The sequence below is a fragment of the Sphaeramia orbicularis genome, chromosome 3 (genome assembly GCF_902148855.1).
Source record: "Sphaeramia orbicularis chromosome 3, fSphaOr1.1, whole genome shotgun sequence".
NCBI classification, from domain to species: domain Eukaryota; kingdom Metazoa; phylum Chordata; class Actinopteri; order Kurtiformes; family Apogonidae; genus Sphaeramia; species Sphaeramia orbicularis.
This window is the reverse complement of record NC_043959.1, coordinates 39,530,742-39,781,361: the sequence shown is the minus strand read 5'-3', so window position 1 is coordinate 39,781,361 and position 250,620 is coordinate 39,530,742. Positions and strand designations below refer to the sequence as shown.

The 250,620-nt window shown below is 38.7% G+C and overlaps 5 protein-coding genes across 7 annotated transcripts; all 5 read right to left on the bottom strand.

Moving 5' to 3' along the window:
- Nucleotides 1-6,455: 6,455 nt before the first annotated feature.
- gnb5b (guanine nucleotide binding protein (G protein), beta 5b) lies at nucleotides 6,456-23,111 on the bottom strand. Of its 2 annotated transcripts, none has more exons than XM_030162989.1 (13): nucleotides 22,977-23,110; nucleotides 21,965-22,116; nucleotides 18,126-18,237; nucleotides 16,389-16,525; nucleotides 16,243-16,284; nucleotides 14,413-14,489; nucleotides 13,337-13,469; nucleotides 10,438-10,581; nucleotides 10,180-10,271; nucleotides 8,718-8,766; nucleotides 8,283-8,379; nucleotides 7,807-7,973; nucleotides 6,456-6,983 (listed from the first exon to the last, which is right to left on the bottom strand). In XM_030162989.1, exons 2-13 carry the CDS (start codon nucleotides 22,088-22,090, stop codon nucleotides 6,972-6,974), a joined length of 1,188 nt encoding a protein of 395 aa, XP_030018849.1. In that variant the 5' UTR covers nucleotides 22,091-22,116; nucleotides 22,977-23,110; the 3' UTR covers nucleotides 6,456-6,971. The 2 variants fall into 2 exon arrangements, with proteins under 2 accessions (XP_030018849.1, XP_030018848.1); XM_030162988.1 differs by lacking the exon at nucleotides 6,456-6,983 and adding an exon at nucleotides 7,479-7,568 and having other exon boundaries at nucleotides 7,763-7,973; nucleotides 22,977-23,111.
- A 5,150-nt stretch (nucleotides 23,112-28,261) lies between these two features.
- myo5aa (myosin VAa) lies at nucleotides 28,262-90,043 on the bottom strand. The gene is given in 43 exon segments (XM_030163460.1): nucleotides 28,262-30,395; nucleotides 31,913-31,993; nucleotides 32,108-32,282; nucleotides 33,120-33,402; nucleotides 34,563-34,713; nucleotides 34,876-34,965; nucleotides 35,889-36,043; nucleotides 36,179-36,328; nucleotides 36,663-36,756; nucleotides 37,320-37,385; nucleotides 38,411-38,609; nucleotides 44,251-44,351; nucleotides 45,832-45,840; nucleotides 46,230-46,457; nucleotides 46,602-46,658; nucleotides 47,460-47,594; nucleotides 47,795-47,908; nucleotides 48,116-48,261; nucleotides 48,370-48,463; nucleotides 49,668-49,916; nucleotides 49,997-50,236; nucleotides 50,401-50,557; nucleotides 50,721-50,932; nucleotides 51,066-51,174; nucleotides 51,518-51,604; nucleotides 51,727-51,824; nucleotides 52,366-52,521; nucleotides 53,448-53,450; nucleotides 56,780-56,863; nucleotides 58,618-58,743; nucleotides 59,864-60,004; nucleotides 60,123-60,204; nucleotides 60,381-60,646; nucleotides 60,760-60,866; nucleotides 61,147-61,254; nucleotides 62,408-62,476; nucleotides 62,479-62,488; nucleotides 65,011-65,154; nucleotides 68,164-68,320; nucleotides 69,350-69,494; nucleotides 69,873-70,044; nucleotides 72,299-72,409; nucleotides 89,803-90,043. Coding segments are annotated over 43 exon segments (5,541 nt in total). The 5' UTR covers nucleotides 89,830-90,043; the 3' UTR covers nucleotides 28,262-30,242.
- A 7,144-nt stretch (nucleotides 90,044-97,187) lies between these two features.
- On the bottom strand, nucleotides 97,188-101,232 carry arpp19a (cAMP-regulated phosphoprotein 19a). Its single transcript, XM_030130807.1, has 3 exons — nucleotides 101,006-101,232; nucleotides 99,138-99,254; nucleotides 97,188-98,786 (listed from the first exon to the last, which is right to left on the bottom strand). The coding sequence occupies exons 1-3, from the start codon at nucleotides 101,015-101,017 to the stop codon at nucleotides 98,616-98,618; spliced, it is 300 nt and encodes a 99-aa protein (XP_029986667.1). The 5' UTR covers nucleotides 101,018-101,232; the 3' UTR covers nucleotides 97,188-98,615.
- A 1,390-nt stretch (nucleotides 101,233-102,622) lies between these two features.
- Nucleotides 102,623-139,016, bottom strand: atosa (atos homolog A). Its single transcript, XM_030130804.1, has 12 exons — nucleotides 137,719-139,016; nucleotides 113,280-113,464; nucleotides 112,558-112,754; nucleotides 111,061-111,186; nucleotides 108,932-110,792; nucleotides 107,764-107,889; nucleotides 107,080-107,168; nucleotides 105,890-105,986; nucleotides 105,592-105,750; nucleotides 105,057-105,125; nucleotides 104,534-104,733; nucleotides 102,623-103,914 (listed from the first exon to the last, which is right to left on the bottom strand). Exons 1-12 carry the CDS (start codon nucleotides 137,747-137,749, stop codon nucleotides 103,761-103,763), a joined length of 3,294 nt encoding a protein of 1,097 aa, XP_029986664.1. The 5' UTR covers nucleotides 137,750-139,016; the 3' UTR covers nucleotides 102,623-103,760.
- A 5,669-nt stretch (nucleotides 139,017-144,685) lies between these two features.
- On the bottom strand, nucleotides 144,686-154,423 carry onecut1 (one cut homeobox 1). 2 transcript variants are annotated; one of them, XM_030130805.1, is made up of 2 exons: nucleotides 153,049-154,423; nucleotides 144,686-148,989 (listed from the first exon to the last, which is right to left on the bottom strand). In XM_030130805.1, exons 1-2 carry the CDS (start codon nucleotides 154,121-154,123, stop codon nucleotides 148,700-148,702), a joined length of 1,365 nt encoding a protein of 454 aa, XP_029986665.1. In that variant the 5' UTR covers nucleotides 154,124-154,423; the 3' UTR covers nucleotides 144,686-148,699. The 2 variants fall into 2 exon arrangements, with proteins under 2 accessions (XP_029986665.1, XP_029986666.1); XM_030130806.1 differs by having other exon boundaries at nucleotides 153,064-154,423.
- Between the last annotated feature and the right edge of the window lie 96,197 nt (nucleotides 154,424-250,620).

The following is a 250,620-nucleotide window of genomic DNA, read 5'->3' as shown; positions in this document are numbered from 1 at the left end:
AAACTGAACAACTATGCACAACCTGAAATTTCTTTAGAAAAAAATAAGTGCAATTTTATTTATGCCTCAGCTTATCATTTAATATGAAGTAAATATAAAAACGAGCATCTACAACCAGTTTGATCTGTTGAATCAGTTTATCTGCAGATGATGGAACTACGGAGCCTCTGAATGTCCAAATGGATCATATCTGATAACTATGAAAAGTTCAGAATGTGCGATTTACCCTAATTTTCATAAGAAACAAAAAATTTTTTAACAGTATTATGTCTCAGCTTGTCATTGATACATGTGCATTAAATCTTGTTTCTTAAATTGTCTCTTAATACATTGTTCATATTTGCTCAGGTTAATCACATTTTTTTGGTAAAAGGATAGTTTGTAAAATGTACAAATTTTTATATAATCTTACTTTTTTTTTTTTTTACACTAAAACAATATTACATTATTTATACATTTTTATGACAGTATTTTACTGTCCAACCTACTTGGGATCACATTGGGCTGTATGTGACCCCTGAACTAAATTGAGTTTGACACACTAGATTGTTAATATCTTCAGTGTAATTTTTGCATTCATCCCATGGACCGGATCGGACCCTTTGGTGGGTCAGTTTTGGCCCATGAGCCATATGTTTGACACCCCCACTCTAGTGCTGGAGCCACTATGTCTATTATCAATGTCACATCACTAAAGCTGGAACTGTAGTACCTTTAAAGACCAGAAGTATTCCTGTGGTGAATTCAGAATGAGTTTTTCTTTACATATATAATACTGTTATCCTCTGCATTTTGTAACTTTTATTGGAAATCCACTATTTTCCAGTTATTTTATCCAATGTAGCACCTCTGACTTAATTCTTCTTTTTAGCGACCAAAATTACTTCAGTGCTTTTATTTTGGGAGCATTGTGCCACCACTGATTTTGTGTAGAAATTCTGTATAATATAACATCATGTCCTTCAACATGACCTTTTGGCATTGTGTTCCTGGGGACAATGTTTTTAATATTATTTCATAATCACAGTATCTTATTTATAAGTTATTACTGGTCTACAAAGTATGCTTAATGTTCCATACAAATGGCAAAAGCAGTGACTGGTTACTGTTTTGTAGATAAATGATGAAGTGTTATTACATACATACATTCACTGTTGAAGGGGGGGTGGGTAACATGACAGATTCATGTGAGGGATTTAGGACTGTTTAAAACTGACAAAGTCTTTTTCCTGTTTTTTTATTGTCTCCACAAAATTTTTGTCCTGTTTTTTTTCCCTGCTAAATTTTTTTCCTGTTTTTTTCCCATCAAAGTTTTTCCATTTTTTTTTCCACTAATTTTTTTTTCCTGTTTTATTCCCCCACTATTTTTTACCCTGTTTTTTCCACACTAAATTCTTTTCCTGTTTTTTCCCACAAAATTTTTTTCCTGTTTTTTTTCCCCATTAAATTTTTTCCAGGATTTTTTTCCCCACTAAATTTTTTCCTGTCTTTTTCCCACTAATTTTTTTCATGTTTTTTTTCCCACTAAATTTTTTCCTGTTTTTTTTTTTTTTCCACTAAATTCTTTTCCCACTACCCCCCCCCCCCACACACACACACACACACACAAATTCTTTTCCTGTTTTTCTTTCTCATTAAGTCTTTTTTATGGTTTTTATTTTTCCCACTGCATCTTTTTATGGTTTTTATTTTTCCCATTGCCAATTTCCACATATATTTCCTTGCACTTACAGTGCTTGGGGAGCTTGGGGGGGGGGGGGGGGGGCACTGGTCCCCTAGTTTGGATTTGTGTGCTGTGTATATTTTTTGTTTTTAGTTAAAGCACTTATTTTTGTGTGTGTGGGGGGGTGAACTTGACAAATTCATGGGGCCCAGCATTCCCAGGGGGGCTAGTGGATATAGGTTAGAAGTTGCGAAAATTTCGTGTAAGCTTTGGAGTAAAAGAGAGACATAGAAGCCAGGAGTTTGACTTTCGGTTTCACACCAGGTATGGCACTTATGGAACCCCCTCCCACACACACGCGCACACACGCACACACACACACGCACGCACGCGCACACACACACACACACACACACTTTCATTTTAGGGCTCACAACATTAACCTTTCATGGGGTCCACAATGGCTAGCAGCACCCCAGCATACATTAATGTACATTTATAGAATTGCACTCGAGGGAATCTGACAAACTTGTACTTTAATATGCAGACAGTGTTTCCAAATAGTAAAACCCATTCTCTTAGTGAATTCATAGATTCACACATTGTGTTACAATACATTATCTTCAAAATGCAGCCCACTTGCACTTCTGATGTAATTCTTCTGTTAGTGACAACAGTCGCTTCACTACTTTTATTTGGGAGCATTTTGCACGTTGACCAGAGTTGTTAGTTATTGAGACAGCTGGGTTTTGTTACCATTAACTGAAATTCAGTTTATTTCTTCATTATATCTGTAAAGCAAACATTTCATGTCCATTGTGTTGTTGTTGGATTAGTGGATCATGCTTTTGCTTTTGGTTGCTTATAACTGTTTAGGGTTTGAAGGGTTAAAGATTTGTATTCCTGCGGGGACTTCCAAAGGAATTTTTCTCTACAATTAACCTTTCTTAAGGGATTTATCACCATTTCTCATATATTATTGTCCTCTGCATGTTTCATCTTTCAGTAAAAACTTCTTAAATTTGATCATGATCATGTAGATGTTCGTGAAAGCTCAGAGTAAATTTATTATATCAAAACAGAGAACGGAAGAAAAGATGACTTTTTCAGCAAAATATATAATTGACTGACCGTAAAAGCAAGTGCCTGCAACCATTATTATTTGTCAAATTATATCATCTTATGCAGCAGCAGAAGTTTATAGTTGGACAGAAATTTCAGCCATACATCCACACTAAAACACATATAAACCACAAATAAAAGTACTATAATATACATATAAAACACAGTATTAAAAACATATATCACCAATAATTTGAAAGTTGTTAAAGCAGAATCCAGTTCGGTCAAATCAGAAAAACATCAACATTTTACTGGTGAACCAATGTTGCAGAGGATGACGGTGTTTCTACGTTCACTGAAGACCCTCTGAACATCCAAAAAGACTTATCTGATGCACCTGAAAAGCTGAGAAACTGCATTTTACCTGAATTATTTACATGTATTTATAGGATAAATGGTTGAGAGGTTATTAAACATTGTAGATCAGTAGATGCTTTTAGTTGCCATCAGATGATGTAATTTTTTCATTGTACATTTTCTTTCACTGGTTTGTTAAAATCTCTATCTCATCTGTAAACATCTCTATAAGTTACTATTAGTATTTTTTATTTTTAATTCATATTCTTCATAGTTTATTATTGTATTTCCTGTTGTGCAAATTCACTTTACTATAAATACTGCTGTGACACTTAAATTTTCCCACTGTGGAATCAGTATCTGTTTCAGTTTTTTAGGGTTAAAATCCAACAAAACTGGATTTACGTAATTCTACACGATGCTGCTTTTTTTCCCCACTTCACTTTTCTCTTGCTTTCTAACTGTTAAAAATAGAAAAGTCTGATGACAAAGATGGGACACATGTAGAATGAACATGTGAAAGCTGAAATGGCAAGTAATCCAGAGAGGTGCATTAAAATCTTACTAAAGTCTTATTAGAAATAGTTTAAATATATGGTTTTGTTTTACTGTCAAATGTCATTAATCAAGAATTAGTGCAGTTGAATAATAATCTATATAATATCCTCTCCTTAGCACCAAACAGTCATTTTCAGAACATAAAGTGAAATCAGTGTCAATATCATAATAACAAATGCAATGCCAGAATAAATGTTAAAGAATATAGTATTTCTGGGAGTTTATGACAGATTACATCATTCATATCAGTATCATTTTCATGATCTTCTGCTCAGTATCTGTGTCTGGTTTTTGGTGAGATTTGTCTTTTTTCTATATTCGTCAATAAATAGTAGAAGATGCAGATTCACTTCCAGTCTCCTCTCGATTAGTGATTCCACTACACGCTGAAGGAGAAGTGAAAATACCAGAGAAAACTGAGAGTGACGCCTGTCGTATGAGGCTACATTAAAGTAACTCAGGCCTATTGGTTAAGATATGTGTATATGAAATTCCCAGAAATTTCGATTGTATAGTTTCAACATTCAAAACTGCATATTTGTCAGACAGATATACATGAGTCTGAAACAAACTGAATTTACTGATGAGTAAATGGGTTTATTAGTACAATTGGTTGAGTTTGTCTTATTTGTTTTTATTCATATGTGACTGACAAACATGAGTCACGTTACATTTATTATCTAGAATCCAAATGAATGGATTCTTTTTTTCTTTTTCATACCCAGTATGTGTTATTTTTGGGTTTGTCTTTTCTCGTCTTCAGAGCGGAGATCCTTCTCTCTTAACCACGTTGGTATTTCCCTCGGGGTGATTCCCAGAAAAACCCTTCATCAACATAGACCTACTATCTGACCGGCTTGTATAAAATTATAGTACAAAGACGCTTTTATAGATGAAATATAGCTTACGAGTTCTTAAGTATGCATATTTTACACTATTATCACAGAGGAAGGAAGGGCTTCTAACTGTCCCAGTACTGACAGGTGGATATTATTTTACACACAGTGCTGCAGTAAATGGGACATAAACAGTTCTGGGGAAAATTATGTCAGATGATGTGGACAATGACAGCTGATCTTTGACCACTGTTAAAAAAATATAGACGTGTAAAATAAGTTGGGTTTTTTTTCTTTTATCAGTGTTGCTCTGAGGACAAACACATGTCCAACTGAATAAACAGGAATGTAAGAACTGTATTTTTGGTCACTATAAAAATATACAGAGCCCCCTGCTGACAGCCATTATAACTACAGAGGCATCACTGTTGTCTCTAGTTATTAGATGTTACGTATGTTTTTTCAGATATATAACTGAGATTGTAATCAAAACAAAAAGACCAACACATTGCATCAGAGTCTAGATCTCAGACACTTCAGTCTCCATAATAAAAAGGCTTCGATATGAGAATCATCAGAGCTTCGACTAGTTTCAGTTCTTTGAAAAATGCAAATATCAGGCATTGTGAGTGAATGTAGGTCAAACCAGCACCAGGAGGCTGCAAATAAAGACAGACTGACAATAGAAGAATCAGACAGATTCAGTGGGTTTGAGCAATCTCTGTGTGTCTTATATATTTTTATCTGTTTTGTCAAGCAATTAGGTGCAAGTTGTGGTTACAGTTTGGTAAATCTTCACACATTTAGAACATCTTGCCATCAGTTATAATGAATTTAAGAGGTTTAAGTACTAGCGAACAATGTAATATCTAAGAACTGTTCTCCATTATTTGCTTTTTTGTTGTTCAGCTGCTTGTAGTACATGTGTATTACAATTTAGTGTTTCCTTAATGTCAGTTTTTATGCCTCTTCATCATACTTTTAGGGTTGTTTCTTCAACCAAATCATGGACAAGGTCTGGAAAATAGCCGTGGCTACAATGTCAATTATTCCATTACAATGGTATAATTCAGTGGGTGGTATTTGTTAGGTATCAAGTGATTGTCTTTGAAACTGATATATTGGTGGCAGCAAAAAGGGAAAATATGAGGATCTGAGCATCTGCAGGTCTTGTTGGGTGGTCTAAACTGACATTAAGGAAACTATAAATAGTAAAAAGTTTCTCAGATCCTGATGTCTGAAAGTTGCACTTCTTCTAACACAACATATCGAAATAACATAATCGACATTACAACTTCGCTTGTTGACTCCCATGTTATGGCTGATTGTTGTATATTATATTAATTGCATTATTTTCTAACAGTGATTATTGTGTATATATTTACCCATAAAGACCCAATGCTACTTTTGTGTCAGTTCCCAAATGAATTTCTCTCTATATTTCTTCTTTATTAAATGATTTATAACCATTTACTGCAATATTATCCTGTCTGGTTTTTTTTTCCATGAAAATCAAGTTTTTTCCTATATTTAATTTGTTGATCATGTAGATGTTCATAAAAGTTCAGAGTAAATTCAAAGGTTATTAAAATATCAATAACTGAACGTAAAACCAAGAGTGTCCATCCACTGTCATTGATCCAACTCCATAGGTTTTACTGGTGAATCAGTGTTGTAGAGGATGACGGTGTTTCCACAGAGCTTCTGAACATCCAAATGGGTCATATCTGATGACCATGAAAAGATGACAAGTTGTATTTTACACCAATTATTAACATGTATTGATAGGATTAGTGGATCAACAGGTATTAAACAGTTTACATCGGTAGATGATTTTGGCCGATGGTGGATGTTTGAGTCGTTATGGGTTAAATTAAAATACCTGTATTAATGGTTTCCATTAGGGTTGTCATATCTAAATAAACTTATTGCAGAAAAAGCACATAATATCTATATAAAGACAAAAACATGAAACAAAATACTTCAAATATTATTTATTCTTTAGCTCAAGCTTTTTGTTTTTACTAAACTGTTTAACTGTTTACTTTGAAACAAGAAAACGTAGTTAGATTAAAAGTTAACCTTAATAACTACATCTGCATGTAAAGTACCTGAAAAAGAAGTGAGAGGGAACTGATACAAAATGTACAAGACAATCATTTACATTGGCTTTAGCTTTACATGGCAATTCAGAAAAATATGTCTGCCTCCTACAGGGCATTTAAAATAAAATAATAATTAAATCATGTATTAGGTGTCATGCTAAAAATCGATTACAAATACAAACCTGAAATGTCTGTAAAATTCATATGCATCCTACAGTTACCATATACTGATATAATCTCATTGGAGAGATAGGTTTTTGTGCTTCTGCGTATTTGTCTGAAAGCTTTGCATGAACACACTCCTTCAGTTGTGTTGGTTTCTGGGAGGGGTTTGCAGCTTCAGTAATCACATAGCCTAATGCTGGTGCCGTCTGCTGTCTGGTAGAAACTCTAGGCCCAGATCTGCATGAAAGAACAGAGAAGAATCATAAACACAACTTGTATCTGTGACTGGTGTTATGTTTGACATTGGAATTATGACTGACACTTGATGAATAGCAAAAACTCCTCTTAAAAAAATCCTCTTATCATGAAAATGTCAATACCGATTATTATGCAGTAAATAGAGTATTCAGCTCTGGAAAAAAAACTTTAATGTGATACAAACTCCTTGAAAACCTCTGAAATGTGATCAAACTGACTAGAAATCAGGGTTACTCCACCAAATACCGACAGCAGAATTGTCTTTAATATTGTTTGTTTCAAAACAAAGTCAAGTTTGGGTTTTTTTGTATTTCTGAACCCCTGAAAACTGCATTTTCTATTTTCTGACCAGTTATTTTCTGCAGATAAATGCTCAATATGAAAAATGTATTAGGAATATAGGACACATGTCAGAATGTTTATTTTACCCAAACACTATAAATACAACAACTAATGGAGTTCACATCATTTACAGTAAATTTTAGAAGTCCACTGGATAAAGATGTATCTCCAGCGGCAACATTTTGATTCTGGACGCATTAGTTAAAATAAATACAAAAAAAAAAAAAGTTCATGAGAAGGAATATTTGTAGGACCAAAAAAAAGTTTGTTAGAGGTGGTCTTTGGAAAAAGGGATTCATAAAGTAGATACCAAACTGGAAGAAAAACTTTTACCATGGCATGGTAATAAAGGCATTTTAATGTTTAAATAGAGTGCCTTGGAGTTTTTCTTCCAGTTTGGTATCTACAAAACAGAACAAAAACTGAGGATCATGCCAATGTCTGCAAATCCCCTGCTCACCCGCAAAGTGTAGTCCCAGGAGGCTGAGCACATCGCCGTGCCGTCAGGGGACACTCTCACTCTGCTGATGCGATTCTCATGACCATACAGCGTGGTGATTCTGTTTCCTTTCAAAACGTCCCACACATTAATGGTGTAGTCATTGTAGCCGGCGAACAGCAAGCGGCCTGACAGCGAGTGGGGGCGGGGGACAGACATCATACGAAACAGGAAGTGGGGTTTTTCGGGGGGAAAAAAGCAGAAGTACAGACAGACAATAAGCTGACTGATTCTATAAATGTTTGATTTCATATTGAAGTACCTTAGGTGGGTGTAAGGTTACGTGAGGAAGAGTTGGTCCAAACTTTTATTTGCATAGAAAAACATATATTAATGATCTTGTTGCATCCAAAAGGTCACAGAACCCACAAAAAGTCCTGTACTTTGTGTTACAGTGAGAAACATTTTATAGAACACATTTTTGATTTGTTTATTACCACTGAGGGAGAAGTCCACGGTAGAAGCACCGAATACAATGCTGTCCTTCTGGTAGACGGCCACCTCACGGTCAGCTCGCAGATCATAGAAACGGCACTGAGGATGACCCACAAATAGGAAATCACAAAAGTGACAACTGCACCAATACTCTGCAAACACTTTATGACAGACACCATCACTGATATAAGTCTGGGCTCTGACTAAAATCCATATAGAATGATATAAAGGAATGAACCTGATTGACATGTAGTTATACAAATGTGTTGCAACTGAAAAAATAAGTCAGTAGCAGGAAAAAGGCTCAGAGTGAATCAATACTTCACCTTTTCGACACAACTGAGATAGTCAACTCAATAACTTCAGAGGACATTTATCGACATGACCAACAGACACATCATCACAAACAGATAAGCAGGTCGTATAATGTGACTCACTGTGGCATCGTCCGATGCTGAAGCAAATGCATCTCCACTGGGGTAATACCTGAACATATAGAAGGCTGGAGTTAGATACCGGGAAGCTAGAAACTACAACAAATAAGTTTATGATTTCTAGTAAGGGAAAATTTCTGGAACTTGAATTAAATAATAAGACAAGTGGAAAAAACATTAATCAATATTTGCGTAAAACTAGTATTCAAAGGGGTCATATTTTGCTAAGCCCAGTTTTATTTGTCTTTGGTACATTTATTTATGCATTTGGACCCTAATAGTTCTAAAAGTTTGAATTTGAACCCTCCAGGTGCTGCAAAGCTATCTTTATATTCATTTTGGCAAAAATCGAGTGGATTTCTACAACCCGTTTCAATTCCTGCTTAATTTGTTACATTTTATAACTAGTTAAATCATGACATTTGCACATACAGGGGTTGGACAAAATAATGGAAACACCTTCTATGATGCCACAATGTTGGGTGTTTCCATTATTTTGTCCAACCCCTGTATAAGGTCAAGACTTCTGACGAACATTTCTTCGAGTACAGCATAATTGTTTGTCAGCAGCAGCAGTTGGAGTCCATACTGAAAATATGTCCAAACTTCAAGCCGATCACCTAAGATGTTCAGATACTGGTTGTATTAACAAACACAAGTGACTGAATGGGACAGAACAGCACAGTCAACAACCTGGTGGGGGCAGGGTGTGAAGTGGCTCCTTTGCCTTTAAAGGGCCAGTGCTCAAAACGACCTTTACGGTGTCATTACTCAAAAATAAGGTTGAAGATGGACCTGTGGAGTTTAATTAATGAAGAATTCAGACCCAAACATAGCATTTACAGTTTACATTGACCACAGGGAAATGTTTTAAAATGCATAATTCCATTTAAAAAAAGCAAAATATCACTCCTTTAAATGCTATTCAGAACCAAAGACTTTCATGAAGACCATTATTAGTACCACTTCTCCTCTTACTTGTTTTTAAACAGTCCATCTTGTCACATCAAGTATAATGACACGCACACTAATATTCCACCATTTACACATTAGCTGGGGATATTCTGAATTAGACCTTTCTTCAAATTGAGTATTTTCCAGTCATGACATGGAATATGTTGATATTATTCTGGTTTTATGAGGAGAGTTTGGACACATATACAGTGTAAGTGGAATACAAGGCATCTGTTTATGATTAGTGTGGATAGAGACAAAGATCCTCTCTGGTACAAATACGTACACAAATGAGAAGTCCACATTCATACTAAGATGGAGAAAAATGTTGAATTTACACATTATGAAAAATGAAATCAACAGTTTGTGAGCAAATATTGAAAAGATGACCTTCACTGTCAACAGCCTATTAGGAATAATTGTGCAGGTAAATGTAGTGACTGTTTGTGTTTTTTGGGGGAAGGAAATCCAGGAAAAATTGTTATGATTTTCATCAAAAAGCTGGACTCACTTCACACAGTTAATGTCAGAGATGTGGCTCTCAAATGACTGAATGTTCTGTCCAGAGCGCATGTCCCACACGTTGGCCTTCTTATCACAGCCCTGGAATCAACATACACACATTGGAGAGAAGGAATATTGACACACTTTTATCAAAATGTTTTCCCTGAATAAGGTCTGAGTTTACTGAAACTATGAATGAAAACAGATTCCACTGACTATGCGAATGTCAAACCCAGATTACAGAAAACACTGTCCTCTCTCTCACCCCAGAGACAAAAGTGTTTCCAGTCTCAGACGGGGCGAGGTCCAGAGACAACACATCAGCTGTGTGACCATGGAAACTCTGAAGCAGCTGCCCGCTCTCCACGTCCCACAATGCACATGTGCCGTCACCACTGGAGGTCAGGAGCTAAGAGACCCACAAATACATACACACACAGAAACAAGAAAACAGCAACATGTTACGCGTAATGTAGATACACAAACATGCGTTCTAACAGCTCAGCCCAGAGAGGCCGTTCAAGTTACAGACACAGAGATATGATGCAAACCCACACGCAAAAATGTCAAAATGTCAGCAATCTCCTCTGATTAGAGCAGATTATGGGCACTTAAAGGCACACGCAGGCATCAGAAATCCCTGCTGGCTGATAGATTAGAGAGCTCCTGCTGGATGACCTCAGGCACAAATCCACACCACATCCTGCCTGCACTGAGAGGGAGCTCCAGTTTCAACATGAATGCAATTATCTGTAAGCCACAATTACTGACACACAGTCGCAGATGGGAACCTTACTGATGTAACAGAGCATCAGTCCTTCTCCAGTGGCTCTGCTTACCACCACCTGCATGTATTTGATGCTTGCAGGGGGTCCATTAAATCACCCGCTGAGCCCACATTTCATGAGGAAGCTTTACACAAGTCAAAACACAGTGCAGCAGATTAAAACACTACAAAGACTCAGAAAGCAACTCTTACAATCTTATATCCTACAATGAACAACATTTTTTGGATGATATACTATATATAAAGTGATTGTGGGTAGGACTGGATAAGCAGTGGCTTCTTCCTACTCCCTTTCAGGCAAAACAGTTGTTCTTTTTTTCTATTATTTGATTTTTTTATGTGTGTATTGTTTATTTATTTATTTTTTTCTTCCATATGTTTGGTATTATGTCTGTGTCTGAAATAAACTAAACTCAAACTAAAAAAAAAAAATGTGCAAAATTATTAACATTGTTTTAACACTTTGTTCCCTTCTTATGTATTCATGTTCTTAATTCTTACTCATTTCTCTTTACTTATGTTAAATGTATTTATTTTACTTGGACTTTAAGCTAAATTACTGTCACAGAATATCTGAATGTCAATTTTACACCTAGAAAATGTGGACTTTTTTTAATCCTTCAGCTGTGAGTATTGAGGACACTTTATGATCCCTTAGCATTGTCTTAAATGTCGTGCTTCAAGGTCCACTGAGTGGCTAGTGTGTGTGAGTAGTGTTCTTGTGTTTTTGTGTGTATATGACAGAAAGGGTGTGTCAAAGAAAAAGACAGAAAGAAAGTATGCGTGTGTGTGCATGTGTTAAATGCTCTGCCCTCAGGTCAACATGCTTCACTCTCGCCTAGATAAAAGCCACTCAGTGTCTATTAATACACCCAGAATAGTGGACCACCCCCCCTTGTCTCTTTTCTGTCCGTCCTCAGCCTGGCATCTGTCTCCCTTCCCCTCTTCGTCCTCACTGTTGTGTACCTCTGCCACACTGATGTCTGGAGTGGAGTAAATTATTAAAGCCAACAAACAAGGATGAAGATAGCCTATGTTTCCTCTTTCCTGTCGGGTTGTCACAGCTACAGATACTTTACAAAAACCTAATATGGTCTTTGTTTGAATGTTAATGTAGAGAAAAGTAATCTGTGCGTTTTCCTTAACTACAGTCACAACGAGACTTAAACTGTCGGGGACCGACAGCAAAGGTATATCCCCGTAATCCCCCAATCCTCTGCAATATATAAATCTATCCACAATAATTGTTAGACAGTCGATATGAACTCAATTTGAGCTACATCGACCTGATAGTAGCAGAATAATGGTCAGAGAACCAATTTTCCCCACAAAACTCCACCTGGTGAATGAAAATTACACCATATGAACTCTGGATGGGAGCCAGAAAATGGTCATTTGTAAGATGATCAATATGAACCAAATCTTATCTCAGTCAGCCTATTATTGCTTGATTTATGTCCAAAAAACAGATTTTCAACTAAAGCACCCCCGTTTGGATGACTTATAATACTCGTAGAGAGGCTGATATCCATAGACTTCTTCTACTAGGGCTCCCCTGTGTTGGTTATCAAGGGATAAGAAATCCAACCAAATCTGTCCTAGTTATCACATTCGCATGAAGGATATCCAGTGACGTCAGATCCAGCGGTGGTGTTTGGGGTAAAACCATTATATGGCCGAAACTCGATTTCGGGGATATAAATATTGTCTGCAGTATTTACAATATCACATGCAGCTATAATTTTTATAACACACTCCGATCAGCTGCTTTAATTATTACAATATAATTCTATAAACAGTATAATTTTTTGTGTCCTAGTGTTTATTATGTTTATACTGTCAACTAAAACATAAACAGATTTGATCATTTTATCATTTTTCTGAATGTTCCACTTGTAGATTTCTGAAACGTTCAAGTGATTATTCTGACCATAAAGAAAAGATTAAACCCACAAATACATCCTTCGTCTTCACCCAGGACCACAGCAGCCTTTACACTCAAGAGACATAATAATTTGTCGTTAATTGCAATAATTATTGATATTAACTGAAGATTCTTATCATAATAACATTGGTGAATGAGGCAATACTTATAACATATCTGTAATATTATCAAAGTTGAATTTAATATTATTAGGACTAGGGGGGACTTACTGATCTAAGGGTTTTAGTTCAGACTAGATGTTGTGGTAAAAAAACCTTAAAACCAAGCTTCATCTCGTGGTTTCTCTACAAATGATGTCCAACTTTTACACACACATGCACTATCTTCAAAATGTCTCCAGAGTCCCCATTTACACATTTCAAGTGGAGTAAAGTGATTTGTGCGAGTAGTAGTAATTATCAGCTCATCACAGGGTGTTAAAGCGCTGCTCACCTGCATGTCAGAGTTGGTGAAGGTGCATGCTGAGAGGTAGTTGGTGTGCATGGCAACCACCTTCTTCTTCGCATTCAGGTTCTCATTTTTGTCCAGTGACAGTGGGAACACCGAGCATTTGTTATCTAGTCCACTTTTAGAAGAGAAACATTACAGGTCCAATCTTAACACAACAGTACATACAATAATATACAGATACTACAGTATAGGATACTCATCAGCCTCTATTTACAAATCACTGTATATTTTATATGCACTTAATGTACGATAATCACAGGCATGAAAATAAGGTTTAAAGGAGACTTTCCAACTTGCTAAGAGATGAGAAATTTTTGTCATGGTTGTGCTGTCAGATTTTGTATATTAGGATAAAAACAGAACAGAGTTTTCCAATGGGGTGGCCTTGATAGTTGGTACAGCAGCATGAAGTGTGTACGAGGGCTGTTCAATAAGTTCATGGCCTCACCCAGAAATACTGGTTGTTATAATACAGGATGTTACATTCTTTCGTGATGGGATAGTGATGGTTGAACATCGATGGACCAAGTGCATTGCTGTAAATGGAGATTATGTTGAAAAATAAAATATAAATTATCAGTCTGTGTTGTTCTGTTCTGGGTGAGGCCATGAACTTATTGAGCAGCCCTCATACATGTATATGAAGTTTGTCAAAGCTTCAATGTGTAATATATAGTGACATCTAGTGTTAAAATATCAGATTGTAATCAACTGAATCTCCCTGTGAAAACCCTCATTAAAGCCAGTCTTAACTTTGTCTTTTTTTGTTTTAGTTAAAGTTGTATTAACTCCATAATACCCATGATAAAACAGATAAAAAGAACTGAGGGAGGGTCTGTTCTGACTGATAGTAGATATAGTAAAGTATATATAGTAGAAACATGGTAGTGCAACATGGTGTACTCCACTCCCTCTGTAGATATAAACAGCTCATTCTCATTTTCTTCTGATTATGCATTAAAACATAATTCTAAATATTATACTCCATGTTTGCAAGACCCTCTGAAATGACCTGAAATCTGAAACACTGAACCTTTAATCCAAGATGTTGTACTCACCCACAAGCAATAGCACAGCCTGAGGGTGCATAAGCGCAAGCCAAAACCCATGTACATGGCAAAGATACTCCATGTTCCTGAAACACAGATGTACAAATACATACACTTTAGCAATAATTCATAATGGACGAGATTCATAATACAACCTTTTTTTTCCCAGGACAAACCACCTATGAATATAGACAGAGCTGCCATCAGGCTAACTGTGGTGAGCACTTTGAGTCTGGTTTTGTCAGCTCCATCAAGGCGGATGATGGATGAATCCTTGCTGTCACTTAAGTGCTTTCCCTCTCACACACACAGTGATTATTACAGAGGACAGATGGAACCATAATCTGTAAACCCGTGATCCCATGCGGTTGTTTCATGCCCTCACTTTCAGAGGAGTGTAGCAGCGGAGGACAACCCACCGCACCACTCAACACTAATACAAGTGTTGTAAAGACAGCGGGCATCTGAGGATCCAAATAAAAGCCTTATATAACAGAGTGAGCATGAAGTGGGTCAGGTTACACTGGGTAGCAGAGTCTAAGATACACGTCCAAATGCATTAAGACTTCATTGAACTAACACCCACAGTTCACACAAAAACAGCAACTACGGTATGAGCAGAAGCTGTTTTAAATACAACAGTTTAATCACTTTACTATTTTACTCCAGTTTCATTGATTCTAGATGTACTTTTCTTCATGAGAATTACTATACAATTTAATATTGGAAATGCAAATTTCTATGTGGAAACAGCCTCAACAACACATCTATTTCCACACTTCTCTAGTCTTATGTTTGTTCCTAAAAGTCATCATTCATTCAACATTTCACTTTCTTCTGAAAGTTCTCAAATTTAAGTTAAAGGGGTCATATTTTGCTAAACCCACTTTTATTAGTCTTTGGTACATTTATTTGTGTATTTGGACCCTAATAGTTCAAAAAGTTTGAATTTGAACCCTCCAGATGCTGCAAAGCTATCTTTATATTCATTTTGGCAAAAATCGAGTGGATTTCTACAACCCGTTTAAATTCCTGCTTAATTTGTTACTTCTATAACTAGTTATGTCAAGACATTTGTACATATAAGGTCAAGACTCCCAACGAACATTTCTCAGAACATGTTATAACTGTTTGTCAGCAGCAGCAGTTGTAGTCCATACTGAAAATATGTCCAAACTTTGAACCGACTTAAAATGTTCAGTTGTTGGTTGAACGGGACAGAGCAGCACAGCCAACAACCTGGAGGGGGTGGGGTGTGAAGTGGCTCATTTGCATTTAAAGGGCCGGCACTCAAAACAACCTTTCTGGTGTCATTAGTCAGAAACAGGGTTGAAGATGGACCCGTGGAGTTGAATTAATGAAGAATTCAGACCAAAGTATAGCATTTACAGTTTATGTAGACCACAGGGAAATATTTTAAATTGCATTTTTAAAAAAAGTAAAACCTCACTCCTTTAAGGAGTCACATGTAAATGGCCAAGTTTGGGGTTCAAATATGATTTGGCTGTTTGTTGTCATGTCATTGGCTGCAAAATTATAATTTTTCATGTGACATTATTACTGTAAGTAGATACATCTATTTTTATAGAGAGAGAGTTTATAGGTATGCAGAGTTTTTCTTATTTTACTTTTTCTTACATTTTGTATTTATCCAAACAAGAGAGACAACCACTGCTGGCAAAGTATTCCTTGTACGTGTTTACATACTTGAAGAATAAAGATGATTCTGATTCTAAATGAATATTAAAATATCTAAACCACAGATTTATCCACTGCTGAAAGGAAATCCCTCATTCCATTGGAAAAATTTGTTCAAAACCACCACTGACTTTTACTTACCTTATTAAGAGTGAATCCGTCCCAAACAATCACTTTTCCATCCTAGATATTAAACAAACAAGAAATGACACAATCATCACATAATAATGTTTATCAAATACAGTAAAAAAAAACGTGTGTGTTTCTGTGCACGTGCAGATGTTTACCTGTGAGGAGCTGACCAGTCGGCGTTTGTCTTTACACCAGTCCATACACAGCACCTTGTTTCCATGACCCTTGAGCACACGTCTGGGCTTTATGGAGAGAGTACCCACCACCTCTACCTTTTCAGCCACCTGGTGCACTAAGGTACACACACATACAGATCTGAAATCAGGTTCAGAAGTTATCTACTGCAATGCAATGTACTAGAGGAGTGGTACACAGTGGACATATTTATCTGAATATTAAACATATATGAGATTAGCTGCTCAACATTAGTATTAATACTGATTTAATGACTGATGTGTTTTATGGAAGGTTGTTTTATGGTTGAATTTACGCTCATCCAACGACAATGTGATTATAATCGGAAAGACTTCAACTGAGGCTTTCAGCATTTTATGAACATTTAATTCCAGTATTTGGTATATTTAAAGAGTAGCAGTAATACACTGTAAAAAAAAAAAAAAAAGTCCTACACTACAAACCTTAAAAAAAAAAAAGTACCACAATAAAAAGTGTAAAGCTGAAGTGGTTTAAAAGATTTATGCTGAATAAAGCAGGAAAAATATTGCCAGTTACCTGTACAAGTAACTAACGTTAGATTAAAAATATATCAAAAAAGAAAACTTTGTGTAGAAATAAGCTGTAACGCAACCGTAATGATCAGCAAATCAAAAAAAGTAAAGCATAAAAAAATATGTAAAAATGGTCTGAGGGTTCCTAAGGGTTAAGTCTGGTCCACTGTACACGAGGACCTTCTGAACACTATACTGCAAATATTGTCTTTTTTACTGCTACAATTATTATTAAAGATAATTTAAGAGCTTAGAGGATTACTGTAATCTAATGTGGTAATTTGTTTGAGTAGTTTTAGCTGACTATTATTTTGTGTTGTTAATGTTTCTTTTGATTCCAAGCTGAAAAAATATTGACATATCCTCCTGATATTAAGTAGGTTTTTGTCTTTTTTTTTCTCTTTTTTTACACTAAATAATTGCCTTGATTGGAAACTGTATGATGCCACAGTTTTTCAGATACATATATATATTTTTATTATTTAATTAAATGTCCTTTGCAGAGAACAGTTTTTTGTTTTGTTTTTTTAAATAAAGCTGTGAAACTCAAAATGCATTGCTGGGTCTCAGGAGGATATGATCATTTTATAGCAGTTTTTTGAAGGTCTCTAGAGGACAGTAAATTAGAAAGATGCACAAGAATCAAACCCAGCACCTTAGTAAAAGTACCTTTACTTTAAGTCCTGTATCAGTATCTCAGTAGAAGTACTTTTACTTCCTAATTAAATACTTTTAGGCTGATTTCTAAACATAAAGTAGCTAGGTTGAAGTTAGCTAATAGCTAGTCTCGAATATATTTTATAACTTATTTGGCAAACACATGACAGTCTGTCTACAGTTCACACCGACTGAAACACTTAAGATTATTTTACTAACAAAAAAAAAATCTAAAGTTATACCTTTACCTTTTGATATATGTACATTTTAGCACATTTCTATTATTATTTTTTTTTACAACTATTCCTACTGCTCAAACTACACTTAGCATTAGCATTAGCATTGACATTCACCTAAACATTAAGCTCATTTTAAAGGATGACATTCTCTGTAAACTAATGTGAGTCAGCTCTAACCCCACTGTTCTGTCATGTCTGAAGTCAAACCCACTGCGGACACACAGGACACTGTTCACTGGGTCCACAGGACACTAGTTGTGTCACTTACACTCCACATCGTTGAGCTTCCCCCTCTCCTCCTCCAGCCTCCGCTTCAGGGCTTCACTCTCCAGCTTCAGCGACGCCACGGACTCCCCCGACAGGAGCCCCTGACAGGCCATCTGCACACGGACACAGCACAGCCACAGGTGAGGGGGGGGCGTGGGCTCTGGGAGTCACGGCATACACCGGGAATATGAGGGGAGGAAACGGGACGGTGACAGTCCTGGACACGGCGGAGATGGAAGTGAGGAGGAGGAGGAGGAGGATGCTCTGACACAGCGCCTCCTCCTCCCCCTCCTCCTCCTCCTCCTCCTCCTCCCCCTTCTGTCTCACTACACTCTTCAACCTCCTGTCTGTCACTGTCAAATAATATTCCACTTTTTCATCTTACATCCACCTTATGCCTGCTCCTCTGAGCCTACATTTGTATTATTTTCAGTTAAAGTATTTTCTTTCACCTCCTCAGATCCAGGAAAGGAAAAGTTTCATGTCACTCTTACAGATGACAAAAATTAAAAATGCATTGCTGGGTCTCAAAAAGTTAAAGCCCTTCATTGTAACCTGCCCACTCCACCTGTAGTCAGTTTTTTTATTTATTTATTTATTTGACTGAGCATAAATTGACCTATCCTACTGAGACCCAGGAAGGGAAAAGTTTTGGCTTTTTTACATTAACCCTTTCATGCATGAATTATGAGAACCTTAATCATGACCCCCCCCCCCCCCCCCCCCCCCGTTTTTATTCCTCTTTAGGCATAAAAAATTAAAAAAAAAAAAAAAAGTAAGTGACAGCTTTTTATGAACCTATTTTTCATGGAATTGCAAAAATGTCCACTCAAATGGATACGATGCGTTTAATTTTTGAAGCCAAGAAACATGTATTTACTGATCTACTGTGAAAACTATGAAATAAAAACACTTTTAATGCTGCTAATCTGATGTTTTCTCATATTTAAACACACTCTAATACTAGTTATTATTCACTTCATGGAGATAATATACAAAATAACCCTATTTTGTTGAAGAAAAAATGATAATTACAGTCTAATAACAATTGATTAGACTGACTCAAACATGTTACTGCAGATCAGGTTCATTCAGAACAGCAAAGTTACATGATGCATAAGTGTCCACTGTGTTGGCTGATATGGAACTAAAACAACAAAACTCATGAATATATAAGAGAACAGCTGTAGAATAGCTGTCCACTGTAGTGACCAGTATGCATGAAAGGGTTAAATAATTGCCTTGATCAGATACAGCAGGATGTAACAGTTTTCTGTTTTTTTTTTTTTTTTAATTTATTTTATTTTACCTTTATTTAACCAGGAAAACCTCACTGAGATTAAAAATCTCTTTTTCAAGAGTGTCCTGGCCAAGACGGGCAGCGGTACATTAAATAGTTACAGACACAGACTTCCAAACATAAAACGAATACATAAAAAGCACATAGACAAGTCAAACCTTCCAAAGTCAACTCTGCAAAAAGTGCTCATGAAATGTAGACAAAGTGCGTCAGGTAAAACATCTGTAGCCAGTTGTCTCCCTCTCTAAGTCATACAACGTCCTCTTAAAAGTGTCCAACGAAACCAGGTCCTTAAGTTTCAGGTCTTTTTGTAGTTCATTCCAGGTGAATGGGGCCACATACCTGAGGGCCCTTTTCCCCTGTTCAGTTCTAACTTTAGGAACAGACAACAAGAAAAGATCCTGAGAACGCAGATTATAAGCGTCTGTGGTTCTCTGACTGATGTAGGTCAGAAGGTAGGATGGGAGCAGACCTAGGATAGACTTATAAATTAAAATACGCCAGTGACTCAGCCTGCGAGCCGACAAAGAAGACCATCCTACACGATCATAAAGCAGACAATGATGGGTAAGAGATTTAAAATGGTGATGAACCTCAAAGCTCCATGATACACAGTGTCCAGTGACTGTAAACTATGGGTGGAGGCATGCATGTACAAGACATCACCATAGTCCAACACAGACAGAATTTTTTTTTTTTTTTTTTAAGGAATGTCCTTTGCAGTTTTGTTTAAGTAAATATATGAAACTCTTGTCCACTGAAGAGGACAAAAATGCATTGCTGGGTCTCAGGAGGATATTTCTCTTATGAGAATATATATATGATTAGTGAGGGTGATAAGTGAGGTTAATTACTTACAAAAGATCTAAGGGGCTTGACTTTTCATATATGATACTGATAGGAAGCTTAAGGATAGACTGTTGTGTGGAGAAGGGATGGGATTAAATAAGTTATACTTCCTCCCACTCCTTTTCAAATGTGCAAATAAAGTCATGTATATGTATAAGTTTTGTTTTTTTGTTTTTTTTCCGTGACTTCTTACTACCTGTTTTATTTCTAAGGAATAAGTAAGATTACTTTGTCTTGTTGCATATTTGAAATAAACTAAACTAAAATAAATAAATGAATAAATAAAAAATCAAGGTTTAGCTCTCTGAAAACCAGAAACACCTATTTTTTTTAAAATATCATCATGCATGTTTGCTTGTTTTAATATATTACATGTAAATGTGTATTCAGTTGTTTAAGGCAAATAGTTTTGGTACGGAAAGAATGTTTTTAATCTTTTAGCCTCGACTAATTAATAAGAATCAATTGTAACCTAAAATGATTTAAGAAACTAAATAGTTATAGTACTGATCATGAAACAAATGTACTGAATATACTGAACTGTTCTGACACTCCTGTTTTAATCAAAACTGCAGAATTCATTCAACTCAATGTCTGCGCAAAATAAGAGCAAAGGCACGAACAATTTAGAAATCCAATGAGGAAACATGAAAAAAAAAAAAACATTCATGAGACCCAATCAGATTAAACAGGTGGATGCACTGACTCCTCCCACCCCTACCAGTCCACACCTGGTCCACTCCTATTAGCCTATCATCACATCATGCACACACAATCCAAACATAAAGCCCCCCCCCCCCCCCCCAGGGTCCCACAGTGTCTGGATTCAAGACTAACCAAGAATTTATTTGGTGTGAGGAGAGAATGAACGATGAAACACATCCCCTCCCAAAGACACATAATTAGGTCGCAGGGGATTTTATTTGGGTCGACTAATGAATTAGATTTTCAGGAATTAAAAAAAAAACTCTTCTGATGGTGGATTCCTGTTATTTTATATCGTATGAATAGTTCATTTTTTTTTGAAAACCGATATTTGATCAGTAGTAAAAAGGTTATAAGATATTTGATCAGGCATCTGTGTGGGCAGCACTTGAAGTTCAATAAATGTAAAAAAAGAAAGTAATATGTATACGTGTATTAATAATTTCATTTATATTGCTGCATAAAAATCTTAATTATCTGAGTGTTTCAATTGTATTTTACAGTTAACGTGCTTTTTTTTTTTTTTTTAAATTAAAAATCAGCCTTAAACATCGGCCTCAAAAATCAGTTGCAGATATTGGCTATCAACTGACCAAATTTTTTAAAAATCGGTATTGTCCTTAGAAAATCCCACATTGGTCGACCTCTACTTATGAATGATTTTTGTTTTACAGATTTGAGGGAAAAAACAGAGCAAAGTATTTAACATGTTCTCACTGGAACATGAAATAATGAAAACCCACTACCAATCCTAGATAATAAGTAAGTGTCATGGTTTATATGGTAATTAGACAGTTTGTCATTATTGAAAAGTGGGCGCTTAGAAAAATAGTTTGGAAAAATACACATGAAAAACACTGTCTGTGAAACTCTAATGGATTTTAGGCCTAAACTAATGTCTTGATAGTCACAGTCGAGCCTCTTCTGTCAAATTCATCCCATAAAAGTGTGAAGTATGTAATGATGGATGGGAAAACTGTGCGTACCACTTCCATACAGAAGGAGCAGTAGTTGATGGGCTCATTCTTGATGTAGATGTTCATCAGTGGGCTGGCCTTTCCACAGTTGTCACAAGGCCCAAAAGTGGCCGCCACGAACGTCTGATCACACATGGCTGCAGGAGATCCAAAACACGCCTCTGACAACACACAAGATACTCAGAATCACACACAGATCCACTCCGCTTTGAGGTACACAGACTATTTTTGTCTCGATCAAGACTTTTTTTTTTTTTTTTTGATTCCTGTGCAGGCTTTGACCACTTGACTTGGCCTGTTTGTGTGTTGGTGTCCAGAAGATAAGTAGCTGGTAATCTAGTCCTGATCCTTCTCTGAGCTGCAGTGCAGAAGTGTACAGTAGAGCAGTAGCTATTCTGGGAACTGACACGTCCAGTACAGACCATATGGATGACACAATGAACAAAAAACACTGTTCTGTGTCAAATAATCATATATTTGGATGAATTACCACTTCAAATTCCGTCCATACTGTACATAATAATAGTAATAATGTAAAGACCTTTGGCTGCCATGAAAAGCACTACAGAAATCCAATTCATTATTATGATTATTATTATTATAGGGTATCTTTAAATGAAGCAGAAGTCATATAAACATATCATCAAACAGGACATACAACAATTTTCAATCATCCCATCGTTACATGTATTTAAACTGTGTGCAGCATTTATGTCAAATACAGAAAAAAAAACAATATGTAATTATAGAATTTAATTTGCCAGAATGCAAAAAAGCTAGACTGTCATCTTGTTAATTTCTTGCTTCCATTAGAAGTTTTTCTGCTGCCAAACATTTCATAAATTACATCTAGAATTCTAAAAGTTTACAAAAAAAATGTTTGTACACAGTCTAGTTACATTTTAATAATTTGATTTTACTGACATGTAAACCCAGAATAATTCATAGTAGCCCACAGGATTCTAATATTTTATTAAATTAAAAGACTGAATAATTAATTTAAAAAAAAAAAAAGTCATACCTCAGAAGAACAGCAGCGTCCCTCTGTTCAGAAGGTCCTTGTCCGTGGAGGCGTATGTGGAGTTTTCCAGTGAAGAGGATTGTCCGTGTCAGAGAGGGAACAGTAAGCTTCTTAGCAGACAGTGTTTAAGCGTCGTCCCTGCTCTTCTTTTACCTTCACTCTCCATACGTTACTGCAGCATTACCTGGACGTCCAACGTAATCCTGGACATAATCAAATTAAACTTCCTCTCGTGCACCTTTGGTTCTTTTGTGTAGAGAGAAAAAGCTGCAGTTTATTGGTCACATGTTTGCATTGGCTTGTGTAGTGATATATAAATGATGTAATCCTATCACATGTACATATATGCATTACAGATTATACAAGCGCAGACATGTCTGTTTCATCACTAGTCACTAAGTCAGAGACATTTACTCAATAACCATTGCCTGTGGTGCATAGGTACCAAAACCGGCCCGCCAAAGGGTCCAGTCCGGCCTGTGGGATGAATTTTTGAAATGCAAAAATTACACTGAACAATCAAGGACGTTAACATCTTTTTAGTTCAAACTCCACATACAGACCAGTACAATCTAAAGTGGATCAGATCATTAAATACTATTATAATAACCTATAAATAATGACAACTCCTAATTTTTTTCTGGTTTTAGTGTAAAAAGTAAAATTCTTTTTTTTTTTTTTTAAATTTTATTTTATTGGTGATAGTTAACAAGACAATGTGGACAGAAAAACAACAACACATTAACAAAAGGAAACTCAAACAAATAAACAAACAAAAAACAACAACAATGACAGAGTATTGACAAACAACGTCATATTACAATGAAAAAGATCAGAAATGTAAATAGCAATATGATAATAATAATGATAACATGATGATAATGATAACAATAAAAATATTACTTTCTAATCCAAAAAAAAGAAAAGGAAAAAAAAAAAAAGCAAGGGGGGGGGGGGGGCTTGGTTGAAGAGAGAAAGAGGGGAGAGAAAGAGGGAGAAAGAAGTGTAGGTGGGAATGAAGGGGAGCAGGGATCCTGGTTTGTCTGTATGTGGAGGTAGAGAGAAAGAATGAAATTAATGTGGATGATGTAAATTAAAAAATGTTTGTTATGGGTTGGATGTGGTCTGATATGAAAAAAGTAAAATTCTGTAAAAATGTTGACATTTACAAACTATCCTTTCATGCAAAATGTGAATAGTCTGAACAAATATGAACAACTTGAAATGTCTTAAGAGAACTGAGTGCAATTTGACCAATATCACTGGTCTACAGTTTTTTAGAAATGATTTGCTTCAGAGATGAAATGTGCTAAATGTTACGTATTTTAATAAGATTACTTGGAAAATAAATGACAAAAGTGCTGGTTTGCTGATGTTTTCAAGGCATATGATTAAGTGTTATTACACATATATATTGGTTTATGTACATTTATATAACAGTTTTATAAATCTTCCACTAAATAGAACCTGTAGAGTGAATGTATTCTAATGTGCAGACAGTGTTTTGAAGTAGATCTTGCAGCTCTGAGACAAATATTCCTTTTGAGTCAAACACATTCTCTTGTTAATTCTTGAATTTCACATTTTGACCCAAGGTGTATCTTGGAAAATTCAGCCAACCAGCATTTTTTACTTGATTTTTCTTTATCAGTGACTCTCATGTGGTAAAATTTCCTTACTTTTATTCTGGAAGCATTTTCCTTGTAGACCAGTGTATTCTGACTGTTATTACATGTTTTGTGTATTTGTACATCCACTGTGGTCTGTAAGTTGTAACGTACATATGATGTAATGATAAACTGAGGCATAATATTATTAAAATGGCACTTATTTTTCTTATGAAATTTCAGGTTGTTCACATTATTCACATTTTTAAGAAAACTTCATAGATGGGTGCTTCTGTGAAACTGGTCCCTAAAAATAGAACAGAGGGGCTAAAAATCCAGACCAGATGTAGACTAATGTTATGAAGCAAGTTTGGAAACACTTTGGTCTGTTTTAAAAATAAATATTCACTGAGATAAAAGAGAAACTATTTTTCAAATAAAACACATTTTTAAAATTTTGTATACAAAAATCTGCCTGTAACACGATAAAAAAGGCACGAAAATTATGTGCTACCGTTTTTTAGAATATCTTTTTACTCTCTAACAGGTACATTTTGGGAATCGAAGTAAATATGCGAGGGAGAGCGTTTCATAAAAATGACCGCTGTTGCAAAATTACTCATGATTTATTTGTGTTTAAATGGGCAGGTTCCGCATGTAATGCGAGTGGACACAATGGGTTACATACAAAACCTGGAATGAGACTGCAGATTCATGAAAAACCTGCATGTCTGGATTAGAAAAACCACTAGGATCGTCAAATTTAACAGTGTCTTTATTTATAGTGGTATATAAGACCATTTACAGCCATGTTTTCCAGATCAAATGCACTGACACCTTGGTAGCTTTTCCTGTCCCAATTTGGCCCCAGTATTTTATTAAAAATTCATTAATTTTGGGATGGCTCAGAGCAAGAGTATATTTTTTTTGCATTCATTTGGGGTCATCATTATGTACATCCTGGTGGGAAATATGTCTAAATTTCTCTTTCATTATTGGGTCTACCAAAATGAACACCAGTTTCACAGAAGCACCCAGATGTAAACACTTTAATGTAATTTTACTTTTTTCACTGTAATGTAACTGGTCCGGCCCACTTGAGATCATATTGGGCTTTAATGTGGCCCCTGACCTAAAATGAGTTTGACACCCCTGCTATAGTGAGTAAAAACACTAAAGAGTCAGACAGTGCTGAATTCTTTTATTTTACTTTTACAGAGTTGACAATTTATTCCAAGTTTCTTAATTTTTCTTAACAGTGAACACATTCACTAAGCACAGCTATCAGAAACTACAAACAGTCCAGTTTGTCAAATGTACACATGGGTCAGAGAGGAAACATGTGGTACTGGTTTCAGTGTGTTCGCACCAGTACGACAGCAGATGGAGGAGGGGTCGGTGACGATGAGATATCTTCAGCTTCAACAGTTTTAAAATGGCACAATCGATGCTAGTGCTGATAAGAACAGGTAATTTTAGAACGTCGACGTCGTATCGTACAACCGACTCTCTCCTTCATGTAAAAACGCAGAGTGAGGAATGACACCGTCTCCTGTTTGAGGTGGAATAAGAAGCTGCAGCTCTGCTCAACGATACAAACCAGTGAATGAGTGTTTTTTTATTTTTTTTATTTTACTGTATTTATTTCTCCTCTGAAACTACACCAGCTTTCCCACTATCTTCTCTGACCGAGTCTAAGAAAAGCTGGTGCTGCAAACGTGAATTCGCAAGTGTGTCTTCTAACCTGTGGCGCACATTTATTAATAGTGTTGATAAAATTGCGAGAAAAATCACTGATTAAGAAAAGGGAAGCATCCCACTCACACTGGGAATGTGGTAGAGGAAGCTCAGTGGGCCACAGTTCAGTAAAAACAAACTGGAAATCAGTGGAAAAAAAGCTGCGTACGAGTGTGAGATAGTATTTTTTTTTACAGTCAGTGTTAAACTATATTCATCTGACGTCCTCTGAAATGTTTAAAAAGTGCATTCTGTCTGATGAACGGTGTAACCCGCCTCCGACACAGACTGTGGGACAAGAAGACACTGTAGCAAAATAAAAATGATCACAATTAATTTATAGCGATTTTTACAGTGGAAGAAAATACTGCACTGACAGAACAGAACAAAACAAAACAAAACAATGCCACAATGTTCATAATGTGAGTCATTCAGAGAGCAAATTATTCAGATAAGGCTTAGTCCACAAAGTGCAGCTAAAAATCATGATACACATTCATAGAACGGATTCCTTCGGTCACTTCCTGTCCTTTATACCTGCTGATATGTACTCTTTGCACAAGCCATTCTCTGAACTACCTAAACAATACAACAAAAGGCAGATCGATAACATGTGGTCCCAATAAGAGCATATATGGAGATGAAATTACAACACAAACAACTTCACACACTAGCGTCTCTTTACTTAACATCATTCATCTGTAGCTTATCCCTGTCACACTGAGTCTACTTCATAGCATTTCATGATACTTATCCTCCTCACAGAGTATTGCATGCTTCCATAATGGTTCGATACTTAATGCTCATAAAAGCGTTAACATGGTCAGTGTTTTAAGCACCTTTAAACAAAAAAAAAAAACAACAGCAATGATTCTCTCAAAGTGAAATATCATTATAAAGGTAAAGGCAAAAGAAGGTTCACGAGAGGGTGAGAGGCAGACTATTTGGTGGACGGGTAATAATACTAATGGCACGAAGGGAAGGACAGTGGTGGGAAAAAAAAACGGTTTTGGACACCCCATGCATTTGTTATTGTGATACTACAGGGTGGGGAAGCAAAATTTACAATATTTTGAGGCAGGGATTGAAAGACAGTGTATGACCAATTAGTTTATTGAAAGTCATGAGAATTTATTTGCCACAAGAAAATGTACATAATAGAAAATGTTTTTATTCTATGTGTCCTCCTTCTTTCTCAATAACTGCCTTCACACGCTTCCTGAAACTTGTGCAAGTGTTCCTCAGATATTGGGGTTTCAACTTCTCCCATTCTTCTTTAATAGTATCTTCCAGACTTTCTCGTAATAGTTTTGCTCATAGTCATTCTCTTCTTTCCATTATAAACAGTCTTTATGGACACTCCAACTATTTTTGAAATCTCCTTTGGTGTGACGAGTGCATTCAGCAAATCACACACTCTTTGACGTTTGCTTTCCTGATTACTCATATGGGCAAAAGTTTCTGAAAAGGTATGGATAATAGTGTTAGGTATGATTATGACATCAATATATGTTTGGTTTCAAATCAACTGACGTAGTGCCTGCTGAGAAAAAAACAACTAAATGTTCATTGTAAATTTTGCTTCCCCACCCTGTACATTAAGAATCACTGTTACTGATCCTTTCTCCGAACACGCACACTCCCCTCTGCACATGCTCGGTCAAAACTGGATGTTTCAGCAATGTAATGAAACACATCCAGGGAATGACATGTTGAAACTGTCAGGGATTTAGTTGTGTTTATCTTGTTAATCCAAAAAAAAAATCATGTGCATTTGTTTGTCTGTCTGATGCAGCCACACCTTTGGAAACACAGAAAATATGAGATTGTGTAAAATTTTAACAGTGTCCGTACATTTTTTTTTTCCACCTCTGTAAACCAAAAGTGCAAAACAGGAGGCAGCGAGGATGGTGTTAATGCAGACAAAGGACTCTTCTGAACAACATGGGCAGATTCCCTGACTCTTGTCCAACAACTCTTAACTGCAGTTTCTGTGTAGTAAAAAAAAAAAAAAAAAAGCAGCGACATGCAGGTTCGTTTTGGGGTAAAGCCAAGCCCATGCAGGTCGGTCTGCTGTGGTACATGCTGTACAGTCACTGTACGGTGTTGTGTTCTAGTTTAGGACGCTCTAAATATTTAGGACAGGCTTGAATATCCTCTTGAGAGGTTTAGTGATCGTTAACAGTGTGTTGCAAGTAGAAAGAGCATCAAAAAAGGGCAAAAGTTCAACATAATCTGTTGTTTTTGGTAATAAGAGCCCATGTTGTGCTTTCTTGGCTGCTGAACAGGAAGGCATATGGTGGACAGGTAGGAAACACGGGAGAAACTGCAGTTAACGTGAAAATAAAGCAGATGAAGAAAGAGTAAAGCTGGATAGATTTGAGGCAACCCCTTCCAAACCAACCTCAGTGAAAGCATTTCCGTCCGTTCTGCTCTGCGATACATGGCTTTACCGATACTCAAGAAAATACTGAAATGTAGAATCACACCATGATACTAAGTAAAACATTTTCAGACACATTGTCAAAGCTGTGACCAGAGGAGGCGAGTAGAGAGAGAGCCAAAAACCCCCCCGCTGATGTTCAGTGCGAAGTTATGAATGAAGAAGTTTGAGGAGCTCTTCTCTGGTCGCAGCGGTAAACAGTAAAGACCGTAGAACGTTACGTCTTCTAAATCGCCCCTCAGTTAAATCTGCTGCTTCAGCTCGTCTGCAGGAAACGCAGGACAAATGTGACACACCGATACGTCTACGACTGCAAATATGTCAACCGACGTAATCATCTGCTTTTCTGACAAGACGGCGCCTTTACTCGTTAAGACTAAACTACATAATTTACCTGATATCCACATAAATAGTCTAGAGTGGAACTAAAACTAAAAGGGTCTTTACAAAGCGCATTATCACGGGAACGACGGCCCCCATCTTTCACATCAGACCCATTTTCTGCAAAGAGAATGACTCTACTCTTTAAAAAGGAAGGAAGGGTGGGGATGGAGGTAAATGCAATAAATAAAATACATGATATATATTATTCATATTTATATATATTTATATATGTATAAATAATATAGTACAGAGGATGAGTTTTGTCTTGGCTGCTGTTACCTTGACGACGCAATGGAGAGAGTTTGGAGCTTCATCACTGCCGTTGACAAAGCAGTGACCCAACGTAACAAGCTCAGACTACGCTTTGCAAAGCTGCACCTCGCTGGGAGGTGTCAACACGTTTTTTTTCCATGTATCAGCTGATACATTCCCTCTGGAGAACGAGATGAAACGAGAAGAACAATCTTACTTTTTAAACACAGAGAAGGGATCGGAGTGGGGGGTGGGTGGGTCGGGTATCAGGGTCAACACTAGGATGGACCCGGTGGTGGATGGAGGGCAGATACTAGAGGCTTTGATCTGATCCTGATTTCTAAGAAGTAGGCGTTTATACAAGCGGTGGACGGATGGATCACGGCGCTTTGAGACCCGATGGAAATCAGCGGCGGCAGCAACTGTGTGTGTTTTAATAATTCAGAGGATGTACACACTGTAGAGATGCATTTTGGAAGGTCACTAGGTTTGTGTCATTTTGCATGTCACATGTGCAAGTTCAAGTTGAGATAAGAGACATGTTAAGAGGAGTGTAGATTGGATTTAGAGGTGGTTTCCCATTCATTCCAATTTGCTGCTCACTGTGTGTGTTTGTGCCAAAAGCAAAAACAACAACAACAACAAAACAAAGTACTGGGACTGAGAGGCTTTTCACGTTTTTGGATCTAAAGGCTCGAATTGTTGGCATATAAAGAACAATGTGTTGAGTATTTTCATTATATTACAGCTGTTTCTTCTGTGATGGTCAGGTGTTTTGGGTCAAGTCTTTTAATTGGAGCCGGTGGGAGTCATGTGACCTGGGGTGTCTAGCGTCGGCTCGGTTTAGACTCGGGTGAGGAAGGCCAGGTTGAGGGAGCCGGGGATCTGGATGGTTTCCAAAGCCAGCGAGGAAGGATTGAACGGGAAGGTGACGGGATAGATCATCTTTGTGTCCATCAATAACTGCGGGGTCTCGCAGCGGTCTCGTAAGCGAGTCTGCGAGTGAGAGAGGAGAGAAAACGACATGAAAACGGTACAGTCGGTATCAGTGGAGTCTCATTTACAGGATCATAGTGAACATAAGACAAGTGAAGAACTGACGACTGCTTTATTTCATGGGCTAAAGTCAATGTCTGTAAATATATGCTGTAGAATGGAGAGAATAATACTGTCAATATTTAATAGAACCAAAAAAAGTAATGCAGAAGTAGGTTAAATATGTCACAGTTTAGATGGTACATCTACTACCGCTCTATGTAAAATGTACTTATATCATTTTAATACAGTTGAATGATTTTTTTCTCTTTTAATGACACACCTATTTGCACTGGCTTTTAATACAAGTGTGTGACTTTTATTTGTTTTATCTTCTGGTTGTACTTTTAGATACTATTTATCTTATTATTGTGTATGTGTTTTAGCAGTTTTAGTACATCTTATCTTCTATATCTATATATTTTGAATACTTTTACTATATCTTGTATTTTTACCTATATCTTTGTACAGCACTTTGTGTTGTTGTAATTGTGTTATATAAATAAACTTGACCTTGAAGAAATGTCAATTTATTCCATAATATTATACGTCATACTGTTGCCACATTTTATTTATTTCCATTTCCTTCTCAATTACATCTGTCATTGTTCACAAGATTTACAAATAGTAAAAGTTTAATTATAAATAAATGTAATGCAAGAACACCAAAACAAAAATACTTTTAAATCAAGTGTCATTACACTTTATTTACTTATTGAATATTATTTCTAAAAGGAAACAAAATTAGGTAGAAATGAGTGATTTTTGAATAAAGAAATCAATGTCATTTCTTCTCCGCATTATATACCAACGTGATATCATGAACTGTGTAAATATATACGCCACTTTTAATTGGTGTATCTGTACGCATTATAAGCTGCTATACGTACGCATTTTCATCCTTTCGCGTGTTATTCAATGCCATTTGATCGCGTGTCAATTTACACCAAGATCTCCAGTTTACATATCCGTAACCACTAAACCCCTAATCGTGTGGTATTTGATGCAGCGTGAACATACACATGGACACACGCCAAATAACATGAGAACTAGCGTGACATACAACATACAATGCAATTTCATGAGATCAGTCTGTATATGCAGTAGTCAGATTATTCCTGCTAAAACTGGTTCAAATTTTTTAACTGTTTGTTGTTTAAAATTGTTTAATTTCACTTAATAATAAATAAAAATATAGTAACGGAAGTTTTAACTAATATTAAGTAAAGGTTGCATTCATTTAGTGATTCAGTATTAATTCAACCCATTTGTATGTGGACGGTTACATGAAAATAATAGTGTGGAGTTGCGAAAGCTCAAAAATAATTCAGTATAAAGTATTTTCATTTACATTTCTACACAGCTGCGGTTTTGTAGTTCACCTCATACTGCTATCGTCACAGAGGGGGACTGGGAACGATTTTAATAGACGTTCTTTGATGGCTACTTTAAAAAATACATAGAGAAATGTTCTTTACCTGTATGGTTCGAATGAATGCGACTGAAACTCTCTCCTCGAACTCATTGACTGGAGTGTAGAGGTTCAACACCTTCACAATCTGAAACCAATTCAGAAACACACACACATCAGCACACCGAGAGAGTGTTCACCCATCCCTGAGGTTTAGAGACGCTGAGGCTGAGTGTGTCGTCAGGACGACAGGTGAGTTTACCTGAGCGGTGGTCAGGGCCTGACACATGGAGCAGATGGCCTCGGCGTCTTCGTCGGTCTTCTTCTTCACCTGCAGCAGCTGAGCGGCCTGGATCAGAGGCTCCAGAGTCTCCTTGGCCCCGCAGACCATCAGGCCCTTGTCTCGAAGCCACTCCTCCAGCTGGCTCACATTGTACCTGCACACACAAACAGCAATGTCAACACAAAAAACTAATCTGTAACACAACACTGCCTCTGATCAGGTTGTGTTTTTAGTGACCGGAGAGAATTTTCAGTTCAGAAAAGTAAAGTAAACGAGCACAACAACGCAAATAAATGCATCTCAGACCATTTTATCACACACAGGTACCAGATCCTCACATTTACTGATTTAAAGCCTTTTCTGGGATTATTTCTACTTAAATTCAATAGTGACTTTTAGAGAAAATGTCCTTTTTCCATGCACAGACATTCAGGAAAATCAAAAGGTAAGTAGTTTAGATGTGATCCTATGTAGTTTTATGTAACTATATGACAATTACAGTGACTTAGATTGATCTACATTTTATCAGCAAACGCAAAAAGACTGTATTAAATCAGTAGTAGGATGAAAGCTTTGTAACATCAGAAAACTGGACTTTTCTGTAGAAAAGCTTCATGTGCTTTAATAAAAAAGAAATTAAAAACTGGATGAATGAAATTAGATTAAATGTTTGTGTCCATTAGGCATAAACTGACATTCGGGATTATTTAATGACTGCTTTTATGCGGTTTTAGGGTTATTTCATGTTCTTATTTTGCAGGATTATGCTGTGTATGTTTGGTTTTATGTATTTATTAAGCATTACTGTTTAACTTTAGTATGGTACAGTAACTTGTGTTACATTTTCTTCTTGATCTGCAATGATAATGTAGCTATTCTAATCCTAAAGCCTAACATTAACATAATTTCAGATGTTTTAAGGCCTGCAGATGCCATGTTACTTTATTTCTGTGTTTGGCTGTGTTAAATGCCTCTGGGTCCTGGTCCGTACCTGATCTGCATGCCTTTGCTCCAGGAGCACATGTCCTTGCGCAGCAGCAGGTTGTTGAGGGTGACGGCTCCGATGATGTAGAACTGCTGCTTCACCACCTGTTTGATGAGCTCAGGGTCGGTGCCGTGTTGACACATGGTGGAGTGGAAGGCGCTGAGCTGCCGCAGGATGGAGTCCAGTGTGTAGGTTCCCTCGTCCGCGATGCTGGACGTCCGCTTACGAAGACCTGTGGGCTTCACCCCTGACACGCCCTGGATGGTCTCGTGTTCCAGCATTCCAGAGACTGCACAGCGAGATTATTGTGGTTAATGAAAACCAATGAAATAATGAACTGAGGCAGAAAAAAGGAGGCTTTAGAAAATAATTATAACTAAGACAAAACTATAGAGACAGTTTCAGTTGAGTCTCATTTCATACACAGTGTAAACACTTTGGGTGGATGTGAAATCTATTGTCATCAGTAAAACTATATAATAAGCATTTGAGACTGCTTGGAATGTCACACACTAAACACTACAACTGAGTATTACCATCCTCTTCTGTTAAAAACTAACACTGAATTAGAAAACCAAAGGTCAAAACAGAATGAAAACAAGTGGTGCCAGGCATAACAAACCCCACTCCTCACAATTATTGTAGATTATTTTGGCATCAATCCAGCTGATGTCATCATGTCTATGCCTGTGCTGATGTCAGCATATCAATTGCCTCTATATATGTGCCAAGTTTGAAGTAAATTGAAACAAAATTGATGTTTTTACAGATATTTGAAATTTCGCCCATTATAAGTAAATGGGAGAAGAAAAAAGATTTTAAAAATTCATAAAGATTTTGAACTTTGACCTAATTTTCCCAAAATGTAATCAGATCTATTCTGGGTCACTGGCAATCTATAAACCCAGTTTGGCATGAATTCAACCAATAGTTTTGCTGCTAGAGTGTTAACAAACAAAGAAACAAACCAAAACAAAAACAATACCCCTTGCCTCCCCTCAGGGGGCAGGGTAATAAAAACTAATGAATAGTGCAATTATTATTATTATTATTATTATTATAACTCTCCCAGTGATAAAAAGCATCCACTGATCAAAATGTTAAATAGCTTTTGAAAGACAGATCCTATCAATACATTTTAATAATTCAGGTAAAATGCAGTTTCTCATCAGATTAGTCATTTGGATGTTCAGAGACTCTGTAGTGAATGTGAAAACCCCTTCTAAAATCCTGCTTCACCAATAACACCCATATAGGCAGTGACCATAGACACTAGTTTCTATACATTTTGCTAAATAGTTTTCAAGTTTTTAAGACAACTGAATACTTTAACACTATTTAAATGTTATACACCTAAGCTAATGAACTTTTAAGTCCATGTATGAAACTGTCATCAGTGTCATTTACTCTCAGTGGTATAGAAGCATTAGTCTGTATGAGCACACACACCTATCATGGGCTGCAGGATGTTCTCCATGCACTTAATGAGCTGCTGGTAGATCTGGATGGCCAAATCACTGATCACCTGTCGGTACTCGGCAAGGTCGAAGTTTGACAGACAGTGGTCATTCTGCCTCGGGGTGTTGTGCTTCATGAAGGCCTGAGACACACAAACACAAATGAAAACATCAGTGTGGGGAAGGTAGGACACTGGTAACATGTGACTCGGTAGTGTATATATGTGTATATGACTACAGTGGTATAACTGTTGGTGTTCATATGTTTTTGATCATTTTTTTATGTCTGAGGTTGCAGGTCTCACCTCATCTCCGCTGTATTGTTTCAGACAGTGTAAGAAGCGACAGGTGTTGGCCAACCAGAAGGAGACAGTCTCAAAATCATCCCCTCGTTTCTGATAGAAAGAAGAAAATGTGTGGTTGGTAAAAGGAGTCAGAATGACTGAATGTCTTTAATGTTTTTTGAGAATGCCATCCTGAAGGAGCATGAAAAGAAAATAACATAAATATGAAAGTTCCATAAAACCTTTAAGAATAAATAAAAACCTGAGCAAAAGCAGCTATGAAAAGGGCAGTCACTCACACACACACACACACACACACACACACACACACACACACACACACACACTGCAGGTACTGAATGATCCTTATCAGCGTGCACAGTGAGTTCTGAAGATGTTCAATTATGGCTTTAGCATATAAACTGTTCTTGAGTCTGTTTGTCTGGGTTTTCAGTGTCCTGAAGAGTGAATACTGTTTGTTTTCTGCATATTTTGCTTGAAGTTCCAATTTATGTCTATTCATAAATTAATAGTAAAAGAAAACAACAGTTTGTCTTTCAGAAGTGTGTTTGAGCTGCTATTCTTAAACTGGTTTTCAACTATTGTATGTATTCTGTATGTGTATGTATGTATTTTATACATATTCTTTTTTTCCTTTTCCTAAAAATTTTTTAATTTTTTAAATTTAATGTATAATCTTATTTGTATATAAGTTTTATATTCTGTTTGTTCTTTTGTATTGTACTGATGTGCCTCTTGCAAAAAAAAAACATGTAAAGTTAAGAACAAGCGTTAATTATTTTCTAACAACAAATGTGACTTGATCTGAGTCAATGCAGCATGTGCCCATTTTTTAAAAAAGCTCAAGCGCCAAATTATCATTTAGTCATAATGTAATAATAATAATGTAATAAGTGATCACCTTCACAACAACAAACAAACAAAACAGTAACAACAGTGTAATAAAACCAAAACACACAACCTTTGCTTCCTCTGAGCCTCATGTGCTCAAATGAACACAGATGAATACACACCTTGAGGATCTTCTTGATGCTGTTGATGGTTGAAGTGAGCAGAGTGCGGACCTTCTGGTCATCGTTGACATAGTCTGCGTGTCTCAGACACATGAAGAGGATATAGGCCGGCAGACCTGGGATCAGATTCACTGCTACACCACGAGGTTTCAGCTCTGTGGACAAAGCAGCATTAGGTCCAGAGGTGAACGGAGATGATTACACACTTAGGTGTCATTTTGAACATATTTTTCATGATTCATTTTAGAAACAGCGTAAGAGTATCTGCATGTGATAGTTTAAGCTCTTACCAAGAATCAGATTCTTCACCAGTTTCAGCTCATCCTCCTTCTTGTATTCCAACATTCCTTGGAAGTCTTTCTCCCTGCGGGGGATGTTGACTGGATGGATGGGCTCGTCCACCATCTGTCCTGGAGATGTCTGTCCCTCGGTCTGACCCGCTGGAAAACACAGAAGAACCCGTTAAAGCAGCACAAACACACACACAAAGAGAGACTGAAGGGTTACAGTATATGTCACATTAACCACAACGTCCATGGATTAGAAACAAAAACATCTTCATATAATTTCAACTTGGATAAATGAGATCCAGTCATGCCATCACTGTGTGGAAGGTGTGAACACACTTCCTTAGAGCTACTTACTTGTGATTGGATAACGATAACCACCTGACAGAAACAGGTCTCTCTCTTCTTATCATCTGTCTCTCCTCTCTATCCACTAAACCTCTACAGTTATGTTTCATAGACCCATTTCTTAAGCCTTGGCCCGTACCTCCCATCTCTCCAATCCTCTTGGAGTAAACCTTCAGCTGCTTCTTGAGCTTGCGGATGGTTCGGTCCTGCTTCTCCAGCTGCTCCATCAGATCCTGAAACAGAACAGGGGATTGGAGTGATGGAGGACAGGATGGACAAAAGGAGAGAGACAAAAGAGAGACAATAGTGAGGACAAATGAAGAGCCTCTGTCGGAGGTAAGGCTGCTTTACACTGTCGCCATCCAGTGGTCAAAAAGAACACTCTCTAAAATCATTGGATGACTTTATAGAGGAATCAAAACATTAAAAAAAGAAGTTTATGAAAGTATGAAAATCTAGAATTTCCTTATGAGTCAAAATAGTGATAGTAAACATATAATTTCAAAACAATGAAGTATTCCTCTCACAAACATACAAACAAACAAACAAACAAACACAAGCTGTGGAGCTGATTGTGTCTCAGAGGAAGAGAAGGTGCAGGATTCTCTGTCTGTTATGGAAAAGAAGAAGGTGCAGAGCTGCTCCGTGTGAGTTAAAAGGCAACGCTGTAGAGAGTTAGAGCGACTCGCAGCGCTATTTCACGCAACGTCAGTTAGTCCTGACACGCATGCAAATACACACACGCACATGCAGGTGCGTGCGCGCACACACACACGCACACGCAGTCGCTACATACAACCATCCGCCGCAATATGATGACTCGAGCTTCCCGGGACGCTGTGGGGTCGTCAGCCATGAGTTCCTGTCAGGTGACACCATCCACACAGATGAGAGTGTGAAGCACAGGACTATCAGACTGATGCAACAAATGGAGTCAAGATGCTGAATGTGGAAACGAACCATGAAGTGAAAGAACACACTTTTATTTATGTGTATAGTAATGGAATTTCAGTGATGTGAAGGATGTGTTTGTATTGAATAGTCTGGATTTTTTTTTTCCAGAGATTGATTTATGGCGAATATTTATGACTCTTCCTTGGCAGAGGGGCTAAGAACAAAACCAATCAATGTGTGAACTACATAATATTTTTATGGATTCTGTAAACTATCATGATGTATTCGCACAGCTAGAGACATTCTCTATCTTCTTGCTTTAGTCAGATGTCAATAGTTATATCTAGGCCTTTTCAAGACTATTATGAACGCAATTTAAGACTTGTTTCTACAGCCTGTTACTTGACTTGATGATTCTGATGTGAATACAGAACAGCACGTGTTTGCTTGTGACTTTTTATGCTGAACTTACATTTTTCTAACTTCATATGTGACTAATACTGTTATATACAATGTTTCAAAGTTCCTAATTTCTGTGTTTCAGATGTCTAAGACCAATCAAAGTCATTTTAAGGCATATTAAGAGACTTTACAGCCTAAAACTGAGATTACTGGAGTTAAGACTTCTTAGGGACCTGCAGAACCAATGTATTGAGAGATGATCAGGGTCCTGTCGACAGTCTTGAGCTGATGCAATGATTATTACAGTCTTTATATGTGCATTCACAAACAAAAACATGTGGACAGACTGTGAAAATATCTGTTACAATTTTTGCCCCTTTTCTATCCACTAGGGAGCATTAGCAGTGTCAGATTTAGTTATTTTAAATCACATTATTTTCATCTTAATTGCTTTAAATACAATGAGTCTAATAAAAGGAGGACATACAGTACTGTTTGTGACTGGATGTCAAAGTAACTAAATGTCCTCATTTGACAGAGAGAATGCTTAAACCCTTCTTCAGACGCCTGTGTGTGTGTGCGCTGTCGTACCAGGTTCTCGTTGGTGAGACGTGTGATCTCGTGTTGCAGACTGGCTTCGATTCGAGCCTCTGGAGGCAGCTGGAGGTTCTGAGCCAAAAGCTGCTGCTGACGGTTGTTCTCCTCCTTGACATTCTGCAGCTCGCCGCGCAAAGACTCCACCTCATTATCGTAACTTCTGCGCTGAGTCTGCAGCTGGTGCTCCAGTAATCTGGAGAGGTGAGGAAGACGAGGGTGGAGGAAGAAGATGATGGTTGAAGAGAAATGTGAGACAGAATAGAAAGGAGTGGACATGATGAGAAAAGGGAAAAAGAAGAAAGAAAATCAGCATAGTGTATTTGAGAGAGGGGAAATTGTGACAGACTCCCAGTACAGATCCTTAGAGGCAGATGCCACCCACAGCGTGGTGACGAAGGACAGCGACATGCTGTGCAGACACTATGAGCAGCCCACAGCCACTGTGGAACATGTTCATTAAGACTGCTGAGACACTGATCTCTGCTCTCCAATGGATTCGTGGTAAACTTCTGTAAAAGCTTTGTTCCTGGTGAAGCTTGAGTCAGAAACCAACTAGATGCTTTTACCAAGCCAATCCAGAGGTCAGAGGTCAGGCTCAGTGAGTGAGTGAATGGGGTAACACTAACAGAATGAACATTGGTCACCATTAGGAGAATGACCCTGCAAACAGCAGAATCTCTTAAATGCAGCTCTAGGCTGATACATTCAGTCTGTTATAGAAGACTTTGGCAAATCACTGAGCAACATGCACAGACACTTTCATATTTAGAAAACTGCTGTAGCAGCTAGTGATTTGCTTCATCTTTGTTATTAAGTAAAACAAGGTTAGTGTTAAAAAGACTCCTGAAAACTACAGCTACAAGCCACTGTGTTAAAAACATCCCAGGTGCCAGAGTAAAATGCTACCATTATACATTTCTGCAAACTATAAATATATGGCAAATATATATGTTTTGAACCAAAACATTACACAATATTACACCATAGCAGCCTTAATATACATGCGTGCCTCCATGTTTTAGTGTAATTTTCAGCTGTATCTCTTAGAAAATTATTTTCATCCTTACTATTTAAAGATTCAGGTTTAGGTTCTGACATCACCTGTTTAATAAATGTTACCAGGGCTTGGTTTATTCAAAATAGTATGCAAAGCTATGATACAACAAATTCTGTGCATTAAATGTATGTGTGGTTTTTAGAAATACTTTGTTTCTTGCATGTGAGTCTAATGTGAAATCTAAACAGAATCAGGTGTACATTAGTTGGCCTGAATGTGGAATAATGTTTCCTGGCCAAATACTGTTAGTATGCCAGGACTGCATCACCACTGATCCTGTATGCAGGGCTGGCTCTGTCCTAATGTTTATACATGTCAGTGGTAAAACAACCTCCTATGTCAGTAAAACTAAATTAACTGAGGTGACGCCTATGGAAACTCATTAGAAACCACATCTGAAGTCCTGCATGTCTTCAAACTGGCAGAAATAAATACACTATTAGATGTGAGAGAAACACCAAGAAGGTTTAGAGTGTGAAAGAGCCAAGATGTGAATGCAGACAAACCAGAAGACACATTCCTTCCTGTGAAAAGTCAAAAAAAAATCATGCTCTAAATCACACTTTTACACAGTTACACCTGATGGTTTCCTTTAAGCCCTGATTAACCAGCCACAGCTCTCCGTCCTCATTCAGCTTATGGAAGTCTGGAGCAGCCGATCTGACCAACACACAACACACAGAGGAACATAAAAACACAATGGAAAAAAAAAAAGAATATGGGATGGACGGGAACAGGAAGTGTGTGTGACATCAGACTCAGTGTCTTCTGAAAATACACCTTTCTGAAGATCATGAATGTGTGCATGTAAAAACCTGTGGACTGTATTTCAACACTCTGATCTGAAGCTTGAAATGGAAGAGGAAAAACTAAACACTTCCATTTGTATTAAATTCAGTTGTGAGGACTCTAATGTCACTGTAAAGGAAAGATGACAAATGGAGTAACATGGGAGAAACAAGGTAAAGAGCAGTGATGCACAGCACGGAGCAAAGTGTCTCATAAAATATTAGTATTATCTGCAACACACCATTGTGTTTATTTCATGAGCAGCATTTTTCTAGCCTGGTCAGCCATCTGGTTTTCTCAATGTATTCAATACTGAGAAAACAGTGTGGAATTGGGCCAGTCGCTGTGAAATATGCACAATCTATTCTATACTGAACCAATCACACGTTTGGGAGGCGGGTGTTTCGCAAAGAGACATACGCACCGACTTCTTTTTGTCGAGAGTCAAAGTCAGTTCCAAGTCCGCAAAACTCTTTACAACTGTTGATTTGATTCAAAAATAAGGACTGAATTAGAGATTACACCCTGTATTCTTACATTTCTCTGACAAAAGTGTCACGTCCATCTTATCTGTGATTGGTTTACTCGGTGGCTGTTAGTCCTGCCTTCAAATTTGGATTCAAGCCCCACAATTCCAGACGGCTTTCTCATTGAGAAAGACGGATGGCTGGCCAGGCTACATTTTGATGACACCAGGGGTGGAATTTAAATAAGTACTTAGTTACTCAAGTTAAAGTACTTGTGAGGTTACTTGAGTATTTTAATTATGTGCAACTTTATACCTCTACACCACTACATCTCAGATACAAATATTGTACATTTTACAATTATTCCTGAATCAGTGGAGCAGGCCTGTTTTTCTGAGCTAATGAAAAAGTAGATAAATCCAAATGCATATAATATAATACTGTATAACCCTGACAGGGACCATTTTACTGCAAAAAGACATGTGTTATTTCATCCATTTAGTACATTTTGCTTTTAATATTTTAAAAAGATACTTCCACTTAAGAATGCTATGTGTAGTATAAAGAATAAAAAAAGATCAGTAGACTTGTAGTTACTTGTAGTGAGTCTGATTCTTCCACCACCAAGGTTATTATCGTTAAACGAAAACTAACGAAATAACGAAAACTAGAATTGAAAAAACATTTCCGTTAATTGAAATAAATAAAAACTATAATTAAAAGAAAAAATGATTACTAACTGAAGCTGTATTGTGTGGTTACAAAACTAACTAAAACGTATAAAAATTATGGATAAAATTGCCTTTGTTTTTGTCTTTATCAATGTCAGATTGATATGAAATCAATTTATTCCGCTCGAGCAATTTTAGCTGGCGGCACTTCACGGTCCGTCACTTCTCGTCACTTGTTTAGAGTCGGCTTCTAATCCCCACTCTACCTGGCAACATGGAGACTAAAGTTGGGAGAAAGCAGCAGAATCCTGTATGGGATTTATTTGAATACAATGGTGAGCAAGATAAAAAATATGAAAAAACTAAAACTAATATTAAAACTAAGCATTAAAAAATAAAAATGAAAACTAATGAAAACTAGCAAACCTGCTCTAAAAACTAATTAAAACTAACTGAATTAGAGAAAAAAAGTCAAACTAAATAAAACTAAACTATAATGAAAAATCCAAAACTATTATAACCTTGTCCACCACTGGATGATGGAGAAAGAAAACTATGTCCAAGTGTATTTAATGAACAGAAGTCAGAAGAATTTTGAATAATGTCTTCAGGAAAATGCTTCTGTGTACAGCTATAAAAGTGCTGTGCATCTCTGCTTTAACATAAGAAAACGTGGCTGTTTTCATGCAGGACTCATGCTGAAGTCATTCCATAAAGCTGAGACAGAGGCGTCTGACAGCAACATTAAACCTACTGCGACTGCTGCACAGTCCACGAGACAGAAGGAATCCACGTGTTAATAAAGCTTCGTCTACTGAGTAGAAGATCTAAATGTCATGCTTTCATGCTGTGCACTTTGTGAAACTCACACCATGAATATTCCATTCTTTAGTATATTTAAGAAGTCACTACAAACATCTGCAACTTTAGTGAAACATGTTATGACTCTGTTCTTCATGCACACCTAAAATCTATTAACCAGACTCTGAAGTCAGATACCTTTAAATGTAAGTGTATGTCCTGCTGCTCTACTCAGCGGGTACGTTATCTGGTACATCAGGGATGTCAAACATGTGGCCTGTGCGCCAAAACCAGCACTCCAAAGGGTCAAAGCTGGCCCACCGGATGAATATGTGAAGTGCAAAAATTACACTGAAGATATTAACAATCAATGAAGTTAAACTCGTTTTAGTTGAGGTTCCACATACAGACCAATATGCTCTGAAGTACAACAGCAAAATAACCCTTTAACAATAAAAATGTGAACAAGCTGAAAATGAAGTGCAATTTTACCAATATTCTGCCTGTTACTAAATGTTTTGCATATTTGTAGATCCACTGTGATCTGTAAGTTGTGTTAATAAGCTGAGACATCATATTGTAGAAATTATTGTTAGTTCCCAATTCCAAACCTCAAAATTTAACAATATTATGCCCGTTACCAAATATTTGTGTGTAACATTGTGTGTAATGCACATATAAAAATGATAAGTTATATTGATAAATAATATTGTTAAAATTGCACTTATTTTTCTGAAGAAATTTCAGTTTTTCAGGTTATTCACATCTTTTTTGTGAAAGGATAGTTTGTAAATGTAAATATTTTCATAATTTAATGGTTTTTATTGGACTAAAACACAGAGAAAAACTTGGAGTTGTCATTATTTATAGGTTATTATGATAGTTTTTGACTGGTTTGGTCCACTTAAGATCAAATTGGGCTGAATGTGGCCCATGAACTAAAATGCGTTTGACACCCCTGTTGTACATCATGCTGTTAGAGCAGAAAATGCAATGCGCGTCTGACCAAGCCTACGATATGTTATCATCTGTTTGAGTTCAGTAACATCAGCCAAACTCAGCCAACTCTTCATCCGTGTTGGCGACAGCGTGGCCATGCATGCTCCGACTCATGATGCATAGGCCACGACTCCTCGTTTACCTGAGTCTACTCAGGAGATCATTGACATCCAGTGGTTTATGCATGAACCTAGGAGATCTGCACAGGACAGAGATGTGTTCACAGACACACAAAAACTGATGATCAGGGATGCACCAGCTGAACACCTACTGGGAATGTGGGGAAAATGGGATGCACTAGTTTAAACATTTTGTGTCACTAATGAATAAAATTGTGTTGTAATGTTATAGTTATGTTTTAACACAACATGTAGCACATTAAGTGATATTATTACGTGTTTACACATCTCATGTTAACTTCTCTAGTGTTAATATTGCTAATACTGTAAATTCTGTACTTCCTGCATTTTCTGCTACTGCACTTCTGGCTACCTGCTTTTCATTTCATTTTGTTGACATGCACTTGTACATGTGTAATCACAATAAGTTGAATCTGAAAATATGCTTTGTCTCATATGTCATGCATTAATTATGTTAGATTTAAATTTAACAATTTCTTTTCTAAGAGTGTGTGAAATTTGGCATGAATATTTAAAATAACAACGTGGCAGATGGTCAACAGCTGATGCTGATATAAATTGAATTTTGTTTCATTCTCCCATTATTTCCAGGGTAATTCCATAACTGAAATGTTTTAAAGTATTTTTAAGCATATACACAATGTATTGTGCAAGTGTATACAACAACCTTTGACAATACTCCACAGATTAACACTGGTCACTGGCAGTTGTGAATGTCATTATATTTGTCGTGTGGCGATGGCATCAATAAGGCTGATACCAGATGATGTTCGGTGGATATACACTGGTGCATCCCTGTTTAGACTAAATGTAAAGCTCAAATGCGACAGAACAAAATAAAATGTGTATAAATGAAGGCGAATTTAACATTGATGGGAGTAAAAGAGCAGTGATGGTTGTAACTAAGTACCTGTTGGTGTCTTTGAGGCCAATGTAAGCCTGCTTGATTTCATCAGCATCCTTCAGTTTGTTCACATCCTCCACAAACACAGAGGGTTCGGTCATGGTCTCCTGTAGGGGATGAGAGAACAACGGAGCATTAGAAGTCGTGACCACGATAAGCATCATAGTGTTTGCAGCTGAGGTGTTTCATACATGAGGACAACACTGTTCTCCTTAATGTGACTTAACACTGCTGTGTGTATTCAGCATGTGTCTACTTGGCGTCCTGCCTGTGCCACTGTAGCTGCTGGGTACAACTGTCCTTTTACTGACAATCATCAGCCAACTGGAGCCTCAGGCAGACACGGTGACAGCCTGTCAAACCACGTCTGTGTACAGGGAACACCACCTCAGAACGGCAGCCACATTTTATAGCTTTCAAGAGACAAAAAGGGCTGTTGTCGGGCGCTAAGAGCTGAGCATCAGCTGATAAGTAACTGAGGTTAAATGTCATCTCAGAGAACAGTGTTTGAGCAGTGGTTCATATGACCTCTGCATGACTGTCTGGCTCAGTTCCCTACTGTAACTGACACTTGGCATACAGTGATACAGTACTTTAGAGTAAATATTGATTATTTTATTTTGGGATTATGCTCACAATGTGCCCAACCCTCACAGACTTAACAGGCACCAAAAGCAAGACTTACAACATTACAGGTTATTTAACATCTTAAATATTCTGTTTTCTCCCTCAAGGTTAAAAAATAAAATCTTAGTTGATAAATTGTCATGTGATTTATTTCTTAATTCTGTCAACAGTAACACAAGAGCCACAGCTACACAACAGTGTTAAGGAAGTCAGTGTCATCCAGAAAATTGTGCTATAACTGAACATCAAAAATACTTCACATGCTTTGTTCTAAGTGTAAAATATATACTTTGCATGTGTATTTCTGAAACAAAATGCAATTGTATTTAAATTCAGTTCTGAGCAGTTTCCATTTCCTCACTATGCACATGTTGCATACAATTTTATAAGTAAGTCTTACAACAAGTCTTTACTTTGTGGCAACATTCATCCCTGAAGACTGAATGAATTACCACTGTGATCATATGGACAGATACAATGTGGCTGTTGCAGAATGACCACCGAGCAGAAATGTTAATGGTGTTAAATGAACCATCCATAAAACACTCAGGCAGACACTAGGACGAGACAGATGAGATAAACAGGCAGCTGCCTGCAGAGGGCACAGTCTGTATGTAAAGCCTCTTAGAGTAAGAATGCTGATCTTGCGTTAGTTGAATTTTATGCTCCTGTTCTGTTTTACTTCAAATGGAAATTCCACAACCCGGACACAAGTTACACTGTATATCATTCATTTACAGTTCAAAGCATCACAGGAGTTTTTCTGTGAAAACTGTAACATGCTTTACTTTGGTTCAGTAATTGAGTTAGTGAGTTCTCACAGTGCTCAAAGAAAAGAGCTGCTTCACCCCAGATGGTGATAAGAGTACAGAGAGCATGATGTTTACTTAAGGAGGTTTTACATCTGTGACACCTACAGTCTGTTAGATATTCATGCATGAGGCACTTTGTCAACTGTACCTTCTCATCCTGTGGGAAAAGCATGGATGGAGGAGAGAAGGTGGAGACAGAAGAGTTAGACACAGAGGATACGGTGGAAACATCAACTTCAAACACTGGACACAAGTGTCTCTGAATTTAGTTTAAGCCCAAACTTTCATGAATTTTAGCTGTTAAAGTGATAAATGAAATCCCAGATACGAATCACAGGCTAAATTTGTCTTTTTTTGAGATTTCACACTAACAAAACAAACAAGAAACAAAGCAGGATGGAAAACAAACATATGTAATGAGGTGGATGTTGTGGGATACATCCACCTATATCTGGTGTTTTGTTAGAGGACGTCACATCTCAGCAGAGGGATTGATTTTTCCTTCTCTGAACACTGTTAAAACAGAGGACGTGAAAGGTTTTTTACCTTGTGCTGCATGGCCTCCTTCTGGCTGACCAGTTGGGAGCGCAGGATCAGCACCTCCTCCTTACGAACCTCCAGCTCCTCACATGATGCTGTGAGCTGGTCCAGGAGCACCTTGTAGGCCGGAGACCCTGGGGCCCCGGCACCAGTAGCTGCATCTCCCAGCAGGCTTTGCCTCATCTCTGCCAGGTCGTGTTTGAGCTTTTTGTTCTCTGACTCCAGCTCCTGACGCTGAGAAGAGAGATAATCATAATAATGAGTAAAAAATGTGACCTTTTGAATCTGTGGCACCAGTCGATAACCTTTGTTGTCGACTGTTGTTACTGTTGAGAGCTTGTGTTACTGTGGCTGAACTTCCATTAACTCTCGTCTTACCTTCAGGGACTCGTACTCCAGCTCCGCACCACGAGCCTTTTTATGCTCTGCATCATCCTGAAAAAAGTTTAAAAACATGGACATAAATGTGCCTGTTAGCCTACAGTTATCAATACACAATGCAGTAATCTGACACACAGCTTATTGAGACAAAAAAACCCTGAAAATTTAATATAAATATACATATTCAGGGTTCCCACTCTTTCAATGAAATTATTTTCCTGGACTTTTCCAACTGCTAGAGACAAGTTATCATGTCATACACAAATCCATTCCCGTGTTCCCCTCATTCTTTGGAGGTGATCTTTTCTACAGTTGTAACTTGCATTTACCCAGATTGTTTTTCTGATTATTACACAGACATTTGATGTGCAGTCTATGGCTATAATTTATCTATGAAAAATAATTATGACAAATGTATCATGGAAAAATGAAAACACACATACAGATTACAGCGTAGCACTTCATTAGCGTGACAAACTGGAGTTACAATGTTCAAATGGGCAACTCCCAACTCTGCTTTCTGTTCTCTCTTACTTTTTCTCCTGCACTTCCTCTAAAAATATTTGTATATTTTCAATAAACCATTGAAAAGCAATTTCCTTTGTTTCATCTCAGTTTAGGCACACAAGGTCACAAGGCAGGGGGAGGATAAATCATTTTCAAAGATAACTAAACTGTTTCCAGGACATTTGACCTTTTTTCTCATTTTCCATATGTTTTCCATGACTGGAAAATTGGTCAGTCATTTTCTAGGTTTTCCAGGATGCGTGGGATCCCTGATATTGTAGCTTGTATGGAGATAAAAAAAATTTCCTTGTTACAAATGAACAGTTTGAGTGTATGCAGCGTCAGTACCCTGGCTCTAGCCCTTTGGAACTGTTCCTCTTTGTTTTCGAGTTCGTTGCGCAGCGACTGCTTTTCTTGCTCTAGTTCTGTGAGACGCTTCTGCAGCTTCAAAGTGAGTGAAGTGTCGATTCCTCGTGTCACATCCTGCAAAACATGCAAACATGAGGACAGAGCATTTGAAGATTAGTTCATTAACATTTCTGTTAAATGTAGGAGGTTATATTACATTTTATCAGTTCAAACTTCTAAAACTTCTTGAAATTAACATTGTGTTTCACTTATATTTCACTTGTGTTACTGGATTTTTCTCTTCATATTGACATATTTGGTGCCAACTTGCTTACTTCTGCGGCGCGAGAGCCGTCCTCCAGCTCGGCGTACTCTGAGTTGTAGGTGTATTCGGACTCGTTGCTGCTGTGAGTAGAATCTGTTCTCCTGTGACCAGGCTTGGAGACGTTCTACAGACAGGTGAGATACAGTTGTTCTTTTTTTAATTCATACAACATTAAACTTAACTTTTCAGAGCTGTAAACCATGGGTGCAGAAGTTAAATATTACCATTTGTTTTCTATTGCTCATTAAAAATTCAAGTGCAAAAGTAAAATATTCTCGACTGTGCAGATTAAGGAGGTAAAACTCTGAGCATGTAGTGTTTATTTCCTCACCGAAGAAGCCATCTCCTCCTTCAGGTCGTCGTATTTCTCCTCGAGGCGAAGGTGTTCTGTCAGGAGATTCTGGTAACGAGAGCGTTCCTCGTTCAGATCCGTCTCCAGCTGCTGAGTCTCCTGCGCTATTGCACGGGCCATTTTCTCTGGAAGAACAAAACATCAAGATGAGCCAAAGGAACAAAGAACAAATAAAAATAAACATGTAAATATGTCTGTATGATTAGATGTATAAACGTTATTAATTTCCTTACCGGTCATCTGCTGACTCTGTTCCTGAATCAACCTGTTCAAGTCGTTCTTCTCCGTCTTCAGCAAACCATTCTGATCCTTCAGTTCTGCTACCATCTAAACAAACAGTAATACTTGCAATTACTAAACTGGTATTAAATCACATTATGAGGAAGCTGGATAGCATTTCCTTTCACTATGAGGGGAAACAACACATAAATGCATCTTCACAGTATAACAAATCAGACTAACAGAGAAATTAATTCTGATGACACTGTTTTTAATAATCACTCAGCCACAAGACTGAAGATGATGAAAACAATATCAATGAATTTATCAGGATGAATCAAGTGGGACAGTCAAGAAAGATAGAGAAAGGTGTTCATCTCCATGTGGTTTCTTCAGTTTACTATGCATTTTATTTAATCCATACTAGATAGTAGTCATTAGTAAACTGCGTAAGAGACTACTGTGTAGAGTGAGATGGTATATAAACTCTGAACTCTGCTGGACCTGCTTCCTATTACTTGTGTATAGTCACTATAATAAACAGTTATGTGAAATAAATCCCTGCTTGACTGTGGCTCCTCAATTCTCCATGACACTTTATACGTCGACATCCTCTTTGCATAGGTTCATCACCATCCAGCATAATGTAAAACTGTTATCTGTCACGTATTCAGTGTAAAACACACCACGCTACATAACTTAACCACATACAGCACATATTCTAGTTTGGGTTATTAGTTTTCTCTTTGCTTTCAGTCTCTGTGAAGGTGGATAAAGTAGGACACTTACTAAAAGGACAAAACTGAAACTGAAACAAAAAGGAAGAAAACTGAAAGCAAAAAGGTTCAAATGACAGACTACACACACCTGTTGGAGGCTATCACAGGATCACACTACTCCATTTCCTGTGCTCACCTGACCCAGGGCAACGATGCCCTCTGTGCCCACCATTTGCCTTTTTCACCCCGGTTCGCTCTCGCTCCTAAATTAAGGAAAATGATTTTCCTCTGATGCAAACATTTCTGTTTATTCAAGGGATGTATTTTGAAATATACTGCATATGCATCCAAGAATCTATAGGGGATTCTACTCATTTGGAGCTATTTCTACTGGACTTTATTTCAGATTAACAGGACTTCAGTCAGTCACAACCTGACCAAATTTTAAGAAATTAAGAATTTTTATTAGAATTTTTTTTTTTTTTTTACCTCAGATGGTGACAAAAGGAAAGATGACCATAATGAGACTTAACACCACTGTAAACACTTTACACAGGCAGATGGAGGTTCAGGACAGAAGCTCAGGGTCTTACCTTCTCCATTTCGTCCCTGTAGCTTTGAGCCCAGTCCTCGATGGTCTTCTTCTCCTGCTGTGTGGTGCTCAGCTCCTTCCTCAGCCTCTCCAGCTCCTCCTGTAGCGACGACACCTGGTTGGCTTTGTTTTTCGCGTCATCCTCCACGCCACGCAGCCGGCCGAGTTCGCCGCGCATCCGTTCGGTCTCTGATGTGTAAGAACTCTCCAAACCGACCAGCCTCTCGTTGACCAAACGGTTTTCCTTGCTCTGCAAGTGAAGAATAGATACGTCAACAATGCAACTTTCACAAAAACTCAGTGAACGGCTCCAAATCCACAATGCTTCACCTGTTCGTCTATCTTCCTCTGCAGCTGCATGATCTTGTTCTCCATGCCTTTGTTGAGCTTCTTGAAGTGTTCCACAGACCGAGCCTCGATCTTCAGTTTCTTCAACTCGCGCTTGGCCCTCATCCTGCGGATGCAGCACTGCAGGTAGACGATGGCCTCGAGGCAGCGCTTGTACCAGCATCGCGCCAACCAGCCCCGAACAAACTTCTGAATGATCACCACCTTGTGCTCCCGCAACAACTACAGAAATGGACAAGGAGAAACAGTCCAATAAAACTGAATCTAATATAGAAACAACTTATTTAATTTCACTACTGTCACAACAATAGACATTCAGTAAACCGGAACTCAAAAATACAGATGGTCTGGCGGATATCTGCAGTATTTTATGAAGTGTGTCTTACCGCCTGATACTTCTGGCGGGCCATGTAAGCTCTGAGGATTGTCTGCATCGCCAAGGCAGCTGCCTGCTTCTGCCTGTAACGCTTCCTCGCCACGTACATCCTCTGGTACTTCTGGATGGTGGTGGCTGCCTGCGTGCGACGCATAAACTTGACCAAGCTGAAGAGAAACAAGAAAAACCACAATTAATATCTATTGATTCAGGTGTGTCTAATTTTCACATTTAGAACTTGTGTACTATAATATGTACTTAAATTCTTTCTTGAAATATCATAAAAATAGGTGAAAATGAGACACTAAATAACAGTAAAAGTTCACACACCAGCGAGCCTGGTATCCTCTGGTGAACCTCTGGATGGTGATGGCCGCGCTGCGTTTGCGGAGGTACTTCTTTCGTGCGAGCCAGCAGCGGATGGTTTTCTGGATGCGGATACAGGCAGCACGCAATTTGTCTGCCCTCAGCTTCTCCAGATATGCAACCTGTCCAGCCCTGAAGAAGATCTTGGTCTTACCAAACTGGTATTTGTCCTGGTCCTGAGGGAGATCAGAAGCAGAGGTTAGGGATAAAACACTGTGACAGAAGAGATTTAATCTGTTATGAGTTAAGATTACTGTTGTTGTGCACAAATTTAATTTTCAAAGGAAAGTTAAAGACTGCATTATGAACCTGCACTAGCTTCTCCAGAACATTTTTGCAGGTTAACTTCTTGTCAGGGAGCACATCCTTCTGCTTCATCAGCACTCTGTAACGGCTGAAGAACTCCTGGTATGTCCACCTGAGACACACACACACAAATACAGTCAGAAGAACTCATGATTCAAAATTTTGTATTTGTTCAGTCAAGTGTTGAAGCTTTGCAGTTGTGACTGCTGTGAGGAACACCAACTAACAACTGATTCAGTAAATGTTTAGTTTGTTAAATGTTTATCTTGGTAAGATTAAGCTCTAAAATACACAATATTCCAGTGGAGTATGTTCCTGCAGGGTAAAAGCTTTCCTACTGTAGACCACACGGTTTAATTTTGCTAAGTAGCGTTTACAATTCTATAAAACATAATATGCTTCACATGTGACAGTCTGTGAGAGGCAGCTGCAATGTTACTGTGATAAATCAGTACCTGGATGGGAAACCTGCAGCAGAGATGCGAATGGTTTCCAGGACACCACAGGCTCTGAGCTGCTGCACTGCACGTTTAGGATCAAACCTGCCAATAAATAACCACAGTCAACACAGCTCACAGCACAATTAAATAACAGGCGACCATGTTAAAGTCAGGAAGCTGTCATGAATGGAATCATTTCTGCACAGTAAAGAAAAAAAACTCACGAGAAGGCCAACTTGAAGTCATTGGGTTTAATGCAGCGGACGTAATGTGGAGTGGTCGCATTCAGAGTCTCCATCAGCATTTGAAGAGAATTACGAAACTACAAGAGATCGTGATTATGGCCATCTGTGTCAACATTTTCTTACATAAGAAATAATAGTGAGCCACTATTAAGATAAGATAAGATAAGATAAGATAAGACTTTATTTATCCCACCATGGGGAAATTTCACAGTTACAAAATAAACATTGACAGGGCAATGCAGATCTTGATCACCCTAAAAGGGCTAAATTCACAATAATGACTTTTGCCCTGTGCTTTATCGTCATGGCAACAGCCTGTCATTTACAGAAATAACACAGTCACTGACCAATTGGAATTAAAGATTCAACAAAGCAGTGACATAAGTGAAAGCAATTTACACTGGCTGTGTAATTTCTGTGTAAAAACTAAGAACTCTCAGCCCATTTTACTCCACTGAAAACTTCATTTAATTTCAAACTTAACACTGAAATCAATTAATCACTTTTAGTTAATTAACTGACTCTCTCCTAGCCTAACAGTGGACAGAGAATCTTCATAAATCCCTCCACCCCCATTTCTCATAGAGTGGAAGTGTATAGGTGTATAAGAGTGTTAACCTGGCAGCCGACAGTCTTCTTGTGCTCTTTGCTGCTCTTGTCCCGACCCTTGTCCGGTTTGATGCTGAGGCGGGTCCGGCCGCCAGTGCCTGGGACTTGACCAGTTGGACTGGTGGCTTTCTCCTCATCCTGGAACAGCTCCACCAGCAGGTTGAACTGGAAACAACAACCCAAATACAGTCACACACTAGGGCCAGAATCAGATGCTGCAGCTACCAATGTATCTGATTATGTTAATCTGTCTACTGTGAATCTCACTACAAAGTATTAAAATGTTACTTTAAATCATCTTGTCTCACATGTCATGCATCTGGATTTGTTTTATTTACTGCGTAGTGCATACAGGCTGATAAAGCAGGATGACAGCTGCATTTTGAGCATTTTAAACAAGTCTTAATAAAAGTAATAAAATTCCAAATAAATAATAATGAATTGAGCGCAGGGAAAGGTACCATGTGTTAATAAATTTTTTCTGGCACTTTAAAAGACTAAAAAGGCGGAAGAGCTACATTTGGAGAAGAAAAATGAATAGGTGTTACTGGATTTGTTGATTATGGTTTGTTAAACTCACAGTCAGAGAGTGGTAACAATGTTTATAACAACATAATAAACATGGTAAATGTTATATCACACACGAGAAGATGACGCTGTGTCAGACATGTACCATATAACCTAAAGGTTATATGAGGAAGATGCTGTGTTATGTGCATCAGGTCTTCCTGCTGCGCTCAGAGCATTGCCATGCTGCGACTCTCGCCAGCGCCATTAAGCAGGACAGCCACAAAGGCTCACGTGCTGCTCGCTCTTAGCATCACCCTGAAAAGATAAAAATACCCTCCTTCTTTTGTCTCCTTGTGTATTTTTTTATATCCAATCCTTTCTCCACCCAGCGTGCCTTTAGTGCTTCACATGCAGCGAACAAAGGCCCACACACACACACACACACACACACACACACACAAACACACAACTTCCATCTCCTCAGTGCTGTTAGACAGAGTGATAAAAAACTCAAGAGACAGGGAAAAAAGCTAAAGGAAGAACTACAGGCAGACCAGCGTTGTTAGAACGCCTCTGTTTACCTTCTGCTGGTGGGGAAGGGTTGTCATGATGAGGACAAAACCAAACATACATGGACAACACATGGAGACACAATGACAAAAGAAACACAATGACATTAAAGTAAAGGTTAAATGAAACCCAAATGTCAAAAATCCAAAAGGTCAAGTGCAAAATCATTATTTCCCCCATCAAAAACTAAAATACACATCTACAAACCAAAAACAGAAAACAAACAGGCAGACTAATGATGAGGCTCCAGTTGATGGGGGTGAATGACAGGATAATGATTTTCTCTAAACCTCTAGGATGCATTTCCACCGAAGCATTTCCCATCCTGCAGAAAGTATAAAGCATGTCTGTGGTTGGACGATAACCAGGCGCTGGAACTTTATCTGTTGTCATTTTGATTGGATTTGCAGATTGCAGTGCATCTTGGGAAACCACTACATCAGCCATTTCTTGAAGGCAATGTATTGATCAGATTTTTAAGCAGGACTCCAGTGTGGTGTACAGGTCCCAATGCAGAGGCTTGAATTGCTTTAAAACCTGAAGGTGCATCTCATATCTGACCGGTACAGTTACTCCTGTTTCATACAATCCTATTCTTTATTTGTTTTTCTAAATTAGCAAAAATGTTGGTAAAAAGTTATCAATATCAATTTGTATTGCTTCTTCTTTTATTCTACAAGGGCTTAAGAGCAAATTCCTTTGTACTCATTTTGGGTTTTTCCTCCAAAATGATTTGGATGCGTTTAATCTAATATCTTGTTTATAACTTGTATGAGAGAAAGACAAGTTGTTTTTTCAGACTTTGAGTAGCCTGTCACAATTATTATATACTTGTCTTATTACACTTATTTGGGCTGGTCTCCGTTCAGTTGAAGACAAAAACCTGAATGTAACTAACAAAAATGTTGTATTTTAATTATTTGTGTCCACATTATTTTCCACTGTTTGAGCTTTGACTGACACTGTAAATAATGTCCTACTGTTGTGTTCCTTCACTTCTACTGGTCATTATCACATATCTATTTGTAAAGTTATAAGCTCAGTATATCTAAATCATTTAAGTTAAATCTAACCCGTGCATTTTTTGTTTACAAAGTCTAAACACCAAACAACCTTTCATTTTCGTATGTCTTCCACTGTCCACAGCTTAACGGTTTTTCCTCTTTATCTGCTGGCTTGTATGAGTTTAAATAAAATATTGTTGGATTAAACTACAAGAGTAGCACAAAACATACAGAAAAAGCCAATCATTACCAACTAAAATTCATTATTGTGGCAGTTTGAGTTGTGACAAAGTCATGTTCACAGATCTCAGTTACATCTCTGGTGAGAACAACGCTTTCATTACTGAAATAAACCGTGTCCAAACTATAAAATGTGGAATCGACCTGTGATGAACCAACTCAAACAGCATCAAATTCTGATGTTGTTCATCTGTGGGCAAACACACAACATTTCATTCTGCATTTATTCTGATAATGATCAAGATGGAGATGCAATGAAATCAGATTGCTATAATAAAATAATTTTTCAGTCATGTAGTTAGGATGGGTTTGTGACAAGGTCATGTCGTTTGTCCGGCATTTGTAAGACATCCTCCTAATGGAAAATACACACAAACACACACAAGCAGGGCAGAGAAGTAAAAATAAATTTAATTAAAGTTAATCTCATTAAGGGGTTGTTCCCTATCGATCCCGATTGTTTAAGTCTCAGTGATGGCAACAGATTATAGATCAGTTGTGCGTCCATGAGACTGTGTGTGTGTGTGTCTGTGTGTGTCTGTGTGTTCTGTAAGTTAAGGGGTTGTTAGAGGTTAGAGCAGACAACATTTAAACCCTTACCCAGTTCTGCTCTTGTTGAGGTCGACTGTGTAAAAAACAGTGAAAGGTCACAGCGAGCATGTGGACAAACACGCTGCATCAAGGTGTGTGTATGTGTGTGTGTGTGTGTGTGTGTGTAGCCAAAACAGGATTGAATAGCTTAGGTCTTCTTTTACCCCAGAGGGTTTTACACACTGATCTTGAACCAAGACTCACACTCACACACATGTGATGTTGATTCAGATGTGATTTCACTATTGCAATGCCATGTGCATACAGTAACTGTGTGTATGGACGGAATGGATTTCCCTTTTTTTTTTTTTTTTTTAAAATCGACTTCAGCCTGTTTTTTCTTCTTGAATATATTTTGTTTTCAAATAACTGAACCATAGAGACGTTGAGAGGCTACTGAACATATTTAAAGATTGGTAAGATGAAACCTGCTGTTGCCTTAAAGAAGTCATATTTTGCTAAACCTACTTTATTAGTCTTTGGTTCATTTATTTGTGTATTTGGACCCTAATAGTTCCAAAAGTTTGAATTTGAACCCTCCAGGTGCTGCAAAGCTATCTTTATATTCATTTTGGCAAAAATCGATTTCTACAACCTGTTTCAGTTCCTGCTTAATTTGTTACGTCTATAACTAGTTACATCACAACATTTACACATATAAGGTCAAGACATCTGACGAACATTTCTCAGAGTACGCCATAATTGTTTGTCAGCAGCAGCGGTTGTAGTCCATACTGAAAATATGTCTTAACTTCGAGCCGATTACCTAAAATGTTCAGTTGTTGGTTGAACGGGACAGAGCAGCACAGCCAACAACCTGGAGGGGGTGGGGCGTGAAGTGGCTCATTTGCATTTAAAGGGCCAGCGCTCAAAACGACCTTTCTGGCATCATTACTCAGAAATAGGGTTGAAAATGGACCTGTGGAGTTGAATTCATGAAGAATTCAGACCCAAGTATAGCATTTACAGTTTATGTAGAGCACAGGGAAATATTTTAAAATGCATAATTCTGTTTAAAAAAAGCTAAATATCACTCCTTTAAGAAGCTGTGTACTTTAAAAAAAATGTAACTGCTGTGTTAATTGCATTTGTGTACTTTCATACTATGTGTATTTTTAATATATATGCTCAAATCAAATATTTTTTTGTGTTATCATTATGAATTAATCCAAAATCTGTGTAATTAAAATATATGTGTCTCTACAACATCACATCTCCTGGTTCAGATTTTTAGGGTTTGGTGTCTTCACATGACCAGTGGAGGGCACTGCCTCCCTAAACCATCAGGTGGGAATATTTTTCTCTCAGTAGTCTGTTTTTCCACACAGACCAGGTGTTACAGTGCTCCATCAGCTTCAGACGCCTCGATTTTGATTCGCTCACTGGATCCTTCAATGAACTTCGAGTGTGATGAATAGAAAGACTCTACACATACTGTAGAATGTATTCACTGCAGGGTTATTTATTCTACACTGTGCAGGCATGTGCGTCTTGTTTGTACATCTCACCTTGCTGGCTTTGAGCACATTGATCTGTTCTTCATTCACTGTGTCCTTGTTCTTCTCCAGGAAACCATCACACTGGTATTCTACCTGCAAAACAAAAATAGAACGGTTTACACTTGAGATATTTCACCAGGACTGTAAGAACATTCACATTTTATATAACAACAATATACTTGCTTTCTTATTTTACAACTCAGGTTCTAGCCGGTTTTTCACACGCCAATTTAGTTTCTTAATATCTGAGCATGTATCTTTCAACAGATCCTATTCTTGTATCATATGATGAGCTCCTTGACTCTAACATGACCTGCTTGAGGAGCTAAGATGTGCAGATTCAGTAGATTATGTTAAATCACTTCTTAAAGCACATTTCTATAGGGTTGCCTTTTATTTTGGTAAACACATTCCTTTTAGTATTTACTTGATGGTACTTCTGTCTTATTGCATTTATCACCAACTGTCTTTCCTCCTTTCAATGCTTTTATCACTGTAATATGTTACCACTTTACTTTTCTTTTTTTAAATAATTTTACTTTTTCAAGAAGGTTTTGTACAGAAAAAAAAATAACAGTAACATTTAAAGATGGGTGTACACATTCAAATAAAATACAGTAACTATATACAGGAAAATACAGTTTTATAAAGAAAAAAGAATTTATAGATAAGAAAAAGATAAAAATAAATAAGTGAGTAAGAAAAAGATTTACACAAAATCTGGCCGTCCTAATAAGATACAGTATATGTCCTCCACTTCTCCCATATTTTATCAAATCTATCATTTTGGAGTCTGTTGGAGTGATTCGCTCCATCACAAAAACTGAATAAACAATTTGATGCCAGTCTTCCAGGGTTGGGGCATTTACATTTAACCATTTTTTAGTAACAGTTTTCCGAGCAGCTATACTCAACATTACAAAAAAACATTTAGTGTCCTTATTTGTGTCAAATGAGTAAATATATCCAAAGAGCAACTCAACCCATTTGAAAATTGTATGCATCCTTAAGAAATTTCCTAATCTCTGAATGAACTACACTCCAAAAAATTGTATCACTTTTTTTTAAATGATGTGTTGTCATCTTTTTTTGTACCTTTTCTTTCACTTTTATTGGAAGTGGTTACTGATTTTACTGATTTTATGTGTTCTTTTCTGTTTAATTACTGTTTAAGTTCATTAACTCTATATTTGCTCGTATCATAACATTTTTTTCCCCAGTTATCTAAGCTTAGTACATTATTCTTTGATTTACTGGTGATACTATTGCACTTCTACAGGGGTTGGACAAAATAATGGAAACACCTTCTATGATGCCACAATGTTAGGTGTTTCCATTATTTTGTCCAACCCCTGTAAGTTCTGAGTGTCATGTTTACATTGACTTACAAAGTACTTTTCAAACTGTTGTTTATAAAAGTGTTAAAGTGTAAATAAAGACCGTTCTTATTATCATTATTAAGAGACTTGTTCAGAAAGACTCTGATACTCCTTGACACATTTATCTGTGACATTAGTTGTAGAATCTAATAAAAACCGACATGACAGACATGACATATAATACTGCAATAAATAAAAAAAATAAATAAAAAAAGATTCAGTGGAGGTTATGAAAGTTTTTAGATTTATATGGACAATACAAGTCACTATTAGGTTTGAAAAGTTCAAAGCAAAGAGTTTTTTTAATGTTAAAAATCTGATAACAATAAAGAACACCCTCGTTTTAAAGCTACAAATACCTCATGCCAGTGCTGCAGCAGCTAATCTGTCCTAAATGTTATCTAAAATTATGAATTTAATCACATTTTTTACAAATCAAACAACAAATATGATGTCAGTAAATCCCACCTTGTCTGCAAAATGCTGAATGATGAAGGCGCGGTTGGACATGCGTGGCTTTTCAAACAGAGAACAGGTCTTCAGGTGGGTGTTGTACAGTTTCTGAGCCCATGAATCATCTGAACCTTTGGGCATCTGTTGTTGGAGAAGATATAAGAATGTGAAAATTATCAGGAATGCATAACCATGTGCTTATAAGTATAATAAGTGGAAAAAAACACATTAAAAATGCTACATATATAGATTTTTTTTATACAGACAAAAAATTACAAGTCCTTTTTGTGTTTGCAATTCTGTGCAATAATGTCAGCCATGTGGACCACCTCAAATGTCAACAGCCTGTAAAATGACCTTTGAAGTGGTTGAGAGCCGTATAGAGATTAGACATCATTGTGAGTAATCTTGCCGAGGTATGAACATGTACAGATATAACAACTGTTTGATTTTGCATTAAAGTTAAAAGCTCATATACATCGATTCAGACATGTCCCAAAAGTCACAGTTCTGTGAAGACATTTAGACAATAACAATCAAACCGAGAGACGGAGAGCAGAGACGCTTTTATGTCTGTGGTGATAGTTTCACACTGGGTTTCCTTCCTGTATGTGATCTCTGAGGAGTGCCATAAGTGTAGGAGTTGGGAGGCACTGACAGGTCAAAAAATGTAAACTGTAGGTGCGAATGGACAGATGGTTCCCACTGAGATGTTCAGCCACAACCCACAGCCTCTGCTCAATATGCAGCATGGACCTGCTTTAGTTTTACTGCTTGTTTACATACATTAAAAAGCTTTTTATTCCACTGCCAATATTAGATTCAACTCTTATGCAACTCTATGCTGATGGCCTTTTGTGTGACCACACATTTTTAATAGACAAAAACCTACATAAAATGACAACTGCATTAAAACAATACATAGAAGTACAATCTATTCAATATAATTATGGAAAAATGAGTTGAAAACAATCGCTTCAACTTTTCAAGTGCTTCATGCATAATTCATAAGCACTGCTGAATGTAAAGACTTGATAAAGTACATATTAACTTGCAAGGTACACATAAGATCAAGTGATGATGAGCAGATGAAGGCCATTATTTATTCAAATTTAATGATAAATATTAACTCAAATTGCTCCTGAGAGTTTAAAAGGGAGGGATGTCCGATAAAAAACATACATTTTGTGAAGGGCCTGTGTTCAACAGTTCACCCATGAAAACCCAAACTTTTTGTTCATCTCCATCAGAGGGGAAGTACCTTGCACTCCTCGTCCAGCAGGTCTAAGATGCCCATTTTAGCTTCTATGAGGTTGATGCAGGGTTGATTGTCATAAAAGTCAATCAGGGTCCAAGGGATCTGCTCCTTCATGTATTCCTCCTGCTCCAACTTGAACACATGCTGCACACATACAAAGTTAAGGAATTAGTTGTACATTTACAATTAACTTGATCAAATTACTATCTAATATCAATCAATATAGTATGCAGTTCAACAGCTAAAAACACATGGTACTCACCATATTGAATTGTTGCTGGAGTTTCTCGTTGGCATAGTTTATACAAAACTGCTCAAAGCTGTTGATCTCGAATGTCTCAAACCTTAAGATGAAGAACACACAAGTCAACATCTGTCATTCCCAATGTAAATGTGACACCATAATATGATTGCAAAGCTGGCTTACAACTTCTAAATGAAGATATAAAAGAATAAAATGACATTTAGAAGTTGAGCCTGGTCAGCTGTTCATCAATGTTTCAAAGTCGAGCAGACGTACCCATAGATGTCAAGCACACCGATGAAGGAGTGCTGTTTGACATTAGTGATCAGTGCTTTGTTGACGTGCTCTACAATCCAGTTAAACAGCTTGGCGTAGATATGTTTGGAGAGTGCATCTCGGGCGTTGGTGGCCTGCAAACGAGGGAGGGTCTTCACATATGTCTCAGTGGCTGTCTTCAATTTCCTGTGGCAGAGCCACTGAGCCATATCCTGGTAGGTGACGCCCACCAAATCACAGAACGCGGTCAGGTGGCGATTGTTGGGCTAAAGAACATAGAAGAAAAAAGCCAAATCATCACTTTAATCATACTTTTTAACTTTTAAATTACTGATCTCTTCCATTATTTACTAAAATACATTGTAAATATTATTCTCACAGGAATAAGGCTGCTGTCTGAATCTCTGTCCTTTATCTCCACATTTCCCAGATGAAGAATAGCTGCCAACACCTGGAACAACCCCATCTGATAGGACTCATTAATACCTGCAGAGAGCAAACACACACAAACATCAACAACACTAAGATAATTAGTAAAAAATATCAGAACTTACACTGAGTTTACAGTTCTAACTTTAATATTCATGCTCTCTGTCTATACCATGTTTAGTTTTTGCCCCGAAACTCCAACCCACAGATCTTCCATTTATTTTTCTAATCACTGTATATTACTTTCTGTACTCAGCAACCAGTTTATACTTCAGTCACACACTGATGTGCATTAGCCTGTCAGTTTCTAACAGTGTCAGCAGTGTGTTTGTGTTACCGAGCAGTGAGAAGGCATTTCGAGTGGTGCAAAGTTCCTTGGTGTCATCCACACCGTCGATAACGGGGCTGCGGCCCTGCCTGGTGTACAGGAAGTCGTTTGCACTGCCTGAGTAGAGACAGAGAGAATACGTTTAATATGAATTTAAGATGCACTAGATGCAGTTTCAAGAAGCGTTGGACGAATGATCTTTATTAAGTCACAGAACATTGTAGGAGTCTGACAGAACGTCTTGCCAGACATTGAGTACTACTGATCCTAATGAAGATTAACTCAGTCTCCAAGTCAAGTTCAAGTTGTACATTTAGGGACTTTTATTGGCAAATAAACCATATTTATGCAAAAGTAAATTTGTGTCACTTTCAAAACTTTCAGTCACAACTGTGAAGAAACTGTAAAATCATCTATTCTTTTACCAAAAATCCAAAAATGTCCAAAAATGTTAAGTGAGAAAACATAGATTTTTAAAATAAAATTAAAAGTGTGACATATGTCCACTTGGAAAAAACAATGAGCATTTGTTTGTGAGAATGATGTTAACTTTCCCACAAGCACTTCATTTACACACACTTTACACTGAATTAAGGCATGGCCTGTTGCCTGGCAACAAGAGCCAGCGACATGACTGTGACAACCTCTCTTTTTACAGAGCCAGGAAGTCAGCGGGAAAGGAAAAGATGGCAGCTGTGTGTCTTATGTGTGTGTGTTTATGGGTGTGCATGAGAGAGATGATGCCAACTGAGTGGCTGGAAGTGACAGTGTGTGTGTGTGTGTGTGTGTGTGTGTGTGTGTCTGTGTGTGTATGAGCAGGTGCAGACCCACAGTGGGAGCGCTCCACATGAGAGCCTGTTCAACCACAGCGATGAGTCCTACCGACAGCATGAACACTATCTGATTCAGTATGAGGCAGCACTCTTCAGACATTTTACTGTGGGCTGCGAAGATTTTTTTGGAAATACAGTGCAGTGGTTAGAAATGTTTTTCTACTGGTTCCAGCTTACATCCACTGTAGCTGACTGAAGCTGGTTCTGCAGAACAAATATCACAACTGAGACATCCTACCAATTAAACTTTAATCATTTTTTACCATGCTAGACTGTTGAGTTTCCAGTACAATGGGTTTCCAGTGTTGTGGTAGTTTGCCTGCTTACTCTACTTTGAGAATGCTATGAACATGGTGCATTTTAAGATTTCCAAGTACTGTTTGAACAGCATCTATCTGTGCATTTGTTGGGTGCATGTGTACATGTGTCACTCTTACCCAGCTGCAGATTCTTGAACTCAGGTAGATGAGCAGATGCACAAAGCTGATAGAAAACATGATAATTCTTTCCTCGTCCGCCTGGAATGAAGGCATGATGAAATGTGAATAATACTATACACCTGCAGTACAGTGGGCTTATAGTCACTGGTCAGTGTCCTTTTATGGCAGCGATGGAGGAAGTATTCAGATCTTAACAGAGGGTATTACCACATCTTGCAGTGCTTTACTATTATACACCATGTTTTTGGATTAATATTAGTGTTGAATTTGAGTGATCATAGGTGTTTAAAAGTTCGTGCAGACTGTAAGATTCTTACATTTAAGGGCTGTGGAACTGAGATTACATACAGAGACTGTGCAGTGACAAAACATACTGAATCTCAGACTAAGAACTAAACATCATCAGTGCATGTCATCATTTTCTGCAGTAAACCCTTGTACATTGCTAGTATTCATAAGCACATTAAAACCTACAAAACTGAGGTGAAGGGAAGAATGAGTGTATACCAGGTCATGACTTGGGGATAATTAGGCAACCTGGGATGACAATTTTACAAAAAAAGCTTAATGTTAGTAGTTTTAGCTGGCTGCACATTGATCAGTGAGTCATGGTGCCTTTATATTAAGTAGATGTAGATTGGAGCGGCAGTCATACTATGAGATGGATATCCCAAATTTCTGCAAAATCTTTGAAAATCTCTAACTGTGTGACACAAGACATAAGAATATTTTAGGTTTTTTTGCCATGACCAAATATATCGCTACATATTCTCATCTTTTGTCTGGAACACAACAAAATCATCAACATTTATGCAGCTTAAGGTTGACCTATTTAACAGACTTTTGGGTACTTTAATCTACTGCAGTGCATCATATATTTGCAGTGTCGCTTTCTTGTGAAAACTACGGAGTCGACTTTTCACGAGCTGAGATAAAGCAGGTCTGCTTCCAGCTTTGTGACAATGCATTTTCTTGCAAATACCACTGAGAGTTTATTTATAAGTAGGAACACATATAAGAAACACATCATCCTTTAACTCATCATAACACATATAGAGAAACATTTACACTGGTTAGAAAGGAAAATGTGATGTGAAAAGTACTTAAAGCTCTCAGATAAATGTAGTAGAAGTATAAAAGTGTACAAAATAGAAGTACTCAAGTAAAATACAACTACCTCAGATATACTCAAGTATCCCTGCATCACAGCTTCTGCTTGTTTTTTATTCTTTTCTGTTTCATAATAACACAGTTTACCATCATCGCATCTGGACGCTTCATTGGAACAGCTGGTGATTTACTGCCTTGCTGAAGGGCAGGCCAACAGATGTCAGAATGTCAGAAACATGCCGAGAATCAGGCACAATATGTGGTTGTATTCCATCCACAGGTCTGTTTCATCATACATCATTCAAAGGATTAGAATTAATAACAGAATATAATAAAAAGTACAGATGTTTGCACAGTCAGAAACATCTACAGCTACTGATTCACAACCTACAGTGTGGTAATGACAAGGGAAGGTCTAGTATTCTGCGGTGTGTTACCTGTGCCCTACATTGGTGCTACTACACCCAAATACAGAATGCAAACACACATGCACATCTACACACACCTACAAATGGGAGGTGCTGGAAGCAAGCATGTGAAAAATGTAAGAAGGTAGCAGTTCTATTTTTCCACCGACATCCTCATTCCCCAACTGCACTGCCTAAGGACGGCAGAGCACAATATCCTTGTTCCTTATCTAGACAGTGCTCTTCTGGCTCCACCAGTGAGCAAACATGACCCATCAACACACAATAAAAACCTAACAGATACAGCAAACATTTTCTGTATAAAGAACTTCTTAATAAAAAGCAGATGACAAAGATATTTCACTTTTTAAGACTTTGTTCAGTGATTTTAGGAGGAAGAAAAAAAGTGAAACATTCGCCACGGAAAAGGTCACAACTTAAATCATTACATAAGGAGGAATGTGTGGGATGTTGAAAAGAAGAATAAAAAGAGACAGACAAATGTGTAAACAGTGTGACAGACGGACTGTTAACAAATGAGTTTACTTTGTGTCTTGGTACTTGTCTTTGTGAAGGAGGAAGTTATTGCTGCATAGTTCTTCTGCTCCTCAGGAAACCAGGAATACACAGACATTTAATGTGTGCTGGTTATCAGACTGCTTGGGTGTGTGTCTGTGTCACTTCACAACACAATATGCATCTAGAAATCTGATTCTGCACTAATTTAAAGATTTTTTTGTTTCAGAGCCAGATAAGAGTTTGTTCCGTGATAAATAATAGCTCAGAATGGATTTGACAGTAATGGTCTGGTATCAGGTTGTACGCTTTTTGGCATCCACACAACCACTCTGATTCCAGCCAACAGCCCCCGAAAGTGTTACATTTTAGCTGCGGAAGGTACTGTACATATATTATTGCTGACAGGTTTAAAAAATGATATAGCGCCTGTGGTTAAAAGTTAATTAGAGTTTTGAGGCAGGGATGATTCATGGTAATGAGCAAATTACAAATTCACACATATAATGTGTAGTAGACACCAAATTACAACAAAAGACTCCATGTGTCCTTGAATGAGTGCCTCACCTGAAACACAACTCGTGATTTCTCCAGTAGATATGTTCTCATGTTGGCGCCAATGATACGGTAGCGGCTGTCAAAGCCGATCTCAATGTATTTCCCAAAGCGGCTGCTGTTGTCATTTCTGGTGGTCTTTGCATTTCCAATGGCCTGACAGACAGAAGACAAACAGGAATGTCAGGAGTTATACATAAATTACATATGTACAACACTACTCAGAGAGAAAATACAATAGTGAGGCGATAATTTCATGTTCTACTATTGAAAATTTAAAATCACAAATTGCTGAACACTGCACTAATATCAGAAATAATCCACATAGTAATTGTCATGTGATTTTACACTTTTCCAGACTCTTTTGACTCTGTTAAATTATTACCATTCAACATCTTTATCTATGGTATATATGGAGATATTAGATATTTCAATTGTGCTTACTTTAAGAGGGTGACTGTATTTAGCACAAGTCAGAGAGAACCTAGTACTCTATTACAATTTATCAATAGGATCTACATGGTGTGTAGATCTATTTTGTTATCACATGTCTTCAGGTCTTTCATAATGACTTTTCTGACAGAGTAAGCCAATATCTTTAATTGAACTAATCATTAACATGACTTGACTTGTTGAAATTGCCTGAACGGGTGATCAAGGTTAAGCTATTGGGACATCAGTGAAAATATTACTAATTCTAATCTAAAATTTGTCCCACAAGTTTATGTAGTTGATGTAATAATATGTGTTATCTTGCATGGACTCACTTACTAAAAATGTGAGCCAAAGAAAAATGCCTATTTTACAATTGAGATGATGTAATGTAGCTAGTGTTTTAGCCTCATACTAATTGACCACAAACTTAGACGCATGTATGTGCATTTTCAGAGTTCTTGTTTTTTTTATTTTAAGACTTCACTTACTCAAGTGACATATTAAAAGGGGTTAATGGACATCCTACCCTCCACATACAGGAGTCAGCTCAATATGTTGATGGGCATTTCCATCTGAGCGACCATTCCACTGCAATAAATCATGTGTGGTCAGCAGCCCGACTTCAAGACACAGGCCTGATCAATGACCCCACTAGGAATTGTGAGTAGAAGGGTTGGGCTACATACAACCACACAAACATCACAGTGATTCAGTCGGTCTGATTAGAGCTGTACCATGTGTGAGCACAGAGAACTACTGCTGAGTTAAGGCTAAACACACAGTCTTTCACTGCAGACAAGGAGTCTTTGAGCAGAGCAGGTATTCCAGACTCTGCCTACATCAGCCAAACACATGCAAACACCGCACACAAGCACTCTCACTCTCTCTCTCTCTCTCTCTCTCACACACACAGGTTTTGTAATATTAAAAAAGGCTGATGCAACTATCCACGCTCCATCTAGGCTGAGAGTCCAAAGTGACATCACTGCGACGAAAGAAAGCTCTCTATTCACTCTAACTGCTCATTCCTGATTGGCTTTGGTGGCTGCAAAGAGAGTGATGTCAGCTAGGGGTGGGGGATGGCAAGAGGTGGATGGGGGAGAGGGAGATAAAGGCATATGCTCATAGGAGAGATGTACAATCCCTCCTCCTGTCCCCATGACTCTATTGGAAGAAACACACACACACACACACACACACAAAAGGAAGAGACTTGTGTGATCACAGCAGAGAGCATCCTCAGGCCAGAAAGACAGAGTGTGGTGGAGAAACTGAGGTAAATGCCAGAGGAGAAAGAATTAAGAGGGGAGAGGGAGGTGAACAGTAATGAAGCAGCTTTTTAGCTCTTGGAGAGGTGGATCTAGTTTTGAATAACACCCATATCCCATTTCCTGTAAACATTCTGACTAATTTGGATTGAACATGTTGTACATAGTCGTGCAAAGTTGGTGCACAGATCTCAAATTTCAGCTCCAGTGTGTAATAGTTAATGGAAACTACAAGTAAAACTAACAGACAAAAATGACTGCCAAGAGGAAAAATACTTGAGGAATGGAACTACTATTCACAAGAAAGGTACACTGAGTAGTGTTTCTGAACCTTGCCTTATTTTACTCTATTTTGTTTCTTATGCTACACATAATCAGGAAAGAGAATTTGTGAAATGAACTGTGCCGTTACTCTTATGTCTCTGATCCCATGCTCTATGTTCCTTAAAAAAGTGAAATTTTGATTTAAAAAACATGAATGAATAAATGTGTAAAAAGTTGCATTATACCAGACCAAAACTCAAAATATACTGAAAGCAATAAAAGGTAAACTAAATTCTTCAATTCATCAAAATAATAAATACTTACACTCTGTAAAAAAATTAGCAAAAATACAACTAAATAATAAAAAAAAAAACAAAAACAAGTGGTGCCAGGCACAACAAACCCCGCCCCTTGCACATATTATAGCTTATTTTGGCATGGATCCAGCTGATGTCATCATGTCTATGCATGTGGTGATGTCAGCATATAAACTGCCTCTATATATGTGCCAAGTTTGAAGAAAATTGAAACAAAATTGATGTTTTTATAGACATTTGAAATTTCACCCATTATAAGTAAATGGGAAAAAAGATTTAAAAAATTAATACAAATTTTAACTTGGACCTACCTTTCCCAAAATGTAATGACTTTCACGGGGAATCTATAAACCCAATTTGGTATGAACTCAACCAATAGTTTTGCTGCTACAGACATTTTAAATTTCACCCATTATAAGTAAATGGGAAAAAAAAAAAGAATTTAAAAATTCATAAAAAATTTAAACTTTGACCTACTGCTCCGAAAATGTAATCAGACCTATTCTGGGTCACTGGCAATCTATAAACTCAATTTGGTATGAATTCAACCAATAGTTTTGCTGCTAGAGTGTTAACAAACAAAGAAACAAACAAAGAAACAAACCGAACCAAAAACAATACCCCCTGCCTCCCCTTTGGGGAGTGGGGTAATAATAAAATTAAATAAAAAATAAAGGAAATTTTACAACTTTAATGTCCCCAGAGAGTTGACAGCTACAAAGGTGTCAGGACAGCAGACTGATACAAACAGAACTCACTTGAGAAAACAAGGCTTCATTTCCGTTTTCAATAGTGTTTTGTGTCTATGAAACAGTTTAACATGCAGCATTACTGCGATTTAGCTTCTACTGACTATTAAGCAGACCACACCCGGCCCTCACCTCCATGATGGGGTTGGAAGCCAACACTTTTTCCTCGACGTTGGCTTCACTGGCAGAGCCACTGACTGTAGCAAAGTATCTCATGGCGTATTTGGCTGATACTGTCTTTCCTGCTCCGGACTCCCCGCTCACAATGATCGATTGGTTCCTCTCATCCCTGACAAAAAACACAGAGATACAGACATTTCTAGCTGGTGCTACTTCAACTGATTAATTAGTTTTGTATTTTAACAAATGCAATTATTCTTAAGGTTCTTTTATTTTCTTTTATTAAATTGCCTTTAATAGTTTAAGATTCAATGGTCTTTATTTAAGAGACACAATGCTAGCTGCACCATAGAGATGGGTCACCATAAAGAAATCAGTTTTAGAAACTGCATTAACTTTGCTATGTAAGATTATTACCCTAGTCCATGTTAAAGAGATAGTGCATGTATTGTAGTCCATGTAAACTGTGCATATAGAGTTGGCAGTATGTGAGACATGCTGATTAGGAGAATGAGGATAGATCTGTCTGCAAGAGTCTGACGCCTGGGGATAGAAGCTCCTCCTGTTCTGGCCATGCGGACCTTCTTTCATTACTGCTGTGGTTTTTACTGTGTTTTCCACTCAGCTGTATGGAAAACGAGGCACCTCACCATAATGTTTCTGCAACTAAAGGTTGAATACAGAGACGATATTTAATAATTTCTATGATTCATCTCAATGGTGAAATATTACTGATTATTTAGTTTTTAATATTTTGATATACTGACAACATGTACTTTGTTTTTACCAAACTAAAATGAAAATGTGATGTGATCCTACACCAACAGTGCTGCATTCCTCTGGACATAGCTAAAGGTCACTGCTGACTGCTCCCAGCTTTAGCTAAATCTGCCCTGTGCGAGAAAAGAAGATCTAAATGCTGATAGAAGCCACTCCAGAGTAATGCTAGAATACATGTACGCTGATAAACACACACACTCTCGGAGGGGTAAAAAGATCTACTGGTCGGCTCCTGCAGAGAAACTCTGTGTCTCAGTGTCTGGTTATGATTATAAGAGTGAGGAAGAGACACGGTGAGACCACCGCGAGGCTATTTCTGGCTCAGCTTTGACCTACAAACCCAGAAGAGAGAGGGAGGGAGGACTGAGCGACCAGGAGAGTCGAACCAAGGCTACTCAGGTAACACACACACACAAACCTGGCCATCTGTTTGTAAGCCTCCTCTGCCACAGCGAAGATATGGGGGTCCATGTCTCCCATGTTCTGGCCGCTGTAGGCGTTGATGATATCAGTGCCATAGATAGGGAGCGTCTCATAGGGGTTGATGGCCACCAGGACGATTCCTACACAAAGGGGGAAAATGAGCTCATGTGTGGCTTAGCTGGGCGATAATAATATGTTATCACACTTTATGCTTCTTCAAGTGTGAACATATAAATACATAAATACATACGTATAAATATTATGTATACAATTGATCATGAGTTAAGTTCATTTCATTATAAGTCTGTACGGCTTGACCTTTTCAGTGGATTTTACAGCTATTGTACTTAATATGAATCGATTTTTCTTTTATGTTCCTTATATTCTGTGAGAAAACTGTGAGCATTAAAGATTCAAATTCTACATCGTACCCCTTCATTACTGGCTACCACTGGTCCTTTTTTGGCCCAAATGCTGCTTTAAGGTTGATTATAAGGACTGCCTGCAGTGCTACCTACCACAGTAAGTGTAGATAAGCTTTGAGTCGATGAAGCGGACTTTGAGGTTGTGCAGCACGGCTGGCTCATGGAGGTAGCTGAGCGCTGTGAGGTCATTCTCGCCTACCAGGATGTCAGGGTTTCGCAGGTAAGGCAGGTTCTTTGTCTTGGGGTCCAACTTGTGCTCAATGTTCTAGAGATGATCAGGACAACCGAACAATAAAGATTAGATAAGGAAACATTTATAATTTGAGTCTAGTTTAAGCTTTTTTAACTGGTGTCCAACAGCCTGCATTTTGGTCAGTTACTCTGTTTTAAGTGCTGATTATATCAAAATAAGCATCAATAGGGACGACATTAGCATTGTTACTCACCATGTAATGGGAACGAAAACATGCCGCTCTAAATGCACAAATTCAAAGTGAAAAATATTCTTGAAAACTAAGTCAAACCAAGTCCTGAGATAGAATCCATTGCTATTTCTTCTGCATGAGTATCTGTAGCCGTCTTGTATGTTTGACTGTTGGAGGCTGACTAACAACAGAGAGAACATCTTTTATACAGTCAACGACAGATGTCCACACCCATTGAAAAATAACATTTCATACATATGTTCTGAGAAATGTCATGAGGCTGTCTACTGACCATTAATGGCTCCAGCACTAAAGCCATCATTTAAAGCTCAATGATCAAATTGATCCATTTTGTTCTTTTTGTTCCTTAAGTCGAGCTAACATGTTTCATGCACACAGTCACAGTTTACAATCTTATATTTCTATCTTTTTACATGTTTTTCTGTCCATGATATTTGCCCGAGAAGCATACTTGATTTGGTCACAAGAAGTTGTTTCTCACGCTATATCAGGGACAGATTAGAAAAAAATGTGATCATTTGACTAATTAAGTATGATGTGTGAATCTTCAACAATAAAGTATGATATATTATGTAACATTACATAAAAATACCACATAATATAATAATAAATTTTAACCACAATGTAATACATTTTCCTATATTTTGTAATAAATCATTACTCTGCACAGTCTTCGCTTTAGTTTTCCTGGATTAAAGGAATATGTCTGAGTATGACATTTTTATTGAATCCTTATTGAGGCCTCATGATTTTTATCCTTTTCTTGATTTTTTATTTAACAATAACAAACATCAGAAATTGCTGTCATCAAGCTCCTATGAAGGCCTTCTGTGTCTCTAAGGCTTTCAGCAAGGTCATGTCTGCTGGCCTAAAGAATCAGAATCACTGATCTACATTTACACTCTACATTTTAAATATTTGTTCCATGAAGATGTATTAAATTGTTCACAATAATCTATTTGTTTTATTTTGTAGCTTTTCTTGTGGTTGCACTGCTCCCAGTAGTGTATGTGCATGTTAGAACATTTGTCCAATCATATGTCACCATCAGGTGTTGCTGGGTGAAAGCAATCTGCCTTGAGGCGCTCATAATAAACAGTACAGTACAGATGTGTGGCAAATTCAAATACATGGAAGGAATGTTGCTTTAACCAGTCAGATTTCCTGTTGGTCACACAGGGACAGTCTCGCAGGTGTATAATAACATTGGTGTTTTCATATCATTTGATTGGACAGTCCGAGAAACTACAGGTTAGAGGATGCTCAGCTACCAAACGGCAGCTGTAGGGTCTTGCATAAGCTAAATATACTGGTTTAAATTTAATAGCTGTTTTCATTACCCACCAAGGCTGACAGAGGAGAAGAAATGGATTTGGTCACAGACATGCAAAAAAAAACAAAACAAAAAAACATACTTTCTATAGAAGTATAATGTCTTTTATTAAGATTTTTGTGTTTTGATCATTTTAAGTAAATATTGATGACTGTGCTTAAAATGATACACGTGGTGCAGCTGTGGCTGTAGTGAAAGGAGACCTGCTGAGTTGTGTTTATTGTGTTTCTTGCTTCATTACTGACATTCAGTCTCACTTTGTGTGATACCTATAATGCAGCTCCTGTTAAAATTGTGTTTTTTGTGTAATATGATGACCTGTATTCATATTAAAAGGTGGATCAAGTCAGGAAGAACACTCCTGAAGGCCTGAGTGTGAAATACATGGCTAACCACCAGTAAACACTACATTCACAGTAATGTGTATTATGTCTAAAGCTATTGGATTAATTAGATTGGATTTCCTGTAAACATGGATTATAATAACATGCTTGTAGCTATTTATATTCTTAGATGCAGGACTAAATGTAGTGCCATACATGTAAGTGCTCCTTTGGGCATCTTTGTGAGTGGGTCTCATTTGCGGAGAGTGCTAATGGTAAAACCAATAACCGCTAATGAGACGCAGAGCTTTGAAGTGTCTTTGAGGGAGGAAGAGACAGAGAAAGCAACAAAACGGGCTGAGAGCAGCAAAATGAAGAGTGAGCGGCGAACAGCGAAACGCATTTCACCCTCCTCACCGTTCCATCCTCCAGCATGAGCTGCAGGGAGACATCGCCGCCTTTGTAGTCCTTGACCAGCTCAGCAGACTTCCACACCTCCTCTGCATCGGGGATCCACACCCGAGCACACTGGAAGACAAGGAAAGAGAATAGTTACAGACGTTTTTCAGAATAAAATCAAAACTATCATTGTTTAAATGTTGCATATTAGGCCTTTGACTTATTTCCATCATATTTCCACTATTTGCAATTTGACTGCTGCACTTTGATGAAATATCTCATTATAAGAATAGAAGAACATTCTTTATTGTTATTGTAACATGTACAACAATACTAAAATCCCATCCAGTAAATAAAATATAAAGAATGAATAAATAAGATAAATAAATAAAACAGCTAAAATGAATAAAAAAAAAACAAGCACAAATGCATACACAACCACACAGCCTCAATACTCAGTATTTAGCTGTTTCATTTTGTTTTTGCTGTGGGATAGAAACTGCTCTTGAATCTATTTGTCCTTGTTCACCTTTATCTCCTGGTGCTTCACTTCTATTGGCATCGGTCTTTACTTTGTATATTTTAGTAGTGGACTTTTCATATAAATTTTTTTGTGCAATTTTGCTCACAAAACCCACAAGAACCCACAACAGAAACCCATTTTTATTTGCATGTTCTGGTGTTCAATGCCGATAAAGGGCTCTTCCTCTTCAATAGGTGAACTGGATGAGTGTAAGTAAACTATTCTTGAGTTTATACTAAACTAGTAGCAAACACTGAACAGAAAAAGACAGCCAGAATTACTTATATGATAGTTACTCATCAACTAAAATGTCATTATCAGGACAGAACTTACCACTATTATTAAAAGCTCAGAAAAGCAGCCTATTTTCATATTTAAGAAGAGGATGTACTGCTGTTTAAAGCTTTTAAAAGAGTCCTTTTTAGTGCTGAAATAGGAAGATTAACTTTTTAATGCATGACCCCAAGAAAACACTAGGGTCTGTGTTTACAGTGTCATGAGCGCATGGCACAAAATATCAGTTATGAGAAAAAAACACAAAGCTGTGGATAATGTGTGGATAATGTGTGGCACACACAGGCTGCTGTTAAAACTGTCTCTGGACTTTATGGACTTGTGACTGGAGGCAATCAGCTGATCACAGACATGTGGAAAAACAAGAGTGATGAACGCTGCCATCGGTCACATGGCTGAGGAATCTGGCTCGCTAACGTACATGCACGCATTGAGACTTTACATCTAATGACATCTGAGTTTGCAGGATGACTGTGGAGTGACTGGAGATTTCTAAAGGAGTCCACACTATGACTTAAACCATCCAGAGTTGCAATAAAAATGAATATTGTTGAAATGGTGACTGAATTATAGCCTTCTTCATTTGATTTGAGTTGTGGACTCCACAGTACAGATGTTGATGCATTAACAATGCTACATCAATCAATCAATCAATCAATCAATCAAATAAATAAATAAATAAATAAATAAATAAATAAATAAATAAATAAAATAATGTATAACTAAATTATAATGCAACTAAAACATCATGATGCTGCGGACCTGTAAGAAATTTTCTTAACCCCGACATCCTTAAAGGAGTGATATTTTTGGTTTTTTAAATGGAATTATGCATTTTAAAACATTTTCCTGTGGTCTACATAAACTGTGAATACTATGCTTGGGTCTGAATTCTTCATTAATTCAACTCCACAGGTCCATCTTCAACCCTATTTCTGAGTAATGACACCAGAAAGGTCGTTTTGAGCGCCGGCCCTTTAATTGCAAATGAGCCACTTCACACCTCACCCCCTCCAGGTTGTTGACCATGCTTTCTGTCCTGTTCAGCCAATTGCATTTGTTAATACAAACCAACAAATGAACATTTTAGGTAATCAGCTAGAAGTTTCAATATATTTTCAGTTTTTACTACAACCGCTGCTGCTGATAAACAATTATGGCGTACTCGGAGAAATGTTCGTTGGAAGTCTTGACCTTATATGTGCAAATGTCGTGAGGTAACTAGTTATAGCCTAAAACGTAACAAATTAAGCAGGAATTAAAACGGGTTGTAGAAATCCACTCAATTGTTGCCGGAATGAATACAAAGATAGCTTTGCAGCACCTGGAGGGTTCAAATTCAAACTTTTTGAACTATTATAGCCCCCAAATACACAAATAAACATACCAAAGACTAATAAAAGTGGGTTTAGCAATCGACTACCCCTGCACTAAAGAAACGTGAATAATCCTCAACACATCTTGACTTTAGGATGAATTATTCTTTAGTGCTCATGGTTTCTATGAAAACACCAAAATAGCAAAAATATGGTGAATATAAGCCTTCTAACGATATGTAGCATGCCTATATTAGCACAGATAATATGTTTATGACTTAGTGAACATTGTGAGGGGGTCTATGATCATGCTTAGAGGGGTCACTGGTCATCCTGGGGAAAATCCAGGGGCTACAAAACCCAGATAGATGACAGGTAGATGTCAGAAGATCCAACACCAAACAGTCTGTTTTGTTTTACGCTATAAAAAAATGGATGACAGAGTGTAGAAACAGAAGAAATTGCAGACCACAAAATGATTACTTTCAAAGGACAATGCTCTGAAAAGATCTTTTGTTATTCAGGACAAACTGAGTCTAAATAAGCCCTCATACACACAAACACCTCCACAATCACTACAGGATTAGACTCACTAAAACCTTTCGGTGTTATAATCTCAATATGGATGGTGATTTTCACTGTGCCGAGTCTAAAGGGTAACAGGCACGTACAGAAATATTTCAATGACGCCTTCTTGACGAGGACTGAAGCACATGATGCTGAGAGCTGAGAGACTTTCTGGAAGTTGGGCAGTGATTTCATGGCTTCTTTTGGCTTTATTATGTAAAATGCTGATGATAATTTCACAGCGGCGAGAGAGAAAGACCTCATTGTAGAACAGCGCAGAAGGAGAGGATTTGGTCAATTTGGTCAGCAGCTTCACCGGCGATCATCTGAATCATGACATCATGGTCGCACAAACACCGTTTCTTCTGCTGTCTGTCTTTCTGTCACACTTAGCACTAAGAATCGGATTTTACTATGGTGTTTCCCAGAATATAAAACAAATGGAAAATTTTGTTTTGTTTGCTGATAATCTTCTACTACTGGTACAAATATTCCAGTGTAGTATGAAGTAAGACACTTAAACTTTTTCAAAACAATCTCCAATTAAAAATGGCTTTTCAGTCCATCTCTTGTGATTGTACATCTCACTGGATGTTCTTGAGTGCATTAAATACTTTCCTTCACAAATCCACCCTCCAAGCCCGAAGGTTGTCCTGAATGTTTATCTTACTTTAATCTCTTTCCCTCCTCTCTCCTGCAGGAACACATGACAGTATGATCAGTGTGGTTGAGGTTTTTGTCTAAATAGCAGAATAAAGAGCTAATACAATCTGCATCAGATATTAGAAAAACATCCAAAATAAGTGCTGCCTGCTGGTAGCATTATATGCACAAGTGTCATACATGGGTGTCAATTATATTCATCCATATTCACACTTTTGATAACCTCACTTTTGGTTTAATTTAAGGCATTTTTCCATAATGTTCAGACTGCAGAAACACTATCAAATTTATTTCATACATCACCAGACCCATAGAAGTGAGTTGCATAAACAAATATGACCAAATCAGTGGTAACTTTTTATTTGTTAAACAATGAACAGCCACAGTGACCATATAAGGTCCTTTTTTTACTCCTTGCAATCAATGACAGTGGATTTTTAGACATTTTAACAACAATAGTTTCAGTGAGTTATCATCCGATATCACCACCACCCTGAAAAAAATTTGGCACAGTTGAAAATTAACTATTTATAGGTATGGTATTGCGTAAAAGTATTAAACCACCAGTAGATTTGTTGTTTTAGAGAGTTTATCCAGTATGTAGTGTAACCTCCCCTTGTATTTCACATGTCTTAGTCAGTGTTGTGATATTTATTGCTTTTATCTTGTACTGTTTTACACCACACACATATATAAAATGTTTCTTATTGTTTGGGCTTTTATCTTGGAAATAAAGGTTAGACTAAATACTGACAATTACCTGGAGAGGCCATTTAGTTCATATTTTTGTGTGTGTTTACAGCATTTGCCTGTATTTTCTTGCTGTATCTTAATAAAGTGACAAAGAAATCAATATCTTTATTACAACCCTGTAAAAAGCACCCAGTTAAAGGTTGGCTAACAGCTTTCAAAAGCAAAGTAAATGAACATAAAGTGGCTGAGCATCTCTGCCAAAGTAATAAATAAACATTCCCTAAACATACACTTCTAACTCAACATCAAACTAGCCCCAAAAATTGAAGTGAGCTGAGGTGCAATTTTTATTTTCTTGAGCTATTATTTTCCTCAAGGTCAGGAATTCCACTTGTAAACTTAGTAATATTGATTTTTCCTTAATATCAGCCACTATGTGAGCCAGATTCTGACAATACTGATAATTTGTATCACATCCTATTAGAGCCAAATAATCAGTTTATCTCTAGAATAAAAGCTGACAACATGTTCAAGACATTTCAGTAAATAGACATATACGAATGAACAGTTAATGTTGCTGAAGATGTGACATCATGTAGAGAATATGTCACGCAAAACTATCAAATGCAGCTTTAATGTTACCTATTACTTAATACGTGTTTTCTTTTTGAAAATTATAAACACAAAAATTTTCTAATAGTTTATTTCTTGGTTATTTTCAAATGATAATGTTGAATTTTGTCCTATTATTGGTTCACAGCTAATACCATTGTCCTCCTCTCTCTCTCTTTCTGCATTTCATTAGCAGTTTCACCTTTTTGGTCCCCACAGGATCCCATCCCAGCAGCCAGCCTCCTGGCAACAGAGAAGGGGAGAGGTAGGGAGACATGGAGGGAGATGGAGAGGAGAGGGAGGAGGAGGAGGAGGAGAAGGATAGAGGCTAAAAATAGCAGTAGCGGGTTTAGAGCAACATCACACCTCACAGAGTCATCACTACGCTGCTGAGCTCACTTTCTGATCCCGATAATTATTCTCGCACATACAGTTGATGCACACACAAGCACATGCATGTTTCACACGTCAGTGGGTGTCAAGCATGGTTATTTGGAATAACTTAATGCTGAAACATGCTGCTAATCTGCCTGTTTCTTTCCATCACTTCCTGTCTGAGCCAAAACACACAAACACCTACGCTGGTTATGGGACAAAGAGACAGACAGACAGTGATACGATGCAGCTACAGAGGCAATGGATCATATTTATAGTCCAACAAAGTCCCCTGGGTTCAGGAACAGAGGAGAGCTGAAGGGTAAAACTCAACCTTACACACACAAAGATAGATGTTTCAAGGGCACAACTCTCTAAAATGTAACACAAGCTGAAAAAAATAGCAGCATCTGAAAGCCAGAGAGAAAAATGTGATGAGTCAGAGCTCAGCCACAGCCTCGAAGACAGACAGACAGACAGACAGACAGAGGGCAGGATGGTGAGGCTGGTGAATTATGGGTAGCACATGAAGATGACAAAACGAAAGCACAGACGTCAGTGTGACATCAGCTATCACATGGCTCAAGTGTTTCTGCATTGACCTGCAGCATCCACGACAAATGCATACTGCACGGCTGTTATGTGTCTCCAATCAGATACACTATATTACTGTCTAGGTCTTTCATTTCCTGTGTTATGCTATTCACCTCAGGGTGTGCACACTGATCTAACTACCAGCTGAACTCAGTAATTTGGACATTATGACAGCAAGCGCATAGATGACACATGCAGAGGATTGGTGCATCCTGTCTGTAACAGATGTTCATAACTGAAAAGAATGGTAAAACACTCCAAGTATTCAGTGGGATCTCACTTTGTGCACAGATTTTTATGAATTCTTTTCACTAGCAGAAAACAATCAGCTCCGGATCTGGTTTTTACACTGAAATCACATAGTAGGTTTTGAAATATTTGTTAATTTTTCCAGATATTCTAGAGCTGCAACAACAAATCCTTTGGTTATAATCGGTTGAGTAATTTGGAAAGAATACGTATCAAATTCTAGCTCACAGCTTCTAATGTTTGGATGATTTTCTGTTTCTTCACCTCTGTAAGAATAGCATTTGCTGGTGGACCAAAACAAGAAATTCTAAGGTATTATTGTGGGTTTTGGGAATCATGTTTTCACCATTTTCTTTAATTTTACAGAACAAACTATCACAACAGTAAAGACTGTTCATCATTGTGACCTGTGAACACCAAAAATGGCATTTGACAAAAAAAAATGTATTTCAATGAGAGGCATTCATGTGATAGTACTGAATAGTGTTGCAACAACACATAGATTAAATTGATCCAAATAGATTTTTAAAGGAGTGATATTTTTCTTTTTTAAATGGAATGATGCATTTTAAAACATTTCTCTTTGGTCTACATAAACTGTAAATCCTATACTTGGGTCTGAATTCTTCATTAATTAAACTCTTCATTAATTAAACTTCACAGGTCCATCTTCAACCCTATTTTTGAGTAATGACAGGAGAAAGGTAATTTTGAGCGCTGGCCCTTTAAATGGAAAGAAGCCACTTCAAGCCCCACCCCCTCCAGGTTGTTGACTGTGCGTTCTGCCCTGTTCAGCCACTTGTGTGTGTTAATGCAACCAACATCTGAACATTTTAGGTAATCGGCTCGAAGTTTGGACATATTTACAGTATGGACTACAACCGCTGCTGCTGACAAACAATTATGCCGTACCCAGAGAAATGTTTGTCGGAAGTCTTGACCTTATATGTGCAAATGTCATGACGTAACTACTTATAAAATGAAACAAATTAAGAAGGAATTGAAACGGGTTGTAGAAATCAACATGATTTTTGCTGAAATTAATATAAAGATAGCTTTGCAGCACCTGGAGGGTTCAAATTCAAACTTTTTGAACTGTTAAGGTCCAAATACACAAATAAATGTACCAAAGACTAATAAAAGTGGGTTCAGCAAAATATGACCCCTTTAAAAGAGTTGTCGACAAATTTGGCAGTCAATTTGTTGGGTCTTGAGCACATTAGTATTGAAGCATGCCCACACACTGTGTAGGCTAACAGAGGAAAACACAGAGCAGTATGGCTGAGGCTTCAGATGCCAGGCCAGACTTTTAAAGCTAGGTTTACATTATGTTTGTGGTGGCCATAGCTGTTTGCCCGAAACATAGTGTGCTGTTAATGTCACAAAACTTGAATATGGAGAAAAAAATGGCCAAAATCCAACAGTGCACTATATTTCAGGCAAACAAGGCTGCTGTGGCCACCGGAAACATAAACCTAGCTTAAGATAGCCTATGTGTTGTGATTACTCTAGCCCGCTAGCTAGTTATACACTGTTGTCATATTATAATGTTTTCATTCAGACTAATGTTACCTACTGGAGCTGCTTGAAGACAATAGCTTGATAGTCTCTAGCCATAACAAGTCTAGGTAACAGGCTGGTGCTCACTAACTAAACCCGAAGCCATTGCAAGGATGTCATCATTAGTGACTTGTCTGCAGCCCATATTGCTTTGGGTTAACTACCAATCTTTGAGAATCCAGTCTTTTGTGTTTATCCGATGAATCGATTAGTTATTAAAATGATCTACAGATTAATCGACTACAAAATAGTGTCGTTAGTTGCAGCCCTAGTATTGAATGATGTTACAGAGAGGCTATCATACATTTGGTTTTAATAATGAGATAAAAATAATGTAAATATCTTAACTCTGCCTAAATCCATTAATTTTGTTCCATTCATAATGCATGTAAGAGCCATATTCATAAAGTCCAGAGTCACAAATTATTGTTGTCACATGGGGTGTATTTACTGTGCTGTGTCATTGGGTGTCACTGTCCTGTCGCCAAGCACACAGGTATTTAGGCAGGTCACTTCACCTTGTCGTTGTGTGTTTTGACCCCGGAAGGGCTTATGGTTTTTGACCGCTGTGGTGGCGAGGAGACAAAGGAATGAGTTACTGTTTGATTGATGAAAAGTCGGGACTACATATTCACTGTGAACAAGAAAATAAATTGTTTGTTTTTTAATATGCATCACAACTGAGACGAGCCTGAAGACTCTTCATTAAAGCAACGGACATACGGTGAGAGTCTCATTAGCGCGTCAGCCCAGTCATTCCTGGGAGTCAAGCACCATAGTAGTGTTGTGTTAGAACACGCTACTACAATGCACGTATATTCTTTGAACAATAAAGCTGTCTTCAATACGGATGGTTTATGAATGATGCAGAAATCCCAGTGTTAGGAACATTTATTTACTCACAAATACACTGTCTGACAATTTACTTGCTGCAATGCAGTCATTATTCAAATGTAGTCCCCAAAACAAAAGGTGAAGAATGTTATGTTCTTCTAATCGAATCAACATATTTGCTTTTCATGTTAATGCAGACAGGCCCTGAAATTGACCACTGACAAAAATATCAACACACAGTATACCAGGTGACTGGCTTAGATAACAAAAGAGAATTTGCCAATAATGAAGTGTTTATAAAAAGTCAATTTTCCCTTATGCTCTGTAGGCAAGTCAGTACATGGCAGGGAAAGGCTGGTCTGAAGGTACAAGGCTTGCCTGATGCTAATCCTGGTTTAACTGATAAAGGATCAGGACCTGATTAGGCTAACCCTGGGTTTAACACCAGCTAATCTCATTCAAGTCAACTACACCACGATTTTATTACACTTGCATATGGCTGTAAGGTACCGCTATTACAACTACACTTAATGTGAGTACAAATGCTGATGTGTATTCAGTCTTAGCCAAAGAGAACAAGAGGTGTAATTTCTATCTACAAATATATTAGATACTATTTTCTTTAAATATGGCTAGTGTACAGAACATTATTGTATGAGCAGTTAATCTGAGCCTCTTTTGCTCTAGATGACACTGCATCACCTACAGGTATCAGATCAATTGAGATCCTGAAGGACAAATGAGAAGTGAAGTTTGGAGGTCACAGAGATCACGGCAATGTGAAAGAGTATGTGTACACTATAGATGCATATCATCTGTGTGTGTGTGTGTGTGTGTGTGTGTCTATGTCTGTGCGTGAAGTAAGGCTGCAGCCATGGGGCGGGGCATCCGTCTGAAGTGTTTACAAGTGTTTTGTGCACAAAGTCAACAGCAGATTAAAGAGACTTCACCCTGCTAATACTGTGCTGTGAGCTTTCACTCCTGGAACTGAGCCCCCCTGGCCTGCTTTGACTTTATGAATCCTCCTAAGGTTTTCTACGACTAATCAATCACCGTCATGTAGATAGACACCTTGAGACGCTTCCAGAAGTCAGGTGTTCTATTGCATTATTATTGCAAAAAATATTAAATAAAACACAGATCATCAGAAAAAAAAACACAGTTAACTTCTTTAAATAATGGCTGTGCAATATAATGACTTACATTGTGTATTGCAAATTTCATTATGATGGAAACCACTGTACTTATGGCAATATTTTTCATCATTTGCACAATTTGCCTTCCTCCATGAAAGGAGCACAAATGTGGAGGAGAGTGAATGTGACACAGAAGATGAAACAGGGAACTTGTACCTGAAAGACGGACGACTTCTCCGTTGAGTGGATGTGGATTAGGTCTGCAGCGTCAAATGAGAAAACTGTACTTTGTAAATTGTGCCACACATCAGTTGCCAAAACTAACCTCTTTTAGCACCTCTACAACCACTGCAAGTGTTTACCTTTTTAAGTTAAAAAATGTGTTTGTGTTGTTGAGTACTGTTATTAAGTATGATGATCTGGATATGAAATGGCTCGTATTAGAAAACATTGGTCCTATTGCATGGCCCTACTTCAATTTATTGAGAAAAACAAAAACAAACAACAAATGTGTCTACTGTACTTTCACGTGGCACTGCAGACAAAAAGAAAAAAATGTACAGCAATTCTAAATAGCAAAAAAGTCAAATGAAGCGTATATTTCTTTATCATATCTCACATAAAAAGAGTGAAACGCAGTGAATAACTTCCTAAAAGTTCATGCAAACCTAACTCCTCTAAGGGTAAAATACACCCCTCTTGCAAATAAACAAGTAAACCAACACAGAATTTTAGAAGAGGGGCCATCATAAGAGCCCCATCGATTCCTGAAACAGGTCTACGGTAAAACCCTCTGGACAGCTGCACTGGTATGTGAAAAGTGTTTTGCCCACAAATTCTTAGTAAAGCCGTCAATGGAGTCCCAGACTGCAGAAGCCTCGTCACATGATGCCACTCATGTGAGAATCTGCTGTTTTTCTGCTCAGCTGGGCAGACGCTGCATGACGCCAAGATTTGGAGCGCACAGCACTGGCCTACAGTTTGGTAGGTAAGGCACCCTCACTGGTCTTACAACACCCGACGGTGCTCTAACCCATGGCTGACAAATAACAAGTAGCATGCCAGTGCCCTGTGAATGCCAAAGATTTGAGCCTCTCACTAAGTCATGACGCTGGACAGCTTCTAATCACATTAGTTCGGTCTGTGATAGCCCTTGGCGTAGAGTAGTTCACTTCTGTATATCAGTGTATGTGAATGAAAGAACAGGATGGTATTGCTCAGTTAGACCTTAAGTTCCCATATTAACGCGAGTTATAGTTCCGTTTACCAGGAATAAAGGCAACATTTATCTAGATATACTACATATATTGGCTGTCATTTTTACTTTGTATGCCAAAACATGCAATAGTAAGCATCCTAAAGAAAAGGAAATCATCTAATAAAAGCATAAACCACTTGCTGATTCTGTTCATCACAGTGAAGCCTCTGCAGTTAAACATGCAGCTGTGAAACTACAAAAGCTGACCATGAACAGTGATCAAGTAATCTAATTTTGACAATATGAACAAAAATGTTGCTGTTACTCATGAAGTGATGCCAAAAGGCTGCAATCACATTTGCAACAAATCAATAGTTATTATAACCCTGAGCATGTCAGTGACATAACTTTTTCGACTGAGAAGGGTGTGTCAGGACTGGGGCTCCATGTTCCCCATTAGAGGGAAAAACGGACCAAAATGAGGCCTGAGAACCTGCACATGTCTGAACACATGACAGGTGACTAAAAGCTCTACTAAATGGCTAAAAAAAAGCGAGTAGCTTCTGATTTAACAGATCAGATTCTCAGGAAAGCTGTGTTACATTCAGTTCTTTAAGTAGGACGTACACATTGTATACTGTCTACTCAACTCACTGAATAGACTGAAGCAGCGACAAATGTTTAAATGAATTAAAAACACTTACTTCCACAAACATATACTCCAACTCCCGGTTCATCTTGGCCTCTTGAGTAAAACCCTAGCTCATGCTGCGAGTCTGCTGGTTTTCCGGACAATAACCTCAACCTCACACACCACAAGACCAGCCACTAACTGATCGAGTACGGAGCTCCAGAGTTGGCTTTGGGATGAAGCCTTCCCATTGTGTCTGCAGGCGTTCAAGGATGTTCTGTAATGTTCCTAATCCTCTGACAGATTATTGGCTGTCCCTACTGTCTGTCAAATATCCCAGCATCCTTTCTCGATCACATGAGTTCTGAGGCAATCAGACCCTTAGAGCAAAAAAAAACAGGACTTTCCCACAAACCATTGACAACACTCTTAATAACTGTTTCCTGAGCAGCAAAGATAAGCACTAAACCTGAGTTATGTTCCCATGTGCTGAACTGAAAGTGTTTTTGTTCATTCAAGTAGCGCTCTGTGCTGATGTACACACATTCACAACACCAAAATTGAAGTATATAGAAAAGTCACCATGAGCCTCACTTACATCAGTTACCATGTAATGACAAAAATGTACTTCCAGGTATCAAGCTGAAAAGTTTAGTTTCAATAAGATGCTTACGTTATTGTTAATGTTGTCAATATGCAAAAAAAAAAAGTATTTCAACCACTAGTATGCAGCTGTGCATCTGTGTTGGTCTGACTGCAGTGACTACATGCCAATGCATATAGAACATGACTGCGCAATTACTTTAACCAGGTTACCTCTGTAATCGAATGCACATGCTCTCAATTAGAGGTGTGGGAGAAAAAAATAAACCAGACATTAGAAAATGTAGCTTTTACCACCTGATATGGTTGAGATGACACCTACAGGACACAAAGAATGACTATTCAATTTAATGACATGATGTATTTGGGAATCACATACAATATACGAAGGTAAAAAAAAAAAAAAAAATAGATGGAGCTACCATGATCAATTGGTTTCTGAATTTTTAGGAGCCATGATATTGGCCGTCATCATGTTGTCACCATGCTGACTCTGTGAGGCCAGGAGTGACAGCGGCAGACAAGCGACCCGTCCTACATCTGTCAATCACAATAGCATCAGATATCAGAGCTTTCTATTACTATTATGGCTTATTAATCACAGAATATTTGGACCATGTCACTAATTATAAGGTCCAAGTGAGATGAATGACACCTGAATGATGCTTGGAAAAAATACTGACTCTCAGGTCTATGGAAGCCAGGAGTTTCTAGAGCCAGAACACCAGAAGCCACCAGAACAACACCATTTGATGGTCTTGTTAGTCTAGTAGTAAGAGCAGCTGTCTTTCAAGACAAAAAACCAAAAAGGGTTCATTCCATAACAACGAACTCAGTAAGGCTAACTCAGCCAACAAATATGCTACATTTTTAGACAGAAATTTAATGTAAGTCTAGGGTAACCAGTAGGGCTGTGCAATTAATCGAAATTCAATTACAATTTCGATTATTACACGCAACGATTACAAAAATTATGTAATCGAGAAAAAACGATTATTAATTTTGAGTTGTTTTAATTCACGCGCACGCAAGCTCCCATGAGCTGCTCTGCCCCGCCCCCCTCTAAGCTACTGCTGCCTGCTAGCCGGCAGGTCCACCCCAAGAGGACAGCTGGACCTAGCTGTGTGGAAAAATGGCAGGAGAATCACAGCAGAAGTGCTTGGTAAACAAAAAAGGCAAGTCCAATTCAATTGTATGGAATCACGTTGGGTTTGATGAAGAAGACGAAGAGCAAAAACACATCACGTGCAAAAAGTGTTTCGTAGTTGTGTCCGCACCGACCGCTAACACAACAAACCTTTGGAACCATCTGAAATTTAACCACCGCGACCGTTATCATAATCTTATGAAAAACTAAAACGCATAAAAACAACTTCGTCCGCAATGCAATCTTCAGTCTCCGAATCTCTTTACGCTGCAACTCCCGTATTAACCTAACCCTAACCCGTATAACCCTAACGTGCGTATTCTAGATGGCTGATGTATACAGAAGGCCTGAACTGAAACCTCACGGCACGCCACTGAATTTACTGTTTCATACTACATTGAACATACTTGAATTTATAATTTGCACTTTACGTGAGGTTGGGTTTTTTTTTATTGCTACAGTTCTATGGCAAGTCTATAGCAGTTTAATTACAGTGCACTATTTATTTACAAAAGGAAACATACTTGAATTTACAGTATACTTATTTGCATTCAAAGATTTTTTTGTTTCATACAAAAGTGAACATACTTTGTTTTAGTGGTTAAAAGCTTTATTTATGTTTAAAGAGTATATTTTACATTGCTTTGCAAGAAAAAAATAAACAACTTTAAGGTTAACAAATAATCGTTTTTAATAATCGTGATTTCAATTATTGCTAAAATAATCGTGATTTTTTTTTTTTTCTATAATCGAGCAGCCCTAGTAACCAGGACTTTTTTCAGCATCTAGTGCCTGTGAGTAGTATTACACTTTGATGTTCTTTTATAATGGCTTCACTTTTGAGGCATTTGCCACAAATGGAAGCAAAGACTATTGGTTTCCTTAAATAAGCAAAAATCACTTACAAAGGTATTGCTATTGTTGTATTTGTTGATTGCTAAAGTCCTTTGACAACTGGAACTGCTTTCTCGCAGTTCTGCCCTTTGCCAGGTTATAGTGGTGTGAATTATGTCTCATCCCTACCAGTAGCTTGTGTCTGAGCTTTAACTGTATAGAGGCAAAGACATGTCACGTACTTTTCCATCAGAGTTGAATGCAGAGTGAAGCGAAAGCACCACACAGCAGCGAATATACGACTGTATGAATGATCTGTACTTTATGAAAATAGTAGGCACTTTCCTCATCTGTTACACAGAGATGTCACCATGTATTTATGCACGTGTATTTCAGTACACAGCGGCCAATGAATCACAATAGTAATTTAAAAAATACTACATCTAAAAATACATGCACATGGCTGCACACAATCCTTCGTAGCGGTGATGTATTATTGTAAATCAAGGTTGTGCAGAAAAGCCTTTACAGGTGTGAGTCATCTAATAGAACATGGTGTCACTTCTCTATTTTCCTCTGTCTTTGTTTTGTTTCATTCACTTGCTGCACTTTTTGCTATTTCATCTTACAGGGAGAAACTAATACAAAATTAAATATATGCATGTTTTACTTTCTAGCTTTATCCTTTTCCTCCAAACTATATAAAAAATGCTTTCACCTCTGACTCACCTCCATTCATGCTGGCATTCAGGTCAGGGAGAAGCCAAAACTAGACTGAAGCGTATGTGTGTGTTTGTGCATCTTAACCAGCAGCTCGGACCAGCTCAATAAGCTTCTATAAGGCTGACTCATTCTCACAAAGGGCAGAGTGTTTTCCATCTCTGTGTTGGAAAGGTAAATCACAGAGAGGGGTCTGACTTCAGAGGCCCACTTCCAAGACACACTGCACCATTCAAACTAGAAACGCTGTGTTTTCCAACCACGCTGGAATAAAAAACCTAACTTCTACCTTCAATTAAAGGTGTATAATTGTCAAGAGACTTTAATGGAATGAGACAAGCCAAATTCTGCTGGCAGGGGAGGCAAACGTTGGCCATTTCTGCTGATATCTGGATGGAAGCCACTTGTAATTTCACAACCAGGTGCTTTTTAAGAGAGCCAAAGCATCCAAACATAATTTTCTCCTTACATCCAGGACGCACCATCTATTGTATACTTTCACTGAGCCAAAACTCAAGTTTCTTTTAAATCATAAGTCTAAAATTAATTTTCTGTTTATCAGTTAGACTATGGCTCAGTTCATGTTGTGATCAATTGGACATGGACGTCCACAGTCTCTAAGTTTAGTGAATCATGCCGATCCTTCATTTTATGTCATCTTACATCTGCTTCTAACTTTAATAATGTCCACACTATGTCAACAATCAAGAACCCAGGAGAGCTGCAAAGTCATACACAGCATATACACAGCACTGCTGATTGGACAAATGACCTCACATGTCTCATTCTTCATCCCCAAGGTGACATATATACAAACACTGTAACCTAAGCAGCAGTATAGGTTAAGGTTAACTTGTTTTGTTATCCCCACAGGGAAATTCAGTCTGCATTTTACCCATACCAATACACACACAGTAGCTTCCATTAGCATTAGCACATAGCACACATTAGGACCAGTGAGCTGCCAGTGAATGCACTCAGGGACCAACTCCAGATCTTCATCAGTGCCTTCAAGGACCCTAACAGGAGAATTAAACTATATGTACCTGTTTTATACTTTTATTATCAACTGTTTTATTCTTAATTATTTATATTATCATGGTTGAAGATCTGCTGATGAAACTAAACTCAAATCAAATAAATTTTCTGCATTTATTAGCCATCAAGATGACACCAAATGTTAAAATGTTAATGTAGACTGTAGACCTCTGATAAGATATGCCAAGCTGCAAATATTTTCCCAGTGCTGTCATTCCCTGCATTAACGTGTCAACAGAGGATGCAAGGATGCTAAGATGTTATCATCTACTATCCTTCTAATACTTGAATTTTATTTATTTTAACATTTCCTAAGTGATTCATCACCATTTATTATTCTATCATCCTCTGCATTTTTCTGTGAAAAGTAGAAATTTTCTCAGTTTTATTTGAGTGTCAATGTGGATGTTCATAAAGTTGAAGGTTATTATGTGAAAACATAAAAAAATGAAGAAAAAAATTACATTTTTTTAGTCAAATATATCTTTAACTGAACATAAATCCAAGCGTCAACAACCACTGACATTTGTCAAACTACATGGGTTTTAATGAGTAAATGTTGCACAAATGCCTTTGATGACAAATTGGATGCTGCTGAAAAGCTGCGAAACCACATTACATCTTAACTATTTCAATGTATCGATAGGTTTAGCAATTGAGAAGTTATTAAACATTTTAGATCAGTAGATGCTTTTGGTCAATGTCGACTGTTTGAGGTTTTGAGGATTAAACTGAATACAGTGTTTTTGTTGTACATATCGACAAAGCTACTGGCTCAGTCGAGTCTGATTGGAAAAACTAAGATTTAAGATTTAACAGTGGGATACTGGGGCCAGATCACCCCTGAGTTTAACAAAAAGCATTAAAGGCAGAGCTTCTCCTCCAAACCTTTCTCTCAATGGATGTCGTCTTGATGAAAAAGAGAGTGGTTCAACCAGAAAATAATATGGAATTTAACAATAGTCCAGCATCACAGAGACTTAAAAGGGAATAGCAATTGTTGTTCGCTCTCCACCACAACTGTTGTTCAAGATGAACACACCAGCTGTCAAAGAAGGGGGATGGGTGACTCATCTCCTTCCCCCTCGCAAACACATAACACAACCATACATCCTATACGAGCAGCAACAGAAATACTTATGACCTTGTGAGTGTTGTGTCTCAGCAGCAGTGTCATATTTTCTTCAGTGTGCATCAGTAGCTGTAGCTCCACTAAGGCCTCTCCATTCGTCTAAAAACATGCTGCTAAAGGAAGGATGCTATACTATCCGGATGCTGCACTCATCATCACCAGCACCACCACCATCATCAACATCATCAGCATCAGCATCTCAGCGGTACCCAACCCGACAAAAACGCACACAGGGAGCAAACTAAGCCCTGATGTTCAAAATGAGCCTAAAAATGCATAGGATTGTTGGAGTGAAAAGCAAAAACAGCGAAAACCATTGCGTCCATGATGGCTGGCACCGCCTTTTGCATCATCCTGGCCCCTTACCTCCAGTTGGGTGGTGATGCAAAAATGTGAAGGCCAGGCAGAAGGTGATATGTGGAATTAGTAAACACAGAACAGATCTAGATGTTTACTATCTAGTATTAAAACAGGGAGAAAAGAAACCACCCTCTGTCGCATCTGTTGACGATGGCTTTATGTCAGCTGCACGAGATCTATATTTAAACAACCAAACATATCACATGTTAGACGTGGTTCCGGGGCTATTTTCATTCATTTACAGCCACCACTCTGCTTGTCACTTATAAACACATCTTTTTTAGAGCCTAAAACAAACTGTCAGCTTATTTTATGAGGTAATATTTTGACATTTTTCGGTTTTCTTCAAAGCGGTGAAACCTGCTGCTAGCTAGGTCGTTAACCGTTAACCTGCTAGCATCTTCCAGTTAGCCTTAAATCATGTAAATGTACACTTGTTTTACCTTTGTGTACAGCTCCGACGCTGCCATGTCGGTCACTCGCTATGTCCTGGCTCCAATCTGGGCTGAAACTCCGGCAGGTCTCCGCTCTCCCCGGGACTCGGTGTGTGTTCTCATGTAGTGGAGGAGGTGAGTCCTTTGTTGTTGCTGAGACTCAAGGGGAAGATGCGGCTCTTGTCGCCATGATAACACGAAAAGCTTGAGGCTGAGGTCTCGGTGCTGGTGTCTCACTTTGCATTCTGGGTATACGATGGATGAAATGATTCAGCCAAACGGGGACGGATGGTGACTCACGGGAAACAGTGACACACAGCGGCGGAAAGGTGGAACTACACCAACAAATACACTAGGACAGGGGCGTCAAAACTCATTTTAGTTCAGGGGCCAGATTTTGTTAAATTTGATCTGAAGTGGGCCGAACCAGTAAAATAATAACATAATAATATATAGATAATGTCAACTCCAAACTTTTCTCTATGTGATTTAGTGATTTATTCCGAACATGCAATGAAATTTAACATATATGCACTTGCAAAACATACATACAGGGTGGGGAAGCAAAATTTACAATGAACATTTAGTTGTTTTTGCTCAGCAGGCACTACGTCAGTTGTTTTGAAACCAAACATATATTGATGTCATAATCATACCTAACACTATTATCCATACCTTTTCAGAAACTTTTGCCCATATGAGTAATCAGGAAAGCAAACGTCAAAGAGTGTGTGATTTGCTGAATGCACTCGTCACACCAAAGCAGATTTCAAAAATAGTTGGAGTGTCCATAAAGACTGTTTATAATGTAAAGAAGAGAATGACTATGAGCAAAACTATTACGAGAAAGTCTGGAAGATACTATTAAAGAAGAATGGGAGAAGTTGTCACCCGAATATTTGAGGAACACTTGCGCAAGTTTCAGGAAGCGTGTGAAGGCAGTTATTGAGAAAGAAGGAGGACACATAGAATAAAAACATTTTCTATTATGTCAATTTTCTTGGGGCAAATAAATTGTCATGACTTTCAATAAACTAATTGGTCATACACTGTCTTTCAATCCCTGCCTCAAAATATTGTAAATTTTGCTTCCCCACCCTGTAATAATACAAATATCAAGAATCATAACAATCTTAGTCAGAAGAAAAGCACAATAATTCCAATTACATGCCCAAAAAGGGGTGGGAAGAAGTATAACTTATTTAATCCCACCCCCTCTCCCTACAATATTATTTATAATATATGTCCCTCTTCCTTTTACATTACTCTTCTATATTTACTGTATATATCTATTCACACACACATACGCACACACTCATTCATCCATATACACATATATGCGTTTATACATATACACACATACAAATACACATATAATCTTTTACCAATACCTTTCTTAGTTGTGCTAGCTAATAAATAAACAAATAATAACTAACTCAAGGAAGGAAATATATACATAAACAGTGAACATATGGTGACAATTAATAACCCTCTTCCCTATATCTTGTGAAAAACATGTTCTTAGAAGTGTTTTTGAATTGTCTTATGTTTGAACATTCCTTGTGCTCCTCCCTCAGTCTATTCCAGACTTTAACACCACACACAGATATGCTAAAACTTTCCCTAGTAGTGCGCACCCTCTGAATTTTGAAATTAAATCTACCCCTTAAATTATAACTCCCTTCCCTTTCAGTGAATAATTTCTGTATGTTTCCTGGCAGTAGATTATTTTTGGCTTTGAATAGGATTTGTGTTGTTTATAGTTCTATGATGTCTTTGAGTTTTAGTAACTTTGACTGTAAAAATAATGCATTTGTGTGATCTGTGTAACCTGCCTTGTGAATGATCCTTACTGCTTTCTTTTGTAGAATGATTAGTGGATGGATTGTACTGTATGTTTTACAGTGATAAAAGTTAATTTCAGCTCGAAGTTTGGACATATTTTCAGTGTGGACTATAACCACTGCTGCTGACAAACAACTGTGGCGTACTCTGAGAAATGTTCATTGGAAGTCTTGACCTTATATGTGCAAATGTCATGATTTGACTAGTTATAGACATAACCAATTAAGTAGGAATTAAAACGGGTTGTAGAAATCCACTCAATTTTCGCCAAAATGAATATAAAGATAGCTTTGCAGCACCTGGAGGGTTCAAATTCAAACTTTTTGAACTATTAGGGTCCAAATACACAAATAAATGAACCAAAGACTAATAAAAGTGGGTTTAGCTAAATATGAGCCCTTTAACAGCCCTTTGCAGTCTCTACCTCTCGGCCACTGTAAATTCCAGTGAACTACACAGAGATGGCGTAAACAAACACACTCTCTACACTGTGGAGTGCTAAAAACTCATCAGCAGGTTTGACCACCACCCTTATCGGTCATATTTAAGTTTTTAGGTTAATTCCATTATTTTCAGAAATGTGTGCACTATTTTTCACATTCTGAGTTGGTTTCAAATGAACTTAGACTCTAGAGCAGTGGTTCACAAAGTGTTTTGAGTTTGATGCTCAAAAGAAAAAAAATTTATAACTTAAAAAAAGATTCCCTTTAATAATCAGACTGCTGAACCAGAGAGTGTGAAGTGTACAAAAGGCCTGTGATAATATTTATGGTTAAATTTTAATTGTATTTACTTAATTATTTGTCTGGCTTGGCCTAATTTTAACTTATTAATATGGCTTATTATGTTAATAGTTAAAATATATATTTATTTTGCTTTTATTAAGTCAGATTTTAATAAATTTACACTTTTTTTTTTTTTTTTTTTATTATAATACATATGTACACTACCAGTCAAAAGTTTGGACTCACCTTCTCATTTAAATGGCATGTGATGGACCACAGATGACCAACAAGTGTTCAGCATCACTGGGAACTCCTTCAAGACTTTTGGAAAACATTTCAGGTGACTACCTTATGAAGCTCATCAAGAGAATGCCAAGAATGTGCAACGCAGTAATAAACGCAAAATGTAGCTATTTTGAAGAATCTAAAATATAAAACATGCTTTGAGTTATGTCACACTTTTTTTAACTACATAATTCCATATGTGTTCATTCATATTTTTGATGCGTTCAGTGAGAATCTACAATGTAAATAGTCATGAAAATAAAGAAAAACCAGGTGAGTCCAAACTTTTGACTGGTAGAGTATATTTTATGTTTTCTTATTTGTTATAGACTGTACAGTGACTTTTCATGTTGGATACTGTGAAACAGTTTAATTTTTATAGAATCATAAAAATGATAATAAACTCATCTATTTGTCTATCTATGAATTGCCACGAAAACTGTCTCCAAATAGTGTGTCTTAAGGTCTATTTTGTTCTTTTGTATCTTTGAGAGAGTTAGTAAGATTATTTATGAATTAATAGTTTTTTTTTTAAATCCAAAGGAGAAAATGCTCAAGGTAAACACTTATTTCTCAGATGTTAGAAAATATGACACATTCATAATATCCTCAACTGCTCAGTACCAGTCATCTCAAATACATCACCAAAAATTAAAGCAGATATGTTCTAACATAATCAAAATCAAGTAAAGCTACAGAAACAGCTCTACAAAAGTATACTTATAAATCTGTTATCCTACTCCATAACCTGACCTCTAAATGCCCCTTTTGTATTTAAGAAGTGCAGGTGTAATTGAAGGTCATTCCACAACATGGAACCAGTACCATGAGAGGAACTTGTGGATACATTATTCATAGGAGGGATCAGGCATGAATGCACACCAGCTCTGGTGTAATATTTATGCAGCGTATGGACCACTGATACTTGAGAACACAGGTAGTGAGGAGCAAATTGTTTGATAAAATTGTACATATCATTTGATTACCCTCATAGCATAACTGCCAAAGTCATATTTTTGGCCAAATTGTTATATCTGTGTAACTTTACCCTCCTAACACTACTGCTTCATTCTGCAATATTTACTATGTCCTGAAAAAATATGACATGTAATTATACTATGAGGCTAACGCTATGATGTAACGTCTGTAATGTCTGTTGTTCTACTTTGAGCTGTAGAGTCAAGAATCTAACACTTATGAATTTATCATGACCAACAGTTTGAGGGAATGCATTATTATTATTATTATTATTATTATTATTATTATTATTATTATTATTATTATTATTATTATTATTATTATAACCTGTAGTTTGTACCTGAGTTCATCTGTAAAACCTCTGTACCACAGTGAACATGCGTAATCAAAATGAAACTGGATCAAATGTAACACTAACTAACAAAAATTAAAATGTGAAATAACTTTGTTCTACACAAAAAAAGCTTAAATTTGGTCAAAGTTCACAACTTAGTGTTGGCTCTAATGTTATTCTTAAATGAGCTCCATTACATGACACTTTTTCTTATTGTGTCTTTTATATTATTTTTCTCTTGTTGCATCTTTGCACCATTTTGATCTTTTTGTATTTTTGTACTTTTATTTTTATAATATTTTGGTGAAGTTTATATAATTTAGGTTGTATCATTTAAATGGACTTGTATATTTCACAATTGAGGAATCTCTATTTCACATGGATTTATTGACATCTACATTTATAAACTCTTTCAAAGACCATTTAGCTTCTATTTGGAATGAGAAAACAAATTAAAATATCATATTATCACTATACATGTTCCTCTGCCTGTTGGTGAAACAATAACAACAGCTCTGTGACCTCAGTTTGTGAAACTCAGCTCCAGAATTTAACAGAGTTTTGAGTTTGTACTATTTAAAAAAAAAATCTACATCTCATCTCCAAGGACATACATTTTATTCTGAAAACTACGCAAACTTTTTTTTTACATATTCATAGCTACAACCCAATAAAAAATAGATTGGAATTTTCATGTATGACAGAACATATGAACACAACATATTACACGTTCTGTTTGATCAACTTCATTTAATTTGTAAATGAACATCCATTCCTGACAGTCAAGCTGCAATACATTCATGAAACATATGAAACAGGGACAATTTTGAATACTAAAATTAAAAAAAAAGATGAAATAACAATGTGATTCGAAAGGTTATTAGATCAGTAATGATGTTTTGGTACAAAGCAGAATCCAGGAAAGGTCAAAGATGTACTCAGTTCATCAACAAAAAACTATATTTCTTAAATAAAGATAAGAATGGATCCATATTTAACCCTCCGGTATCCCATCCAGCTACGCCCTTACTAAGCACCAAGTGTGCTTTTTTAGCACGCTTGTGGAATAATGTCAAAAAAATTTTCATACAGTTTGTTTTTAATTCTTTTACACTTTTTTTCTATTTCATCAACTTGAGCCGTAAATAAAAATACCAAATACTCAATAATTGTCACATTTTTTAACCCTTTAAATGCTGTGTTTGTAATGTAAACAAACCCTTTTTTTGGATGCAAAAAACACAAAAGATTAATTTTTTTTTCAATATACTACATAAAAAGTGGATCACATATTATTTGATTTTTGCAGCCTGGCATATATCAATGATTAACTCCAACATTGGTTAATTTGTGTTATTATTTTTGGCGCTAGGTCAAATGTTCAAAAATACTAGCATCTGTCACCAAGTGTGCCAAAATGGCACACCTATAAATCAAACTATTAAATATTATATATTGATTTATTTTTCTGCTCTAATTTGATTTTATTTTTGTAAATCAAGGTCAGCCCTAATCATACATATTAAATGGAAGAAATAGTGCATTTTAGGCACACTTGGGAGACAGATGCTAGTCTTGTAATTTTCTTTTGTTCACAATGTGCAAATTTTAGTTGGTGACCAGAATTTTAAAGATCATGCAAAAATGAACAACTTTTGAATTCTAACCTTATTTAAATTGTGAAAAATAATATGAAGTTTTTAAACATGAAGTACAAAGTGTGCCTAAAAGGTGCACCCGGATACCGGAGGGTTAATAGGGCTGTCAAAATTAAAGCATTAACACGGATTAATCCATTAATCCATCATCATGATTAATCTGATAAAAAATTTTAACGCAATTAACCCATCTGCAGCACAGACTGGCTCTGAATGTCTCTGCCAATGTATTTGGGTCAGTTCGTCCAAGTAGAGTTAACTTCACACATGAACAAATGGACAGTTGATCCGCTAGTGACAGGCAGCAGAACCAACCCATAAAGATGGAAGACACTGAACAGTATGTTGGTCCTCTGGATGAGAAATATGAGGACAAAAAACCCAAGATGGAACAGCTGTTTCAAGTTGTTTTGTTGAAGGTGTTTAATAAACACGTTAAGTGCATATAGATTCCCTTCTTTATTGAGTCTGTTCACTCATGCAAAATGGAACATGATTGACATAGATTAAAAAATTAATATTTAATCATGATTAATCTAAATTAATCCACAGCAACCCTGTGATTAATCTGATTAAAAAAATTTATTGTTTGACAGCACTAATATTTAATATCATGATTGTGAATAAATGTTGAATGCTTTGTGCCCTCGTAAATCCATAGAATGCGATCTGTAAATTGTAATGCACGTGTAAATAAGTTGAGGTGTAATACTGTTAAAATTGCGCTTATTTTTCTTGAGAAATTTGAGGTTGTTGATGTTATTCAGATTTTTTTTACAGAATAGTAAACATTTTCATAATGTAATTTTACTTTTTAAGCTCTAAACACAGAGAAAAGTTTGGAGTTGACATTATTAATAGGTTATTCTGTTATTATTTTACTGTTCTGGGCTGCTTGGGATTATATTAAACTGTGTGGCCCCTGTGCCAGTCATTTCACTCTAGGGTAAATTTGTTGTTGTCGATCAACAAGGCATTCATACAGCTTAAAACCTTTTCTTATAATTCTTCCTCTGACAGTTAAGTATTTTTTAATATATACTTTTCAAAACTACATGATTAACGGCCACAAAATTCTCAAACTCTAAAGCTCTAAAACACGTTTGGAAGTGTTTCCCAGATGTTTTTCACAAAGTAAGCAGCCTTGGGTATAATTGAGCTACCAACAGCTGCTTGTGTAAATGATGTTTTAATGTTCAATCACTGTTCTCTTTCTGACCGCGTATGTCCATCTGTGATTATACTCTCTACAATACCTGAGATTATTCCCAGCAACATTTTCTTTGTACTATTTTTGGTGTGAACAGGTGACATTATGCAGAGACATACTATGATATCAGCAAAGATTATAAGATTAGAGGAGTCTTTAAGATAATCCTATGACCCCTTGTGGAGATCCCATCCATGTGCTAGAAATCAAAGGTTTTAAAAATAATAGGATGAAGAAAAATCAGAGCTTTGAACAATAATATAATTTGTTTTAATCTTTCTGACACTAAGACCTGCATCTAGCCACTTGAAATCCCCCCCAAAAACACACACTATGTGAAAATCACAACACAGGAATTATACATTTGTGCAAAACTATTTTATTTACAAAACAAAATGGCACAAAGTGACAGCAGGGCAGCCATACACATGCACAGCTCCGACGGATGTAGTGCTAGCTTAGATTTACCACATCACAGGTAAACTTCAGTCAGTAAGGGCCCTGGAAAAGCACTATCCAGGACCGAGGACATTTTTAACATAAAACTACTTCAACTTATGAGCATAGAGGGTTTTACCAAGCCTTCACACAATTTTATAACACTATTTGTTCCCAGTGGTAAGAGCTGCTCCCAGAATTTCTTATTCCCACAAATTTTTCTTTTTACAGGTCACAGAGGCTGGTCCCTACCGACAGGAATTTAGCTTTCAACCTCAAAATACTCCTCTACCCCATCTTCTAGTGTGATGATTCATTCATGACAACTCAGAACTAGAAAATCTGACCAAAGGAAGGGACGGTGCCATTGTTTGTGACCAACAGAGTGCACACTTTATTCACTTGATACTGAATGAATAGCAGCATCTGACCTCTGTCTTTTTTCTCCTCCAACTGTGAACATGTTCTAGTTCCGAGGTGACTTAAATGCACCAACCCTTTTATCACCTCGTGTTTCGATGCTGCATGTTCTCAGTAATGTTTGTGTTCAGTCAGTGCACCTTCATGAGTTAAAATCAGTGAGGTTTGCCTTTGGGAGCCCTGTTTCACACATGCATTTTCATATGGCCTTCGTCTTTAATATGACCCACCCTCCTCCCATATTTCTCAAAATATTAATAAAACTGAGCCTCTGGATTATTATATTCAGTCACTCAAGCATATTGACAGCATAATTAAGAGTAATGAAATGTAGTGAATGATGTGAATCCAATGTAAAAGTTTCTAAAAGGCTGATGTCTGACCCTGTGCCAAATAAAAGGAAAATATATACATGTCCAAACTGAGGGATGCCGATCACCGCTCTAAAACCCTCCGAATTTTACAAAGCGCAGCTTCAGCCGCTTGCCCCCTCTCTCTTCAACCAGTAAACTACCTGCCATCCTTCAGTCACACAGAGGCTTCACAGTCCGGTCCATCACACATTGATGATCTGTCTTTCAGTGTATCATACATGGAAGTACAGAGAAAATAAAGGGAACATGGAAACTAAAGAGGGCCTTGACAGAAGGGTGGTTAGTTTGGAGGAGCAGCGCAGGACAAAAACTGGACAGAAAGCAGAAGAGAAACAAACAGATGGATAAAAACAAAACAAAACAAAGAGAAACAGAATTTTGAAGGTATCTGGTAGCCAGGTGGTGTGGGTTCCAGATGGGTAGGGTCCAGGCTAGAGGGGAGCGGGGGAAAGGAAGGTGAAATTGTGGTGGTGGTGGGGGGGAAGTAATGTTACAGCTCTGAGACTTGAGTGGAGAGGGTTAGGGTTGGGAGGTGCTGCAGGGGCTGTATATGCATCAGCCAGCCAGTTTACTGGTCACCAGGGACGTTTTCCTCTGGGGCAGGTCCTGGGGTGTCGGGATGTGGTCCCCTGTGATCTCAGTCTTCTCTGGTGCAGCAGTTGGCAATTGCTTGTTCTTGATCTTTGCTTTAGCCATGTTGTAGTCGCCTGAGTCAAAGTACTTTTGCTGTAGAGAAACGACGTGACAGTAAAACTCAAAATCATGAACAGGAAGAACATTAAGCAATTCTGTGAATGTTTTAAAAAATTATATAGAAATTGACTGTGTTTAATATTCAGTGTAGACAGCATGGATTTTATATGAGGTACATTCATTAATGACTATGAAGTTGTCATGTAATAATCAAATTTAAATTCCAGATGTATGTTTTTACAAAGTACTTAACTTTAAAAGGCTGTTATATGTTATGGTCAAAAACACAGCAACATTTATTGACATATAAGGTCACTGAGGTAAAACTTGCATAGGAATCTGTCTTTAAGTGGACAATGAATGTTTTACAGACAAACCACTCACCCCCTTTTGGAGGCGTTTGCGAAGCAGATCTGAGCCCCCAGGTTTATTCCCTAGATTTGGGTATCTGGCCTTCAACTTGGCCTCTTCTGCCTTCTCAGGACTGATCATCTTTTCCTCCTGAAAACAATAAAACATAAAAGACAAAATCATGAGAGATTTACAATATACATAATATATTCGTTAGCTTAGTTGGACTGTGGTATAGGGAGGATACATAAAACACACATTCAGAGTTTTCTGTGCCCATTAGTGTTCTTGGCACCACCTAAGATAGATGAATAAATTTTCCTAGATCTTATGGTTGCAGTTGGTCCACAATGGACTTCAAGTTTTGTTTCATACTTTTTGTATGTTCGTGGTTATTTACTGTCTATCTAGCTTTTCCATATATGTGTATGAAGATATGGTATTATCAAAGGCTCCAAAAATATATGAAATTTTGTTTTCATTTTCTTCCCAAAAACGAAGCTAAATGCAAGAATACAAATAGCCCCTAAACTCTGTGAAAACCTACAAAACTTTTATACAAATGACTGATATGGTCTACTGGCATTGTATAATTTGGACTGTGTGAAATGATTAGCTTATTGTATGACAAATGTTACAGCATTTCTGTCATTTGGACAAAACCCTCTGTGTTCTACCACGAGACATTAATAGATGCTGTGTTTTGTTCACTTGCTCTGTTTATTTACATAGCGAACCTAGTTTAACTTTCTATGTTTACATTTGTTCCTCTATGTACCAGTATTTGTGTTAGGGCCTGGTGTCATTTTTGTTTGTAGTGACCTTTCAAATATAGTATTATAAAGAGTGATGTGTCTGGGTTTGATCTTTTTGACCATATTCACCAATTACCAATACTTAGTTTCTATCTACGTTTTACATTTTGTTCATTCCCAAATGTAAGTTTGTAGACAGTTTCTAAATATAAGGATAATAATAATTATGTAAGGCTAAGTAAGTACCTTTTATTTGTCAGGGGATATATTCAAAGTGATGAGAAACTAGACATTTCAAGTTGTCTTCACTGCATTTACAAAGAATGAGCTATATTGAATAGAGTGTCGTAATATGAATATGAAATAACCTATATCGTGACGACAGCCCACACAGCAAATTTCTATGCTTAGCTTTGAATATCCAGCACTTGAACCAATGACTGTCAATATGACAAGTGTGTAAACGCTTAGCTTTGTGAGACAACATTATACTTATGTTAACTGCATCTCGGGATTTAGTGACATATATCAAAAAATAAACTTAGGCTTGACTGGACGATGTTTCGCCCAGTGAACACCGCAGGGTTAAGCTACAGTGACTTGTGTGGGTTGGACCACCGTTTGAGATGAGGCAATGTTAGCTAGCGATGCTGCAGGAAAACCACCAAATTATAATGTGTACATAGTTGAAAGATTAGCCTAACAGTACGCAGAATTACAGTACCATAATTACAAATTAAAATGACGTTGATCAGTGTTTATTTTAGAGGGGATAAATGCTACAGAAATCTGTTGGCTAGCGTTAGCTAGCAGCCGCGCTAACGGTTACCGACGGTTTGCCAATAAGTGAATGTCATGACAGTTAGCTCGGCGAGGCTACATTGCACCGCTAGCTTTACCTCTGACATTCAAAGCTACCATCACAAGTAGCTGCTGTGGAAGAAGACTAGCGAATCTACATTATAATATCAATGTAAAGTCTGTTAACTGCATGCCAGTGACCCATCCAGTGTGTTTTATCTCGGCCTGGGTTGATATGTCAACAATAACGAGCGCGAAGCAGTGGGGCTAGGCTACATAAGGGAGCTAACTATAACAAAGTCAGCGGTTCCAGAGCTAATGCTAATGCTGGACCGTTACAGTTACCTTCTCCTCCATCGCTGTCTCCTCAGTCGTCTGCGTTTCCTCGTTGTCCCCGACATTCCTAAACGATCAAGAGGCCGCTCACTAGTTGAGTTGGACAAGTGATCCTTAAATCCCCCACTCCAGCTTTATCGCACCCACACGAGTCCCACCGACTGAGACGAGCGCCCACTCCTGCACAAGAAATCCTACGTCACATGCGGAGACACCACGCGCGTCCACGTCTGGGCGCTCCTGCCGTGCACCCGCATCCAGAGCTGGGCTAGGATTTGCATTGCATAACACGCCGATCAGCTGTTGGACCCATGTGATGCAACACAAATCCAGATTTCAGGCAAGTAATCCTCAGATGTGGAGGATAAAGGCTGCAGTGATTTCATTTTTACAGTGTTTCATGAGGTAAACGGACACCGGAAGAACAACAGAACATGGAGAAAATGAATGAAATGCAAATGTAGTGGGACTTAATACTGTTTACATTAGATTTGTAAGGTGGAAATAATTATAGCCAGTATGATTTCGGTTGTATCATGGTTCCTTATCTCATCATAACTCAAACTTTTATTACTTTTTTTTTTTTTTTTAATGTTTTTTTTTTCCAGTCATTTATTGTAAAATGAACAGCAGAATTACAACTGCCTTTTTTTAAAAAGTGAGATTATTTGTTGTTATCAGAAACTTCCTTAGGGTTTCTAAACGTATTTAATTCTTTTCAATGTTTTTGAGGTCTAACTTTTAGACAAATGAGCTTTATATCATTCAAGCATTGCAGGTAAATCTAAAGACAAGTTGTGTATATGCAGTCAGAATCTATTAGACTATTAGTGACTTTAGTAAACTGACAATTTGTCAAGAGTTAAGTTGTGGTTTAGAGAACAGTATAAAACTCAGTGAGTGATTTAAGGTTTTGCAGCGTCAGAAATGTGCACAAAGCTTCACTGAGAAAAAAAGATATAAAAGATTAAATGTGCTTAAGACCTCATAAAATATTTTTAAGACTATTTCATGGCATCTATATCCATGTATACATATAATGTAATTTAAGGCTTTTTAAGACTGGATTCAATATTCTTGTCTGGCTCCTTTAACAAAGTAAATAAAGTTTGCATTAAAAGACATGAAAGCCGCATACATTAACAACTAATAGTTTATCCTGTACCATGGCTTACTGGTACTTTTGTCATTTACAGGCAATTTTAGAAAATAAATGAGCTCCTCAAGGTACTGGCCATATTTATTAATCATTTCATAAAGAAAATATTAGGAGAGAAATCTCCTGCATCCAAATTGCTCAATCTGCTGTGGTACACTTAAATGAAAACCACAATGTAATAAAAAAAATCCTGTTACTGCTGGTACTGATCTACTCACATTTATGAGAGGTTTATTTCGATGCCATAATCTAGTCAGTAGAAGCAAGAAATTTTATTATTCTTCCCCAATCCATATTTCCACTTTTCTGTTGTTTTAGCTACTGTATTTGCAGAGTTGGTGTTATTTTTGTAGTTTATTTTTAAATGGTGTATGAGCAGAAAGCCTTTATGGTTTGTTTCATCCCATTCTTCCCAGTGTGGCTGTATGATAGTGGAAGTGTAATAAATAAAAAACACACACAAAAAATGCCAGAACAGATTTCAGATTGCTTTAGAAGATATATAGATTTTTTTTTTTTTTTTTCAGATTTGAATATTAATGTCAAAAATACATACTATGATATACAGTTTGCACTACATCATCTTAGCATGACAGACGTCACAAGTAGTAACTGAAATATTAATTTAAATATTAAATAAACTGATGGTAAGTAAACTGAAAGTGAGCGTGTAAACACTAAACTAAGTTGCTCTTTCTATTGCAACACTTCCGATAAAGTGGTTCTGTAACAGTACAAAAGTATTAGAATATTACTATTTTCTGTTTCATTTCCAGTTATAATGAGAAAAAAAATCCACAGTGCACTTCTGATGTTCTGCTGTGATGTTTTCAGTTGAATGCAGCTCGATTGCTTGTTCAACCTCTTTAGTAGTCCATGGTACATTTTCGTGGGTGAGGGGATGGCGTTCCACCACAGTCTGCCACCCAGTTCCTTTTCCATGTGCACGCTCTCCGATCGGAGCTCAGGAACCACAGAGTCGTCACTGAGCTCAGTTTAATAGATCTAACCGTCACCGCAAACTCTTTTACAATTAAAAGGGCCTTATTATTATCTGAAAATGTGCATCATTACATCAAGTTGAGGTCCAATTAAGGTTTTAATTTGAAGTAAACACTGAAGTCAAAACTGTGCAGAGGTAATTTAAATGCCAAATTGCTTTTTCAACAATCACATACAATCACGTATTCGTAATCTCCTTCAAAACTCTTGCGGGGTGGAGTTATACACAACAGCAGGAAAAAGAATCATTTATCATATCTGGTAAGGCCTTCTTGTCCATGAGGATCTGACATTAAATCCTCACACCTCAATATTTGACCCAAACTTTCTGATTCAATGTTGTGCACATAACAGAGAACAAGATTTAATTTCTGACAGGTCTCCCAGGCTCTTGGTCCCATTGTCGGTTCTGGTGACAGTCGGGACATGATGTGGGCACAGGTCAGGTGAGTCTTGTTGACTGCTGTCCTTAAACTTCTTCTCTTCTAGCGCCTTTTCAAACATTACCCATGGGCTAGCGTGCTGGGTAAGAGTCTATCGCTGGCATCGTGGTGTGATTTAAGCTTCAGTAGTGGCCTGCATATTGAAGGAGGGAGTCAGGCCTCAACAGCGGGGAGAGAACGGTGGATCAATGGGGGACTCTGTAAAGGACTGGAGCTCATAGGCAGCACCGCTATCGACCTCCATGGACTTCCTGGAAAACAGCAGACGGATGTCCCTATGGAGGTAGATCTTCCCAGACTTAGAGCTCTGGAACCTGTTTGAAGTTCAAAAAGAGAGACGTAAGACAAGGAAGATGAATAAACTGGGAAAACTTACATCACATTGCTCAGTTTCTGTAGGTTTTTAAAACCATTATGAGGGGGGTAGTTTGAAGTCTGTTTCACATACTCAGAGCTTAAAATTTGTTATTTAACAGGCTTCAACCATGAACCAGATGTGATGTTCTGAAGCCAGACATCATTAAATGTGCATTGAAAGTCAAAATTACAGAAACTATTTTAACCTATGGCTTCTAGAGGTTCTGTAGCTATTTTGTTTTGATGAGAGGAGATGCCATCTTTAGCCAGTTCATTACATCACAACACAGTTTGCATTAGTGGTCTCTATTCCATGTTGTTTTCATTTTGTAGTTTTGTTACAAAGGGATGGTAACAAATGTTCACAGAAATCACATTTAAAAGCAACATTCGAGGTAACGCAATATTGAAAAAGCAAATATCTCTGGTAACCTCCTGTCTGTCGAAACCATATTTTAAATGCTATTTAGTCAAAATTCATATTATTGGCTTTTAGACCTTTTAAGGACAAACATAAATCCTGCTTTGTGCGTCCAACAAACAAGATTAGAAATAAATAAGTGGCAGGAATTTCACCTCAGATGAACGAGGTAGCGCAGGGTGCGCCCCTGGCCAAGGGTGAGGGGCTTCCTGCTGGTATGATTGTTTGTATCACGGCGGACTGGAACAGAGAAAGTCCTCTGGCGAAGGAAGGTCTGATGTCCAGCTGGCATGGCTCGTAGGTCGTACATCACAACAAACATCTTTACCACCGTCTTGTTGGGGTTAAATAAGGTCTGAATGACAAAGCAAAGAAAAAACATAATGATTGGCTATTATACGTTGGGGGGATCTTATGATGTTCATCTTGACGATAAAAGAGGAAGTAAAATAACTGTAAAATTCATTATTACAAGCTTATAAACAACCCACAATTGAATGACTGTGATATGGTGTATTTGCCTAAATGACCACTAGGGGTCTCCCTTTAGTAGTTTCTTGTTATCTCTTTTTTGTTCTCAGTCATTTGGAGAGCAGCATGCAGACATTTTATTAAAAAAAAAATGTTTTCAGAACTTTTCTTTATTTATGAAAAAGTAAAAATTCAAAGTTTTCTCACCACTTGAATGGTTCCTGATGGAGGTACTCGGTAGCCCCTTTTTCCCAGGGACTCCAGGTTTATCACACCCTGGAAAAACCACATTATTCAGTGTAAGAGTAGGACACAAAAACTCACATACTGTGGCACAGAGATACACAGCTTAAGGCCCTCAGGCAAAATCAGGCCCTTGACAGGACGCTGGCTGACCATTTTCTAATTCACACTGAAAATGGGAGTTTTTTTAAACTCTTTTAAATGTAAACAAAGCATTTACATTTAAAATGTGGAAAAAAATGTGATTTATCTGTCCTCTATGCCTTCTCAATCATTGTACCAGGTCATTTTAGTCATTAGTTTGAGTTATTTCTGGTGAAAACAAATCATTTAAAAGAATGAGCTATGGGCATTTTAACATTTATTCCAGTTATCTGTTAAATGCCCCTTAACAAAACAAGTTGAGTATCCCTGCAATAGCAAGTTAGACTCACTAAGGCTGACTAGAATAAATATGAAAAAAACTTAATCATTAATTGACTGGGCACTGTAGTCTTACCATATATGGTGAAGGAGCGTTGTCGTCAGAGACGCTGTAGAAGGACACATCCACAGGTAGGGTCAGGTGACTGGGACAGAAGGACCCACTGGCTCCAACCTCAGCTGTGAAACCCTCCACTGTTCCTAAAGGCTCCAGGCGGTAGTTCAACACACACTCCTAAACAACCAGAGTAAACAGCGCCCAGATTAATCTAGTGCTTAATGGTGTGGAAAGACAAGTGAAAGCATGCTTTCTTCAAAAATGCTGACTGAAATAGACAAATGGTTCTGTGGGAGTGTGTGTTATAGTGTTATACCTCAAAGTTTCCCAGCAGACTGAGGCTTGCTGGTGGAGCACTGGCACTGAACAGCTGCTGAGACTCATCAGTGTATCCCTCTCTCTTTGGACACACCCTAAAGAATTAAAAACACACCTGGTGAAGTTGGTTTTAGGGAGTGCATCTTAACATTCTGACTTGCCAAAAATTCCTGGAATGTCTGACCTGGATTCATGACCGATTTAAATAAGCACCATGACATATTTGATTTGTATGGAAACAAAAGGGATATCTCCTCTAATCTGACATTATAATTCACTTGAAAAACAGACAGAAAAATGTTGAATACACCAATCACATGCATACTGCATAACTTGTACTGTATACCCTTTATAAATAAGTGGATTTTACAATTTAGACTGTTGAATCAACCAAATACCGTGGTAGTATGCTAAAATGCTATCAATAGAAGTAAAAAGTGACCTGAATTTAGGTGGTGGCTAAAATGAACTTTCCACCCTGAAAGCCAAACACTTGAAACATCTGCTTTATCAAAAGAAGCACTGAGCTTCCACCCACAACTGCTGTGTGTAGGCAGTGCCACAGAGCTCTGTGTATATAAAGCCGGTTCAGTTCTGTCTGCCATTTTGAGCTCAATGTGTGTGATTCTAGATATAGTCACAGTACAGCAGAGCTTCAGCAGGTGGCAGCGTGAGAGGAATAGTCAGCAGACCGAGCTGACCTAACCTTACCACTCAGAACAACACTCTTATTGTCTGATCTCTCAAGAAGAAACACACAATACATCAAATTCCTTTTGCGCGGCTATGCTAGCTTTCGAGGGTTTTTATGATAGTTAGAAAACAGCAAATCCCCTTTCTCACACTGATCCCTGACACTGGAATTTTGATTGCTTGATAAATACTAGTAGCAAACTCAAGAGACGAATAAGCAAATAAAAAGACATCAAATATCAAAATCAAAGTTTGCCTGTTGGCACTGTTTTAAAAAGCCAAATGTTCTAAAATGTTGCTGCGTGAGTAAGTAAGTGTGAAGTAGGTTTAAAATCACAGTGCAAAGTATGAGTAAATTGATCCAGATGGTTACTACAATTAACAAAGGAAGAACAAGAACAAGAACAAGAGAAAAATAACCCCCAAAAAAAGCCTTGCTGCTCTTAATTATACTCTGTTAAATTAATGAAATATCTCAAATGAGAAAGTGTGTACCTTTTCCCAGAGGCCCAAGGTAAACCTTTACAGCCCATCAGAGAGGTGTCCAGGTCAAAGTAGCCTGTTTGATTTTTTCTCTGAGGAACCTGACAGACACACAAGACAAGATTATGCAAAATGAATTCCATGCTATGTACTATCAGGAAAACAAAGAACAGTTTTCAGGCACTGGAGGAGTAATTAAGTAATCTGAGATCTAATTAAATATGAGTGTAGGAGAAAAACTGTGAGACAGACTTCCCATGAACTTGTGTGTACATTCTAGTGTTTATATGTGTGAGTGAGACTGATCAGAGGACAGTAAAGTGTGATGATCTAAGAGCAACAGCTTACAGTGGCTGATGAGGCAGAGATGAGCTGCATGTGCCTTACCAGCCTGTATGTGTAGTGCATTAACCACGACAACAGAAATAAGTGCCAAACACTTCCTCCTCTTCATGACAAATCTTCCTAAGCTTACTTCATACACTGGTAAAACTATGAGTAATGCTTTAGATGATTTGAAATAAAGACAAGTGTGATACTAACACAACCACAGATACTAACAGTGATGACTAATCACAGCTACGTCATTCTAAGGATGTATGTGTCTGTAATCCAGCATGTGAGAGTGTTCATTTTCGCACATTAGAAAAGTGACAAAGACTGAGTTGTTTTGCAGTATGTGTGAGTGTTTCGTACAGGGCTGGAGAGCAGAGGCAGGCCAGTACAGGGGTGGAAGGCCTTGGTCGCTGTAGCATCTAATGAGTGGCGATTCTGTTTCTTCCAGCTATTGCAGGGACGTAGAGGCGAAGGGCTGTGAGAGCGCTGGAGCACAGAGATGGGGAGAGATTAAGACATATTGCATTGGCATTATCACATAACCTTCTCATAAATCCGTTTTCTTTTGTTTACCGCTTCAAACCCACCTGTTCCCCGTGAGAAATCCATTAGATATGGGATAAACTGGAAAAATATGATGTCTGCTGGGGGATGCAACCATCAATAATTTACCCAATTATTTTAACCTGGTCTTGGCCAAATTTTAAGACGTTTTTGTCGAAATCATTTGTTTTATCAGATGTGAAGCATTTTTGCCCAAATGTAAGCCAGTTTAATAATTATTAATTACATTATTTATTTAAATTGTTTATTTGTGAAGTGGTACAGGAACAGTTATGGTAGTATTCCTATGCTCGACTTGACTTGTGCTTCATCCATTTTCTACAACGTGCATGACACCCATCTCAATACAGGTAAATATAACAGCAATGCCACGCAAAACTGCTGCAAATTCATCATTTTCTGATCATGGTGTGGATTTGCAGGTTGTCATATTGGCACTGTCTTAGTATAATAAATGAACATAAATAAATTAAGGAACAATGTTATGCAAAATAAACCTAAAAAAGGAGGATGAATGATGTCTTGATCACCTTGAAGTGCTTATTTCACTCTAATAACTGACTTCCTATACAATATCCTAAAATTCATAGAAGAGTATTCAAAAAGGCTCTTTGATAAAAAAAAAAAAAAAAAAAAATTATATATATATATATATATATATATATATATATATATATATATATAAAAATAAAACTATAGGCTAGTTTGTTCACTCCCGTTTCATGCAATAAGGCAGTGATAGTGATTTTTCTCTCTGGGGTGTTTTCTTGTCAGCTTTTGGTTCGCCTGCAACCTTGATGGATGTGATACCAAAAAATACCACGTACAAGTACAGGTATTAGTCACCATACTTGTCAGATGGAAAATTGAAACAGATGAGTACAGTCAAGCCAAGTTGGTAACATTCAGTGGAAAATGGTCATGCAAATTTACTGTGTGGTTGTAAACATATCAAGCCTCTTACCAAGATAGTGGAAGGGGGAGTCATGTCTGGACTGGAAATGCTGGAGCTGCCAGACTTGGGGGGTGCCTGGTTTTCATCCTGGGGGGCACAGGCCTGGGTTGATGCGCAGGTTTGCATTGGGGACTGAGGTTGAGGCATGCTATGGTTGTGGCTTATGTTACAATTCATTGCTGGGGTAGCATCACTGCAAGTCCAACTGTAAAACTGATCATTCTTCAAGCTGTTCTCTAAAAAGTGGGAGGCAAAGGGGGTTTCGTGGCTGCTGGGTGTCAGGACTCTGAGCTTGTCCTGCTGGGGAGTTCGTAAACGCTGACCAGCCTGGGTGTTGGACTGGCCTTTGAATGAAGATTCTTCAAGTGTAAAGTGAGCACCATTTTGGGCCCAGGGAGAATGGCAACCTGTCCCCGCATCGACTCGGGGCTTGTCTGTGCAAACAGGCGAATGTGTGGCAGCGGTGTGCGTGCCTCTGTGAGGTTCATGGCTGGGTATGTGGCCGTTGGTGTAGCCATTGGTGGCAGTGTGTGAGGCTTGTGGTATGTGTGCAGTGTGTGAGTATGTGCGGACCGTGTGCGTGACCGTTGTTGTGTGCGTTTGGTGCAGAGGGCTGCCACTTCTGCTGTGCCTTGGGGACAGAGAGGGGACAGACAGCCTCTCCTGGATGAGTCTGGTAATGTCCTGCACTGCCTGAGTGATGAGGGAGCTGTCCCTCTCCCGGTCCTTCTCCTTCTCTCTGTCTCTCTCTCTTTCTCCATTCCTCTCTCCCTCTCTGTCTCTTATCTCAGTCATTTTCAGCTTCCGGCAGGCTGCAGGTTTGGGTGACGTGCTCTCCCGTTTGCTGAACGAAGTGTCAGTCACAGGTGTGTTGAAGGGGGTGGGCCACACGCGTCCAACAGACTCATAGGGTGGTACCTCAGGCTCTTTGGTCTTACTGGCAGTTATGTCTTCATGGTTACTGCCCCACATGGCTTTGGGAGGGTTGTCAGATGCAAAAAGTCCTGGAGGGAGTGGGGGGGCTGTGGGGTCACAGAAGTTAAGCCTCTGTGCAATGCGGGCAATAACTTCCTGCCTTTCCTGCAGCAAGGAGCCAATGAGGGGGTTTGTCTCACTTGCAACAGGTCGTGGGGAGGGGCAGCGGGTTGGCTCTGCCATGGAGAAATTCTTAAAAGCTTTCAGCGGTTCAGGGATGGGCCCTTTTGACCTCTCACTGCTGTTAGTTCCAGAACCGTAGTCCTCTACTTGTGTGGGGTCAGATGACCCATTGAGGGCCGAGTACAGCCACTTTCCTGCCTTACTGGTTGAAAGTGGAGATGGCGAGTGGGGGCGGGAGGGTGTGGGGGAGTGGGAAGGCCTGTGGAAAAGTGGGGAGCCCTGACGCTGGGGGATGTTGACCTGTGGTAGCTCTCCGTTCTGATACGCATGGCTGTGGTTTTCATCTGGCTCCTGGCTTTTTTTGCTGTAAGGAGGCGGCACGGCAGTATGGGGAAGGCTGTTAATGGGGATGTTGTTGATGGGGAGATTCGGAACAGGTAATCCATTGAGGAGTAGGCCGGACATGGAGTTGGAGTTCTTGTACATGTTGGAGTTGTGAAGGAGGTTTTCTTTGCTGGGGTCCTGGGTCTTTTTGAGGGTGGGCAGTCCACCATGGCTGTTTAGGTTCGGGTTCAGGCTGGAGGTTTTGCTGTAAAGTGGAGGCAGGCCGGTGTGGATGCTGCAGGCGAGGGTCGGGTATGTTGGTTGACGCGGAAGTGACTGAACACGAACCTGCAGTGCAACACTCTGAGATACATTGGGGACGGGGAAAATGTGCTCTGAAGGCGGCTGCGAAAACTGCCACACCAACTCCTCATCTGCAGCACTGATCCTGTTGAGAGGGAGTAGAAAGACACAATAAATATGATAATATGCTGCACATTTTTCATCTAGTATTGGAGTAGTACAGATTTCAATTTGCTTACATTGTCAAATCTAGTTTAACGAACAAAACTCCACCGTAGTTGTTTACAGCTTTGTGTCAGTTTGAAAATAAACTTAGATCGAGTGTCCGGTAGCTCTTGTAATCTGGTCAAAACCCTCAGTGAAAAGCCTTCAACCCACCAGTGTGTAAGTCTTCAGTAAGTGTTAGGTCTGACCTGTACAGGATGTTTCTGGGGACGATGCCATGTGAGGCACTGAGCCAGGCGCTGAGCTGGGAGAAGAAGACGTAGGAGCGAACAGCCAGCAGCAGGGTCTTCTCTTCAATGAAACGATCGCCGCTTCTATTAAAAACACATTTAAAAGAGGTGGAAATGTGCCAGTGTGTCAGGTTAATGAAAAAACAGTTCAGGGTTGTGTGTTCTTTCTGTCTGAAGGCACATGCAAATGCAAAAGTAGGCCAAATTTCTAGACTAATTAACACTCTAAGTGCCAAGGCAATTATCTAGGCTTTTCTTTTTTCATTTTTGTTATAATTCAATGTTTAATTTATGGCATGTTGTAAATGTATTCTTAGCCTTTTGAGCTATTTTATTCTTCACTTTTGTACTAGTCTTGACCTTGAGGAAGATGAAAGTAAGTATTATGTAATTTTATATAGAGGGGTCAATAAAGAGCATATCATAGTGTTCTTTACAATTTTGCCCTTGGATTTGCACTTCAGTTCACTTATAAGCAAGAAGGAAGCTGAGTAAAGTGAAGTAAGTTAACCAAGGACAGACAGTGATGGAGACAGGAGGCAGAAAACCCAGATATAAGACATATTAAGGTGAAGACGCACCAACCCGATTTTCGGCGGTCGGACGTCATTCAGTCAGTCTAGTGAGGTCGGTGACATGAGTCTTTTTGGTGTGTTCTGTGAAATTGGCCGTCGTTAATGCTGTTGCCATTCTTTTTGGCCAATTCAACATATGTAACTGGCCACTACCAAGTCGTTCAGTCGGACCAATCTGATTGGTGGAGGGATAGCCCTTGACTAGTGAATCAGTGAATGAGAGGTTTACATGTGAATACAGCTATGCCAAGGTACTTCACACTATTATTGTCTTCTATAATAGGCCATTCACTGCTCATATCGTATCTAAATGAGTGCCTGTCAGTGTTGCCTATGGACTTCATTCATTCCATGAAGTGAACACTGTTAGCATTGCTAGCATAATGCAATTTCTCCTCAGTTTTCACCTGCAACATCTTTCTTCTTCCACAAGAAGAAGCCCGAGAGCTGACAACACCAGTGTTGTCTTATTACTATCCATCCGTTCAATGAGTACAACACCAACCCTTCTTGACAACTCAAAACTCTCTGCTGACGACAATGACTGACGACAGTGAGCTCTGTGTTTTGGTCTAGAGAGATGTTCTGTCAGTTCTAGTTTTACGTCTCGCACAAGCGCAGAACGTACGCTCAACTCGGTAATCGATTTGGTGTGTTCTTTACACTTTTTTGACCGTGTCGGGGAGACGGGAGTTGACTGATCAGTTGGGCTACCTTTTCTGGCAACGATTGGCAGTCGGGTTGGTGTGTCTTCACCCTTACAGTCTTTGGAATAAATGTGGTATGAGATATAAAATTTACCAATGCACTTTTCTAGCATTGCATGTGACTGACATAGTAAAATGATGTATGTGTGTTTGCGTTCACGTGTCTGCCTTACTGTCTTGGAACAGGCTGTAGGGTCCATCTTTCCAGCAGTAGAGCATCTTGCTTAATGACTGGGTCGCTGATAGGGTCACTTGGCGGACACTCATCACCATAGCAACAGTCTGGCAGGAGCATGACCTCGATCATGATGGGGATGTTGTTCCTCCACAGCAGGATCACCTCCGAACGGGTTCGTCTTGCTTGTCGACACTAGAAACACAGACAAGAAAAAGTGTAGGGTTAATGTTTGTTAGCAATCTACAACCGGAGATTACATTATTCCATAACTAGATGCTGCTTATAAAAAGACAGTGTGTATATTTAATGCTTGCTGTTAATATGTTTATTCTGGTTTTGTAAATTCTTTGAGCATCTGAGAAATTAATTTGCTTAAGGATTAACAAAGTTATATGTAATCTAATAACTTAAGCAATGTTAATTCATCTTTAGTGCTTTTAATTTACATGACATTGTTTCATGAATTATACTCCTACACTCATTTTTCATTATATCAGGGAGACTAAGGATTAATGAACTATGTTCCAAGAAGTCGCATAAAAATAAAAATATATACAGCCCGACATGTAAAAATGAAGATCCTATTAATTATGGGGTCTTTAATAACAGAGATGTGGTTGGAGCTAGCTAAGAAAAGACAATAAATGCCATTTGTGTAAGATTTCAGGAACAGATTAGTGGTTTTCCACATAGACGTGTGCTAATGTAGTACTGTACCTGGGGAAGTTTATCGCTGCATTCATGCTTGTGAAGAGGTGGCATAGCAGACTGGGCTGGTGGACAATGCAGCCCCTCAGTTCTGCCCTTCACTGAATATTCTGGCGTCCTTCCCTCAGTGATGAGCAATGTCAGGAACACCAGGAATTCCTCTGCATCATACTCAAAAAACTCCTCAGTTGCATCTAGACAAAGCAGAAAAACAAAAGATCGTTATAAGCCTTTAAACTCACTTAACGTCACAAAGACAGGCTTCCAAAGCAGTGAAGATGAAGTTAAGCACCTTGGGTTATAATGAGTACAATGCATATGAATGAAGAGCAAACTGTATTGACATGATAAACAACTGAATGCCGGAGTGGGTGTTCTGGTTTCTGCTTACGGGGATATGGCCATTTAAATTTGGCTGGAGAACGGGTGTGGGGAAAGGCAGTGGATGACCCAACTTTTCCAGTTTGGCTACTTCAAAAGGAATATATTTAGTCCTTCTGTGTCAGCTGAGCTGTGGAGTGAAGTCACACACTGGCTATATTTGATTCATAACGCATACATGTGTGGACAGATGGGTATGACAATGAAAAAAAAAATCGTAAAAATTAAGAAAACACAGACAGTAAAAACTTAAGGAGTGTATAGAAAAGAAATAGTACAGCTACTATACTAAATCTCCTAAAACTCCAGCAGTGTTACCAGAGCAGGGTGGGGTAGGCATGGTGGTGAGGATCTTGCAGGACAGAGAGGGGTTGTCCCTTTAACAGGAAGGAATATTTTCTTCCTCCAAAATTGGAGAATATAAGGCTCTATTCAAGGTAACAGCTATTTGGAAGCAGACAGACTGTTAAGAGACTAAAACATTAGTCACATTCAATCTATGCTTCATGTTGATTTGCTTTCTTTTAAGTCTTAAGTTACTTTAAGATGTGTATTTCTATCAATTATGGCAACTGCTACAAGTTTTTCTCCTGTCAATATTTTAAGAAATGTTGTTTCTTTTTGTTACAACTGAAGCTCAGATTCAAATGCTGGTATTTATAGCAGAAGGTTAGCTCTCTATCTCTTGTGCTTCTCCAGAGAAAACTCCCAGAAATCTGCAGGAAGTCAGCTGACACACAGCAGCACTGAGAATCACAGCTTTCTTTCTGCACACAAAATCACACAGCCTTGCAGTAGCTGTCGACAGTTGCTGTAACACTTCTGGAACCTGAGCCAAACACCAAAATCTACCTTTATTTTACACATTACAATAAATGAAGTCATGAAAAGCAGTTGCAATCATTGTGAGGATGACTGATTCTCATGAGGATAGATGCATGGAAACACACACTTATAGGCATGCTGTCCCCCCACCCACCAGACCGAGACTGGCTAGAACAGAGTCCCTCTGAGTTGGCTCTACAGAACGCTGCTGCTGTGTGTGTGTATCACAACCAGCCAGCGAGTCACGCACATTCCTCGCAGGGAACTCCTCCTACATGCCTTTGAGCTGCTGCTGCACGTGGAGAGAGGCGCAATCCAACACAAAACATGAGGAGGGAGAGAGGGTGGGTAGGAGAGGGGGGTCTGTTAGCCAGCTGTAGGCTGAATAAGAGCAGGGTGAAAGAGATGGAGAAGGAGAAGCAGGCTTTATTCAGGCACAAACTCCTTTTATTTGAAGGCTGGAATCGGAAAGGCAAGAACAAATGGGGCATGAGAATAATGCTGAGAGAACAAAAGAGAGTGGGCGACAGCAGAGAGGTGATATTTATGACAAAGGTTGTGATTCAAGGTCACAGAGTCCATCACCCACACCTTTACATGGTGTTAGGTTTGCGTACTGGATATAGTGGGCTACTACTGCCTGAAGAGCAGTTAAGGTGTAATCCCAGTGTGTGCTGGAAGCAGCCACTATCCTGGGATTTGGGCTAAAGGTGATGCTCTGTGAAAGAGGCAAGGAGCAGAACAGAAAGGAAGCACAGGGAGACGAAAGGAGGGAGTGTGATTAAAGAGAGGGGAGGGGAAAAAGGGTCCCCTACACACAACATACTATACAGACCCCAGTCATGTGTGCACAGTGGGTGTCAGATTGCTGTTTTCTAAGAAAGATTAACCCTGGAACATATACATACACTTACAGCCCTAATGCAAACATGTAAAAAACACACATATGGCTACAAACAAACAAAGATATAATGAAAAGAAATAAATACACATCAAATATACAAATCCTCTCAAAACATCTCAACATACACATGGCTCTGCGCTCACACACATGTGGTTTGCAGGACAAAAGGCTAGTGATGGAGGATTTGGTTAAGGGGCCCAGCCTATGTACGCATAGATGAGAGCTGTCATTCTTTAGGGCGTCATGCCTGAATAGAACATTCCTATGAAGCCTACACACACACACACACTCACACACATACCACCACAAAGAACTGAATAAAAAGCCAAGAGGTGACAAGAATGTAGATGGACAGCACAAAAAAGGCACAGAAGCAGGAAATCTGCCATAGACATGAAAGATGAAAGCTTTCAGAACGAGGCTTTAATTTTGTACTTCATTCAGCTGCAGAAGCTACAGGATCTGGGAATCTATATAAGAAACAGTGTTATTTACCAATCACTAAGGCTCACAAGCTTGGTTCAATGTTCAATTCTGCCTTTTCCTTCTCCTCCCTTTCCCACTGGACTGTGACCAATTCATTCCTGCCTCCCCATCTCTTTAAAATATCAAATCGGTTTCATCATTTTATATGAAAACTCACTGAATTAATGAGTCTGCCAGAAATGATTGATTTTTTTCCGTCTCTACATGAGGTCCTTTAGTAAACTAGGCTTCTTCTTTTTGAATGCTACTGAAAGATGCAAAAATTCACCAGGTTCAGCCCTCAAAGTAAGAAGCCCCTCAATCTCAAATTATGCAATGAACAACTGAGCAGAGATATCCCTTTTTCCAACACGCATGACCTCTCCTCTGTCTCCTGATAATGTGTGATGTAAATTATGTAACAGGTCGGATTTAGATTCAGGCATCTTATTATTAGACCTGTGACTGCTTGCCACCAAGTGCAGCTGGAGTCCTGCCTACAGATCGGCTGGTTTGGCTTGTATGCCTGCGCACACGTAAGCGCATACACACCTCTCCGTTGTCTCCATGTCCTCGGGCCAGCAGATCAGTACAGAGTCATGTGGGATGGAAAAAGGCTTCCAGGACAAGAGCACAGTGGTCACCCTCAATAACTGACAGAGTATTTAGAGTAAACACACAGTGGGGTGCACTTTGGTATGATTCATTACAACTCAAGGCCGGTGAGAGACAGATAAACAAGTCACACATGTCAGTGACTGTTTGTGGCATCTTGGATGGTTTGTCTTTATGTGTGTGTCTGTAGTAATAATGGGCAGATTAGGTTGAGCTGAATTAGTCACATAGACACCCTTTGAATTTATTTAATCTCCATACATATTGTTGGAACCAGTGTTAAGATTTATTTTTGCTATTTCAACAGAGACAGATGGATAGATTGAAGGAGATACAGGCCAAGTGAGAGACAGACACACACGCATTGAAATAAACTGACCCATTAATCTGCACACTGTGGCCACACAATCACTGCATGGTTGGCCCTCCTTCTATAGCAAAAGCTGCTCCGCTCTCTTCAAATACACACACATTCCCACACATACACTTACTCGCAGCTAATTTGAATGCTCAGTAAGTACCCATATGGCAAAACCACTCCCATCCTCCCCTGCTCAGACAGACAAGGAACCGGAGTGCTGCATTCTATATGTGTCATTTGTTTATGATCATGTTTCATGCAAATTAGGCAGACGGTACGATTCGCACTGCTAATTTTGCTGGTCTTTTCCTCTGCACCACTGCTGCTGGGGAAGTGGAGACAAAAGGCAGTGGCAGAGGAGCAAAAAGAGGCAGCAGGAGCTCTAGACGAATGAGCTCACCTACTGTATAACTGGGCTTCTTGGTATCAAAGCCTGACTGTTACACAGACACACACTGAATGAAGTAATATACTGCAGAGTAGCAACCAGGGAGAGACATACATCAGAGGAAAACAGGCAGGAGGTCTACAGACACCAAAAGAGACAGAGATGTCTTGAAAAGGAAAGGAAATACAAAGATAGTTCAAAAGGCAGACAGGAAATCATATTTATGTTTCTGATTTGTAAGTTAAAACCATGATTGAAATGTTCCAAAATTAAAATGTGACTGGAGTAGCATTTATATAAGCTGACTTAAGGTAAAAAACACAATGCTTTCTACCTAATGCGACAGTAGATTATAGTTGACAGACATTTCCTTATCTCATTAGGATTTAGAATGTCAAAAGCTACCGTTAGAATGTAGTATGTTATTATAATATTAGAACAAACATCTACAGACCAGGCAGGAAAAGGATAAAAAATAAGATGGACTAAAGTGCAAAAGTACAAGGATGAATACACCATGTTTATAGGGGTAGATTGCCAAATGAAGTTAGCTAAATTAAGTTAAATTAATTAGGTTGCTACAAAAAGTATTTCAGTGTTGTATAATCAAATGACCTATAATGTTTTGATAAAAAAAAGAAAAGAAAGAGAGACTCCAAGAACGGATGTGGTACTTTAATTGTGACCAATCGACTTTAGTTTAAATGCTCAGTCTGAAGTAAATGAATAACATCCACCGCTATTGTCGAGGTTTCCCTGAGCAAGACACTTAAGCCTCAACTGCTCCAGTGGGGCTCAGTCAAGTCTCTGAAGATGAATAAATAATAATAAAAAAATATGTGGAATACACGGCTGAGTAACTGGACCAATTCCTTACGAAACACATCACAGGAAGGACACCATAGAAGACATCCAAGACTAAATACATGCCTTCAAACTCATACAATTTTGAGGTTTGATTATATTTATATAATAAGATATTTGAATTTTAGCGGGCCTGCAGACACAAGATAACAGACCAGCGAGGAGTCTGTGAGTTAAGGGCATTTCCAGGCAGCTACAGTGCAGCAGCAAGCTGAGCTTGCTTAGGTGTGTCGGCTTAACACACAATGATATCTACCTCCTTCTGAATAGGACCAAAGAGAGGAGGTTTAACCTTCCCAAATGCCAAGTCCCAGTCTCATCAGGTGCAGAACCAGGTGCCCTTGATGGGAAATAACTCCAAAAAATGATTTCCTTGCACTCTCACCACTCATTGTAGAATCACTAAATACCTGACACACATGCAAAGAAAATTGAAATGCTGTAAAGTCTTGACCTTGAATCATGTGAGAACATGCTGAAAATGCATTTACCCAAGCACAACAAGGCTGAATGATATTAAAGCTGCTATTTTAATTCATAGTTTCTTGCTCAAGTAGCTTCAACAAACAACATGATTGTCACATACCTAAAATGGTACAAAGAAAAGACAAAGAAAAACATACCTATAAACAAAGTCACATAAAAAACAAATAGACACAACCATAGAATATGTTATGATGAAGCTGGTGCACAGTATAAGGCTCTCATCACAGCACAGTACCACCAGAACTAAAGTCCTCCAAAGCTCAAGAAAATGACAAAGCCAATGGATTTACTTTTAAATAGCAACTAAGAGTAGTGTGAGACAATATCACACAAAAAATTATGATTCTCACTTCATCAAGAATCTGTCACACACACGCACACACACACGCACACATACAGCTGCACTTCTGTAATAAATATACAGAGGTAGAAAGGGAGATTACACTGACAGTTCTTCCAAGCTAAATCTCCTTACTGCAGCCCCCGGTGAGATAAATATAGACACAACTTGGTAGCGCTCATTTTCTGTTTCTTTCCCTCTCTCTCTCTGTGATTTCAAAGTGTATGTCCTTGCAATGAAATATTTGACGATTCTGTGATAATGTCTGTAGGCTGCAGCTATCTAACAAAACAGCTAACGTGGTGAACTGCCAGATATATGCACATCGTGAGATTTTATATATATATATACACACACACACACACACACACACACACACACATATATATATATATATATATATATATATATATATATATAAAGAAACTGGGACAAAAGTTTCAACAGGACAAGCAAATCGCTGACACAGCTGGCATTGTGGTCTTGTATGCAAACTGAATACTTAATAAAGCTTTGTTGTCAGAGGCTTTGGGTAATTTGGGGATGTCTCAGGGGTACCACTAACATTTTTTCCAATTAAGTAAAGATTTATCTGAATCTGTGTTTTGTATTTTGGCTGAAGGATCACTAACAACAAACTACTCATGTAATACTTAAAGTATTACGAATGGTTCAAATCCACCACTAGGTAAGGCTTCTTAACACTGTATGATGACCATTTAGTGTAAACCCCAAGACAAGAGCAAGCCCATCCAGTTTTAATGTAATCAGATACACTGTTAACAAAGCAGGTGGCAAATCTGAAGTGTCAGCAGCCCTGGCAACTGCATTTCACCACCACCGTGGGAATTGTTTGCAATGCCATCTTTTCTGTTCCATGGCCAGATCTGCAGTCTCACTATATTTGGACACCAGCTGGTCTGCAAGACGACTAACCTGCAGCTCCTTTCCCCTATACATCAGAGGGATTACATTTTACAAGAATGTTTTCTGCCCAAACACTTAACAACATACAAGGTGTGACTTGGAAAACAAAAGACTTAAAACAAGCCTAAAACAAAGCCAAGCCAGCAGAGGTCATCTTACTGTCAGTATGTACAGTAAGTACTGTTCTGTTAACACAATCTGGTCCATGCTGAACAGACTCTTATATTCAGCATTCATTAGGTGCTTTTGCATTTAACAGTTCTGGGGACTTTCTGATAGGAAAGTCTCCCACAGGAGGGTGGCTCCAAGAACTTCTGACCTTCACGGGCCTTTTCTTTGTTTGCACTTGCACCGCCAGTACGAACCATCAAGTGACGTAATACGGCTGACGGTTGGCATAGCAACTTTTATTTTTTTTTGTAATCCTGTTCCAGCTTCAACTTTTCTGAATCGCTTCACCCTGTAGTGGATGCAAACTTTCCATGTGCTTCTCTTTAAGAGCTAAAGTCATTTCATTTCAAGGTGTCTTAACACAGTTAAACCTCAGTAAAGCCTGAACTAAACTTGAAAGTGATTATCAGTCAATATCAGTCAACTTTTTCATGTTTCACCTTAAAGCTAATTTCTGTTTTTAAGGCTGTTGTTTATGACTCCGTTTTACAATGTAGTATAAGACAATTAAACATTTTTGGGGTTCAGCAGTCAACAGACATATGTGTCTGGACCAATCCGGGTGGACTATGCCACTTTCAGTTTCCCTCACACTTTAAAAGCAACTACCCTGAAGCAGGGGCCAAAAAGACCCTTAAAACAGAGTTCTAAGAACGAAAATAGAACCTCGTTGTTGTAGTGAAACACAAACAAAAACAGGGACTTTTTCCAACAGTTCTAAAAATTATGAAATTTTTCCTGCCACAGAGTAACTTAATGGTGATGTAAGACCGTTTTTCTTCAAATCCTTGCAACAGACATAAAACTGGAAAAAAAAAATTATTATACTGTTATGCGCTTAGATATTTGGAATTTATCTTTCTGCACAGAATTTCAGTCACTAAAATTTCCCAAACAAGTCAGGAACCTTTTCATAAAATGCTCTCTATATATTCTAATTTCTTTTGGTTATATGGTTTTGGAAAACCTGACTTGGGCTGTAAATAAAATTTTAATTCACTAATGAATTGTATTTTAATGCCACCACTGCAGCGTTGTTTTGTGGTTTCTTGTAGGGTCGGGCACTTTGAGTGCACATTAAAAAAAATATATCGATCAATCTTGATACTGAAAGCTGTTCACTGTTGCCAACTAAAGCATAAAGCAATAAGTTAAGTCTGTTGTTTTGAGTGAATTTGCTGGATGGTCATTTATTCAGACAAAAACATGAAAAAATGGGTTTTCTTTCAGGCAGTGTATTGGATTTTTAGCTTAATTGTTCTTCCTCCAGGGTGAAATTAATTTTAGACTGATCTGACATGAGAAGAACCACCATAACAAAGGACTCACAGTGATTCATAATGTTATTAAACCAACTATGCTTTATTTATAACAGGTTATACATACAGTATTTGAGACGTAACTTATCATCATTTGTTTTAGAAACAAAACCAGTGCTTATCCTTGTGTTACTGGAGCCTTTATGTTAATCTAACTACATTTAGCATGCATTAAAAGTATTACGTTAATCTTCCCAGGTCTGACCCAGTGACTTGAACAGTTAATCAGTCATGAGGTTTACAAGTTAAACTTAAATCACATTTTTACAATCAAAACTAACTTTAGTGGCTGCAAATCCTGGATGACTGACCAGTGACTTTGATTGGGGCTGTGTTTACGATACTGTACCTTTACTGACCGGTGAGTTATGATGTATGTTTCAAGGCAGTAGTTCCTAGTAAGTCTTGCAAGCAAAGAAACCAAATAAGACAAGAGAAGTCGTCTTGTGGTGTCTATTTTTACACTCGCTTCTTACTCAAGTTACTTGACTTCCCATGTGAAAAACAGGAGTTCTACTGAAAGCAGAAAATAATCACATTCTGACTTGGACAAGTAACTAATGGCCACATGTTTGGACAGCTGACTGAAACAATGGCAGTAAGCCAGGTATTGACTGTTCGACTGGTGCTTTTTTTTTTGTTTTTTTTTTTAGGTCAGCCTCATTTTTTACAACTTGAGTACTATCCTAATATTTTACTGATTTCTAATTCATTTGGTGAAGTTCCAAAAACACCCTCTTGAAACAATTGTTTTTTTCTTAAATTCAGTGTTACTAATGAAGTTAGTTCCGACTGCCACTTTTACACAGCGCACTCCTCTCACTGCAACATGAACCCAAGGCACTCATTTAACTGTGATCTGACTCACAGGATGAACCTGTTGGTAAAAACCAGCAACTGGGTGACTATTCTCTTCTGCTATCTTCATTTTACATTTCCAATGAACCCCTGTCTACAACAAAAAAGTGACTAAGCTAGAAATTACAGGTCAATTTAGTCATTAAAAAAATATAACAAGGAAGCCCAACAATTCAGAGTTTTTTTCTGCTTCACAAAATGGTAGTGGATTGAGTGACATCTCTCTCCACACTTTGTTAAATGTGGTGTTACTTCTAGAGCAGTGCCATGCTTCATGCTACTTACCTGCATTCATGCTACTCTGGGATGTGGAGAGTAAAACAACTCTATCAGGTCCAAATTGTGGCTTGTTCAGATGACCGAGTACAAAGATAGAGGTTGACCTGGAAGATTCATGATGTCAGACCAGAGTGATTCTACCCTGGAATATATAGATCTTTACAGAGAAAAAGGTGACCCAAAAGTTGTGGGTTGGGCTTAGTTAAGCTTGTGCAATTGAAATTATCAACAAGGCCAGCCATTGACCTGAATAAGTACTCCTGTAGATTTGAAAGGCAATTGGTCAGTCCTGTCACTATCCCCCGTGACATCATCCACTGGCTAGCCCCCCCTCCAAGATTAACTGCCCTCCTCAGAGCCCTCCCCTCCCCCTGCCTTTACACAACCACTATCTTGATTTAGGAATGAGAAGTTAATAGGACTTTTAGGAAGCAAAACCCCCGCAAAGCAGCAGGACCTGACACTTTCTACCTCGATCTTCAGGGTTGAGGGAGAGAAAGCTGTGGCGTTCACAGACATTTATAGCTCCTCACTAAAGACATGTACTGTATGAGCTGGCTTCGACACTGACAACATCATACCCAACCCTCTTGTTATCTTGACTTGTGTGATAATGAAGTCTTTTGAGCTCCTTGTACTGGCCTCACAAATAACTTATTCTGAGGCCAAGTATCGTGAGGACCAAAACCTCAAAGCAAAGATTTGCTTCCCAGCTGCAACAAGCCACAGATACAAATGACGCATACATCACATTTATTCATATTCACTTGTCTATGTCTTACCACTAAATTTGTCACTTTAAGCCATTGCCATTTATTCTAGTTATTCTGTTACGGTGCAATGTATTTGGGTCTTTCCATGAAACTGGGTTTATTTTGGTATCTAGCACTTTGCCAGCTTTTTAGACCCAATAATAAAAGAGAAATTTTGACATATTTCCCCCCAGGATGTACCTAATGATGACCTCAAATAAATGCAAAAAAATTATACTCTTTCTCTAAGCCATCCCAAAATTAATGAATTTTTAATAAAATATCAAGGCCAAAAATAGGACCCAAATTGAGACATGAAAAGCTACCTAAGTGTCAGTGCATTTTATCTTGAAAACATCACTTGAAATGGTTTCATATACCGCTATAAATAAAGACATTGTGTTAAATTTGACGATCCCAGTCATTAGCTTACTGGCCAATAGGCTGTAAGCTATTGTCGTCATGCGGCCTCCGGCAGCGGCGTCTGTCGTCCGTTACAAAAATTTCAATCGTCTTCTTCTCCGAAACTACAATTCCGATTGACTTCAAACTTAGTATACAGCTTCTTTCTGATGATGTCAACAAAAGTTAGTGAAATTATTTGGATCTGGCTCTGATTCTGGATTTGGTGTGACTTTGAAAAATTTCCCCATTAGAACAGATAGGAAGTGCTGGTAAGCTACAGGGCCACTGGTCCTATGTTTTTTTTCTAATCCGGACATGCAGGTTTTCATGGATCGGTAGTCTCATTTGAGGTTTCATGCATAACCCATCGTGTCCACTCACGCTACGTGCGGAACCTGCCCATTTAAACACAAATAAATCGTGAGTGATTTTGCAACAGCAGTCATTTTTGTGAAACACTCTGCCTTGCATATTTACTTCAATTCCCAAAATGTAATCTGTAAGAGAATAAAAACATAGTAGCGTGTAATTTTTGTGTCCTTTTTACCTTGGTTACGCCAGGGTAATCATTGCATGCAGAGTCATCTGCGCACTGCTGGAATACTGATTAGTCATAATTTCAGGGGAAAACTCAGATATCACCGAGTCATCTGTGAATTTGCCTTGCATAATAGTGTGGGTATTGGGGAAATAAACTTAAAAGAAAAAGACGGGGGAGTTCATTATAGAAGATACGGTAGACTGGTGTCCGTGTTACATGCAGATTTTTGTATGTGTGCAAATAAAAATGTGTCATATCTGAAAAATAGTTTCTCTTATTGCAGTAAATTTTTTTTTTCAAAATAGACCCAAGGTGCTTCCAAACTTGCTTCATAACATCAGTCTACATCTTATTTGAATTTTTAGCTCCTCTGTCCTGCTTTTAGGTACCGGTTTCATAAAAGCACCCACTTGTATCCGTGTTACTAAATATTGAATTTACTACTACTACTTAAACTATTTATTGTTGTGATGTTGTTACACTATGTCTGTTGTCTATTGTTGAAGCTTGTTATTGTTATTGCATCAACAGACCAAAACAAGTTCTTGGTATGTGAAAACCGACTTGGCACTAAGCCGGTTTCTGACTGATTCTCATTCTAGGACTATTGGAGAGCAGAGACCAATGATCACAACTCCTGTCCTGGAAAGACGGGGGGAGAGAAAGGCCAAGTATTACCAAGGCAACCAAGACAATGTGTTAAACATTCGCATCACGGTGATTGAAGAGTGTCTGCGTAGGAATGAGCTGCACCAACCAATATGCGTCTTTGTATGTATGTGACAGTCAGCTGCAGTTTGACAACAAAGAGTTTTAAGACAATTAGTGCTCCTCTTGTGCGGTGAGTGTGTGGTATATACACAGCTTGTGACTGTTTTCTGTGGCGCTCTGACTAAACATGTCCTTGCATTATATACTCTGAAACAGTCTGTTATGCTGTGTTTAGGTGATCATGTTCTGTGTGTTGCACTGTTTGCGTAATGATGTCTCGGTGTTTACGCCACTCGAGTATGTTTGAAGGTAACCCTGTCCTGCTACATGTACTGTTGTTCTCCCCTTCGTGGTAAAACATCACAGGATTGCTGCTCGACATCAATTGTAATAACAGGGTCAACTGCGTTTCCACAGTGTTTTATAACACGGATCACACGTCACTGCCAGCTCACCTTTCCTGTTTTTGTCTGCCTTGTATTACAATGTTCAAATCAGTGGAAGTGGTGGTGAGGTCTGCCAAGAAACTGATTTTGTTCTGAACACTGTAAAAATGTCAAAGAATCAGCTCAAATCTTGAATTCTAGTTTCATATTAGTTATCAGCATACTTTATCATTATACATTGTTTAGGTCTTGAAAGTTAACAACTATACTAAATACTAAAAACTAGTATCTTGTTTTTTTCCCCCCGAAGAGCTGCTGTCCTTAGAGCCTGCATGCTGGAAAACTTTTAGAGCCTCCTCCTACTTGATTTACTGTGATGATCCCTCAAAAGTCTATGATGTATTTGTGAGTGTGTCCCTCTCTCCCCCTCTGCAACACAAAGGGGCAGACTCGCAGCACACATAGCAACAGGCCCTGATTGGCTGAGGGCTGTTAGTATAGTTCCAGCTGAGGAGAACTCTTCTTCTGTTTTGTGAACTCAGCTGCTATTATTCTCCCACTGCTAACAAACAAACACACATTCGACCCAGACTGACACACCACCACCTTGCCCTCGCTCTCACATACACACCCGTTATTGTCTGCTGCAAACCAAGGTGTTGTTTAGCAGCTGAACAATTCAGACACGGTACATAAGTCGAATGGTAAACAAGCTTTGAGCCATTGTAAAAGTACTTTCATCACGAGAGGTAAGCATTCATAGAAAAGATGCAAAATCATTTCCTGTAAAAGTTATGAAGCCAAAAGTTATCAAAAGTGTCAAATTTCCATTCAAATATACCAAATTGGATGTTTTCTGATGTAGGATTTAAAGGTCATCCAGTTTCAAATTTCTAATCTGAAGTAAACATTTTGTGTAGATGCACACAAATCCCATTTCCCAACTTCTTGTGCTACTCAGCCTTCTTACAGTGTTAGGTCAACACTGTATGAATAAGCACCATTAACAATGGCAGTCTTTCTGGGGTAGGCAACCATGGTTGAAGGAGTGCCAAAAGCTTGCAGGATTAAATTCCAGCCACAGACTTAGCCAGGTGATTTCAGTTCAGTTATTAACACCTTTAACAACACATTAGCTAAATCAGAGGGATGTAGGTTAAAATGCAATGAAAACCTACAGTAAACAGCCTGCCACTGACCACAAAAACGTAAAATCACTTCAAGTGGGTCATTGTAGTCAGGATTCACCTCCTCCTTATTTCCCCATTCTCCTTCCCTGTAATGTCAAAAGAAAATTGTAAAAGCCATCACCTGTGGTTTGCTGTGTTCACCACAGTGTCCTTGTTGACTTAATGCTGCCCACATGTATGTACTGGAGTCGGGGCCCCTAAGCACCTCTTATTCAGGCAAGAGCAGCCCTTTGCAAACTCATTGTCTAACTAATACCAGTTATGTAACAGGACATGGTGTGAGTACAGCAGTGCTGGACAAGGTAGATAAAAATTGGAAATTTCTAAACCTTAGTTGAGCCACAAACCTGCTTTAACAGTATACTTTGGTTAAAAATTTATTTCAAATTCAGCTTTAGTCATTTTAATTCAACAAAAATGCCACATCTAACATTAAATCTTTCCTACAGCACTTCAATTCTGCAATGTGACCACTTGTGGGTACTGGATTCTAGGGCAGTAGGACAAACTAGTGTCTCTTGGTAACCAAAGCCACCCAGTCAATCATGAATGCCCAAGCCTTTGACCGCTCCTGAAAGGGGTGTCCAAATTGAGCAACTCGAGCAGCGCATTTCCATGGCCTTGTGAAAAGTGTGTCAGTTGTGTCACAAGCAGACCAAGGTGGTTCGTCGCTAGAATTAACTGGCTGAGACACAAGGCCAAAGTTTCAACATGGCCAAATACACATTAACTTCATGATAGGTTTGACTGAATAACTTCTTTTAATAATTTATCTTCTTCTGCATGCATGTGAGACTTAAAGTTAAACTCTGTTGACTCTCATTCAACAGAAGTATTTATTAACAGTGCATTGTTCATGAATTACAATATCTTACTGCTAAAATCATCTCAGTAAGTAGCGGAAAAGAACCTTAACCAAGTACAACAGGACATACTGACTGTCAGGTGGTTTAGTGAGAGCATGAAGCAGTGCTGGGGGTGATACTCAGTGGAATCGGCTCATTCAATATTGAAGCCAGCTGTTGGACTGAAGGAGGTGAGACAATGGAGAAAAGGAAAGAAGATAGTTGTGATGAGTCTCAAATTAAGTCAACCTCACACTGTTGTTAATAAACAATGTGCTTAACTCTGCCACAATGAGCCCCTGAGGTGTCCTTTGTTAACAGAGGGTAGGTGTGTTTGTGTAATCATGATTTCATTACTTTAAAACAACACTCACATTTGGGATTTATCACTTATCACTCTATGGATATCTATAGGACCATATTAGCTGGTGAATTTGAGCTTAGGATGGTACACATAATTAAAATACATTGTAGCACAATATTAATTTTGACAAAATATAAATGGGTGCTTCTATGAAACTGGGTTCATTTTGGTACCTAACACTTTGCCAGCTATTTAGACCTAATAATAAAAGAGAAATTTTGACATATTTCCCCCCAGGATGTACCTAATGATGACCTCAGATAAATGCAAAATAAATTTTACTCTTCCTCTGAGCCATCCCAAAATTAATGAACTTTTAATAAAATATTGGAGCCAAAAATAGGACCAAAAATTGAGACATGAAAAGCTATCTAAGTGTCAGTGCATTTGATCTGGAAAACATGAGTGAAAATGGTCATATACCATTATAAATAAAGACACTGTTAAATGTGACGATCCTAGTGGTTTTTCTAATCCAGACATGCAGGTTTTTCATGAATCGCCAGTCTCATTCCAGGTTTTGCATGTAACCCATCATGTCCACACATGCTGCACGTGGAACCTGCCCAGTTAAACACAAATAAATCGTGAGTGATTTTGCAACAGCGGTCATTTTTGTGAAACACCCTTCCTTTCATAATTAGTTCGATTCCCCAAATGTACCTGTGAGAGAATAAAAAGATATTCAAAAAAATTGTAGCGCGTAATTTTCATGTCCATTTTACCGTGTTAAATGCAGATTTTTGCATAAAAAAATATTTAAAAAAAAAAAGTGTTTTATCTGAAAAATAGTTTCTCTTTTATCTCAGTTAGGGCTGCACAATTTTGGAAAAAAAAAAAATCCCGATTTTTTCCTCTAAAAACTCGATTTTCGATTTCGATTTTTGGGTATAACTAGAAAAGGCAACAGCAGTCAACATGTCGTTTTCGTGAGCAGCCCACAATGCAAGCCACTGCTCTGACCTCAAAGCTGTGATGGGATCACGTGATGAACCTACAGTTTTGTTTTGTTTTTTCTCTTCATTAAATCTTTGAAATGAAGTAGAGTACACAAACAATGTATACAACAAGAAAATAACATAAGTTTGTCAGGGGGAATACTCTATAAGAAAATGTCCAAATCAGAGCAAATACTGATAGTTGTTACAACCTTTTTGTTTCCACATTTATCTAACAGCTTTAAATAAATTTCAACATCTTACAAAACATAAATAATATTTGGTTTTGTGTTACAGAACTTACATTAGTGAGTGAAAAATTTAGCAAGTAAGAGGACTAAATTAATTATTTAAAAAAAAAAAAAAAAAAAGTTTTTTTTTCTTTCTTTTCTGGGTATCTGGCCCACAGAAGTGATACCAGTGTCAGTCAGTGACAGGCATCAGTCGTGCGTGTGTGCGTGGACCAGGTTAATATGAGTGTTCCCCATGCGGTTCTATTTAAATTGGGGGATCCGTGCGTGGAATAGACCGACCCAGGACACACTGGAGGGATTCTATCCCTGGAGCTGGTGCATGTGTGTGGGCACAGGGCTGTGTGGGCTCCTCTGCTGAGGCTGATGACCCCGAGACCCGGACCCGGTTCGGAAGAAGACAGTACGGTACAGATCCGGGACAACGGAAGATGAGTGATCCGCTTGCAGTTATATTTCAATTGCGGGATCCGTGCGTGAAGCCACGGCTTATATTGGTATACGTACTGCGGGTTCATGAACAGATTTAACGTCCGGTCATTACACGGACTTCTGTGAAAGACCGCTGTCACAGGAAGAGCCTACGGTAGCCCGCGGGCACGCGGAGGCGCGCGGCCCGGAGGCATGAGAGAGATGAAATCGATTTTACGATTTCCCTTTTTTAAAAATTGTCCTAATTAAAGAATCCGATTTCGATTTAAAATCGATTAATCGTGCAGCCTTAATCTCAGTAAATATTTATTTTTAAAACAAACCCAAAGTGCTTCCAAATTTGCTTCATAACAGTATCTGGTTTGAATTTTTAGCCCCCATGTCCTGTTTTGAGGTATCACTTTCATAGAAGCACCTAAACAGAATTTTATGTATAAGAAAAGAAAACATCTATTGTCAGACTTTGTTTAAAACTAAAATGTCAACTATTACTGTGTGTGTGTGTGTGTGTGTGTGTGTGTACATATATATATATATATATATATATATATATATATATATATATATATATGTGTGTATATATACACACACACACACACGCATCTATAAAATTATCATCTCAGCTGGCCTGGAAACACCTCGGGATTCCCCCGGAAGAGCTGGTGGAAGTGGCTGGAGAGAGGGCTGTCTGGGCTCCTCTGCTGAGGCTGCTGCCACAGCAACCTGGACCCAGATAAGCGGAAGACAATGACATTAGACGAGATACTTATCATCAAGAAGAAACTGTCAATAACATAATTCTCGTTATAATTAGGAAAAAAACCACAAAATTCCCATCATCCTCACGAGCCTACTTTATGTTTAGTGTTAGTTATCAACTAAGACCAACACAAATAACAGGAGTTGTGTTTCCATAAACTGTGAATTATGTGCTTTTCCACAAACTGGAGGGGAGCCAATAATCTTGGCTCTGTTAAGTAGGATGTATAACATGTAGTTCTAAAAAACAGCAGAGGAAACTGAGCATTCTGCTTTTGTGTTCCATCTAAAACTGCTGTGACGTCCATTTTCATAGATGAAACAGAGGAGTAATCTGGTCTCCTCATCAGTCCACACAACCAGACATGCTTTCACATTTTATTGGAATATCTGGAGAGACACAGTAAACAGCTGATCACCTTAAGAAGTATGTGTTTCCATTTCCTCTATTCGCATTCAATCTTTTGCAAAAAACCTCATGCCACTTAGTAAACATTTTCCGATGACGATTATATATATTTATGGAAATTCAACATATGTTCCACGAGCCATCAAGTTGCCATAGTTGATGTGTTAGCATTTTGCTTAAAGCACTACTGTGACCAAGTACAACATCACAAACTGAACTGGTCGTCCTGTTACTATTCTAAAGCATATTGTGTAGGTCTTCTGAGTGAGCCTGATTGAAGTGCTGGCTTACATAACACTCTGCAACTAAAGATGTGTGGTGTCTGATAACAGAACTTAAAACCCGAGGAGGATTTCACCCATTCAATCTGAACAGTCAGCTGATTTTAATATTAATAACCAGATATAAGGACCAAGTGACATTTAAGACAAGCTTCTTTAGTTCTGCATTTATTTTGGAATCCGGAAATTAACATAAAATATTTCTCTTTGAACACTAATAGGCATGTACTTTTACTTTTGAAGCCTTTTAACTGTAACTGATAATTAATTCCACTGACAATTTAAGTGTAAACATTTTTGTCTTTATCAAAGCTGTTCAATTTTTAAAAAAAAATACATGCCAATATATGTGAAAGTACATCTATATCAAGTAACCATATCAAGTAACCAAATCTGCCAGTCTGTGCTACCTTTTCATTCTAGTGTTTTAGTAGTAAGTAAAACTATATTTATGCTCTCTTTCTGTCAAAATGTTTTTTTCCTAGATATTATCTGCAGATAGTGATGGTGGGGGTGTTAAGTGCTGAGGGTTTACAGCAGAAGTCAATGTGGTGTGACTCAGACTAGAGGAGAGAAAAAGACGAGAGAGAAGCATAGAAGAGGAGGATAGAATAGGAAAAGTACAGTGCAGTAAGGGGTGGGAAACTTGGCTCTGTCTTCACTATAAAAATCAGGAAAACAAAAAGACAGAAAAAAAAGTTTATGGCTTTCCCACCCTTATAGACTTTGAAAAACAAAAACAAGCTCATTCTCCTAACATGTCCATATGTAAACACTACTGAGACGGACAAAAAAGCTGTCATTTGGGGTTTCTCTGTTACAAAAATACCAGACATTGTGAGGCATGCCAAAATCATACTCCAAACATTCATATAAGGCATGCAGGCTTGTGTCATTTATTGTGTGGTTTGTGTGCAAGACAAGCTGGTCCTATAGAGCTTAAAACAAGTTGAGCTACTCACATTAGAGTGAAACAAATGATGCACTACAAAGGATGCAAAGAGTAAACTAAGCCCTGAGGTAAGAAATTTTGACTGGCTTATGCCAAGTTTAGTAAATACAAATAAATTTAAAAAAGCTATTAAAATGTTGGAGTTCAAGAAGGAGCAAGTGATTTTTATTTGATGTCATTTGGCAAAAATTCCATTCTAACCTTTCAGCAAATCGCGACAAAAAAAGAAGAAAAAACTAAACTTCTGCACCTTCTCTCAGCTCTATCTCCAGACTGTGGCCAATCAAGTCTTTTCAGAGAGGGATGGAATAAAAACAGGTGACTGATGGTTGTAATGACCAGTTGCTGTCAGGACTTGTCAGGTGCGTCTCCTCTCCTTGACTCATCACAGAAATAACACGACAGTCCAGTGATTGTTTTGGATTCATGTGCCTTATAGTATTATGAAACCACGTCGCATTGTCTTTCTCTGTATACAGCCCGAGTTCAGGATACACAGGAGAGATCAGCAGAATGAGGGTGTATGTTCTCATCTCTAATTTTTGTCTACTCTGCCTTTAAACTTAGACATCGTCCTCATCTCAACACCCCCGCCATGAAAAAAGCGCCAGGTCCAGATGGTTCTTCCTGTTCCTGCAGTGCTGGCTGCTGGTTGGCTATGAGGAGCCCCAGGGGCGGGAGGATGTGACGCACATACAAGCAATTACATCACTAGCTCAGTGGCACCTTGGCAGCCGAAATACGAGCCATGGTGCTACTTTCAGCTCCAGCCAGTCCAGTACTATGTCTGGATGGTGTGTCCATATAACTGGTTAACACTGAACCTTCATATGGATAAGCTGTACTAAATATGTACTCTTGCTTTTATGTGCTCCAGTGTGCATTCAGCCCACTTGAGTGACATAAAGCAGTAAGCTGTGTAGGGTTACTGTGCGCCTACAATCTATCTGCATGTGAGCTAAATAAAATGTCCCAGCATTATGTAAGAGCATTACTAGACTGGGAGAACTGGGGGCCCAATCCTGTGCAGCAGCTAGGCACGGCTAGGCTACTTACAGTCAAACCTGTCACAACAGCATTGATTTAGGCTGATTACTCCACAGGCTGAGATAGTAACTCACAGCTGAATGTCCTCACAGTATTGAGAAAGGCAGCACTGAATCTTGCTGTACAATGGGGAGTCAGATATCTATGTTCGGTACAGCTGGGTCAGCAGGAGTAGAGCTGTTGTACTGAAAAGGCAAAGCACAGTAACATTTATGTTGACTTGAAGTGGTTGTTGGAAAATTAATAGCGATAAATGTAAAACTGTGCTTGCATGAAAAGGAATTACAATAGGTTTGATAAAAGAAATAAAACAGTTGTATATGAGGATGAAAAGACACTATCTGTAGTAGTATATAGAAGTAGTGGAAGTATAGTGTTGGAAAGTAACAGAGTTATGCATTAAAATCTACAATAAATGTAGCCTATCTATGGGTGTATTCAGACCTACTTCATTTGGTCCATTTAAAACGGACTACAGTTATTTCCCTGGAAAGTCTGGACTTTTTTTAGGTGTGAATACAAACGTGAACTCTGATTCGAATCAAAACAAACCAAAGAACCATGTGCCGTTTTGTGCTTGACGAGCCACTGAAGCTGCTGGAAGTAGCCGAACCGCACGGGTAGTCAGAGTTAATAGCAGCAGCCATGAGCCGTGGACAGGCGTCGAGCAATGAGGAGATTAAACGTCTCATTGACATTTGGTCAGATGTCCATATTACAAACTGGCTCCAAACGAGCTGTTCTTGACAGTTCACATTATTTTTGTAAATTTGTGTCTGTAAATATAGAATATATATTCTGAAAATGATAATTGCATGTAGGACCTCCATGCTTGTTTTCATCAACACCCGCCGGTTTGTGATTCACCCCACCCCCGACTTTTCTGTCAAATGCCAGCGCAGTTTGTCACATGTGTGCTTCTGTTTACAAATTTTGGTCCACTAGCAAAAAGTGCAATGAGAATGCAAAATGAAAAAAATAAAGTCTGCATTCAATTCGAATCAAATAAGTGGACCAAAAGACTTTCAAGGTGTGAATACACCCTAGATCTCCTAATTTTAACCTGCATCCATCAGGAATGTATTTCAGATTCACAAAAAAATATATCTATATGAAATATTCAGAGGAAGGAGTTAAATTGATGACCTGGATCAATTGCCTGTAGCTGAACCCAAGGTCTCCAGTTTTTTACTCTATTTTTTCAATTGTTGATTATGATTTTTGTGTAAATTGTGTTTTCGTCTTATAAAAGTACATCCTGTTCCTTTGTGTGGAACCAAAGACAAGTTCAATCTAACCTAACCTAATTGGTAACAGTTAATGAGAAAAATATGTAGTTAAAATACAGTTACTCATAAAAAGTTAGTGGGTATAAGGGGGTTACATCTGGATATTATCAATGAAAAGCTCATTCAGCATTATTTTCCTTTTGAAATGAGAAAATGGCTATTGATGTGGCACAGTGTCTCTGCTGTATTGACCATTTCAAAGCATTGTTAGAAAATTACAATCAAAGAAATTTGATAAAGTAAGTAAAACTATGACTTACTTCATTTTTAACAGGATAACTGGTCATCTGTTACTTATCACATTAAAAAAGTTATCTTCCCAACACTGCTGACAAATAAGAAATGTCTTATATTATGCGGAGTCTAATAGAAGTGAACACCTGTTGTATCTGGTTCTCGCTATGGGGTCAATCTCTGCTAAGGAAGAAACAAAGACCGCACAGGACTAGACAGGTGCTGTACAGGACAACAGTGTATGTCAGTCTGTGTTATCTAGTTCTCTCGTCAGGGAAAGTGAATACTGTGATCCCCTCGCATGCGTCTGGGACATCTCAGGGCAGCTGTAATCTGGCTGAGCCCATAGCAGAAGGCAGGCAGTGGTTGGGTGGGGGTGGTGGTATTCAACTCCTTCAAGGACTAATGGCTCCTAACAGGAAGCACCAACATGCAGCACACAAAATAACCTTACAGAGAAACAGATGCAGAGTGCTTAGGGCTGCCAGCTGACTGAGTCTCTCCAGTATGACTACCTCTGAGGTCATCTGTGTGTATTGTTCAGAGTTGTGACTAAAAGACAGAAAGAGGCAGAAAAGGGGAGCTGTGGTTTGGGACTTAAAGGAGGAGGAACTCACTCACCATTGTTTGCTCTTTCTTCATACATTTCTTTGTATAATCTCATGTTATCTAATAACAAAACGTATTTTTTTATTTGCTACCTGCCTTAATTGTCTGGTTGTAAAAATGACATCAATAGATGGAAAACAGACTAATTTTAAACAGCACGTGGAGACAACAAACCAAAATTGTGCTTTTAAGGGTACAAATAAATCCCAGTTTAACCACACCTCATCGGGAACAGTTTGAAACCTGATACGTGAAGCTTGGTTTTCCCTGACTGGTGTAAACATGGACTGGGTTTTCCATAGCTGCTCTTTATAGGACCTGTAAAAGCTGTCAGTTGAGCCACTGGGTCCAACGGCACAGCGCTTATTAAGGCCAACAGCAATCTGTTGCACTGCCTCTACCGCACAGTCACACTTTCACACACTAACAAATGTCGTCCTGACTCAGAGCTCAACTCAGAGAAAAACAAGGGGGTCAGATGACTCTGGTTAGGCCCCTGAGACTAACAAGTCCCTGTCCTCTACCTCTGGAACAAAAGCGTGGTTCACAAAACTCCACAAAGAGGTGCGAGATAAAGAATAGAAAGTTTCTGCGTAACAAAAGTATAAATTTCCTTTTGGACATTCATACGAACCTACTTTTTCCTATAGTAAATAAAAACTACATCTGAAATATTGAGCACTTTTACAACATTCTCATAATACCTGAGAAACATGGATTCAGTAAAACCTAACATATTTCTAAAAAATAAGATTCAAACTAAAAACCTGACATGAAAAATTACTTAAAAGAGACTGAACAAAAACAAATGAATAATTCAAGATTAAAATAATTATGTTTTGGTAGATGCAATGTTTTGTTCTCATATGGGATTTTAATATTGTTTTTCTAGAGTTATTTTGTTTTGGAGAGATGTCTAAATTCTCTTGGTTTATTTTTTAACAGTGGCTGGTAACACAGCCATTATAGTCGCATCTGTCAAATAAGGGGTCCATTTAATGTGAAGAGTACTGGCACATTTACTTTTCTATGACAGGGCTCACCCTAATTATACCAACCCATCACCCACACTAAGGTTTTTCTCTGACTTTTCAAACCCACCTCATCATGAGGTCAGAGCCTGTGAGAACTGTGGTAAAAGACATGTCTGGACATGTCTAGCACTTAAGGTTCTCCTAGGACCCCAAAGCTGAGCATCAGGACAGTGACACTGGCTACCCTGTGCTAAACTTACGTGACCTTGCTTATGGTCCAGCTACTAAGTAAACAGCTCCTCTCACCACTGCAGTACCCTTGTAGAGAGCAGAGAAGAAGGAGAAAGAAGGCGTCTCAGCTACATATAAGTAATCTGGTATCTCCACCACAGGAATGGTACAGTATGTTCCAAATAACAATAGCACCACATTGTCTTTCTGTCAAACAGGGAGCTACTGCTGTGGAGCAGCTTCTCCTGGCAGGAGCTTTCATAATTAGAACACAACAGCAAGGGAGCCCGTCTGACTTGGTGAGAGTCCATGAAGGGTGAAGAACATACTCACTTTAGTAATGTACCTCAGACCGACAGTTTCTGATCTTTATAACACATACATTAATTATCTACTTACTATCTGATTTAAGAGCATTGTGTGGGCAGCGCAATACTACACTGGTGCATGACACTGAAAATAAACAAGAATGTCACTGGTTTGAAACCCGGTCAAGATTGCCTTTGCTGCACATCATCCTTCTTCACCTTCCCCAGCATTCCTCTCATCTTTATCCAGTTCTCTTTCATAAAGTCAAACATTCTTACTGTTTACCATTCACACTTGACCCAACATGCTATGCTGCATGATTTGGATAGAATTACACTGTACAGTGTCAGTCAGCATGCCCTTTGCTCTGACCAGTTATAGATGTCTGGCTCACTGAATCTATATAAAGGCTTAGGATCTTAAAGGCAAAGAAAGGATAGGGTTAAAAGTCTAAGTCCATATAGGGGGCATGTTTACTCTGTGTGCTGAGGAGCCCTACTACCATCATACTGTGCTTTTAAACAGATCCCACTAGGGCCAGTCAGCAGTCAGATTGCAGTTTCATAATCTATGCAAACACAAAGACTATCCTTGATCGACTGCAGTTAATCTCATCATGACCGAGAGAACAGTGCCACTTCACTGATTCCAAGTACGACCTATTGTGTTGCTGACAACTCATCAAGGAGCCAATAGCCATGCACAATCAATCTGCAAATGATTGATTCATTTTAAAGAATAAGATAGATTATACAACAGCTTGTTATTACATTAAAGCAGGCATGAAGAGTAGGTACAGATCACACATCTTTTACAAATTACTGCAGTAGTAAAATTAGCATAATTACACTAAAACAAACAAGGGTGTCCCCTCTGTTCCTGTTTTGCCTCTGCAGATACAGCAACATGTAAACAGGTTGCAGAGCATAAGGTAAGGACCTTATTTCAACAACAGGGTGGGTGTCAGGAACATTTTGCAGCAACTTGGTGCAAGAGAGTGTCAAAACAAGACCTACAGGAAAAAGAGGAGTGGTATGTGTGATGTGAGATTCTGCTGGCTTTTTATTTGTTGTTCACAAAGGGAAAATAAACAGCTGGCTTTAAGCGTTGATGTCCAGAAATGGAGCAGCTAATACATGCTGTATGTACATGTCCTCATTTAGTCGGGTCAGGCTTTGTTAATTCACATAACCAGTGACCAAGCTGACCAGCTGTTACATAAGTCCCCGGCCTGATTCCCTCTCAAGAGGAATGGGTACAGTTAGTCCAGTGAAGCTGTGAATTTACAGCTTGACCACCAGCTGACCATTAGGTCAACTAAAAGATGCGTGTGAATCTGTTTGGTGTCCCACATACCTCGCTCAGGCTTCATGTTGTCCAGTGTCATCAGGTTGCTTTCAGTGTCTCTGGCAGGGTCTTCTGGGTCTTCTGTCACACACACACTTTGACAGCAGCACGACGCTGTCTGGACCCGAAACCCACAGTGACTATGACCTGCTGAATTAGCTAAGCAATAATATCAGCTGTGAAGCCCGTGTGTTGGTGCCAGCTGCCCCCTATCCAACAACAAAGCATTGCTTTGTTAGCATGCTACTGTACGCGTCCATCGAGTCGCACCGTATTGTTCAACTGACTAATACAAAGACAGCTGATAGCGAATGCCAACGAGCGGTTAGTCAGTTGTCAATATGCTTGCTAGCAGGTAATCAATCTGGCTGGGGGTAACTGAAACTGACTACTCTTACAGTCCGTCTCAAATTCCACCACCTGAACCATAGCTCCGCGATGCATTTCTGTCTTCTCTCCACTAACGTTGGCTCCTCTCAGCGACAGTGCCAGAATAGGAGGATGCTAACTCAGCAGTGTTAGCTCAAAAAACCAAACACGGCAGCCAACTAACTAACCTATCCTTACAGTATGGTTAAGCCAATGGTGACAAGGACCTCGCAAACATCCCAACCCCCAACGCAGCGCAGGTAGCCACAGCTCAGCTACGAACGCGTCCACCGATGCCGTTGACGGTTTGGGTATTTACGACAGGAACATATTCACCGTCTCGTGCTTATAACGGATGGCATCAGGCGGATATTGTCCACTTTCTACCCATCCACCGAACTCGAGCCTCCGCCATCTACTTCACGATAGAAACGCCACCTGTGCTGACTTCCTTTGTGATCTTCATTAAAACTTTTCAACCCGACTACAAATAGCACGACTACTGGCCGAACGCTTCGGTAACGACGGAGGCGCTTTTCCCGAGCCCAGTGCGGACTACTTCTCGCTGTTTGGTGCTGACAGGTTAACCGGCTGGTGGAACTAGCGGACTACACCGATACTAATACTAGTCAAGCGACTTGCGGATGAAAGGAACAGTGAGTCCTTCTAGTCGTGATGCTTACAGTCTGTCTCCCCTCCTCACTTCCCTCCCTACTGCTTGTCAAAACAGATCAGTGCAGCTCCAGTCACGTGTCCCAACAACAGCCCCACTCGTCACTTCCCTCTCTGCCAGCCTCGCATGAACTCGCAGCCATAGCAACCACCAACTTAACAACTGCGACCAAAACTTCTCTGGAAAGCGACACCGCGTCTAAGGAATAACTGGTCCTAAAACCCAACACCGACATGAATATTCCGCTAGAATGTCACTAAAAACGATGACAGCCTTTGTCCGAATAGTAAAAGAAAACAAAGAGAGGGGGTTCTCTCTGTGAGCTGATTGGTCAGTAGAATTCAGTGCGCGTTCACGTGTGCACGTGAAGGTTCGTTTTTTTCCGACGTGAACATTTTGTTCTGGCCTGTTTGTCGTGTACGGAGACAAAGATCGTGTATGTAAGGATGATGCTGCTACACGTCGTAGAACGCAGAAATCATAACAAAGCATAAAAGCCAGTGAAAAAGTGCACACAGTATGGCACATAGTGAATGTAAACGAATAGAAATGATAAATATGGATGCTGAGGTTTTTCTGAGTGATTGAATGGGGTTCTGTTTGGAGATGGTCACGAGGAACACTTTTTAATTATTGGTGATGTTTTCTGTTTCTAGTGTGGATGTGTGGCTTAAATGTATATTCCTTTGTTACCTGCTGCTGCTGTCTTGGTTAGGACAAGAATGGTTAAATACTAAAAAAAAAAAAAAAAAATGTGTTTATAAAACCCATTTTAAAACATATGACCAAAATGCTGAAGCTTACAATCAGACACATAAAGACAGAGAACTTAAAAAAAAAAAAAAAAAAAAAAAAAAAAAGGAAGAAATTAGATTCAATCCACACGAAAGATAGTGAAGCAGCCTCATATTAACAAATAAAAACTGTCAACTCTAAACTGATAGACTTATAGAAAGACATATATACATTTTTCCCTGTCTATATGAACTTCAACCAAAATATGTTTCAAAGATTATTTTCATTTCTAAAACTGTGCACTTTTTACACTGAATAACAAAAAAGGGCAAAAGCCAGTGGAAAAAATCACACAAATATACAAATTCAAAAATTTACACATACAAACATATTCCACATGGACCATCTGAATGAATGGGACAAAAATGAATGTGGATGTAGAGATTTTACAGACTGACTGAATTGAGTTCTGTTTAGAGATGGTTTTAAGGAGCACTGTCGATGACACTTTTAAGTACCCTTTAAAATCAGTAGTAGTATTTTATATGTTTGTTTTTGTTTAATGCAGGCTATGTTTCACTGTGGATGTATGACTGAAATTTCTATTCTTCTGTAACCTGCTGCTCCTGTTCTGAAACTAGGTCTTGAAAATGAGTCAGAAGAGCCAAAGTGAATCAAAACGATACAACTACAATCAGACACATGAAGACTAAGAACAGGAAATAAATATAGAGTGGAGATTCCTTTGTTCAAAATGTTCATTGAAAGTTATTTGTTTGGTTATTAGTTTGGTGATGCAAATTAGATGTAAAAGATACTTAAATAGACTCATTTTAAGAAGCAAGATCTCAATTGAAAGAAGTTACAGAAAGATTAACAGATTCAAAGTTTTCTGTCCTGCCTATATTAACTCAAGAAAAAACACAATTCAAAACTATTTTTTCATTACTAAAACTGTTGACTTGTAATATGGAATAATAACACAGATAACAACAAAAAAATCTCTTAAGAGGATGTCAGCATGCATTAAATGTCAAAACATAAGAATACTTTTAAATAAAGGAAGCACTACTGATTAATAATGGTGAATAAAAATATGTCATATGGAAGCTATTTAGATTTAGGCTTTTTTTTTTTTTTTTACTGTTGTCAAAAAAGCAAATACTTTAAATTAATACAACTGTCCAGCATTGGCCCATTGTGATTATAAGAGTCACTACACACTCACCAAACACACCACTTGAGGGAAAATTCCGCTGTCTTAATCCTGACTCCCCGAAATGGTAGGACCAAGGTCACAGTCTTGTACTTCCAACAAGTTTTTCCCCAGTCTAACATTTTCATAAGCACGAACCAATAAGTATTCACTTTGTATGATGTTAAAGTGCAAAATAGGTCTAGAATCAGCTTGGTCTCAAACAATGGCTTTTGTACAAATAAAGAAAGGCAGAGGCAGAGCTCTTTGTTTTAATCTCTCCTCTGTTGAAACCTTTTGGAACAAAAGCAAAGGCCAAAATGAGGACACTAGAAGCTGCTTCACAAATCTGTTTGACAGCTGTAATAGTGTACATTGTGTGTTTTTGTTTTTGCTGCACACACAGACTCTGTGGAATCTTTTTTGTTTTATAACTTCATTACTGGCATAATGTTTTATCATCAGATAAAAGATTGAAGCACGTGAAGACTACATTTATCAAAATGGTAAACTGCCGTACTTGCTTGTTTCAGACAGAGACTGTAGTAGCCCGGAGAATGTGAAAGTCCACAATAACATTTACCTACCAATTGTCCACAGACCTTTATCTCACTAGGGAGCATAGTTCACAGCATAAAGCCTCCTGTCACTGATTTACACCAAAATGATCAATGCACCCCTAACTGTGATTCTGACAATCCACTCCTAACCCAAACATGACAAACATGCAAAAATAGACTACATATTTAAATATATAAAGATAGAATAAAGGAAAATTCTCCAAAAATGTAGTGAATATAATGTCATTGAGTTTCTCTTAAAGACATGTTGTGCCTTATACATAGCAACAGGAATGACCAGAGGCTAGTATGAGCTGTACTCCTACTCAAACTTAATATTTTTACTGATTCATTAGTCCTGCATCACAGCCATGTATAATGATGTGTGCTCTTCTCAGTTATGTCTTGCAGTGATATGCAGGACTAAAAAAAAAATCTTTAAATACTGAGACATGTAATCAGTGTAAGGGTATCATTAAATAAGCCCTGGAGCAACAACTGTACTCCTGGAAGAATCTGGATAATTTACATAATGCTTTAAGGCTTTGACTTTCAGTACAAGACAAAGTGTGCCTGTGTTATTTTATTCCAATTTCATCTATGAATATTTTCACTGTTACAATGTGCAATGCAAAATTCCCTTGAACAACACTGGTAAGTGCAGCACAAAGCAGACTGTCCTGAACCTGTGAAAATGCATGTCACAGCCCCATCTACTGGTTAGAAATAAGTAATGCAGGCGATAATAGATGATGCAGGTTCTTTCTTTCTTTCTTTCTTTCTTTCTTTCTTTCTTTCTTTCTTTCTTTCTTTCTTTCTTTCTTTCTTTCTCTCTCTCTCTCTCTCTCTCTCTGTTGTTAAATAATCATAACAGATATTAAATAGCTGAAAGGGCAGCAAAAGCAACAATCCTGGGACAAATGTTGTATAAATAAGAGTGCACCAGGACTAAATGAAAGCTGACACATTGCCAGGTATTGTATCTCTCCTGGGTGACTGTCTGATGACTCCATCTATCTTTTACACTTCAATACATGTATTCACTTTCAATTTGACCCATTTAAAAGACCAAAAATCTCAGAAAGAGAGAAAAATCAATTCAATTGATTTGTTCCGGTTTATTATATCTAAAAGCCATAAGACGAACCTTATGACAAACTGTCCATTTCAGAGATATTTCACCTATGTTTCCCTACAACAATTTGCCTCCAGAGGCTTTGAATCAGTGTAATCTGAGTTCAGCATATCACATTAGGGCGATGCAGCACATTTGTCAGGTTTATCATCACCAGGAAACCAAAGTGAGAATGCATCTATAGCCACTTCTCTTTCTTTGATCCAGCATTAATTTGTAAAATGGTTGATGGATTGGAGTTTGTGGATGGTTCATTTTGGTTTGCTGAACCAGTATATCTTTAAAGCTGAAAGTATAACATGTCATGGCTAAATCTGCTTAGTCAGACTTTGGTTATATCTTTACTTTGCTCATTTATAAGTTATGAGTTTGATCTTTTTGAATAATTTAAAGCACTACATTAGCTGGCTTTTCAGTACTTCCATTCTTTAATGTGGTCTCTGTTCAGCAACATCAGCTTTTCACATCCCTGTTTTCCAGCAATATCATTTGTTGAACCTAAAAATATCTACAGTTACACACAGTTAGTGTAATTATGCAGCGTTAAGAAGGATTGATGTGTACACTGCAGCCTATGACCAAGTTGAAAATAACGGGGTATTTTAACATCTGGCATCTCTGTAAAAATAGCAACATGAAAGAGGGGAGTTTTGCAGGTTGAGGACCACCTGGTTTTATTATATTGGGAGATGAGTTGTAGTAACATCTGATTTTAAAATTAAAAGACAATTTTTGAGATAAAATAAAATTCTGTCTCTGTTGCTTTGGAGATTTTATCAAAATTTAATACACATAAATTCTGAAACCTAAGCTGAATTTGCACGGTTGATATTATTTCTAATCACAAATTACTATATGACATATGAGGCATTTGATGGAAAAGAACAGTTGATATTAGAGATGAAGCTCCCGACCCTGAAGCATCTACACTATGAACTACCCACTGAACCTCTGTATCTACTTGTCATGCAGGCTCCCATCCATGACAGACTCATATGCCTGTTTGTCTTGTCCTCTACTTCCTTATCTGATTTGATGCTTTATTGATTCAATTTGCCTGTCTGAGCAAGAAAAGAGCATCCTTCCCCCACACACAAAATATTATGAATAACAAGAGCCAGGACTCAGAAGCTGGAAATACCAACAGTTTATTTTCTACTTTTTGTGACTACAGAAATGTTGAAACATTTGAACACTGAAAAAAGCTGGATGACATCATCACTTGCTTCTCAATTTTCTTTCTTTTTTCATTTGCTTAGCAATCACAACAGATGATATTGCACGGCACTGAGAAAGCAGTAGCAAAGCCTGGGAAATAGCAATGACAAATCAAGTCATGGGACATGGAGTTATACATCTGAGAGTAACACTGACAGTATTGCCTCTCTGGCATACACACACGCGCACATTCTCACACTCACACTTGCACACAAAACTGAAGAAGCATTGTGAGTTGAAAAGGTACAAAGAAAGAGATCAAGGTTGACAAGAGCACAAGGCTGACGAGAGCAATGAGATTTCATTTTGAAATGCAAGTGCAAGATGAACTACTACTGTAATCTATTCCTAAATGTCTATGACAACAAATATGCTTGTTTATCAAAACCCTTCAAGCATCTTTGTATATGAATAGCTGGAGGACACCCCTCTATGGGTGAGAAACTAAGTTCTCCAGCGTTAGAGATCCAGATGATTGTCTTAGGCGCCGCAGTATTGTTATGGGATTTGTAGCCAAGCTACCCATCATATGGGAACTCCTTTACAACAAAGTAAAAAACAGAAAATATGACACTGGGGAAGAAATAGGTCCACTCTGCATCATCTGTTCCTTCTTAGATGCAGGCCAGTAGAACTTCTCCTTTATTAAAAACATTTCACATCCTCTATCCTAGGATGTAATGACTGCATAACATGATGATGTATTCTGTCATGGACATTTTGGTGATGACCTTCAGTCCTTGAGCATACTGTGCTGTCTGAGCGTGACTGAGAGGAAACAGTGCTAACATTAAGGCCTCTGAACACCAGAGGGAGTCAAACTTCATTGTGATGTGCACCAATCAGCCACACACATGCAAACGGCTTGACAATATGCAGTACAACAGATTTACCAAAGGATGAACACCGAGATGTACACAGACTAAAGAAATACATGCACATAACAACGTGCACACGCGCACACACACACACACACACATACCTGCACTAACTGACGTTTAAATAGCACAAACACACTCATCCACAGGCAGAAAATGAAATACACAATCCAGGTGATCGTCCCGGTACACACTCACACACTGATTCCTTGGTAAAGTTCTTTGCAGTTTTATTAGACTTTGCTCATAGTCATTACACGAGTACGTACCAAAAGAACAGATACTAGATGGAGCAAGGCAGCAGTGCCAAGGCAATAAAAACAGACCCAGCTCCATGGCACAGCCCCTGGCAGACCGGCTGCCCAGCCTACACTCCACCTCACTCTGTGCATGAGACAGCAAAGTGAGTGGGACTTGCAGTCCTCGTTTCAAATGCTTCAGATTGTACATTGAACAGGAGATTCCCCACATGGTAGAGTAAGCTTGTCTACAAAGCCCTACGCCTTCTACATTCTATACCCGTGCGAATGGCAAATCAAAACTCAACAAGTCTACCTCACAAATGCCAGTGCTTTTCAACATTATACATATTTTTTTTCCAATTTTTGGTTTGTTTTAAAATCTTTGGATGTGCAGTAATACCCATAAAATAACTGTTTTTAAAAAGTCAAAAGAATAGAAAAACACACACATACACACTGCTTTTTGCCAGCTGTTCAACAAAGTAGCTCCTGTATGACTTTGTCTGCACTGGCAAATCATCTGTCTGGGTTTCTGGCAGTGTTTAAAACACACATTGAAATGCCGGCTAGGATTTAGCTGAAGAAGAATACAAACTACTCCTTTGTTATATCTAAGCATGGGAAATAAGGCTGTAACATAAAACTGTCTTTTTGGTTTGTTTTTTTTTTTCCAAAAACCTACTATATACAAATCTAGAGTTTCTACAAATGCATAAATTAAAGCGGTGGTTAACCAATACAAAAAATGCAATTAAATTAAAATCACAACACAGAAGTAGAGAAAAGGGAAAATATGAACACAATATCACAGCAGTTGGTTTTACCCTGTAAAAGCAATAGTCTACCATCATAATATTGGCATAACCCAATGTCTGATAAAAAATACGCTTCTCCCTCCATCCCTTTAAGTTTCACACATCAACCCTGAAACTTGTCCACCGTGACTCGAAACAGAGCACTTCTGCCAGAAAAGAACTTCAAAATAGATAATCATACAGCTTTTTGAAGTAACAATAACAATTACCACACGAGAGGAGTTCTGCCTTACTCACAGATAGACGTCTCAATGCAGAACTCAAAGGAATTATTACTATGAGGTATTCAGAGACATTGGTAAAGACATGCACGGCCAGAGTGTTGGGCCTTTCTACACACAGCAGAGAGACAAGGATGGTTTAGGGGAAGAAGAGATGAAGGGTTTGGGGTGAAGGGGCAGGGAAGAGGGAAACAAAGACCTTTGGTTTAATCTGTAGAAGTGGACAACAGAAATTCCTTTGGTATGTTTTCATTGCATGGTTGCGCTGGCGAAAGCACCACGGTGTGATTAAAAAAAACCTTTTCCTTGTTTCTTCAGTAGTGGCCCTTCTACAGGCTGAGGTATTCACAGAGTCAAAGGTGAGAGGTCAACAGCGGTTTAACACTTTGGTTCAAGCAAGGCACTCGTCCTGGGAGTTTTAGAAAGATTGCAACACGTCTGCTTCTACTTTCAGGAACATGTCTGCCTATAGTTGAGTCAACAATTCTGCCCATGGCTATGTAAGCTTGTCTGCCTATTGTCATGTAAAGATGTCTGACCTATCTGTTGGATCAATAATATCAACCTATAGATACACACTGAGAGGCAGGGCCAAGTGGAAATAAAGCTGCAAATAAGACATTGGCAGGGTACTCCATCAACTGCACACATCATTTTCAAAGGATTGGGGGACCAAAATGAAACCAATCGAAATCAAAGTATTTTGTATTTTCTACGTTTACACACGTATCTGTCCTTTATGCCAACAGAGAGCTAGAAATTAATTCTTGTTTCATTTTCTAACAAGCACTAAAGAAAACTCATCAGATTGCTGGCGAGTTAGCAGTACCCCACATGAACCTGCAGGCCTGTTGTGTGTATCTATGGCTAGATCAGCATATCTGCCTATAGCTACATCAGCATGACTATCTATGGAGCTGTAATCAGAGCACAGATGAAGCAAGAGCACACATAGTAGGGGTGCATGGGTTGAGTGCAGGTGGGAGGAGGAGAAAAGATAGAAGAAAGGAGAGTGGAATAGCGAGGAGAAGGGGGGAGGGGAGACATACAACATCTTTTAACACCACTCGTAGAGGCCGTGCAATGAGAAAAAATCTTTGGTTATCTTTGGTATCATCAAAGTGATAGAAATCACGTATGGAACTTGAGTGAGGTAGCATCTTTGGTTCACACTATAAAACATCAGCAGGTCTTGACACATTTTTGTTTCTTGTTATCTTTTTGGTTTTCATTCAGAGATGAAGAAGCAGCTCCTTCTCTTGCCTCTCCTTCAGCGCTTGTTATGATGAATGTAGCGCTGCTAACCCTGGCCATGAGCAGAGGAGGATGACGGCAAGGGGCCAGCTAATATATCTAATGCTACGCTGCGCTGGGCCAGCCCTGTGTAGTGCTTTCCTCCTAGTGCTGAAATGCATAGCTTACCGGGAGAGCAGAGGAAGGTTGGGGGCTGGGGATTGGCAACAAGATGGGGTGATTTTGTATTCAGGTGACGAACTGACATTGCTGTGTAAGTGCCAGAAAGTGATTTCATCATTGACATCATTCCCTCCATCCAACATCTTTGATGAGGAGATAAAATCAAATACATATGGAGCACAGGGGCACAGTGAAGCTCTGAATGCTTACTGTTAAATGTGGTGACACAATTTGTCCCCAAACAAGACATCCCTGCCTCTTCACAATGTCAGGACCTCACCAGAGCCAAAATCTAGTGTTTTTGTCGTTGCAGAAAAAAAATGTTGCATGGATTAACCTTTGGCTGCTGGCATTTAAACATGTGAACTAAACCTGGGATCAGCTAAAGAGGCAGCGAAAGATGGATCTGCAATGATTACTCTTCACAATGAGCATTCACAGTAACATTCAAGACTGATTGTGAAGATACAACTGGGATATTTAGTTTGATTCAAGAAGGCATTCATAAGGCAAATGTCATTCATATGAGTTGATTTTCAGGATTATGATATAGCATTTCTATTTGACTGGAACACAAATTGGAACATGCCTCCAAATGGTGTATGGACCATGAGCAGAAACATCCTCTTCTCTATGGTTCCTAAATAACAGTCTGTCTTAGGAGGTAAGGGAGGAAATGAGGTAAAAATACTCAATAAGATTATCAACTACAAAATATACTCTTTGGTCAAATTACTTTTATAGCATGTTCTTAAGTAGTTTTATTTCGATGCTGCATGACAGGTTCAGGGGTGTAGAAGGCTTTGGTTTCTCTCTAAATTATTTAACGTTTCAGCATGTTGGAAGAAAGCACTACCATGTGGGTTGAGGTTGGGGTTCTGGTTTTGGTTTAGGGTTAGCAGTCTACGCTGGGCATTTCCCTGTCTGTCTGGAATGCTTGATAGAAAGACAGACAGCTGGGCAAACAGACAGATAGACAGACAGTCCACCGATCCAAAAGGTTGCACAACAATCCATTCGCTCCTGTAGGATTTTTTTCATTAAAGTTGATTGGCCAATCCCACTGGAGCTCCACATTCTGGCTGTTTTTCAAGGGCGTGGACAGCTGCAGATCAGACTGCCAATAGGCTGATTAAACCTCCATTTAGGGACCCATCATTAAAACCAACCAATCAGATTAAAGATAAGGATGGTGAATGATAGACTGATACTTGTTGGGGAGGTGGGAAAGGGGGGGTGTAGTAAAGCTAAAGACCAGTGACAGTAAGTGTGTGTGAGAGGGGGTAAAACTATAGTCTTTTTGCAGTATGTTACACATAAATGTGTTGCTGAAACAAACATTTCAAAGCAGGTCAAACAAGAAGTCTTTGGTTTGTTTTTTCATCTTTGGATACTATAAATATCAATATAGTACAGGTTTAAGGGCAAAACGTTGCTTCAAGGTCTTTTTAAGTTTCTCTTTGTTTCACTTAAGTTTTTAAAGCTTTCCACCGAGGTTGAGTCAGTCCATGAGTTGGTCAAATCAGTCCGTCTTCAGGCTTTGGTGCAGGCATTGGGGCCGGAGTTGGCTGAGTGACCGGAGCCGTCGTCCACCCACTTATCGAGGCTCCGGCGGCGTGCGTTCATAAAGAAGTTGCTGACTGTGGCCAGCTCAAGGCCCAGCTGCTGGGCAATGGTGAGCTGCAGCTCTTTGGATGGACGCTTGTTCTCCTTGAAGATGGCGTGGAGCGTCCGCCGCTGTACATCTGTGAACACCAGCCGGGGTTTCTTTGTCACATTCCCCCGCTCGTTTCTGCCGTGATCCTGTTCTTTACGCTTACATGCTGCAGAGAAGTCAACAGAGAAAGACAGAGAGGTACTGTGAGACAAGTGAGAAGATACTTGAGTAAAAATAAAAATGACTACACTTGTTACAAAAAATGGATATAAAATCTTTACATCAAATGTCAGGTTTGAAGTCATGGGTTAAGTATAAATAAATCCAATTTATGATGACTATTAACATTTCAGTTGGTCTTGCAGCTAAGACTGATACTCTAATGTACTTATTTAAGCCAACAGCTGTGAGGCAGAATAGTTCTTGATCAGTGCCAGTTCTTTTGGATGTTTCTGGTAGTTTGGGGAGTCTAAAATTGGTAATATTTCAGTGGCTTTATTTTTCATTCCATTTTTATATCTTTCCAATATACCATAGTCTACTATAAAATGTTAATTCCACTAACTTCCATTTATCACTAGCTACACTGTCAATTATTCCGATGTCCCTTTATGTTATTCATTAAATTAAATGTAAGGTAATTTTCTGTTATGACACCAAATGATCAGTACATTTCTCCATCCAAAACTAAAACAACTCATTTAAATACTTGCAAATAAAACCAAGCTGTGCTCTGTTGTGTTATGAAGCCTAAAGAGGATACTGCATACCTTCACATATAGTAGGTGAGGTATTGAGACATCCAAACTCAAAGCTGAGTGTAAAATGTACGATGTGTGTCTTCAGCTGTGACACATAAAGGTGCAGCAGTCTGCACATGAAAGAGAACAGTTGGACCTCTGTGCCAAACATCTATTTACTCCTTCACTCTCCAATGATACTTGGGGAGAAATAGCCCATTTTTCCCCTCATTTTGTCCGTGAACCCCAGCGACCCTTGATGGTCTACCGCTAGTCGTGCTGGAGAGCAGTCAGACACAAAGTCCGTCAGCTGGGGAACAATGAACGCTGTCCACGGTGCTGAAAGCAACGTGACGCTTCAATAACCCACAGCTGCGCAGACCGGAGACCTATCATCTAATATTGGAAAGTCCTTTTCGGGAATCCGTTTGACAGCAAATCAAATCCCCCTTTAGCTGATATCACATTTTATATAAATATATATTTTCTCCTTCACCACCCCCCGTCTTCCATTTCATCAAGTCCAGAAAGGGGTTCCTCAGTGTGCAGGGACCAGGAGGGGGCAGAAGTGGGCTGCTGGAGCGAGGCCTCATAAAGGCTCACAGGGGAAATTAATGAACGGCATATTCTAACCACAAGACAATTCTTAAACCAGTGCTGATTAATTTTGCAGCAGAATGCAAAATGAAGAATTCATTAGAAAACTCCAAAGAAAAAAATGAAACATGAGGAAACCAATTAAACAAAGCAGTGAGATCCATATAAAACACAGAGAAACAAAGGTAGAAGATTGCATAATCTGAACGGATATTACTATTAATAAAAAATTGCACCAATAAAATGACCATCCCTATGTTCCAAAACTGAAACTGGATGTAATCAATAATGAGTTTAAAGCATTTGACTGTATTCTTACATTCCCTAGGTCCAATTTTGGAGTTAAGTAAGAGGATAGCTTACATAAAGGTTAATAAAGGGGACTGAAATTAATATAAACAGAATTACTGAATCAGTAATGGCTGACTGTGCCGATCCCATTCTCTAACCTCATTTCCAGCGCAGACGTCGATGTGTGCTAAAGTACATTGCAGCGGCCTTTCCTCATGACCATAAACTGGAGGATAATTGTGAGTATGAGCAGCTCGGTGTCTCCAGTGCTGGTAAATATTAACAGAGAGCCGGAGCTCCTCGTGTAAGAGCTGCCATAAATCAGTGGGAGTGAAGGCCACTCAGACAGCAGGAGCCCTGCACAGATCGGCCCGGCCCGGCCCGGCACGGAACTGGGAGGCCCGGGCTATGAGGCAGGAGCTTTCCCAGGGCCAGAGCGAAATAACAACGGCCTCGTTATCAGGCTAATCACACACACAGACACAGACACACACACACACACACACACACTGCTGCTGCTCCCGGCTAATCATTACAAACACACAGATAACTCCACACACACATACACACACTTACACAAACTGCACACACTGGGCCCACTGACATGATGATGATAGACCCGCGTTCTCACAGAGCACACGAGAACAACAAACAGACCTCTGAGCTGCAAATGCTGCAAATATTCAACTGGACAAAAGGGGAAAAAAGGTTTTTGACCCACGCATTCTGTAATTCACAAAACACAAGCCTGAACAGTTTATTATGTTACAAAAGCATTAAAAAGACCAGTGTTCTGAATTCATGGTTGCACAAAATCATAATAATCTCTTTACAACTATCACCTATTCTATTCTATTCTATTCTATTCTATTCTATTCTATTCTATTCTATTCTATTCTATTCTATTCAAGCAAATTCAGGGGGATAATTGAATACGTGGGAAAAGGAGAAAAGGCCCGAGATTAATTTCAGAAGCCTAAAATCAATACGTATATCACATCTACTTCAGCACACGATCACATAGTTCACCTAGAAACGATCGGATCAATAAAATAGCGCTCAGCCTATTCTTTCCAGATTAATTCATTTTTTAACCGTGATTTATTTATTATTATTTATTATTTACCCTCCAGATACCAACATTTTTGTGTCTTTTTGGAGAAAGGGGTATAATTTGACTGTAATTTAATTTTATTCGGGAGGTTTTTGTTTTAATATGAACTTAATGTTTGCACACAAACATTTCTGAAGTGGGAACAAAACACATTTGCCACAGGCGTATTTATTGTCTTAAAAAAAAATCATAAAAATAATTTAACAATATCAATAATAAAGTCTCGTCTTCAGGCACCACCGCCACCAGTACCACACACCCACACAACAGCAGATGGGAAAACTGAAAAATAATCAATTGCGATTACACGTCCACGGACACGCGCACAGGCACAAAGGCACACGTAAACGCACGCACTTTCCACCACGCAGTCGCGGCCTCACTTTTTAAAAAGTCAAAAAGCCCATTTGTAGGTCATTGATTAGGCCTATAAACGTTATAGGGTGACTGCGAATGCGCACGCGTGATTTGGGCCTCATCAGCGCGCCCTAATTGACTCGTGGGTACCTCAGGGACAAATTAATACTGAGGTCTATCAGCTAATTAGACAAACCTCAGTCAAGTTAGTTAACAACCAAAACAGGTACACACATCCTCTATTCTATTCTATTCTATTCTATTCTATTCTATAGACTGATCAATTCAACCAATGGAAGACACTCACCCCTGAGTAAATAATGCATGAATTTACTTTTAGTTTTAAATATAGTTTATCACTCTCAAGAACACGTGCAAACCCACTCTTTTCCATCTATTTCTGTTTACACCAAGGACAACGACAAAAAAAAAGGCTGATCAGTTGCATGTACACCAAAATAAACACATTCCTAACGATTTCTGGGCAAAGGATCAGCTTACGCACACAGTCCAGCGGTCGATATTTTGAGGTAAAATGACATGAGCACTTGTTTCACACAACCCCAAAATCAGTGTAGAGACAAAAATGGGATGCGTATTGATAACAAGCCACTGATTTGAAGAACTTTTTTTTTTGTTTAAGCCACTTCAGACGTTACTTATCAGCCTGTTTCATGATGAAGTTGACCCCCATCCACACATACATGCGTAAAATAAAGCAGGAACTCACAGAACCTCCCTGGATCTAATGACATGTTCTATCTCAAATGCCAGTAGCCTGTCTTTTATAACATCTTAACTGTGATGACTGACAAGCTATTGTGATAATTTTGGACACATGTCAGTAAGTTATCAGCCTACAGGAAACATTTAACCTGAATTCTCCTCTGATGTGGCTTTGCCCAGCTTTAAGACTCAGTGTTTTCAACTGCTTCATGACCAGAAGTAATGGTGACTTTTGTCTTTAACCCACCTGACCTGTCTATTGTTTGGAGTAACGTTCAGGGCAAGTGTTCTTCTAATGTGATGTAAGGAAATCTGATTTTCCTTTTTTTTTTTTTTTTTTTTTTTTTTTTTAAATCAACAACACATTCAAAAGAAGAAAGCAAAAAAAGGGGGGCTTTACCGAGGCTTCGCTCACCTGCGAGCCTGAGCGCACTCATGCGTTGGAACTCAGGCTCCTGCAGCCATTTCCACATGCGGCGGAAGGTCTCTCTACCGGACTTGAGCTTGGACCAGGGTTTGGGGTTCCTCAGGAGGTCGGAGAGGGTCCCCTGGGACCTACACAGGACCCGCTGAGCAAAGATGGCCTGAGGGATGCTGTAGCGCTTGAGCTCTGTGGTGATCCTCTGCGCCACCTCTTTGGTATTCACCTCCTCCATCTGTCCCCCAGAAACACCACCCCCTCCACCGCCGCCCCCTTGCTGCCCGGGCCCGGAGGCCTGCTCCCGGCTGTTCCCCAGCCCCTGGCCGTGCCCCTGCGCGCCAAGGTGGGCGTGCGGGTGATGATGGAGGCCGTTGATTTGTACCATGCCCGCTGAGGAGCTCATGTGCTGCTCCGTGTGTCTGCCGAGCATGGCCGGGTGGTGCGCCTCGAACCCACTGGGGGTGAGCATCTTTTCCCCAGGCATGGCGGCACCGGGATGAGCGTAGGGCGGAATGCCGGCCTGGGACGTGTGTATGCTGGCCAGACCGGAACCAGACAGAGGGGAGAGGCTCTGGCCCATGCAGGGATCCTTGTGATGATATGCGGGATACAGACTGTTCATAGGCGCCAGACTCCGGTCCTCGCGCATCAACGTGAAGCTGCCGCTGACATTTCCGGGGATCCTCTGGTGTGTATGAGGGTGAGGATGATGAGGATGGTGGTGGTGGTGATGATGGGGAGGAAACTTGTCGGACACGGTGGAGATGGGAGGTAAGGGCTGCAGGGGGGTTAGGGTAGTGTAAGTGCTGCTGGCACTCATGCCGGGGGGGGCTTCGCACATGCTGATGGCTGAATGCAGGTGTCCGGGGTGGCTGGGATGATAGTCGCCGCTGTCCAACAGGGTCGCCATGCCCATAGCGCGGTGGCCGAGACCCCGGGGGCTCGGACGGGAATGCGGACTGTGGCCACTCAGCAGCTCTCCGTGACCGGCTACGGACTCATGGCTCACTCCGTGCAGGTCGCCAATATTCTCCATCGACAGCTGTGCGTTCATGATCCGGGCAGCGCTGTGGACAAATCATCTATGTGACCTACCGCAGTTAGCTTACGTCCAGAAGTCCTCACGTCCAGTAAAGTTCAATTGTCTTTTGTTGCTTTTTCTCTTGCAGCAGCTTTTCCTAAAGCCTGGAATCTCCTCTAATATTTACCGACTTTTAGAATGTCCTACCTCTGATGCGGTTTCGCACAATGGAAACTCCAAATCCCCTTTTTTCTTGATATTTTTTTGTTATTTTTTTTTCTGCTTCTCCTTACAATTCAAGCCCCCCCACCGCCAACCAGCTGTCCTCGCGCTCCGGTCGGGTGCCGCGCCATCTCTCTAGTTGTGTGTCTCGAGCCCCTCTTCCACCGCAGCACAGATCAATGCTCACACATGCGCACTGTGGACACCTATCTCCTCCCGTTCTCTCTCACTGCCTCTCTCTCTCTCTCTCTCTCTGAAGCGCACGCATACGCCCCTTTACTCTGACGTCAGACACCTTATTAAGGAAGGGAGGTATCAAACCACCTGCTAAAAGCCATTCTCTCGATAACCCATATTCAGCATTCTGTGACCAGCAAAAACATAAACGAACCTTTCTATAACTAAATCTTCACTAAGTCCACCCATGTGCATGGTGTGGAGAAGAACCTGCGTACGTAAAGACCAAATGTTTATTCCAAATGTTAAAGTGATTAGACAAATAATGAGGCTTTATCTTCGTGCCTCCTTAAATTATTAAGTGCAAATGAAGTAAACTTCCGGGTTCATTTGGAGTTGATTTTTAACTGGGACCTAAAAGCCTTAAATGACACAAACCTATAAGCTTTTTTTTCCGGAAGGAAACAAAAGGACATACAGAAAAAGGCCCAAAAAAATCCCAAATAAAGATTTAATTAGCAGCTGTGGAGTTGACCACAACGTTTGATCAAATGTGTTCATAGTGTAAAGCCTACATTCTTTTATCATTATTCAACATCAGATGCACCACTCCACCCCCACTAATATGTGGCGGTTTAACCAAACGAAGACGTACCTTCTCTTTTGATAGAAAATGATGAGCAGATGTGTCTATTGTTCAGCCATTAGGCTTAACGAACCAAGCCCAGCAGCAGGCTATGTGTGTGTGTGTGTGTATGTGTGTGTCTGTGTGTGTGTTTACACGCTTGTCCTATTTGCAAGTAGAGCACATTCAATAAAAAAGTTTAAGGATGATTTTGCTGCTAAATCAGACCAACATGAAGAAATAATAGTAGAAAAAAGGACATGGGAAAAAAAACAATCAACATTTGATTTTTTGTTAATTTTGTTTTTATTTTGTAGTAAACACACCTAATTTAAGTACACAAGCTAATGCATAAAAACAGCCACTGTATCTCTGTCCAACCCCAAGCCTCGCAGGAAATGACATGACATAACATGACTGGTGTCCCCGTGTTGCAGCTTTGCATTAAGCTGCTGAGTGTCAAACGCCCAAACCTGCAGCCTCATAAGCCGGTCCCTGCTTACATGTCAGGGGCCGTTTATCCTAATAGAGCAGTAGCGCAGGGCGTCCTCAGCCGGCCGAGGTGACAGCTTGCAGCGGTCAGTGTCCTGCTGGACCCCCTGCTGAATGAGGGACATGTCAAAGGTGACGCTTCAAGACTCCCAAAGCCAACATCTGCGGGGGGACAGATTAACCTTTCAGACTTTTCCCTGTCCTGGACCTGCTAGGGGCCCCGCATCTGTCAGGGTCCCCACAATAGACCCAGCACTCGGTTGAACGAGTTAAATAAAAGAAAGAAAAAAAAGAGAAGAAGTTAAACTGTCTCTGATGTGAAGTCAATGTCAACGGCGTGTGTGTGACGTGTGTCGAGACAAAAGGACACTAATTCCTCGAAGTGTGGCTGCCCAACCGTGTAGTCCCATAGACATAATGGACTTTCAGATGCAGGCAAATGGGGGTGACAACAGGCAAACAAAAACAGTGTGAATATAATTACATGTTCATTTGGAAATAAGATACTCATACCATCTTCACCCATGATTTTATTTATTTAACTCTTATCTTTTCTATAGAAGATCCTGCAACATAATTCAATTAAATGCTTCACTTTTTTTTTTGGTTTTTTTGATAGTCCAACTTTAATTCTAACAGCACAGGCCAGTTTTTTTTCTATTCTATTTTATTTTTTATTTTGTTGAAAACTGTCAAAGAGACAAACGACATGTAAAGGGAGAGGAATATGAAAGGCCAAGGTTTGGCCTCACATGGCAGCAAACCTCATCTACACATTCTCATACGGATCGATAGGCTGCTGCCATGTCTGCACGACCTGAGATGTGTGTTTATGTGTGTTGGCTCTCTGTGGCCATTGTGCCGAGATAGGCCTGGCCTATAGCCGGTGACATTTGCTTTGCAGAGAATATAAGAGACACGCTTTTCTGAAAGAGGATACATTTCAAGCGGAATCCTGTTCAATTAGGCGAATAGAAAAGAAGCAGAAACCAACAAGTGACACTTGAGTGTTAAATAAAGCCATGCAGATAACGGCTTTGAATAGTTAAAAAACAGAATAAAAAAATATCACTACACTGAACTTATCTGAGCCACAGTAAAAAAGAAGACAGGTCTTGTCTTTTCTTTCTTTCTTTCTTTCTTTCTTTCTTTCTTTCTTTCTTTCTTTCTTTCTTTCTTTCTGTCTTTCTTTCTTTCTCTCTCTCTCTCTTTCTCAGGACACACTGGACACCTGAAGGCACCATGTCATTTACTTACAGGTTTCACACTGATTATTAATCAGGAGCATATTCTCCTGGAGCCCACAGCAGCATATCCGCGCAGAAACAATATAATGCCTTGCAGAGAGGACCGTGGATCAATATTTCGGCAGCCCTGCAAAGTGACACAGCGTTGCAAGCGTTATAGATGTTCAAAATGACAATTACAGCTTGTTTCGGAATAAGCCCTCGCTAAATGGCATCTGGTGAAAGTAAACTTTTATAAATGAGGCTACTTGAGTTTGGCCTATGCGGTCATTTATATTAGACGGACCCTGATAAGAGCGCATGGGAAAAGTGAATTAGCCTTTTGAAAATAAAACATATTGCCCTGGTTTTTATCCTTTTGAACCCATAAACTAATCTACTCATTCAAGGTTAAAGCCTGGCGTTCAATAATGCCACTGCTTTGCAAATCTAGATAATGACCATATCCTTAAGTCCTCTACAAAATCAACAAATGTTAGTGGGAAATACATCTGAGCAATAAAATATTTCAGTAAATCTGAAATTATTCCTGTCTGCGCTCTGTTCTATAAATGTGCATTGCAGTGTAGGTGGCTGGCCTTTACAGCATATTTGCAATAGGCTGTGGGCCTTGGAAACACAGCACACCGCGCCAATCAATACTGAATAAAATTATAATTCCTGGAGGATCTTAGGGTAAGGCCTTTGAATTGTTAGACTAAACAAACCTAAAAATGCTCGTTTTATATTTGCTGTGTTTTAGGCATTTTACACCCGTGTACTTGGAATTTTATTCTAATATTCAACGCGATTATTTAAATCAGAATTCACTTTATTTTCTGTACAATAGTCGTGAATATTTAACGTACGTAAATTTAACTGCAACTTTAATTGGGCTGATGTCGTTGTTTTAATGTGTTTTACTTTATCCCACTTTGTTAAAAAGCAAATAAAAAAATAGAACATGAATAAAAAAAATCAATTTTTTATTCCCTTCCATGGATGCCTCGTAGTTTGTGGGAGAGACGAAGAATTAAGAGCTAAATACAGATCATCTCATATTTAAGCCTGTAAATCCTGCATAAGAGCATTTAAGATTTAGCTTCTTCTTTTTTTTTTTTCTTTTTTAAATCTATTAAATAGGTTAACACCACTAAATAGAAACAGATGAATCTCAGGGCTTTCACCATAAAGTGACTGAACGCTTCTTTGTTGTGATTAAGGAATTTCCTTTTTATTATTTCCTAATGAATAAAAATGCCATCATGGCCAAGCAGCAGATGCCGTACCTGCTGCCTTGCTCAGGGGTAATTCAACTGCCTCTTCCCTTGTGTTATTCCGCGTCACTTGCTCTGATTCGTGCACTCATGTGAAATTAATAAGGCATCACTTTACATTAAGATGTCCATATGCCGCCCAATTACTCCCTGTAACTTTGGTGAGACTCCAATTAGGACAACAAAACCGTGTTAACGATAGCCAAACCAGCCCCACCAAGATGCTCCAAATATGCTGATAAATCCAAATGACTTCTTATTTAACAGAGTGAGGCTTTGGCACGCGATGAGACATTTTGAAAAAAAAAAAAGAGTTTGTAATTTTTATTATTATTTTTTAAATAAATTCTGGTTTAATGCTGTGTGATTTTGATGTCCTCAACTCTAAAAAATGCTGGTAAAATAATTTCTCTCACAATTTTATGATTTTATTACTGTAATAACTTGCTTATTTAAAAACCACATTAAATTAATTTTCAGACCCTCTGTTTACAAAGCAGGAATTTCCTCACTGTGGTTTCTGATTTATAACTACGTGTTGCTTTCAATGTACAATACTCTATAAATCATAACGTCATCCATAATTATAATTTAGAAACAGCCTTCTTTTAGAATTTTGGGCCTAATAATAAGTGTTATTTATAATGTTTAATATTTTATTTCCAACACAAGTTCTTTCTCATTGCATTAAATTCCATTTAATTTCTCTGGCTGATAACTACGTTAGGGTGGGGCTCTAATAAGAGGCTTAACATGTTTTCTGATAAGCCTTTGCAAGTTTTTTAAACAAATTCCACTCTTACCTGTTAGAACAATGGCTTAAACGTATCTACTTCGGATGAATGTATTTGTAATGCAGTCAATAAATAGGCTACATTTTTATTTTATTTAACTGAACAGCTAAAAGTGGATCCTTCACTGTTACCATTAGTCATATAGCTCATTATTTCTGCATATATTGATAATATTAGTTTTAAGTAAACTAGACTCCTGCAGAAAATCACTCATTATTTCATTGTCGTCTCGTTACATTTCCATGCAAGCTACATTCTAAAACCGAGTCTCTGATGAGGAAAACACTGGCCAGATGAGCTGTCATATATGCACTGATGCCACTATGCAGATAGCACGGACTGGAATGTGTCGCAGCTCGTGCTAAGTTTGTGCACAGATGCGTCATTGTGCAGAGAAACAGTCAGATGCAGTGCGTCAGACTTGGACTGCACACTTTTGTCCAGATCTCCTCTCAACAGGGTGCAAAATGTCTGCATTAAACTCTTCTTCTTCTTCTTTGACGCACATAAACACATTCACACGCACGATCCTCTCTCATACACACACACACACACACACACACACACACACACACACACACACACACACACACACACACACACTGTAGTCCCCGACTTTACCGCAGGATCCGAGTGTCATGCATCTTTAACATCCTCCCAGTTCACTCCCAACAACACGACAGAGCTTGACCATCAATTTACATCAAGTCTTTAACTCCATCATATGAGTTCAAAAACAGAATGCGCTCTGATCTGATCTGATCTGTGCGTCTCCGTGTTTCCACCCGTCCCACCCTCTCCCTCGTCCTCCTCTCGTCCGGCTCCTCCGGCTTCCAGTTTTTCTCCAGAGCCGCCTGAGTCCCAAATCCTGAGCGAGGTAAACATCCTTAGCCGCTGCATGCGTCCGTTTAACCATCTCAAATTATCCGTCTTGCCAAAAGCATCTGTTTTCCAGCCCTGGTGCCGTGCGTCTCTCCGTGCTTTTCTGGATGCAGGCGCATTTGAATAGCTAGCCGGTGTTGTTATGGATCCGCGCGCACTGAAAGAGAATCAGTATGCAAATTGTTTCAGTATCAATCGAAAGGTTCGATCCGCCTGAGCGTCAGCCCCTTTGGCACGAGAGGCTCCTTTGCTGCATAAATGTTTATAATGATCCCATATATTAACACACACACACACAGAGAGTAGTGAAAATACTTCACACTTATTGAGATGTAAGTAAAACGTTCTTTTGCAGCATAAACAAAATAGAAATTAAGGCATGGAAGGGGATGTAGAAAACGTACAAAATCACACTAAACATCATGCATAATAATAATAATAATAATAATAATAATAATAATAATAATAATAATAATAATAATAATTTCAATTTATTTATTTCTGTTGTATTAAACCTGTGCTTTTGTGGAAGTATAATAATGTGTGATCACATTATTTATAGCCAAAAGACACAATTTATGCTTCTTTTTTTTTTTGACACAAAACGTGTCATCAACTATTACATGAGTTAGATGAATTAATTCTGAGCAATGCAATAAAGCTCCAGTTACAAGACAAATAAGCTGCCATACTGTATGTTCAGACAACTTCTCTTTTTAATGTAATCTTGCTATAATGCAGATTCAACTTAGATATTTAAGTTGGATTTTAGAGGGGGAATGAAAAGGGTCAAAGCAAAGCAAGCGATGGGCCAAAAAAAATATAAAAGCAGGAGTACAGAGCTGTGTAGGAGGAGGTAAAGGTGAAGGTAGGAGTGAATATGTGACTTAAGTCAATCTAGAGCAGCACAGGAGAGATGAAGGCGAAGGGAGGGAGGACAACAAGAGGTGAAAGCAAAGGCTACAACAAGGGCAGGGAGAAGGAGAGTGTGGTCAGGGGCAGATAAAGCACAGAGTCCGTTATCCATCTGTCCCAGGGTTAGAGTTTGACCAGCTGAAGGGGTCATGGGTGAGGGGTCACAGACCCCGTGGCCTGGGGGCTCTGTGGTCAGTGTGCTTGCACAGGGGATGAGATTAAAAGGTAAATAAAAAAGGCAAATGCTTCCTGGGGTAGTGGCTTTGTCCAGATAAACTGGTTCACAGATAAAAGTACATAAATCTACCGAATGTAATCTTTAAAAAAATAAACTGAGATTAATTATATTTAGAGTAAAATAAATAAATAATAATAATTTAAAAAAATAATAATAATAAAATAAAAAAAAAACAGATGCAATGAGTTGCGTGCATCTTTTTCACTGGTATAAGAAACTGACTTTCCATGGCTTTTCAGTGTTTTCGTGGCCTGGAAAATATTTGTCTCTACATGCAGCATTGACTGGGCAAAGTTTAAAGGGCCATGATAGGAAAGAAAAAGGTTTACTGAATGGTATTATTATATTAAAAGAGTTAATATGACAGTGTTTAAAATGTGCATGTGTTTTTGAGCTTTACTTTTATTGATTATAGCTGTGACACTTCACTTGGACACGTGTAATGTATTCATACTTCCTTAAGCTGCCCTCCAGATACATCTACCCAGTGGTGCATGTTAAGAATAAAATATTATACAGATACGTGCCTTTATCTGCATTTTCACACCTCTTTTGTGGATTATTTAATGTAACTTAAATACAGAAATGACATCAAAGCTAAAATAAATAAAGCAGATTTGTTTCCTTTTAATAAACGTACAGCAGTTGTATAAAGTGTCCCATGAAGCTGAAATGCTCTGAAGTGGATATTTCTGTTTAAACTTTAATAATGATTTGAACAATGTCCCTCTTGATCTCCTTTAGCCACTCACACTGAGAAGTGCCATATTTAATAACTAGGTTCCACCTGTTAAAAGTGATGTGTGTGTGTGGAGCACAGTGTGTGCAGATTTAACAAGGCGCTCAGTGGTTAGGTCAAGGATTCCTGTCCTTTACTTGTGCCTGAAAATCTATATCTCAGAAAGGGGAAGGATTATATATTTTATGTCAACAAGAGACTGTCCTTTCCTTTGTGTGTGTGTGTGTATGGCTATGAGCGGCTTACTATTGTACACCATAGGTCTCTGCAGCTGTGTGTGTGTAAAAACTTCGGTGTGTATATCTGTGCGAGTGAAGAGGAAAGACAGTTATGGTGTGAGTCAGTGTTACAAACCTTTACATGCAAGATTAAACTTATTTTTTTACTGACTGTATATTCATACGAAACTTAGAGACTACATAGAATTTTCTACCTTTCTCTGTTTTTCTTTTTAATGTTAACATAGCCTTTACTCTGTTTTCTTTGTCATATTTTAAGAATACACTCTTTAACCCTTCTGTTGTGTTAATTTCCTAATAACAGTGAAGGATGAAGAGTTGGAAACTGAAACAATCCTTATAAGCTTTGTTTATACTTCTTTAGTAACATTTCAGCTCATAATTAGTACAGTGGTGTTATTCAGGTCTCATGAATTATGGTTATATTCAGAATTATTTGAGTCACTCGGTCTTCATATAAAATATGTAGTCAAACTTTTTTTTTTTTTTTTTTTTACATTTTTAAAGGCCAAATGCCATAATACTCATACTTGATCAAATTAAAAATATTATCTCCAAAAAAATTAAAATAAAAAAATCAGAGAATCAGAGAACATGAACATGAAAATAAAACAATAACATGTATTTTTACTGACATTTGTTAAACTGAAATCAGTGTTTTTCATTTTGTGTGTGTGACTATATCAAATATATTTATATAGCCCAAAATGACCAGAAAACATCAAGAAATATCTGCAGATACAGCATCTTCCATTAGTTTGTTGTTAAGAAGAAAAGGAGAAAACTTAAAAAGAATAACAAAAATAACTATACTACAAATGATGATGAAACAATGAAAATTAGTTAAGCAGGTTTTAAACATAATAGTCAAGTACAGCATGTATGACAGAGGAAGATGCTGGGGTGACAAATCCTCTTCTTGGGGACCCGGAAGGATCATCTAGCATACGTTTAAGAAGCAAAACGGGCAAATAATTCACATTCATTCGGAAACTTGTGCTAGCATTGGAACTCAATAAAATATATTGCAATTACAGAGTAATCTGTTGTATTGATTGATTGATTGAGTATTGATTTATCATAATGATGCGACACATTGCAGATGCAGTATATGATGCAATGCTTCTTATTTGGGTGTGTATGTGTGTGTTTAGCAGTTGTGGGGGGACAGGTGGAGGGATTAGTAGGGAAAGTGGCTGCAGTAAGGACAATGATAGCTGCATCTAAAAGAGGATTACACGGGTTCCCCTGTCATCATGTACCTGCCATTATGGGATTACGGACGCCACTTCCACCTTCTCAATTCAGCAACTGTAGCACAGGGCAAAGCCTTGAAAATACCACTGCACTTGTAAGAGCTCAGAGCCTGAAATAGAGAGGAGAAGATGCAGGTGGTCCTGTTTGGGTCAATAGGAAGAGTATGATACTAAAGCTGCCAGTTGGAGTTGGAGGATTTTAAAAGGTCTGGATCCCACTGTGTTAATCTGAGATAAAACTGCACTCATGGTAGTCTTTGGATAAAAATGATCTTCACTTGACAGGTTTGGTAATGATAAGAAGGTGACTATGACCAGTGAGGAAGGGCTGAGCAGTTATTGGACCTGGTGTTCACTTACTTGCGTCTGGTTCATTCAGCCTAGTATTCGGTAAAATAAAAGCTTTTTAACCCTGTAAAGCCTGAACCATTAAATCATTGACAGAAAATTCCAGTTCTTTGAAACTGGAGCCTTTATTGGTCCTTCTGAACAACCCCCTCCTATTTTTTTTTTTTTTTTCCAAATATCAAATTCCATGTATGATTTTCAATTTTGTATCATATTTGATACAACGGGTCTCAATGCTCAAATATAATTATTTTTGAACAAACAAAAACATAATATAACACAAACATGTCTTACAAATTGCTAATTCCTTTTCAAAATCGGCAAAGTTTTCCCTCCTGACAATCTTGTAGTGTCACTGTTAAGGCTTCTGGTGAACAAATTATGCCCCCCTGGTGGATTATCCATCCACCATGTATCTAATTGTATACATCAAGTATTTTAAGAAAAAATATCACACTGATCATGCAGAGGACTTCAAAACTCATGTATCAAATATGATACGTTCGATGTTAGAGGGTTAATTTGCATTGATGGTGCTGCTGCCTTCTCTTTTGGTGCATTATCAAACAGCAGAGTTCAAATATAATATCACAGTATCTCACCATTTATATGATGTAAGCGAAAAGAAAATGCATAGATTTATTTATTTACTCGAATTTCTCCTTTCAGTTTATGAGCTGTACTTTCTATATAAACACATTCCAGTGAAGTTTTCTAAAAGGCAACATAAAGTTTAATATTTACTGTCAATTTATATTTGGCCCATGTATTGGTTATCCACCTCCTTGATTACAAATGTTGGCCCTGAAAATACCATTAGTCGATCCCTGATATCCCTGTACAGTGCTTATTTACTCTGTGTAGAATTTGCTGCATGCACAAAAACGTATGCAGACTTAACTTATAAATACCTGCACAGTTGCAGACACACACATAAACAATTTAAACATGCTGACAGGTTCAATTATTGACCTGATGCACAAGTAAAACCGCTTTAATGTGTTCACGAGGCACATGAGACAGACACAAACAGACGTGCGTTTTATCACTAAAAACAAATGGAGCTATGATTGTTCACCACACATACACACACACACACACACACACACACACACACACACACACACACACACACACACACCCTCTCTTGTAACAGTGAATACGGATTTGGCACAGTCTCTCATGATATCTATTGTTCATTAGTCATTGTTATCCCGCTTTGATGTAGCTGTAATGGGCTTTAGATGTGTGGACTGGCTCCATAAAGACCCCTGTTTAGTAACGGCTACAGTTTAAATGCTCTTAATGTGCTGCTGAGGTGTGGGGAGGGGCCAGGAGCTGTAAATCACAGAGAAAAAGAATCGGGGGGTGGGGGGGTGGGGGTGGAGGTGAAGAAAGGAACGTTTGGAGAGGAGAGATGATGGGAGGGAGGGGAGGAGGTTCAGGGACGAGGGAATGGAATCTGTGTGTGTGCATTCTGACGAGGCACAGAGCCTCCCTCCGAAACTGCAGAGGTGTTTACACAACGCAGGTTCACACAGTTCGTCATACAAGTACACACACTCGCACACACTCTGCTGAAAACCATTGACCAGGTCTGAGCCCTCTCTTTAAGTTAAGGATCTTCTGTCGTGTGCATGCTTACAATTCAACATGGAGCTTGGCAACAGGGAATTAAGCACATCTTTAAGTAGGCTATGTATGTACATGCGTGTAGTGTGTGTATGTGTGTGTGTGTGTGTGTGTGAAACAGTTCTTCCTTGTTCACAGCTGGAACTGAGTAAACAGACAGAGGAGGTTATCAGCCCCTCCATTGTATTCATCTGATCACTAATCTTCAATGGTTAAATCATTATCCATCTACCACCTACCCAAAGGGCCAGGCAAACACTACTGGGCCATCACCCAGCAGCACTCATCCTTAATATGTTACTGAAGCACACTCACACATACAAAAGGGCAAAAATGGCAAATATACACACAGACATAAATCCATAACTGTTAAAAAATGTAGACTGTACGGTAAATGCCAGAGTCAAATGCCTGTAACACACTGACAAAAACACACATTTAGCACCGACATCAATACAGGTGCCAGAATAAAATGTTTCCATCGCACTACGTTTAAGTATCCAAGCCAAACATACATCTTAGATCAGAATTTCTAGTGTATCTTAACATTTTAACCACGTGTGGATCTTTTGGTGTTTTAATAGAATAGATCGACTTTTTTTTTAGTTTTAGGTAAAGATCCCAGGACTGAGTTCAATACAGGAAAAGTCAGAAAAATGGGATAAAGAGCGACTCACAATGATCTTATTATATCCGAACCAAAGTGTTTTTATCACTTAAACCTACAAGAGTAGGGATTCCAGCACCAGTCGCTGTTGACAAAGTTGTGGATTTTGTATCTGTCATCCAATCCAACCACCTACTGCCGGCTGAAGAAAGGCATCATTTTTCTGGTACTAGAGAAAGGATTGGATGAAGACAATCTCAGTGAGAGAAAAGAGGAGAACCTTGGCCTTGTTTGCATTCCTTTACAGAGGCTATATCTAGTATTTCTACTTTCAAATATTAAAAAATTACCTAAAATGAGAAGAATCAAAAGTAAAAGAAGAAGTGGTGCCAGACACAACAAACCCCGCCCCTTGCTCGTATTGTTGCTTATTTTGGCATCAATCCAGCTGATGTCATCATGTCTATACGTTTGCTGATGTCAGCATATCAAATGTCTCTATATATGTGTCAAGTTTGAAGTAAATTGAAACAAAATTGATGTTTTCATAAATGTTTGAAATTTTGCCCGTTGTAAGTAAATGGGAGAAAAAAAAAAGATTTTAAAAATTCCTAAAAAATTTGAACTTTGACCTACTCTTACTAAAATGTAACCACATCTATTCTGGGTTACTGGCAATCTATGAACCCAATTCAATATGAATCCATTCAGTAGTTTTGCGGCTAGAGTGTTAACAAACAAACAAAGTAACAAACAAACAAACAAACAGAACTAAAAACAAAACCCCTTGCCTCCCCTTTTGGGGCCGGGGTAATAAAGCAAGCAATAAAGAAACAGCACTATAAATAAAAAGCTCTGAAGTTATGCCAAAGACACCAAAGTAGTAGAGTGAAGAGATATGAACTGAAATTATTTATACTGACGAACTGTTGGATTTATGTGACCACTAGAGGAAGTAGTGAGTCACTATCAGTCTCCCATGGTGAAGGACACTAACACCATTGGGTCTTTGGCCAAAGCATCTGAAAGTGACGAGATGGGATGAGAACCACTAAGAGACAACTTTTAGAGTCAAAGAAAGTGACTGATAAAAGCTCAAAAGACTTGTTTTCACCACTGGACACAACTCTAAATGAAAAGAATGGAGTTTGATGCTGAAATCATAGCATTTGCTCTACATGAGTGAGTTTGATTATTAGGCTTTTGAAGGTACAAAGTTATTATGTGACGTTATTATCTTTGCTAAATTGGCGGTTAGAACTGGGACAGTTCTTCAGTGCATGTATTGACCGCACAATCCTTACTTTAAACAGAGGTGAATTATATTTTTTACTGTTTTCTGTCTATAAACAAAGCTAAGCTACTAGAGCAATTATGAAAACTATCAGCTGACACAACGTGCAGAGATTATAAAACAGAGATATTCTGACCAACTGTCAATTTGAGTTTTTGTATAAAGAAGAAAACTTACGATACCATAAAACAGATGTGTGTAAACAATGAGCTTTATACTTTATTCAGTGACTGATAGAATGTGGATACACAGCACTGATTTGTTGGTGCTTTTGGTCACCATAAATGTATTCTGCTAGGCGACTTCCTGCTGTTGTTGAGAGTTTGAAGCATCAATACATATAAGCCCTTTAAATCACAGCCATCTTTGACAGTACTGAGCCCAGCTTGAAGTGATGGTGCTTTGCCAAAGGATGTAGAAAGAGGTCTTGTTTTGCCCCTTCCATTTTAATGTCTAAATCCAAGCAGAAAACAACTCAACCAAGAAACCTTATAGCACAAAAAAAAAAGTCTTGACATTCCTAGTATGTAGTTTCAAGCTTGGAAGTTTTCTTTTACATGCAAATAATGGAGGACAATGTTGACTGGTGGACTAGTGGACTAATGACGGGTATATTCCATCTGACTACATCCTCTGAATCAGACTAGCAAAGAGGCTATAACATTGTAAAGTTCATATGTATTCATCTAGAAATGTTGAAATGATTGATATGACTGAGACTGTACCTATTAGTGGTTTGCAGAATGGCATATTGGTAACCTTTTTTTGGCATTGAGGTTGCAGACATACGCTTAAAAATGCACATATATATATAACACAAATACACACACAAAGAGAAAGGGCCGTTGCCATCTTCGGGTCTGAGGGGCCTCCATCACTCCCAGCAGGATACTCGGGCAAATCTAATTGCAGGTAAATGTACAGTACTGCTCTCTGTGGCTCCTGTGTAGAAAAGATGGGAGGAGAGGCCCAGCGACATGGTTAGTATTGGTCGGGATGACTGATCGGCCCTGCCCTAACTACATTAGACTGTGGAGAAGTGGCTGCCTCCCGTTCCCTCCCCCCTGCACCGCCGCTATGCCTCCTCTCAGCCCCTACGCTCCTTTAAAATGGCAGAGGTAGTCGGCAGGGCTTTGGCGGGGCTACGTGGGAGCGCTGGGCGTGACCCGTTCCTGCCACGGATCCCTGCGTATCAACCTCCAATAGAGAAGCCCACGGTTGATTGGAGCGTATTAGCAAGCTCTGAGCTGGAGGTAGTCCAGGCCTGGTGGAGGGTTCTGCCATCTAAGATCTGATCAGAGGTTATTAGCAGTAAAGAGCCACTGTGGATGAGGGGAGGAGAGACATCATTTACAGGGTCAGAGCCTGGCCGCACACAGCCGGCTGGGCAGTGCACACACACATACACGCATAGATAAAACACACACAACACTGCACACACACTGGACAGTAAAGGGCGGCTCATTACTCAGTAAGAGCTCAGGTTTCCAGTGTAGACCTCTCCATTAGACCCCCAGTTAGGGAGAAATGAATGGCTGCAGCTTCTCTGCACTCATAAACCATCCAACCATCCACAGCAGGAGAAAATGAGATACAAGTAAAAGGAGGGAGGGGATCTTCGAGGTACTCAGTGTGTATGTGCGAGGGAGCTAAGGGGTCCTCGGGGTCTTTGAGATGGAAATGTCCAGCTGGCCGGCCGTCTGCTGCCTGACCCCTGAGCTCGGGGTCAAAAGCCAGGGCCCCCAACCAACCGGCCACTGACCAACACACATACAGTATGCACGGACACACAAACATTACCCACACGCGTCCATATCCTGCTCATGTTTGCATGCATGTGTGTTTATGTGTGTGTTTTGGGAGAGAGACCGACAGGGAGGGAGAGAGAGAGAGAGAGACAGAGACAGAGAGAGTGAGGGAGTGCGCACTTTGCCATGTGTGTGTAATTGATCATTTAATCTGGCTGACATCATAATCCCTGACGCGTGTTTAACTAACTGGCTGACCAGAAGAGGAGCAGAAGGGCTGAGTAATTATCTCATCTGGATACATTAATAACGAAGCATCACTCACCGTTACCTCGGCTCTATAGGACCCGAATCAATCACGGCGCTCAGCGAAGTGTGTTTGCATATGTACGTGCGAGTGTGTGAGAGAGCGAAAGAGAGCGTGTTGGTTCTTGCTTATTATCATGCACGTTCAGAGAGGCTACAGTGATACATTGCACCTCGAAGCAGAGTGTCGGCCATCACAGAGCCCAACCTGCAGCTGGAACGAACTAAAATGGAGACTGGTCCATGTGTGTCTCGGCTTCCCTCCATCTGCAGCACGGCGCTGGTCGATGGATGTGTAGGAAAGCCGAAACGCTTAAAAAAAGAACCACAAATCAACAGTATTGGACGGGAACCAATCAATGAATTTATTTGAGAGGAGAATATGAGAAGGATATGTGGCACACGTCAAGGAACAAGCATATTGTTTTGTTTCAAACTGAAGTGTGCATTCAAAACAAGTGCTCTAAGGACAGAGATACACAAACGGCAATCAAATTAAATGGCAGCTGAAACAAAGAGAAGCCGATCTAAGGATGTGTCCTTGTGTTTTGTGTGTGTGTGGTAGTGTGTGTGTGTGTGTGTGTGTGCGCGCACGCATCAGGGTCTTAGGAAAATTATTGCTATTGATTTAAGGCGGAGAAACGTGGAAATGTTACCAGATGGGACATTTAGTTGTGAGTGGCTTCGGATGAGACGAGTCATCCTCGAAAGGCCAGGGCAGAGACGCAGCGAATGCACATCAAAACACCAAATGCTGTCCAGACCTACCTTCAGGATGAATTTACAATGCAACTAAATATGAGGTATATCGAACTCATGTTGGTAAAGATTTTATCATGTGTCGGTTCTGAATTTGTATTATTTGCTGATTTGACAACTCTGTGAAATGTAGTATTTTTCAGAAATAGTTAATATGTATTTAAAATATGTGTTGAATCCAAAGATCACTGGGTAAACACTGTGTGTAAAAGGCTTTAAGAATTCTGTCAGTTTTAGGGACTTTAATAAAGATATTGCATGTTATTTTGAGCTTTTACTTGCCTTTACTGAAGAGCTATAATCACTGAATCTTTAAAATCTGTCTAAATAACAATATGTGCATGTTTTCTATTTCAAATCCACATTAAAATGTATCTGTTTATGTGCATTTATATATCCAGAAAAGTCTTCCAGTCTCACTTAAACATGCAATACAACTGTGTAAATTCAGGGAGCTCAACACCATGCAGGCTTTTCTCAAGAGGCAGCCTAATGGGAAAGTATCTTCTAACCAGTTCAGTCTTTGTAACCTCTGAAGGGTGAGTTATGTTTTTGAGCAGATTGTCCCTTAACTATTCTGTCTTCTCAGTGACCACTGACCACGTCCGTCTGTTCTGGTTCAGGTTCAGGAGCCTCTCAGTAGAGCTGTTCAGATTACACCAACAGCTCAATAGAGACAAACTCAGCATGCTGCAGCAGACACACACATATACATGCGTGTGCACACATGCACACATACACACACCCACCATCACAGATGAACACAAACATGCCTCCACATAGACACTAATTTGATTTAAATGCACCTAAACACATCTACAAAAATACTGCGTAAATTCACATGCATGTACTGACTCACACACACATACATGAAGACACACAAACAGACACACAAGTAAAGCCTGGCAGTCTGGTGTTCTTCAAGTTAATTTGACACAGAATCGATTTGATCCCTCGTCATCTCAATAATGATAGAAAAGATGCTAAATGCAATAGAATCTCTGAAATCTAATATTTTGGGGTCAAATCGTTTAATGAAGAGCAATCTGACTCTGGACTTTCACTATTCGTATTGCATGCAATCTATTAGGATGTTGTTTTTCCAGATGCCTTGTTAGACTACAGTAAGCTTAAAACAATGCTCCATAATTGTCTCACTGAACTGGAACCAAACTGCTCCCAGTGTATAATCAGATTTTACAATTTAGGTGTTTATCTGAGCTCCTTCTTTGAGTTACATGAAGTAGTAACCATCACACCTTCAACAATCAGTAAAACTCCAATCCAATCTAATCCAATGTAATCCAATCCAATCCAATCCAATCCAATCCAATCTCAAAGCCTCTGGAAGGAAATGCAGCAGGAAAATGGACCTATTTCACCACATATAACCAGATGAAAATGCCTAATTAAGGAATCTAGGTCTTTATTAAAGCTATATCAGATGGTGAAAATATTTTAGACTATGAAGTTAGTACATGACAAACCACAAATGTACAAGTTTTAACAAAAAGGCTGAGACTGAAACTTTCTGCATTCATTAAAAAGTTGATTTCTTATGACGCTAAAACTGCGACACAGCTTTCTGAAGTCCTATAAAACACCATTTCTGTAATTCAAAGTCTAATGATATATATATATATATATATATATATATGTATAAAAATACTGCTCATATACGCATCTGTATGACATGCAAGAAGAAATAACCATCCTGTTGACTTTTATTCCTGTAGAGGCTGGTATTAGCTGCGCTTGTGTGTTTGAGCTGCAGCTCAGTGAAAAGGGACCTTTGAGTTGTTTATTTTCACAATCACGTGTAGCAATCATACCTTAACCTTATATGTGAGTACTTTGTGGTACCTTATATATGTGTGTCTGTGTTTGTGCGTGCGTGTGTGTATGTGTGTGTGATTACCCATGCTGTTATCAGCAGCAAGCCGCCATTCACTTCAGCTGAAATGAAAGGTTTTCCTCTGTCACAAAGCAGTTTCTTTGTTTCCATGGTGCTATGATTCTGTCAAAATCCCAGAGAAAACAGAGGGGGGAGAAAAAAAATCAATGTCCCCCATCACCAACAGCAGTCTCAGCCTAGCAGGCTGCCGCCATGCAAGTACACACGTCAACACATGCATACACTGACAGTGGGAGATAAAAAACAGAGAAAGTTGCCCTTGTGACTGAAATCTATTTGATTTTCCACTAAAGCAGGTGGATAGTGGTGTATACACTGGATATCGTACTCACAATACTTGGAAAACACTTGAAAAGATAACAATAGTGCAAGGTTAAAATGGAGATATTTTCTATCATGTGTAACTCTCATGAAAGCATGTAAACAGCCGATTCTGGCCTCTATCATGTTGTTTAGAGCGGATGCATGTGGTGAGTGAGAAAAACAGGGGGTGTAATTTACTCTCACACTTTGACAAACTCAGCAGGTCTCAGTCATTAAAGGGCAGATCTGTTAAAAGCATGTCAGCCACATGCAATAAGAAATTGAAAGTTTAATTAACCATTTAATAACAATTATTTACATTTATCAGTTGGTAAATAGAGTAAAATCTGTAGTGACACATGGATATAAATATAGTATGTGTTTTAACAGAATGAACAGATTCAGATCTTTACAAGCCTTTGTCAAATACAAAACTGTGGAAAAAGCAGAGGTTCATGAAAAAATTCATAGAATGAAGAGTGGAAACTGTCAAATATGTTTAAGATTATTACAAGAAATAGTCATCATCTTGACAGAAAACATGGTAAAAGACTGCAGAGGGAGCACAGAGCACATTAGAGGACGGGATTACTTTTTTTCTTTTTATGAAAGTGAAAAGATAGAGTTGCTTTTATTTAGGAATGATGTTTACATCAAGCAATTTGAGGGCAACGTGTAACTAAAAACAGTTATTGACATACGACAGTCTCCTGACCGATCAGCCAATCAGGCAGGACAAGCCTCTTGGGGAAACGGGAAATGCTGCAGGATGTAACCAAATGTTTTGGAGCTGTCATATCTGCACTGAAACGCTCATTTCTGTCAGTCATTGTTACGCAACATTCAGCACAAACACTGATGCTTTTTTCGTCTGTTGTATACGCTCCCACATTTCAGCCCATTCACAAACAGTTTAACAGCACTACTGCGTTCAGTCTAATCTCATTTGTATTTGATGTGTGTCTAAACAAAGCAAAGCAAAGAGTTTAGAGTAGTTTTTATGGAATCCAGTGACATTTTTGTGTAAAAAAAACAAACAAAAGGTATGTCAAATAAAGATAATTCTGACGTCTGAATTTCTGAGTGAATTTTTTTCTTGTATTCATGCTTTCTTATAAACTTCACACTTCATCTTCACTTGGTATGCACACACTTGCCCACACACAGGAAGTTTCACAGTTTAAAACAGACACATACAATATTCTCTGTAAAGATTTCAGGACCAGGGACTGAATTTGAAGTTTTGGTCCCTTCTTGGTAAATCCTGTATGGTGGTCTTTAGGAGCCCAGAAACTGTCCCCTGCTCTTGAAGTCTCCCCAGAAGAAAGGGTCGTGTGAAGTGTGTGTATGTGTGTGTCTGTCTCCAGTGTCACTGATGGCTAATGTGAGGCCATTAGTGTGTGTGCTTGTTTGTGTGTCCCTCTTAGAACTCCCTTCATGCTTTTAAAACACTCCTCAAGATTCTTCAAGGCTGCAGATACACACAATGGGCGGTCAGGAGCAGGGGAAGGGTGTGTGCTCAAGTGCATGTATGTCTGCGTATGTGTGTGTTTGTTTACAGTATTTCTATTCGTATTTCTAAAAGTCCACTCGCTCGTCTTCAAGAAAGCTTTCTGAAGTTGCAGACGGGCAGCACAGGACATCAAACCCGGTCATTTAAGTGGTTTTCTAAGAAATAAAGAGGCGGAAGATGATGATGAGGAGGAGTAATTAGGAGGAGATGAGAGCATTCACTGCTTTTATTTCTTCAGCCCTGTAAGTTGCAATAGTCAAGAGCAAGTAAATAAGTAAAAAAAAAAAAAAAAAAGAAAGACAGAGGAAACATCAGACAGACAGACAGACAGACAGACAGATAGATAGATAGACTCACCACTGTCCAAATACAGGATGTAATAACAGTCTTAGGCTGTCAGATGTTGCTGTTCCTCTTATATTACATCACAGCTATAAATCTTGATTTCTCTCATTGATCACAAACAGGTTCTGCAAATACAATTTTAAATTTAAAAGCTAATGCACAAAAAAGCTTAAAAAAAATCAATTTTTATTCCACTAAAGCGGGCCCATATTGCGAGAAAGTAGACAAAAATCAAAGCCGATATATACATTTTCCCCTGAAATCATTCCTTTCTGGCCCAGCGTAACGAAGTTCAAGAGAACATAAAGCGCATAGTTTTTGGGAGAAATAGCAATGAGATGTAGTAGAAGTTTAGACCATTAGATTTATTACCCAGGGGCCACAAGGAAAAAACGTATGATGGGAAAGTGAGGCATCCCATCTAAAAGAGATTAGAGACGTGTGAGCACTCCTCGGTGGGTGAGGTCATGCCCAAAAAAACCATCACAGACACCAAACTGCACATAAAAGCCCCCAAAACCCAGCAGCAGCACACAAACACACACGTTTAGGTCATTTTCACACACTGACTTAACAGTGACTTTCATTCACTCCGCTTGGTAAAATTGCCAAAACTGTTTTATATAATAATAATAATGATCATTATCATTATCATCACGTGTTAATCAGGGTGCAAGGCCAGAGACACACATAGACATGAATGACAATGGTGGTTTACACAGCAATACAACCACTGTGTCAAAATCAACAGTTTCATCAATAACAATAATAATAGCATTAATTGTTATAGTAGTTGGTATAATACAAATTTGTCTAATAATGAAACAAAACCCAAACACACTGATGTTACTGCAACCTCCAAAACACTGCAGAGTGTTTTTTTCACCAGTGTGAATCGAGCCTGTTCTTTATATCCTCTGTACTTGGAAAACTCTTTTCTCTACATCCTTTTTTTTTTTTTTTTTTGCTAATACCCTTGTGCTCCTTTCAGAGGCTCTATTGAGAAAGACGTTCTTGATCTCAATGGGACTCCACATTTAAGCAAAGAAGAGAAAGAAGGATGTATTCCTGAAACATACAAACATACAAATATATAAAGTATGCTTGGAGCTTTGACGTTATTCACACAGAACACTTGAGAGGCTGAGAAGCTTTCATAATGCACAATTGTTTTTTTTTTGTGCTTTTTACATTTTTTTCCTGTGTGTGGGTAGTGAACAGAAACATTTCAGTTCATTTGTGTCTTTTGAAAGTGCTGCTGATGGAGTTTATGGCCAGTAATTTCCCCTCTAATCAATTTGCATTGTGCAAGGTGCTTTGGCTCAGGTGGCAGGAAGCCTTGAGTGTGTTAACTCACACTCTGTCTTTTCTACATCTGTGTATGCGCGCTTGTGTAAGTAAGAAAGAAGAATTATGAAGCAGCGGTGAGGGTGAGTGATGAACGGATAATGAGAGAGGCAGGAGGAGGAAGGGGGAGTGGGGAAGGGTCACAGTGCAGGGTGGGGGTCAGTGGTCAGTGGACAGGAAGACAGACAGAGGGCAAATGAAAAGAGAGGAAAGAGAGGTGGGCAAGTGGGAGGTAATCTAGTCAAAGATGAGCAAAGTATGAAACAAAAAAAGACAAGAAAGTAAAACAGAGACGAATGCTGGGAGAAAGTGATAGGAAAAAAAAAGAGGGAGAGCGAGAAGACAGGAGTGAAGAGCGGAGGAAAGAGAAAGAGAGTCAGCATATTGATCGATCAGACCTGTCGGCAGCCAGACAGCCAGGGAGACGTCTGTCCTTGTGCTGCCACTCTCTGGCCTGCAGACACCTAACCCCCCTGCTCCTACCGGGATGGTGGCGTCAGACCGGGGGACACTGCATACGTGTGTGTGTGTGTGTGTACTTGTACCATGTGCGTGGGGGCATGTGTGTGTGCTCATGAGTTTCTATTTGGCATGAGGTGTGTGTCCACTGTGTGTGTGTATAGGTTAGCCGGCCCCTATAGTCTGCCTGTCGGTGCCCTGTGTCTTTCAGGGCCTCAGGTGTGGAGTGTCTTCTCCTCTGTGGAATTAACTAGGTTCCAGTCAGGAAACTAATCTCACGGTCCCTGTCGCACACGTACGCATCTCAGGAGTATGGATTTTATCAATACAGAGAGCGCCGTGCACTGATGCAATACCAGAGCAGTAGTCTTTGCTTGAAGAGCTGCTGTCAACCACCAACAACCCCCCCTTCTTCAACTCTTTTATCCCCATTTGGGATTTTGTTCTAATATAGGATTCCTTTCCTGGACAAGAAACACTGTTTCCATTTAATCTTTTTTCAGCAACAACAAGCATAGATCTATAAGGGCTGGGAGATGTATTCAGATAGTTCACTTTGAAGGGTGAACTCACAATGTAAAAACACTCATTATTACAAGAACCCGATGAATTAATTGAGTGGGATTATCAGGAACATGTATGTAAAGTGAAAATCAAAGTACTCGAAAAAATAATGACATGCATTATTGATTTAGAAGTGTGCAACACTAGTGCCTACTTAGTCTGGGTCCCATTTCATGTTGGTCTTCAGTTTATCCTGTAACCAATTTTTATTACAAAATGTTTTTTTTATGTGTTAGATTTTAGTTCATTCAAATCATTATCATCTGATTTACATTAATGTCATGTAAAAAAGAAAAAAACAATTTCCACACAGGCCATTTGATAGGTTTTCATGACTTATTAATATTGTGATCACACACACACACACACACACACGCATATACTTGTTCCTAATAGGATTTCAACATATGTACTTTTAAAAAATACTCAATCCAAGATCACTGACAGAATCCAAAGTATTAAAAATTGCTGATGTTGCTTGAGCAGTAAATGTGTAAATGTATTTCATTGCTTTTCTGTAGCAGGTGAATAGATGTGTGTACATATTTTGTGTATGTTATTGAGATCTGGTAAACACAATAAAAGTGTGCGTCTCTTCAAAAGGCATTACAGGCTAAATTTGATAGATTGAGGCTCCCATTTTTTTCTCTGTCATTCGGTCTGTCCATCCATTACAGCTGATCCTATTGTTCCAAACCCAGGGAGCTGCAAGTTGACCTGAGAGGTCAGATAATCAGATGCTCTCCTCTGTGACCTGCACTAACCTGCAGTTCAGGGGACAGTGTGCTATACGACAGAAGCTCCTGTAATATTGGGCTGCTGCGGTGCTTTAAGATTGATAATTGAACTGCAGTACTGGGCATGAAAAAAAAAGCACAATTCCTTTATTTCTGAGTGTAGAATTTTGAGAAACAATGCACATGGAACGTAACTTGACACGGGAATAACAACTCAATCTGGGCCAATCAATTTCGTTTCGGAAGATGCAATCGTCCGTAATTAATGGACAAAGGGGTGAGCTTTTTTTTTCCGTTTGTTTTTTTATGGTAACTGAAATGAACTGTGTAACTGACCTCCCCCTAAGTCATGTAACTGCACTAATCTATAACATGGATATTTACCAAAGCCAAAATATTAATAAAGATTTTTTTTTTAATATAGTCAGATAAAACAAGAACATTATACGTTCACTAACATAAAGCATTTTCTTTCTTTCCTTTGGCATTAACACTCATGTACAAAAGAAGCGGCGCAAAAATGCAACAAACAAGATGTATAAACAAAAACAAAACACTGAAGAGAACCCAGAAAATGGTGGAGAAAAACAGGTAAAAGAAAAAGAGAGTGAAGGAGAAAGAAGAAACGAGCGTAGGAGAAGGTGAATCCGATTTCTCCTGGTAAATTGGACTCCCCTGCTTTTCTCTAATTCATGTTTCAGAGCTACTGCATCGATGGGGAGATGGAGAGGGTGAAGAGAGAGGGAGAAGAAAGGAGGGGAAAGGGAAGACAAATCCATGCAGGGGAGAGCAGAGGGAGACTGCGGCCGCTCTCCCACAGGCAGACAGCAATCAATAAATCAATAGGAAACTGTGGTTGGCTGGAGAACGGCTGGGGCTGGGAGGATGGAGGATGGAAAAGAGAGAGACCTGAATCAAAGTAGCTCCAAGATGGATGGAGTGAGGAGAGGAAGGGAGAAGAGGAGGAAGGGAAGGGAAGGGAGGGAGGGAGAGGGTTCAATAGAGGTGGAGGCGTCGAGAAGGATACAGGAAGATGGGGAGGAGTGTGTGGAGGAAAGGTGGTTTTAGCTGGAACTGTGAAAGGAAAATGGGTGGAGGTCCTAGAGTTTAGGGTCCCCTCCCCGCCCCGTCCTGCCTGCAGCACATCCTGCATCAGTGGTGCAGTGATTGGGCTTGGCACTGTGCGATGCCCCGCTGTGGTCTGCCCAATGAGCCCAGTGAAGCGCGGCTGTATCTGGGGCCGGGGGAAAGCCGTAGGCCCCTCTGCCCGCTGGGTGCAGCCTGGTTGACTGGCTGCTTGCCTGGCTGCCTGCCTGCTGGCTGCCTGGCTGGCTGGACATCGATCTCAGTGGGTTGGAGAGTACAGCTGGACGCACACTGAGAGCTGGGGCTAAATCTGGCTCAGGCTCAATCAACGTTTGCACCTGTCTTTTCCAAAGGGAATTAAACGTAGTAGATAGAGAGAAAGAAAGAGTAATGGTGTGTATGAGCATGTGTGTGTGTTTACGTCCAGGTTTGTGTGTTAAGGTTGAGTTTTGAAGCTGTAGTTGATGGTTTGTTAGGAACACACTGGTTTTTGCCATGGATTTGCCTGTTCATTGTGGGATTTATGGTCAATACAGGTTTACTGCAGGAGGTGAAGTTAGAGTTAGATAGGTGTTTGTGTTTGTGATAAAGTCCTGTGTGCACGCCTTATCTGCAGGACACATGGCTTTGTTGTGTAAATGACTAGGAGCATGGGAAATAGTTAATTGCTGAGCTTCACACAGATTGGGAAAGTTGAACAAAGAAGATAATGAAATCAAATATAGTTTCACCTCCCTATATTCTCACAAATACAATTTACAAAAAAAAAAAAAAAAAAAAAAAATCAATCATTCTATACACATCGTAGACATTGACGGCTATCATGTCAGGTGTCAGGCATCTGAAAATACAAGTGTGGTCAATATGAAGACCGATAACCTTGTATGTAATATTTACTAAATAAGTATAGGGCCAGCAGTCAGTTAGATCCTGTATTTTCTTTGTTTAACATGTGTACACTTCATATCATCGGACAGCATAAGCTCCACAAAAGCTGAAGTGTGAAAGTGTCGATATGTGGTTTTACTGGGGGCTTAGACTATTTTTTGGTTCCTTGGTTCCAGGATGTCAGTGTGCCCAACCAAAGAAAAAAAAAAAAAAAAAAAAGTAAAAACTACTTGACCAAGACTTATCCCAAAAACTATTTTGCCCTCACATACTTTTTCCTCTTTCAATTACATTTGAACATAATTGACATTTTAAGAACAAGACCCTTAAACAAGTACGGTATGTGTGTAATTTATAAAAAATAAAATGTAAACTCCTCTTAAACCCCACAAATTTACTAAAATACGGTTTCTGTGACATCACTTAGAAACAGAAGACGCTGTATAAACTATAAAGAAACTAGCTGAGATGCGTTTTTTAATAACATCACACATCAGAACAGTAGAAATATGGCTGTTAGATTTCACTGCTAGTATTTCAGAAGAGCTTGACTCTACTTTAGGCATTAAAAAGCGCCAACTTAAGTCAGTCTGATCATTAGCTCGTTCTGGCAAAGTCTGAGATGTTTAAAGCTATTGTCAATAGTCATTGTGCAATTAAGTTGTTTGCATCGATAGCCTATTAGAGGGCTTTCTACAGTCTTTATAAACTGCCAGGCAGCCGTGTGGATGCTCCAAGACGTATTACGCACTTATAAACCATCCATTAACCAGCTGTTTTAAATAACTTTCCTCTTGTTTCTTATTTCTCCTTTTTCTGTTCTGTACTGTAGCTACCACATTTTCTTCTCTCCTGATTGTCTTTTTTTCCTTCTCACCATGACCTTTCCTCCGTTCCTCTCATGTCGTTCTGTATCTGTTCATGTTCTTTGTCTGTGCTTTTTCTTTTTCTGCTCTTCTCTGTTCTACTTTCTGCTGCTAGTGATGCTCTTCTGTTCTTTTTTCTCCTCTCCTCTCCTCTCCTCTCCTCTCCTCTCCTCTCCTCTCCTCTCCTCTCCTCTCCTCTCCTCTCCTCTCCTCTCCTCTCCTCTCCTCTCCTCTCCTCTCCTCTCCTCTCCTCTCCTCTCCTCTCCTCTCCTCTCCTCTCCGGGGTCCCATCCTACAGAAGCTACTCCCACCCAGACACAGATGGCCCCCAGATCAGATTTATCAAGGCCAGTGGAGCCCTCTGCAAAAGGTCACTCTCTTAAAAGCTGACCGATCAATGGTCCAACTCCTAATACTAACAGCCATGCTTTTTTGGCCGTTCTTTTTTTTTTCTTTCTTCTTTTTTTTTTTGTGTGTTTGACCATGAGCGTGTGTGTCTACAATGATGTGTCTGTGTATGCGTTTGTCCATGCATGTACCTGTATGGATGTGTGTGCGTCTGCAGCTCTAAGCGCTGACAGAGAAGAGGGCCCTGGGTGTTACTAATCGAAGGGCCGTCCCTCAGACGCTCCTCTAATGACCTCTCCCACCTCTAATAGTGCAACCTTATTGAGACTCTACTAAATATTTCAGCAAGTCATTAGCTCATTACGCGTCATTATCTATAGCGTGTTCAGCCCGCCAGGATTAGCTGCGAGACTTTTAGCAAGTTCTCTGTGGGAAATCAATAATCGGCAGACACTTTCAATCACCGAGATCAGCTGCGTGTGGTTATCAGAAATTCACCCAGTCATACGTTTGTGTGCATGCATGATCATACATCCATTCTGTATGAGATTTTCAGATATATTTGAATGATTTTCTCTAACACTTGTTGTTTTCTCATGGAAAAATCAGAAAAAAGACACACACACACACACACAAAAAAAACCCAACCACTGATAACACTGGTCTGCAAGGAAAATGCTTCCAGAATAAAAGTAAGGAAATTTTACCACATGAGAGTCACTGATAAAGAAAAATCAAGTAAAAATGCTGGTTGGCTGAACTTTCCAAGATACAGCCTTGGGTCAAAATGTGAAATTCAAGAATTAACAAGAGAATGGGTTTGACTCAAAAGGAATATTTGTCTCAAAGCTACAAGATCTACTTCAAAACACTGTCTGCACATTAGAATACATTCACTTTACAGGTTCTATTTAGTGGAAAATTTATAAAACTGTTATATAAATGTACATAAACCAATATATATGGGTAATAACACTTCATCATATACCTTGAAAACATCAGCAAACCGGCACTTTTGTCATGTATTTTTCAATCAATCTTATTAAAATACATAACATATAGCACATTTAATGTCTGAAGCAAATCATTTCTAAAAAATTTGTGGACCAGTGTAATGAGCATAATTTCTTTTGGTGACCATTCATAAACCTCAGCAAAACTACATCTGAAGATCTGTAAAAAAAAAAAAAAAAAAAAAAAAAAAAAAAAAAATGAACAGGATGGAATTTCTGTTGCTGGAAGTCTCTCAATCAAAACAAGAACAAGTTCAACCATGTGTCCACTATCCTTGCATCAGCAGCATCTCAGTTACAATGATCAATGTACAAACAGTGCACTACGGTTCCAATCAGTCTGACTTAAAATAGCTGAAAAAACTAATATGAAAACATACAGACAGACCAACCGTCTTATTAAAATGCAGAGACACATATTAACCCATGAAGACCCAGAGCTACTGTTGTGGCTGTTGCAAAAATGAATTTGTCTCTCTGTGTAGCCTTTCTTATGTGATTTATGACCATTTATTATAATATTCTCCGCATTTTGCATTATTCAAATGAAAATCTGGTATTTTCCTATATCTAATTTACTGATCGTGCAGACGTTCAAAAAAGCTCAGATTAAAGTTGAGGGTTTTTATATTAGAAACAGAGAAAACTGAAGAAAATGTGACTTTTGCAGTAAAATATATCATTAACTGAACATGAGCCCAGTGTGTCCATCCACTTTCATTGATCCAACTCCGTGGGTTTTACTGGTGAATCAATGTTGTAGAAGATGACAGTGTTTCCACGTTCACTACGGATCCTCTGAACGTCCAAATGGGTCATATCTGATGACCATGAAAAGATGACAAACTGCATTTTACACCAATTATTTACCTGTACTGATAGGATTAGTGGATCAACAGGTATTAAACAGTTTAGACTGGCAGATGATTTTGGTCACCGGTGGCTGTTTGGGTCTTTATGGGTTAAATAGTGTTTTTCCAGTGTTTAAACCATAGTAGTGAGTCTATTGAATAAACATCCCTAACTATCGTACTCTTTAAAATCCTTTTGCACAAGTCTAAATCCTATACTAATACCCATTAAGTTGGAATAAATCCCCCCCCCCCCCCCCCCCCTTCTCATGAAATGATTGTGACAATGTGATTTATTCTTGGTAGATAAAGTGTAACCAGGACACTGGGCAATTAATAATTCACAAAATTATCCCAACTTTATTGCCAACAGTGTATTTCCCTGTTTCATACCTGAATTAAATGTATTGATTTCTTTGCACGCAAATCCTTAATTCATCATCATCTAATCCATGTTCACATTTACACATTTTCAAAGCACTGGTGCTTTATTAACTCGTGTCATCAGTAATTATCACACAGTTTCTATGAGGAAACAAATAAGTCACAGCGGTTATCACAGAAATTGGAACCTCAGGACCAAAAGAGATTAGATAAATGGGTCAATTTTACTCATTTTGGATTCACTGAGGGTAAATTAAGATGAAGAGGTTTGGTGAAAAGTGGTTTCCAGGGAGATTCGTGCAACTTTTCCATTCTTGTCCTTGGGATGTCAGTAAAGGAATATAACCGTTGCGAGCAGCTTCACTGACGCCTCTATAGCCCAGATCTTCACAGAGGAAACCAGCTGGTTCCTCAGCCGCCCTGATGGCTGCTGATCGTTGGTCCTCCTCTAGCGCTGAATTGGATGTGGCCTTGTGTCTCCTAGTCTCTTTTCTTTTCTTTCTGTCTTGTTTGTGTGTATCACCCTCTGTCTGTGTGAATGTTGTGTGTCTGTTTGAGTGCCTGGTTATCTAGTTCTTTTGTTGAGAATCCCACGTCTGGAGGTGTGAAGTCGCCATCGCTCCAACTACATTTAATACATTTATAATATTTATCATTCTTCTATATACTATACATTGCTTATCCAAATATATGTACACATAACACCTACTACACTAGGTTCTACCTTTTTTTTTCATGTTGAAGTTTTTTTTTCATAGTTTTTCTTCATTCTATCCAAGATTTGGGATATTGGCCTAAATAAAACAGAAATGAAACTGGTTTGCTCTGTTGTACTATATGAGTTTCTCCCAATTGCTGTGACATATTTGCATATCCTCATTTATGCATTTATTCTCAGGATTCTGAACACTGCTGCCCTACCAGTGGGTCTAACATCATCTGTCATATTGACATGAATCTCAGTCTGATCCAGACCAGAATAAATGTATTGCAAACTACTTGTCAGCACTGTATTTTGCATTCATCATTACATATTTACAGTACTGTTTTGCTTTTCTGGAAGTTTGCTTTACTTCAGTATGTTGAATAAATTCATACTTTTCCATTATCCACTGCAGTAACATATTGTGAAGGCAGAATTCTGACTTAATCTCACCAATATTTAGAAAGCAGTTGTGTAGTGTTTGAGTATATGGTTGTTTTTATTTGACGTCTAGAGAAAAAGTCTGGTTTTCATGTCAGATTAAATAGCTTTAAGTGGAGAGGTTGTTTTGTCATGAAGCCTTTACTCTTGTGTAGACTGAGTGTGCACTTTGCATTTGTGTAGGAACTTGGGAATTACAATGGGTTTTGGCAACTGAGGAAACTGTAATAAAACATTTTTATACAGGGTTGGATCATAGTCTGACAAGACTCAGGCAGAAATCATGTCTACGACACAGTAATGCCTTTAAGTTCTGCTCATATTTACATCATGTTATTTCATTCTGATGAAATAGCAGCTAACACTGTTAAATTTTAACCCTTTCATGCAGAGTGTTCACTACAGTGGACAGCTATTCTACAACTGTTCTCTTGAATATTCATGGGTTTTGTTGTTTTAGTTGCATCCCATACACTGCAATTCATACCATTACTGTAACTTTGCTGTTCTTGATAAACCTGATCTGCAGGAAAATGTTTTAATGTATCTCAATTGCTAATTGTTATTCGACTGTTATTAACAATTTTCTTAAACAAAAGTTCTTTTTGCATATTATTTCCATGAAGCGAGTAACAACTAGTATTAGAGTATGCTAAAATGTGACAAAAGATCAGATTGGCTGCATTAAAAAATGTTTTTATTACATAGTTTTCACACAGTATATCACTTTCTGATGATGGATTTTAAATACATGTTTCTTTGTTTCCAAAATTAAACGCATGGTGTCCAGCTCAGTGGACATTTTTGTAACTCCATGAAAAACAGGTTCATAAAAAAAAATTCAATTGCATTTTTTCATGCCTAAAGAGGAATAAAAACACTGAAGAAAAAATATTGACAAAGGTTCACATAATTCATGCATGAAAGGGTTAATATTAGTGCAATGAAGTTACAGTGATTTCAGTTACAGGTAAGAAAATGAAATTGACATTTTGACTGAATAAAAGGACAGATTTCTCTGAAAATGAACACTGTTACAAACATTTGATATAATGTAAGTAGAAAGTCAACAAAAATCACATACTAATGCAGGACTGTTTTATAATGTAGCTTTGATTCAAACACACTATGTGCACTAATAATGTCTCCTTAACTTTTTTGGGGCAGTTGAAGCCACCAAGAGGCATCCGGCATTATCTTAAAATAAGGGTTACATTTAACTTTCTAAAGCAAATCAGTGGTATCTCTATTTAAGGAGGCTTCAGGAGGTCAGATCTACATCTGCTGAAAACCCTGCGCAGCCTCAGTATTTAAGGAGCCGCTATCTGGAATCAGTTAGACAAATCAATACAGGAACAAACAAGTGCACAGAGTTTAATATGTAAACCTAAGTCAGTCCACTTCATCGACAGACTGTGAAGCCTGTTATTACTCTTTGATAATTGTTTTATTGTGTTTTCTCTAGAAAACACTGAGTGGATTATGCCAGGTAAAGAAATTAACTTACATTGAGTTGCCTTATGAAATGTATGAAAGAATATGAAAGGTGTCTGTGTGTATATATATATATATATATATATATATATATATATATATATATATATATATATATATATATAAATATACACATACATACACTTCATCAGCCTTATGGCACCTGCAAAATGCTTACTGATGATATTACTTAAATGAAGGGAAAACAGGTGTAACTGTGTGTTATACTGTTTGCTTTCTTTGTGTTTTTGTGAAACAGACAGAAAAGTGGGCGTCACAGCCATTGCATTGGGACCAATGTCCTGTTTGCTGTATGTGTGTGTGTGTGTGTTTAACAGGAGCCATCCGTTTGTTTTTAAGGGTCAAGAGGGGTTTGTGTGGTGAACCTGAGCATGCCTGCTGCCTGGGAGGGAGACGAGAGCTGTTTAAGGCAACCATGAAACCTCTTTGACACACTTTAGGAGTCACTTAACAATGGGCAGGGTGTGCGTGGTTAAGTGTGTGACTAATTCCTTTAACACAGTGTGAGATTGAGAGACTCAGGGCCGGAGGGGGGCGGAGCTGCTACTTGTTAAGAAGGTCAGAGGTCAGCTGTTCTTGAATAGACCCAGAAATCTCCAATTAATTACGCAAACAGACACATAAGCAGAAACACACGTCCGCTAAGGAGCATGTGAACACATACAAATGCACACACACAAGCATAAGAGGAGTCTATTATAAGCTAATACATTTTTGTTCTGAGGCACAGCGCTGCATACCAAAGAGAAATGGATATAATTCTGTGGGGGCAGTGAATCGACAATCAGTCAACGACAAATGGGAAGCACAGTGTTGGTAAACAGACTTAACAGTTACGACCTAAACGGCAGCTTTCCCTGCACTGGCTTTTGCTTTAAACGACGATCTGTGGCTCCATCTATCACTCTCTCCTCACCCCCTCCTCCTGCTGCAGCGAGACAGAACAGGGGATGTTTGAATCAGCTAAAAGTTTAAAAGCTATATTATAAAGAGGAAATACAATTGCTCTGTTTCATTGCTCATCTGTCTTCCTTCTCTTATGGCGCTCCGTCCATTTGGACAACAGTGGCATTACTCAGCAAAACACCAAATCTCCTCATCAGAAAAATTAATAAGTGAGATATGATCTAATCTAAGTTAATGGAGAGCAACAGTTGAAGAGAACATTATGGGTTTACAATATGTAATCGCATTTCTCACCATTAGAGCGTTTTCTTGCTGTACCAAACAAAAATTATGCAACAGTGAGTTTACTTTAAAAAAGTGGTTTTAGCAGTTTTATTATGTTATTCTGCTCAGATTGATTTTCCATGTTTATATTTCATTGTAGGTAAGAGTTACCTCAGTAATGGAAATAGCTACTTACATTATATTCCAATATTAATTGCGCATTTCCAGTTATGACAAGTGCCACAGGTTCCTCAATTAATAATAAATATACTGTTGTTGCGTGGCTATATGACTCCTGCAAATACAATTTAGAATCATACATTTTGCATGCTCTTCTGAAATGGTCCCATGTACCTTTAATAATGAATATGGCCTGTCACACTCAGTTGTAACGTGTTAAAAATGTGATTCCATATACATCTTCCAAGCCTAAATCTTGCTTTACTATCCAGCACACAGCCGTCTCAATATCATATTAATATTACTTTTTTTTTTTTTTTTTACTCTACCTACTGTAGCTCTGTGCTTTTCTTCCCATTTTCTCATTTCAGTTGTAGGCCCATCCCGGCATCCACGCCAACAATATTTCACATCCTGATTTATTTTAGTCCTGGAGTCATGTGACCCTGAATATTGTAACTGACCCTGGGTGTATTGATCTTCCTGTGTTGGCTAGCACTGCGACTTCCTGCCTTGTAACGACCCCATGAAACCCTCTGTGATCTATCATTATCAACATCATCATCATCATTTATGAAAAAGAACAAGTCGCTCCGTATTTATCTGTCTGTACGTGCTTGTTTATTAGTGTGATGGTCTTGGTATTTTTCTAATACGTTCATCTGAATTTTTTTGGTTTTGCTAATTTCTGTGTCGGCTGTATTATATCCGTATGTGAATCTGTGCTTATCAGGAGGTGGGTCTGTGTTTGTTGTGGCCATTTAAGTGTGTGTGTGTGTCCTTAATGATGCTATTTTGCCAGAGAAGAAAAGAGGCTCCTGTCACCATTGTAATGAGGGGTATTTATATCAGTTACCTGGCAGTAAACCACTCTGATCTCCTCTGCTCATGTCTCATTCCCCTTAGACAGGTGTGTTTGTGTGTGTTAGTGCCGCTGACACACCACTACTAGTTAGCACATGTATTTATTAAGTACAAAAAAGGTAAAATACATAGTGGGTGACTGAATTCAGGTAAGTGGGTAAAGGTATAAAAAAGAATTACAGGCACAAATTGGTGTGTGTGTCTGTGTGTGTGTGAGAAAGAGAGAGGAGTGTATGGAGGGTGGAAGAGACAAAGAGGGTAAATTGAAAGGAAATGATGAGCGATGAGTCTGTGTCGCACATTAGTGTTCTGCAGTTTTTTTTCACCATGATTGTCTGTTTCCTTGGACTATAGTGTGAGTGTGTGCGCGCCTTGTGTTGCCTTATGGGGTAGTTTTATCCTTATCTGTGCAGCCAGGAGTGTGACACATCAAGAAACGCCTTCAGATATTTCTACATCTTTTGACCAGAGGCCTTAGGGAGTGTGTATTTGAATGTGTGTAGTGTATATATATATATATATGCAAGTGTGTTAGGATTTTTGGAGGGTGTGTGTATGAGGGTGTGTATATGTGGTTGGAGGGGGTGGGTGTGCAGGAGGGGGGGTGGGGGTGGGGGGGGTGAGGCCGTATCCATGGTAACACCCCACCGCCACCCCCACTGGGTCCTAAAAGACAAAGCCGCACACACATACACACACATGCACACAGAGCACTACAGGGCCAGCTGAGCCAGATCAATATTTCTCCCCATTTAAAGAACAGAATTCAGAGAATGGCTTTGCAGCACCCAGACTGCAGACGTGCTTTAGACCTTGGGTTTTTACACTAAACACCCAATCTGCAAAGTGGTGAGGTTTTTGTACCAACTCAAAATAATTCCTGGACTGAATCTTTTTTCTTTTCTTTCATTTTACTGTATTGATGGATCCGCTCAGCCCTGCCAGGACCTCTGTCTTGCTCTCGATCTTTGTCTGCCTCTCCCTGTCTCTCCTTCTATTTTCTCTTCTTCACTTCTATGTTCTCTCTCCCAGTGCTGTTTTCACAGCACTTTCTCTCTGTGGCTCTGTGTAACTGACAGGGTCAGATTGCATTCGGCATCCGTGCTCTTTGTCCCACCCTTGCTGACCACAGCTAAGGCCCAGGCAGGTCCCTCTCTGGTCCCCAGGGGCTTCTGAACCCATCTCTGTGGAAGTGGGGATGGACTGGCCTTGGCCCAATAGCACTGCTTACAGCCTGAGGGAGGGGGCTTATAGAGGCTAAGGACATGGTGGGTGGGTAAAAAGGGGGGGCTCCTGACTACTGTCACTGGCTAAAATGGGGAAGGGCTCCCTCTAGCTCTGCTGAGTGGTAACAACAGGGGAAAACATAAAAACGCAGATGTGCTTAGTTCACATAAAGAGAAACAAGCATACGTGTCTCATCATATTCATAAGATAATTATTTTCCTCTGAACCAGGATACTGTATACCAAACACAAGCGCATGAATGTGCATCTAAGACATGTATCCAAGATCACAGACACACAAGCAAACTCTCTGGCACAAACAAATGCACAAACATTCATATAGACTTGCCTGAGGCTGATTGGTAAATCCTGTTTCTGAAGCAGCCATGGGAGGTATCTGAGGCCTCTCTGGTTCGATATGTTGACAGCCCCAGTGTATGTGAGCGTGTGAGCGGCTGCATTTCATTAAACACATCCCACGTAGCGGCCTGTCACTCTTCCCTTCCAAATGGAATAATTTATTGTTCCTTGATTTTGTTTGTTTGGACTCTGTGTCTTTGCTATCGCCATTAAGAAAGACTCGGATCTGATTGAGGAAACCGATAATTGATTTCATCGGGCAACAAGCTGTAGCTTACATTTTGAGAAGAGAGCAAGAGATTGAACGAGACTTTACCTGAATGGGTCCATTTTCTACATAATCCTCCCCAATCATCCTCCAGTCATCACTGTGCTACTGGAGAGCCAGTGTGACACTTTGAAGATTACTGTGCAATACTCTCATTAGGTGTTAACACTCAGTGACCTGTCAAGTGCTCTTGAACAAAGCTCCAGCAGGCTGAGGTGGCACTAATGAGAGAACGGTGCATACATGGTGTGAGAAGAAAGTCAATCCTGCGCCGTTGTGAAACACAAATACACTTTCACAAAAGGATGAGCTGTTTTTAACATGTCACCGACGGCAGTTTGACACAACACACTTGAAGGGATAAAGAGCTGGTAACAGCCTGACAACACTCACTGCACCGCATGTCGCTGTTAAAAACTTTACACACTACAATCGCACACCTTTTAGGTTTCATCTCTGTCTGTATGAAAAGGAAAAGCTTTTAGTTAAACCTTTCTATATTTTCGGTTACAAGAGTCCATTGCAGCATAAACAGGCCAGAAACACTCCAGACAGGTCGTCAATCTGGGCAATTTAGGGTTTCCAAGTTCAGTTTAGAATTTCAAACTCAGTTAACCTGAGTGTAGAAGAAGAGCATCACAAGCTCCACAGAGACACAGAGAAAACAAGCAGTGGATTCTTTTGAGTATCACTCAGCCTCTCACTGGGTAAAAACCAGCATTTCTAGACAAGTTATTATTTCCAGACCACACAGCTGTGCCGTGTTGTGCTTCTGACAGTGGATGTGCATTTCAAGTGTCCAGAAATATAGGTTTTCACACAGTGTCTGTGAAGGTAGTAGTGGTTTCATCCCCAGCGAGGATGAATAAACAACTGTGATCAAACTGACTGACATGGGATGGACGTTAATTCACATATTATTGATGAAAAAGAAGAAATCTGCAATGAAACATTTTTCACTATCATTAATCAGATTTCAATAGAATTTTTTGAACCAAATGTACAAAAAATCAAGAGATCGGCACCCACTATGATTAATCTCTTAAGTGGTGGTTAATCATGAGGCAGTAGGTACATATTTTAACATCTGTATGATTGAAAAGGAGAAACAATAATCAATAGTTATCAAGTATCTGTCCTTCAATATTTGATCCATTATGAACTTAACAAGATGTAAAATAAGAGGTGAAGGCAACATAAAGTATGTTTGAAACTGATTTTAAAACAATGAGCTTTTGAGGAGATGACAGATGTAACCAGAAGTCTTTGTTCCATAAGTTGATCCATTCTGTCAAAAAAACTAAAAAAAACAAAACAAAAACAGAATCTGGGTTTACTTTTACTCCTGAAATGTTGGTGGATATCTGACATGTATTCCCTGAATTTTGTTTCTGTTCCATTAATTTCTTTTTCTTTTTTTCAAACATTGCATCAAAAATAGCACTATACAGTTCTACACAGCATCCTGTCTCCATAAGTGAGTAATAAATGGTGCATGAATGCAGTTCAACAGTGTCACTATGAGCATGCTTTGTTCATTTTGCCTGTGACCTGCTGTGTCTCAGAGCTATTTGTGGCTGTGCTTCTTCCATCAGTGGCAACCAAGGTTTTCTGCTGAAGGGACGAGTCAAGATATACAGACCGGGTGGACACAGCCATATTTCAGATGGTTGAGGGAGACGTGTGCGCACTCACACTCCAGCACACGAACATGTACATAGACACGCACACAGTGATGGGGGGGAGCAGGGGGGAAGGAGGGAAGTGCTGGTGAAGTGGCAGGCTAATGGGACAGAGTGAGGTGGGGCCAGGGGTTGTGTGACAAGGGGACAGGGACACGCTGTCGGTTGTGTGTGCCGGAAGAAGTGATGTTTCGGTGTGTGTGTTGTTGTGCGTGCTTGGCGGTGACACAAACACCTTGAGGTGTGGCAGACAGCCACCAGCTGTCTGTAAATAATGTGTTCAGGGAGAGGGGAACCAAAATGTGGAAAAAACAGTTTTGTTACAAACACTTATCTTTTGGTGTATTTTCCCAAGTTACATGGATACTTGAAGACATTTTTAATATGAAATTTCAATTTATGTGTAAAAACTAGATAGAAAACTCTAGATTAGATTAAATTGGATTAGATTAGACTGGATTAAGTTAGATTAGATTACATTAGATTGCATTGTATTATATTATATTGTATATTATATTGGATTAGATTAGATTAGATAACATATTCATTCAGAAATTCCAGCAGCATTCACATATTCACACAATTCAGGAGAATAATGCATGCAATAAATATGAATAAAACACAGTAAAAAAAGGACAAAAGTCCAGTGCAAAGCAGAATGTATAAACCTTGAGCTTCACAGTAATACATGCATCTGTCAAAAAATTTCCAAACAGCATAAGAAGGGAATTTGCTTTAACAACAAAATACAGTAAAATAAAATAAAACTAGAAAAGCACTCAGAGAGCACAGACCTCCGCCAAGGCAGATCAGTGCCCCCCCCCCCCCCCCCCCCCCCCCCCCGGATCACCACCAAAATTTAATCATTTGTTCCTTGTGCCAGTATCAACATTTCCTGAAATTTTCATCCAAATCCGTCCATAACTTTTTGAGTTATCTTGTACACGGACAGAGACACAGACAGACAAACCAACGCCGGCAAAAGCATAACCTCCTTGGCGGAGGTAATAAAACAAAACCGCTAAACCAGTCAGACAGATTACATACAGCTACATACTGTGTATTATTTCACACTTCTGTGGAACATAGTGTCCACTGTGTATTCTTGGCCATAAAGTCCACAGAATTCTATACAGACTTCCAAGATGAGCTGGGTTGAAAACACCAGGGGCAGAGTCCAGAAAAGTAGACTCCCAGGTCCCCAGTGGGCTCCATCACTGATAAGGGCAAAAAAGTTTGAAACCACAGAAACTCTGACAGCACTAGGATTCAGGCGCTTCTCTTTCCCTGGAAAAAGAAGAGCCTCAGTGAAAGCAATGACAAAAGCAGCCCATGGCCTCTGTGACTCTGTGCTCTGGATATAGAACCTGGCACTAGAAGAAACATTAGTGAGACCTCTAGAGCTCAGCAAATAGACTGGAGGAGTAGTTAAATCTAATCAAATCAAACTAAAATGAGTGAAGGTGGTGCGTGTGTGTTTATTCAGGTACTGGTAAGATAATTAAAAGTAAAAGATAAATGGACTTGCTGCATTATCAGATACCAAAACAAGATTTTATATTAACTCTAGAAAATATCTTCTACCTACTGTGACGATATTAAAGTGAAGAAAACTCGTTTAAAGAAAAATTTCACCAGGACTTCGCACTTAAATGTGTTTGACTGGGCAATAACGCTGTGTTTTGATCAGAGTCTCTATTGAATCATACAGTTCTGTCTCTGCACGTTGCCAGATGACATCAGATTTGGCTGCAAGTCCCTGTGAGGAACGGGTGGGGATCAAATGTTTTCATCCATTTCGATTCAACTCATCTGTACTGTGGTGCCAAAATAAAAGTCGTAATAAACAATCCTCAAACTTCATTAGATTTATCAACAGTACTAATATATATGGTAATAATATAGTGCTTTTCAAACTGAATAAAGAACTAATATTACAGGTGACTATAATTCCACATTACATCCTTTTGTTGACACAGATAATGGTAATGCATTATTCACAGGTGTTCATTAAATTTTACTGTAGTACTGAAGCATTTGAGTTCATGTGCAATGCTTATTTTCTTACTAATAATTTATCCATCTCCAGAAAATGAAATCCTACACTGAAAATGGGTGTGTCATTTCCCAGAGTTAATGACTCACAGTGTCATATGTCCTTTACAAAGACATATTTTGAGTTTTAAGGAGCTGCTACTTTATTCAGTGTGACAATTGAGTAAAATGCTACAAAAATATTACTTAAAGCTAGAAAAACTATAGGAAAAGGAAAAGTTCCAAGTTGTCTTGTTTGCAGTAGCATTTGTTTTGTATTCTATGTCAAATATTGAAGATTAATTATGAATTTTAACACTTTGTACTCTAAACAAGGTGTTTGGAGCTCTCCTTGAAGGTAGCTTTAAAAGTCTTTTCAGATTACACTCTAATTTTCTGATTTGCGCTACAGCATAATCCTGCTTCAGCTCTTATCTTAAAAGCTCTGAATCTCCATCTGTATTATACCTACCATTTAACTGCATTATAGCCTCAAGACAGACCATTAAAATACATCTATACATAAGCTTCTTCAGCATTTGTTCCCACACGTGAGTTCAATGTTCACCGGAGATCATTAGTGTAATACATCTGTCTGTGTTTTATTAAACACTGTTTTTTCACTGTGTCTCTACAGGTGAATATGTATAATTTTACATGGCGCAAACTAATGTACGAACAGAAATCAAAGCTGTCATTTATTGGCCTCCAACATGTTCTGCAACAGGAAGCTGTAGCAGGAACAGGCGCTGCAATCCTTTATTGTTTTATGGTCCTCAAATAAAAAAAACATGAATCATGTGGCTTTCCAAAGTGCTATGTCTATTAAGAGCATTTCTGCCTGCGTCTGCACTCATCATCATTGCATCATTAGTGTATTGTGTATACGTCTGTAGGGAATTAGTGCGTATAAGTAGAAAAAAGAAAGAGATTTAACAGAGGCAAAGCAGGAGAAACTTGCTTTTGTTATGCATGTCTTTTTCTGTTTGTGCGTTGTTGTCCATCAGTAGTAGATGGTTGATTAAAGTGCTTCTGTGAGCAGACAAGAGGACTCTTACAGACACTGGAAACATCACACAAACTAGATTTACACACAAAGACTCTCTGCAGTTGAGGACGAGGTGTCATCCCTTTTAATATATCATAGCTACTCTTCATTTTATTCTTTCCACCATTGTAAGTCACTCTAGAGAAGAGCTTTAACTGAACGCCTCAGATGGAAATGCATCCTCTACAGGCAAATGTATATGATAAAAAGGCCAGGAGTGTAGCTAACGGCATAACAGCATTTTTTTTTTTTTTCTTTGAAAACTAGACACTTTAGTGCATGAAAATCCAATTAGGATGTCTGTGTTCAGAGATGGAGCATCCACTACGTCTGGCACCAACAGTCCTACCATGTTAAAAGTTATTCGTGTGTGGTGTCTGTTTCACTTCAGTCGTGAGACACTAGTTTGGTTTCCTTTCCATCCATTCGGCCGTCCGTCCGTCCATCCATCCATCCATCCATCCATCCATCCATCCATCCATCCATCCATCCATCCATCCATCCATCCATCCATCCATCAATCCATCCATACAAAGATCATTCAATCTCTCATTTACATCTATGGGCAATTTACTTGTTTGCCAAAAATAAAACAAGCATTTCCTAGATATTTCAATACATTTTTTAATAATATAACATTCCATCCATCCATCCATGAGAAAAGTTTGCTTTGTGATTAAGTTTCTTTTATGCTTTTTATTTTAAAGTTTTTTCCATCTATAAACTACCAATGTGTTTTCAAAAGTTTAAATAAAGCTGCAGTGTTTGAGCAAAAAACACATAATTACCTTTTAGGATATTGTAATTCATGTTTTCATCTATTCCATCACTGTATCAGACACACAGGACTGTCTAGTTTAGCCAGAAACACATGATTGTGGTTAATCACGGGTGTTTTTAGACAGTTGAGGGGGTTAAGTACATGACTGAGAGCTGCAATTACTGATTGCAGATCAGATTCTGTCAGATGCAACCAGGACCCTGTTCTGCTGCTGTACTCGTGTCTCAACATGGAAGCCTGTAAAAGTGGCCTCAGTTTGGTGTATCCCTATGTGGGAGGGAGGGGGTACTTGAACTTGACGGCTACGATAATTGAACTAAGAGAGGGATTGACATAAAATGCTTAGAAGTGCAAAAGATTGAGTTTGATTGCCAAGGCACATGCACACATTCAGTGACCATTTAGGATTTCTAATTCACACTCATGAGCGCAGAGACAAACAGCTCACATGGTCATCAAGATTGGGGTTTTATGTTCATTCTCAGATTTCACTTGCCTAAACAACATTCTGTCAGGTCGATGGCTGACGATCAGAGCGTCACAGAAATTGGAGCATCGGTAATTCACACCTTACTGAAAGAGTGGAAATAAATGACAACAGAGAGACAGGGTGAGGCATTTTTGGATTCTCTGACTGGGTGTTAAACTTTACAAAATGTTCACATTCTCGGTGTCTGCTGTGTCGAATGTTTCTCCTTCCTTTCACACGGAGGTGAGATTCCCAGTCTGTCTCATCACCTAGTATTCTGTGCTCTCAGTCATTTCTCTTCTCCCTCCTATTCATCAGCCTCTCTCTCGTTGTCTATGTGTTTCTCTCTCTCTCTTCTCCCTCCTCCCACTCCCACTGATGAAACAATCATCAATTACCCTTATCCCTCTGTGTTATCCTTCTCTCAATCTCCCTCCACCTTCCCAGCCCATCCAGCAGAGTGGTTCCTCCTGGTTGGCTGCGGGCCACCCAACCCCATCCCTGTCAGTCACCCTGCTCTCTGTAGCTGAGCGTAGACTGACAGCTCCATGAGCAAATCAATAATAATCTTCAGCTAGTGTAATCCTATACCTGAGGATATCCCTTAGCGCACCCACAGCTTCCTGATTTTGCTCACTGTTTCATAGGTTCTGATTAGCATATCCAGCATAGCCTCGGAGAAACAAGCAAGCAAAAACAAAAAAAAACAAAAAACAGCGATGAGTGTGACTCAGACACACGATACATATTTGGGGAAAAAAACTGCATCTATATACATGGTTTTAGTCACACAAGGCCATCTGTTCTGTATATGACCCTGCACAGTAACACACAAACACACACCTGTGCACACACTGTCCCGTCCTGACTGTCACCAAGGCTAAGGTCATCTCGTTTGATGTATGAGTCGACTTATATGACAACCTTCATATAACTCCAACCTCTCTCCTGCCCAAGAAAATTAACCGGAAAGGCTGAAGGACTGAAGGAGAATATGTGATTTTGCTCCTGTCTCGTAAAAAATAAGCCACAATAATATCACAAACTGCGTGCACCATTTTCACCTTTCTGTGTCCGAAGGCTTTTTGTGAAAAGTAAAACTTTTTCTTCAGTTGGTCATGTTTTTAATACTGAAAACTGTTGGACTTAAGTCTCCTAATCAAGTTCATTCTTTGTTATGACCACTGCAAAATTGCCTTGAATTACTAATAAATTTGAAATAAACATTTTTTGCCACAGAATGCATTCAGTTTTTGTTTTTGGCTTTCTGGTTAACCCATAAAGGCCTAATGCTATTTTTGTGGAAGTTCCCAAATTAATTTTTCTCTCTATTTAACATTTCTTAATTTATTTATCACCACTTGTCATAATATTATCCTCTCCATTTTGCATTTTTTTCAGTGAAAATCTGGTATTTTCCTAAATTTATTTTACTGATCATGAACTTTAATCATCATGCTGAGGATACATTTGAGGGCTATCATACCAATAAACAGAGAAAACTTGAAAAAGTGAATTTTTCAGTACAATCTATCATTAACTGAACATAAACCCAGTGTGTCCATCCACTGTCATTGATCCAACTCCATGGGTTTTACTGGTGAATCAATGTTGTAGAAGATGATGGTGTTTCCACAGTAACTACAGAGCCTCTGAACATCCAAATAGGTCATATCTGATGACCATGAAAAGATGACAAACTGCATTTTACACCAATTATTTACATAGACTGAAAGGATTAGTAGTTCTAAGGTAATTAAACATTTTAAATCAGCTTTGGTTAGTGGTGTATAATTGGGTCTTTATGGGTTAATGTAAACATACATTAACCAAAGATACATAATATTTAAACATTTAACGTCTCCAAGCTAAGTCTGTGATTAAAGGTGGTCTATTTATTTCAGTTTTCTTGTACGTTTCTCACTGAAACTGTATCTACTGTATATCTGTGTGTTTCATAAATCAGTTTTTACCTCCGCCAGGAGGTATTTTGTGATTGCTCTGCTTTGTGTGTTTGCATGTTTGTTTGTGTGTTTGTTTGTTAGCAGGATAACTCAAAAAGTTATGGACAGATTTTCATGAAATCTTCAGGAAATGTTGATACTGGCACAAGGAAGAAATTATTAAATTTTGGTGGTGATCCGGGGGGTCATATTTGTAAATAAATACAAATCTGTCTTGGTGGAGGTCTGTGCTCTCTGAGTGCTTTTCTTGTTTCTTAGTGTATAATTTTCAGTGTCAATTTCTGAAAAACAAACAAACAAACAAACAAAACAGCATACATTTTAATGCCTGTTTCTTGACATTTTTGACAATGCGTAGAATAGTCTGAAATAGTATGTAACATATGCACATTTGAATGTTGAATTAAAATATATGCAAACATGGAGCGAAAACATAAATGTGCATATATGGAAAACAATCGGGGTAATTGCATTATTGACAAAGGCCTTTTTCGCTGTATATTTAATTTGTTATAACTTAATAACTTCCCCTTATAATAACCATATATGGTAACATGACCTTTCTGAGGCCATACTAGTCATGTGTGCCTCCCTCTCATGCATTTATGTGCAAAGAGAGATATAACCAACACAAGGCTGACATATACGTTGATGCTTCTTTTTGTCAAAAACCTACTAATGGTGTTTAAAGTCTGTTACAGTGGGGGATTTGAGTTAGTTTTCACCATTTGTCTTCTTGCCTTTGTTTTTTTATGTAGGAGATGCATCTTCTGAGAAGCGGAGGTCCTGCACTGCTCTCTGAAACAGAGCTGAGGGGAGAGTGCTCAGGAGGAGGAACTCCTCTACTGTTTTGCCTGCTTCACACTTCTTTCTCTTGAGTTAATCCACTTGCCCTCACTCTGCTTCCCCTGTGCACAGGTCCCTCTGATACTATCTCCATCTGCTGTAATTATAGAGACCCCACCCCCTACTCTCTCAGCCTCACAAACACCTACACTCACAAAATACACTGCCCACTGGTGTAATTCATGCTGCCTAGGGGGTCATGGGAGATTATGAGTGGGATCGATCAATGTGATGGTTCACACACAACCGCTCGCACACACACGCACAACCTCATCATCGATGAGGGCCTCCTCACCTCCCCTCTCCTACTGAGGGACATCCTGCAGCTAATGAGGACACACAAACAACGTCGGCTCTATCGACCACCTTAGCTTAACAAGGTACTTCATATATGGACCTGCTGGAAGACCATCAGCATGAAGACTCCCTGCTCCACAGCTGCTCCACCACCGGAAAGTATAGTTAAAGACACAATTAGCACACAATGAGACAATGTCCAGGTGGAGTCTTCAGTCTCTCCTACTGCTTTTACTTCCTGCATCCTGCGTGGTGTTTGGCTTCTGTACTGGTTACTCCACCACAAATCATTCCAAATGTCACTTTTACATCTGTCACAGAGGTAGAAGTCACAAGAAAAGTTTGGAAAAAATCTTATTGTGTGGTATCTACAGGCAGGTCATATAAAGTCTCACTACACCACATCATTAGAATTACCAAAAGGAGTCAGTACTGAAAGTTTGTGGATTACATTTACATCAGATTTGCCGGGTAATTCAATGCAAGTAATTTTGGACATGAATGGTCAATGAATAACATTTTATGTGTTTTCATCATAACTTTTCTCAGTTGCTTGAAAAAGATGGAATATATATACACACTTCCACGTCTGTTAATGGCCAGGGGGTCAACACAAACAAATAATACACTCATGGGGCTTTTCATATATTGTGCATGCAGACATAATGCATTGTTTCATGATGAATTGTTTAACAAATCAACTTCATCACCAATAATAATGCCTCCAATTCAGTGTAAGAATAAAAACTTTGTGGCTACAACATCTTTCAGGCTTTTTCATCTATTTGCTTTCTTCAACTGTGTGTCCTTCTCAAGGTTCCAGGATGTTTCAGTCCAACCCATATTTACTTCCGCTGTTGCTGGCCCGTTTCCAGCAAAGAAAGTGCTGTTGTAGAAGGGTTTCACTACAGAGTGTAGATTAAATATCCTAATTTCTGTAACATTTAACTGGTACTCAAAGGGAGCAATGTGTTCTACTACATTATTACCGCATGTAACAGTATAAATTAATGTAATAGTAAAACATCTGATACCTGAAGTACACAGGACCCAGGTATCACTTTGGTTTTTTTTTTTTTTTGGTTTTTTTTTTAAAGCTGATCTGCAACTGGGAGGAATTTCAGCTAATACAGTAGTTAACTAAATAGCCAATTTGAAGACTTTGCAGACTCTCAGTTTTAATCGGATAAAAATAAATCTCACCTCAAGCTGTTTCTTCAAGTTAGAAGTGGAATCTATGCTGGGGAAAGCAGCTTTTTTCCCCAAGCAAGCAGAGTTTGCACTGCACAATAAAACTGCACTCTCCTCCTCTATGAATGTGAAATGATGCTTGAATTTCCAGGCCATAAATGCAGTCCCTGCCCTGCCCTGGCTGCAGGTCAACTCCATTCTCTGTGTTATGTATTGACAGATAGGATTTGCACATTCTTATTTTTTCCAATAATCGCGTATGTGAACTTAGTGACACATCTTATAATTCAGAGTATATAACACAGGCTGAAGTAATCCCTCCAAGTTTTATTTTAATAATGCAATTGTATTGTATTCTTTTACCCCCCGACACCGGGAATGTGTGAAATGAATAGCTTTGAGTGTGAACAAAACCTGCAGAAATCCACAACCACCTGGTCAATCAATTTAGCCCAGAAAAGTGCTGCCCAGCGCATGGTCAATAATGGTGTAATTTCTGCATTTTCAGGTGTGTTTGTATGTTTGAAGGTGTGTTTGCAGATACGTACATGCCTATACATGTGCCTGTGAGCAGATATGTGTGACGATACTGCAGTCATGTGTGTTTGTACTCCCCCTGTGTGTGTATGTGTGTGATGTATGGATTATGGAAGCTGACTGCTGGGGTCCAGAGCAGGTGTCAGGTTGCTGCTGGGAACATGAAAGAGTCTCTGAGGGGGGGAGGGGACTGGTCAGTGGACCTGACCTACAGAATCAATGTCCCTATAAAAGAGCAAATGACAAGATCAGAAGAATGGTGAACGTCAGGCCTCAGTAACAGAAGCACAGTAGAAACATCGACACAAAGAAGAACTGCAACCAATGCATTAAAAATAAACAGGTAACAGGAAGATATTGTGAGGTTTATGATATGTAAAAAAAAAAAAAGTAACCAGTTAAACCGGCATGTCTGGGGTTACTACATTACACACTAATCAATAGATCAGTTGACAAATCAATTACAATCAATTAAATCAAAAAGGGAAATGTCACTTGATAAAACAGAACATGGAACTACAAGAGGATGTAGATCTGTGGTAAGGTCAGTTGTCTACTCTGTCTCTCATTGAACAATATTATTAAAAGACAAACACTTTCATTATATTTCCTCTTTTTGTCAGTTGGTGTCACTAGATATGTGAACAAAAAGTATTTTATCTAAAGGTGAAAGACTGCAAACCTGTCATAATCTTGGGGTCTTTGAAAGGAAGAATTCAAAAACTCTTAGTTCCATTAGAGTCCCTATTGAGATATGGCTCAGTTCCACGAACAAACAGCTATTTTGAGAAAATAATTGGCTCCATAACAATCAAGTGACCTCTGTAATGACCTTTAAGGTCTAATGAATGGATGTGTAAATGATAATGCTACCTCATAAGATCATACATTAAAAAAAGATGACTATTTTGGTCAGACAAATGACCATTAAGGACCATGTAACAAACACACATGTATGTTGTCTTTTTCCCTATTTATATATAAAGTTGAAAAAATAACCAATTTTACCTAACATTTCACTAGTCTCTCACAGTCACAGCAAAGCAATTCTGTTGAACTATAAGACTAACTGTCATAAACATCAGAACCACTGGCTCAAAGTGATAAACTTGTTAAAAAAAACCTATACTAATTAGCCACAGGTTAGCTGTTGAAGTTGGTCTTTAATTAGAATATCATTTATATAACTTACCATTCTAACAAAGGTCCAGAGTCAAGTAATTTAATTCACTGTCATCATTACTACCGGCAGGAGGTATTGTGATTGCTTTGCGTGTTTGTTTGTTAGCAAGATAACTCAAAAAGTTATGGATGGATTTTCATGAAATTTTCAGGAAATGTTGATACTGCCACAAGGAAGAAATTATTAAATTTTGGTGGTGATCGGGGGGGGGGGGATCTGTCTTGGCGGAGGTCTGTGCTCTCCGAGTGCTTTCCTTGTTGTATCTTTTATGGCAGGGGTCCTCAACCATCAGGCACTGGGCCGTGGGATAATTTGGTACCAGGTCGCATAAAAAGACTGAATACATTTTTTTAACTGATGATCAGAGTCTGAAAAATGTTTTATTTTGGAAAAATGACCAGATACATCCATTTGTGCCTCTGTACACATGTCAAGATGCTCATCTTGTCACTTGATACTGTACCTCAAAAATGAAGCCCATAAGTTAGCAAAAATGAGTAAAAAAAAAAAAGTCTTTGGAGAGCTTCTTTGGAAAGGAGAAGAAGTTCAATGAGGAGATAGAAGAAGAGCCCGCTACCGGGAAAAAGAAAGGTGCATTTAAAAGACAATATCAGGAGTCCTACTTAAAATACAGGTTTCTTGTTGTGGGTGATACTCACACACCAAGCCCACTCTGCATAATATGTGATGACAGCCAAGCAAATAAGGCAATGAAGCCTTCAAAACTGCTTCAGAACATGGAGACCGAGCGCCCAGCATGAAAAGACAAGCCTTCTGAGTTTTTTGAAAGAAGAAAACATGACCAAGAAGGACAGAAGCAATTACGGATGGCCACCACATCAACATATGTGAGTGCACTGAGAGCATCATACTTAGTGGCACACCGCTTTGCTAAGGCGAAGAAACCTTTTACTATTGGTGTAGAATTGATCCTGCCTGTCGCCAAGGACATTTGCCACGAACTTCTAGGAGAGTCTGTAGTTGAAAAGACAGCACAGGTTCCTCTTTCATCTAGCACCGTCACTTGGCCAATTGAGAATATGGCAGAGGACACTAAGACACAAATGTTGGAGAGGATTAATAAGTCATCATGGTATGCAGTTGAGGCTGATGAGTCTACTGCTATTGACAACAAAGCGATACAACTTGTTTATGTGCGATACGTATATCAGGAGGATGTACATGAGGATATGTTACGAGCACTAGTGCTGCCAAAAAACACCACAGCTACAGAACTATTTAAGTCTCTGCATGATTACATACCAGGAAAACTGAACTGGTCCTTATGTGAAGGCATATGCACGGATGGAGCTGCTGCCACAACTGGACGGAGTAGTGATTTGATTGCCCAGGTTAAAAAGGTCGCACCTAGATGTGAGTGTATGCAATGCATCATTCACTGGGAAATACTGGCTAGCTCAAAAATATTACCTGAACTTTGTGTATTGAATGATGTCAAACTTGTGTCTGTTTGAGCAGCTTTGTGAGAAGACTGATGCAGAGAACATACACCTTCTCTAACACACAGAGGTAAGATGGTTGTCCAGAGGAAGATTATTGACCAGAGTGTTTGAATTACGAGAGCTGCTACAGAGATTTTTAAAAAGACAGAACTGGCAGCACATTTCGGTGACACGGAATAGTCCACAATCCTCTTTACTTTACTTGTGCAACATATTCAGTTGGCTCAATGAACCAAATCTGTCGCTTCAGGGGAAAATGACAACTGTCTTCAAGTTGGCAGATAAAGTGGCGGGTGGACAGAGGGATACTTGACATATTTCAACATTAGCAGGGATTTTGGAAGAGACTGAGGCTGAGTCATCATTCTCCCAGCATCATTCTCACCTGCCTCTGCTTTTAAAAGAGTTACAGTGGTACTTCCTATCTGCAAAAGACCCCTGAGCTTTGAAAGAATGGATCTGCCACCACCCAGCTAACCAGCAGTAAACCAGGCAGAAACATATGTAAACCAGTTCAGCAGCAGTAAACCAGACAGAAACATATGTAAACCAGTTCAGCAGCAGTAAACCAGACAGAAACAAACCAGTTCAGCAGCAGTAAACCAGACAGAAACATATGTAAACCAGTTCAGCAGCAGTAAACCAGACAGAAACAAACCAGTTCAGCAGCAGTAAACCAGACAGAAACATATACAACCCAGTTCAGCAGCAGTAAACCACACACCTTCGCAGATATAATCATCTACAGTTCCATTATTAGCCAACACTGCTTCATTTCAGTTCAGCTAGCTGTTGCTATTAATGTCAAACGTTTTTTAACATTATAAAAGGTCACATACCTCTATAATTGGGTTACTTTTCTGCCTCCTGTTTCCTCTGCTTCGAAATTGTGCAGCTAAGGGCTTGGGAGGCCTTTTCATGGTGATAAATTCCACAAATTTTACCTGGATGCTTCGTACATCACTACGGCTAACGCCATCATTCAACTCCGCTCTGTCCCTGTTAATCACGCAGGTGCAGTGAGGACCGGGTCAGGGAGAGCTCACCTGAGAAATAACAGGGGGTATCGTTTTTTTATTTTTTGTTTATTTTTTCTCATTTCTTCATTTCTGTGACAGCTAATGAGAAATTATCACATTATCAGTACTAGTATTTCTTTATTTACTATAATTTTTATTAATATTATTATTTTAAAATTTTTTTTTTATTTTTCCTACCAGCAGTGCCCCCTCCAGCGGTTGGCACCATAGGCAACTGCCTATTTGGCCTATTCCAGGAGTCCTGTATGTGCTAGTAGATCAGCTTCTGGAGAAAGCAAGTGCTGGTGGTCTGAAAGTACGTTTCAGTCAACAACACTGTCAGCTGTTCTGGATTAAGATCAAGACAGAATATTCTGAGTTTGCCAGTACGCACTGAATACCTTACCTTTGTTTCCAATATCCAATCTTTGTGAAGTGGGATTTTCCTGCAGTGACAGCTACCAAAACAAAATTTTGGAGTAAACTGGACATAAGGAACACACTTTGGGGTTCATTGTCTGCCATTACCCCAGCTCATCAAAGAGAAACAAGCTTAGGCCTCCCACTAATTCAGCATAAAGATGTTTTTGTATTCATTTCAATACCAGATGGTCCGTGAAAATATTGTTTTGTATGAAACCAGTTCCTGGTGCAAAAAAGGTTGAGGACAGCTGTTCTGAGGTAAGGTCATTACACAACAGGTGCACGATGTAATAAACAATACCAAAACACAAAATACTAACAAATACCTAAATATGTTGCATAAAAACTATTCTTACCAGTTATGTTGTGAATTTGTGCAATTTATGTCCAAATAGATTCTGGCCAGTTTATTCTTCAGAAATGATAATAATGAATTCAGTATCAGTTGTAACTTCCATATAAGTCTTGTGCTCCTATTTGTTCTGGTCTTCTGTTCATTTGTGTAGTTTATGTGCAGTGTCTGCATCTATATCTGCACACTAACTACATTACACACACTCCAAACTGTATCTGATTCATGTGATGCTAATCTTACACAAGCCCCACAGTATCTTAAGTATAGTTATTTCATGAAGCTGCTCCACATATTCTCTCATTTCATTTTCTGGAGTTTTTGTGCCCTTTGGCATTCAGTAGAAGTGTGGCTAAAAATCAAGTCCACCATTGAAACGACATCCTTTTCATATTACTTGAAATATGATTTTGTCATTTGTGGCGTGATTTTAACTTGTTCCAGTCAATGAAATGTTGCTATTTCACCACATTTTATTTATCTCCTGTGTGAAAATACTCATGACAAAAAAAAATGCTTTGAAAAAATATATCAATGCATGAATTAATCTGATGCCCCTGGTACGTAAATACCTTTAACCTGGAGCTCTCCACTGTTAAAGGAAGTGAAAGATAATTCCAGCCTCAACCTGTTTTTATGATTCTGCTTTAAAATGTATGAGCATTAACCTTGGGTCGTGTCCTACTTTAATCAAGTTTTCATGAACATTGATGCAGTAGTTTTGGTGTAATACAGCTAGCAGTCAAATGGGTGTCATCACATACCCATCTTGGTGGATGTGCTTAAAATTTATTGAACATTCTGGCCAGATTTTACAACATCAGACCAAGAAATCTGAGCACTGTGTCATCTCAGTGAGGAGATGGATTGCTTGCTCTGATGTTCTCTCACATTCATAAACCAGATGACCACATTACACTTCATGTTCTATGGGAACCATCACTTGCTGATAGATCAAGGTGCTCAGTGAAAGACCTTAACATCTGCATCATCTGACAACAACCCTGAAGTTCATTCAACCCTGATGATCTTGACATTGCATCACATTGAGTCACAACACAATGCACACAAAGGCCATTGAGTCAAGATGCTACAGACCCTGAGTGTGTTCATCTTCAGTGTGCTAGTAGGAGTCTTGAAGACCACTCCTCCTCCTGTATTGACATTGTGTGCCCTTTCAGAGCCCCCTGCAACCTTGGTTTCCTTTATCACTGGGTTGGATGGCTCTACAGCAACCAGTGGGGTTCTCCCACTACAGGAGCAGCAGCTTTCTCCTCCTAAAGGTCAGCAATGTTGCCCAGAGGCTTCCAGTCCTCCATCCATTCTACTCTTCTGTAGGACGTCCAGCCATCACTATAGATCAAACGTAAGGAACTGAACAATGGTTTGTGTAAATGGTCCCAAAGAAAAACTCAATGTGTCAGTGGTGGAGGATGAGCCTTTACTTCATCCAAAGTAACTAAACATGTACAAATGCCAGACTGTGAAAGCACTCGACTAAGAGCAGAAGTGAAAAGCATTCAAAACTTTAAAGTATAAGTATTACCAGCAAAATGTACATAAAGTATTAAAAGTAAAAGTAGTGTAACCAGTAGCGGATCTAGAAAACAGTCCATGTGGTGGCAGAGTCGTGTCAAGGGTGATATGGGAGGATAGTCCATGGTAATTCTGATACATCCACATATGCAAATGTTTTAGGGAACAGGTAAGTTTGTCGTTTTAGTAAGAGTATAAAGAGATATTTTGACATGCATATGCATTTCTCAGTCTCTGTAACAAGAATTTCAGAAAAATGTGGTATCATATTCAGTGTAATCTTCCATTGTACTTAACATTCCTTCAGCTTTGCCGTTCAGACATTATGAGATTTACTGAAGTAATCTAATGTTTTACACCAGGTTTCATTCAACACATGTCCAATGTTTCTTATTGTTTGGGCTACTTTTTGTCAGGGGGCACAGAGTACACACTAAATGCTGATTGAATCCATGTAGTTTATATTTTTTGGGACTTTTTAATTCCCTGCACAACATTCCCTTCTATTTTCTGATTGTATTGTAGAGATAGATACTATGTTCATTACAAATGTGTGAAAACAACATAGCTAATGGTGGCCTAAGACATCTGTACAGTACTATATGTGTAAATGGATATGACAGAAGATCTACAAAATATAATTTATAGTCTATTGTATTATACTCTCTATCAACACACTACTCACATTTTCATAATACACAAAAGGAACAAGACAAAACAAAATAAACCCATGCAGCTCTTAAGAAGTGAAAGTATTAATAAGAAATTGATAATATTCCACCACATGTGAAAGCTCTGTTCATTAAATGCGTCTTAGATATAGCTGAGCAGAAGAATAAAATGATAGACAATACCTAGTAGTAATACTTAGCCAAGAATAATATCTATAAATGATTTAAACTTTTCATGAGTTCAGAAAACAGCCTATATTTTCAGCTTTTTGACAATGTCTTCTTAACACATAAAGGAGCACTTAATCTTTCAATTAATCACAAACATTACACAGTTTTCAGTTAACAAGAAGCTTACACAAAAAATTAGTAGTGATTAACAATGTCAGAAAGAAATATAAAAACATGCTCTTTGATTCTGAAATTGTGGAGTACAAATACAAAGAGCATTTCTATTTAACAGACTGAAAATACTGGCAATATTTGTAAAAAGTGGCTTCTTTTTTCAACTTATTAAACCCTGGGTCATTTGTTTCCAGTCAGACTCATTTCAGTGTAACGCAAAACAATAAAGTACCTGATTGCAGACATTTCATTCATAGAAAATGAAGTTGTTTGGCTTGTTTTGTAAGGTTTAGTGGTAGAAAAATACTTGTACTGTTGGATCTGCTTAGTTAGCTTAGAGGTGCAAAGTTCGTCACATTCATTGTTTGTTTTATAAAATTAGTCATGATGTTCAGTATGCTGGTCTCAGACTGTTAGCTTCTTTTAGATATTTGCCCATTTAAGCACTTGTTGTTTTGTCTTCTGTTGTCTAACAATTAGTTTTGACATTCCTCTTGTTATGTGGATGTATAGTGTGTGTATATTGCTACAAGCATTGTGTAGTATTACCATGGCAACACAGACGGAACTGTGGTTGTTTCCACTAACGAAGACAACAGACAATGTACAGAAGAGATGTTTAGCATAAACAATTATGTCACACTACTGGATTTTATTCTAACTTAATCTGACTGTTATTTATAAGTCAGGATTGAATGACTTAATAATAGTAAACCTGATCAAATGATCAAAACCTGTGTAACTAAAGGATGTAATGGCAATTTGCTTATTATGGTATTATATTTTAGTTCATGCACAAAAAGCGGTAAGAAGGAAGTGCTTAAGTAGTTATAGAAAATAGTTATGCAGAATATGGTATTTAAAAACTGTTTATAATGACAAATATAGAGCCATATTGATTATTGATGTCACTAAGAAGTTATTAATGAAAAGGTAAATGTGCAAGAAAACCTTTGTCACGATCTGTAGTTTAAGCCCATGTGTTAAAGCACCAAAATGCTCTGCAAGTGAAAGTGTTACAGACCTGTTTAATGTGATTTAAACAGAGAGTTCCTTCACTTCAACAAAATACAATAGTGTTCCTCTAAGATAATTAGTCATTTTGAGAAAGTGTCCAGACAGTAATAGAAAGCGGAAACTGGGAAAAGCAGGTAGCTCGGTGTTTTGCGGGCGCAGCAGTTGTAATGAAAGCACCTAGTTAAAAGAGCACAGCTGTAATGAAGAGGGGTGATTAGCGAGCGAGGCCCTAACGACGGCGTGTTTATTGAGAGGCAGTTGGATGAAAGTGTTGCTGAGAGAGAGCGAGGGGAGGGGTGGTGGGGGGGGTGGGACGGGTGAGAGAGAACTTATAGGCTGAGTGATGCTGCCAGAGCCAATTCATTACGACTGCAGCTCTGTCAATCCCTGCTCATCTCCCGTAGCACTAGACCACTAATGGAATTAGTCCCTGTCACACACACGTACACACACACACACACACACACACACTCACACACACACACACACATGCACATCCAGCAAGAGAGACAGAGAAAGGCAGAGATACACATACACAAACACACACATTGCATTAACACAATGGGTCCTGCAGATATATCTCTGTGACAAAGCTCTCACACTTGCAGCCCATAAATTCTTGGAGGTCAGCAGGGTAGCCACACATACACACACATATGCATGAAAATATTAAAAGAATAACCCTAAATTATCCAGAAACTCAATTATGCCCTAATTTCCAATGTAAATGTGTTTTTTTTTTGCATTTATAAGCAAAGTAGAAATGATACCCAGTGGCATTTCGGCAACATTTATTTCATTTTTCACTCTGTTGTTTGTTTAGTTGAGCTAATTTATGCACTGTACATCTATTGTACCAGGTGAAGCTAAAAGCCCTGGATGGAGGCCAAGATGCACAGGTTACAGATATGACAGTACATAAACAGACACAATAAAACATCATACAAAAGGCTCTAAAATACAAAGTGAAATAAACTCCTCCAGGCTGTTCAGGTTCACCTACAAACAATTCAGTCTAAAATGCCACAAGCTAGACAGATCTCCTCAAACCAGCATGAAACAGAATAAGGTTAATGTGACTTACAAACTCTCTGGGATAAATAATTGATGAAATGTGTATATACAGTCCTGTGTGAATCTAAACCTGTATTAGATTTTTAGTGGCACATGACAAGACAATGCCTTTGACTGGGAGCTGGTTATCTGATTTGATCGAATAGAGGTCAACACCAGTCGGCCAGTCCTGAGGACACAAGATCACCCCCCCCACACACACACACTCCCCCCCACCCAAACCCCATCACCCATCCTTCCTGACCATCCCCCATCTTCCCTTCACCTCCTGTCCACTTCTCCTCCTCCTCCCTCCACTGAGTGAGCGGTCATTAGATTACACCAACGGTCATGACCGTAAGGATTCTCCATCACTTTCCAGTAAACTCCATTCCCCAAGACTATACCAGCTCAGTAGGAAGGTATAGAACAGCTACATACAGTACATCCCAACCTGCAGGCTCTCAGGGTGTTTCATATAGGGACCTGCTGACTGCGTCTGTAAGATCACAACTTACACAGAGGATCCCTGCTTTTTCCTGACGCCAATTTACACTGTTCACACATTTTGGTCCTATTATTTCTGCACAGTTCAGCTCAGAAAGCCCAGGGCTGCACCACGAGGGTGTGAACAAAGTGCTTGAATGGAGTAAGAATAAAGCTTTTCACATTAACACATATATAACAACACATTACATTTTTTGGTCGGATAAAGGGTGATGGAGTACAGACACTGACTGATGTTCTCATGTGTTTTTTTCCTCCTCAGACTCAAGGACAGAGGCAATAAGCTACCTCAGTCATCAATTTAACTCTGTTGGAAGCTGAAAGTTAGAGTTATTGAATAACTGGCTGTGCTGAGACTCAAATATATTGGCTGATGACACCAAAGTTGATGCTGTCCAGGTATTTTTTTTTTGCTGGTGGGTTTATCTGTCCAAATTAAAATCAGCTCAAAGACTGTAGACCAACCCCGTGAGAAACTGTGAATGAACCTCCTACGAATACTAAAAATACTAATAATACTAAGACTTAAGGCTGACCATGACACTGTCTCTGATCCAGGCCTTGTTCTGAATAATGAGCATAAATTCTTAGGATTAAACCACAAACACAGGGTTATACACTTACAAAGGTTTGGCTGACACACTTTTTTCTGTTGCAGGTAATCCTGAAATGAAATATAGAGCTTAATCCTTGATTAAATATGTTTCAAAGGGCCTTGAATATTATCCTCTGCGACTGTAATCTGTGTAAAATGTATGTATGTTTGTTTCAAGTCTTTTAATCATTACTGAGATCTGTACAGCACAAACAGTCAATGTCAATGTGGGCAGCCCTTACAGAAACCCCGCAGATCTGCCCTGATAGGCAGATGCTACAACATATGCTCCATCACAGCAGGGTGGTATGTTTTTATGGTCCCCCCCACCCCAATAAGCCCAACCTTTTTCCCTCCAAGCAGAGGGTCGGCTAGTGAATCAAAGAGAATTGTGATTGGCTGGCTTTGACTGGATGCCCTAAGAGGTCAAGGGTGAGTAACCCCACAGGCCTGGTGAAGAGTCAATTCGCTCCAGGTCAAAGGTTGGAAGTAATGCCCCCTCCCCACCTACAGCAGCAGCAGCAGCTTCAGGAGGTTTCTGGGTTTCAGCAAGCCTCGGTGTCGCTCACACACACACACACACACACATCAGAGAAATTGGAAGAGGAGGAGAGGTGAGTGCGAAGGGCTTGATTGGGAGAGAGTGAGGGTGAGGGGAGGTGGTCAGGAGGATGGGGATGGGAGAACGGTTGTTGGTGCTCTGAATGCCTTTGACCTCTGCACTGACCCCCTACTGAACACTATCCCCCTGCACTGACTGATAGACAGTAGGGATTGTGTTGTTGATTGTGTATGTTGTGTGTTTCAGTCTATCTATCTATCTATCTATCTATCTATCTATCTATCTATCTATCTATCTATCTATCTATCTATCTATCTATCTATCTATCTATCTATCTATCTATCTATCTATCTATCTATCTATCTATCTATCTATCTATCTATCTACTTATTTTGGTCATCAGATATGCACATTCCCTTTGTTGTTTTTAAACTTGTCTCCAAAAACAGGGGAACCTTGATCATTAAATACATATATCACAGGTAAAACCCACTGTTCCATCCTCTGCACTCCCTCATGTGCCAGAATAGAGATCTACAACTTTTTCATATTCCCATTTATCTTCTACATCATCTTCTGCAACACTGATTTGCACATTAAAACCTTTTAGTTTGACAAATAGCAGTGGTGGTACCTTGTTTTTTACCTTCAGTTAATGGTAACTTTTGCTAAGAAATTCACCTTTTCTTCATTTTTTTTCTGTTTTGATGTCATATCTTTTGAATTTACTCTGAGATTTTAGGAACATCTGCATGATCCATAAATATCAAGAAATACACAAGATTTACTGAAAAATGCAAAATGCAAAGGATAATATTATAGATGTTGATAAAGCTCTTAAATTAAATGTGGAGATTTGAAACTTGCCACGTAATTCTAGGGGGGGAATTGTTGATTTTTCATGTGGTATGGATAATACCGTTGTCAAAGATCAAATTATTAAGTTTCAACATTATTTTCTTGCATTAAATTGTAACGTTGCAGTGAATGATAAAAATGAATATGTTATTTGGGAAGATTTCAGTTGTTATGTGCTTACGAGGAGGCACAGACTGGGTAAAAAATCTGCAAAAAACCTACAAATTTTGGTAATACAATGTGCATATGAGGAACAATGTCAACAAGCTGTTTTTGTCTTAAGCTAAAATCTGAAACTATAAAGACTGCAGGTAATTGCGCTTTTTTAGAAGCCTCTGTCACTAGAAAGCACTAGTCCAGTGAGTGGGACTCAGGGGACTGTTTGTGGCAAGTTGGAGGCTAGGAGGTTGTTTTTAAATCAACCACAAGACACTGTTGATTGAATAATTAATGTGTGTCTCCGTGTAACAAGAAAACCTAACACTCACCACAAAAAGGGCACAGTGAGTCTCCTTCCCCAACCTCTGTTTCTCCTAGATTTACAAGAACTCCTGCTGCAAGCCGTAAGATCCCGACCTTCCTACCTAAAACCAATATGGCCGCCTACTGCTAGTCCTCTCCTCCCCCTCCACTGGACAGTTTAAAGCTTTGACCATCTCTCTCTCTCTCTCTCTCTACCCCTCTCATCTGATCGGTTCCACTCCCCCCCTTCCTCTCCTCTTCTGGTTAGCTGTCTTTGACCTTTGCCCCCTTGTGTGATCATGCTAACACGACGCACACTCCCATGCACCCTGACAAACAGCCTGACACACATACGCACACAAATATCATCTGAGGGACTGAATGTTTTTGACAGCGTGGAGAAACACAGCTGGTCGAAAACACAGTGAGATGAGACTTTAATGTGTGTGACCAGGGGCTCCTGCTGGCATCCGAACACTAACTACTGACAATGGAAACACACATGCAGACACGCACACACACACACACACACTGCACAACTGAGTGTACACCAGACATTGATGTACAGTACATTACATGCCACACTGACAGACACACACACATATACACACACACACACACACACACACACACACACACACACACACAGGCACCTGTCTTTTTCACACTCACAAACCATATGCATTCTTGCTGCAGTCATAATAACAATCCATATTCTCAAATTCACACACCAGTCACACATTGTGTACATACATGCATTCCTTGCATGTGCACGTATCCTTGTGTTACACTTGTCCTTGTGCTTCTTTTCTTGTGTGTGCGACGGTGTATATTATGTATGTAGTGTGCGAGAGTGTGACTGTGTTTGTGTGTGCGAGGCCTTCACAGTGAAACACTGCACCAGAGAGAGATTGGAATCAATACTTTCTGCTCCGTCATTTGTCACATCTTTACAAGGCTGAAGCCATCTGAACACCAGTCTATTCTACTTTGGCATCATTTATCAAATTGCCCCACCTTGCAAACACACACTCAGTCACACACAAACGTGCAAACACATACTCAAGCCCAGGCAAACATGTACAATATCCACATAGGAACTTAATTATACAATCATCCCAACTTGAGCTATAATTAAGAGTTCACGACACATGTACACTTCACGTCTGCTTTTTCACTGAGGCGGTGATTCTGTTGTGGAAGGGGTGAAAAGATCTGCCCATAAAAGACCAAAGTTTAACAGAAAAATGCTAAAGTAAAGTAAAATATCATATATACTTATACTGAACACTTTTCAATTTGTCAGTATTATTTTAGTGGCTGTTTTTGTCATCTTTAACACATTACATGGAAATTATGTGGAGAAAAGGCAATGTTTTTAGGAATAACTTTTTACCCTTACAAACAGGGGCATCCAGCAATCACAGTGCAGAATAGACGTCACATATCAACATTCACAGAAGACCTGTTGACTGTTTATGTATTAAAGGACAAAGGACATGCACATTAAAAAGACAATGATTGAAGTAGTGTTGTCAAAAAGCAGGATAGTAAGATAGTGAGTAGCTTATGTTATATTAGCATCTTATTTATGAAACACAGGAGATAATTAAAGTAGCTTTTAACTAGAGCATTGGACATAAAGTATCCAGAGACACGAGCTATGTATCAGGGCACACATAAGCTTTACACTGCAGCAATAATTGAATTTTTTTAAGGTAATTTGTTTGCACAAATTTATCTGACCAAGCTTTGCAGTTTTCATGAATTTGCATCACCGCCAGTACGAATGCTTTTGGTGCATAATGTTATAGGCAAATTCTTCATGTTTTGTATTGTTTATTCATCAAATCCACAGTGTGTAAAGGAAGAAGGAACACACCTGTCAACCTTTCCTGTGCTACACGTTACATTCAAAGAAGTCTGACTGTCTTCCTTTCTGCTGTTCGTGTGTTATCATTTTCAGTCCCAATTAAGTCCTCATGAAAAAACAGCTTTCAGGAAAATCAGGTTTTTGTGAAAGACTTGACTCTTTTCATGCAGCTTTGTTTTAGTCTGTGTCTGTGAGTGTGTGTGTGTGTATGTGTGTGTGTGTGTGTGTGTGTGTGTGTGTGTGTGTGTGTGTGTGGGGGGGTTAGTCATTTTAGTACCGCAAATACCTTCTTCACCTGCAACGGTTCCACTAAAACAAATCATCCCCTGACACTATTTTGCAAATGCAGTGCCTCTGTGTTTTGCACTTAGGCAGATGTGCATGACTCTCTTAAAGGAGTACAAATCAGCTAAAACAACTATACCAGAATGAAAATGGAGGTTACTTGACCTGGCTCCTGTGCTGAACTAACAAAGATTGGATACAGACTTGGCTATGTGACTGTAAATTAGCAGTTTATAGTAATAGTGGAGGCAGATTTACAGATAAAATCTTTAAAAAAAAAAAAAAAAAAGCTCTTGATGAATGTCAATCAATTGAAATGCAAATTTATCAGCTAAGAGTAATTAACAAGTTGATTGAAATTTATAGATAAAAACACTGACATGTCTTGCCTGCTTATTTGCTATCTGTGGCCAAAAGCTGTATTTATGGTTTAATATTCACCTAAGATCAACTCTAATTGTAAAGCTGTTGTCTCTGAGGCACCATTCCTATTATTATAGGTCAGATCTGCTTCGTGTACAGTAAATGTCTCTAAAACTGTCCTGAAGATACACATAAAATCTGCCATGAGTTTGCATGAAGTTGCACTTTTTCTCTTGAAGCTTGTCAGCTATTTTTCCATCTCAACCTGAGTACACGGTGAGTTTGTAACAGGATCTTGGAAATCTCAGTGAGATTGCTGCGCTAACCAATTTTCCTCAACCCTGTGGTAACATTCCAAAAAGCCATATATGACTTTATTCAATTCATCCGTAAATGATAAAGCAATTTGGCCTTGACCACTTTCCACTGCCTTACACATGAGCTGGCACACACACTCACACAGACAAACACACACATACAACAGCACCGGAAGACACACACTCATGCACATACTTTCAATATACTGTAAGTGCAGTTAATCCAGACAGTTCTACAGTAAATGTCCTCTTGAGGAAGATTGTATTCAGCTCAGTTTTCTAGAAAGGTTTAAGCAACACTATCCTTGATGATATATCTAAAATACTGTATCATTTTTCTACTTTCAAAAAGCTCAGCATCTCATAGTACATACAGTACAGGCCAAAAGTTTGGACACACCTTCTCATTCTTCACATTTTCTTTATTTTCATGACTATTTACTTTGTAGATTCTCACTGAAGGCATCAAAACTATGAATGAACACATGTGGAATTATGTACTTAACAAAAAAGTGTGAAATAACTGAAAACATCTCTTATATTCTAGTTTCTTCAAAGTAGCCACCCTTAGCTCTGATGACTGCCTTGCACACCCTTGGCATTCTCTTGATGAGCATCAAGAGGTAGTCACCTGAAATGGTTTTCACTTCATAGCTGTGCCTTCTCAGGGTTACTTAGTGGAATTTCTTGCCTTATTGATGGGGTTGGGACCATCAGTTGTGTTGTGCAGAAGTCAGGTTGATGCACAGCTGACAGCCCTATTGGACAACTGTTAGAATGCATATTATGGCGAGAACCAATCAGCTAAGTAAAGACAAACGAGTGGCCATCATTACTTTAAGAAATGAAGGTCAGTCAGTCTAGAAAATTTCAAAAACTTTGAATGTGTCCCCAAGTGCAGTCGCAAAAACCATCAAGCGCTACAACGAAACTGGCTCACATGAGGACCGCCCCAGGAAAGGAAGACCAAGAGTCACCTCTGATGCTGAAGATAAGTTCATCTGAGTCACCAGCCTCAGAAATCGCAAATTAACAGCAGCTCAGATTAGAGACCAGATGAATACCACACAGAGCTCTAGCAGCAGACACATCTCTACAACAACTGTTAAGAGGAGACTGCGTGAATCAGGCTTTCATGGTCAAACAGCTGCTAGGAAACCACTGCTCAGGAGAGGCAACAAACAGAAGAGATTTATTTGGGCCAAGAAACCCAAGGAATGGACATTAGACCAGTGGAAATCTGTGCTTTGGTCTGATGAGTCCAAATTTGAGATCTTTGGATCCAACCGCCGTGTCTTTGTGCGACGCAGAAAAGGTGAACGGATGGATGCTACATGCCTGGTTCCCACCGTGAAGCATGGAGGGGGAGGTGTGATGGTGTGGGGGTGCTTTGCTGGTGACGCTGTTGGGGATTTATTCAAGATTGAAGGCAACCTGAATCAGCATGGCTACCACAGCATCCTGCAGTGACATGCCATTCCATCCGGTTTGCGTTTAGTTGGACCATCATTTATGTTTCAACAGGACAATGACCCCAAACACACCTCCAGGCTGTGTGAGGGATATTTGACCAAGAAGGAGAGTGATGGAGTGCTGCGCCAGATGACCTGGCCTCCACAGTCACCGGACCTGAACCCAATTGAGATGGTTTGGGGTGAGCCGGACCGCAGAGTGAAGGCAAAAGGGCCAACAAGTGCTAAGCATCTCTGGGAACTTCTTCAAGACTGTTAGGAAACCATTTCAGGTGACTACCTCTTGAAGCTCATCAAGAGAATGCCAAGAGTGTGCAAAGCAGTCATCAGAGCTAAGGGTGGCTACTTTGAAGAAACTAAAATATAAGATATGTTTTCAGTTATTTCACACTTTTTTGTTAAGTACATAATTCCACATGTGTTCATTCATAGTTTTGATGCCTTCAGTGAGAATCTACAATGAAAATAGTCATGAAAATAAAGAAAATGCAAAGAATGAGAAGGTGTGTCCAAACTTTTGGCCTGTACTGTATGTTTCAACTCAACTCAACTCAACTCAGTGTTATTTATAAAACACTTTAAAACAACAACACAGTTGGCCAAAGTGCTACACATAACATAAGAGCAAATAAAACACATAAAAAAATTAATAAAAACAATAAAAGCAATTGGAGTGGTCCAATCTTTGGTCCCCATCTTTAAGAAGGGGGACCAGAGGGTGAGTCACACTCCTCAGCCTCCCCGGTAAGGCCTATGCCAGGGTACTAGAGAAGAGGGTACGGGCGGTAGTTGAACCTCAGATCGAGGAGGAACAATGTGGTTGTCATCCCAGAAGTGGAACTGTGGACCAGCTCTTTACTGTTGCTTGGGTGCTGGAAGGGGCATGGGAGTTTGCCCATCCAGTCCGCTTGTGTTTTGTGGATTTTGAGAAGACTTATGACCATGTCCCCAGGGGCATCCTGTGGGGGGTGCTCAAGGAGTACAGGGTAGATGTCCCCTTGCTAGTGGCCATTCAGTCCCTGTACTGAAGGAGTGTGAGCCTGGTCCCCGTAGCTGGTAATAAGTCAGACCTGTTCCTGGTGAGGGTTGGTCTCCACCAGAGCTGCCCATTGTCACCAGTTCTGTTCATAACTTTTATGGACAGAATTTTTAGGTGCAGCCGGGTGGTGGAGGGAGTCGAGTTTGCTGGCGGGAGGATCTCGTCTCTGCTTTTTGCGGATGATGTGGTCTTCGTAGCTGCATCGAGCAGCAACCTCCAGCTCTCTGGGGTGGTTCGCAGCCGAGTGTGAAGCAACTGGGATGAGGATCAGCACCTCCAAGTCTGAGGCCATGGTCCTCAGCCAGAAAAGGGTAGAGTGCCCACTCCAGGTTGGAGAAGTCCTGCCTCAGGTGGAGGAGTTTAAGTATCTCGGGATCTTGTTCCTGAGTGAGGATTGAGCGGGAAGTTGACAGGCAGATGGGGGCGGCGTCTGCAGTGATGTGGACGCTAAAACGGTCCGTTGTGGTGAAGAGGGAGCTAAGCTGAAAGGCAAAGCTCTCCATTTACCGGTTGATCTACATTCCGACCCTCACATATGGTCATGAGTTCTGGGTAATGATTGAAAGAATGAGGTTGCGAGTACAAGCGGCCGAAATTAGTTTCCTTCGCACGGTGGCAAGGCTCAGCCTTAGAGATTTGGTGAGGACCTCAGACATCCGGTAGAGACTCAGAGTAGAGCTGCTGCTCCTCCACGTCAAGAGGAGTCAGTTAACGTGGTTCAGGCATCTAGTGAGGATGCCTCCTGAATGCCTCCCTGGAGAGGTGTTTAGGGCATGTCTGTCCAGGAGGAGACCTCGGGGCTGACCCAGGACATGCTGGAGGGATTATATCTCTCAGCTGGTCTGGGAACGCCTCGGGATTCCCCTGGAAGAGCTGGTAGAAGTGGATGGGGAGAGGGCTGTCTGGACTTTCTTGCTGAGGCTGCTGCCCCTGTGACCCGGACCTGGAAAAGTGGATGAAGACGGACAGACTGATGAAAGCAATAAAACATTAAAACAATAAAAGCCAACCTCTCAAACTGAGTTAAAAGCCAAGGAGAAAAAGTATGTTTCAAGACAGGATTTAAAAACAGACATTAGTTGGCATGTCTATGTGCAAAGGTAGTTCCCCAGTCATTCCACAGTTTGGGGGCAGAAAAAACCCTGTCACCTCTCAGCTTCCTCTTTGTGTTTGGGATGCCTAACAATGACTAATCTGCTGATCTGAGAGGATGAAGGAGTATACAGCTGAAGCAGGTCAGACCTACTGTGGGCCAAGGCCACTGAGGCATTTAAAAACAAATAAAAGAATTTAAAAATCAATTTGAAAACTAGAAGCCATTAAATTGATGCTAAAATTTAGATGATATAGTCTGTTTTTTTTTTTTTGCACCATTTAAAAGTCAAGCAGTGTTTTGAACCAGCTGCAGTTGAGCAAGTGATGTCTGGCTAAACCCAACATGAAGTGCATTGCAGTAATCTAAGCGAGTTGTGATGCAATAGTTACCCTACCTCAGTGCAATAGTCACAACCCACACCCAATGCATTTGTCTCTGTTTAAATCTTACCTTGTATATAACCTACACTATATATATATATATATATATATATATATATATATATATATATATATATATATACATATATGGTTTGTTGTACATGTTTCTCATCTGTAGTATAGTTAGCTTTTCGTATATTTCAGTAGTTTTAGTAGTACTTCAGTAGTATATGTATATTTAATATTTTGTCTTGTAGCTTTTGTGCAATTGCCTTCATGGAAATAGAGGCATTATATACATACATTAAGAATCACTCCTACGTCATTGAATTCTGTCCAGTTTCTCTAAATCCACATACTTCCTTCTGCACATGCTCTGTGCCATTGAGGTCAAAACTGGACGTTTCAGCAAGAAAATGCCACTTGAAACTGTCAGGAAATTAGCCTCTCATTTTTTCTTGGTAACAATAGTAATAATAATAATAATAATAGTAATAATAATAATAATAATAATAATAATAATAATAATAATAATAATAATAATAATAATAATAATAAAAATCATTTGCATTTGTTTGCATCTGTCTGATGCACGGACACTTTCTGAAATGCAAGAAAGATTTTTCTGCAAATATTTCATGATAATATTTAAATGTTTTCTTCTGCTTTTTATAAATACTTTTCTTACTTAAGTCTTCTTTATGCTAGAGGTACGCTTACTTTTACTTTGAGCGCTGGTCCTCAAAATGGGGCCCCTCCTCAGTTTTGGTATGGTATTTGACCAGGTCCTCTTCATTGTCCTCTTTGTGAGTACTATTGTCTACTACTATTATAGTACTGTATGAGTACTATAATGGTAACCATGAGAGCAACATGTAAAATGTTAATTTCTTCCTCTCTCCTCTACATTTCTTATTTTCAGTTACTGTTTATACAATGGCAGAAGGAATTCCAATGGCTTTTTTGTTTTTTTTGGATGCTTGTATTGGATGGCCTCTTTGTCCACACAGAGACTGAACCACTGTTAAACTCTCATCTATAAATGTATCCTAGGTCTGCTTCCATCATATCTTCAAAACTACATCTGTCAAAAGAGTACAGGTGGTTACAATCTATGGTCCCAGGATCATTATTTTTTTCCTTCTGTCTGAACTGTGTCAGAACTGAACTGTGAAAAAAAGGCCTTTAAATCTGCTGCTCCCTCTGCTTGGAATCAGATACAAAATGACCTGAAACTTAAGGAGCTGGCACCACTGAATACTTTCAAAGGGATTTTAAATCTAAATATAACACTATGGCACTACTTCAACTACTTCCAAGGCGCATGGAGAAAGAGAAAAAGTTTAAGAAGTCCAGCAGCATTTGTGGAATAGAAGAACTTTATTTCACTCTAAACAGAGGCCAGTGCAGTGGCTTATATTAATGCTCTTCATCAGAGTGGTCACCACTTGCAAAAATGGTATTTTAAATACCATGAAGGCTGTAGATGTTTTGCCTTGGTAATTTAATATTTTTTTAAACTACCTTCTCTGCACTTTTTATACTTGCCTTATATTTCTCATGATGTATAGGGCATATGCATGTCTGATTGTGACCCTGTCTGTATCTTTGTCAGGATGCTCTTGTAAAAGACATTTCAAATCCCAGTGAATCTTTCCTGGTTAAATAAAGGCAAAACGAGTGGTGCCAGGCACAGCAAACCCCACCCCTCGCACACATTGTAGCCTATTTTGGCATTGATTCAGCTGATGTCATCATGTCTATGTGTGTGCTGATGTCAGCATAGACATAGACAGCACAGACACATTTTGACAATTATAAGTAAATGGAAAGAAAAAAAGATTTTAAAAATTCATAAAAAAAAATTTAACTAGACCTACTTTTCCCAAAATGTAATTACATCTATTCTGGGTCACTGGCAATCTATAAACCCAATTTGGTATGAATTCAATCAATAGTTTTGCTGCTACAGACATTTTAAATTTTGCCCATTATAAGTAAGTGGGGAAAAAAAAAGATTTTAAAAATTTCTAAAAAATTTTAACTTTGACCTGCTGTTCCCAAAATGTAATTAGATCTATTCTTCAATCAATCAGTCAATCTGTATTTATATAACACTTTTCATACATTGAGGGTGTAGCACAAAGCGCTTTACATATAAGTTTAAAAATCAGTACCACCCCCCACCCAACCGCTCACACACACACACACACACGCACACACACACACGCACACACACACACACACACACAGACAAGCACAGACATACTTAAAAAGACTAACCGAGCACGAGAGGACCAGAAAGTAAAAGTAAAAGAGTAAAAGAGGAGGCGCTGTCTCAGGGAGCCATCCGCACCAGGAGGCAGCCGCCGACCCTGGCAACCAGGCGCCAGCGATACAGTGCCGCATCCCAACCAGTGGGAGAGGGCCAACTGCCACCGCATCACGGCGGCAGAGACCCCCACCCACCAGAAAGGAGCAGACCCCAGTGAAAGAAGGCGCCACAGCCACCAGAGTCCACAGCCCCCCCGGCACAGAGGGCTCCCTCTGATGAAACACTGGAGAATATAGATGAGAAACATTAAAAAGATATAAAAGAATTGATAAAAAGAATCTAAATGTAAAACATAAATATAAATATAATATAAATATTAAACATTAAAATGGTAAAACAGAAGCATTGGTTAAAAGAAACTTAAGATATATATATATATATATATATATATATATATATATAAAACCTTAGAGTAAAACGGAGGCATTAGTTAAAAGCCAAATTAAAGAGGTGGGTCTTGGGCCTGGTTTTAAAAATTTCTTGGTCACTGGTAATCTATAAACCAAATTTGGTATGAATTCAACCAACAGTTTTGCTGCTAGAGTGTTAACAAAGAAACAAATGAACAAACCCAACCAAAAACAATACCCCTTGCCTCCCCTTCAAGGGGAGGGGTAATAAAGAACAACTAAAAAATAAAAAAAAAAATAAAAAATCTACTCTTAGGTGAGCAGTAAACTCTTTTTTAAGCTTAACACTCAAAAAGATGCTCATAGATGTTCTACATTTTGACAATTATCTCTGCAAACAAATACTGCTTTTCCATTACACAGTTTTAGCACTATACTCCCCCATATCTGACTCAACTCCACCACCTCAATGTTGGTAAGTTCATCATAGCTCAGCAACCAGAGACTCCCATGACATCATTTGTGTGTAACACAAACACAAACAATGGAGGACATGGAATCACTTTCATGACTCATCCAGTGATGTCACTCCCTGGTCAGTCAATGGCCTGTTGACGTCACATTTCCAGTTTGAATAAGATGGATAGGTACTAAACAAGTAACTGGTACCAGGTACTATCATGTAATGGAAATTCCTTAAAATTGAGGAGAGTCAAGTAGGTGCTTGTGGAAAAGCCCTATAACTATAACGAGTAGAGTATTTATCACTCTTTAAAAATGTTTTTTAGTGTAGCCATATTTACTGTCTATATGTAGTAGTTTAATGTAATTCAACATTACATCAAGATTTATTTTGATATTTACAGTTTGGGTACTTCATATGACAGAATTTAGGAACTAATGTTTGAAAAAACAAACCAACCAACCAACAAACAAGTAAAATCAAACTGCCTTCCCTTAACAGATGGTTTTTGGTAAGGGTGTGCTGAAAATGCAGACACCATTCTACAAAAATTTGCTCTTTGGATGACAGTGGTTATAAAGAGGTAGTGTATCTGTCAACAATATGTGCTTGTTTGGGTTAAGCATCATTACAGTTTTCCAAAAATATAAGATTAAAATATTTGTTCCATGTGTTTAATTGTGTTTTCAAAGCCAGCCAACTGTATTTTAGAAATAGAGCTGTGTGGGTTTACAGTACCCGTAAACAGTTTTCTCCTGTTTTCCACGTCTTGTGTTCACATTCACAATAGGGGACAAACAGAGAAAAAGCCTGTTCTTTTGAAACCAATTCTCAATGGAGGAGAAAAAGGCAACACAACACAGACCCTCTGTGGTTTGAGCCTCACGCAGCGCTACACCTGCATCCTCCACAGAATGCAACATGATGACTGCAGTGGAGAAAGGGGGGAAAAAAAACTCTTCCTAAAGGCAATATTCAGTCCAGGCCTTTTGATTTGCCCTCAGGCCTGCTGGTGGGTATCTCCTAATGAGGGGTGGCCATTGACCATATCCTCTCCACGCTGATCCCTATTTGTGACATCCGCTAATAGGATTCTGTAGTTCTGGAATTAAAGATCAATAGACAAAGGCTGGAATAGTTTTAAGATGAGTGATGTTAAGTAAGATGGTGATTCAGTCTGCTAATAAGTACTTCAAAAATAGATGGGCATTTGGGGATTAGTATCTGAAGTTAACCAGCTTCACATTCAAGTGAATTTCCAGTCCAGCTGAAATAGACATACATGTGTCTGTATGAAAAGCCGCCTGGATCACCGCTACACTTGACAGGATGGATTTAGTAGCTACCAAACAAGTTAAAGTGAAGGTAACACCTTAGACCATTGGGATTATGACTGAACATCTCACACCTCTTCTTTACCAGGTCTGGAACAAGATGACAGGCTTTCTCCATTTACACCAATTGATTCTGTCACTGACATGTGTTTGAGTCTTGTTTGGCTAAAAGTCGAACTTTAGGACACGTCAAACCATTCAGCTCATGTTCTCAACCTCTTGTGGTGGAAAACGGTCCTTTTATGTCCTGCTGAGATAGACAATGAGGGGACTCGCAACGTAGCAGCATCACAACCAAGAGGTGTTTTGATGGCAGCACTGAAGGTTTTATTGTATTCAATCTGGTGGTTTTTTCATCAGTTGTGATGATGGAGAGGTAACACTGAATGATGGAAGTTAGAAGTTCATACTAATGCATTTTTTGGGTTTTACATGGTTTGATGGTTTTACTGTATCTGCAGAGATGCTCCAATCAATTATCAAGTATCAGGACCTGTCTGAAATATGTAAATATAGAAATATTCAATCATTCATTTATTTTCTGTAACTGTTTAGTCTTCTGGAAGGTCATGGGAATGCTGGAGGTGTCATAGGACAACAACCTGGACACATTTCCTGCAGGTCTGAAATATGGAGATAAACATTTACACCAACGGGCAATTCAGAGTGACCAGTTAACCTACATGTCTATGGACTGTAGGTGGAATCAAATGCACTTTTATTCTATTGCATTTATGGGTACTGCTTGATTTTGTCAGGTATTTTTGAATTTCATATTTTTGCACTTTGTATTTTTTCTGTGTTGCTGTCTTATATCTTTTTAACCTGTAAAGCACTTTATGAGGTTTCCTCTGTGAAAACTAGTGCTATATAAATAAATTTTTCTTACTTACTTACACGGGGAGAACCCATGCAGAGAACACACAAACCCTACATGGAATAAATAAAATAAAAATAAGGTTACTGAATAAATAATAATCTGACATTTCACACAGGATGATATATGAAATGTTGGTAGATGGTCTTTGAATGACATGCTTAAAAGCAAACATACTCCTGCGATAATGTGAGTTATTTGCAGGATGTCAGCACTTTAAAGCATTTAAGTGTCACTGACCTAAGATACAAAACAGCAGAATGCAATATATGCGACATCAGTGATCTGGGGGGAAGAAGCAACAATGCAACATACCTCATAAAACACAAGAGGAAGCATCACACAGAAGAATAGGATTTATTTAATCAGGCAGCGCTGTTAGAAGCCTTTAAACAATACTGTTAAGAAGGAAAGAAAGTTTATTGTACTCATGAAAGCATCCATTTGTGTTTTAACCATGTTGCACTATTTATCTGGATAATATTATTCATTTGACATAATAAAATATGATTTCACTTAACAAGTAAAGTGTAATGGAATTAAAAATGGTTAAATGTTAACAGTTTAATGGGAATTGCTATTTATCTAATTTACAGCTTTACGTTTTATTTTGTTTCTAGAGATTCAAATTTTTCAGTGAGTTAGAGTTTGTGTTTTTTGTTTCAGATGTCTGATGGCTTTGGAAAACTTGGCTAAAAGTCAAATATATATGCATTGTGCTTTCTTTACTTTACTATAGTCAGTACAGTTGTTGTAAGTGCATGTATCACAGTTAATTTCTAATTTCTAATTTCTGAATACTGACATATTCTTCAGCCTGTGATTGTATTGATAAACACTGATACTGACCAATTTTTTGTTATATAGTTAATGGTGTCTAACATGAAAAAGCATCCATCCCTGATTTCTAGCACAATGATATATATATATATATATATATATATATATTTGTGTGTGTGTTTTGTTTTTTTGGGTACAAAATTATTCCCCAAGCATTAAAACATTTACCTGATTATGTGAATATAAATGCTGACTTAATGTGCAGGCAGTGAGTGTGAATGGCTGAAATCACCTCTCCACCTGTTAATCTACAGTTTTTACTCAAACATAATAATATAATATTTATTTAATCCAGAAAACCTGCACTTTTATTTCTGACTTTCCAAAACAGATGCAGATATTTGTACTAACTGTTGCCCCTTTCAACAGTCCTTTGAGGACAAGTCCAAACACTTTTAATGCACTGAAATTAAAAGCTTTATTGTCCCTCTTCTTATGAGAGAAGGAGGCTGTGGTGGTGGGTTGCCCAGGCGTGACTCTGTAAAGTGGAATCATCTTCTTTTGAAAGGACAGATAGTTAGGACTCCTCTTTGAGAGTGATCGTTAAGGATAACCACTAACACCACAGCCCGAGAAGAGACAATTACCTCCAATCACACCAGCCACCAGTGGAGTGGCATTTTATGCAAGTGTTTGTGTGTGTAAGTGTGTGTAAGTGTAAGTGTGAGTGTGTGTGTGAGGTTTTGTTCGCCCCTTCGCTAGGCGTCTGGACGGCCCCCGTCTGCCCAGCCAGTCATCTGTCACCATTACAGGACAAAGGCAGTAGCGTCTCAGGGCCATTACTGAGATTGCTGGAGATGATTTGGAGTGTCCTCCTCAGCACAGAGAAAATAATTTCCTCACAAAGAGGCTGCCCCTCAGTTCTGCAGACCCCTGCCAGCCTACGGGACAAACTACAGACCTCGCCTTCTCCCTCTGTCGCCTCCAGGAGTGATGGACATACAGAGAAGGCGACGAATCAGAAAACAGAAAAGTACATATACAGAGGAAGCTAAATAGAGGGACCGGGAGGGAAATCACGCAGAGAAAATCCTGAAAAATGAGTGAATCACTTAATGGGATATAAGGGAAGAAGACAGTTAAAGAAAATGGAAATAAAGTAAATGCTTCCAGGGTGCAATAAGGGAAAAGTAAGTGTGGAATGAAGTTGAATTAACCAATATCTAACATGCCTCCTTGATTTGTTTCATGCACTGAGCTCGCCACTCTGTATTTCATCTCACTCTTCTTCTCTCTCTCTCTCTCTCTCTCTCTCTCTCTCTCATGCACATAAACACACACACTGCTGCCCAGATATGTGGCTTCATTTACAATCTAGCTGACCTTGGCTAGAATGTGGATGAGTGTTTAAAGATCAGTGTTGTGAAGTGAACATAGTTTGTGTGTGTTTTATATATGTTTGTGCGTGTGTGTGTGTGTGTAGGTGTGTGTGTGTGTGTGTGTGTGTGTGTGAAGGGCTGGTCAGTGGCTGGAGTGTTGCAGTCACCCCCTTCCACCTCTTCACCCCACTAAACCCAAACCCACTCACACACACATGCGCACACACCTCTGACACACAGAGATCATGATGAATTGTCCTCTCTGCAGGCCCAGATTGTTTTTTAAGGTTTAATTCAGTTTCTTCCTGTGCTTGGATGAGCAGCTGTGTGCGTGTGTGCACGTGTGTGTGTGTGTGTGCATTGATGAGTGTGTTTGCACCCCTGTGTAGGTATGTCAGAGTATGTGTGTGCGATAGAGAAGGAGAGGAAAGAAAGGAGAGAGAGAGAACAAACAGGCGTTATGGATCTCAGGTCTAATGTACTCCAGCAGGTCAGAACGAGGGGCTCCAGTCACCATGGAAATGACAAAACCTGATCAATACTCAAGGTTACGACCTCTAAACGTGACCCCTCCCCCCAAAAACCCTTGCTCACATCTATCTATCTATCTATCTGTCTATCTATCTATCTATCTATCTATGGCCTATTGATCTCAAATGTTTAATAACTTCAATCCTATCCATACATGTAAATGATTCAGGCAAAATGCAGCTCCTGTCTCCAAAAACAGGGGAACCTTGATTGTTAAATACATATATAATGGGTCAAATCTACTCATTCTTCCTCTGCACTTCTTCATGTGGCAGAATGGAGCTCTACAACTTTTTCTATTTTCCTATTTATCATATTAACAACTCAACAAGTACATTATTTTCCTTTATTGCTACCTCACATACTTTGTACTTCCTTTTAATTATTCATTCATTCATTTTCCAAACTGGGGAAGCTGGAGCCTTCCTCATCTACTATGTGGCCAGTTCATCACAGGGTTGACATATAAAGACGAACAACCATTCACTCTCACATTCACCCCTACGGGCGATTTAGATTGACCAATTAACCTATTAAGGTTCATGGCTTTGGACATAGGGACGAAGGTAGAGAACCCATGGGGAAAACACACAAACAGAAAAGCCCCATCTGGATAGGACCGGGTTTGCAACCACGGCCTTCCTCCTTCCATGCTGCCCTACTTTTAATCATATATTAACCCGTAAAGACCCAGTGCTACATTTGTGGCAGTTCCCAAATGAATGTTTCTTTATATTTACCCACTGTTAAATGATTTATTACCATTATGATAATATTATCCCCTACGTTTTGCATTTTTTTTGTGTAAATCATGTATTTATCATGTAGATATTAATAAAAACTCAGAGTAAATTCAAAGGTTATTACATCAAAATAGAGAAAAAGTGAAGAAACAGTGACTTTTTCAACAAAAACAAGTGTTTCCATCCACTCTCACTGATCCAACTCCATGGTTTTTCTGTTGAATCAGTATTGTAGAAGATGATGGCGTTTTCACGTTCACTATGGAGCCTCTGAATGTCCAAATGGGTCATATCTGATGACCATGAAAAGATGACAAACTGCATTTTTCACCAATTATTTACATGTATTAATAGGACTGGTGGATCAACAGGTATTAAACAGTTTAAATCAGTAGATGGTTCTGGTCGCCAGTGACTGTTTGGGTCTTTATGGGTTAAATCTACAATTTATTTTTAAGTTATTTTTATTCATTTCCCAAGTATGCTCCATTTTTCCAAGTTAAGCACATAGATTTGCATTCGTATGAGAGCTGTGCTATATAATTAAACTCATCTTGCCACTGGCACATTTCTGAAAAACTGATTGCCACTGAAAATCTTCTTTTCCTCAGTCGTATCAACCCTCTCTACCACAGTTAATAAAATCACAGAAATTAATTTTCTGTGTACTGTACATGAGAGAAAAGCACACTTGATTACAGAAGACTCAACCTTGCTTTTGGGGCTTGCATACTTTTACGCTGCTGTGGAAAATGTCTAGTAAGCAGAGCCCAACAGCCAAACAGACAGGAAGTAATGAATGATACGGAAGGGAAGACAAAAGAGAAGAAAAACTGATTAACTGTCAGAGACTTCTTGGCTTTGCAGAGTGTATTCATCAATACTGAGACAGCACCCCATTCTGTCTGTGAGGGCAGGAAAAGTGGAAAATGTTGGACATCTTCCACTCTGCAAACCACAGACCAAAGCCTCCATTTGAAGTTATCAATATCAATCTATCTTGGCCTTCCTTCAAACTGAATAAAAGGTATGGGCTCTCTTCATCAGAGCTACACAATAAACTGATATCATCTGGCACAAAAAGGAGGACAAAGCCAAGGAAAAGAGGCAACAGTGACTAATCACAATCAAATCCTCAAGACACAGTCATATACAATAGTTGTATTTCTGTCTTAATCTGGTTCCGTGGTTTTCAAAGGTCAGATTTATATGTGGGGTATAGACAAAGATGGACACTTGAGTCACACTTAAGTCTCACACAGTGACTTACAAAGTGTCCTCAAAAGACAGTGAATAAATATCAGAGGAGCTGCATGACATCGCTTCTCCCATTCTTCTGTGAAACCATCTGCATCTGCGTGGACACAATAAGCTCCAGTTGTAACTCCATGGTGAACTCACCTGCAGCTGCTTGTGCCATTTGTCATGACCTTTGGCAAAATTAACTTCACACAAGGCCAAAACAAATAAATTGCTAAATATCGAAATAAAAGCTGTTGGATCCACCACACTGAATTTTATCAGGGACCTGGACATGCACCTGAATCACTCAATCACATAATATTAACCTTTTCCTGGCAAGTGACTATTCTTAGTAATTTCCACATTTATTACAAGACAGTGACAACAACAGTTACAGTGAGAACAGTGAGGCAACAATCTCAGGTCCAATGTGGTCTACAGGGTCTGTAAAGTCCACCTCTGCTGTGTAAGGTACCATGAAGTAATGGTACTAATGTAAGGAATGATGTTCAAAGGGATAATGTGGATGTTGGCAGGTGTCTGGATCAGCACTTATGTTGTAATGTTCTAAAAGTGATGTTCTAATGTTCTAAAATACATGTTCCTTTGAAATTACGTGTTTTTCTTGTATTTTTTTATATTTACCTCTTGGATTCTTTTTTTGATTTTGGTACCTTCAAGATTTTCTGCATACCAATAAAATTTTTTAAAAATTTCTCAAAAGTAATAAAGTCCTGTTATGTCCTCCAATAACACGCAAGGTTGAAATTTTTAAAGGGACTGTGAGGAGTTCCTAGTGATCTTGAAAAAGTCTCATTTTTATGCCTGATCGTAGTTCACAATTTAAAATGAGATTATCAACGCCAAAAAAAGTTATTTCTAAATGTTATTTCTCAGCTTCCCTGGTCAGGCCTGGTTTACGGCAGACTTTTGTCTCTATGACAACACCATGCTGACCGGCAAAGTTTAGCAGTGAGAAGTAAGCTGACCGAGTGAGAAGGAAGATCTGTCCTTTTCCTGAAGAAAGGGATTTCTTGGATTTATTTTGTTGTAATAGCAGACACTGGAATTGGAGCTGGACCGGCAAAAAGAAAAAGGACAGAAGAGCAGAAGAAAGCTAAACAGGAGGGTGAAAGGGGAACGGGCTAAAACACAGGTAAACTTCAGCAAGGCTTTCTGATGGAGAGAACTAAGGGAGTTAAAAGGAATGAAAACAGATCCGGAGTTGGCCCTCTTCCTTCTAGACAGGTATGTAATGCTTCTTTTCTTTAATAATATGCACTGGAACATTGTGTTTTACTATGGTGGCTGTTGGTAGCTCAGTCAAACATTTAGTAAACGCCTCTGTGTTAGCTGCATGGCTAGCTCTTTAGCGTTAGCTCACCTTCTGGACACTAAACTACGCTACAAACTGACTTTATAAAGTTTGGTTGTTGTCTCATTTCAAACAACAGCGCTACAGAACACAAATAAATACATTACCTCGTCGCTTTGCACCTTGCAAGTTGTTGTCTTGAAAAAAGAAATGCAAAATTGTAAAGAAGACCCGCCCTTCATTCATTAGCTTCAAAACAAATACACACCTTGGCCAGAGTTATGCCCTTACGACAGTAGTTGCTAATGCTCATGGGAAGTGTAGTCTTTGTCCCGGAAAAACACAACCAATTCTGACAAAAGATATCGTTGCAATCTACTTCAAACACAGTACCTTTAATTTCAGAGTATTTTTATGAATGCCCTATAAAGGGTTAATGTCGACTTTAGCTCTTCTGGGCAGTTAGCAAATATACACTACCAGTCAAAAGTTTGTACTCACCTGGTTTTTCTTTATTTTCATGACTATTACATTGTAGATTCTAACGGAAGGCATCAAAACTGTGAATTAACACAAATGAAATTATGTAGTTAAAAAAAGTGTGACATAACTCAAAGCATGTTTTATATTTTAGATTCTTCAAAATAGCCACATTTTGCTTTGATTCCCGTGTTGCACATTCTTGGCATTCTCTTGATGAACTTTACGAGGTAGTCACCTGAAATGTTTTCCAACAGTCTTGAAGGAGTTCCCAGTGAATGCTGAGCACTTGTTGGTCATCGGCGGTCCATCTCATGCCATTTAAATGAGAAGGTGAGTCCAAACTTTTGACTGGAAGTGTACATAATAGCTTGTTCCTAGGGTATATGGGTAAAATAAGTTAAAGGTTCAATGTGCAATATTTCAAGGTTCAAGGATCTTTATTATCCCCAAGAGGCAAACTGTATAGCCGCAGTACACATATCAAAAACAAATGACAGATATAATACAAAAACACAAATCACACACTATTCACTATTCAGGAGCCTGACAGCAGCAGGAATAAAAGATTTCTTGTACCTATTGGTCCTGCTACGTGGTAGGGCCTATCTGGGACCAGACTGAAGCGGTGTGATCATAAAGGGTGGGCTGGGGTCATTCAGGAATGACCAGGCCTTATTCAAAGTTCTGACCTTATGCAGGTGTGTAAGGTCATTCAAGGTCACTTCTGTGATCCTGCTGCACACCTTTACAATACCCTGAAGTCTGTTTTTATGTTGGTTATACACTGAACAAAAATATAAATGCACCACTTTTGTTTTTTGTTCCCATTTTTCATGAGCTGAACTCAAAGATCTAAAACTTTTTCTATGAACACAAAAGGCCTATTTCTCTCAAATATTGTTCATAAATTTGTCTAAATCTGTGTTAGTGAGCACTTCTCCTTTGTCCTTTGCTGAGATAATCCATCCACCTCACAGGTGTGGCATATCAAGATGCTGATTAGACAGCAGGATTATTGCACAGGTGTGACTTAGGCTGGCCACAATAAAAGGCCACTCTAAAATGTGCACTTTTACTGTATTGGGTGGTCCAGGGGGGTCAGAAAACCAGTCAGTATTTGGTGTGACCACCATTTTCCTCACACAGTCTTCTTCATGAATTCTCTGAAACAGCTTTGGAGATGGCTTATGGCAGAGAAATGAACATTCAATTCACAGGCAAAAGCTCTGGTGGAGATTCCTGAAGTCAGCATGCCAACTGCATATTCCCTCAAAACTTGTGACATCTGTGGTATTGTGCTGTGTGATAAAACTGCACATTTTGAAGTGGCCTTTTATTGTGGCCAGCCGAAGGCACACCTGTGCAAAAATCCTGCTGTCTAATCAGCATCTTGATATGCCACACCTGTGAGGTGGATGGATTATCTCAGCAAAGAAGATGTGTTCACTAACACAAATTTAGACAGATTTGTGAACAATATTTGAGAGAAATAAACCTTGTGTGTACACAGAAAAAGTTTTAGATCTTTGAGTTCAGCTAATGAAAAATGGGAGCAAAAACAAAAGCGGTGCGTTTATATTTTTGTTCAGTGTATTAAGCAGACCAAACCAGCAGAAAAAACGAAAAGGATTTAAACCAACTCAATGAAAAAAAAAAAAGTATAAATCTTCATAAAATATTTAGTGGTATCAAGGCTAGAAGTTGCATATGGTGGCCTCAAGATCCAGTGCTTGGCTGGTCTGTTTATGCCTTTTAAGGTAAAATGTTAAGTGTGACATTACATGATATCTAATGGTGAAATGGCACATTGTAACCAAATTAACACCATCTGCAGTTTCATAGGATGGCAGCAAAAACCGTGGAAGTCCCTCATTACAACTAGTGTTTTTTCATTGTGAACTTTTTAGTTAATAGGATAATGATATGGTTCATACTGAAAGCTGCAGGAAAAACATGGAAAAAAAACACAGGAATTTGAAAACAGACACCTCCCATCTGCAGCTCTTTCCTTTCAGTCCAAATCACAAGACTAAATATAACTATAAATGAGACTAACATACTTCCTGCTGTTATATATAAGTGAATTTTTCAAATATTCCAATTTTCCAAACTTCTGTGTCAAGCCCCAGAGCATAGAGGTAATATTTGTGTTCAGGTTACATCTGAGTGAATGTGATCAGTTATCAGTAATTACAGCTGTCTGTCATGTATTTAACCTCGTAAATGTGTGAAAACACCTATGATTAGCCAGAAACCCATGTCACAGAGCAGATAGTCTACAGCCTGAAAACACAGGGAGGGACTGGATGCAAAATCTTATGTCGTCTCAGACCATTTACCATTTACCAATTACAATATTCTGAAAGGCAATTATGTTGTTTTTTTGCTCAGTGACGTCAAGCATTGCAACTCAAACACTTACACACAGTAGGTGACAATAGTACATCTCCATTCTGAGTTACTGTAGGAACCCAATGGCTGGAGATACACATAATGTCTCTGTCTGAGGGACCAAAACAGAACAGCTCTCATTTTTTTGTAATTATAACATAATAAAAATTATGATTAATATTGCAATTAAGTTGTACATTCCTAAATCATCATCCTAAATCCTTCTAAATCTTGGACACTGGACCTTCATAGAGAGATTAATCATGGGTCAAACTTTAACATGGTAACACTGAACAATGAATAACACCTGAAATAGAAAAATGAGATGTAGACGTCACTTCTGAGCTACTGTAGACACGTTGTAGAGCAACATGGTGGGCATCTCACTGACTCTGTAGATATAAAAGCCTAATTCTACTGTAACAAACAATGCAACCAACAATACACACCAAACCTTTACCTACATTAGATTTCTGTTTCTGTACAATTTTGTATTTAGATTCAACATGACGCTTTGCAATGATTGAAAGTTGTTAGTTACTTTGTTAGATTCGTTCTTATGGGCCTTCAGAGGTCATACAACAATGGACACTGGAACTACATCTTCTATGATTCAGCAACAGACAAATGAGTACTTTCCTCGTCAACACTTTCGCTGTTACAAAGGAAAACATATTTATTAATTGTAAATTAAAGTAACAAGTCCCTGCTGTTATTGTACGTACAGTCATAGAAAAAATTATTAGACCATCATAAGTCATCAAAAACAATGGTTATGCAATCAAGTACTAACTCATGTATGTATCATGTGACTAAAACAGACAGAAAAGAAAACATGGAATGCCTAAAAGCACTGTTTTTGTCAGTACAATGCCATAGCTATTGATGTAAGAACTGAAGTGATTTTGGTTATTATCAAGAAAACCCATGGAAAATGTCTAGACATCAGCTCTGAAATTAAACTCTTATGAGGTATTTTTGTTGTTATCATTATATTTGTCCAAACAAATGTACCTTTAGTGGTACCAGGCATTAAAATGAACAAGAAATTGAAGAAAACAAGGGTGGTGTAATTATTTTTTCTGTGACTGTATGTATGTATAATGGATTAAACAGTCATCATGGTACAGTTCATGCTTTTAATTCCTAAAATATAGCAATGCAGTCTTCTAAGCTGACTGGAAGACATGCAGCATGTTGTAACTCAATAAAGCCATAAGAGACTTGCGACTTCACTTGTGCTCCAGATGAAAAAGTGTTTAATATCTTCACCAGTGCACCATGTGCTTTTCTCTTGGTATTAAATTATCGTTGATGACTCAAAGACAGAACCAACTGGTCAGTACAGACTTAAAGTTAGTATGATGCCATTACTTGTAGAATCACTTTATTGACACATCTTCATTTATCTATATTTAATATTTAGGAAACAACAGTGTATTTGCCTCGTGTTTACATCCCGTGTATTCAACAATCAGCTGCACTAATACTTTTTTAATACTGAACACTAAAAATAGTAAGAAGGGAATCATTGCATGAGAAAAAGAAAACATAGGTAGTTTGATCAACAACTCCAAACAAATGATTCAAATGAGTGAATAAGCAGGTTGAATGTCTTAAAGGTGCTGAAAAAAACCTCTAATGACTAGAAGGTGGTGGAGGCGACAGGGGTCTTACTGAGTGACTTTAAACCCGTTAAACCCTCCACAGATTGCACTAGTGTTTTGACAATGGCCAGTAAACTATCTAAATTGCAGTGTTTTACCGCCTGTCTTTCTGTGCTGAGCTGGGTAGCGAGGCGTGAGGCTGTCAGCGTTGTCAAACGGCCTTTCTCTCTCTTTTCTCTCTCTCTGCACGGCTGCTATCATCATCACCGGCCTTTCAGACACCAAACTTTGTCCCTTTATCTCCGATTGTGCCTCTCCCTCACTATCCCGCTAAAATTACCCTTTCATTTTGTTGTGCCATAAAATTACAGCCTGGTGAAGATTGGCAGTGTTTTTTCAGCAGTGGGAGGGGGGGCAAATCAATGTTTTTGTTGTGGCTGTGTGTGTGCATAGGTGTGTGTGTGTATGGGCGTTTTCACAATGTCAAAATGTAGTGATGTGTGATCGATGTGCCATTGTTCATACGTAGGCTTTTGTGTGTGTGTATGTGTGTGTGTTCATGTCTCAGAGCTATCACTGAGGATAATAAGACTCTTGGTAATGCCAGGCTACAGGGGCAAAGACCCCTGTTTTACTGGACACTTTTAGATTTTTTCAATCAGTAAGAGGAAAATAGCAAAGTAGTACTGGAGGTGAAGACCTGTGTTGGGGCAAAAGAGAAAAGGAGGAGAGGGAGGGATGTGGTCCAACTCTGTACGAGAGTAATCATATTCATACCAAATCTCAGCAGAGCAGACTCAGATTCTCGCAGTTCTATTCCAAAGTCCAGGCTGCACTTCATCTCACTGTAAAGATTAAAATAAATCAATGTCCAGCGGGCACACACACATCCTTAAAATTTTCACAGGTGCTGTGTAGTCACAAATCATCACCTACTGTCTGTATACGCACAGGTGTGCCCGGGCTCCTCAAGAACACCAGCTGGGTTGAAACATGTCAACCCAGCTCAGGGTAGCAGGGAATTATGTCTATATTGGATGATTCTGCATCTCAAGATTAATGTCTGGTTCCAGTGCAGGGAGTAGTGTGCTCCCTGTGTACTGAGGTGGAAAGTGAGGATGTGGAGGTTGAGATGGTGGGTGGGAGTGTATGCGTGGTCTCACAGACCAGCAGGATATGTCTGCCCTCATCTTTAACTGATGCCCAACCAGTACCATTCTGTTGAACCAGTACCATTCTGTTGAACCAGTACCATTCTGTTGAACCTGTACATTTCTATTAATATCAGATTTCTCATTTTGATTAAAGTTGCAAATGACTAGACCTACATTATACATTTTATTGAATTTTATGCTTATTATTAAATGTTTCCAGCAATGTTCGAATTCAGAGAAATGCATCATCTTATTTAATGTAAAGGTTTATTTCATTTGGTCACCTGTCAGTGGTTTTATATCACATTTACAAACTTGAAAGTGGTGCCACTAATAAATTGACGTTACCTCTCCACAGACTCCACTCACTGAATAAACTATAAGGTTCACTGTTTACACACATCTGTACTTTGGTATTACGTTGTCTCCTTCAAATAAAAAAACTCACAGCCAGTTATTTTGACAGCTGGTCAAATTAACACCATGTCTTATAAACTTCACATAAGTTACCGCATCAGCTGATAGTTTACATTATAGCTCTGTTAGCTTAACTCTGTTTTTAGTTTTACTTTTGTTCATGGTACATGAATAATGAACATGTACAATGGTGCTTGTAAAAATGTATCTACTTTCACAATGAAGAAAGAAACACAGGTCATTCATCTACTCATTCTGATCTCCGTCTGTTTTCTTTAAAGAATCTGTGATGGACGTAGACACTGTCCGTTGTTATCAGTGTGAAGCGGGCTGCTTCCTTGGATGACTCTTTGTCTGGTCAATTAATAACCAACATCGATATTAGCATGTTTGTCTAAGGAGCCGGAGAATGAGGGCATACATTTTCGACGCCACCATTTTGTTATCTCTCTTCTAAGTTGACTTTTTGTTCCATTGATACTCTGCTGCTTCCTTGTTGGCTGGAGAGTCAAAACAAACACTCCAGTTTGCACGTAATCTGAAAGGTATCCATCTATTAGGGTAAGTAATGTTTCCATGGATTTCTTGCTCTTGTTATGTATTTTCATTTCATTTCATTTCATTTCATTTCATTCCTTCATTCCTTCATTTGTTTTGACCAGAAGAAAAAACAAAACATTTATGTGTGCAAGTAGCTAATAGCAGAGCAAATACATTAATTAATAGAGGTGAGCAAGACAATATAGTAATTGCCATGTACACTAGTAATAACAAAATAAATTCAATATGTATTGCTCGAAAAGGAGTGGGAAGAAGAAAACGTATTAAATCCCACCTCCATCTCTCATTTATACAACATAACACATTACTTTTGCTTCCTTAATGATAAAGTTACATCTGTTTAGAGTCCTAATAATGTAAATAACAGACCGTAAAAAGATTAGGAAATCTGAAGTATATTACACATAGTAACTATCTGATTGATAGTCAGCATAACTTATAATACAATATATTTCAACAATAATTACATACTAACGATGGTAAACAATGATAAGCACATACCAACAAAGGTAAGAAAGAGCCAAGGATGGAATGGCCCAGCAGTTAACAATAAGCCCCGCCCTCTCTGTACTGTAACCAGACCATACGTTGGTAAAGTGCTTTAAAACTGTGGATATTTTGGCATTGCTTGTGATGAAGATCCAGACTGTTCTACATTATCACCCCACATACAGACAGACAAAAGATCTTCCTGGTAGTTCGAACCTTAGGTAGTGTAAAATTTCCAAAGCCTCTTATGCCGTAAGTACTCCCTCTAAGTGCAAAAAAACCCCCAAAAAACTTTGTATGTTATTTGGTAGTGATTTGAAGTGCAGATATAGTAATAGGATGCTCAGGCTCATGCAGTCTAAGGTAAGGATGCTACCCGTCTGCCACCTAATAAAACTGTAAACACACAAAGCTGTTGAAACATTATTACATTATTTTTATAGATTTCTGAGTGCCTGAAACTGGGGTTATGTCTTTTGTTTTTGTTCATTTCAGTCTTTTTTCTCCACTTCTCTGTGATTATCTAAGCCGTGGGTGCAGATATCTCTAACAATGTATTTATCGAGCCACCTCTTCATTCATAATTCACAGCCAACACTTGATATGAATAACATCAACATCTGTGAAGAAAAGAAAGAAAGAAAGTTTTCGAATGGACTCTAAGAAACCTTTTAAGGTCCACTGGTATCCCTTTTCGCTGAAAGGTTTCTGGATCCATACTAGCTCCTTTACTGTGATGTATAAGAAAGAGAATGACCTTTATGGCTTTTGAATAGCATAAGCCTACCAGGACTTCTTCACCTGCGGTGCACGCTCTTTGTCACTACTTGGCCTCTCAGTATTGCACAGCCCAGAAGTATCTGATATTGTAACAAAAGAACGGCAAGAGAATGTGGGAGGCATTTACTTGTGGAGAGGTGAGGGAAGAGGCAGAGTGAGAGGCAAGCTGCAAGGTGCCATCAGTGCAGAGATATGGGAGTGAAAAGGATGAAAACCTATAAATGAAAATCAATACGAGAAGGCAGGAAGGCATAAGAACTGGGGGGAAGGTAATAGAATAGACTAAAGATAAATAATGAGGACAGCAGGAAGGGGAAAGAAATGAGAAAGGAGAGCAGAAAGAAGGAGACAAAGAAAAATGATTGTAGAATACAATCAGAGGAATATATTTGTTATTGTGTGGTTGTCCTTCCCATCAATAGACTCAAGACAGAAGACAGATTTGCCCTCAGTAGTGTTGATGAGTGAAAAGTGCCCAAGTCTCCTCCAACCCTCCTCTATTCTTCTGCTTCTACAAGAGGATCTGATTGGAAATGCTCCTGAGTAAAGTTGGACTTAGAGCTGAAATCAGTACGTGCTCACTGAAACACTGGTGCTTAGAGAAAATGTTGTGCTCATTAAAGCAGCTGGATGCATTTTTGACTCTCAACCAGTGGATTCGCTTATTTAACTCTGCTACTTCATCTGAAATGCAGGAGTGTGACCTAAAAAAAGTGCCACCTTCAGCCCTTCACAGCAGATAGTTCTGATTTACATTTTAGCATGAGACTGTACAGTTCACGTTTTTGTCTATAAGCTTGCATGTTTGTGTACAACTTTCAGCCTTTAACACCCATTTAGTTTTAATTTTTCGTGTTTTTTAAGGCTGTGGACATTTTTCCTGTATTTTCTTGATGTCTCCAAAGAAAAGAGAATAAAAAATAAATATGTTTGCTCATTTCAACCCTGAAAAACTACAAAGCTGAAAGTGGCTTATGACTTTTGCACAGTACTGTATATAGTAACCTGCTATTTAACCCTTTCATGCACGAATTATGAGAACCTTAATCAAAATTTTTCCTGAGTGTTTTTATTCCTCTTTAGGCATGAAAAAAAACAATGCGATTAAAATTTTTCTTCTGAAAAATAAATAATAATTTAAAAAATAACAATAATAATTTAAAAAAATTGAAAAATACATAAAAAAAAATAATAATGAAAAAAAAAAAAAATCATATGAACCTATTTTTCATGAAGTTGCAAAAATGTCCACTCAGCTGGACACCACACGTTTAATTTTTGACACACAGAAATATGTATTTACTGATAAATTGTGTGAAAACTATGGGGAGGGCTTGTGATTCTGGGGGTTAATGCTCAGGAGAGATCTACATAATGTTTCCAATTCATGCCAGAAAAGATATGTAGTGTCTTAAAACTTTAATAAAGATATGTGTAAAAAACAACAACAACGAAAAGAACAACAAAATCCATGACTATACAAGAGAACAGCTGTAGAATAACTGTCCACTGTAGTGACCAGTGTGCATGAAAGGGTTTAAAAAAAAAGGCAGATTCAATTGATTAAATACTGTATCTATTATGGCTAAAACTGGACATAAAGTTGCATTTCACTTGCATATTTTACTCTCTACCAGTGGATTCAGTCACTCAACTCAGCTACTTAAACTGAAACGCAGGAGTGTAACCTAAGATTCTGAATTTTACACATGAGCATTTTCTATGGGTCTGGTTCTACTCCTTGAGCCATGTCTATTGAACATTTTCTCACAAATAACAAACCAACTGCACATACAGGGTGGGGAAGCAAAATTTACAATGAACATTTAGTTGTTTTTTCTCAGCAGGCACTACGTCAATTGTTTTGAAACCAAACATATATTGATGTCATAATCATACCTAACACTATTATCCATACCTTTTCAGAAACTTTTGCCCATATGAGTAATCAGGAAAGCAAACGTCAAAGAGTGTGTGATTTGCTGAATGCACTCGTCACACCAAAGGAGATTTCAAAAATAGTTGGAGTGTCCATAAAGACTGTTTATAATGGAAAGAAGAGAATGACTATGAGCAAAACTATTACGAGAAAGTCTGGAAGATACTATTAAAGAAAAATGGGAGAAGTTGTCACCCGAATATTTGAGGAACACTTACACAAGTTTCAGGAAGCATGTGAAGGCAGTTATTGAGAAAGAAGGAGGACACATAGAATAAAAACATTTTCTATTATGTCAATTTTCTTGTGGCAAATAAATTCTCATGACTTTAAATAAACTAATTGGTCATACACTGTCTTTCAATCCCTGCCTCAAAATATTGTAAATTTTGCTTCCCCACCCTGTAGGAATCTGTTGTGGCTGCAATGTGTTCAGTATCATCATCATCATCATCATCATCATAATCATCTATGTTTCTGCTTAAGCCTCCAAATATCACCCTCTTTTCTAAACACTTTACAACTGCAAAATGTTGACTTTTATGGTTAAATGAGGGCGTTTTATTTTATTTTATTTTTTTTATTTTATCAAGTTTATTTGTCATAAGGTAAAAGACAGTGCTATTAACTAATCTGCTTATTACACAATTTTCATCCCAGGCTTCTTGAGTATCCTCCTGTCTAAACAAATCAGCCTCAGGAGCATCAATAGTATACAGACAGCTCAAAGAAGCCTGTACATGAGTGTAAAATACTTAGCTACTTGTATTCCAGAGGAAAACTCAACTGACATAAATCTACTGTGTTAAATCACTGTTACTGCTGCTACACTTCTGCTGTAATGTTTTTTTTTTCTAGAGCAGCACAATACATCAGCCAACCCGACTGAGATCTCATGGGTGCAACACTTTCCAGATGAACAAGGTGCGTTCAGACACTGTGTTGGTACAGCAGCAGAATACATATATACAAATCATGAAATATTAGTAACAAAAACGGCTGAAATGCTGTTACACTCCTAACATCAATTCACTGTGAAAGGGGGTTAAGTTCTGTATTATTTGCAATTTAAAAGGCATCACTAATTTCCCATAAGCCCTGCACATGACAGGAAGATGGGGAATCAAATACAGTAAATTATCATTAATGTTCACCTATTTCATGCTGTGGGAAAGGAAAGAGGTGCCATATTTATTTCAAGAGGAAAAGCAACAAAAAACACTTTGCAAACTAAGTGAAAACAAACTGGAAACATACTTCACATACTTGTTTACTGGTTTCACTCTACCTTAGTGTGGAAAAGGTCAAGGTAAAATGGGGTCCTCATCCTTTATTCCAGACAAAACATCCTCTTTTATGTTTCCGTGTACATCACAGAGTCACTATATAAACAGAATGAATGGTTTCACAGAACGCAATGTAAAAGATGTCCTTGTATTGTTAAATAATGTAAGACACTGTTTAATTGTCAGATATATTGACGCTTGGATTGGCTATGTATGCATTCTTAATAACAATCCATCCAGCGTTTCTCTTTTAAATCAATTTTCTTCATGATAGTCTTGTAAAATACCCAATGTATTTATTACAATCGGTCTTTGAAATGTACCAACGCTTCTGGTTGAATTGTATCTTTTCTGGTAGAGCAGCGCTGGCCGTTGCTCAGTGTATCAGCTGTAAAATCTATTCAGGTGTGTATCTGTTTGTATGAGTGTTTGCTTGTGGACAGAGTGGATTTTTGTAAAAGAAGCTGTTTAATTGTATTTGGAAACAGAGATGATGGGTCTGAACGTCCAGGCTATTGATATGTTTCTGTGCCTGTGTGAATGCAAGCATCCCATCATGCCCTGAGATATTTCAACACAACCATCGATCAGCTTCAGCAACACCCAGATCAGATGATACTGGGCTGGGTTACAGGAAGCTCGTGTGTGTGTGTGTGTGTGTGTGTGTGTGTGTGGAACGAGGTTGTGTGTTTGGGCCAAGGACAAGGGCCAAGACCGCTGCAAGGAATGAAAAAAAAGCACCTTATTTCACCCTTATGGTAACAGAATTGACAGAAAAATTAATTTCGAAATAAAAAAAGGTGAATAGAAGAAATGTTTGTGTTTGGGGGTGTCTTAAGCCAGACCTAAACCTCACCCTCAATCATGAATGAGAGCAGATACTCCACCATCACACTGTGCAACTCTCTGGATGCAAGCCAAGCAGGAAAGGGAGGCTGGCAGCAATTACAGACACACACACACACACACACACACACACACACACACACACACACACACACACACACACACACTGATCGCAGAGCACAGAGCGCACAGAGCAGTGAGGCCAGTTCCATCTGTGATTCTTCAAAGAGTTTGGCTGATATTGATTTGGTGCCAAGGTTAGCAGCTCATTCAGGCAGAGTGGAGCTTTCAGGAGCAGCTGGAAGGAGCTGAGACCACAGCCGGAGACGGAGGCTGAGACCTTGAGCTGAAACACACGGCAGCAATCCTCTGTTGGGGCTAACAATGTCTCTGAGCACACCATCACAATCACAATGCAGACAAAGACAAATAAACACACCAACACGTCGGCACACACACTCCTACCCGTGCACCACGCATGCATATATACATGCACTCCGCTTCGCGCAGTCACAAGGGTGCTGCATTGAATGTAGAGTGGGAAAGAGGGCAAAAGAGTGTGAGAGAGGGAAGAGGTGTTCTGTGTGTGTGTTTGTTGTGGAGAGACAGAGGATTAGTTGTGTTTTTGAGAGAGTGATTGAGGCTCTTAAATTCCACTCTTGTCCCTGGCCAGAAGACCTCTGGGCTAACATTGTGTATACTGTGTTGTGCAACATTTGTCCATGTGGATGTGTGCGTGTCTGTGCAACTTTGGGCAACACTTCCTTTTAATTTCTCCAAAATCCCACGTTCCATCATAAGGTTGGCAACAAGACCATTTGTTTTTGTGTTTGTCAGGTTATCCTTCTTATAATCTCACACAAGAAAAGGAAGCACCATCATTTTAACGTATCTCTGAAAAGTGTAAAAACACCAGCAACCCAGACAGAACTGTAACAGAATATATACATGATAACTGTTACCGTCATAAGGACAGTCACTATGCAGAGTATTGAGCAGTGAGCATCTGTTATCACCTGTATACAAACACAAGTATCAGATTTAATCATGTAATTATAATAATATTCCTTTTTGTTCAGTTACTTAAATCACCATGCAGCAGTAGGTTAATTGTTTAATCTAAATTGCCTATCGGTGTTAATGCGATAGTGATTGGTTGTTTGTCTCTATATGTCCAGGTCATTATTGAAAATGAGAATCAGTTCTTAATTAACTTAGCAGGTTAAATAAAGGTTAAATAAATAAATTAAATCGGCATAATTTAATGCTGTGCGATGTTGTAATTTAGTGTTTTTCAACCTTGGCGTCGCAACCCCACATGGGCGCGCCTGAAATTTCTAGTAATTGATTAAAAAATAATAATAATAATAATAAAAAAATAAATAAAAACACCACACGCATTTCCTAATAAAAATCAAGTTCAAATAAAATGCAGGATATAATATTATATAATATCTTGACTGACCCAATCATGTGATGACGTGCGTTACTACACTTCAACCTGCCCGGACACAGTCGCAGTCAGAAAACTGAACAGAAAATGGAAAGATTTCTTCACCTGCCTGGCCACGCTAAGACACCTCCAAGAGAAACTGAGAAGCAGACACCAAAAAGGTGCATTATATACGTTATATAGACTAAATGTCATCTAAAATTCGCTTTTATTTGTAACATAGTAGAGCAAACTATTACATGATCAAAAACCTACATTTTAGCAAAAAAAAAAAAAAGTCTCGGTTTTGAATGTTTGGGGTGGCCAGAAATTTGTGATGTTAAAATGGGGTCTTGAGCCAAAAAAGGTTGGTAGCCATTGTTGTAACTGAAGTAGCACAATGAGTGTGAACAGTATTTATAGAAAAACAGGTTTCATGTCTTTCTCTGTCTCCCTTTATGCTTCTATGTTCCTACTGTCCATTAGCACTGCAGTTACAGCTAATGACACACCATTAAACAAGATGATTAGTTCTATACAGCTCAGTACAGAACCATTTCTCATAACCTCTAAGGGTAAAAAGTGAGAAAACACTGCCCTCTCTGCTCTATCGTCTTTGCTTTGCTATTTGCTACAAGCTGTGTGATGGACTATGGAAATAACATAACCCATGTTAGAGTCATTTGTCATGCTGCAGTTAGCAGTGAGAAAAAGGTTTCCCAACACGCTGGCTGTCATTTCAAAAACCCATAAGAATCCACGCTCGCTCCTAGAAAGTTTACTTTTTGCAGATGTGAGGTTTCAGTTGGACACGTTCATGCACTTGTGTGTCTGCGCTCGCTCACACACCCACACACATCACCGCCTCCGCCGTCATCATTCAGACTAATCCCCTCACAGACCCCTCGTGTTGCTCTTTGAACGGAGTACAAAGCGTGTTCTGGGCTTAAAACAGCAGCACAAAGACACAAATAAAAACCTGCTGAGACTTTTGACCTTTCGGCTGGGATTACAGTTTTCAAACGGCGTTCAAGGAATTCAGCTTTCGCATCCACACAGCTTTTCAAACAGTCTCTTTGCTCCCTTTATCTCTGCCTGTTCGCTAACTTAATGGCACTCATATTGGTTAAATACCACAAACCTGCCAGAGTGAGTGTACTCGGTATTAATTTTACTTTAGATTTGATGCTCTGGGCTGATGAAGAGCAAAGTGAAACTCAATTGTTGGTCTGTCAATGCTGAAAGAGCAATATTCTTTACTGTATGAGTCCAGCTTCTGTTTGTACTTTCTGTGTGAGAACAAGGTTTCCTGAATAGTTCAATGCATTTTTTAATAACATGTGATAACATTCCATCCGTCCGTCCGTCCATCCATCCATCCATCCATCCATCCATCTATACATCCATTCATCTGTTCGTCTGTCCTTCCATACTTCCATCCATCCATCTATCCATCATCCATCCGTCCATCCATCCATCTGTTCATCTGTCCGTCCGTCTGTCCATACTTCCATCCATCCATCATCCATCCGTCCATCCATCCGTCCGTCCATCCATACATCCATCCATACATCTGTCCATCCATCCTTCCGTCCATCCGTCCGTCCGTCCATATAAAGATCATTCAATCTCTCATTCACGCCTATGGGCAATTTACTTGTTTGCCAAAAATAAAACAATAGAAAATAAAATGTAATTTTATTTGTAATCTTCTTACTTATCATTGATATTGAATGTTTCAAATACACTTGTGTAATTAAATGAATGCTTCCAAATGTACCATAGCTAAGTAACACCATACACAGTAACAGTGCCCAGACACTTGCATCTTTTCAGAATTATCATGGTTTTTTTTTTTTTTTTTTATATTTATACATAAAGATACATTTTGCTGCAGGTATTCACCGAATCATGCTTCGGATAATTATCGTCGAAACATCTCTGGGCTTTGTCTTTTGATTACATCACACACTGGTGCTCTGGTTCTCTGGTTTCCGGCTTTAGGAGACAGTTTTTCATGCGCACAAATATTGATTAAACTGTCGAGCATACAAGGAATAACATATGTGAATTCTGTTTCAGGCAGGATCTTTTGCTTTAACTGGTGCTTGCCTATGAGCGGTTTTCTGTATACTTCTTGTTTCTGCGGCTCAGAGAAAGTAGTCGTGCTCTGTGTGTGTAAACAAGCAAAACACACACACACACACATTCAACTTTTGCAGTACGTGACTTACTGAGGTATGGTTTTGTATGTTGTTATCACATATAAATACTTACCAAAACAAAACAAAACAAAACAAAACAAAAAAAAAAGCTGAGTAGAAGCTGAGTTGTCAAAGGTCGATCCCATGAAGGAATACAGGATGAAGTGTGTGTCCTTGTGTGTGTGTGTGTGTGTGTGTAACTGCACCAGTCATTGTTTGGTGCTTCTCCTCTTCCAATCTATGGTCTCCCTCTTTTTCCTCTTCCCCTACAGCCCATCCCCCCAATGCACAGGCACACACATTTTCTTCTCACTCCTGCTTGGCCGTTGACGCCTCTGCAAATCAATATGTGCAATTCTGGAGAAATACTGCATCGCCATGGCAACCGGGCCTCCTGTCCTATGGAGAGGAGAGCTGCAAACCATACAGTCTGATTTCTGTCCCACCTTCGCTCCTCGTTTTATGAGTTGTGTGTTCTTTTTGGCCTTTTGGGTAAAGTCATGTTGTTGGCATTCTGTCTGGCATTCAGTTCCTCATTTCCGTTTGTTGTTTATTTCTGCCCCCCCCCCCCATTCTTTTATCACAATTTCATCACCTTTGTATTTTTTAATACTGCTCATAATGCAAAGAAGAACTGAAAGAAAACTGATGTTGCTGCCTTTATGCCTGATTTGTATGTGGTATGAGCTAAAAGTGTCCTCGCACCGCTGACCTATTTCTTTTTACGATCACATTCGCTCACTGCTGATCCTCTGGGTTCTAATTAATGTCATTCCCCCTTGTAAATCTGTCATGTCTGAGGTTTACAACAATTGCAATTGTGGTATTTGTCTTAGCCAGGATAAGAATGCAGTTTATATGCATGTAAAAACAAATATAAGATGAGTGCACAGCAAAACACTAATGAACATATTAGAACATGAAATGGTGAAGACAGTCTGTTTCATGTTCTTTCAGGTGCTTTTTCAACCATCTGAACTTGGTGAGAACATGACAAAGAGTAAGGAGATTAATGAACTCCTGTACAGAATTACAAAGCTTTAGGCATTGGTCTATTTAAGGAGGAAAGATAAGGAGCCGCCAGTGTTTGGAATGTATTATTCCACAGATTACAAATTATGGCCTACGTTTTTTAATGTCTTAAGCAAAGTAATACAATTCACTGCACACTGACTGCTCTAAGTTTTTTTTTTAATACCAATAAAACTAAAAAGTCCTAAAAAATATAGATTTAAACCAACCATGTAGAATAATGATGAGGCTCATTTATGATTTCAGGAGCTAAATAATGTTGAATTTCCATTGTCCAATGACTTGCTGTGGTAGGCTATTACATTCTAAACATAAGCTTATTAATGCAAAATACACTGTTGCCCATATAGTTGGAATAACATATTTTTAACCCTTCTCATGAAATGATTGTGGCAGTGTGATTTATTTCCACAGATAAAGTGCAACTCGGACTTTGGTTCAGTTTGTTTGTTGTCTGTTGTTTGAATTCACACCAAATTGGGTTTATAGATTGCTAGTGACCCAGCATAGAGCTCATTACATTTTGGGAACAGTAGGTGAAAGTTACAATTTTTTACGAATTTTTAAAATCTTTTTTTTTCCTCATTTAATTTTAATGGGAGAAATTTCAAATGTCTGTACCAGCAAAAATATTGGGTGAATTCATACCAAATTCGGTTTATAGATTGCCATTGACCCAGAATATATGTTGTTACATTTTGGGAAAAGTAGGTCAAAGTTTACATTTTTTATGAATTTTTGAAAATCTTTTTTTTCCCCCATTTACTTATAATGGGTGAAATTTCACATCTGTAGCAGCAAAACTATTGTTTGAATTCATACCAAATTGACTCTATAGCTTGCCATTGACCCAGAATGGATCTCATTACATTTTGGGGACGTTAGGTCAAAGTTCAAATTTTAATGATTTTTTAAAATCTTGCCATTTACTTATAAACCGGCGAAATACGTGCGAGGGGTGGGGTTTGTTGTGCCTGGCACCACTTGTTACAACAACAATAAACAGGAATAAAAACAGGAATGTGTCTAAAAACTAAATTATTCCAACTTTATGGTGAACAGTGTATATCTCTAATGTAATTTTGTAGCCAGCAACATTTTGATAAGTGACTGCGATTTGATTACGTTTTTCTCAGTGATTGTGAATGAAAAACCAGTTGCATTTATTTTAGTTACACAATCCCCACATGCTGTCCTTCATATTGAGTTACCGAAGCAACAAAAGCATCAAGGGGGTTATAGCACATTTAAGTAACTTTCTAAATGACTGTGCTGTGTTTTATTTGTGTAAACACTGTGTGGGTTTTGTCTGCTGGTGCTTGTATGTGTGCGTCTGAGGCTAATGAAGCAGGCTGACAGTGTGAGGCGAATCCATACCTCTCCAGAGTCCAGACTCTCGGTCTCTTCCCAAGAGGAGAGCTGCTTGACGAACCCCTGGACCCTACAGACCACAGAGAGGAAAGCCTGTCACAGCACGGCACTAGACACTGCCTGTCAGGAGCAGTGAATGATATTTGTTTACAGGTCTGCTACTGAATACATTGGTGTGTTTGTTAATTGCTCATAACACTGTATGTTCCTACAGTTTACAGGCTTTTGAGACCTGTCTCTTTATTTGCCTCTGGCGTTATCTGTTTTTCATCTCCGTGCTTCCTTTCTGTCCCTTGTTTTTGCAATATACCCTCAAGAACTGCCTAAAGTAAGTGTGTGTGTGTTTGTGTGTGTGTGTGTGTGTGTGTTTGTGTGTGTGTGTGCTCATTTCCCCCCAATGCAGCTCCAAGACTGAGGCCGCCACGCTTCAGAGATCTGACGGACACCAGCCATCAAAAGCAGAAAGAGCTGTGACAGATATGCAGCTAAAAATACGCTCATCCCTCTTATCACACAGTCCTTCTTTTCTTCATCCTTTCTTTTCTTGTCCTGTGGCCTTAATGTTCAGTTATGCAATTACCCGAAGTAAAATGAACCACAAATATCTCATAGAAGAAAAAACGACCTTTTAACTCTAATGCAGTTCTCATTTGCATATTAACTTTTCTTGCTGACCAACAAGGAATGTGAAAGTGAAACATCAGTCTGAAACTCCACCGTGATACTTTGCTTGATGCATCTATAAAAGAATAATCTATATTTTTATTTAAGGATTATGTGACTGAAAAAATTAAAATCGCTGGTTCAGTTTACAGCCCCCCTGTCTGAGCCGACTACCTGTAGCTGCTATTGGCACATAGCCTGAGGAAAACTGCTTTATGCAAGACAAAAATCAATGGCAAATTCATGAAGGACATTCAATGACATTCACATTCAACACTCTAAAAGAAGGATTAAAACATTCAACAGTGGCTCTTAAATCCTTAGGGAAGCTCCCACATAGGAGAAAAAAAAATAAAAGTCACAACAGCTCGATTAACTGTAGAATAAAAATCTGTTTGTTCTGTTTTTCATTAAAATTCTAACCTTTTAAAACTTATGGCTTAACTACGTATATGTAGACTTACAAAATCTTTTATAAAATTAAAGAAAAACTTATGGTTTTTCTTCTTTGTGGCGGCGTGACCATGTATCGGGGCTCTGTTAGTCAAGCCTCATCATCCTCAGCCGACAAATACAACCTGGAATTACTCAATGGCTCATCAAAAGGAAATTGGTGTGGCACTGAGAAAAAAAATCAATGACAAAATTATCAAGGACATTCAGTGACTATCACATTCAAGGCTCTGAATGGAGCCTAAAGAGAAAAACAACCAGATATAGGTGATTATCCTGCACTCTTCAAAGTAGGAGACCTGCTACATGATGATCAATACTTTATCATATTTTTGTTGGTGTAATGCAGGATGCATAACATCTTGTACCACTTCATTCAGGAAGTGCCCATCTCAGCATATGTTTTCTCATTAAAGAGTCAGACACAGGAAATATAGTAGGTAGACAGAGGTGGAGCCCATAGATTCCCATCATAATGATACACTGATCCAAATGTAAACAGATACAGGCTATGTACTATTCCCTTCACATTATAATAACACTCCAAATGTACATTTATCTTCTGGAAATCAAGCACTTTTTATATATTTAAAGTGTAAGGTTTGGAATTTTAAATAATATAAATAATTAGTGCTTTAAATCACTTCTTAAATGTTATCTTCTTATAAAGTTCCCTGTTTTATTTGACTATTGAAAAATACATGTACATTTAGAGTATAGCTAACCAAAATACATATCACATAAAGGGAGAGTATGAGGCCTTTTGTGCACAGACATTGCATTATGATAAATTTAAACTTTCTCCACTGGATAAAGGCATATTTTTCAATAACATACAAAATTATTCTGGCTTTTTAAAACTACATCAACCATATTCTATGACCTCCACCCAAAAATCTTTGTGTATAAAATAAAAACAGAACAGAATGCAATGATTTGCAAATCTCATAAACCTGTATTTTACTCACTGGTAGAATATAGAAATACATCCACAGCTACCATTTTAAGAGAAATTTAAGGTGATTTTGAATTTGATGGTGGCAAAATATATATTAAAAATATCAGTATTTGGGCAAAAAAGGCTAGAACAGTAAGTGGAACTGAAAAAAACAACAACAGGAGGAACGTTGTATAACTCATAAGTTAAATTTACAGAAGGCCAGTATCATGTTGGGGTATGAAAAACCATTTTAGAGAGGGAGAAATGGGCAAATGTTCACCAATCTGCAAA

Excerpts from the sequence above, each read along its gene's own strand:
- atosa (XM_030130804.1), bottom strand. The coding sequence starts at position 137,749 with ATGACACTGGACAACATGAAGCCTGAGCGAG. Across the intron at positions 107,890-108,931 it reads CTCCCCCTTCCACTATCTTG|CGCTCTCACAGCCCTTCGCC; the intron begins GTAAGAGGCTTG and ends TCTGTGCTCCAG. Across the intron at positions 105,751-105,889 it reads GTCTGCTGGGAAACTTTGAG|GAGTGTGTGTTGAACTACCG; the intron begins GTATAACACTAT and ends CTGGTTGTTTAG.
- onecut1 (XM_030130805.1), bottom strand. The coding sequence starts at position 154,123 with ATGAACGCACAGCTGTCGATGGAGAATATTGGCGACCTGCACGGAGTG. Across the intron at positions 148,990-153,048 it reads CGCAGGTGAGCGAAGCCTCG|CATGTAAGCGTAAAGAACAG; the intron begins GTAAAGCCCCCC and ends ACTTCTCTGCAG.
- gnb5b (XM_030162988.1), bottom strand. The coding sequence starts at position 22,090 with ATGTGTGATCAGACGTTCGTGGCGGCCACTTTTGGGCCTTGTGACAAC. Across the intron at positions 13,470-14,412 it reads GGCTGTGCTATTGCTTGTGG|TGGACTAGATAACAAATGCT; the intron begins GTGAGTACAACA and ends CTCTTCTAAAAG. Across the intron at positions 10,272-10,437 it reads GAAACACTTTTGTCTCTGGG|GGCTGTGATAAGAAGGCCAA; the intron begins GTGAGAGAGAGG and ends TGTTGATTCCAG.
- arpp19a (XM_030130807.1), bottom strand. Across the intron at positions 98,787-99,137 it reads GCAAACGCCTCCAAAAGGGG|CAAAAGTACTTTGACTCAGG; the intron begins GTGAGTGGTTTG and ends GTTTCTCTACAG.